This window comes from Phacochoerus africanus, chromosome 5, assembly GCF_016906955.1.
Source record: "Phacochoerus africanus isolate WHEZ1 chromosome 5, ROS_Pafr_v1, whole genome shotgun sequence".
NCBI classification, from domain to species: Eukaryota; Metazoa; Chordata; class Mammalia; order Artiodactyla; family Suidae; genus Phacochoerus; species Phacochoerus africanus.
In genome coordinates this window covers 3,869,681-4,155,957 of record NC_062548.1, presented here as the reverse complement: position 1 = coordinate 4,155,957, position 286,277 = coordinate 3,869,681, and the positions used below count along the sequence as shown (strand labels likewise).

General features: G+C 50.8%; 1 protein-coding gene and 1 non-coding gene across 5 annotated transcripts; one reads left to right on the top strand and one right to left on the bottom strand.

Moving 5' to 3' along the window:
• Positions 1–162,858: 162,858 nt before the first annotated feature.
• Positions 162,859–285,937, top strand: CARD11 (caspase recruitment domain family member 11). 4 transcript variants are annotated; one of them, XM_047779446.1, is made up of 25 exons: positions 162,859–163,085; positions 242,602–242,731; positions 252,514–252,726; positions 254,258–254,395; positions 255,729–256,054; positions 259,024–259,203; positions 260,774–260,926; positions 261,297–261,422; positions 262,021–262,218; positions 263,972–264,148; positions 265,041–265,092; positions 266,705–266,787; positions 267,865–267,962; positions 268,941–268,993; positions 271,038–271,170; positions 271,474–271,675; positions 272,099–272,225; positions 274,413–274,653; positions 275,148–275,244; positions 275,614–275,709; positions 277,083–277,218; positions 278,080–278,259; positions 278,575–278,699; positions 280,147–280,262; positions 285,238–285,937. In XM_047779446.1, the coding sequence occupies exons 2-25, from the start codon at positions 242,725–242,727 to the stop codon at positions 285,440–285,442; spliced, it is 3,462 nt and encodes a 1,153-aa protein (XP_047635402.1). In that variant the 5' UTR covers positions 162,859–163,085; positions 242,602–242,724; the 3' UTR covers positions 285,443–285,937. The 4 variants fall into 4 exon arrangements, with proteins under 4 accessions (XP_047635402.1, XP_047635400.1, XP_047635404.1 ...); XM_047779444.1 differs by having other exon boundaries at positions 267,862–267,962; XM_047779448.1 differs by lacking the exon at positions 285,238–285,937 and adding an exon at positions 280,415–281,444 and having other exon boundaries at positions 267,862–267,962.
• On the bottom strand, positions 244,265–244,370 carry LOC125128523 (U6 spliceosomal RNA). The gene has a single exon (XR_007135233.1). It is a non-coding gene; the product is annotated as a U6 spliceosomal RNA (small nuclear RNA).
• Positions 285,938–286,277: the final 340 nt, after the last annotated feature.

Sequence of the window (286,277 nt, the reverse complement as noted above, 5' to 3'; positions counted from 1 at the left end):
ACTCGATGTCACCTGGCTGCAGGAAACCCTTCCAGAACCATCCGATCTGGCAAGGGGGAGGGCGCATGCGCAGAGCCGTCGGCTTCAGGGCCCCTCCCGGCCTCTCTGTGTAGCTGAGCACCGTTCACTTATCGGAACGGGATGGGCTATGAGGATGAGGACGAGTACATACATACCCTTTTTTTAGAAAACGCCAACTCTGTAGAATCTAACCATCTGGCCCTTCAAGGTCAGTTTACGACGGTGCTTTATGTACTTCTGGATATTCGCGCCTCCACCGGGATTTGCCAAGATCCTTCCTGGCTTTCAAAAGGCAGGTGATTCAAGAGCTCAGACTGATGGCAAACAGTCTGGGCTCGAGCCTTGGACCTGCCGCTTCCTGAGCTGTGTGATCTTGGGCAAATCACTCTACCTCTCTGGGCTGCGGCTTTAACGGTAAATAGAAACCAATACGCGTACCTACGGTTGAGGGCTGTTGTGAAGATGAAGGGAGGTGGTGCTCAGAGGCCCACAGGATAAACACGCACACATGCCTGTTGGTTGCCTAGGTGCTGTGTCCCCTGGGCCTTTTGTTCCCCCATTTCAGCCCTTCGATCTCATAAAGAGCCAACTCAAGGATCAGAGCCCTGGAATGAAACAGACCATGGGTTTCTGCTCTGTCCCTGAAAACGTCCACCTTGTCACCTCCTTCAGATCATGGAGCAAACGCTGCTATGAAACACGGTGTTATCACATGGCCCGTGTCCTGTGGATGCTGTGATGCAAATTTTGGAGCAGCTCTAGAGAGAGCGTTGGCCTTAAATGAAGAGGACATGGAGCAGGTCAAGGCCTTGGTTCAGTCCCCCTTCATGGAGAGCCTACTCTGTGCCAGGAAATTGGCTAGGTCTATCCTTCTCCTTTTTTTAAGTTTTACTGAAACATACTTGATATACAAGGATGCGATAATTTCTGCTGTACAACAAAGTGATTCAGTCATAAGATACACGTATCTATTCTCTTTCATATTCTTTCCCACTTAGATTAACACAGATTAGATTAACTCTGCTTACTGAGCAGAGGTCTCTGTGCTATACAGCAGGTTCCCCACTGGCCAATCATTCCATACACCACAGTGTGCATATGCCAGACTCAACCCCCAGTCCCTCCCTCCCACCACCCCCTGACCTGTTCTCTTAGGCAACCTAAGTTTTTCAAAGTCTGTCAGTCTATTTCTATTCTGCAAATAAGTTCATTTATATCTTTTTTTTTTCAGATTCCACATATAAGTGATGTCATATGATGTTTATCTTTCACTGTGTAACTCCACTTAGTATGACAGGTTCTAGGTCCATTCATGATGCTACAAATGGCATTATTCCACTCTTTCTTATGGCTGAGCAGTATTCCATTGTATATATGCACTCATCTTCTTTCTCCAGTTCTCTGTCTGTTCTTTTTTTTTTTTTTTTTGCTTTTTAGGGCCACACCCACAGCACACAAAAGTCCCCAGGGGTCAAATCAGAGCTGCAGAGCTGCAGCTGTGAGCCACAGCCACAGCCACGAGGAATCTGAGCCACTTCTGAGATCTACACCACAGCTCACGGCAACGCCAAATCCTTAACCCACTGAGCAGGACCAGGAATCGAACCCACAACCTCACAGTTACTAGTCGAGTTCATTCCCACTGAGCCACAATGGGAACTACCCCTCTGTCAGTGCTTCTGTGTAGTTTTATACAATACCCATAACAAAACTATGGCATGGGTATCAGTATGGTCTCCCTTTAATAGAAGAAATAACTGAGCTTTAGGGAGGCCCAGCAATTTGCCCAAGATCCCAAAGTCCCCTCTGCCACCTGGATAAAGTCCTAGACCCAAGAGGTTCTTCACGGCACGACCCCCATCTGTCCATCCACCTCATCTCCATCCACCACGCACCTCACTGCAAGCCAGCCAGCTCGCTCCTCTTTTTCCGGCCTTAAGGGAGACCAAGCTCCAAGAGCCCGCAGCACAACCAACAGAAAAGCCACCCCACAAAAGCACTGAACGCTAATGACCGCCGTTACCGGCGGTTTCTCACGGATGGCCCTCACACACGGAGGGGTGTCCTAAAAACCCACTTTCCATCCCTCTCTCCTGAAGCCCATCTCCTAGGGGAGCCGCTCATCTCCTGTCCTGTTCCCCCTCATTCATTCTCCACTGCCACTCCGGGGGGGCCCCCCTGCAGCGCCCCTTCCACCCTTCCTCCGGGGAAGAAGGTGGGGCGTCCCACCCCATCCTCCGGGTCCTTGCCAGGGCAGCTGGTGAGGCCCAGTGGGGAGGGCGGTCTGGAGATGGCAAATACGGGTGCTCACAGTTTTCTTCAGCTCAGGTGCACCGCGCTTCCCGCAAAGCTGAACCGGGGAGAACTTCCCACCCGGGCTCCGGGTCCTCTCCGCCCCGGCCCCTCACTTCTCCCGTGACTCAGGTCCGCAAGCTCCGCCGCCCACTCAGGCCCAGGAAGGAGGCCTTGCCTGCTCGGCCCACCCCTTCCCCAGGGGCCACGCATCCGAGTCCATAACTCAGGGATCCTGGTTACCGGGCGATACTGCGGTGCCAGCCCCCAACCCCCGCCCCACAATCAGACGTCCCGGTCAGTGGGCGATGTTGCAGTGCCAGCCGCGCCCCCCGCCCACACCATCTTGCTTTCACTTTCTTAGGCTTCTGCTACCTGTGGTCAATTCCGGTCCAAACATAGCAAATGGGAACTTTCAGAAAGAGACAATTTCATAAGTTTTCATTTGCGCGCTGACGAGATGAAACCTCTGTCCCCTCTCCGTCCGCCTGGGACAGGAATCGTCTCTGCGAGACGATTAGCCACTTAGTAGCCCTCTCGGTTTTCAGATCAACTGTCGAGGCATCACAGTGCTTTTGTCCCAGGAACTTTATTTTACTTTTCAATGGCCCCAAAGCCCAAGAGGAGTGAGGCTGCAATGTGGGTCATCTCTTACTGGGCCTCATTCATGCTTTCAACTTTATCACAGGAATGGACATGCAGGGACTAGTACCACGGAGTCTCAGGCATCACTGGGGGTCTGGGAAGGAATGCCCCTTAGATGGGGGGAGGGGGACCCCTGTGTTGGTTTTTCGATCAACCTCCCAGCATACTGTCACTTTCTTGAGGGCCCCACAGCAAGTTCTCTGCTTCCGTTAGTGTTTTTTAGAAAGGCTTAAATGAATAAGAATGGATTCTTCTCAACAAAAAGACAGAGGTGGGCCCTGGCAGCAGCCTGGGCACTGAGCAGGGCCAGCTCTCCTTCTCCTAGGGAACTCTCCCTCTCGCTGGAGGCCCCGCTCCTGCAAGAGAGGCCCTGCCACCCTGCACAGGGCGTCCGTGTTCACGGGAGGAAGAAGCAGGGGGCGGAGGTCAGGCCGGCTGTCTGAACGTCCGCTGAGGATGAGATGCCTTTCCTAGCACCCAGCTCGGCCTGGGAGCTGAACCAAGGTGTCTTACGGCCACTGCGGGGTTGCCAAGCATTTCCCCAGTTTGTTTAAGGAGTGTTATGATCTGACTTGTTCTGCTTTTTTAAGTGTGTGTGGGGGGAGGACTAAATTCACATAAAATAAGCATTTTAAAGGGAAAAATTCAAAGCCATTGAGTCTATTAGCAATGCGTCTAGTTCCAAAGCTTGTTCATCACCCCAGAAGGAAACCCCATGCCCAGCAAGCAGTTACTTCTCACTGCCCTCCGCCTCCCGCCCCTGTCCCCTTCCCCGGTAACACCAGTCTGCTCTCCATCAGCGGATTTCCCTGCTCTGCACATTTTGTATAAACAGAAACATACAACACATGACTTCTGGTGTCTGGCATCTCTCCCTTAGCATAAAGTTTCTGAGCTTCGTTCACACTGTAGAATACACCAGAACTTCATTCCTTTTTTCAGATGAGTAAGTTTCTATTATGTGGATGTGCCGCAGTTAGTCTGTCTGTTTGTCCATGGGTGGCACTGAGGCTGTTGCTCATGTGATGTGCGCCCAGGCATCCTGGCTCCAAGTCTCCACCGTGGACCCCTGGAGAATGCCAGAGCCCTGGCCCTAGGGGGTGATGTGCTTCAGGGGTGCCCTGGTTGCCTGGAGGGAGGGAGCTTGCTTCTGGGACGGGGAGGGGGCCGCTTGGGGGCCCGCTGGAAACCATCTTTGCCTACTTCCCAATCTTGCGTGACCCCGTGAGCCTCTGCCTCTGAGGAACCTCTGCCTTCTGCACCCACATAGAGCCGCCGCCGCCGCTGCCGCCGCCGCCGGGAAAAGCAGCAGCTGGCTTCACCTGGGGTCATCCAGCCCGGGACTGCGTTGGCTGGAGCCCAACCAAGAACATTCCTCAGCACTGGTGTCATTTTATAGAGTTCTTATTAGTAATCAGGTAGGATTCATAGCCAGTTGACTCTTTATTCTTGCCACAGGCTGATAAATCGGCCAGACGCGGGCATCACTCTTCAATAATTAAAAGCCTTTATGGCTTACAGAAAGTGAATTTGGGAGCGCCCACCGCGAAGCTGAGCAGCACTCCTCCCAGCGAAGACCACATCTTCTGTGCACTGGGACGGTTCACCTCTGACTTGGCCTCCAGGATCTGAGTCCAGCCATCCAGGGGCACCGCTCTCTGCAGAGTCAGGTGCGTTCGGGGGTTCCCTGGGGTCTGAGTGGGGCTGATCGGTCCACGGAAGCAAAAGCATGGCCCTGAATGGGCTCAGCATCCAGGAGGTTTGCGTGCAGGTGCCGTTTCGGCTCCTTTTAATTGCCTGCTCTGGAGACAGGAGTACGTGCAGAGCGAGAACAAACACCTGGCACACTGTTCTGAGCCCCACGGAAGGATGCTGTCTTCCCAGGCGAGGACCCAGGAGGGACTGCTCAGCCGCCGGCTCAGGGCACGTGAAGGAACGATTTTGTGATGACCCGCCAAGGCACCAAGTGCACACGCACCGTCCAGGCCAATTCACTTGCCTCAAAAGCAGCGACTTCGTTTCCGCATGAGCCTTTACAGCATCATGCTGAAGATCTCCGGCTTGTGTGAGTCAAAAAAGAGCTGGGGAGTTCCCGTCGTGGCGCAGTGGTTAACGAATCCGACTAGGAACCATGAGGTTGCGGGTTCGGTCCCTGCCCTTGCTCAGTGGGTTAACGATCCGGCGTTGCCGTGAGCTGTGGTGTAGGTTGAAGACGCGGCTCGGATCCAGCATTGCTGTGGCTCTGGCGTAGGCCGGTGGCTGCAGCTCCGATTCGACCCCTAGCCTGGGAACCTCCATATGCCGCGGGAGCGGCCCAAGAAATAGCAACAACAACAGCAATAACAAAAGACAAAAGACAAAAAAAAGACAAAAGACAAAAAAAAAAGAGCTGGGTGTGAACCCAGGCTCTGCCACTTACTAGCTGGGTGACCTTGGGTAAGTCACTAAACCTCTCTGAGCCTGTTTCCTCAACCAAATAATGAAAATAACGTCAGCTTCAGGAGAAGTAAGTAGCATAAGCCTGTGAAGAGAGTGTCTGGCACATAGTGAGAGCTCAGGAAGACGTGGCTGTTAGAAAATCATCTGTGACTCAATTCCCCACTGCATCTGCCCCCATTGATCCAGACAGAGCTGCCAGGACCACCTCATCTCCAACCCCCGCCCCCATCTCAGCCCTTCCAGTCCAAGGGTTTAGAGACTCAGATCTTGCCAGGGCGTTTTTCTGAGGGGGCCCTCTGTGCCCGGATGGATGGGCTGAGGATTATAAAGTGTGGCTAAGAGTTTCAAGGTCAAGCCTAGTACTTCCTATGAAGATAGAAAGAGAGCAGTACATTACGTTGTCAAGTTAATACATTGTGATGGAGCATCTCCAGACTGCACATCCTGGAAGACCGTAAAAGTCTAATAGATTTAGGGAAACTGTACCTCGGGGAGCGTATTAGACAGCGCTCGTCAATGGATCAAAACTGTCTCGGAGGCTCCCTTCCCAGGGAACAGCAGCACCCCTTAAATGACTGCCTCCCTACCCCACCCCCAACAACCTGGAGACAAATTGGACTTCATACATTAACTCTACACAAAGGGGGCACTTATTTTGAATGGAGAGTGCACCTTATGTTACTCCAAATGAAAAAGTATATCCTTTGAAAGCCAGATTCCACTTTCTTCTAAATTATTGTACAATGACACAGTGCTACCTTGATTTCCCTGGCTCTGTCTTTGATGATTTCGGATGTGGTCAGACACATTTCCATGCCTCTACTGAGGTGTCTTCAATTATTCCAAAGGATGTCTGGATGCATTTACGTTTTAATCGGATATAAAATTAGCAGAGTGTAAAGTCTGCACATATGTTCCTGGGAAGGAATCATTTCAACGAGCTTTTTATCCTGGGAAGAAATGCCTTTTGACAATGAAAATGTTAACGAAAGTGACATCAACTGAACTCTTCAGACTTTTTAAAGAGTTACCACATGAAATCAGCAACTTCTTTTCCTCTTTTTGTGCACTTTTAAAATTGCATTTGCTTTCACAGTCTGAACAGTCCCTTAAGTGGCCTCATTCCAATGAGCTGAGGTTTGATGAAGAACAGCGCTGTTGACAGATGCTTGCCCCTTGCTTCTCATGGATCTTTCTGTTGGTTAGGATTTAGCCTCTTCTGTGGGGAGGACTGTTCCATTTGAGTAATTTAAATATGCTCAGTGACTAGACAATGCATCATGGTACCCTCAGGGACCAGGCCGTCGGACGGAGCATCCATCACTGGAGCCTTGACTCCCCAGGTTCAGGGGCAGGATGCTGTGGGAGGAAGTGAGGCACATCACGTCTCCCGTAAGTTGTTTGTCAAAACAGTCATAGGCCAGCCCAGATCTCAGGGGAAGGGAAAGAGACCCCAGCTCTTGATGAAAAGACTGTCAAAGAATGTGCATCCACCCCGCCCCCCCACAGTCATCAAGAACACATGCGCGGTGGGGGTTGTTTTGAAGACTGAATGTTACTGTTTGAGGCACATTGTTACACTGGACTGTATAAAGCAGGTTAACAGGTGTGCGGGATCCACTAAACTAAGAGTAACTTACGGTAATTACTAGACTTCGTACAAAATATATTTGATTTGCCCTTGCTTCGCATTCTCCATTTCTAAGCAATTTCCAAGAATCAATAAATCTTGTCCATTTCCCTTCTAAATACTGTGCATATTTCCAGTTGTCTCCGTCTCCATCACAATGACTGTCACCACCACTGTCACCACCTCCACCATCACCATCATCACAACCTCTTCCACCAACACCACCTCCTCCGCCACCTCCACCATCACCTCCATCACCTCCATCACCACCATCACCTCCATCACCTCCACCATCACCTCCATCACCACCACCTCCACCATCACCTCCATCACCTCCATCACCACCATCACCTCCATCACCACCTCCACCATCACCTCCATCACCTCCATCACCTCCATCACCTCCATCACCACCTCCACCATCACCTCCATCACCTCCATCACCTCCATCACCTCCACCATCACCTCCATCACCACCACCTCCACCATCACCTCCATCACCTCCATCACCACCATCACCTCCATCACCTCCATCACCTCCATCACCAGCTCCACCATCACCTCCATCACCTCCATCACCTCCATCACCACCACCATCTCCAGCTCCACCATCATCACAACAGCCCCCATCATCACCACCACCACCACCATCACATTCGTGCCACCTATAACCATTTCACCCTCAGAAGCCTCTTGACCATTCTAGCGGCACCCACCTTGACGCCTTCCAGTCTAGCTCTTGGATGGCAGAAGGATCATTTCAACATCTGATCATGTTGCAGAGGCTGCCTGTAACATTCCAGTGGCTTCCCAAGTACCCTCCAGATGAAATCCAAATTATTTTCCACGGCACACAAGGCCCAGCCCACTGTCTAGCTTCATCTCACATCAGATTCTCCCATTGTTTCCTTCACTCCAATTCAATCCTTTCTGTTTTCTTGCCCTTGTAATATTTCCTTCACCCACCTGCTGGCCTCCTGTCAAAATGCCCTTTCCTCCTCTCTTTGAACGGATAAATCTTCTTGGTTCATGTCACTCCAGGTAAGCCAAACACTGCCCTGGTAGCCTCAGAGCAGCTCCTTAATTTTGTTTTGTCAGGCATGTGCTCTCACATTTGCTTGCGTGATTATTTGGTCAGAATACACCCCCCACCCTGAATGGTCCTAAGCTCCACGAGGCAGGGATGTCACCATCATTGGCCCCAGAGCCTGGAGAGTGGCATCCCAGAAGAGCTGCTCAAGAAACATTTCCTGAATGAAGAAGGGAATGAACCTTATGTTCACCTTGAATTCTCCCATTTACTTCTTTGAGGCTGTGAGATTGGCTCAAGGGTTTAAAATTGGAACAAAGTCATGGCTACTATACACTGCATTTGGGGCTCGAAAAGTCATAGACTTCTTTCAGTCTCTTAGCTTTATGAGTATCTCCCTTGAAAGACTTGTTTTATAAATACTTAACTAGTTTAAGCTTGTAACATTGTATTTAAAATCATGATGCACCTCTAAAAACAACTCTTGAAAAAAAGAATATTTTTATCAGCTAAATAGGAGAATCTGATTGACTGTTTTTATAATTCCTGTGTACATGGCTGACTACAGAGATTAAGGAGCATTCCATTCTTAGCTGATATTTTTAACCATTTTCTTCAAATTTTTAATAAAGACAGAGCATAGCAAGTGAAAATGCAGTTAGATTTACCTCCTGTACTGGTTGCATTATTTCCCTACGCTCTCCGGAGGCAGCCACCATGAGAAATTTGGTATAAAGACATTAAATTCTTGATTTTATATTTTTCTACATAGAAGTATGATTGTAAATGATGTATGGTATTGTTTTGTATATTTTGCAATTTTGTACAAAAGCCATATATTTTCACATTGTTCTGAAATATCTGTATTTAGCGATTTCTTCATTCTGATAAGCATGAATCTATTTTTATCCACTTACGAGATTACCTCACATGCATGTTCTAATGCGTCTCTCTTGTACGGATGGTCATTTAGGTTATTTCCAAATTTTCTTTAAGCAAACCCCGTTGGCGTTGACTTGGAATATCGGTACTAGAGTTTCTCTATATCCAGGTACAAATTGTACCCAGCAAGGATGTTCTAGTGACCAGAATCTGTCCAGACATGAGATGAGCCAACCACTTGATGGAGGACATCTTTCCTACGTGAAGCTGGCTAATTACGTTTCAGCGCTGTCTTAGAGACGATTTTAAACATTTATTTTATTGAAGTAGAGTTGATTTACAATGTTGTGTTAATTTCTGATGTGCAGCAAAGTGACTCAATTATATATGCATGTGTATTCTTTTTCACATTCCTTTCCATTATGATTTATGACAGGATAGTGACCACAATTCCCTGTGCTCTACAGTAGCACCTTGCTGTTTAGCTATTCTATATATAATAGTTTGCAACTTCTAACACCAAACTCCCAATTCTTTCCCGCCTCCACCTCCCGTGGCAACCACAAGTCTGTTCTCTACGTCTGTGAGTCTGTTTCTGTTTTGTAGATAGGTTCGTTTGTGCCATATTTTAGAGTCCACATATAAGTCATATCATATGGTATTTGTCTTTCTCTTTCTGAGTTACTTAGTATGAGAATCTCTAGTTGCATGGATGTTGCTGCAAAGGGCACTATTTCATTCTTTTAAATGGATGAGCCGTATTCCATTGTGTATATATGTACCACATCTTAATCCGTTCATCTGCTGACGAACAATTAGATTGTTTCCGTGTCTTGGCTGCTATGAATAATGCTAGGAACACAGAGGTGCATGTATCTTTTCAAATTACAGTTTGGTCTGGATATATGCCCAGGTGTGGGGATTGCTGGATCACATGGCAACCTAGAGACAATTTCTATAGGGAGATGACAGTTTGTCTGGGTCCTTCTGATTCTGATGCTGTGTGTTCTAAGTACTGGGCATGTGATCTTTTTGAATCAGGGGTTGGCAAACTATAACCAGAGGGCGAAATGCAGCCTGATACCTGTTTTTGTAAATAACGTTTCATTGGAACACAGCCAAGCTCATGCATTTATGTACTGTGTATGGTGGCTTTCACGCTGAAACAACTTGGTTGAGTAGTCACAAAATACACAACATTTTCTATCTTGGCCTTAAAAAAAAAGTTCTGGAAGATTTGGGCTTCACATCTCTCTCTCCCCTTTAAGTAAGTCGCCCAGCAGCTCTTTGCTTTGGCAGCACATTCTAGGTTCAGAACTCCATGCAATGCCTGGAACACAGCTGGTGCTCAATAAATACTTGAGTTAACAAGCCAGAGGGTGACTGAGTGACTGGCGAGGTAGCCGCTTAGAGCAAAAACACTGAAAAAATCTGTAGGCTCCATGACGGCAGAGACCTTCTCTGGGACATTCTGCCTGATACACCTCCCACCGCAAGGCAGACCCTCCCCAAGTGTTTGTTGGCTGGAAGTGAACAGGTCTGCATCCGTGGCATCTTGTTGATTGAATACTGGCCACCATTTCCTCGGGCTGCATCCCGTCAGCACACCAGCCGCCTGCGTTGGCTTGGAGAAGCTTGAGGAGAGAGGCAGTTCCTCTCTTGCCTTCAAACAGATGTCCCTGTTCTCAGTTTGTTCATCTGGCTGGTCCAACTTGGGAACAGTGACACTGCCAGAGGGCACGAGTTGGACTAACTGTTCCCTCAGCTGAGCCATCATCTCTTTGTCAGGAGTTGGCAATGCTGAGAGGGTTGGCATGTTATTTTAGCACACATTGCTGAGGGCTTACCAAACCCACAGTACTCAACTCCCAGCTAAGGGTGCCCCAGGGCTTCAAACTGTTTAAATTCACGGCCTTTGGTAGCTGGTAAACACACGGAGATCTAAATCAAGGTGTTCACCGGGATGAGGCACGATGGACCTGCTCCACCCGAGCCAAGACTGGCCAACTAGAGCCAGAAGGCAAAACTTCTGTTTCCGTGCCTCTTTTGCTTCCTCGGCCTTCGAGAAGCACATCCCGCGACACCCCCTCCAGGAAGCCTTCCCTGAACTCATCTGTGAAACTACCTACCTCTCGAATTCGTGATGGTCCCACAAAGGGCTTGCGAATAGCAGCCATGAAATTCTGAGCCACCCGCCATGCCTGACGGCAATCGAAGCCGCTGTCAGAGAATCAGGATGGAGAACCAGGGCTCTGCAAGATGAGAAGCGCTAATCTCACCCGGTTTACGAATCTAACACTCAGGGTCTTCCTCTGCGAAGGGCAAGAATTTCTCCCTCGCCTCAGGAAGGTGATTCAGAGTTGCTCACCCCGGACTGCCTTCCTCAGCAACTCCTGCATTCTGTCTTCTCAAACCCCCCACGTCTCTCATTAAAAGGCCCCGGCTGCCATGAACTGAAGGTCTATGTCACCCCCAAATGCACAGGCTGAAATCCCAACCCCCAAGGTGACCGTACACAGAGGCGGCGCTTTGGGGAGGTGATAGGCTCAGAGGGTGCAGCCCTCGTGGGTGGCATCAGTGCCCTCGTAGAAGACTCCCCGGCTCCCGCGCCCCCCCCCTCCACGCCGCGCGAGCACCTGTGAACCAGGAAGCGGATCCTCCCCCGACACCGAATCTGCCGGCGCCTTGACCCTGGACTTGCCGGCCTCCAGAACGGTGCGGAAGAAAGCTTTGTGGCTGAAGCCGCCCCGTCCGTGACACCTGCGCTGTGGCCGCCCGAGCGGCCGGAGACGCCACCCGCAACGCGGCGCGGAGACACGTTCCCCAACGGCAGCTCACGAAGCGCTGCAGGTATCGCGGATTGCTTGTCCCCGAGGCATGTCAAAGCTCCTCGATGGCAAACCCCGCCTCTTTTACGTCTCTTCAATAACCACGACTTCCGACAGTTTTCCCGTGGGGGGGGGGGGAGACAACGATTCCTACCTGGCGAGGCGGCGGTTACAGAGGTGCAAACAGGTGTAACGTTCACAGAGCCCCACGCTGAGCTCTGCCCCCTTTAATTGTCACACCACACCTCAGGGAAACAGAGGCCGGTGACCACGGATGACCACGGATTCAACGCTCACCACGCTCGGCACTGGGACAGGATCTCTTCACAGGCCTCCTTCTCATCCCCGCAACTGGGCGAGGTTGGGATCTTCCTCCCCGCGGAAGAGAGGAGCAAACCGAGGCTCGAGGGGATGAGGCCGTTGATCCAGGACCACAAACCTGCTCAGTTCCGGACTCAGGGGCCACCCTCGGGCAGGGTGCACTGTGAACCTTGAGCTTTTCACAGCGGGGGTCCCCAGGGCCTCGAGAGAAAAAGAAACGCGCACACCATGCACAGAAGCAGGCTCTTAACATGCACAGACACACAAGCACTTACACACACGCACACACAGACACTTATTCAAGAGGAGCTTTCAACAGCAATTCCAAAGTGTATCTTATAAAAGACGATAAACAAATGTATCTCTCCCAAGGAAACGCAAATCCAGGAGCACTCTGAAAGGACGGGCCAAGGATGCACCCACAATAGTGCCTCCCAAATCCCAAGGGACCGTGAACCACCTGGGCACCCTGTCAAATGCAGGTGCTGAGCCTGGACAACCGCTCAGGGGTGGAAGCGGTGGGATGGGGGGTAGGGGGAGTTTGCATTTCTCATGAGTTCCAAGTGATGCCCACACTGCGGTTCTGTGACCGCACTTTACACACTCAAATGTCAGAGCATATTCAAGGCACAAGACAGACTGAATCATTCGTAAAACACAAGAACTTGCTCAGAGAATTAGACAGTTGTTCCTGCAAAGGTAAAATATTGGCATTGTCCCCGGCCAGGGACACTTTTCACCCAAACTTAATTTGCTTCAAAGTGATGCGTGTGAAACCCCCTGCTGAGAGGTCTAACCTGAGGCCTCAGCTCTCAGAGCCCACCTGCTGCCCGGTGTCAGGTTGTGCCCTGGCCCAGCCCAGCCTGGCTCCCAGGGCCACCAGAGGCAGTCAGGCACCATCTCACTCTGCAGGATGGAGACCCCGGGCTCTGTTCCTACTTCCCCCTGCAGCTCCAGATGCGACATCGTCCTTATAAGCAAACCCTGCGAGTCTGCGGCTGGATGTGAACAGGACTTGAAGCTTCTTCCCTTCAGCCCAGATCTCGATGCGGCCAATTCACATGTGGGCTGCACACCAGCAAGGGTGCCAGAGCTGGCCGTGTGCAGAATCCCAGTGCTATGTTCAGACAGGATGTGGGATTCTGCCCTAGGGTTTCCTGCAGCGGTCGTCTCATTTACCACTGAGAGAGCGAAAGAGCTGTTGGCAGAGACACACCTAACCTCGCTTGATGTACCTGCAGGCCCTGACGAAGAGCTTCCCATTGAGCCAGCTCTTCCACCTGGATGGATAAACATGCTTCCTGAAATCACACAGTGGCTCTGCCCCCATCTACAGAGAGAAGCACCTCCAGGTGTCCTGCTTCCCGGCACAGGGGTCGCACGACCCCATTACCTGAAGCACAGCCCTGAGACCTCGTGGAGGATGTGATGCTTTGACTTCTGCTGCAGTTTGGCAAAAATACTGACACAGGAGCTTCTGTGTGTTTCTCTCCATAGGTGCAGGTGTAACCATCCCAGGCAGGCACATGAGGATGAGCGTGTGAGGGCGCCGTGCCCGTGAGGACTGTGGGAGAGGGACAGGGGCCGGGCCTGAGTTTTGAAATGCAGCCAGAGTCACCTGCCGCAAGCTGGCTTGGGAGCTGCCAGGAAGCGTTCGCCCCAATAGCTGCCTCTTTTGTGAGATGTGGATATGCAGCGTCTATACAGCACTGCCAGCGGCTTTGTGGACATCCCTGTTATGAGCCCTCCGCAAAGATCCAGTTATTGGGCTGTTGTTATGGGAACAGTACAATTACCGCCAAATTGGAGTGGCGACGGGGGACAGAAAAGAAAGCGGATTGGGGGTGGGCAAAATGGCTATTTCTGTTCAAACATGTCTTGGCAGATCACCTGGACTGCATGTGAACAGCGGTCGGGAGGACCAGGTAGCAGAAACCCTGCCTGGCTTCGGGGATTATGGGCCCGGGGAGGGGCTGTAAAAAGAAATTGTCTTTAAGAGAGAAACATCCCATCCTCTGACTTCCTTTGAATTGTACAAAAATACGATAATTGTGCACCAGAGCAGGAAGTTCAATGATGTTCAAAGAGTCTACGCGGCCTCTTTACTTTTGTTACCCAACTTAAAACACGCCTGAAATATATAATTTTGCAATTTAAGGGTTTTGATTGAAAAATCTCAAGTACCAGTCAATACTCTTTTAAAAGGATTGTTATCATTATCCAGACTTAACATCGTTATCAAGCAAATGCCTGACTACAAGCTAATTAAGACAGCAACTGCATCGCCAAGCAATCCATGCTCTGTGAAACCGAGCTTCTTTCTCAGAGCTGTAGGCGGGGAGAGGAGGTTCCTTCCCATAGAAATGGCAACATGAGTTCACGCAGCGTTTGGCCCTTCCATCTCTAAAATCATAGAGATAATGCATAAAGTATAAAAACACGTTTTAAGACTTAACTACCTTGGGCATTCCCGTTGTGGCTCAGCAGTTAGCGAACCCGACTAGCATTCATGAGGATGCGGGTGTGATCCCTGGCCTCGCTCAGTGGGTTGCCCTGAGCTGTGGTGTCGGTCAGAGACGCAGCTTGGACCCTGCACTGCTGTGGCTGTGGCTGTGGCTGGCAGCTACAGCACCAACTGGACCCCTAGCCTGGGAACCTCCATATGCTGTAGGTGTGGCCCTAAAAAGACAAAAAGACCAAAAAAAAAAAAAAAGACATAACTACCTTTGAAAAACACTTCGATTCTTGGGGAGCTGAATCATGCAAGGTAAAGAGAACAGAAAATGGTCTCCACGTACCCCAGAACGGGGTCCAGTCTGGGAAGGGTGTTTCAGCCACGAATGGAGGCCCAGGGTGACTGCCACAGGCAGCAGGAACAAGCAGAAGCACCTGCGGAACTGGGCTTATGTCACATCACACCTGGACAATGTCCCTGTGGGACAAGAACCCCAGGTCACCAATTTACATTCAGAAAGCCACGGGTTAGGTGAAGGCCACTGCAAAATGGCTGGTCACAGAGCAGTGATCCCAGAGCTGGGGAAACAGACAGGCAGGCCCTTAGAACTTGTATTCAGGATGCGCCCCCGAACCAAAATTCCAAGGCACGCCTTGTGGGAGATGGCCGACGGATTCCTTGGTCCCAAGGAAATGAAAAAACCAGGGTAATCTGAAATGGCCTTTAGATAAGTATAACTACATTCCTCAAAGATAAAGGCAGCCTTCGAATGACCCCCAGACAAGGACTAAAAATGAAGCAGATAAGAATGAACAAAAAAGCGAGGTTTTTAAAAAAATGAAACATCCTGGAAATAAGAAATTCCACCTACTGAAAGATGGAATTCACATACTTGCCCCTAAAAACCCCTGAACATTGTGTATAAAACAAACACGGGAAGCTGCTGAGAGGTGGAGAGAAGGCAGAGCTCCTAGGAGCAAAGAAAGGAGACAGCATTGAGCTCTTTCGTTTCCTCTGGACTCAACGTCCCACCAGAAAAGCGAGCAATGTGGAAACACCAAGAGGCACAGGCACAAAGGAAGCCAAGTCTCAGGGAAGCCTGCTTGCTCTAGCTAATAAACTAGCAGTGGGGCAGCCTCGAAAGACAGAGCGCGTTTAGACAATAACTGCTCCACCGTAAAGCAACACCACAGAAAATACTGCGACCCCCTCCTACAGCAGCAAGGCCAGTGAGAGCCAGAACGTCCATCCTCACTGAGTGGGTCTAAGCACCCCCCGCCCCCCCGCCCCGAGCAGTGTCAGTGGAGACCACATGGGGACCTGGCAGGATGCCGTCCTCATCCCCCTCCTGGCGGGAGGGGTGTCAGAAGAGCCACATGGAGAACTGGACCATTTGGCATGGTCAGCCGGTAACAAGGTTACCTTCACTTGGTGACAGTGGACACCACCTAGAACAGAGTAAGAAAGGACCTGTGTTGCCCACCAGCCAGGGTGATGTCAGCGGTGGCTGGTGGGGAGCCTGACGCCACCCCTCCACCCAGCACTAATACGTAGAAAAATTTTCCCTCTGATGGCAATGGGACCAACCCTGCCTCCCTCCCAACCCCAACCCTGGAAGGAACAAGGCAGGGGGGGCCTTCATCAGCTGAAAAAGTGTAGAAAAGGCCCGGCTACAACGGAAGACTGAATCTCCCAACACTACTCAGATTGTTGTTTCCATCAGCTATTACCCATCACATGAAGAACACAAAACTCAATTTGAGGCGTTCCCTTGGGATTCAGTTGGCTAAGGATCTGGTGTGGTCACTGCAGCAGCTCAGATCACTGCTGTGGAGTGGGTCTGATTCCTGGCCAGCATGTCTGCATGCTGCAGGTATGGATGGAAGGAAGGAAGGAAGGAAGGAAGGAAGGAAGGAAGGAAGGAAGGAAGGAAGGAAGAAAGAACGAAAGAAAGAAAGAAAGAAAGAAAAGAAAGAAGAAAGAAAGAAAGAAAGAAAGAAGAAGAAAAGAAAGAAAGAAAGAAAGAAAGAAAGAAAGAAAGAAAGAAAGAAAGAAAGAAAGAAAGAAAGAAAGGAAGGAAAAGAAAAGAAAAGAAAACTTGAGAAAGAAAACAGAAAAAGAAAAAAAGAACCCCTCAACTTGATGGAGGAAAGTGCCTCAACAGCTGCTGTGATGTGTTAAACAGCACCCCCTCAAAGTCCACACCCACCTGGAACCTCAGAATGTGACTGTGTCTGGAGAGAGGGTCTTTGCAGATGTCATGAGGTACGACCATCAGGATGAAACCACCACGGATGTGATTTCACCTTGACATTCCTCTCCTATTCTTGTAGGAGGAAGGACACAGAGACAGACAAAGAAGAAGCCACATAAAGACAGAGGCAGAGACTGCAGTGGTGCATTACAAGCCAAGGGATGCCAAGGGCTGCTGGCAGCCCCCCGGAGTCAGGAGAGGAGCAGGGTATGGGCTCTCCCTCAGCGCTTCCACAAGGAACCACTCCTGCTGACACCTTGATCTTAGACTCCTAGCTCCCAGAACTGGGAGAGAATAAATACTGCTGTTTTAAGTAACCCAGGTTAAGGTAATTTGTTATGGCAGCCTGAGCAAACTAAGACAGATGCCAACACAGAAGTGACACAGATGTTAGAATTAGCTGACAAAGATTGTAAAGCACTCATCATAAAATGCTTCAGTGCACACACTTGAAGCAAATGAAAATATAGAAACTCTCAGTACAGAAATAGAAAATATTTTTAAAAAATAAAATTTAAAATGTAAAACTGAAAAATACAACCACCAAAATAAAAATCTCAGTGGATGAGCATAATAGCAGAATGGAGAGGACAGAATTAGTGAGCATGAAGAAACAACAATTAAAAATGACCCAATCTAAAAATCAATATTGTAAAAATGGCCATACTACCCAAAGCAATCTACAGATTCAATGCAATCCCTATCAAATTACCCATGACATTTTTCACAGAACTAGAACAAACAATCCAAACATTTATATGGAACCACAAAAGACCCAGAATCGCCAAAGCAATCCTGAGAAACAAAAACCAAGCAGGAGGCATCACTCTCCCAGACTTCAAGAAATACTACAAAGCCACAGTCATCAAGACAACGTGGTACTGGTATCAAAACAGACAGACAGACCGATGGAACAGAATAGAGAATCCGGAAATAAACCCTGACACCTATGGTCAATTAATCTTTGACAAGGGAGGCAAGAACATAAAATGGGAAAAAGAAAGTCGATTCAGCAAGCATTGCTGGGAAACCCGGACAGCTGCATGCAAAGCAATGAAACGAGAACACACCCTCACACCATGCACAAAAATAAACTCCAAATGGCTGAAAGACTTAAACAGAAGACAGGACACCATCAAACTCCTAGAAGAAAACATAGGCAAAACACTCTCTGACATCAACATCATGAATATTTTCTCAGGTCAGTCTCCCAAAGCAATCGAAATTAGAGCAAAAATAAACCCATGGGACCTCATCAAACTGAAAAGCTTTTGCACAGCAAAGGAAACCCAAAAGAAAACAAAAAGACAACTTACAGAATGGGAGAAAACAGTTTCAAATGATGCAATCGACAAGGGCTTCATCTCTAGAATATATAAACAACTTCTACAACCCAACAGCAAAAAAGCCAATCAATCCATAGAAAAATGGGCAAAAGACCTGAATAGACATTTCTCCAAAGAAGATATACAGATGGCCAGCAAACACATGGAAAAATGCTCAACATCGCTGGTTATAAGAGAAAAGCAAATCAAAACTACCATGAGATACCACCTCACACCAGTCAGAATGGCCATCATTAATAAATCCACAAATAACAAGTGCTGGAGGGGCTGTGGAGAAAAGGGAACCCTCCTGCACTGTTGGTGGGAATGTAAACTGGGACAGCCACTACGGAGAACAGTTTGGACATACCTTAGAAATCTACGCATAGACCTTCCATATGACCCCGCAATCCCACTCTTGGGCATCTATCCGGACAAAACTCTACTTAAAAGAGACACGTGCACCCGCATGTTCATTGCAGCACTATTCACAAGAGCCAGGACATGGAAACAACCCAAGTGTCCATCGACAGAGGATTGGATTCGGAAGAGGTGGTATATATACACAATGGAATACTACTCAGCCATAAAAAAGAATGACATAATGCCATTTGCAGCAACATGGATGGAGCTAGAGAATCTCATACTGAGTGAGTGAAATGAGTCAGAAAGACAAAGACAAATACCATATGATATCACTTATAACTGGAATCGAATATCCAGCACAAATGAACATCTCCACAGAAAAGAAAATCATGGACTTGGAGAAGAGACTTGTGGCTGCCTGGTGGGAGGGGGAGGGAGTGGGAGGGATCGGGAGCTTGGGCTTATCAGACACAACTTAGAATAGATTTACAAGGAGATCCTGCTGAATAGCATTGAGAACTTTGTCTAGATACTCATGTTGCAACAGAAGAAAGGCTGGGGGAAAAGTGTAATTGTAATGTATACATGTAAGGATAACCTGACTCCCTTGCTATACAGTGGGAAAATAAAAAAAAAAAAATGACCCAATCTAAACAACAGAGACTATGCACACACACACACACACACACACACACACAGCCTCAGAAGTCTGTGGCAGTATAACAAAATACCTAATATTCATGTTATCTGAGTCCCAGAAGAAGAGGAAATGAGTGGGAATGAAAAAGTCTTCAAAGAAACATTGGCTAAAAATTTCCTAAATTTGGTAAAAGATACAAATTTACAGATTCGAGAAGCTGAGTAAACCCTCAACAGGATACACTGAAAGAAATCTGTATCATGATCAAATTTATGCAAACCAAAGAAAATAGAAAAAAAATTATTGAAAGCAATGAGAAAAAAATGAGACCTTATCTAAAGGGGAAAAGCAATTCATACAACAGTCAATATCCCATCAGAAACTATGGAGGCCAAAAGGAAGCGACACTACGTTTTCCAAGTGCCAACATCAAAGAACCGTCAACCCAGAACTTTATATCTAGCGAAAATTCCTTCAGGAGGGAGGAATCAAGGATGATTTCGAATGAATAGAAGCTAAGAGAAGTCATCACCAGCACAACTACGCTAAGAGAATAGCTAAAGGAAGTTTTATAAATAGAAAAGGAAATGATAAAAGAAGAAAGCTTGGAACAAAGGAAAGAAGAAAGATCACAAGAGACTTTTCTGCTTGAAATCTCTAAATTATGTTTGATGGTTAAAGCAAAAATTATAACACTGTCAGGAGTTCCCACCATGGTTCATCAGGTTAAGAATCCAACATATGAGGATGTGGGTTGGATCCTGGCCTCTCTCAGTGGGTTAAGATTCTAGCATTGCCACAAGTTGTGGCATAGGTCACAGACGTAGCTCAGATTCAGTGTTGCCTTGGCTGCAGCATAGGCAGGCAGCTGTAGCTCCAAATTGACCCTTAGTCTGGGAACTTACATATGCTGCAGGTGTGGCCCTAAAGAAGAAAACAAACACAAACAAACAAAAAAGACTGATGTGATCCTCCATGACAATTACATTGCCAATAGGGGAAGGTAAAAGGACATTAAAAAGAAATAAGGTTTTTTTCAATATGCTAACATATGGACACAAGTAGACTGTTAAATGTTTTGTATATATAGTGTTACAGCTAGAGTAAAGCCTCTCAAATCTATAAAAGACATACATTCATTCAAATACACTATACATGAATCAAAGTGGAGTTAGAAAATAATGGTGAAGTAACCCACAAGAAAGCAGGAAAAGGAAAACAGGAATTGAAAACAGGAAACTGATTTCCAACTTTTAGCTCTAACATGTAAAGAGCTTGGAAGTTTATCATTCCCAACCTTCAGAGAAGGAAAAAACCTAACAAACTGAAAATCAATAACTCTTCTTAGATCCATCATAGAACTGAATCATTGGGCAAATCACTGCATTGAAATTTGGAGAGATGGGTGGACATGGAGAATCATACCTTATGTGAACAGAAGCTTCTGGAGAATTTATAAACTCCTGGGAGCCCAGGAGACTCACTAGGTTCTCTCAGTGAAAAATGGAGAAAAATCCCCCCATGCTTCGGGCAGGAGGAAGCAAAAAGTTACCACTTTGAAATACACCCAGAAAATTCAGTACTCAGCAACAAAAGCCTCCTCTCATGAGAAATTTCCAGAACATTCTCTGATCCAGGGGAAGGGCAATTAGACAACTGGAGTCCCCCTGCCCTACCCAGCCTTCCAATCTCATGTAACTTGAGGGGGAAAGGCTGAGAAACTCTTCTGAAGGTCATAGCCCAGGGACCCAGATTCACTTTAAAAAAAAAAAAAAAAGCCATGAGATTCAATCATAAGATGACAGGATATCTCCCCTCACCAGTACCTCACCACCACATCAGTAGGGCTCCAGCACAGTCATGGTGAGTTACAACTGAGAAGTGTGTCTGCAAAACACAGACTCTATTTTAAAAAGAAGTTTCCAGAGAAACCCAAAGACAACAGGGAGGAAAAAACAAGGACACCAGAGGAAGCTGAAGCCTCTGACACTGAAGCTGCAGCAAACATTAACAAAGCCTAACCCCTACCAAGGAAACAGAAAACCTCACTCTGAAGTCCTGCTCACTTCTACTCCTGTTGCCTGATACACCATGTCTGACTTTTAACAAAAAATTACAGGCATGACTCAAGACAAGGAAAAAACACTGCCTGGAGAGTCAAAGCAAGCACCAGAATCAAACTCATAGATGACACAGATGTTGAAATTATCAGGCTGGGGATTTAAAATAACTGTGATTAATATGCTAAGGGATCCAATGGAAAAGGTGTAGAACATGTGATAAAAGATGGGTAATGTAAAAAGAGAGATGGAAATGCTAATAATCAAAAAGGAAATGATTAAAAAAATCTGTACATCTGTAACAGAAATGAAGGATTCTTTTGATGGGCGAATCAGTAGACGGAACATGGCCAAGGAAAGAAACACAGAGCTCGAAAAATGTCAATTCCCAAACTGAAATGCAAAAAGAAAGAAGAATGAGGGGAAACAAGGGGCAGAATACCCCCAAAGCTGTGGGACAATTACAAAACATGTAATGGGAGTAACAGAAAAAGAAACATAAAAATATTTAAAATAATAATGACTGAGAACGTCTCTAAATTAATAACACACCAAACTACAATTATAGGAAGCTTTGAGAACACCAAGGAAGATAAACACCTACGTATCTACACCTAAGCATATCATATTCAAGCTGCAGAAAATCAAAGACAAAGAGAAAAATCCTGAATGATGACTGAGGAAGAAAACACTACCTACAGAGGAGTAAGAATGAGAATTTACATCAGAGTTCTCTTAATAAACCATGGAAGCAAAAGGAGAGAGTGGAGTGGAACATTTAATGCGTCAAAAGGAAAAAAAAAAGGCTTCCAACCTAGAAATCTCTGTCCACCAAAGTCATCTTTCAACAAGAAGAAATACTTTCTTAGACAAACAAAAAGGAAAGAATTTGCTGCCAGTAGCTCTGCCTTCTAAAAAATGGTAAAAAAAAAAAAAAAAAAAGAAGTTCCGTGAGAAGGAAAATGATAAGGAGCAAAAACTCAGATCTGCATAAAGAAGGGAAAAGCAGCAGAGAAGGAATAAATGAAGATTACATTTTAAAAATACTTTATTTTTCTTATTCTTAATTGATCTGATATATAACTGTTCAAAAAATAATAGCAACAATGAACTGGGTCATTATAGCTAATAGATAAATGAAATGCATGACAGCAATGTTATAAAAGACACAGGAAATAGTCTGTTATAAGGAAGGGGTGCAGTGTTATTTGAAAGTGGAGTCTGACTAGCTGTAAACATATTTTGAAAACATAAAAAATTTCTCAAAAGAAATATAATTGACATTAACAGAGAAGAGTAAATGGAATCACATAAAATGCTTAATTCAAAACAGAGAAGTCAGAAAAAGAAACAAAGAGAAAGACAAATACCATATGATATGACTCATATCTGGTATCTAATACATAGCACAAATGAACCTTCCCACAAAAAAGAAACTCATGAACTTGGAGAATAGACTTGTGGTTGCCCGGGGGGGGGGGAGTGGATGGACTGGGAGCTTGGGGTTAATGGATGCAAACTATTGCTTTTAGAATGGATTAGCAATGAGATCCTGCTGTGTAGCACTGGCAACTATGTCTAGATACTTACTCCACTGAGCATGACAATGGGAGAAAGAAGTATGTATACATGTATGTGTAACTGGTCCCCATGCTGTACAGTGGGGAAAAAATTGTGTTGGGGAAATAGAAAGAAAGAAAGAAAGAAAGAGAGAGAGAGAGAGAGAGAGAGAGAGAGAGAGAGAGAGAAAGAAAGGAAGGAAGGAAGGAAGGAAGGAAGGAAGGAAGGAAGGAAGGAAGGAAGGAAGGAAGGAAGAAAAGAAAGAAAGAAAGAAAGAAAGAAAGAAAGAAAGAAAGAAAGAAAGAAAGAAAGAAAGAAAGAAAGAAAGAAAGAAAGAAAGAAAGAGAGAAAGAAAGACCAAGTAAAGGAAGGATTGTGAACAGAAAGTTAGAAATACGGTAGCTATATAATCCAACTATAAAAAGTTATACTCAGAGAAGTCTAATTTCCTATCACTTCCACCCTAGTCCCCTAAACCTTGTAGGTAATTGCTTTCATTAATTTCTGATCTCTCCTATGTGTTTACAGAAGAAAAAAATCAAATAGATACATACATACAAAACTTAGTGTATTAACACTCTTTTGCACTTTGCTTTTTTTACATAGCAATAAATTCTGGGAAACATTCTATCAGTTCTTAAAGTTCCAGCCTCCTCGTTGTTTTTGTTTTTGTTTTTTTCAGATGTTCAGTAATCTAGTAGATGGAAGTATCCTAATTTATTCAGTCAGTCTCCTACTGATGGGTAGTCGGGTTGTTTCTGATATTTCGCTTGCAGAAACGAGGCTGCAGTAGCTGGCTTAAAGCATATGTCATTTTGTATTTGTGGAGGTGTGTCTTCAGGGTGAATTTCTAGAAGTAGGATTGGTGGGTCAAAGAGTAGATGCTTTGTCGTTGGCTGGATACTGCCCCATTCCTTTCTGGAAGGGTCAGCTGTTTTGCAACCCCCTGCATCATCGCCTAGACTGCTGTCCAGGTCTTGAATGTTTGCCACAATGAAAGGGGAGAAATGGTACCTAAGAGTAGTTGTAATTTCTATTTCTCTTATTAAGAGTGAAGTTTAATACTTTTTCAGGGGGTCTAAAAGGGTGATTTGTGTATTGATGTTTATGAACCATGTGGTTGTGCCTTTTGCTCCTGTTTCAATCAAGTTTGTGGTCTTTCACTCTTCCTGTATATGTTAGGGATATTAGCCCTTTATCTACGATAGAGGTTATAGTCCTCTTCCTGGATTTCTCATTTGTTGTTTGTTTTTCACTTGGCTTCCATTGATTCTTTTTTTTTTTTTCCTTTTTAGGGCCACATCTGCAGCATATGAAAGTTCCTGGGCTAGGGGTCAAATCAGAGCTGCAGCTGCAGGCCTACACCACAGCTAGATCCAAGCCGCATCTGCAATCTACACTGCAACTTGCGGCAATGCTGGATCTTCAACCCACTGAGTGAGGCAAGGGATCGAATCTGCATCCTCATAGACACTATGTCTTAACCTGCTGAGCCACAATGGAAACTCCTACATTGATTTTTTTTTAATCACAAAAGGTATATTTTTCATGAAATTAAATGTGAAAGTCTTTTTATTTACATAGATTTTTAAATAATAGTTAGAAAGGGTTTTTCCATTCCAAGGTTGTAAAGGAATTTATCCATTATTTAAAAAAACATTTTCTGGTTTCATTATTTACTTATTATTTATTTTTATTTATTTATTTATTTATTTTTGCTTTTTTGGGATGCACTCTTGGCATATGGAGCTTCCCAGGCTAGGAGTCGAATCAGAGCTACAGCTGCCAGCCTACACCACAGCCACAGAAACACCAAATCCTTAACCCTCTGAGTGAGGCCAGGGATTGAACCTGCAACTTCATGGTTCTTGTTGGATTAGTTTCTGCTGCACCACGACAGGAACTCCTCATTATTTACTTTAGATTTCTAATCCATTTTGAATTACTCTAGTTCATGGTCTGAAGAATGGATTAAATTTTGATTCTATGTTGAAATACCTATCACAAAGCCATTTATTTAAAAGTCCATCTTAGAAAGACAAATACTGTGTGACTTCACGTCTATGTAGAATCTAAAAAAATACAACAAACTAGTGAATATAAGAAAAAAGAAGCAGACTCACAGATGTAGGAGACAAACCAGTGGTTACCAGTGGGGAGATGAAAGAGAGAGGGAAAATATACATATAGGGGACTAAGAGGTCCAAACTATTAGGCATAAAGTGAGCTACAAGGACATACTGTTGTATTTTTTTTTTTTTTGCCTTTTCTAGGGCCACACCCATGGCATATGGAGGTTCCCAGGCTAGGGGTCTAATCAGAGCTGTAGCCACCAGCCTACACCACAGCCACAGCAATGCCAGATCCGAGCCTCATCTGCCACCTACACCACAGCTCATGGCAACACTGGATCCTTAACCCACTGAGCAAGGCCAGGGATCGAACCTACAACCTCATGGTTCCAAGTCAGATTCGTTAACCACTGAGCCACGATGGGAACTCCGAGGATATACTTTGTACAACCCAGGGAATATAGCTATCATTTTATAATAACTATAAATGGAGTATAACCTTTAAAAATTGTGAATTACTATATCATATACCTGTAACTTACATAATATCATACAACTATACTTCAATTTTAAAAAAGTCTGTTTATCCCCAGTGATTTGAGATGTTCCATTTACTCCATAATAAATGTCTGTATGTCTTTGAGCATATTTCCAGATTTCCTATTGCTCTTTCTGCCTGTTTATATGCATCAGCACCATACTCTTCGCTATAGAGGCTGTAGAATATATTTGAATCTCTGGGGGAGTAGTTAGACTTTATTACCCTTTTTATGGTTTTCCTATTCTTGCACGTTTTTCTTTCTATTTGAACAGTCAAATCAACTTGTCCAGCTGCAGGAAAAAAAAAAAAAACTTGGCATTTTTATGAAGAATTGACATCTTCATGTTACCGAGCCATCCTGTACAAAAAAAAAAAAAAGTGATGTCTTTCCACTTGCTCAAGTTTATTTTTGCAGAGGGATATTGGATCCTTAATTAGAAATTTTGCCACTGTGCTGAGTAGGATAAATACCAGCAAATGCACAAGACAATTTTAGTGAAACTGCCAAGTATTAAAGATAAACAAACAGATTCGCCCGGAAGAAGTTATCGATCACTCACAAAGCAAAGACAATTAGGAAGACATCTCATCAGCAACATTCGATGCCAAGAACCATAAACCTACCGAGGGAAAAAAAAGAAAGTCAATCTAGAATAGTATACCCAGATAAGCTATCATTCAAGGGTGAGGACAAAATAAAGATGTTTTCACACATGAAAAGATTAACAGAGTTTATTTCCACAGATGGTCCCCCCCCACCCATAAGAAGGCTACTCAAGGACGTACTTCAGCAGAAAGAAAAGTACATCCTGGTGAAGGATGGGGACAGAGGAAGCCAGAGTAAACAGGCACATCATCACAGGATTCGATAAGGCTTGTCTGTACAAAAAGCTATTTGTGTGTTGACCAAAAGATAGATGTGACCTTCTACAGAGCAGTATCATGGAAAATGGGGGGGAAGGGGTTGAGTTTGCTAAGGCCCTTTTCTTGCCTGAGGGAAGAACAGAAACACTGTGTAACTTGAGGCTTTTGAGAAAAATATAAAGTACCTCCGTTAAATATTTTTGCGGATAACAAAGGAAGAATAGAAACCTAAGCCATCATTTCTGTCACCGTGAAAGGAACAAAAGAAAAGAAAGGAACAAAATCGATCCATGGAAGAAAAGAAAAGAAGGGGCAGAAACATGGCAAAGAGAAAAAATACAACATGAGATGACAGAATTAAATCCTGATATACCTGGAATCACAATAAATGTGACTGGGTTAAACTCATATCAAGTATCAAACTGGATTTAAAACAGTTATATGCTATTTATTAAAAAAAAAAAAAGGCACACAAAACCAAATGACTCATCAAGGTTAATATCGCAAGGTGGCTGTTAAGTTCATTCTTTGTATCCCAAAGTTGCTTTTATCTCTTGGGCCCAGCACAGACTGTTTATTTTGGAAACAGCAGCTGGTTCAATAGGCCTGTCATTTCAGTCTTTTGGGGGCTGGTTGGTCTGATTCTGCTCTGCTTCATGACCTGTCCCCCCTGTGATCAGCCTTGAATAGTTTCAGGAAAAAAGCCAAGAAAAGAGCCCTAAGGCACTCCACTCGAGACACCAACGCCCCAGGTGAGCTCATCTGGACACTCATTCTGTAAGTTGCAAAGTCCACCGGCCACCTTGTCATTCATCCTGTTATTTTTCCAGCTTATCCAGATATCTTAATATGCCAGGACTCTGACGATGCCAAGACACAGAGAGAACTTGTGCTAAGAACAGCCTTAACCACCTCACAGGTTGTTTTGCTGTAAAACCACAAACAAACCCCCTTTGTAGGCTGGAGAAGGAGAACATCAGCTGACAGAAAACACTGCATTCCTGCTCCTTAATTAGCACATCCTGTGCTTCAAAAATGCCTCTGATGTCAGTTCTTTTGTTTTCCATTTGCAGTAATTGAGAAATGAAGGTTCCGAGTCAAGAAACAGTATCAGAACAAAAGCCAGAGCTGCGTACCAGGCATTTGGCGTGTTTTAAGTGTAGATTTCTTACAGAGTTCATTGAGGAGTCCGGGCAAAGCACGCCCACGGTGCACCTGTCTCTTTTAGCTGATATAGGAATAATTAATTACATGAAAATGACTTCCATTGGAGGTTAATTTATCTTGGCCGACAGTCACATACACACGCAGATATGTCTTACGCTGCAGTGGAGCGCAGCTTTATTTAGAACATTTTATTTATATCTTGGCTGATTTCATTCCTAAGAAATTGAGGGAGAGACAGAGGAGACGGTGCAGGAATGCAGGAAGGGAAGATTTCTCACCGTGTTTTTTAAACAAAAGGGAAGAGAGGCCAATGTCACAACTGAGGGCTTGGCTTTCTCCCCAGGAGGGAGGAGAACTCAGACACTGAAGAGAGGGGGTCGAAGGTGTGCTGGGGGCGGGCGGGGAGCGGAGGGCAAGGCCAGGGGCATGGAACTGGCTGGCCTTCTGTGGGACCTGCCCAATCTTCATTTGTTTACCTCCTTCCGAGAGGTCAGGAGTGAGGCCAAAGTTGCCATCACGCTGTGCTCGAAGATAAGACAGCACATGAACGCAGTGCCACAGAACCATCACGACCCCCACGTGTGACCCCGGCCTCCCTGGGAGCCAAGAGGGACCCATCCTGCCAAATTATGTCTAAACTGCATCGTGGGCTTGGCCGCGTGCAGGGCACTCGACAAGCATTATCTCGTTCCATCTTCACCCTGCCTCTGAGGGGTGGGTACTGTTATTGTCCCCATTTATAGACGGGGAGACTGAGGCTCAGAGAGGTTGGGGAACTTGTTTAAAGTGGCACAGCTAGCAAATGTGTGCTTGGAGGGGTGGGTGAGATGCGGATGGGATTTTGTCATAATAACAGAAAAGACACGTGTATATAAAACGACCAAGCCAGTGACGGATCTGGGTTCTGAACCCAGCACTGGGGCTGACGCTCTCAGTCTGTGCTTGCAACCAGTGCGCACACCTGCCTCTCTGTTACCATCATCCAGACAGGCCGTCCCGCAACAGCTCTGAAAGAGCTCGTGTGCTCCTGACGGGGTTCCCTGAGTACCGGTGCTGGGTCTGCAAATGTCAGACAGGATGGCATCGCCACCTGAGGGGTCAGGTGAGCTTCAGCCTACCCTCTGCTGCACCTGCACGTAAAGAGAACAAAGCGAGGCGTGGAGGAAGTTGTTTTGAAGAGTCCTCTCACGAGCCCCGTCCTCATCGGCACTGGCCTCCCTCTCCCAGAGTCCCCACAGGACGGAAGTCACAGTAGGGGGTCGGCTCAGGTTCCTGGGACCCCCCCCCAAGCCACGGGCTTGTAATAACAATAACGACAACAATAATAATAAATAATACAATGAATATTCCCTCCCACTTGTTGGTTTTTTTTTTCTTTTTCCTTTTTTGTCTTTTTAGGGCCGCCCTTGCAGCCTATGGAGGTTCCCAGGTGAGGGGTCCAGTCAGAGCTGCAGCTGCCGGCCTACAGTACAGCTGACGGCAATGCCAGATCTTTAACCCACCAAGCGAGCCAAGGGATTGAACCTGCGTCCTCATGGATGCTAGTTGGGTTAACCACTGAGCCACGACGGGAACTCAACTTCCCAGGTGTTCATTGCTTTCTACAGCTGGCCTCTGGATCCAGATCTGCCAGCTTCATCTCTCCCCCTTACCGGCTTTGCGACCTGGGGACAGGTCATTTCTCTTCGAACTTCAGCCTCCTCCTGCATACAGTGGGGACGGCCAGGCTCACTTAAAGACAAACACGTCTTTATGTAATCCTGACTGTCTATGCAAGACTAATGTGTATGCATGATTTGATTAATTCTCACAATCACAAGAGCTCCCACCGGCAGGTACTATCCGGATGGCCATCTTATTAGAGGCGGACACTGAAATGCACAGAGGCGACTGCAACCCACCAAAGGCTCAGCCAGTGGCCGATCGGAGATTTAAATTCATTTCGGGGCGACTCCAAGGCCCAAGCTTTTACTCATAACACACCTCCAGGGTTACTGAAATAAGTAGGGACGAAGAATGTTAAGGGCTTAACCCAAGCGCCCCGCACACAGTAGGACCCAATCATCCACAGGGAGACGCCGCTGTTGGGTGACTGTCCTCTCGCTGGCCCCACTCAGCTCCAGGGCAAACCGCAAACCACGGGCACTGCAGGCAGCAGCCACTGTCCCCGCCCCTCCCAGCCAGGTTGAGGAGCGAGGTGAGTCACCTGCGGAAAGAGGATTGCCAAACTGATACCAATCTCAGTGGAAAAGAGGTACTGCTTTTAAAACAAAACAAGAAAGACAAAACCTGTACAGCCAGACTGCCCGGCTTCCTTCCTTGGCAGCTATCTTAATGGAATCTCAAGTTCATCGAACTCTCTCTGAGAACCTCTTGAAGGGAACAGCACCCAGGTTCCCGGCTCCGGTCTAGAAACAATGCGTTGGGTAACCAGACACTTGTGTCAACAGCCAGCTTTAGGGAACAGACCCGCCCCCTTGCCTGGGCAGCAAAAACCGGTCTTACCTTCAGAGCAGGTGTCTTTCCACTCCAGCTGCCAGGAGCGGAACAGACTATTTCACGGGAATAAGGCCGTGCTGCCTTGGGGCCCTGAGTGTAGCGGGTGGTGGTGATAAAAGGCCACCTGTGAGGTCAGGATGCCTGGGCTGAAACCCCAGCTCAGTAACAACCTCTCGGAGCCTGAGTTTCCTCCCCTGTAAGATGGGAAGAATAAGACTACCCACTTCTGCAGGGCTGTTGCTTGGATCTGACGAATCCATTCACACGTGCGCCATGCTTGCAGCAGTGCCCGGCACGCAGTCACGGCCATGGCACTTTCAGTAGTTATAATATTCATCATAGTGATGATAACAATGAGTATTAGCTTTACTGTCATGTGCAAATAGCTTTGAACTCTCCCCATCCATGGCGACACAGCTCATGGCAATACTGTCACAGGCAGATATGCACAATCACAAAATTTTCAGGCTTGGCGACAGAACCTGGTAGGCAGGGTCGGAGTCTGCTGTTGGGAAAAGAGCTGGCTGGGGATGAGGGTGAAAGAGGTGGGGGGAGAGGCCAAGGGTTGGGGTATCACAGGCACCCCCCCTAACAACAGGGCCTGGAGGGGGTCAGGATGGACAGACCTCAGCAGAGGCCTCCCCCAAACTCAGGGGAGGCTGAGGCCAACCTCTCTGCTCAGCCTTTGCTTCCAACTCCCCCCCCCCCCAGAATCAGAGGGACCAGCCGGTTTGGGGGCACATGGTAGAAAGGAAGGTTCCAGAAGGCGTAGGCCCAGAGGGTCACGACACAGCACTAGGCGAAGGGGACAGTATTCCTAAATATCCGTAAGCCAGGAAGTATTTTAGGTGACCCCCGGGGGTGGAAATGCGGGATTTCACCCGAGCCCTGCACTCCACTGGGGAAAACACCCTGGTTAAGACACCCCCCACCCTCTCGTGCTCCAGAAACAGCACAAGGAAAGAAACACCCTCCCCCAACATGCTCTCCTAAGACCAAAGCGTGCTGCTGCCTTCTCTGCCTCTGACAAGGTCAGGCTCAGGATCACCCACCCACCCCCAACCCCCGACAAACACCCGTCTTTGCTTCATAAATGAGTCACTGGATTGCTTGTCCCACTGGTCACCCAAACCCCTGTTAACCCAACTTGGGTTCAATTTCCTCCTTCCTGCAGGTCACTCTCAGGTGAGCTGGCAGACACCCCCGCCCACCTCGCCCACCCTGGAGAACAGGCTGGCCTCAGGGCCAGCCGGGTCGCCCACCTGCTGGCCACTCCTCTCTGTCCCGCTCCCCTTCAGACGACCTCCCCACCCCCACTCTTTCTAGCCTTGCTTTTCCATTAAAAGAAAAACCTCCCCCCAACCCTGCGATGCTCACACACTACTGTCAGGGTGTCCCCCGCACCCCCTCTTTCCTGCTCGGAGAAATCCCTCCGAACAAAGTCCCGCCTTCCTAAATCTGGACTTGGGTTTTTCGCTGGACAGAGGGAAAGCCCTTGCGTGGGAGGCCCCGAGCGCTGTGGTTTTCGGGAAGGCTGGGGTCTTTCTGGCTCGGCGGCTTCCCCCCATCACGAGGAAGCACGGGCCCCGCCTGCGCCCCCGTTTCCACGGAGGAGCCGGCTTTGCACGGAGCCTCTTCTTCCGCATCCCCGCCTTCCCCGCAGGTCCTCCATCCTCTCCCTCCACCTCACCCCGACTCTGCCTCTTCCTGCCCCAGCTGGTCCAGGACGTCGGCCGGCATGTGGCAGCCAGGCCGCCGCACTCCCCACGTGGGCAGCGCCAGGCCCACATCGGCCCCCAGCTGCCTTCTGCATCTCTGTGACAGGGACAACGACGGGGCCTCTCCTCGACTTCCGTGACCCAGGAGGGGGCTGGCCCCCCTCCGGATTGGCTGCCCACGGTCAGGCCCTCACCTCTGGTCCCACCTGCTGCCGGGTGAGGTCACGTGATGAGAAACACAGCTGCTCGGACAGCAGAGCAGCAGGAGGTGGTTCTGTTCAAAGGTGGAGCCAGCATCAATGGGTATTGCCACTCAAGCGGGCTTCAAGACAGCCGGCAAGTCTCTTTATGAACCCTAAGAACCACTCTTTGGAGGCCCGTTGGGAATGCAATCCCGGCTGCTTGATTTGTTCATGTCTCACTCTCCCAGGATATCACCTGTTTTATCCTTTTCTCTTTTACATGCTGCATGGAGAACAACTGCAAGGGACTTCACCCCGTATGGTCCCCCTAGAGAGTTCCGTGACGAGCCCAAATAAGGGAAAATCTGTCCACTGCGTTGCTTGGTCTGGAATAATCCTTCTGCGTTTAAATAAAAAAAAATCTGTTTTTGTCTTTTGTTTTTGTTTTTTCTGGGGCTGCAGCAAACAGAACCCCCCTTTTTTCTTTTCTCAATTTCAGCAGGTCAGGATGCCACGCAGTGCGCCGAGTCAGAGGAGGCTGCGCTCCCTCTGATGGGGTTGGTGGCGTGTTCAATCATATGAAGGCACCAGGCACAGTGAAATAATGAGGATGAGCCGTGCAGACGAGTGGCCCCAGAGGGACCAAATCCGAGGTTCCCAATCAGGGGCCCACAAACAAGGCGAGACGCCGCATTCAGGACTGACCCCTGAAAGGCATGTTGCGGATGATGAAAATGTCAGGGCTCCCTGGCTCCCCGGGATTTATAATTGGCCTGCGAGGTAGCACTTGTCTGCTGGTCAGTTCCTGCTGATAAGAGGTTCTGCTTGACAGTTACTGAGGTCTTTGATAAATAAAATATAGGAAAACAGATGAATTATTACTTAATAAATGCAGTGGTGTTTGGGGGTTTTTTATAGAGTGCAGGGGTTGAAAACTGGCAGCGTATGGGGCTTCTTCTCCGTGGTCTGCTCTGGGTTTGGGATTTGGTTTTACTTGTTGAAGCCAGCATTAAAGACTGTAGATCCCCCCGCCCCCACGCACACACAGACACACCCCTCAAAGACAGAACTACGCCTTCTCTTAAAAACTGGTCACACTAGCCACACGTCTGGGTTGGGGGTGGAAGGTCGGCAAGGGGCTGTAGCGAGTACCAGCTGCTGCTCGTGGATGGGGCAGGTGGGCGCCAGCCCCTCCCAACTTTGCAGTGGCCACTCGGTGATGGTGGCCATGCAGCAGGCACCTGCGCTGTGTCCTCTCACCTCCCTTTGAACTGGGAAGACGAGAAGCAAGAACCACGGGGCATCCTGAGTGGGCTTGTGTGTGTGTGTCTTTTGCTTTTGCTTCCGGCACGTCTTACTCACGGACTTTATCTACTGGCTTCTCTAGGGAGGGGTCAGCACGCTGTGCCCATGGGCCCAGTCTGGCCCAACACCTGTGTTCCTAAATAAAGTTTTATTAGGACATCCTGAGGCTCGGTTGTGTGCAGACTGTCCATGGTTTCGTTCACATTTCAGCGGCAGAGACGAGCAGCTGCACGGAGCCTGGCGGCGCTGCCAAGCCTAAAATATCTATAATCTGGCCCTGAACCAACAGTTCGCTGCCTCTGCTCTAGGCACTTGAGCTCCTGGCCCTGGGGGAGAGGGACTCACCCGACTGGCTTTTTAACCATTAATTTAATGACTTAAATTCTCTGAGCTTCAAGTGTCCCGTCTCTAAAACGGGGCAGAATGAGATTCTGTTTCCATGGGCTTGTTGGGGGGACTCAGTGAGATGAAACATGAGCCTGGTGTGCAATGGAGGTAGAGTGTTCAACATGCGGTATCTACTGATATTAGTCACAACACTGCTTCTAAAAAAGACAAAAATAACAAAAATCACTCCAAGTGTTGTTTTAATGTTAAGAGTAGTCACATGGGCAAATGCCTGGTTAAGAAGATGTGGTTTATAGACACAAGGGAATACTACTCAGCCATAAAAAGGAACGAAATCATGCCATTTGCAGCAACATGGACGGAACTAGAGACTCTCATACTAAGTAAGTCAGAAAGAGAAAGACAAAGACATATGATATCACTTGTATCTGGAATCTAATACACAGCACAGATGAATCTTTCCACAGAAAAGAAAATCATAGACTTGGAGAACAGACTTGTGGCTGCCAAAGGGGAAGGAAAGGGTTGAGATGGATGGGGAATTTGGGGTTAATAGATGCAAACTACAGCCTTTAAAATGGATAAGCAACTCCTGCTGTATAGCACAGGGAACTATATCTAGTCACTTATGATGGAGCATGATCATGTGAGAAAAAAGAATGTATATATGTATGTGTGACTGGGTCACCTCACTGTACAGTGGAGAATTGACAGAACACGGTAAACCAGCTCTAATGGAAAAAATAAAAATCATTATTAAAAAAAAAAAAGGAGTTGTCACATGGGAATGTCAGGACATTCCGGAGACTTCATATTCCTCCCTAAACCAAAGGGCCCCCCGGCATCTCCTGGCTGAGGTGGCGGTGGAGGGCAACACCGCCCAGGCTGCAATTTAGCTCCAGAGAAAGAACGTGATAAGGACACATGCTGGGGGCACCAGGCTGGCCAGCTCGGGCCTCTGGGTCTCCACCTCTATAGTTCCATATCCCATGTTTGTGCAAAACTCCAGAGAGACTGATGAGAAAGCTGGCACCCGGACAGCCTTTACTCAGAGCTTCAGGTGGGTCCTTTCTACTTTCATCCACGTGCACCCGGGAAGCCTGGCCCAGGGAAGAAGCAAATGGGGACAAGGGTTGGGGGCGGGGCTTGTATTCTTGATAGTGGGTCATGAGTGTGGAGGAACCGATGACTGAATAGAGGGTCTCCTGCCTATTTATCTTTATTTTTTTTTCCTGCTGTACAGCAAGGGGATCAAGTTACTCTTACATGTATACATTTTTTTCCCCACCCTTTGCTCTGTTCCAACATGAGTATCTAGACATAGTTCTCAATGCTACTCAGCAGGATCTCCTTGTAAATCTATTCCAAGTTGTATCTGATAACCCCAAGCTCCCGATCCCTCCCACTCCCTCCCTCTCCCGTCGGGCAGCCACAAGTCTCTTCTCCAAGTCCATGATTTTGTAAGAAAAGTATTTACTTACATAGAGTCGAGGTATAAATCCCCCATCTCATCATCACCTCCTTCCCCAGCATCGCTTCCAGCACCCCGACTCCTATCACCCTTAATATCTGTAACAGCACCCCTATCGTCCAACAAACATTTATTGAGCACCGACTGTTAGAGTCAGCAGAGGGGACAGGAGAGCTCCTGGAGCTTACCTTGCAGTGAGGGGAGCCAACAACCAAAACAGAGAGAACAGGAGCTAATGCTGTGCAGGGAAGCGAGGTGGGGTGCTGTCGGGGAGTAATCAGGGAAGCACTTTCTTTTCCAGGGGAACCACTTGAGCAGCGACCTGAAAGATGCGTGGAAGCATCTGTGAGGATCAGAGGGACCAGCGCTGAAGGTAAGGAAGGGGGCAAGTTTAAAGGTCACATGGCAGTCCTGACCCTGGCATGTTAGAAGGAGGTCACTGTGGCTACAGCCTTGTGGTCCTGGACCAGCATCCAGGTCACCCGGGGGCTTGTCAGAAATGCAGAGCTTGGTCCCCGCCAAGAGCCCGTTGGGTCAGAACCAGCACGTTCACAAGACCCGCAGGTGATCTGTGCGCACATTCCAGCTGGAGAAACCCCGGGACGAGCACAGCCGGACAGGGGGCAAAGGGGCCGCAGAACAAGGATGGGGAGGGAGACGGGACCCAAAACACACAGGGCCACCCCTGCCAAGGCAAAACGGGTGAGAGGCCACCCTCTGTCCTTTGTGGCTTGTGTTCTATGATTCCAATCACCCGAAAAGTACTGACTTGAGTGTGCCCTTTCCGTGAGGTACTACCCTAGACATGGGGCAGGGGTGTGCTGGTTAGTGTTTAACAACTGGCTCTAAGGGAGGAATTCCATCATGAGTGGCGGCCAGGACTTCCATCTGTGTTAAGACAGAAGGAGAACAGCAAAGGCACACACTGGAACTTCACCTCTTCCTCCGTGACCGAGAGCCACCGCTTGGCTGGGTCTGATAACAGCTACCAAATACTGGACGACTATTTCTTTAACTCTCTGTGCTATTGTCAATTTAACACAACACACGTTTAAGTTTAATCTACCCTATCAACCTTTTGGGCTTAAATCTGGATAATCGACCAAACAATACACCAAGCTCTGCACCATTGACCCTCAATGCTCTGTAGTGTGTGCTGATTCCTGTGGTGTAAATACTCCCACCACAGGCAGCGTCAAGCTGCCAACACGACGTCACACAGCACCGTGCTACACAGGGTGTCCACCCTCCGGATAAAGAGATAAGAGTACAATCACTAGGAAGTGATGAGTTTTGAGTATTCATTATCTTTGTCTGAAGTATAACTTAAAGTTTTTGCAATTTAATTTTTAATAATGTCTATATTTAGCCACCAGCTTACAATATTTCTTCAAATGTAACAGTTGGCTCTCCCAAGCTGGAGGAGGAGCTGGCTCCAAGTGTGGTCCATGACCAACACCTGTGTCACCTGGGGGCTTGTCAGAAAGGCAGAGCACGGTCTCCTCCATGGGCCCATTAGGTCAGTGCTGGGTGGGGATTTTAATCATGCATGGGGCAGAGAGAGCCCATCTTTTGACCTTACAGCTTCATGAGGGATCTCGTGCTTTATTAAACCCAGCATCCACTTGTCAAAAGGCAGAAGGTGGGAGACGAAATGGTCCCACAGGTTGTTCCAGCCTCCAGTCTGGTCCAGGAATGCCTCTTCTTCAGGGTCCTCCCCAAGAACCCAGGCTCCAGAGCTCCTGTGATGCCCACCTCTCTCCACACAGTGAGTCCAGTGGATACCCACCAGGACAGGAGAGGAAGAGGAACCAGGAGACTGGAATGAAGAGTATTTTGCAGAGAGAACCCTCGGGAATAATCACCTTGACGGACCCTTCCCAGATCGCTGGGCCACCACATGCAGGAGACAATGGCAGGGCATGTAAGGTCTTGAAGAAGGGCTTCTAACAGCTGGAGCCCAGCCTAGACTGAGGTCAAAACTCTTAGGCCTGGAGCCAGGAAGGGAACTACCTTAGACATCGATTACCTACCATGGGCAGGTTGAATGGTTCATGATGCACCACTGACCCTCAAACAACCTGGTGGGGCTGGCATCTTTGCCAGTGTCAACTGATGGAGAAACGGAGGCTCAGAGGGATTGAGGAGCTTACCCAAGATCACACAGACACAAGACGGCAGGGCTGAGACTCAAACACAGGACGTGCACAGCCCTTTGCCTGTCTGGAAAAGGCGCCAAGGACACAGGAGACCCAGGTCTCCTGATTGATGACACTGGGGCCACGCCAATAGGCAGTCCTGTCCCAGGCCCCTAAGTGAGGCAGGGCCATTCCTGGTTATCTGGAATGGCTCTCTCTACCCACTCCGGGTCCCCTTTATGGCTCGTTCCTTCCCTCCCAGGTTCAGCGTTATTTCCCTTTTGTGATTGTTTTCCTGGAAATGCTGCTGCAGACACCACCCTTGTCCCAGCCACCATCCTTGTGACATTCAATTATCCTGGTTTATTAGGCTCTTTAAAGCTACTTTACTGCTCTCTCCTTGCCATGACCCCAATCTTCATTTACCTCTGGCTTTCTCCGGGGTTATTGATCATCAAGAGAACGGTTGCCATAGACGTAAAAGAAACAGGGACACAGGCACAAGAAGGCTGCCTTCTTTCTGGCTGTCAAGTTTGCTTCTACCAACAGCACATTGATAGATGGGGGTGGAGGGGTCTCAGCCTGTATCCTGTCTCTTTTCAAGCTCCTACCTACGAGAGCCTCGATTCAGAAATAACAACCATGTAATAAAATTCTCTACTAGTTTAAGATTTCCCAGTGCCCTTTCACATGCGTAAACATCTTAGTTAATTCTCAAAACAGTTCTGAAGTGCAGGTGTGTCATTATGCCCATTTACAAGTGAAGAAATGGAGAGAACAGAAAGGGTATGCCTGAACTTCCCGCCCTGGACAAGAGAGTGAATCCTCATTCCTCCCGGGTCCTCCTTCTTACAACTGAAAGTCCCTGGATGTTACAGAGCAAAGAAGCATAACAAGAGTTCCCCTCTCCCAGTGGGTGTCAGCAGGGCTTCTACTCCCTACCTGCAACAACAAAGCAGAGGGAGCCAGCTCTTCGCTCTTTTCCCATCCCTGTGCCAAGGAAGCCAAGCACAGGGCTCAGAGCTGATAAGGTGGTGTGAGCTGGTTCTCCACTCTCACTGGAAAGCTGTCAGCAGAGCCCAGGGGGAAGCTTACGGCCATCTACCCAGCTGCAGTGAGGCAGTGAGAGTGAGCATTCACCACTGCCCGGATGGTGTCAGGGGGTTCAGTGGGAAGCTGATCATACAACCCATCCAGCCTTCATACTATACCTCAACGGGAGCTGCCTGCTCAAAAAGAAAAACGGAACAGGAGCAAGGGTCTCGTAAGATAATACTCCACATGTCCAGGATAGAATGGAAAAATCACCCCCTGGATCAAGAACCAGGAAAATCACAACTTGGATTAACAAAGACACTCAACAGGGATCAATACAGAAATGAATCAGAGGTTGGGATGATCAAGAATGCAAAGGCAGCTGTCATAAAAATGCCTCGGCAAGCCCTTATGAATTCTTTTGAAACAAACAAAAATAGAAACTCTCAGTGAAGAAACAGAAGTTATAAAAAGAAGACCCAAACAACAAGGTCCTACTGTAGGGCACAGGAAACTATATTTAATATCCCGTGACAAACCGTAAGGGAAAAGAACACGAAAAAGAATATATACGTGTAGCTGCATCACTTTGCTGTACAGCAGAAGTGAGCACACTGCAAATCAACTACAATACTTTTTTAAAAAATAACACATCAAAGTCATGTGAAAATAAACACAGCCATAAAAATAGATGCAAATTAAAAAAAGAAAAAAAAAAAGGAACACCACATGGAAATTTAAAAGCTGAAAAACACAATCACCAGGAGGGAAAAAAACCCAAAAACCTCACAGGTTGGGCTCAACAGACGAGGGGAGATGACAAAGGAAAGACTCAGCAAACTTGGGGACAGAGTAATAGAATTTCCCAGTGTCAACAACAGACAGAAAATAAGCTGAAAAAAAGACAAAAGATCCTCTGGGTCCTTGAGACAGTAAGAAAAGAATTAACATTCCTATCTCTGAGTTTGAAAAAGAAGAAAGAGTGGGAATGAAAAAGTATTCAAAGAAATCATGGCTGAGAACTTTCCCGGGTGGAGGAAGACATAAACTACAGGTTCAAAGCCCTGACTCGATTTCAAACTGGATAAATGTAAAGACGCTCACATAAAAACTACATTTCTGCAAATTAAGACAAAGAAAAACTATTGAGAGCACTAAGAAACAATACATAACTTACCAGGAAACATCCACTTGAATGATGGCAGATTTCTCATCTGAAACTATGGAGGCCAGAAAGAAGTGGTTTGACATTTTTCAAGTGCTATAAAAAGAACTATGAACTGCAAAATCGGCTTGGCAAAAATATCCTTCGGAAATGAAGGGAAAAAGAGACACTCTCAGATGAAGGCAAACCAAGAGCATTTATTGTCAGCAAACATACTCTTAAAGACTGGGTAAAAGACGTGGTCTAAACAGAAGCTTTGTAAAATATAACATCTGGTTTTTTACCGAGAATTTCTATTTTTTCATTTGTTTCAAGAAAGCTTAGAACTTCAGAAAGGAAAAAAAAAAAAAAGAACTTTGGGATGTGCAGAAATAAGGATACATATAATAGATTATAACTCTCATGATGAGTATCCTAAATTGTATTTGATAATTGAAGCAAAAATTATAACATCTGATGTGATATCCATGTATGTAGAGAATATTCTTAAGACAATTATATATATAACCATATAAGTATATACACATATATACGTGTGTGTGTGTATATATATACATATTTTTTAATGAGAAGGTTAAAGGGAACTGAGTGGAAGTAACATTCTTACATCTTACTCAAGTGGTAAAGCATTAATTATAATAGACTACAAAAATTGTGTGTGTGTGCGTGTGTGTGTATATATACATATATATATATGAATCCCCACAGCAATCAATAATTTTATACAATCTCGTCCAGAAAACAGAAGAGAAAGTAACACTTATGGCTCATTTTATAAGGCTAATATTACCCTGACACCAAACCCAGATAAAGATAGTTAAAAAAAAAAAAAGAAAAATCCAAGCCACTATCTCTCATGAATTTAAATGCAAAGCTCTTAAACAAAAATTTTAGCAAATTGACTTTCTCTTTCTGACTTCATTTACTATGAGAATCTCTAGTTGCATCCATGGTGCTGAAAATGGCCTTACTTTGCTGTACAGCAGAAATTGAAGGAACACTGCAAATCAGCTACACTTTAATAAAAAAAATTTTTTAACCTTAGCAAAGTGAATTCAGTTAATTATAAAAAATAATCATATACCATAAATAAATGGGATTTTATTCCCGGGACGCAAGGCTGGTTCAATATTAAAAAAGAAAAAAAATCAATGTAATTTACCATCTTGATAGGCTAAGGAAGAAAAAAATCCTATGACCAGATCAACCTACGCAGGAAAAAAACCCAAGTCTGGCAAAACCCAACATGCATGCGTTATAAAAGCTCTCAGGAAACTAGGATTAGAGGGAACGTCCTCAACTTGATAAAGAACATGCGCCAAGAGCTTCAGTTAACACCACTTAATGGCGAAATACTAAATGAGAAGTTTGGAAACAAAAGAAGGATAGCTTTGCTCACCACCTTATCTGCCTCAGTACTGGAGGTTCTAGCCAACACAATAAAGCAAGAAAAGGAAATAAAAGATATATAGCTTGGAAGAGAAGAAACAAAACTGTCACTGTTTACAAATGACACATGACTGCCTATGGAGAAAATCTAAGAAGTCTACCAAAAAGCTCATAGAACTAATAGGTGAGTTCAGCAACATCCCACAATGAAAGAGCAACCAACAGATTCTGATCCCATTTCAGTGTCCTAACAGTGAACGTGTGATAAATGAAACTACAAGCATTTACCGTGGTTGTAAAGAAAATGAAATCGGTATAAATCTAATAAAACGTGTACCTGATCTGTATTCTGAATGTTACAAAATACTAATAAAGTAAATAGAAAAAAGCCTAAATAAATGGAGACATATACTACGTTCACAGCTTGGAAGATTCAACAGAGTAAAAGATACCAAATCTTCCCAAATTGATCTATGGTTTTCATGCAAGTACTGTCACAATCCCAGAAAGATTTTTTACAGCTAAGAAGATTCTAAAGTTTTTATGGAAAATCACAGGACCCTGAAGTCTTTTTTTTTTTTTTTTCCAGCCACACCCTTGGCATATGGAAGTTCCCAGGCCAGGGATTGACTCTGAGCCACAATAGCAATGTATGCCACAGCTATGGCAACTCCAGATCCTTAACCCTCTGTGCCACAGTGGGAACTCCTGAAAGTATTCTTGAAAAAGACTTAATTGGGAGAAATTTCTCTAATAATGAGGCTTGCTTTATAAGGTAGTTACAGTAATCAAAACTGTAGTTTTGGCAGAGGGATTTGGTACACAGATCAGTGGAACAGAATAGAGAGCCCAGAAATAAATTCACACAAATGCCCAACTGATTTTTTGGAAAAGGGAGAAGAGCAATTCAAGGGAAGAAGGAGAGTCCACTCAACAAACAGTGCTGGAATAACTGGACGCCCAAAAATAAAAACAAAAGGGACCTCTATCCAAGCCTCACGCTTTGCGCAAAAATTTACTCAAAATGGGTCGTGGACTTAAATGTTTTTTACAATTACAGCTGACCCTTGAACAATGTTGGGAGTTAGAGATGCCAGCCCTCCAGCCAGTCGAAAATCTGTGTAGAGCAAATCCATTTATAGACAGCCCTTTGTACAGGAGTCTCCTCTGTATTTGGTCCTCTGACAACTCACCCAACTGAGGATTGTGTGGTATTAGAGTCTTTATTTTATTATTCTATTTTATTTTTTGTCTTTTCTAGGGCCTCACCCATGGCATATGGAGGTTCCCAGGCTAGGGGTCCAATGGGAGCTGCAGCTGCCACCCTACACCACAGCAATGTGGGATCTGAGCCGCATCTGCGACCTACACCACAGCTCACGGCAACGCTGGATCCTTAACCCGCTGAGCGAGGCCAGGGATGAACCCACAACCTCATGGTTCCCAGTCGGGTTCGTGAACCACTGAGCCACGACGGGAACTCCAGGTACTGTAGCCTTTATGATTGAAAGAAAAATCTGCTTGTAAGAAGACCCTCGAAGTTCAAACCTGTGTTATCCAGGGCCAACTGTGTACAATCCTTAGAAAAAAAAAATAGGAGAAAATCTTTGCAATATGGGGGCAGCCAAAGAGTTTATTGAGGGAATTCCCTGGTGGTGCAATGGGTTAAGGATCCAGTGTTGTCCCTGCTACGGCTCAGGTCCCCTGCTGTGGCGTGGGTTCGATCCCTGGCCCAGGAACTTCCATATGCCACAGATGCAGGCAAAAATAAAGTTTACTGAAAGCACATTTAATAGAAGAAAAAATTGGTCCACCGCAATTCATCATAATTTAAAACTTTGCTGTGTTGAAAGACCCTCTTTAAAGGATGAAAAGACAAGCAGTGGACGGAAGGGAAATATTTGCAAACTACATGTCTGACAAAGCACTCATAGCTAGAATATAAAAAAAAAATCTCTCAAAATTCACAGTAAATACACAATCCAATTAGAAAACTGGCAAAGGGCAGGAAGCCACATCTCACCAACGAGGATAAAGAGAAGGCAACAAGAACAGGAAAAGATATCTACCCCACGAGTCAGCAGGGAAACGCAACCCAAGCCACAAGGACCGACACTCCCTGCCTATCAGAAGGCGCGAATAAGAAGCAGTGCTAAGATCAGGCGAGGAAGGATGCGGAGAGAGAATCACTCCTACAAAGCCGATGGGAACACAGCACCACAGAACAGGCCCTCTGGGGAAGAGTGTGGCGCTTCCTTATAAAACGAAACACGTGCTTCTCACTCAACCCAGCTACTGCCCTCCCGGGCATTTATCCCAGAGAAATTAAAACTTATGTTCACACTAAAATCTATACAGGAATGGTCACAGCAGCTTCTTCTTAATAGCCCCAAACTGGAAACAACCCAAATGTCCTTCAAAGGGTGGGTGATTCAGCAAATGGCAATGCGTCTGTACCACAGAACCCGCTCCAGAAATAAAAGGAAAAAACGAGCGATACATTCGCGAACTTGGACGGATCTCAAGAGCATTGTGTTGAGTGATAAATCCAAAACTTGAGAGATGACGTAGCTCATGATTCCATTTTTATAAGCCTCTTGAAATGATAAAATTAGAGGTGGAGATTAGCGCTTGCCAGGGCCTTCCAGGGAGAGGGGGAAGGAGAGGTGGTTCTGGCTTTAAAAAGGCAGCACCAGGGATCTTTTCCACGGAATTGTGTCGACTGTGGTTGGCAGTGGTCACACATCCCACACGTTATGAAACCACATGGAACTGAAAACACACATACGCACATGCAAATGAATGCTTGTAAAACGGGAAGAGCTGAGTAACATTGGTGGGTCAGAGCCACGGCCCCTTCCTGCTGGGATTTTGTTTTCTTTGCTTTTTATGGTTGCACCTGCAGCCTAGGGAGGTTCCTGGGCTAGGGGTCGAATCAGAGCTGCAGCTGCTGGCCTACGCCACAGCCACAGCAATGCCAGATCCGAGCTTCATCTGCAACGTACACCGCAGCTTGAGGCAATGCAGATCCTTAACCCACTGAGCCACAGCGGGAACTCCCTCGCTGGGATACTGTAATAAGTCATGCAAGTCGGTATCACCGAGGCAAAGGAGGTGAAAGGTACCCAGGATCCTTCTGCTTGTTTCTTACAACCACCTGCCTCTTCACTGCAGTCTAAAGGTTTTTCTAGAAGGTCACACCTGTGTGATACGGAGCAGGGACTCAAAGTTACATCGCTCCTGATGCTCCTGCTCAATGGAAGATGTGCTTCTCGGTGAGTCAGAGGACACAGCGTTGGAAACGCCCAGAACTTGCACGCTCGTGTCTTTCTCCGGGAAGGAGATGCGGGGTTGGTTGGTAGGGAAGGTCTCACAGGGAACGGGGGTGGGGGTGGGGGCAGGCCATGCCAAACACACCGGCAGAGGTTCCTGGGGCAAGTGAGAAGTGCCACGTGGTGGCAGAGACAACCAAACGCAAGGGAGTCAGACACGGGGAAGACCCCAAGCCAGGAGGGTCTCAGGAAGCTTCGTGGAAGAGGCCGTTCTCAACAAGCTTGGGGTGGGCTTGACCCACCCGCCCACTTCTAGTGAACAGATGACAGCGAAACTGGCGGATGTCTTTCTGAGATGAGCTTACAAAAGTCTGATGGCCAGCTTGATAGCTCCCCTCCCCCTCCCTGCCCTCTCTCCTCCTGACAAGGCAGCTCCCCCCCTATGAACGGTCCTATGGCAAAGTTATGTGGCAAGAGCCTGGGGACTGGCTCTAGCCAACAGCCTCAGAGGAGCAGAATTCTCCCAGGAACTGTTCATCAAGCCTGGCAGCAGATTCCATCCCAGGTAAACTTTGCTCTGACGCTGCCCACCCCCACTGCAAGATTCCAAGCCAGAGGACCCAGCTAAGCCACGCCTTGATTCCCAACCCATGGAAACGGTGAGAAAATAAAAGCATGTTGTTTTAGGCTGCTTAGTTGGGGAGTGATTTGCTGTGCAGCAAGCAGTAACTAATATAGGAGATGATGTTTCTCATTATCCAGCAGGTTAGCCCTGGCTGGTTCCCATGGTGGCTGCAGAGTCCCAAAAGGGAGAGCAGAAGCATGCAGCCTCATGGGGTTTAGAATCGGCACGTGTCACCTCCACCCAACTCTATTGGCCAAGGCAAGTCTCAGAGGATTCAGCAGGTGGGGAAATGGATGCCACCTGTGGATGGCAAACACCTGGTGGTCATGGTGCAACGACGCCTGGATACAGCTCTGCAAACAGTCAAAAGCCCGCAGTGGTCAGAAGGCGGATTTCGGAGCGGCTGTGAGACACACAGGGTGACACCAGGCTCAGAGGCAAAGTCCAGTGGGTGGGGTGAGTGGGACCTGGCTCCAGTCCCCCCCCCCAGACCACTGCAAACCCTCCTCCTTCCCTCTAATCCCTTCCTTACATTATAGACTGAAAGGAGCTTGCCAGCAGGCCACCTTCGAACCCCCCACAGCTCCTCAGGCAGACAGGACAAAGCCCTGCAAAGCAACACCACAGTTTGGCCCTGGCCAGCCTCTTCTGCCCCCTGCCAAAATCTCCCCACCCTCGACCCCCAACTGTCCCGGATGCCTTGCAATGCTTTGGGGCAGCTCTCTGTGACCTCCTGCAGCCCCTGGACCTGCTGCGTCTGTGCCACGCTGAGTAGTCTGATCTCCAAAGACCAGAACCTCATCGCTGACAAGAGTTGCTGGAAAGTGGCAGTGAATTCCCAGAGCCACCTGGGAACCAACATCCCCCCAGAGGCAGCCTTTTCCGCCGCAGCCCCTCACTCCGTGGCGGGACCCTCTGAGGCAGGTGATCTGCACCACTTCCCAGATCTCCCTGTGGGGTTCAGTGCCCCCGACCCCTATCCCAGCTGCCCACGCGGTGGTGGCCAGCTTAGCCACAGCCGCCTGCTGGGCTGCCTTCCATGCCTGTGTCACTTCCCGCCCTCACCTCACATCCCAATGACTCGTCCCCCGGACGACCCCGTGTCGCCCTCTTACCTTGGGGCCGTGACACGACTCGTGCTGTCCCCTTCCGGTTTGTCCTCCAAACTCAACTGGGAGGTGTCCTCTAGGAGCCCTTCCCAGTCACCCTGCAGCCCCTGACCATGACCCGTCTGAACCAGGCAGGTGCGAGGGTGGGGGCGGGGGAGGAGGGCAGGAGGAGGTCCCGCTGTCCCCACCTCCGGGGGCTCTGTCTCCTTGCCATAACACTGTCAGTGGCTCAGGGGACCGAACCGCCCCACGAGCAGGTTCCCCGTCCGCGTTTTGAGCATGAGGAGCGGGCCCCGAGCCAAGGCTGCTGGTGCACTCTCAGCACAAAGGCTGGAAACATTCAGCGACTCCCGACCCGAGAGGCACCGACAGCGTCCAGGACGCTGAAGATTCCTGGGCTGCTTCTCTGCCCTCGCCCCATCGTCTGGAAGCGCCGCCACCCGGCTCGTCGAATCTTCTGGGCTGGGTCAGTGCACACATCCGGGGCCTCCGACCTGACCTCGCAGGCGGGGCCAAAGCGTGAGCAGGGGTCACGCACGCTGCTGCCTGAGCCTCTGAAAAAAATCCCCCCACGAGGGTTTGCGCCAGGGACGGGGTGGGGGCTGCTTCTGAAATTCTGCAGTTTTAACGGTGCAAAACTCAGCTCTGCAAATGCTGGCCCGGGAGGACAGGGCCCTGGGGGCGGGGGTGGGCGGTAAGAGGCCCCCGCCGTCCACGCTCAGCATCCCCAGTCTGTGGGCCTCGCTCTGTGATGAAGGCACTCTTGCAAGCCTGGCTTTCCTCTCCAGACCCCCGCACACATCCCCTCCCTGACTCTCCCCCGCAGCTTCGCTTTCCCCCTCTGCCCCCAAGAAACTGACCTTTCTCCCTTCTCTCCTCACACTCATTCCCCGGCTGGTCCCCGCCCCTGAGGGCTCCCCCACCGCTGCCAGGACCCCGATGTCCGTTCTCACAGGCTCTCCAAGTAGGTCCCACGAGTCAAGTTAAAAGTTAACACAGCTCAGGACGGCACCGTCGGGGCATGGCCCCTCCCCCCAGCGCCCCTCCCACCTGCCCTTCCAGGTGCCCTCTGGCCTTGCCTGTGCCGCCACCTGCGCCCAGCCACACTGCCCCCACCCCTGCTGGCTGGGCAGGAGGATGGGGAGCCTCCTGGTTCCTCCACCTGGGCCACAAACAGTCTCAGTCCTGCGCAGGCGCTGATTGCGAGCGTCCTCTGGGGCCGGGTCACAGGATGCTGAGCAGTGAAAATGACCCGGGTACAAGTGTGTGAATCCCTGAGGGACCAAGGAGCGACGTGATGCATGTGGCTTTTGTAAAACACCATCTCACAGTCCGGGCTGCCATACGCTTGCTCCTGGACAATCATTGCATTTCAGCACTGTGTGGGGGTGAATTTCGTTTCCACTCGGCTTCCCTGAGGGCTGTAGACAAAATTGCAATTTAGATTCGATCAATAACCGTCTATTGAGAGTCTATTCTTTGCCTGCAGATCGTGGGCATTGTGGGGACACAAAGGGAGACGACGTGGGAGGAGCTTACCATGGAAACGTCTCAGTTCCTGCTCCGGGGTATTTACCTTGGCCGGGAAAACAAACAACAGGAACAATGGAGGGAGGAAAGTGAGAAAACAAAAAGAATGTCCTGGGTTTGCAGAGAGGACAAAGTTCTGTGTGGGCAGGTCTGATTTAGGGGGTTCTGTCTCTGCTCTTCCCCCAGCTTCTGCGGACTAAAATTCCACCATTAGAGATCTATTCCTCTGATTAAACTTTGCCCTCCCTCTGCCAGTTCTTCTTCTTTTAAAAAAAAAATAAAAATAATTCTAGAAAGCGAACGCTATGCCCTTGCTCTCTTAAAACAGAAATGACACATGCACGTGTGCATTTGACATGCATGCCAGCTTGGACCCCAGGGCAGTAGTTGCCTGAAGCATTGTGCTGAGAAACCTCAGGGGCTCTATCCGGCCTGTAATGCAGTGGATCTCAGGTTGATTAGCTATGTCTGCCGTGGGTGCAAGAAGGGAAGAGAGGATTTACCTCACACCCCCCAGCACACACACACTGCCCCAGGCAGTGGCAGGAGTGGCTGGAGGAACACTAAAAATCTGATAGCCCGGCCACCCAAGGAGGGACTTAAGAAGAAAGCCTCCTTAGTGCTCCTCGCATCAGGTCACCCTCTGGTCTGTCCAGGCTCTGAGAAGCCTGCAGCAGGAAGCCCTGGGCCCTGTCCTGCTCTCAGAGCTGTCCCAGATGTCAACCCACCTGGCCTTCCAGCCACATACTTTCTGTTCCAGCCTCACTGAACTGTTCCCCCCAGCTTTTGAAGGCACAATCACACACACACAGGGTTGTATATATTGAGGTTGCCCGATGTGGTTTTCAAAAGCTACACAGGCAGTGGTTTACTGTGTGTTTACGATGTGGCGTGAGCGCCACAATCAAGTTAATACATCCATCGCCTCATGTAGTTACCTTTTTGTGTGCAGTGTGGTGGAAACCCTTAAACCCTCAGCCACTGCCCAGTATAGCTATGGTGCCGTTCACCGCCTCACCATGCTGCACATTCGCGCCCAGAGTTATTCTTTTAACTGGAAGCTTCTCCCGTTTCCCGTGGTAACCACTGTTCCACCCTTTGGTTCGATGAGTTTGACTTTTTCAGATTCTACATGTGAGACTCCGCAGTATTTTTCTTTCTGTTTCTGGCTTATTCCACTCAGCATGGTGTTCACAGCTTCATCCAGGTTGCCTCAAATGGCAGGATTCCCTTCTTTTTAAAAAAAAAAAAATATTTTTTTTAAGGGCCGCATGTGGAGGTCCCTGGGCTAGGGGTCCAAGCAGAGCTGCAGCTGCCGGCCTATACCACAGCCACAGCAACATCAGATCCGAGCCGCGTCTGCGACCTACACCACCGCTCACGGCAATGCTGGATCCTCAACCCACGGAGCGAGGCCAGGGATCGAACTCACAACCTCATGGTTCCTAGCCAGATTTGTTTCTGCTGTGCCACGACGGGAACTCCAGGATTCCCTTCTTTTTAAAGGCTAAAGTCCACACTTTATCCTTTTCCGCGTCAGTGGATGCTTAGGTTATTCAAGAGTCTCATTTCCTTTCCTTTCTGTGTGCAGAGCCAGAAGTGGGACTGCTGGACCACGTGGTCTTTCTGGTTTGGAATTTTTGAGGATGCTCCATACTGTTTTCCATCATGACTGCACCAGTTTACCTTCTTATCAACAGAATACACGGGCTCCCTTCTCTCCACAGCCTTGCCAACACCTGCTATTTCTTGTCTTTTTGAGAATAGTCGTCCTGACAGGTGTGAAGGGATAGCTCGCTGTGGCTTTGATTTGCATTTCCCTGAGGATGAGTGATGCTGAGCATCTTTTCACACACTTCTTGGCCATTTGTAGGTCTTCTTTGGAGAAATATCTCTTCAGGTCTTGGCTCATCTTTAAAGCGCTTTTGTTTGTTTTGTTTTGTTTTTTGGCCCTGCTGAACTCCTCAAAGAGCCTGGCTCTGCCTTTATCTCTGCTTTTCCTAGGCTGCCTAGGACATCTGTGCCCCTTGTCTCTGCAGGGGAACTCATACTACGTAACTCCATCAGGACCTGTCGCAAACATCACCTCCTCTAAGAAGCCCTCCCTGATTCCTCCACCAGAGCCATCAGTCCCCGCTCTTCGTGGCTGTCCTCACCCTTTATTTCCCTCTCCTTCGATGTGTCTCCCTCTCTCAGGAGACTGAGAGTTTCACTAAGAGCAGGGCCAGTGTTTGACCTCTGTGAATCCAGACCCAGACCTGGGCCTGACACACAGCTGGTGGGCAAAGCCCACTGGTTGAATATATGAACAAATGAGTGGGTGAACGAACAGACTTCACAGATGGCAGCCTGGTGCTGGGACTCGGCATCGAAACCGTGTTCCCAGGCTTCTCCTTGTGTTCGCACAGTAGTGCACTGACCTAGTAAATAGATTCCAGATCTCCAGGGCCAGACACAATGCAGGCTAATTCCCTCCTGCAAATCCAGTGTGAGTTGTCTTCCTATTAACCGCATCCTTTATTTTCTGTTCGGATGCCCTGTTGATGCTGCAGGGACGGCCCCTCCCAGGATTAGGTAATTCCTAGAAACAGCGAACAACTCACCTGCGGGCACACCTTTCTTATGCAGACCAGCCAGCCCAGAGCCCACCCCACCCCACCCCTCCTCCGTGGAGCTCCCACCCCCTGGGCCACCATCCCCTACCCTCATCACCCAGGGCAGGTAGCAGCAGACAAGCAGGGACAGCCCTGTGCCCTGGCGCCCACGAGAATTATTCAAACCAGCCAGAACTCAGCCTGCTCCCCCTGCCTTGTCCTTTCCTTCTGCAGAAACCGCAGGGAGGGCTCTTGTCCACAGAGCCCCCTCCTCTGCCTCCAGACGGACCCTGGGGCTTCACCACGTGGCCCTGCCTGGCCTCCGTGCCCCCTGCTCCTGGGAACCGTGAGTACCAAGCCATCTCTCCAATGGCAGTTGTATCCTGATCGGATGACCTTATTGGACTCACTGCACTGCATTTTAGAGCAGTCCTCTGTTCGGTGACTCAGCCCTCCAGGATTCTTCCCATAGAGCCCCCCCTTCACCCCATGCCCCCCCACCCCCGCCAAGTTCTGTAGCAAGTTAAAGAGGGTGGGACCATCTCCCACCAGCTGTTAACTGCTCCTGCCCTGAAGCGGTGGGTGCCCCCTCTGCTCACCACCCAAAGGCCAGAGCCAGTCACACGGTGCCACTTAGGCAGAGGGGGCAGGGCCGAGAAATCCGGGGGTGGGGGTGGGGTCTCGATCATCCCAGCCAAATTAAGAATGAATCACCCATCTGAGGTCAGTATTATTTAGTTGAATAACGATGACATGCTGTGACTGTGGAGTACCCTTTGCTGCGGACATGACCTAGTTGGTCACCAGAAAATACGGAAGCTGCATGTTAAAAAAGCAGAGACTCTGAAGAGATGAGGTGCAAGGACTGATTGGGCCATAAATGTGCTGTGGCGTTAGCGCCAGGAGTGAGATTAATGGGCCAAGGCCCAGGAGCTCACCCCCTCTCACCTCTGTGGGCCAGAAGCAGATGGGGGCCATGTGGGGACAGCTGGCTTAGGCTGCGACGTGGCCAAAGAGGAAATGCGTGTCTGGTCCCGCCTCTCTTGTGGTGCCTCTGGGGCCTGAGTGTCCCCAGATGTTGGCTGTGAGAGGTGGCGTTAAGCAACTTAACCCTCATCGAGTTCTGGAATCTTCCTGACCAGGGCGGGGTCTGCAGAGGAGAGAAGCTGCAGGAATATTCGAAAGCACAGCTTCTTTCTCCCCCAGATATTAACTGCAGCTACTTAAAAGTTGTCAAACTTTGAAGCTTTTGCCCCTTGCTTCCCCCACCCTGGGTGACACGCGGCGACGCACCAGGTGCAAGCGGAGCGAGAAGAGAGCCGTTCCCAGAGGCGGGAGAGGAACCCGACTGTGGATGAGACCCAGGCCAGGGCTCTAGGCGCAGCATCGTATGGACGCCTCACACCCATCCTGGAAAGAGGTTCTCCTTTTTACAGATGAGGATGCAGGGTTCAGACGGGGTAGGAAGCCAGCCTGGAATCTCCCTGGGTTTCAGTGGGCGATTTTGACCCAGGGCCCCCCTCCTGCTGCCGCAGTCCTACTCAGGCCAGCCTGCAGCTCCGGGATCTGGAGATTAAGGCATCTCACTCCCAATCCATTGCCCGTTTTAGCGCTGGCCGTTACCAGAGAACAATGGCTTTAACCGTGTGGAGGAGGCATTCCGGAGGCCCCCCCTGAAAGCTGCAGAAAAAAAATGCACAGACCCGCCTGCAGGCACGTGCACAGTTTCAGGGTGTTTGTGGGTGTCCCGGATGGAAGCAGAGCTGGCCGGGTGCAAGCGCCTTGTGTGTTGCAAACACCCTGTGGTTAGAGAGTTGCTAGGGCAGTGTGAGGACATCATGCAGCCCAAGGACGGGCCCCTCCCCGCCCCCCGGACAAAGACTCAGAGGGTCATGTGTTTGTTCAGTGTGCCTGCCCGTCACCCCCACGTAGAACCCGGCCTTCCCTTTGCGCCCCGAGCTGCTGGTGGGGGAGACTCCTGCCTCCTGCGTGTCACCCTGGAGCCCAGGAGTGGACCTTTCCTCCTTGGTGTCACACGGCCTTTCCCTCCTCCTTCCCCAGAGCCCCTTGTGACCTTCCGTTCTGTGACGGGGTCGTCCAGGTCCTGGCGAGGAAGGCAAGCCACCAGTCACACAGGGACCAGGATGCGGGTTTCGGCAAAGAGACTAAGGCCTCGTGACTAGGAGGGAAGATCCGGGGCATTGCTCATGGTTATTTGGCCTCCCCCAGGCCTCAGTCTCCCCATCCATGAAATGGGGCAAAGGTAGTTCTAACCTCACAGGGTCATTATGCCAGCGAAGCACCGAGAACAGCACCAGGAGCACCAGGATCCCAGCACATGGGGGAGCTGCGTTCGCTCCACCCCATGTCCCCGAATGTGCCAGGGAATCCCTGTTAAGTGATACCCCCTTGTCCCCCTGGCCCTAAACAAGGTAAGTGAGGCCACTGAGAGCCAAGCTGCCCCTTCATTCTCTGCGCAGCTTCAAGTCCGCCCCTCCACTGCCCAGGGGCTGCGGACCAGGAGACGGGCACCGTCCCAGGCTGTCCTCCCAGCCACGTCAGGCACTGCTCTCCCTACAAAGGCATCTTCAGTGCCATCGTGCCAGCCCAGGCCTGCATGGCTCCTGGTGGCACCTGGGGTCTCAGATCTGTCTGCCTGCTTGTGATCACCCCTGCCCACCAGTCGGCTTTGCCCCCTAGGGCGCCCATCAGGTGAATCTTCCATGTAGGTCCCCTAGAGAAACACAACCTCAGCTGCACCTGTTTTTTTGTTTTTTTCCAGTTAAAATTCTTTAATGGTCTCCATTCAATTAGCTTGTTTGTGGTTAACCCACTGGCAACACAATGAGGGCCAAGGATCTGCTCCCGGCCAGGTCCTGTGTGTGGGCTCGGGCAGAGGCAGGGCACAGCCGCCTTTGTCCCAAGGGCACAGCCCCACTTCTGAGAGAGCCCCTGGGATGAACACAGTGGCCCACAGGGCAGCTTCTTCCCCTTCTGTGGCCGCAGTAGCTCCATCCCATCCCTGCCCTCCTGTGTCCGTAGGTGACAGGAGTGCCAGCCTACCTCTGGTCCCCAAATCACTCAGCTCCTCAGCTGCCTCGAGCTGGATACTTCAAAAGCCTGAAGCCCAAGAATGATGACCTCAGTGGTCTCAGCTACCTCCAGTTCTTCCACTGAGCAAGAGAAAAGCCGCTGTATTATTAATGAAGTCAAGATGTGGGGAGAGAAAGCAGACTTCTAGCTGAGCCTCAGCCTGACATCAGTACAGTAACCAGGAAAATATCATTAACACTTGTCACAGAAAAAGGATTGCTTTGGATAATATGTAAAGAGCTCCCACATATCAAAACCAAAAAGACCTGGAGGTCTCCCTGTGGCTCAGCAGGGTAAGAACCTGACACAGTGTCCGTGAGGATGCGGGTTCGATCCCTGGCCTCGCCCAGTGGCTTAAGGATCTGGCACTGCATGAGCTGGGGTGTAGGTCACAGACACGGCTCAGATCTGTTGTTGCCATGGCTGGGGTGTAGGCCGGCAGCTACAGCTCCGATTCAACCCCTAGTCTGGGAACTTCCACATGCTGCAGGTGTAACTGTAAAGAGAAAGAACAACAACAAACTCAAAAGACAAATGGCCCAGTAAAAAAACGGACAATGAACAGTGTCACCAGCAGTGTTGGTTACCTCTGTGTCAGCCACCTCTGCGTCCCTGTCCCAAGGCCCCATTTCTGCTCAGGTCGCCACCCCCACGTGGGCAGGTGCTTGGGGCAGGGCCGGGTCCCAGGGCCCTGGAATCCAGGCTCGTCGTGGCCACTTGCAGGGGGACATTCTCCCTGCCTGGGGCCCATAGACAGTCATGTTCCGTATCCCATCTGCTGGCTGCAGGGGGGGGGGGGAAGGGGGCTTTCAGGAAAAGCCTTCCTTATTCTTAAAAAGAAACCCGGAAAAGCCCCCCTTTCCTGCGTCCAGTCATGGGGGGGTGGATGTGGTGTGGAGGCCTGAAGTGGATGCAGGCATCTTGGACCAGGAATGGATCTGGCTAAAGATGAGGGTGTCTTCTCGGACGGTGGAGCAGAATCCTGGAAGGAGCCAGGGCCTCTGGGCATCACTGGGCTGCTGAGCTCCTGCCTGGTCTACTTTTAGCCTGCATTTTTTTTTTTTTTACTTAAATTTTTACTTAAAAATTGCTTTACTGGGGTTTCCATTGTGGTGCCATGGAAACGAATCCAATTAGTAACCATGAGGTTGTGAGTTTGATCCCTGGCCTTGCTCAGTGGGTTAAGGATGCGGCGTTGCCGTGAGCTGTGGTGTGGGTCACAGACGCAGCTCGGATCCCACGTTGCTGTGGCTCTGGCGTAGGCCGGTGGCTGCAGCTCCGATTGGACCCCTAGCCTGGGAACCTCCATATGCCATGAGTGTGGCCCTAAAAAGCAAAAAAAAAAAAAAAATCGCTTTACTTAAAAAATAGTTTTTAATTATGGTAAAATACATGTAACATAAAGTAGTCATTTCGAGACAGCCGGTTCAGGGCCATTACGCACATTCATATTGTTGTGCAGCCATCGCCGTTGTCATCTCAAAACCTTGTTCACCTTCCCAGACTGAGACTCTGTCCCCAGGAAACACTCCCTCCCCAGCCCCTCCCCCCACGCCGACAGACAGCCCACTTCCGCTTTCTCTCTCTGAGAACTTGACTCCTTTAGGGAGCTCACGTTCAGGTGTGTGTCCCTTCATAACTGGCTTATTTCACTCGACGTGGTGTTTTCTAGGTCCATCCGTGTGGCGTCACGGGCCAGAACTTCCTTCCTCTCTAAGGTTGGAGAACATCGCACGGTAAGGTTGGCCGACACTGTGTGTACCCATTCACCCTGCAGTGCACAAGTGGGTTGCTTCTGGCTTTTGGCTGCTGGGAACGTGGGCGAACAAAGATCTCTTTAAACCCTTGCTTCAGGTCCTCTGGGTATAAGCCCAGAGATGGAATTGCTGCATCATGGAGGGATTCTATGTGGGGTGTTTTTGTTTGTTCGTTTTGTTTTTTGAGGAACAGACATACTGTTTTCCAAAGCAGCTGTAGCATTTTGCATTCCTTCGTCTCCAGTTCTTTTCCTATGAGACATCCCTTTATTGTCAAAGCCAGTTGAGTCGTGGTTTTCTGTTCCTTGCTCCCGAAAGCACCCTCCTTACTACAGATAGGAATAGGCACTTTTCTAGATGAGACGTGATGGGCCAATAAACATATGGAAATATGCTCAGCAGCAGTGTTGAACTGGGAAATGCAAATGACGAAGTCATTGGTGCCCGTTAGGTGGGGAAAGAGTAAAAAGATTAATAATTGGTGAGGCTGCCACGGCTGGGGGGCCGGGGGGGTTGAGCTCTTGCGCACAAGGGGAGGAAGTCGTCTCTAGAACAGCATCTGGGGAGGGCACTTCAGCATCCCCCCAACCTTAAATGCACCTCACCTTGGAAGACGGCACCTCAACCTGTTTAATAGGAATTCTTGCACAAAAGCACAAAGGAGTCAAGTGGACAGAATTCAATGGTTTGGAGCAATGGTAACAGCCAAACATGGAAAACAGTTCAGATGGCTTCCCAGAAGGACTTGATTAAATAAATCATGGCACGGTTGTCCAGTGGAAAACTATGCAGCTGTGAAAAGAATCCGTGAATTGTGCAAAGAAGAAATAACTTTCAAGATAATCAATTTGAAAAGTCCAGTACTTGGAGGATGGACTTGTGGCTGCCAAGGGAGAGCGGGAGTGGGATGGATGGGAAATTTGGGGTTAACATATGCAAACGATTGCCTTTGGGATGGAAAAGCAATGAGATCCTGCTGTATAGCACTGGGAATTATATCTGGTCACTTAGGATGGAGCATGATAAGGTGAGAAAAAAGAATATATACATGTATGTGTGAATGGGTCACCTTGCTGTACAGTGGCGAACTGACAGAACCCAGTAAACCAGCTATAATGGAAAAAAATGAAAATCATTAAAATTAAAAAAAAAAAAAAGAGACGTTCCCGCTGTGACTCAGTGGTTAACGAATCCGACTAGGAACCATAAGGTTGTGGGTTCAATCCCTGGCCTCGCTCCATGGGTTAAGGATCCGGCGTTGCCTTGAGCTGTGGTGTAGGTCACAGACGTGGCTTGGATCCCGTGTTGCTGTGGCTGTGATGTAGGCCTTCGGCTGTAGCTCCGATTAGACCCCTACCCTGGGAACCTCCATATGCCACAGGTGCGGCTCTAGAAAAGACAAGACAAAAAAAAAAAAAGCAAACAAACAAACAAAAACTTATTACAAAGCACCATCACAGTAGTCTTAAAAAAAGAAAAAAAAAAAGAAAAAAGAAAAGTCCGGTGAAAATCGAGAATAATCCAAATAGTATAACTGTACTTAACGTCAAACTTTGTGTCTGAGCCTATCTACGCACATGTGTGTATGTGTGCAAATTCCTAGAGAAAACACCACAAAGGAACAGACCGAAGTGTTAACAATGGTTCCTTTATAGAGAGAAAGTGGAGAGATGGGTAAAAGAGGAAACTTTAATTTCTTATCCTATGTTCTGTTTGAAAACCATGTTTTTACAGTGTATTGTTGCACTGTATGATGTCTTTAAAATGCAAGCCACTCGTGATGTTCAAAATCAATATATAAAAGGGCTGTGTTATGGAAAGAAAGGGTTTCATTGTATGAGGGGTGGTTCTGCCCGCCCTCTGCTCCACCAACGCCTGACCCCACTTCACAGATGCATGCGTTTCCTGGTCAGCGGTCAGCGAGGAACCTGCAGCAGCTCTGAGGCCGCCAAAGCAAGGCCAGTGCCTCCAGCTTCTCAGCCTGGCCCCAGAGGAGGCTGCAAAACAGAACTGCTTTCTTCCGCTCCCTGCTCTGCCCCTGAGCAAGCATCAGTCACATCCCCTGGCCGTTTCTTCCTGCCTGGTGCCTCCCTGGCAGCTCTGGAAGGAAGGCTTCTTGCCTTGTGCGAAAGGTGCCTCGTGGGAAGGGTGCTGTGGGCTTCTTTCTCCTCTGTCCGGGTCCTTAACCAAGAGCTCCACAGGCACCGTGAGAGGGTCCAAGAACCTGGTACCGGGTCATCGCATGGATTTTATTTTGTGCATTTGCAGTTTTCACAGTCCCTCCAACTAAGAGACCTGGCCCTGCCATTTAGCAGCTGCAGACAGGGACAATGTCCCCTAACCTCCCAAGCTTCAGCTCCATCATCGGTGTGTAAAAAGGGGCCAGTGATGGAGTTCCCATTGTGGCGCAGTGGTTAACGAATCCGACTAGGACCCATGAGGTTGCGGGTTCAATCCCTGGCCTGGCTCAGTGGGTTAAGGATCTGGCATTGCCGTGAGCTGTGGTGTAGGTCACAGATGCAGCTCGGATCCCGCGTTGCTGTGGCTGTGGCATAGGCCAGTGGCTACAGCTCTGATTAGACCCCTAGCCTGGGAACCTCCATATGCCATGGGCGCAGCCCTAGAAAAGACAAAAAGTAAATAAAATAAAATAAAATAAAATGGGGCCAGTGAGACCCCAGAGTTGGCATGAGGGTTAATCCACAATATGAGGCCATGATCAAAGAGCTTGGGGCAAGGCGGGGGGCAGGAGGGGGCAGTGCACAGAAGAAGGATGACTTGATCCAGCCTAGGCATCCTGGAGGACTTCTTGAAGGAGGAAGCAGAGAGCTGAGTTTTGAAGGCCATCCTAGTAATTACAGCTCTGCAATAATAACAATAAAAACACCCCAACCTAGTGGCAGAAAAGAATCATTTCGTTATGTTCACAGATCCACGGACCAGGAATTTGGACAAAGCACAACAAGACTGGCTTCTCTCTGCTCCACAGTGTCTGGGGTCCCAGCTGGGGAGACCTGAAGGCCACGCACAGCTGGAGGGCTGGGAATCGAAACATCTGGATGCTTCTTAATTTGCATGTCTGGCAGTGGGTGCTGGCTGTCGGCCGGGACCTCATCTGTCCTGGCAGCTGGAACATGAACCCAGGACCTCTCTCTGTGCTCTCTGCATGGGCTAGTTGGGCTTCCTCATAGCATGGCAGCTGGGTCTCAAGGGTGAGCGTCCCAAGAGAACCACCTTTTTAAACCTTGGGAGTCGTACAGCATCACCTCTGCCAAGTCACACCCTCTCCAGATTCAAGGGGCAAGAATGTAGACTCCACATCTAGATGAAAGAAGTCTCATTGTAAGATCATATGAAATGGACAGTATCACTGCTGCCAGTTTTTAGAGGATAGACTCTGTCACAAAGGCCAGAGCAAACAGAAAGTGTCTATTCTAGACTAAGAGAAAGGGAAATATTTCCTGGGCCGCCTGGGACTGTTGTGCAGGTTGTGCACTGCACAAAAGCATCCAGCTGAGCAGGCAAGTAGGATCTGAAATCCATCCACTCCACTCATCGAGCTTTGTGTTCATGCACGAACCTGCATCTGCTCAGAGAGGGCAGACTTCTCCTTTGCAAAGGGCATTGTCTACATGCTAAGGTGACAACCTTACCCTACCGAGTTGTGTGCACCCAGAGGGCTACACTTTCCTAATACCCATAAAGGAGCCACATGGACTGCTGTGGTCCTGGGGAAGATGAGCAGGAGAACTAGAGGGTGAGGAGAGGGGAAGAGAGGCTGAAGACCCAGGCTGAGACTAGGGGGGCCCACTCCTCTGTTATCCCCCCCCCCCAGACACACACACCCAGAAAGTCATCTTCCATCTCATTTTGCCATCCTCCGGGCGGGATTCTAGTTTGTTCTCCTCCCAAATCCGGTGCACCTCAAGTTCATAGAGGAGGTCCCGATGTCACCAATGGCTCTACATAAACATGGAGCCAACCTTCTACTCAGAAGAGACACAGGAGGCAGGACTTGGGCCAGACCCCAGGTTTCAGTGGGGATGCAGCCTCTGTTGGAGAAGAGACGTAAAGAACAGGACAAGAGGTCCCTCCCTGGAAGGTTGGAGCACCCTTCTGCACCGAGGAGCTGGAGCAGGAGGAGAGGACTCCGCGTTAGAGACAGCACAGGTCCCTTTGCCTAGTGCTTCATCGTTTCTTCCCAGTCCCCCTTCATGGAGATGGGGCTATTTTCGAGAATGCTCATCGCTGTAAAAAGAAAGCCAGAATCGCATATCTGGGCTTCCGGAGAGCCCGCGATAGGAAATGGGGAAGGCAAAGCTATTTATGCAGTGAGGGAACGCTTCGGCCAGAAACTTACAACCGGCGTTTAGAATTAATTTAGCGCCTTGTCTGCTCCAAGGACATATGCTCTGTGTCTAGAATTATGACACCTCCAGCACCATATGCGTCTGTTTGATGTGGCCGGGAAGGATGGCGGAGCCTCCTGGCGCACAGACACAGGCGCACTCCGTGTGCTGGCGATGGTTTCGGCTCCCCAGGTGTCGAACGGCACCCGGGCCTCCTAGAATCCTAGCATCTTTAGAAATAAGTGGGCATATGGCGTGTGTCTCAGGTTTTGGCACCAGACACAGAAAATAAACGGCGCCTGCCGTCCAGAGTCAGGCACGGGGTGACCCGTGCTGTCTCTGCTGTCTCGACGTCACACGATGTGGCGGGTTCCCAGCTTGGGGGCCTTGGGGAGGGTGGTGGCAGGTTGGAGCCCGCAGGGCTTCCTCTGAACGCACTGGACCTGAGGTGGGGCCGTTGGAGTCAGCAGAACGGGTACCCACCTGCTCCATAACTGGCAGCTCTTGACAGGTCTCACCTTCGAGATGCTAAAAAGGTCACCAGTACATCTGGTGACCCTGAGCTGGCAAATCTGGATTAGCCAGCGACTCCGCAACTTCCCAAGGGTTGAGGCGGGGAGGCAGATCCATGACCACAGATTTGGTCTGGCTTGTGAGCAGCCCCTGAACACTGTTCAAGAGGGAATTAGGAAAAGAGGGATGGGCACCACGGCTGCCGGGTGGAGAATATTCTGTATCAGGGGAAAGGTTAAAGCAACGCTGAAAAAAATTTTTTTCTTTTTACAGCCCCACCTGTGGCATATGGGAGTTCCCAGGATAGGGGTCAAACCAGAGCAAAAGCTTCTGGCCTACAACACAGCCACAGCCACACGGGATCCAAGCCGCATCTGTGGCCTACCCTGTAGCTTGCAGCAACGCCAGATCCTTAACCCACTGATCAAGGCCAGGGATCGAACCCGAATCCTCCCGGACACTACGTTAGGTTCTTAACCTGCTAAGCCGCAATGGGAATGCTTTTTAAAAAATGTTTGAACTCAGTGAGGTTTTGCTGGGAAATCGGTTTCTGATTCTCCGATCCCATTTTGGACCCAGGAGAGAGAGCACAAAGTCATTGTCAGGACACCCGAGCTGAAGCTCCCACTCTGAGATCACGGCCTGGCCCCTCGAGGCCCTGCCCCAGTTTCCCCATCTGTCAAATGGGGACAGTGTGGCAGCCCTCCCCACGTTACTGCATGAGATGCAGTTACAGGAGTTCAGAAATGCCTGGCTTCGAAAATACAGGTGCTCTTCCACCCCGTGGTCGGTGGGGAGGGTGTGGCAGGAGTGAAACCTTCTTGCCTGGTGTCTCCGTGTTCGAGCCAGGCAGGGGTGTGGTGTCACAGCCTCTGAAGCAACCCCACACAAGGTCATGTGTGGAATACGAGTTGAGCTGCAAGGGGAGATGAGTGAAACGGTAGGACTCACACACAGGATGACTTGCGTGGCTCATACCAGGGGCTGCCCCCCCACTCCCCCCAACTCCCCCCACCCCGATCACCAAATTCATCTTCAGATTGTGAACACGGAACATCAGCTCATGAACCCAAAGTAATAGTCCTGATAGACAGTGCAAGAACTTCGGTTTAGAAAAACGAGTACATACTCCTTGCTGAAGGGAGCCATTTCATCAGTACAAAGGGGGATGCGGGGGTGGGGGGTCCGTCATCACCCTGTCCTGACACCCGTTCCTCCTTCCCGGGAGCAGAGACAGTCATCCGTGCTCGTGCGTCCTTCCCGAAGAGACAAGAGTGCCTGCAACTGCCTTCAAATACTTCGTACACGCACACGCATATATGCCACTCCTTTAACTCCAAGACAGAGAGTGACTCATACTTCCTTTGGCACCGGGTTTCTTTTCACTTAACCATATGACTTGGGTACTGTTCCGTGTTGGCACAGAAGAACTTCCTCATTCTTTTTCGTTTGTTTTTGCACGTTCTTTTTCGTGGGAGGAAAGCACCGTAATTTAGTCAAGCAGATGCCTGTTGACTTGGGTTGTTTTCCATTTGGGGGCTAATTTCTTTCTTTTTTTTTTTTTTTGTCTTTTTGCTATTTCTTGGGCCGCTCCCACGGCATATGGAGGTTCCCAGGCTAGGGGTCGAATCGGAGCTGTGGCCGCCAGCCTACGCCAGAGCCACAGCAACGCAGGATCCGAGCTGCATCTGCAACCTACACCACAGCTCACGGCAACGCCGGATCGTCAACCCACTGAGCAAGGGCAGGGACCGAACCTGCAACCTCATGGTTCCTAGTCGGATTCGTTAACCACTGCGCCACGATGGGAACTCCTGGGGGCTAATTTCTATCATGTTGGAAAGAATACGCTGAAGAAATGCTTCTGGGTACCTGCGTGAATCCATCTTGTGGGAGAAACATCTTGTGAATACAAACTTGTAGGAGAGGAAAAGCTGGGCCAGGAGGTAAGGGCTGCTGGCCTTCGCAGCAGTCTCGCCAAATTGCCTTCCCGAGAGCTGGTGTCTATGCCACACCCCCAACATCTGACAGTCAGCGTCCTGGGGCTGCTGTTAAAAAAAAAACACGGCCATAAGCTGTGGCTGAAAACAACAGAAAGACAGCCTCTTGCGTTCTGGAGGCCAGAAGTCCAGGTTCGAGGTGTCCGCAGGGCTGGTTCCTTCTGGAGGCTTAGGGACAATCTATGCCTGGAAGCTGCTGGCGTTCCTAGCATTCCACGGCTTGTAGGTGTATCACCCCAACTCGGCCTCGGTCTTCACAGGACCTCTCTCTCCTACGGGTCGTGTGCCCAGGTTTTCCTTGTCTTCTGCCAACCTGGGCCAATGGAGGAGGGCCCAGTCCAATCTAGTACGACCTCATCCCAAGCTGATTACATCGACAAAGGCCCCATTTCCAACTAAGGTCACGTTCACAGGTGCCAGGGGTGAAGCCTTCAACCTACCTGTTGCAGCAGAGGTATGATCCACTGTGTTCATCGCTCTGAGGGCCCCCAGGGGCTCTGCATGGTGGGGTCAGGGTCAAGTTAGGGGTGGAAATCCCCATGAGTCAGCAGCTCCCACCCCCCTCACGGCTGCCTCATCAGCCACTGCTGACACCCAGGGTCCTCTGTCCACTTACCAGAGGCTTCTGGAAACTCGCTCCTGGGTGGGGTGGGGGATGAGGGAGGTGGCAGGAGTGAGGGGGTGGGGAGCGGGGCCCTGAGATGTTCCCACACTCCCCAAACGTGGTACCTACCACGTGGGGAACCGGGTCCAGGGGAGTCACGTTTAACTGGAGCTTTCATTCTACAGTTCTGCCAAGAAAAAACCACACAGAGGCAGAGCTATGCTTGGAAAGGCCCTTCAGACGTTGCTCTTTGGTTTGTCTTGGCCTGTTGGCCACAGTGTCCACAGAGGCCAGGGTCTTGCTCGGGCTCCCTCCCGTGCTGCCCCCACGAGCGTGACGGGGCGAGGGGATGCTTTTCTCTGTGCTCAGGGAAGGATGCTCCTGACCAGGCAAAGCCGTGAACTCAGCCTCCCTCTGCCCTTCAGCCGAGCCTTTGCAGTGAACAAATCTGAAACTGTTTCGTGCCCAGGCACCGGCTCGGCAGGGAGGGAACCCCACCTGTGGTCTGTCAGCAAGACGAATGATCTGGACGTGACCCCCAGGGACACAGAGGACGCCTCCCACCCTCTCTGCAGCCCTTTCCATTTTCTGTCTAGGGGACGGCGTTTCTCTGGGGCCAGTGCCTTGGTGATGAGGCTGTGTCTCCCACTTCCAGGGAGCCTGAGGGCCGGGGGGTTGGGGGGGGGGACCCTCCCCTGTCCCACCCTGCTTGCCAACCCAGGATGACAATGGCTGTGACTTGGGGAGAATAAAAGCAGGAAAAATGAACGCCTCCTCGGGGCTCTGACAGAGATGTAGAGACCCCAGGTCCGATCGATGAGATATGTAATGAACTGAGGAGGTTTGCTTTGGGAGATTCCCCGTCTGCTCCATCCAATTATCCCGTCTGCTGATGAGGCTCCTAAGTGTTTTGCCCCCTTTAAGTGATATTTAAAGACCCACCTTTGCGATGGGGGGAGAGGGGCTCACGTCCGCTCGCTGGAGCAAGTGGAACTGTTATGCGCAGCTCTTGATTTATTGACTTCTTCCGATTAATTTCCCACTTGGACTGGCATGGGGCTGGAAGCCACGTGAAAATCTTCCAAATGCTGCTCAGAAAACAGAGGGCCACCCCCGAATACACTGCCTGCTCCCCGAGATGGCCAGAGAAAAGTCCCCGGGCCGAATGTATCGCTGGGGCTCCAAGGTTACCCCCAAACACCAAGTATAACTGAGGCGCACGATCAGCGCCTGATGAATGCACAGGGTGAAGAATTTGATTTGCCAGAGTTTCCCATTGGGAAAGTTGTTTATTGATTTTTTTTAAGTTTTTTTTTTTTTTAAAGAGAAGGCTGTTACTGCTTACAAATCTATTTCCTTTAATGTTTTATGAGAAAACTGATCCAATATTGGAATTACTTTAATTAGTGTTATTTGAATGGCTTGCTTCTGCCAACGTGACCCTATACTGAACAGACCCCTGTTGGGGCACAGTGGGGGGGTACTTGAGCTGCGTTTTGGGGGACACTTCAGGATTCCAGTACAAATGCATTGGGTACACCATGGTCCTGGGCAGAGACAGTGTTTCAGCCCCTGGCTCCTGGACCGGTGAGGGCTCGGACTCCATCTGGTTCCAGCCATTCTGGTTCTTGGGCTGTAACTGCGAAGCCGAGAGATGATCCAGACAGAACACCAAGAAAGAAACTTTGCTTTCTGGGAAAACATGCACTGGGGGCAAGGTATTTTAGGTGGAGAGTCTCAGCGTTCTATGTGAGTTTGCTAAACAGAGGGAGCTTGAAAAAAACTCTTCTGAGAGTTCCTGTTGAGGCTCAGCAGAAGCGAATCAGACTAGTATCCCTGAGGATGTGGGTTCGATCCCTGGCCTCGCTCAGTGGGTTATGGATCCAGCGTTGTCATGAGCTGTGGTGTAGGTCACAGACGTGGCTCAGGTCCAGCGTTGCTGTGGCTGTGGTACAGGCTGGCAGCTACAGTTCCGATTGGACCCCTAGCCTGGGAACCTCCATATGCCAAGGGTGCGGCCCTAAAAAGACAAAAGACCAAAAAAAAAAAGGAAAAATAAAAGAAATCGGAGTCCATTTCAGACATTGAGGAAAATTCACCAATTCACCATCCAATTAGTTCGAAATCGCTGTATGGATTTTAAAGTCATTTCAGATTGTCTAGCAGTCATCTCTTCCTTGGACCAGGTACACATGTACAGAGTTCTACATAACTGAATAAAGGAATGAGGAAGTGTCCTCTCATCCCACGGGACCCTCGCTGGAAAGTCCGCCGTAAACATCTACACACCACCCGACCCGCTGGCCAGTGGTGGTGGCGCTCGAGGACAGAAGATCCGCCAGACGGCAGAAGTCACTAAGTCCTGCTCTCAGAGGGTGTCCAGCCCAGTGGCTGGAAAAGAAAGAGAGGGAGGAAAGCAGGAGCAGACAGATCCAGGCTCCCATGGGAAACCCCCAATTCCGGTCTCACCCCCCCACCCCCCTGCATTCACCCACTATGGGCCCCTCCCCATACCCCCTCACTGCAGGACTCTGAAGTTCCTCCCACCGAAGGGGTGAAAACTACTTCCCCACCCCCTGCCTGCGGGGTCCCCCGTGGGCCCTGTTTGCTCAAGCACATCAGGAGGGCCTGAGCATTCTCAGCTGGCTCCGGGTCTGGGCCTCAAGTGTCTGCACCTTTGCATTTGTCCTTTCATGCTTCTGCCAGCATCAGGAGCATGACGGGCCTGGCTAGCCTGCTGTCTCTGGAGAAAAAAAACAGCTTCTGTGGCCAAGTCCAGACCAGGCCATCAGCTGACCTTTAGGCCCCTGAGCCTGGGGCTATTTTGTTACGCAGCAGTTTCGTGCTAACTGATACACACCCTTCCTGTGAACTGCTCGGTCCTCCCCATTCCACACGTTAGCTCATCAGCACCTTCAGCAGATGAAGCTCACGTTAGCTCAGCTGCTTCTCCGCACATCCTACAAAAATATTGATTGCTTAAGACCCTTCAGCACCGCCATTGATTTTTCAGTCCACCTGTTTCCCATGTATTGACATTTCTACTTCCTTTGAACCTCTCAGTCCACAGCACACAGGGCTGGCTGGTCCTGCCCTGGTCTCTGCCCCTACCCTGACCTTGGCTTTCACTCCTGCCCTTCCCCCTCACAACCTTGTGGCCTTGGGCAGGCGCTTACCTTCCCCCTAGACTCTCTGATTCCCCTCTTTGCAGGAAGGAGTTGAGAAACGCTCTGTCAAGGCATTATTCATACATGAGACATCATCACTGTTGATGGCGTAGGTAGGCCCCACAGCGGGCTTGGTGACCTCCGGTGCCAAGAGCTCCTGGCAGAGGGAGCTGGGCTTTTGTGGAACAGACACAACCTTGTCTGGCAGCAGGCAGTCTCTGCCAACAGCAAATTCCGTCAGCTGCAACTGTTATTTGACAGCATTTGTTAACATACTAATGACAGGAAAAGGCTTTTGGCAGAACTATCTCCTTCCTGGGTTCTCCTCTCTGGAAGAAAGTGGCGGGGCTGTGTGGGGACGTGAAGCAGACACAACAGAACCCGTGCCCCCTGAAAAGACCCCTGCGTCCACCAGCGTTGTTTTAGAGTGTGGGGGTCTCAGACAGACACTCCTCTGTCTGTTGACTCCCAAACTCACACAATGTGGTGGCAAGCACGAGGGGTTCACATGGACGAACTCAAAGAAAAGGGATGTCTCTATCAGGACCCTCGCTGCAAAGACCCTCCCTCCAATTAAGATGCTTCCAGAAGGGCTTAAGATAGACTCTTCACAAAGGGATGGAAGTCTTCTGGGAAACCACAAGGGAAACCAGGGAGTCCAGGGCTAGTGCTCCCACGTACAGACCCAAAGGGCCAGGGAGGAGCCGATGACAAGAACTAAGGAGGAGAGAGTCACATACAGAGGGCCACCTTGAGGTGACTTATAACTTCAGCTGAGGGAGCAGCTGGCCCAAGACAATCACCCGGGAGGGAAGCAGAGAAATCAACTCACCAGCCTGCAACCTTCTGTCCCTCTGAATCCCCTTGAGGGCTCCCCATCCATTGACCCCAACGGGAAGCCACAGACAGGCTAGTCCATTGGGATCAGCCTCCTGGGCTGAGGGTGGAAGAAGAGAATAGAGAGCAGATGTGGATATTTGTAGCTCTTAGGAAAACCCCAAGACAGCTCTTCAGGGCTGGGCTCCACATAGTCCAATGCTACAAAGGATTCAAAGGTACTTGAGATTAGTTTTAACCAGGTAGGGTAAGATGACACGCAGTCATGCACATGACAGTCATGAAGGGAGAAGTTTTAGTCCTCGTGTGTCCCCAGAATCAGGAGGCCTATGCTCGGCAGGGCCACACAGAGAAGCACCAGGGTTCGTCAGGGGCAGAGCAGGGCATGCTGTGGACAAGAGCCCTCAATGTGGCTTCTGCAGAAGGAGAGGACAAGGCAGGGGGGAGCAGGCTGAGGACTGGCTGGTTTGGGTCATTCCCACAAGCTCTGGAGCACAGGGCTGTCCCTGGTTGTCTGGCACCTGTCCTGGGTGACGACAGCAAAGGATGGTGGCCCAGAGAGCAGGTGGGAGCCCCGTGGAGGAGGGGTGGGGTTTTGCATTGGAAAGGTGTGCTCATAGGTGAGTTCTTTGTTATCTGTAGAATCTGGCTGCCCTGGGAGGTACAGTCCCTCGAGTCAGCAAGGACCCCAGGTGTCAAAGCATCAGAACACAGAAAATAAACAATTAACACAAATGACGAGGCCAGAGAAGAGAGGTTCAAAAGGGGAAGATGAACTGAGAGAGACTGTTACACACGCATTCAAATTTTTAGTAGAACTTCCTGTGTACAAAGACCTGTGCCCAGAGCAGGAGAAATCCAGGAAGTGCTGGTTCCCTGCTGGCATCAGAGGTGGACACAGAGTGGCAGCTTAGGGCAGGTGGAACAGGAGCCCCCATGCACGCAGGCATCGTCCACTCCCCAGAGGATGGGGCGCTCTTGTCCTCTACCTAGTCAGTGCCGGGAGTGGGCACTGGGGGTCCCCTCCCAGAGCCAGCTCTCAATGCAGCTGAGAGCACAGGGCTGTTCCCCCTGCCAGAGCCGGCCAGGGAGACGTCGCCCGCTGGCTTTTCAGGATGCCTTGTTTTCGGCTGAATGAGCAGTACAAGGCCTTTTCGGGGAAACGGTGGGGTCTGTTGGGGAAAACTGTGGGGTCTGCACGGGGGGTGGGAACGCCACATAGAGGCAGCCCTGGGGGATGTGGGGGTGAGCAGGGGAGGGTACCACCTCCCAGAGAAATATCCCTCTACGGGGGGGTGGTGTGGGTTCTTTGCTTCTTTGCATTAAAAAAAAAAGAATATATATATATGTATGTTCCACTATGAAAGATGGGAACGTCCAAGGTGGAAACATCAAAAATCTTCAACTAGGGCAATTAATTTTCCCATTCCAACCCCACCTCCAACACGAGAAGTTTCTTTTAGCAAAATCGGAACATTAATGCGGCTGCTTGCAAGTCAATCAGTCACCACGTTGAAAATCAGAGAGCTGGACAGCCAAAGGGAGATGGAAAAAAGTCAGGAGGGCATGAGAAAATGGACCAGTCTCCAGAGTGCCTCTTGGCAAATAGCATCAGGGGCTTCCACTGGTTTCCAAACTAAAGGGCCCACGAGACTGCTTCTCTTCCTCCTTTCCAGCACCCCTGTGGGTGGCCCCTCTGCCCCCGAGGAGATCAGCCCTGCTCCCGACACCGTCCTCTGGGGGAAGGGTGGTGTGTCTGGGTGGGGCAGGGTGGCCGAGAACCACCCAGGTCCCAGCCTCGCAAAAGCAGCATCACAAGAAGTGCTCAAACCCAGGACAGTGGCAAACACCTTTCTTCATCATGCTTTTTTTTTTTTCCCTTGAGCTTGCTAATTAAATCATTAAAATTTTATCCTCACTTAACTATGGATAAGAACTATTTGAAATATTTCATTAGTATGCGGCGAAAGGTACCCCGGAGTCAGGGATCTCTGCGGGTCAAGGTGGATGGGGTGGGGGGAGGGGAGCGACCCAGGGAAAGAGTGGGAGCTTCATTTACAAAGGGGTCTGCGTCCCCTCCTGCCTTGAGGAGAGCTAGGAAGGGGGTGTGTGTGTGCAAGCGTGCACGTGTGCACGCGTGAGGCAGAGTCACAGAGAGGGAGAGAAACGGTGAGAACCAGCTGGACCGGCCCAGGGCTCTTGGCTCAGCTGTCTAAATGGCATTTCAAGTTTCACATACATTTCCAGGCAGGGTCTCGGAGTTCCCTGCCCTTCTCCCCCTCCCGGCCGGCAAAATCAAATATCATGAAATAAAATTGAAGTCGTGCGCCTTCAAGGTCAAGCTCATATTCGGCAGGTTGGGAAAAGGCCCCGGGATCCCTGGGGACGAGAAGCTGCCAGTTCCGAGCCCTCCCCGCTGCCCAGCAGCTTGCCAAGCGTTTCTAGGACCCGACACAGCCCCCAGCGGGTACTGTCACCCGCTGCTCCGCAAGGATCTGGTCCTCCGGCTGCCGTAACCAATACTGCAACGTCGGCAGCTCAGAAGGTTTTTGGCCTCACTGTTCTGGAGACCAGAAGGGCTGGTGTCTGCAGTGCCATGCTCAGCCCAGCACCTGCAGGGGACCCCTCCCTGGCCTCTTCTGGTCTCAGGCAGCCCCAGACGTTCTTTGGTCTGGGGTGGCCTCGCTCTAGTTTTCCCACGGCGCCCCCTCAACTTCACATCCTCTTCCCTCTACTTGTGTCTCTGAGTCCAAGTTTCCTCTCTTCCATAAGGACCCCAGTCCTACTGGATTCGGGCTCATCTTAACCCGAGTCCCCTGCAAAGCCCTCTTCGCCAAGTAAGTAAGGCCACGTTCACGGGGACGGGGCTTAGGCCTGCAACGCAGCCTGTTGGAGACAGACATGAATCCATCGCCAGGCCTGGGAGAGAGTCTGATGCTGGTCAGCGTGTGGCAGACCTGACCTCAGTGCCGGGCTGCCTGCTGCTGTGCTATTTGGGGAGCATTCCAGGCCTTACGTGCAGTGCCCCCCCCTCCGCCATGCCCAGGTGTCCCAGTCCTGCAACCGGCCAGGGCAGGGCAGGTGGTCCTAAGCCTCGCAGGCCAAGCGTGGGGAGAGCCTGGAGCAGGCCTTAGCCCCCCATCTCGGATGCTCCTGGGGTGTCAGTTTTGTGGGGTGTCAGGGCTCATTGCGTGTGTGAAGAAACCTCTAGGAGCACAGTTTTGGGGGATTCCAGCAGATCCCCCAGCTGCCTTGCCCATCCCTGGCCCCACAGCCAGCAGAACAAAGCATGGGGACAAAGTGACACTCCCCCAACTTGACACTCTCCCAACTGTGGCCTGAGAACGTTGGGATCAGAGGAATCCCTCAGACCCTCCCGTGCCCTGAGCCTGGACCCCCAGCCCAGGTGCCCTTGCATCAGAAGGGAGGGGCCTGATGCGCCTTCTCGGGGGCCCCCACGGTCAGTCCCTACCCCCACTCGCCCTGGCTTTCTCTGTCACCCCCACCCCCATCTGCTCAGGGCAGAGCTCCAGATGCCAACCAGAGGAGGCTGGAGAGGGCAGAGGGAGGGGGTCTCTGAGAGCCGGCACCCACCCACGTATCCTGCTGGCTCCAGCCAAGCTCCGGCCAAGCGGACACCCTCTTCGGTGGCTCCACGCTCCTTCCCGTCGTAGGTAGTGAGTGAAGGGGCTGCTTTGCCCAGACGCAGCAACCCCCTGGCAGGCTGGCAAACCCGCCAAGTTTTCTGCAGGAGGGGATTAATAGAGAGAAAAGACTTCCCATTAAACACAGTCATCATTAAAATCCTTTGAGGCAGCACGCAGGAGAGAGTATGCAAAACATTTAAGGAAACTTCTGGTACTGACCTGCTATTATACTGTCGAGTTACAGATCCGGGGAGGAAAAGCCAGCCTTCGGGAAACACCAGGATACAGGACTGCACATAAGCGGCGGTGACAGCCGTGACTCCGGTAGGAGCTAGTGGGGGTGGGCAGTGCTTCGATTTTGCTCATTAGCCGGGGAGCTTAAACTTCCTCCCAGGCTGGAGTGGGATATCTGCTCGCACTGTGGCCGCTTTTCAGCGAGCTCCCTGGCGTCTTAGGGAAGCGGGATTTCTGCTCTGGGCAGAAAGCCGGTGACCAGACTCAGGTCTCAGCCAAGAGCCCGGGAGAGTGTGTGCTGAGAAGATGCATGGAAACAAACCCTCCACGGGCCTGACCACCTGCACAGTAAATCCAGCATCTCATCCTGGCCTCCCCCTCCCCCCAGCAAATGGGAGCTCGCCCTTCTCCCCTGGGAGCGTGTGTCTAGAAGCTCTGGTTAGATTCTCAGGCTGAGCAGACAGACCAAGCAGGATATTATTTCTTCCTTGTTAGGAGGGAATATTCCATAGAAGGAAATGCAGAAGGGTCTTTGCAAAGTGCATCTGGAACTTTCTATTGCCCCGGGCACTCCCAGGGGCTTTATGGATGCCCCAGGCGACTAAGTTGAGTGGGATCTGAGGCAGGCTCCTAATTGCTCCTGAACTCCAACCTCCCTGGTTACTGGCTCCACTCTCTGCAATAAAACCAGCCATGGAGCTCCGACGGCCAGTGACCAGTAGCTGTGGCAAGACTGGAAATACACCCCACCAGCCGTGTGGCCATCGTCTGGGGAGAGAGCCTGCTTTTGTCTTTCTCTGCCACACCACACAGCATTCTGAGTCTTGGATTTGCTCCTTGGGGGCTGTTCCGGGCACCAGCAGAAACCCACAGCCCCTGACTGAGTCATCTTATGTGGACCTTCCCGTCATCCGTGGGCACATCACAGCTGGAGAAGCACTTCGCTGAGGTGCAGGACAAACAGCGGGAGGGGAGAAAGCTCCAGGCCTACGCGGATCTGAAGGCACGGTCCTGAAAGCGAAGACCCAGTCAGCTTCTGTGATGGATCCAATGTCTGTATCCCCCCACAGTTCACGCTGCGGTCCTCATCCTGCTGCGATGATGTCAGGGCGCCTTGGGGAGATGATGCGGTCATGAGGTTGCAGCCCCATCATGGGATCAGGGTCCTTATTGAAGGGACCCCCCCAGGGCTCCACTGCCCCTTCCGCCACACCAGGAAACAGGCAGAAGATGCTGTGGGTGAACAGGGAACAGGACTCTCTCCCAGACACTGAATCTGCTGGCACCTTGATCTCGGACTTCCCGGGCTCCGGAACCCGAGAAGTAAGCGCCCGTGGTTTACATGCCTCCGGGTTTGCGGGCGTTTTATTACAGCACCTTGACCGAAAGGAGACAGCCCCCCTTGCACGTGGGAGAGAAAGCGCTGCTTTGGGGGCTAGCCTTCTTACAGGGGAAAGGGAAGGGTGTACCCCAGCGCTCTGGCAGGAGGTAGCGACCCCGGCCAGAGAAACCAAGAGCGTTGAGAACACAGGACAAAACGCTGGATCACGTACCACTCCCTTCCCCCAACCTGCGACGAGCTTGAGCCACCGCCCTCTGCTGGGCTCGCTGAGAACTGCAGCCGGGGGCGGGCTGGGAGGCGTCAGACCCAGCCGTGAGTTCGGTAAGGAACAGCCAACCTTGACGGCGGGCCGCTCTGGTCTTTATATATTAACCCATTTAATTCTCACAGCCCCCCGGGAGACTTTCATTATGATATCGTAAAGGTTGCCACACATGCATTTGTGCTTCACGGCGCCCATTTCCTTGCAGTAAAACATTACGCGTGGCATAGACGTCAACATTTTAGCCATTTTTTGAATGTGCAGTTCCATGGAATCAATCCACACAGTTGTGCAGCCATCACCGTTGTCATCACCTTCGGATCTTTGCCTCTTGCAAAGAGCCGATTTAAGCGAAACTAAAATCCTCTAGCGTTTTACTTTAAGGAAACAGACGTGGTGAAGCACAAATGCAGGTTGTTGCCGTGGCTAATAGTCATTAAAAAAACGTTGTGAAATGAGAAATGGGGCCCACAAATAATCTTATTTTTCCGGAAATGGCCCTCAAACAAAAAAGGGGGGGAGGGGGAGCAGCAAGAACAGCAGCCCAGGAAAGCTGCCTCAGTAAAATTCTAGCAAGTGGGCAGTGCGGCTATGCCCTCTGCCACCTGACCCGAAGCCCCGTGTCCACCCACTGCCTCTCCAGGTGGCAGGCAGCCTGCTCATGGGGTGTTTCTAAGCCGAACTGCTCTTCCGTCTCAACTGTTGTCACAGCCCGCTGGCCAAAGTCTGCCAGCCAAAGGTGACGGGTTTGGCCTCTGAGGCAGGAAGCCAGGGTGCCGGCAGTGGCAGCGGAGATGTGCCCAGTTTCATGGATGCCCACCCGTGCCCTCTGGCCTGGCAGCTCCTAGGAGGGCAGTCAGAGCTGGACCTGTCCCCTGAGTGATCCCGGCTTCCCGTTGGCAAGGGAAGGAAAAGTCCAGAAAGACCCTTGCCCAGAGCCCATGCCCTTGGAGAAGGCTCCCCCAACCCTCAATGTCATTTCCAAGCTCTCTCCCTGCAGGGGGGCTGGCAGAATTCCTTTGCCCCCGGGATGAGTTTGATCCCCTCTTGTTAATCAAACCATCTCTAGACCTGAATTAGGTTCTCAGGTTACAGCCAGACCTCTCCAGGCCAAGATGTGCAACCATGTCTCTCATTCAGCATCCTTAAGACTTCAATTCTTTCTCCCTTGACGTCATGGGGCAGTGCGGCGGTGAGAGGCAGAGCTTCCTTCCTTTAAAACAAACAATGACAGATTTCCAGCCCAGAACTTGACTGGGAATAAATGGCCCGGGTTGGTCCCCTTGGGGTTACCCCTTCCATGTAACACGTCCCCTCCCAGAACCATCCTCATCTCGGAAGAGGAATCGCAGTTTGCTTCTTAAGAGCGTCCTCAGGCCTGACCCTGCACTGGACGGGGTCACCCGGAGGGGCTTGCTGAGGTTTCACTGTCCTGTGTAGAGTAGGATATTTGCTTTTCTGCTCACCGCTTCGTCTCCTTCTCCCTCTGACTTTCTTCTTTCCAAAGGGAACAGATTCAGGACAGGAGCAAGGCTTTCCTGCTTTGCCCCTCCCACCCCTGCTCCCTTCTCCAGGCAAAGGGTCTTGCTTCCCTTCGCTGATTTTAAGAGTAAGACTCTCATGACAGCGGCCTCAGCTGCATCATGGGGAATCACGGGGGATCACGGGGGTACAGTGGGGGTCTGAGTGGAGTGGGGTGGGGGGAGCAGCAGCATCCACAGAGCTGAAGTGGGGGAGGGCTTGGAGGGCAGGGGGTGGGTGGCAGGGCCCAGATGGTTCCCAGGCAGGTTCCTGAGAGGCTGGCTTTGATGCCATCCCAGAATTTGGTTCAGCGTCAAAGCAAAGGAATGAATTTGTCAGCTGGAACACAGCCCTGAATTCTCCCCAGGAAATTCTCTGAAAAAGAGATTCAATCTGGGGGGTGGGGGGTTCAATGCAGCGGAGAATCACTCAGCCCCTCTCCAGCCTCTTGTAGCCAACGCTTCACTTTCCTACCTCGGGTGAGATAAATGAATGCAAAACACCCTTGGATTCCTGGGCGCTTTGAAGTCTGCAAAGGGCTTTTACTTAATCTTGTTTCCTGATCTTCGGGCGACCCCAGCGGGGAGTAGGCAAGGCCAAGTGATGGGAGCTTGGGGTGAAGGTCCTGTTGTACCAATAGAGAGATACGACACAGAAACGGTCCCCCACTCTCCCCAAGTCCCACAGCCTGGGAAGTGTGGTTAGGACTGAAATCTGGGTCTCTGTCTCCAGGGAGTGGCTACCACACTGGACAGCAGGGAAAGAACGCTTCCTGGTCACAGAGAGCCCTGCAGGACAGCGACAGGACAGACGGCAGGACTGGTCAACCCACTGTCCTCGGGTGCCCTCCCTGGAACCCGGCCACACCCATTCCTTTATTCCTGGCCTAGGGCTGCTTTCATGCTCTGAGCCTAGAGCTGAGCAGTTGCCCCGCTCGCAAAGCCCTAAGTATTTGCCATCCGGTCCTTTACCAGTAAAGTTTGCCCTTCCCTGGTCTGGAAGACCCTGCATCTCTAGTCCCACTCAGGACCCCTCAGTACCATGCAGAGGCCCCGAATGATCTCAAACTGCAGAAAACTCTTTCTCTGCCTCTTCTTATTGGGATCAATTGAACACATAGCGGGTGTGTGTGTGTGTTTCCAGAAAGGCAACGTAGTTCTTTCATTCATGGGCTGATTTTTTTCTCCTTCTGCTCCATCCTAGCAGCTTTCTTCCTGCTGTCTCCCCACCCCTGCCCCCCTTGCCTGTTCTGGCTGCTGAAAGAGGTCTCATCTGCTCTAATGGATCAGTTTCACAGGGCTCTTTAGCGTGAAATAATCCAGGCATCATAGAGCAATCTTTTATTGAGCCTTGCACCAAGCTCCAGACTGACAAAATCTAGTGGAATCTTCTCAACACTCACACAGGACAGGGGCTGTTACCAACCCATTTTTTGGATGGGTACACTTCAGTCTTCCTGAAGCCAAAACCCACCCTTCTACCACTGTACATTACTGCCCCCTGGGGGAGTCCTGCGTCATGGCAATGACTTCCTTCCAAAGAGTCATATATTTTTTATTTTATTTTATTTTATTTTGCTTTTTAAGGCCGCATCTGCAGCATATGGAAGTTGCCAGGCTAGGGGACTCAGAGCCACAGCTGCCAGCCTACGCCACAGCCACAGCAACATGGGATCCGAGCCGCATCTGTGACCTACGCCTCAGTTCAAGGGAACACCGGCTCCCCAACCCAATGAGCGAGACCAGGGATGGAACCCGAATCCTCATGGACACTGCTCGGGTCTGAACCCACTGGGCCACAATGGGAACTCCCACCAAAGAGACCGACTTTTCATTATGGAAAATTTGAAACTGAATCAGGAATTTGTCTATTCCATGTGCAGTCACATGTAGAACAAAAATAATAATGAGCCACTTTTAGAGCTTTATAATTTACAAAATGATCGTGTGACTCTTCCCCCAAGTCCCATCAAGAATATGCAGTGCTGAGCTCATTTTCCAATGAAGAAACTGAAATTCAGAGAAGCGAAGTAATTGTGCAAAGGCTACACAATGGAAACATGTCATAAACCGTTAATTAAAAAACAAAAGCATTTATCAGTAACATATTCCAGGGCTAGGACTAAGGATTTTTAGATCAGCGATTAGAAAGACGTTTCTGTAAATACTCCAAAGAGCATATAAACTCACTTGTGCCTGAAAAAAAGGTAGAAAGAACACACCCTGAACCCCCACAGCCCCTCCCCCAGCCTTGACAATTTCCAGCTCACGGCTGATCCTGTGCTACCCAAATCCTCATCCCTTTCCCAGGGGGCTCTGGGTTTTTTCGAGCCAAATCCCAGGCATTCTGTCATTTAATCTGTAGAGATTAACTCCTTAGCATCCTCAAATATACAGCCAATAATCCAAGTCCTCTATAGTTTTTCTTTTGTTGTTTTCAATTGTGCATTCGCATCTAAATAAGGCCCATTTGGGGGGATTGGTTGATCTTTCTCCTAAGTCTCCTGTAACCCCGCGCACTTACTTACTTAAAGGGTTATTTCATTTAGTTATCTGAGAAAGAACGGAGTTACCTGCTTTACAGAGTTGGCCACGGTCTGAATTTGGATGATTGCATCTCCATGGTGTCATTGAAGGAGTGCCTCTGTCCTCCGTTGTTTCTGCATATTGGGCGTTGGGTCCAGAGGATTTGCTGAGATTTGGGTGCTGGTTTGGGGCAAGAATGCTTTCTTAGGTAGTGCTGTGTCCTTCTGGTGGAGCACAGAATCCTTGGTTTCCTTCCTTTTTTGGGGGCGGGGAGGTCATGGATGTTCACGGTCATTGCTTAGACACATTCATTTATTCGAGGCTGCCAAACGGCCCTATTAGAAATCTACCTTTTTCTTCATTAATTAGCTCTAATACTTCTGTAGTGAGGGCCCTCACCTCATTCACCACTTGGTCAGCTGGCCTTGGGGACAGTTGCTAGGGGAAAAGGCAGAATAAATGCTGGAGTTTTTCATTTATTGATCAATTTAGTTTTATTACTCAGTGAATTTTATTACATTTAGAGTTGTACAACCATCGTCACAACCACATTTTAGAGCATTTCCATCCCAGACCCTCAGTGCATCCCCCACCCCCCACCTGTCTCCTTTGGACACCGTAAGTTATTCAAAGTCTGTGAGTTGGTATCTGTTCTACAAAGAAGTTCATTGCGTCCTTTTTTTTTTTTTCTTTTTTTGCCATTTCTTGGGCCACTCCCTCGGCATATGGAGGTTCCCAGGCTAGGGGTCGAATCAGAGCCGCAGCTGCCAGCCTATGCCAGAGCCGCAGCAACACGGGATCCGAGCCGCGTCTGCAACCTACACCACAGCTCAAGGCAACACCGGATCCTTAACCCACTGAGCAAGGGCAGGGAGCGAACCCGCAACCTCGTGGTTCCTGGTTGGATTTGTTAACCACTGCGCCACGACGGGAACTCCCATTGTGTACTTTTTTGTCTTTTCTCTCTTTTTTTTTTTTTGTTGTTGTTGTTGCTATTTCTTGGGCCGCTCCCGAGGCATATGGGGGTTCCCAGGCTAGGGGTTGAATCGGAGCTGTAGCCACCGGCCTACGCCAGAGCCGCAGCAACGCGGGATCCAAGCCGCGTCTGCAACCTACACCACAGCTCACAGCAACGCTGGATTGTTAACCCACTGAGCAAGGGCAGGGACCGAACCCGCAACCTCATGGTTCCTAGTCGGATTCGTTAACCACTGCACCACGACGGGAACTCCCCCATTGTGTCCTTTTTTAAGATTCCACATGTAAGTGAGAGCATTTGAAGTTGGTGTCTCACTGTCTGACTAACTTCACTTAGCATGATCGTTTCTAAGTCCATCCATGTGGCTAAAAATGCCATTATTTCTTTCCTTTTAATGGCTGAGTAATATTCCATTGTGTCTATGTACCACATCTTCTTGATCCACTCCTCTGCCGATGGACATTGAGGTGGTTTCCATGTCTTGCTATTGCAGATGGTGCTGCAATGAACATCGGAGTACATGTGTCTTTGCGAGTCATGCATTTCTCTGGATAGATGCCCAGGAGTGGGGTTGCTGGATCAAATGGTAATTCTACTTTTAGTTTTCTGAGGAATCTGCATACTGTTGTCCACAGTGGTTGCACCAATTTACATTCCCACCAACAGTGTGGGAGGGTTCCCCCTTCTCCACACCCTCTCTAGCATTTACTGTTTGTAGCCTTTTGATGATGGCCGTTCTGGCCGGTGTAAGAAGGTACCTCATGGTGGTTTTAATTTGCATTTCTCTAATAATTAGTGATTTGAACATCTTTTCATGTATTTTTTTTGGCCATGTTTATGTCTTCTGAACAGAATTGTCTGTTTAGATCTTCTGCCCATTTTTTGATGGGATTGTTTGTTTGCTTGTTTAGTGTTGAGCTGCAGGAGGTGCTTATAAATTTTGGATATTGATCAATTTTTAAAAGAATAAGCTGGTACCCTAGCATCCTCCAAAGGTAGTCAGTGAGGCTTTTCTTTTTTTCTAAGTACCATGGATTCATACGTTTAAACATATTTGATGTGTTTCCCTCTATTTCACTAGTTACCCTTAAGGCTGCTGAATTGTTGAAAGGAATCTGTGGGACCAACTCCCCCTACATGTTTGGCAGCTTCCAGCACAGGAGCCACCAGGGCTGGCAGGGTTGGGGAAAGGCAGTGTCCCCTCATCTTGCCACAGGCTGCAGCATCTCACCTGGTCCATCCAAGATCTGCCCATATGCAGACACATGGTTCCCAGATAGAGCAGCCATCAGCAGAGAACTGTTCTAGAACCCAGGCTTGTTGTAGGAAGGGCCAGGCATCCTTCATGGTCAAGAGTGAGAAACCTGAACCCAATTATCCGTGGGGGGGGGGTGTGCCTTGTTGGGTTATGTTTGCTGCAGACACTGATTCTAAGCTTCAAAATACATTTTCTCACACCTGCCCATAGACATGTATACACATCACGCTAACAAATCTCACAGCAATGGTTCACGAGAAACGTACTTTCCAGGCTCCCTTTCCACCTGCTGAAAGCACAGATGCTCTCGTAGCTCAGAGCTGGCCAACGCCCTTGGTTTGATAGAGGAGTGGATTCTGCCTTTTAAGGCACTTCTATGTCTATGGAAGTTTCTTTTTCTTCTCCTCTCATCTCAGAACTTGGGCTGCGCCGAGCAGAGACCTTCTGGACTAGCCAGTGAACATCTAGTCCAAGTGGGATTTCTCACGCCGTTTCCAAAGTCTGAGATATCTACTGGCATCCTATTTATTTTATTTGCTCCGTCCCTGCTCAGGACAGGATATTGGACGTGAATTATTTATACCCCCAAGAAACCCAAAGAAAGAGAGAGGCAAAAGAGAAAGAGCAAGGAAACAGTCATTTCTGTCTTGCAGGTGTCTGCCTTGCTCACTAAAAAATATTTCATTCTCCCTTCATTTTTGAAAATTTCATTTGGGCACTGCCACTGGAGGCCCATGTTATTGATTTATTTAAAATATTTATACTGAATTACAATATCAGATAGACACATGCGTTTGGAGGAGCCGTTCAGAACAATATGCCCACAAAGTTTATTTTTGAACAGAAAGTTGAGAGGGCTGTGTCTACAAACATCAGATGACGCGCGCTTTGCTAATTACTGACACCTGCAGCAGAATCGCTCTCTACTAAAACTCAGCATTTTGGCTAATTTCTGCTCCAATTAGTGTGGTAACAAATGCAGCGCCCGCTTGATATAGAAATGCAGAAGCTGCACAACGACTTCAGGAGCTTTTGATTTCCTTCCTAAAATTCTAGCAAAGAAATCCGCTGGAAAAGGCATCCATGTGGATGTTAGGACCAGACCCAGGCGGTCAGGGGTCCCTCACTTATGGCCAGGCTTGCTTGGGAACTGGTCAGTTCAATCTCTCAAACTGGCACAGCGGAGAGTTTGGGGGTTGGGGTCAGACCATCTTGGGTTCACGCTGATGCCCTGCTGCGGTTCACGTGCTGTGTGACCTTGGGCAAATCACTTAGCGTCTCTGAGTCTCGGAATGAGGATGACTAATGGGCCCCACCTCCCTGGGATGCTGTGGAGGCAAAGCTCTCAGACTGTGGTGGGGACTCTACGCACACGACCCCCCAGGCTGCTGCTCAGCATCAGCTGAATTTTTCTGGAGCCCGAATTCCCCCTTCTCTCCTCCAGTCTGTGATCCTGTTCAGGTCCCACGACTGCAGGCTCCTGCCTTCCACAGTCTGAGATGCGGTCATGCTCTCAGCCTAGCCTGGCCCGTCCCACTGGTGACGAAAACACCCATCCGGGGCTTTCTCTATTGCGAGGTGCCCTCCAAGGTCCTCCTGTGCGTAAATTTTCAGGGCTCCCGAGAGATAGGTCCTATCGCTCCCCCACTTGGTGGAGGCGGAAACCAAGACTTCCGAGAAAAGTAGTTTGAAAAAGTAGAAACAGACAATTCCCAGAGGAGGACGTCAAAATCACATAGCTGGGAGTTCCCGTCGTGGCGCAGTGGTGAACGAATCCGACTAGGAACTATGAGGTTGCGGGTTCGATCCCTGGCCTTGCTCCGTGGGTCAAGCATCCGGCGTTGCCGTGATCTGTGGTGTGGGTCGCAGACACGGCTCAGATCCTGCATTGCTGTGGCTGTGCTGTAGGCCAGTGGCTACAGCTCCGATTCGACCCCTAGCCTGGGGCACCTCCATATGCCATGGGAGCGGTCCTAGAAAACGCAAAAAAAGACCAAAAAAAAAAATCGCACAGCAAGCCGAGGAAAAGTTGCTCGGACCCACAAGCCGCCCAGGACAGGCAGATGAAATTGATCATGCGCTGCCATTCTTCATCAATTAGATTAACAATTGATTAAAAAGGCAGTAACTTCCACTGCTGGCAAGAAGGTGGGTCACGAGGTGCTCACCCACTTTGTGAAACAGTGTGAATGGCTGCAAGCTTTACGGGAACTAAATGTACAATACCTATGAAAAAGCAAAACGCAAGTCCTTTGAGCAAGCAACCCAGTTCTACACGAGTCAGATCAACAGTGCATGAAAGATGTGTTTGGGGATATTTGTGGCAGCTTGGCTCGAGGTAGGGAAAATGAAGGATTCCTATGACATCATAGGGGAGGAAAACTGGAAACAATTCAAGGGTGTAAAGGATTGTTTTTAATGGGAGGAAATGGATTGAGGGCCATTTCCAGGAAAAGAAAGCTGACTGGGTTTTATAAGGCATGTTAGGGAACATCATGCAACAGTTTAAAAGAACAAATTACACCTCTTCATGCTGGATGGCTGAGTGAAAACCCAAGCTAGGCTGCTCCTTCAGATGGGTCACAGAGTCACATTTCCGTGAATAGGAAACTAGATTCCTTTATTTTAAGTGTCTTAATATCATAATGCTTTACCAACGTGTTGGAAAACCCCAATCAAGATCCCAGATTAGGAGTTCCCGTCATGGAACAGTGGTCAACGAATCCGACTAGGAACCATGAGGTTGCAAGTTCGATCCCTGGCCTTGCTCAGTGGGTTAAGGATCCAGCGTTGCCGTGAGCTGTGGTGTAGGTTGCAGACGAGGCTTGGATCCAGCATTGCTGTGGCTCTGGCGTAGGCCGGTGGCTACAGCTCTGATTTGACCCCTAGCCTGGGAATCTCCACATGTCGTGGGAGCGGCCCTAGAAAAGGCAAAAAGACAAAAAAAAAGAAAAAAAGGTCCCCAAATTACTAAGCCTCTCCAAGAATCACCCCCAAATCTATCAAGTATTTATAATATCAAGCCTTTAAAACATCAATAACTGGGAGCGCCCTGGTGGTCTAGCGGTTAGGATTCAGCACTTTTACTGCTGCGGCCCACGTTCACTCTCTGGTCTGCGAACTGAGATCCCACACCAAGCCGCTGCACGCGGTGGGGGGAAAAACAAAAATAAAAACCACCAGGTCAATAACCTAATTATGTAACACTTCATGCCCTCACTCGAGGAGGCACGTGTATACCCTCCAGGGCAATGTCCCTCCATTGCAATGAACATAGCCTGTGAGGTCAGCGAATGCAAAGTAATATGTTAAAGATACACAGTGAATGCAAATAAGATTTAGCAAAATAAAGGGAGCAGGGGATGCTTTAATAATGGTGGCTTACTGCCTAGTATCCATGAGGATGTGGGTTCAGTCCCTGGCCGCACTCCCTGGGTGAAGGATCCCGAGTTGTTGGGACTGTGGCATAGGCCGGCAGCTGCGCCTCTGATTCCACCACTGGGGGCTTCCATGTGCCGTTGGTGCGGCCTTAAAAAGAAAAGAAATAAAATAATGGAGGTTTACCGATTGAAGACTCCTCTGAGTGAGGAGGGGGGAATAGGACTGTAAGTGGTGCCTGTGCCACCCAGATGCCCCACCTGGGAGGGACATGTCTGTCCAGCCACTGGCAGTGTTGTGGGCTCACAGCTGAAGGCTGTGTCGGGAGCTGTATCCCTTCCTGGAACAGCTGGTCCGTGTGCGTCACTGGCTTCCTGGTCTAATGGGCACAGTCAGACATCTGCTCACCCCTCAAGGATGTGCAGGGCAGGCAGGCTTAGCATCTGTTGGTCCTTCCAGCGGACTCTGGGGCACAGGGCTGTCCCTGGTTGTCCGGTCCCTGGCCCCTGGGGTGATGAGAGCAGGGGATGGTGACCCAGAGTGTGGGAGCCCGGTGGGTGAGCAGTGGCACGGGCTCTGGGGTGGCTGGTTTGCCCCGGAAAGCTGTGCTCACGGGTGAATTCTTTACTGTCTCTAGGAACTGGCTGCCCTTGGAGCGGTGGTCCAAGCAAGGGCGCAGGTCAGCAAGGGCTCAGCCGTGAAAACATCAGAATGCAGAAAATACAATACACCTGTAAGGTGAAGGAGCGGGGGGAGAATGGAGAATCCTGCTGGCCGGCACTGGTTAATTGCAGGAAGGCAGGTGCATCTTCTAATTTCCATCGGAGCCATTGGCGGCTCCGCCTACAGCCTCCTGGAGTGGTTCACGGGCCCCTAGGCCACCCCCTAGGCGGGGGTGCATACAGCGGACTCTGCAGCACTGGTGCCTCGTGTTGTCTGGGCTATAGGCCTGCTTACTAGTTCACCTGCTGCCCCTCTCCCATCACCCAACTGTACCTGCGACCTCAGCGTCTGGCCAGGTAGGGTTCCCTGAGACAGACCCAGCTGTAGAAGGGGGCTCGCCCCTGAGGGCAGAGGGAGATGCTGGGAAGCAGCCTCCACCACGCCTACCAGCCCTTTGGGGAACTCTGGGGTCAAACGACCCCTCTGCAGGGCCCAGGGTTGCTGGGGCCAGCTGGCCTTTGCCCTGGGAGCCCGCAGGAGGCATGGTGGCGAGTCAGAGGGCGGTGAGGGCCCTTCGGGTAGGGATGACGAGAGGACGGGGTTGGGGGGGGGGTGCAGCACACGCGAGGGAAGAGCATGGCTCGGAGGGAGGCTCGGAGGCTGGGGGTCGGCGTGTGCGGGGTCTGGGGAGCCAGGAGGGCCGAGGCCGTGAGGATGGGCAGGGCCTTGGTTGTGGGGACGCTCTAGGGACATGCCAGGCGGTTTGAACGGTGCCTGCAGGCAGAGAGCGGCTGAGGAGTGTTAAGCAGGGCTGGGGCGGGTTTCGGTGAATCCGCCCTGCTGTGCAGGGCGGAGGCGGGAGTCCACTCGGTGTTGGGTTTATGTCGACTGACTCCATGGGTCACCGTGCGGTTTGGGGCCGATGCCCTGGGGGGGAGGTGCATGGGGCTGGGTCTGCGGTATCTGGGACACGGCCGTGGACCAGCATCTGATGGAAGCGCCTGCGCCTTGGGCAGAAAGAGGGGGGCCTGCAGGAAGCACTCTGGTTTAACTTGGGTTGGGTGTGTGGGTGTCCGGTGTTCAACTGGAGTAGAACTCAAGGTCAGCATTGATCTGGGGAGCAATTACCTTCACTTAATAAAACGGCATCCTGAACAGAGGGGAGTGGACGTTCGTTTCCAAGTGCTGCACTGTAATTTTATTTTTTCGAGCTATCTTTGTCTGGTTTTGGCATCAGGGTGATGGTGGCGCCAGCGAGTGAGTTTGGAAGTGTTCCCCCCCTCCCCTGCAACTTTTGGGAAAGGTTTCAGAAGGATGGGTGTTAAGTCTTCGCTAAATGTTTGATAGAATTCACCTGCGGAGCCCTTTGCTCCTGGGCTTGTGTTTGTTGGGAGTTACAGGCCAATATCCCTGATGAACACAGAGCAAAACTCCTCAGCAGGAAAAAATCCTCAGCAAACCGAATCCGACCCCACATCAAAAGGCTCATACACTGCCATGAGGTGGGATTTATTCCAGGGATGCAAGGATTTTTCACTATCTGCAAATCAATCAGTGTGATACACCGTGTTAACTCACAGAAGAATAAAACCCAGCAGCAAAGCTTTTGGTAAAATTCAACATCCGTTTATGATAAAACTTGCTGGAAAGCAGGCAGAGGGGGAACCTGCCTCAACAGGATAAAGGCCACAGGTGACAAGCCCACAGCTAGCATCCTGCTCAGTGGCGAGAAGCTGAAAGCTTTTCCTCAAAGTGCTCCAGTGATGCAGGCCAGCCTCCCTTCCTTCTTCTCTGCCTCCCTCCCTTCCTCCCTAAAGGACATTTTAAGCATCAGCCTACTGGGCAGCCTACACGTGGCATTAAGGAAAACCTGGCAATAATTCTATGTGACATAAAATTCATTAGTGATACCTAGTTTTGCCTTATCTATCAAAGCTGTTTCCACGTATTCCAAAACTAGGGGGAGACGGTGGGAGAGGGTCTGTAGAGGTTCCCCAGTAGGCACAGCCTCGAGAAGGGAGTTTATCCTCCCCAAGTCTGTTTCCTGAGCTCTAAAATTCGGCAGAAGCTCCCCCACAGGAGGCCGTGAGGACCCCGTAATCATTTTTGTGGCAGCTCTTTCTCTCCCCTTTTAATGCCATGCCTGCAGCATGTGGAAGTTCCATGTGTGCCATGGGCCACAGTGGGACCTCCCTGGAAGCAGCTCTTAGTTTTGGCCTTGGAGGTATGAGATATTCAGCCCTCACCAGAGCAGGGCACCTCCTTGTCCCCTCTCTCCTCCTTGTCCCCTGATTTTCTGTCCACAGTAGACGTGGCCTGGGGCTACCGTTCTGGAACCAGAACACAGGCGCCCAAGCACGTTCTGGCCTCATGCTGCTTTCCACGGCCGAAATCCTTCCTCCCCAGTTTGCAACGACTTAGCAAATGATTAGGAACTGGGACGTGGTCCCTTCTAAGCATGCGAGCACTCAGAATAAATGGTAGCAGCATTTTTCCTTCTCGTTTTTGTCTCTCCAGGGCACGATGTGGGCTCCATCATTTTAAGGTCTTTGTTTGACAGTTAAGTGCATTTACACAGACGAATGTGACATTTCCTCCCTATTAGAGTTATTGTTCCCTCTTTCAATTTCTGAATTTGTGATGGCTTCAAATGCTGTGGTCCCAGCCCTGGATCGTAAGGATTTCCGTTGCACCCCAATAGCTGTGCTGCAGGAGGAAAAAAGGACAGTGGTAAAACCGCACAGACTTACATAAACATCTTATAGGAATAGGAGTTCCCTTTGCGGCTCAGTGGTAACGAACCTGACTAGCATCCATGAGGACATGGGTTTTAGCCCTGGTCTCGCTCAGTGGGTTAAGGATCGGGCATTGCTGTGAGCGTCAGGGTCGTTCATAGAACTGGCTTGGATCCTGTGTTGCTGTGGCCGTGACAAAGGCTGGTAGCTATAGCTCCGATTCGACCCATAGCCTGGGAACATCCATGTGCCACAGGTGTGACCCTAAAGGACAAACAGACCTTTTAGGAATAAAGCAACAGCACCTGACTGCCTAAGCATGATGGGCATTGCCCTGGAAAAAGATACCAACCTCTTCATTTAGCACATAGTTCCACCAAGGTTTGGGCAGCCCACATCACCTCTAATCATAAGAGGATTCTTTACCGTGGTACCCTTATTCTCACGTCCAAGATGCTTGCTTATCGCAAGGTCTGAAGGGGCACCAAAGAATCCTCCCAGCATGCACTTTCCTCCGCATCACTGATGCCATTCCACAGCCCCCACAGGCAGAGGGCATCAGAAGGCATAACAATCAAATGCTGGACCTCTCTGTGCCCAAGCCTCGTTTACTCCACCATGTGCCATCAATGTGTACTTGGCTCCCAGGACATAAGGTGGTGTCAGTGACCCGTCAGCCTTAGAGAGGTGAACCAGGGAGCCAGGGAGTCGGTCATTCATGGGGCAGAGACAGGGGGCAGAAACTCGGGCCACTCAAAGTGTGGTCCCAAGACCACGAGCCAGGCCCTCCCCAGGAGCTTGTTAGAAACGCACCTCACCTGCGGCATCCAAGACCACACCTGTGGCGATTTACCGAGGCTCACGACTGACCCAAGGGAACGCTGAGGCTTGAGATGCACTGACTTAGGAAGGAGCTTCTCAGATGGAAAAGCCAGAGGGATGTGGGAGCTTTTGTGCCAAAGGAGCCCCCGAGACACAAGGATGTGGCCAGTTTTCAGAGCATCGAGGCGAGGCTCCCCCTAAACATTTGGGAACATTTCAATGAAGCACACAGGCACACCCCATTTCCTGCATTTGGCAGGCCTTGCATTTTCCCCAGATTCAAGGTTCGAGGCAACCCTGCGTCCAGCAAATCTTCAGCGCCATTTTTCCGGTAGCATTTGCTCACCTGTGTGTCTGTGCCGCGTTCTAATAATTCTCACAGTATTTCAGACTTCGTCATCATTGCTGTATTTGTGATGGTGATCTGTGCTCAGAGACGTTTGAGTTATTGTCGCGACGTGCTGAAGGCTCAGATGATGGTTAGCATTTTTTAGTAAGAAAGGTTTTTTTTTTTTTTTGTCTTTTTTTAGCGCTGCACCCACAGCATATGGAGGTTCCCAGGCTAGGGGATGAATCAGAGTGTAGCTGCTGGTCTATACCACAGCCACAGTAACACCAGATCTGAGCCAAGTCTACGACCTACACCACAGCTCATGGGAACGCTGGATCCTTAACTCACAGAGCAAGACCAGGGATTGAACCTGTGTCCTCGTGGATACTAATCAGATTCGTTTCTGCTGAGCCATGACAGGAACTCCAAGAAAGTATTTTTTAATTAAGGTATATACATGGTTTTTTAAGCCATAATTAGTTTGCACACTCCATACCCCACCCTAAGGTAAGCATAACTTTTCTATTCACTGGGAAGCCAAAAATTTCATGTGACTCTCACTTTATTTCGAGAGTTGCTTTACTGTGGTATTCTGGAACCGAACTCGCTCTGTATCTCTGATGTCTGCCTGTAATTGTGTCGCTCTGTGATTTTTGAATCGGTGGGATTCCAGCAATATTTTCAGAGGGTGCACGTGAACTTGAGAGAGGTGCTCTGATGGCTTTCTCCAGGTCACATCCATCCAGCTGAGAGTCCTAAATCACATTAACTCCTCCGCACACAGTATGGGGTTCTGATATAGTGAGAGGACGTGGAGGAGAAGAAAAAGAGGAAAGGAAGGAAAGAAGGCAGAAGGGAAAAAAAATTAAAGTAAAAATGTTTTTATTTGGGGGGAAGCATTCCAACCCCAGTCCCTGGTGGAAAAAAAATCATCTGTTTACAAGGATTCGTTTTTTGTTTGTTTGTTTTTCTGCCATTTAGAGCAGTACCCGAGGCACGTGGAGTTTCCCAGGCTAGGCATCTAATTGGAGCTGCAGCTGCCGGCCTACACCACAGCCACAGCAGATCCGAGCCTCGTCTGTGACCTGTACCACAGCCACAGCCACGCCAGACCCTTAACCCACGGAGCGAGGCCAGGGAGTGAACCTGCAACCTCATGGTTCCTAGTCAGATTCATTTCTGCTGCGCCACAACGGGAACTCCCGGATTCATATTTTTTTAAAAATAGTGATTGGCGCCAGGCAGCCCCAAGTGTTGGATTTCATAAATAGGCTTTTTGGACCGGGAAAAAGGTTGTTGACTTGTTCCCCATGGCTACTCGTGACCTGTGCCAATGCTGGATGCCAAGGTCAGTGGCACCTAGGAACCACAGGTGCTCATGAAAGGGGGCAGATCCCAGGGTGTGTTAGTGCTCTGTGGCTGCCGTAACAGAAGACCGCACGTCAACAGAAATCCAGTCTCTCACAGTTCTGGGGGCTGGGAGCCTGACCCCAAGGGGTCAGTGGGGCCACGCTCCCTCTGAAGGTTCGGGGAGCGGGGGTAGGGAGTGGGGAGAGGATTCTTCCTGCCTCCGTGTTCCCTGGCCATCCAATCTCCAGCTCCGTCTTCACATGGCCTTCTGTCTTTGTTCATGGGGCTTTCCTATAGGGGCACCTGCTTTTAGCTGTAGGGTCCACCCTAGTCCAGCGTGACCCCATCTCAACTTCAGTGGTTACATCTGCAAAGACCTTATTTCCAAGGAAGGCTGCCTTCTGAGGTCCTGGGTGGACATGAACTTCGAGGAGGACACAATTCGACCCCGACAGAAAGGAAGGCAGCTGACAGTGCGGCAAGAACCCCCACCGGGCTTCAGGGAGCTCTGGCTGGGCACCCTCCATGGGCCTCAGTTTCCACGTCTATAAAAAAAGGTGCCATCAAGGCCTTGATTTATGTTTTTCCTCTAGTTCTAAGGTGGCAGGGAGCCCTCTGAGCATAGATACAAGGGGGCCAATGAGGCGAGGGAGCTGAAATTGCTCTCAAATTTGGGGCAAAGTCCCTGAGGACCCCGGGGGTAGGTCCCTTGCCTCGCTGTGTCCACCTCCTTGCTTTGAAAACCGAGCTAATATCTCAGAACTCCCGCACAGGAACATTGCAAAGAGCTGGTATTTAAAGGAAATGACGCCCAAGCATATTGCAAATAGGAGGTGCTGCAGGAATGCTAACTAGGAGGTGACCTATCAAGGTTTCTCAGATTCTAAATCGGGCAAGAGAGAGAGAGGTGGTGGTTGGGGAAATGGGGGGTGGGGGGGGAGAACAAGTTATTTTTAATTCTTGGCCAAGAGATGATTTTTTAAAAAACCACGCTAATATTATGAGCTCAGCCTGTTCGAACAATGAATTCTGTTTCTGTAATTATCTGTCCGCAGTCATGCTCGTAGAGCAAGAATCGTGGTGATTTCTCATCTAAAGCCGCCTGTGTTTCCAGGTGGTGGAGTGGGGGTGGGGACACTGTGGGATACCCCCCCTCCCGCAGCCCCAAGAGCCCTGAGGGTGGGGGAGGGTGACCCCTCCTGGGGCCAAGGCATATGACTAATAATTAATATTTAACACTGCTTTTAAGAATCAGTGACCAGGCCCTCTATCAGCACGTGTGATCTAAGGTCTAGAACAGAAGAAATGCATTTTGTCTATTGATTTACTTTGTACCCTCTCCTCGCCATCTGTGTCTCCGGGTATCTGTGAATCAATACTGCCTACGACGTCCAGATTTTTCTTTAAAAGGTCTCCGGGATGCAACTGTAAAGATAGCCAGCTCCCTTCCTGCTGCCGCAGAGGGCATGTCTGCAAGGAATCCTCTGCTTTTAGGAGCATATTCCATCTCCTTCTGCCACCGACTCTGCTGCAGAACAACTCACCAGGCGTGGAAGCAGAGGGTCAGAAAAATGGGGCGCGTAGTTTCGAATCGGCCTTTATTTTTACGAGATGTTTAAACCACCGAAAAATGCAGCGATGATAGAACAAATGCCCAAGTGCCCGTCACCCACCGGGAACAAATGTCTTCTGCCTTCTGGGTGTTTTTGAAATAAAAAATGGGGAGTTTCCATTGTGGCTCAGTAGGTGAGGGACCTGACGTCATCCCTGTGAGGATGTGGGTTCGATGCCTGGCCTCGCCTGGTTAAGGATCCAGCGTGGCTCTAAGTGCGGCGTAGGCCTCAGCTGTAGCTCCAATTTAACCCCTAGCCTGGGAACGTCCATGTGCCACAGGTGTGGCCATAAAAATTACAAAAAGAAAAAGAGCCAAGCATTGCAGCTCAAGCTCCATCCGTTTCAACCCCACTTGGGTCAGGGGGGCTCCCCTCTTGCCTCTCAACTGGGGTGTACATATTCGGGCCATTGTGAATGCTTCACCCCTGCCCCCGCCCCACTGCAAAGGTCTCCACAAGCAATCTGTGCTCGTATTGTTTGGGCTGCTTTCGGGTTCCTAGAACGTACTGTCACTCAACATTTCGTTTTTCTTGTTGGAGTTACCCGAGGTGACCTCTCTCCATCTTGTTCGTTGATACGCTTGCCTGTGGAAGTCCACTGCATGCACACACCCTGGCTTCCTCGTCGTCTCCCTGCCGATGGGCATTTCGGCTGTTCTCTCCTGCAGCGTCTCTCTCCAGGCGTGTGCCCTTCCTTGCTCCTGACCACGGTGCGTCTTCGGCTTTCCTGGGTGCTTCCCAGTGGCTCTCCAGAAAAAGGCTGTTAGCGATTTGCACCCAATCCGCAGGGCGTGAGAGTGGCTCTTCCCACACATTCTCCCCGACATTTAACAGGGTCCAACTTTCCTTTGTTCTTTGCAACGATCTGATAGCTGGGCGAGGGGAGCGGGCCCTCCAAATTGTTTCCGTGGGATCATTCTTTGGCTCTCTCGGGTGAAGGCAGGAACACGCAGCCGAGGGAACACACACCACAGCAGGACTCCGATTTAAGAGACCTGAAACTGGTTCCAGCTCTCCAGAGACCTCATGGCCAGGTCTACAGCCCCATCATCCCATCTGCCATTTCAATAAAGCCGAGCAACCCGATAAGGTAAATTTCGAGCACGCGCGATGGCCTTTGCAAGATCTGGGTCCACGTGTTGGCGCTGAGACGTCCTTTCGACAGCTGACTTCCCTCTCTGGACCTCAGCTTCCTCAACGCTCCAAAGCAGACTGTGATTCTTGTTCTGCAGGTTCTGCAGAGACAAAGGAGACAGTATGTGCGAAGGGCTCAGCACATCACCTGGGCTCGAGCGTTCAGAAAAGGCTCGCTGTGAGCGTCAGTCATCACCCGTGCACCGAGAGGGTTGTGTCTGGATCCTGGAGGCGCAGATCTGGATGTCTCTTCTGGCTTGGCGGCTTGCTTGCTGTGTGCCTTGCTTGTCCTCACCCGTCAAAGAGGTTCCACCAATTGCAAAGATCAGAGAGCGTTCGTGCGCGGCACAGAGTAGGTGCTCAAGAAGTCCTATTCCTCACGGAGAAAATTATCAGAAGCAGAACGGCCCTGTGGTTTCCGCAGAATCTGCTCAGAAACCTTGGCCTGGAAGTTCGCCAAACTATGATGTTTTCAGTGCCACGCTGCTCATTCAAAGTTTTCTAGGAGTTCCCTGGTGGCCTAGCTGTTAAGGACCTGGCGTTGTCATTGCTGCAGCTAGTTCTGCTGCGGTGGCGCAGGTTGGGTCCCTGGCCCGGGAACTTTGGCATGCCCTGACTGTGGCCAAAAAAACCAGTCTTCTAAGCTCTGGAGGCTCATTTTCCTTCCCTCGACTCTGGCAACTGGATGAGGGCCGCTGTGTCGAGCACAGAGCCCCCCAGGACCCAGGGGTCCTTCCACCCCCTGCCTGGCTCTGTGGCACAGTGACAGGCCTGGCCCCCAAAGATGTGGGCAGGTTTGGGGCGGAGGGAAGAGAGGGGGTCTGAGACAACAGAGGGGGGCCCCTCGTGGGAAAGCCGCCTCACGCGAGGACCCAGAAGGAAGGCGCCTCCGACCGGCCGGGTAGCAGAAGCACCGGCAGGAAGCACGATCCTGTCTTTCCTCTCTTCTGAGATGTCCCTGCCAGCCCTCAGAACGATAATAAATCACTCACTTCCAACATGCTTTATTTTTCAAGGCATTTTTATAAGAAGCATCCAGCCGTCACATTTCAAACATAATTTAAATGCTGGGGAAAAAACCCTGCAATGTTTATTATTAATTAAACAGGATCACAAAACCAACTTGGTAAAAATGGGCACAGGGAAGCAGGCAGTGTCCCCAATATCTTACACCCAGACCCCAGAACCTCCCAGGAGGGGCTTCCCGACGAGATTCCTTTTGTCATAAATCCGAATATCTGTTCACGCCTATCTGCATTTGGATGCTGGGATTAGGCGCTGCGTGTGTGTGGATGTTGGAATATTTATTGATAGTTAAAATTTCATGTTCCCTGGATTGATGTTTGTGCTTAAGGACAAATGACTGGTGTCTTGCAGGTAGTTTGAACAGGTGCAGAGTAAAGATTATTTAACACCGACTTCTGCTTTCTGTCTCTGGATTTCTCCACGAAACGTGAAATCAAATCTCCAGGGACCATCCAGGTGGGAAGTGGAAATAAATGATAAACATATAAATAAGTCAGTTCTATCTCCTATTGGTCAGGAAGAGCCTTTTTCTTTTATTATCTTGTTACTGTTCCAAATTTATGAATTCTAAAAAATTCAGAGGTGATTTGAAATATTTAAATGCATTTTAAAGACTCTGCTTGGTAAATGGAACCATAAGCTGACAACATCTAGAGTGTCTTTTGCAAGCCCGTGCTGGCTCTGGGAGGGGCTTGGTGGATGGCGCCGGAGCCCCATCCGTGAGATGCAGGAGCTGTTTGAGAAGCTGCCGCTGAAGCCCCGGATGAACCACCAGCCATGACTGGGCTGTCACCGGGCATCCAGAGCTATCAGAGGTCCCACCACCGGGACCCCTGCCCTTGCAGCGTGAACAGCAAAGATCTTCAAAGAGTGAGCCTGCAAAAATGCCTAAAAATCATTAGGTGGCGGACGCCACCTATGCTCATTCAAAAAAAAGTCGACCCACATGACTGGGTGATCCTTTCCTGGTCCTCCCAGGTGTGGTGGTCTATCAAGGGGGGAGCCTATCAAGGTGGGGCCCCGATAAGGGAAGCGTCCTCGGTAGAGCATTGAAAAACAATAAAACGACCAACGCAACATCGATTTGTTTTTTATTATCCCCAGACCCTGGCCAGTGAGAAAGTACGCTTCCTCCCCGCAGTCGTCTCTTGGGTTTGAGTCCTACCCAGTGACCCCTGGGTTTCTATGGCACAGCTTCAGATCGGCACATGGTCTGTCTCATCCTCTGATAAACACTCTATGCGACGTGGAAAGTTGTACCCTTTGCCCCCAACACTCAGGAACTCAGCTGCCTGTGTCTGTTTGAAGAGAAAGTTCACCAGGGTTTGGAATCATTGAGGCTCACCTGGGGCCCAGTTCAGGCCCATGTCCCCCTCCCCCCGGGCACTGTGTAGTCTGTGTTTAGACAGTGGATTCAGAATCAACACTAGCTTGGTTGCGGTGAAGACAGAATTTGAGTTACTTGCGTTCTGGCCATTCACAATGATCACTTGGAGTTTGTATTTTTCGTCAAGATTGAAAACCGAGAGAGGAGATCTGAGAGCCATCGTATTTTTGCTTGGCAGGTGCAGATCTTAGCGTGGACTGGTGATCTGTCATTGAATTCAAGTCGTGTCTTTAAAAGTTTAATTTTTGTTATTGTTCGTTTTAAAACGAAAGGAGGATTCAAGAAAACAATTACTGTTCCATGATTATTACAGAAGATCATTTTGTCTTATAAAGGAGGAAGATACTGAAAATGGTGGGCGTCAGGTGTGGGTTTGCTTGGATATACTTGTCCCCCAGTACGTTAGAACCAGCACGGGTTGGGTGTGCTGTGAGGTTCGGTCCTGTAGGTAGGTATGCAGGTCAGGCCGCCCTGAGGCTGTGGCAGAGACCGTGATAGACATTTCTCCTCCGTGAATTCCATACTTAATCATTTAAGTATCAACGTCGTAAGTGCTGTGAAAGAGGATAACGTTGGCATCGATCATATCAGGTCTCTATGGCCCAGTAAGGGATTACCCCAAAACTCTGTGCCTCAAAATAATAGCCATGTATTGCCTCCATTTCTGGGGCTCGGCTGGGTGGGTCCAGCGGGGCCTCTCAGGAGGTTGCAGACCGGATGTTGGTGGGGCCGCATCATCTGAAGGCTCAACTGGGGCATCTGAATCCACCTCCATACTCACTCGCTGGCCATTGAGCCCATAGACCTGGGCAGAGGGCCGCTTGAGTGTCCTCAGGGGGCAGCTGGCAACTCTCAGAGCAGACGCCCAAGAGATGAAAGGAAGAGGAAACCTCAGTGCCTTTCGGGACCTGGTCTCTGCAGTGACCCATCTCCACGTCTGCCGTATTCTGTTCATCAGAAGTGAGTTGTGGGAGTTCCCGTCGTGGCGCAGTGGTTAACGAATCTGACTAGGAACCATAAGGTTGCGGGTTCGGTCCCTGCCCTTGCTCATTGGGTTAATGATCCGGCGTTGCCGTGAGCTGTGGTGTAGGTTGCAGACGCGGCTCGGATCCCACGTTGCTGTGGCTCTGGTGTAGGCCGGTGGCTACAGCTCCGATTGGACCCCTAGCCTGGGAACCTCCATGTGCCTCGGGAGTGGCCCAAGAAATAGCAAAAAGACAAAAAAAAAAAAAAAAAGAAGTGAGTTGTGAAGCCCGGCCCACTGTCAAAGGGAGGAGGTTAGGCTCCGTTTTGGAGGGAGGAACATCAGGGGATTTGCAGACTTGTTCTAAAAGCCACACCCTCACTCTGAGCGTGGATGAGATCTATGCAGGTACAGGGAGAGGGCAGGACATTCTGGGCAGAGGCAACGAGGTGTGCAAAGGCCCTGCGGCGGGAGGTGCACCGTGGCTGGTGAGCAAAGAGGAAAGGAAGAGAGCCAGGCGGTGCGGGGGCGGGGACGTGACCTGAGGACTGGGGCTTTTATCCTAATAATAAGGGAAGAGTCTGCATTTTTAAGGGTCTCTATGGCGGCCAAGTGGAGAATAAGTCCGAGGGAGGCAGGAATGATGAGTGATGGATCCATCAAAGATAACTGCCATAACGCACACTGGGGGGACACTGGCTTGGCTAGGAGTTAGCTAGCGGGGACAGGAGGAAGAAAAAGGTGACTGGGCTGGGAAGGTATTTACTGATTGACTCTGAGGGGACAAGACAGGGCCATGGCAAATACGATGCTGAGGAGTCTGGCTGGTGCTGCTGAATGAGGGGCGATGGGTGGGACCACCTACTCTGCCTCCACATAGGGAAACACTGGGCAAGGAGCAAGTTCCAGGAGCGAGAGCAGAATTTTAACCTGCTTAGCTTGAGAGCCCTGCCAGATATTCAATTGGTGACACCCAGCTGAGGGCTGGGCATCGGAAGCAGGAGTTCCAGTCTGGGGACATCCAGCTCCAGGTGGCCATGGGTTTAGCCTGATATGGAAAGCAATTCCTTTGGAGGAAAGAGAGACTAAGATGGAAGGTGGCACTTGAATCCCTGTTTTTCCAGCTAAATTCTTTTTTTTTTTTTTTTGCCATTTCTTGGGCTGCTCCCACGGCATGTGGATATTCCCAGGCTAGGGGTCTAATTGGAGCTGTAGCTGTCGGCCTATGCCAGAGCCACAGCAACGCGGGATCCGAGCCGCGTCTGCAACCTACACCACAGCTCACAGCAATGCTGGATCATTAACCCACTGAGCAAGGGCAGGGACCGAACCCTCAACCTCATGGTTCCTAGTCGGATTCGTTAACCACTGCGCCACGACGGGAACTCCTCCAGCTAAATTCTTACCTGCTTTTATGGTTTGATTAAACAAAGTCACCTGTTTGGCTTAAGCTACTTAAGGTTGGGTTGGGTTTCAGTGACTTGCATTCAAAACGTCCTGACAAGACTCCTTGAGAAGAGCTTCCTGCTTCTTAGAGCAATAAACCAATTTTTCCTCCCACTTGAAAAAAAAAAAAAAAGATGAGAAAGAACTTAATTTGTATGCAAATGGAGACCTCTTGGCTCATCTGCACAGCAACTTGTCCTCTTTCCGGAAAACAGAAACTGAACTTTCCACTTTATACGAATGGTTCATTGCAGGGTGGCAGCTGGAGGCAAATGTTTCGTCCTTCTTCTTCCTCTTTTTTTTTTTTAATTTTTTGGTTGCTGATTATTAAGCAAGATGTCGCTTGTTGTATAAATGCTTCTATAACCTTTGACACAACCATTTCAGATCTTTCCTCCTGGGTGAAACTTGCCACAGAAGTGCCTGGGCAGAGAAGTCTAATTTGAAAGCAGATGAGCCTCCCACAGGTGATCAAGATTCAGAGTGTGCGGGTCGCTCCGGGCAGCTGATTCCAGAGAGAGCAACTGATGGAAGCCAGATGGGGGCAGGCTCCTGTGTCAACATCCCGTACCTGGTCAGCAGGTCAGTCCTGAGAGGTCACGACCCTGGGTTCCTTTCTCAGAGGAACACAAATTACCAAAGACCTGACATGTTGGAACGGGAAGAAGGGTGCTGAGGAAGGTGGCATTGAGTGTAACTCGAGATCCCACGGTGGCACTTCTAGGAATAATCTACCAGGTATTTGTCACCTGCGAAATGTTTTCACAGAGATCGCTCAGCACACCTCCTCCTTAGAGCACTTCCCAGTTCTGACGGGACCTAGCGTCCAAACAAGCCCCTGGGGGCCCGAAACCCTTGTTCCTTCAGACCCACCTTTTCATCATTTTTCAAGGTGAACACATCTTGAGGAGAAGTGGCAATGTCTCTTGCATTTTCACTTGCTGCCCAGCAAATCACCCCAACGCATCAAGGCTAAAAACAACACTCATTTGTTATCTTGCCGTTTGGGGGTGTCAGGAATTGGGGAGCGGCTTAGCTGGATGACTTGGGCTCAGGGTGTCTCATGAAGTTGCCGTCAGACCTTGGCTCTCCTCCCCACATGGCTCACGCAGGTGGCCCACTCTGAAGGGCTGCTTGAGTGGCCTCACAGCATGGCGGCTGGCTTCCTGTGAGTAAGCGGTCCAAGAGCAAGAGCTGGGCAGAAGTCGGGGTGCCTCTTCTGACCTAGTCCGAGAAACCACACACCACCGTTCCTGCCACATTCCGTTCATCAAAAGTGAGTCGCTAAGTTGAGTCCACATGCAAATGAGGCTTCATCTTTGGAAGGAGGCGTGTCCCCTAATCTTTCCATAGATATTAAAACCAAATCTCTTTATGTCAAAAGGCTGGGAGAGGAGGCACCCAATCGGTTTAACGATTCATTATGTGAAGACTAGGGAATCCAACTCCATCATACACATTGCATTTTGCGGTGAGTGTTTTTCATCAGTCAGGGTCCTAACAGAAAGCAGATGGCACAGTCGTATGGTGAGTCATCTCAAAGACGCCGAAAAAGTAACTGACACATACGACAGCCATTCACAAAAAAATCATCCGCACACTAGGACTGTGAGAGAGTTTTCTCAACCTGACGCGCTGTACCAACAAAGTCCACCTTGAACGTTGCACTTAATGGTGAAGACCGAACACCTTCCCCAAAGGTGGGAAAGGAGGCAGAGACAGCCGTTCTCCCCACTTCTCTTCAGCATTGTGCCCAAGACCCTCGCCCGTGAAATAAAGCCAAACAAACCAAAGGCAGATTGGAACAAAAGGAGGAAAACTTTTTCACCACAGATGGCATCACCCTGTGTGTAGAAAATCCTAATGAATACACACACGCAGTCCTCCTAGAACGAGTAAATTAAGCAAGTTTTCAGGATAAAAGATCAATGCTCAAAAATAAACTGTATTTTTCTATTATCTGTAATAGACATAAAACTTCTTGAAAATTCATTTGCAGTAACATCAACAAGAATAAAACACTGCAATGAACACATGTGTAAGATCGGCACACTGAAAACTCTCAAACATTCCTGAGAAAAATTAAAGATGTAAATAAATGGAAGCCTAGTTCATGTTCAGGGACTGGCAGATTTAATACTTCTAAGATGTTAATCTCCTCAAATTGATCTCTAGATTCACTGCAATACCATGTCAGAGTCCAGCAGGATTTTTTTTGAAGAAACTGACACACTGGTCCTAAAATGTATGTGGAAATGCAAACCACCTAAAATTGGTAACACAGTTTTGGAAAGGAAAAACAAAGTTGGAATATTTATACTATCCAATTTCAAAACTTACTTTAAATTTACAGTAACCAGGGCTACACATGATCTTGGAATAAGAATCAGAACACTGACCGAAAGAACAGACGTGAGGCTTCAGAAATAAAGCTTTGCATTCATGGTTGAGTTTTGACAAAGATGCTAAGACAATTCAATAGGGGGAAAAGATAATCTTTGCAAAACTGGTGTTGTAACAATTGGTTAGTCATATATTAAAAATTAGTTTAGGCTCTTCATACCTTATATAAAAATGAACTCAAAGCGGATTATAGACCTAACTGTAAGAACAAGTGTGAAACTTTCAGAGGAAAACCACGGGAGAAAATTTTCCAGATTTTGGGTGAGGCTGCAGATTTCTTGGACATGACACCAAAAGCATGAGTCAATGGATAAACTGGACATCATTAAAATTAAAAAATTTGCACTTTAAAAGACACCATTAAGACAAGCCACAGTCTGGAAAAAAGTATTTGCCAATCACATCTCTGATGAAGACCTTGAATCCAGAGTATACAAAAAGCTTTTGCAACTCAGTAATGAGGCAATTTAACCAAACTTAGAATGAGCGAAAGATTTGATGGCCATTTCTCTAAAGATGACATTGCAAATGACTAATAAGCACATGACTCAACATTGTTGTGGGAAGTGCAAATTAAAACCAGAAGATACAACCCAATGAATGCCTATAATTTTAAAAAATCAGACTATACCAAGTATAGGTCAGGACGTGCAGAAATTGGAACTCTCATTTATTGCTGGTGAAAATGTAAGATGATACAGTAGCTTTGGAAAATAGCTTGACAGTTTCCTTAAAAGTTAACATAATGATTTTTATTTTTATTTTTTTCATGGTAGCTGATTTACAGTGTTCTGTCAGTTTTCTGCTGCACAGCAAGGTGACCCAGTCACACATACATGTACACATTCTTTTTTCTCACATTATCATGCGCCATCACCAGTAACCAGATATAGTTCCCATTGCTACACAGCAGGATCCCACTGCTTATCCATTCCAAAGGCTATAGTTTGTGTCTATTAATCCCAAATTCCTAGTCCCTCCTACTCCCTCCCCCTCCCTCTTGGCAACCACAAGTCTGTTCTCCAAGTCCATGACTTTCTTTTCTGTGGAAAGGTTCATTCGTGCCCTATATTAGAGTCCAGATATAAGGGAAATCATATGGTATTTGTCTTTCTCTGTCTGACTTACTTCACTTAGTATGAGAGTCTCTCGTTCCATCCATGTTGCTGCAAATGGCGCTATGTTGTTCTTGTTTATGGCTGAGTAGTAGTCCATTGGCTATAATGGAAAAAATAAAAATCATTACAATAAATAGATAAATAACTATGTTTACGATAAAAAAACATTAAACATTAAACATAATCTATGCCACGCAACTGGGCATAGTTCCCTCTTTGCTTATCCGTTCTAAACTTAATAGTTGGCATCTACCAATCCCAAACTCCCCGTCTATCCCACTCCTCACCTCTCCCCGTTGGTATCCATAAGTCTGTTCGCTATGTCTGTGAGTCTGTTTCTTTTTTGTAGATAGGTTCATTTGTGCTATATTTAAGATATTATGAGAAAAATAATGTGTGTGTGTGTGTTATGTGTGTGTATGATGACTGGGTCACTATGCTGTACAGTAGAAATTGATACAACACTGTAAGTCAACTGTAATAAATTTTTTTTAAAGTTAAACTTACCGTATGAACCAGCAATTCCACTCCTCAGCATCGACCCAGGAGAACTGAAAGCCCACATCCCCGCAAAGACTTGCACGTCAATGTTCACAACAGCTTTATTAATAATAGTCCAAACCTGCAAAGAACACAAATGTCCATCACGTGGTGAAAAGATAAACCACACATGGTGTTTCTGTACCACGGAATACTCTGCAGAATAAAGAGGAACAAAATACGGACGAAGGCTACAGCACAGATGAACCTCAAAAATTTATGCCGAATGAAAGAAGCCAGACATCAAAGACTGTATATGGTATGATCCCATTTAGATGAAATGTCCAGAAAAGGAAAATTCTCAATATTGCCTGCTACTGTGAGCAAGCTGGAGTGAATTATGGAAATGTTCGGAAATAGGATTGTGGTGATAAAATGACCAAGAATCACTGAATTGTACACTTATAATGAATTGTATGGCATGCAGATCATACCTTAATAAAGCTTATTTAAAATAGAGAAAAGCCCGAGAAGGAACGCCTGATGATGGAGTCAGTAGAAATCAGTCTGGGGCAGAAAGGAGGGGGAGGGGCGGAGTGCAGCGCTGGAGGGTCAAACACAGAACGGCCACCCCCCAACGGCTCCTGTGTGCCTTGCGTCTTTCCCCCCATGCTTGTGACAGCACTGCAGTTGTCCTTGGGAGGACTGCCCCTCCAGCTCCATCGGGCACGTGATTGCTCCCTCTCGCCACGGGCAGAAGCCGATGACCGGGGCCTGGCCAGCCAAAGTCAGTCCTGAGGGTTTGAGCCGAGTTACTGAGACGTTATTGCTGCAGGTTTTGCCACGCAGCTAAGACAGAGGATGGCCACTGCTGGAGGACCCTGCCCGCCTCCCACGGAAGAGGTCAGCACGGAGGACGGCAGAGCTGAGCGATGGAGGAAAAGACAGGCAGACACTAGGAGACAGCCGCTCCTCGGTGTTTCAGCTGAGGCATCAAGTTCCTCTTTGCGATTCTCTCAGCGTGTCTAAGGCTTCTGTCACTTGTCACAGTCCTGACACCCGCACTTGACATCTCTGGGCTGCCTGCCCTGCATCTCCGTCTTCCTGCTTCATCATCTTCTCCTTCCCCTCCCTTCTTCCCTCTCACCTCCCACCATCAGGCTTCCAAGTACATTGGGGTGGATGGCAACCAGCCACGTACCACCACTGCCTACCAGCTGCACGAACTTGCTGGACAAGTGACTGTTTTCTCTGAGCCCCCGTTACCCCGTCTCTTCATCGGGGCAGCAACACTGACTTACATGGTTGCCAGAAGGATTAAATGAGGCACGGGGGGCCAAGTGCCTGTCATATAGTAGGCTTTTAATCAATATAACTGTTATTACTGATCATTATTAGCTTTGTAGTAGTAGCTGAAGAGGCGGCATTTGGTCCTAGAATGGTTGCATAGCTCTGTGTACAGCCAACCCTCTCTGTCATGTCCTGGTGAGACGTCAGAGTTGACTCTAAGGTCTCCCTGAGTGGCCAGTGTCCCTGGTCCATGTCTCTCTAAAGGTGGGAGAACCTGGGGTGGTCAGCATCCCTGGTCCATGTCTCTCTAAAGGTGGGAGAACCTGGGGTGGTCAGCATCCCTGGTCTGCATCTCTCTAAAGGTGGGAGAGGTTGGAGAGCCGTTGGCTCTAGGGGCGGGCAATGAGGCTTGGAACTGTCAACAATAATCAAGACTCCTCCCAGTGGCGATCTTGTCAAATGCTTCCCGAAAGGTGATACGCACAGGATCTCCTGAGAATCTTGTGTAGGTGCTGGCTCGGGCAGTCCTGGAGATCCAGGAGGACTGGCATGGGGGCTGAAGCTGTGTTTGTAGCCGGCTCCCAGGTGATGCTCATGCTACTGGTCCATGCACCACACACTGAGTGGCAAGGATTCCAGAGCTCTGGGTTTCATATTTGGCTGCATGTTGGGGTCCACTGGGGAACTTAAAAAGTTGTGGATGCCTTGGAGTTCCCGTCGTGCTCAGTGGTTAACGAATCCGACTAGGAACCATGAGGTTGCGGGTTTGATCCCTGGCCTTGCTCAGTGGGTTAAGTATCTGGCATTGCCATGAGCTGTGGTGCAGGTCACAGACATGGCTTGGATCCCGCATTGCTGTGGCTGTGGCGTAGGCTGGCGGCTGCATCTCTGATTAGACCCCTAGCCTGGGAACCTCCATATGCTGCAGGTGCGGCCCTAGAAAAGACAGAAAAAAAAAATTTACTGATGCCTAGTTCCCGAGAGGGTCTCTAGTTGGTCTGGGCTGTAGCTGGTACACCTGCGTCAGTCAAGGTCCTCAAGGGTAGCAGGGCTGAGATCCACTGTCCTACATGAACCCTGGTCTCTTCCCCTCCAAGTCCTCCTGCAAGAGAGATTTGCTTTAAACAGCAGAGGGTGAAATTGACTTTTTTTAAAGCCCTTCTGGATGTACCCCTCCAGGAAGGAAACAAGTGATTCACAGCTTGAACCCTCGCACACAGAAATATCAACAGAGATGACGAATGCGAGTCAAGAAGGAAAGCTGTGTAAACCCTTTAACCTAATTACGATGCCTCAGTGGTCCAGGGGCTGTGAGCTCCGGTCAGGAAGCACAGCAGTGACATTTCACTTAGGGAAAGGGAGAGCACCTCCCCAAATCAGGACCTTGGTGGCACTCTGAGTCTTTTCAGGGAGCCTTGAATGTTAATGTATGCAGGCTGGAAATGTCTTGTTCCTGGAGAAATGTTATCCCTGGCCCTCTTGGTCTGGAGTTGCCACTTGTCTCCACTTCTGAGGTTCCAGCTTTGGCCCTGTTACTCCCCCTCCCCAGACACTAGAAATTCAGCTTCTGTCTTGAGAGCTGTGAGCAGAAGGCCAAGCCTGTCGGTCGTCCTTGCCACAGGCAGAATGGTGCCAGCCCCAAGGGCAGAAGCCACTTCAAGTACACTCAGCCATCACCCCAGAGGTTGACCAGAACTGGGAGCAACTAGGGGAGGGACAAGGAGGGAAACGGGAGGCAGGAACCCCTTCAACAAGCAGCACAAATTGCTCTTAGCTTTGGGAGGCAGATATGAGAGGGAGGATTTTTTTTAAAATTGTTTCTGTTGTTCATTTTTGGTTTTTTAGTTAAATTTTCCCACATGGCATTTTTCTTTCTACTGTGGTAAAAGACACGGCGTAAACTTTACCATTTTAGCCATTTCTAAGTGTCCAGCTTGGTGGCATTAAGTACATTCATATTATTGTACAGCCACCACCTCCATCCATCTCCAGAAGGTTCTCATCTTCTCAAACTGAGGCTCTGTCCTCTTTAAACACTGCCCTCCCCGCCAGCGCCACCTCCCCCTTCTGTCTCTCTGAGCACGACTCCTGCAGGGACCTCAGGGAAGTGCGGTCACTTGGTGTTTGGCCTTTGGCATCTGGCTCCCCTCACGGAGCACCATGTATTCAAAGTTCATCCATAACGTTGCCGTGTTAGAAGCTCCTTCCTTTCTAAAAACTATGCTTTGGAGCATCTTTGATCCCAGACTTGAGATAAATGCTTCCCCCTCTCTACGCCTGTTGTTTTCATCCCTAAAGCCTGTCCTGATGTGGGGCAAGAGCCGGTGAGAAGCCCCACGCCTGCAGCTGCAGCAAGGAGGGTGCCTGTCTCTCCTTCTCAACTAGTAACGAAATATGGGCAGGAGGCCGCCTTGTTCCACGACGTCCTCGACATCCTAAACTTCCCTTTGCGCCATCGTTCTTGGTGCATGATTTTCCTCTTTGTCACCGCGCGAGAGTCCCTGTTACACAGCCTCCCATCCATGTCATGGGCAGGAAGAAGTGGGGAGGGGGGAGCAACATGCAGGAAGGAGTGGTACCTGCATCAAGAGGGCAAAGGTTTCCCGGAGTCTCGGGCAGACTTCCTCTCACATCTTATGGGCCAGATGTGTCACGTGACCACGCCTGGCCGCAGAGGAGACTGGGGAGGCCACGGGTGTTGGCGCTTCCATTGTTTGTCTCTCTCGTCTCACAAGACGTGTTCTTTTTGCAACTGTGTCTCTATTTTAGATGATCCCATCTCAGAGGAAAAGTGGATGTTGTTTGTTTTTATTAGATCAGGTTTTAAAAATTGAGTAGCTTGCCATGCTCAAGACAACTGGGGTCCTGTGTAGTAAGGAAGGGGGGGGGAGAGCGCGTTTGGCGTCGGTGACGAGTGTGCACCAGTTCGCAAGTTGCTCTGGGGAGTACCTAGAGGTCTGTGAAGCACCTGAGATAGTGCTGGCACCCAGGAGGCCCTCAGCCAGTGTTGGCGTCAGTGATGGTGGTGGTGGTGTGATGTGGTGGTGGTGGTGGTGAGGGTGAAGGATATGAGCAGAAACACTTTCAATAGATCATTTTTTTCATAAGACTGCTGGTTACATAAATTTCACAGGGAAAACCGTAGCAGCCAACAAATAGTTAACATGTATTGAGTGGCCACTGTGTACCTGGCACTTGGCAGGTGCTATCTTCCTAAATCCGTGGGACGACGCTCCCACGAGTACCTTGATCTTCACTCAGGGTTGTTGTCTGGGGACAACTTCTGCTCTAGAGAAGGGGTAGGTATCTGGGGACTGATATGACCCATTATAATCGCCTGCCCCGGGCCCTGAAGGTTCAGGTGAGGGTGCACCGTCTACATCCGTGCGCGAAGCTGGGCGGGGGGGGGGGGGGTCTCAGTGGAGGCTCCATGAGGATGTTTTCTTTCTCTCTCTTCTGCGACTCCCCCCCACCCGGGCATGCTTCCACTCTCCCCCCTCCCCAGGCATGCTTCCACTCCCCCCCCTCCCCGGGCATGCTTCCAGCTCCAGGACTGGGTGGCCGTCTTAATTATGTTATGATGACACGGACAATGACCAGAAATGGAAAGAGACAAGGTACCATCTCAGCTGGAGTTGACGTTTGCCTTCTCTCCGTCCACAGGCAGCTGAAATGCTGCACGTTTTTACCCTTATCAGCCCCTTTTTACGAAGGGGAAAATGGAGGCTCAGCGACGTCTGACCCAAGGTCAGCGCCCTGCCAGCATCCACACAGGCAGAAGGAGAGCCTTCATCTTGTTTCTCTATTTTCCAAAGGCTCATTGGAAAGACCCAGACATTTATAGAACATGACAGAATTCAGGCAAATTAAAATACAGAGCGTCTTTGCCTTCCACAAGGGAAACTCTGCTTAGCTCAGAACTGGCACAATATTGCCTCTTGTTTGACTATTCATGACAATTTTAAAACAGATTTTTTTTTTTGCCTTTTCAAGGGCCACACCCACGGCATATGGAGGTTCCCAGGCTAGGGGTCTAATCGGAGCTGCAGCCACCAGCCTACGCCACAGCCACAGCAACGTGGGATCTGAGCCCTGTCTGCAGCCTACACCACAGCTCACGGCAGTGTAGGATCCTCAACCCACGGAGCGTGGCCAGGGATCGAACCTGCAACCTCATGGTTCCTAGTCGGATTCCTTAACTACTGAGCCACAACGAGAACTCCAATTGGATTCATTAGTAATCAGTGCAACTTAGTCAACAAAACCTTTCGAAGTACAAGCTGTACAAGGATCACAACTGGGGGGCTGTTGTCTCCCTGTTCCTCAGTGTGGACCTCATCATCCCCAGAGTCCCTCAGTCCTCAGCACCAGGCTTCTGTGCCTATCGAGCAAGATCTGGAAACTTCTCTCGATGCCAGGTGACCCCAGATGCAGAGCTAAGTGAAAAGTATCTCCTGTTCTGTACGAGAAAAGCATCCGTGGGCCTTTTCCCCAAAGATGAAGAGCAAGAAGTTAATAAGTGATGAACCCATTTCCAAATCTTGTTTAAATGTTGCTTGCTTAAAAAATGTTCGGCGGGAAGTGATGCCAGCCGCTTCTAGAGCAGATCTTTTGCAGGGTTTCTGTCTGAGGCTGCGAAAGTTGCCGGTGAGGCCCCTGTTGCTAGGGAGACGGTGAGGAGGTTCATTACATGTAAATTCCAGGCAAATAGGAGATGGGGAGAGTGCGTTCTCTCAAAAAGGAAAATTTCGGGAAAGAGAGGAAAGCAAATTGGCAGAGAAACTTGGATTGGAGAAAGTCAGCCCCAACGGGGCTTTGCGCCCAGGCGAGAGCCGCCTAAGGAAGCAATCCCCTCTCTCTCTCCATCCAAGGAGGTAGTAAATGCTCATCTAAGCTTTTCTTGGAAACCAAGAATCCAGGCAAGGTTGCTAGATAAGGCAAATAAAAATGTTTAGACTAAAAAGGAATTCGTTTGTCTGAAATCCAAATTTAATCTGGCAACCTCAGTCCAGGGGACCAGAGCCTGCCCCCCTCTTTTTCACGACAGCGCCGACCCCCCGCCTCAAGTTCCAGTGCGCTCAGATTTCTGTGGGGTTAACTGTGTGTGTGGGCGCGTGTGTTCGTGCACGCGTACGTGTATGTGCGTGCATGCACTCAGAACATGATGGAATGTGAAACTGAACCGTGTGTGAAATCAGCCTTGTAAATTCTAAGCACAGCATGATTCTATTTATTCTGTGCCTCAGTATAAATCACATGTTAAAAATCTAGATAGGCACTAAAGGATGGAGATAAGCCTGAGACACCATCACCTAAAGAAATTGACCACTGGTAGAGCACGCTGCAGTGAGGAGACTCCCACCCCTCCCGCCCTCTGTCACCCCGGCCGGCACACATAGGCTTTTTCCACGTTGATTCCCCCCAGCTTGAAGCAGCAGCCCTTCCTCCGTGATGCCTGTCACTCCCCAGATTTCCACTGGCCACCCCAGCCCCTGAGTCCATCCGCCCAGCGCTGTGCTCCCACAACGACGTCAGATACTCTTCCCAGCAGGATAGAGATGGTCCCCAGCCTTGCAAGCCAGTGTCCTGGCCGAGGCTGCAGGGCACCGTGGGACTGGGGTCACACAGCAGATGCGTCTTCACCCCACCTGTTTGACTCAGCATCATTTCCTCCAGTCACAGAACAGGCTCTGCACACTCAGTTGTTTAAGAGGACGGGGGCGTATCTTTACCCATCCCCTGTGGTCGAGCCCTTCAATGACTTGCGATTTTATTAGGGCTGTGATCTTAAAGTCTTAAAGGGAAAGAGGAGTGGAATCATCATAGCTAAGGATCGATGAGCTCTGGGCCTGTGTTTTACATGCTATCCTGACTTGGTGTGTTTGGTAACGAGCTGTATAGTTTATATCAGACAATACCCTTTAATACACTCTTAACGGAACATCCATAGTTCTAACCTAGAACCTAGAAAAAATGTGGAGGCAGGACAGATCCCATCTGAATGGGAACTGTTGCCAAAACACAACGGGGCATGTGGGAGAAAACTGGATTCCTAAATGCTGCATTTGCAGACGTGAAATTATCAAGGGGTAACAGTAGAGAGAGAACGTCCCAGGACCAGAGCTGCCTCCTGGGCCGAAGGGGCCGTAATGTACTCGGACTCCCCCCGGGGTTTCTGTGTCTAAGTCCCCCTTAGGGTGGATGGGAAGGCAAGAGACTCGTACCTGAGAGGACAGGAGGCACTGAAGAGAGAAGGATGCTGTAGCTCCCAGGAGGGGCTGGATCTGAGGCAATCAGCTCAAGGCAAAAAAAAAAACGGAGGGTCATCAAATCACCAAGTCCAAAGGGCAAGGTGAGGCTCGGAACAGGAAACCCATCCATGGAGGATCAGTGAGCTCTGATGCTGGGGGCACTCAAAGCACGATGGTGAGCAGGATGCAGAGCTGGTTCAGAACGAGTGGTCCATGAACACAGGAGAAATGCGGAGTTCCTTTTAAATGGAGGAGGTGTTGGCCAGGATGCCAGGGTGGGAGTGCCGGCTAATAGCAATCTTCCTGGCTGGCCACCTGTCACCCTGCACTTACACCCTGGACGTTCCCTCCATCAATCTCCTTTCTTTGTCTGTTCCCAGTTTCCTACCACACTCGGGGTCTCAAGCAGCTGTCAGCCCCCGCCCTGCCCACACTCCTACCACCACCACCTCTAGCCTCGCTCCACTCTGAGAACCAGAGAATTCTCTCCTTGCATTTAGAAAGGATAGCCTCTGGTGAAAAGGGTCCCTCCTCTCCACCTGCGCCCATTCTGAATAATCCATCTACAAGACAAAAATTAAAGCCATCAAAATAAAGTCACGTGCTGACAAGCTATGACATGGGAAACTAAATGTTTATGGATAAAAGGGCACAGGGGACATCCATTTGGGGAAATTATTTCTAAAGTGTGCTGTCTGCTTATGCCCTTAAAGTTTTTATTTTCTCAAGTTACAGGAAAAGATCCATCGTGGGGAGATACAAATTTCATTCGGAAAAGCCGTGAAAAATGTCTTGGCTCTGACACGAAGCGCCAGTGTTTGGGTCTAATTTTCCTGGTGGGCATGGGGAAAGATAAAGAGTGCTGGCACGGGTGGTTTATGTGGCTGACACCCAGCCCTGAAAGGTGATAATCAGCTCGCCTAGGAGAGCTCGAGGCAAGAAGGCTGGGAGAGGGCAGAATGAACACACATGATCTATAAATAGGACCCAGGCTGGAAACGCAGCTCTCCCATCTGCAGACAGGCTCACCTCTGTCATCTCATTGATTCCGCCTCCCCCCCAATGCTGTGGCTGGAGCTTTACCAATAATCTAATGGCTCTGCTTTGGAATAATAATGCGTCTCTCTTGCCCGTCTCTCCCATTTGACAGACAGCTTAGATCCACCTGAGAAAGGGCCCCAGCGCTGCACCTGTCATTATCAAATAGAAATCAATAGCAAGCATTCTGTGGAGGAAGCCGCCAGGCTGAGATAAGCGGTGACCTCTCAACTCCTAGGTCCAGCCCGGTTTCCCAGGGCCAGGGTTCTGCAAGGCTGTGCTGATACTCTGGGCCTGGGAAACATCTCCATAGGCTTCAGAAGTTAGCGCTGCTCTGAGGCCAGGCAGGGCAGGGTGCCACCTTACTGGCCCCCGGAGCTGAGCAAAGGCAGCCCTGGTTCTGGGGGGAGAGGTCGGCGTGAACCCACACCTCCATGCTGTCAAGCAATGCCTGTCGCACCGTCCTGCACACCCTATCTGAACCAGTGGGCCGGGAGCCAAGGTGTGGACCAAAAAGTGCGAGAAAAAGAAGGTGCTCTGGCACATCTGAAGGTCAAAGGGCAGGGGGCTTCCGGAGCAGGCTCCCGAGGTACCTGGCATGGTACGCAGTAGCTACACCAGCTGGGCAGCCCCCCAGAGAGGTGGGGGAGGGGTCTTTCCGTGGAGCTGACGCACCGGAGACCCTCCAAGCTGCATCTTGTCCCTGTGCCTCAGCAAGCGCCCCCGGCCCTGGACGCAGGTGTCCCCAGCTCTGCTCCAAGCTGTGAGCTTGGAGGTGGCACACATGCCTCGTGCTGGCTCACCCTCCCTATTCATGGTGGTAGTAATAATACCCAATAATAGCCAGCACCCTGCGCTCTGACCATGGGCTAATAGCCAGTCCGCAAGCACTCACTGAATGTGCACGGCAGCCCTATGAACGAGCACCTGGTTCGGACCCATTTTACAGATGTGGCTGTGGAGACTCAGGCACCAAAAGGCCTGGATCCCAATCCAGCCCTTCCTGAAGCCACAGCCATGGTCTTAACCATCATGCTTTGTGCCACCTCCCCGCAGGTGAGTGACCTCTGCATCCTAACCACGGACCCTCTCGCCATGCCCCCCTGCCCCCTGCCACAGCTGCCCCGGTGGCGGCAGAAAGAACTTGCTGGGGCTCCACGACGCTTCCTCTGACCCAACTGTGCCCTGGATCCCGGGAGCCGTCCCTGGGGCTCTGTGGGGGGCTGCCTTCCGGCTGCTGGAGCCCAGCTGCCTTTCTGCACAGGGAGGTCCTGCCCTCCAGCCCCAGTGTCTCCGAACCAAGGATGGATGGGTTTGGAGGCGTACCTTCTCTAGCCCCCACTGGCTGGGACACTGTGAGGCGTGGCCTGCCCTGTCTCCAGAGACCCCGGTGCGACTGAGTCAAATGACTTTTTCATTTCTCTATTGCAGTATAAACAGATGAACCTCAAACACTTGCAGCTGAAATAATAACACACATCTAGGATGACTCCCTCTTTAGTGAGTGAGGAATTTGGGTGTGGGTAGCTGGGTGCCCCGGGCTCCGGGACCTTTATGCGGTTGCAGTAAAGACGACAGCAAGGACCACCCTGTCTGAAGGCTGGACCAGGGCAGGGGGGCTCTGCGGCCCCTCACAGGCTGGCAAGTTGGGGTGGCTGGCAGCATCCTCAGAGACCGCTCGAGTGTCCCCACACGGTGGCCGGCCGTCCCCAGTGCCGGTGATCCAAGAAAGCAAGGGGGTAGCTGCAATGTCGCTAATGACCCAACCTCAGGAACCACAGTGGGTCTTTTCCACCCTACCCTGTCGTTAAACAGGTCCACCCTGTTCAAAGTGAGAGGGGGCCACCCCGGGGCCTAAATATGGGGGTGGGGGGCATCCTTGGGCGCCATCTGGGCCACCACAGTGCCCCTCATACTCTGTGTGCGTCTTCAAACCCTCGCTTGGTCTCGTCCCTTCCCGGCCCCATCTTCCCTCCTTTCCCATCCATTTTTTCCTGGGGATACTTCCTATCAGAGGGTTTTCGCTTCCCCATGAATCCTCCCTAAGGATCGGCTTTTGGAGAGCCCCGTCAAAGACATGCACCAGCGGTGGCCAACTCTGCCCACGTTATGACTCGCCCTTGGCTCTCGGCTGGCATCGAAGCCCTTCTGGGAGCTCCGCTCTCCTGGGCTGTGGCCTTAACCAGCCTTTAGGAGGCTTCATTCTCTCCTTTGTCTTGTATCTGGTTCCTGGCGTCCTGCTAATGGACCCCCCCCCACATTGAACCCTCCATGCTTTAACCAACCATGAGGATTAGAGTTACCCATTTCCCTTAACTCCTAAACAACCCCACAAGCAGCTATTATTACCTCCCTTTCCAGGAGAGGAAAAGAGATTGAGAGAAATCCAGGCACTCGGGCATGTTTGCACTACCAGCGCCCCAGCCAGCTCTCGACCCACGTCCGCCTCCATCGTGGTGGTGGTGGAGGCTCTCCCGTTGTTCTCTCCACCTGTAGCCACGTAGTGTCTGCAGGTCTGGCCCTCCCAAAGACGGAGATGGAGCTGAGGTTGGCCATGTCACCTGGTGCTGCTGGCCATCCCCTCGTGTAGTCTGGGTGCATCCCTGCCACCCGCCTCCCCGCTGGCCCAGGGTGGATGTGCCATCTTCCACACTCCCACAGGGAAGCCCTGCATGTGTCTGGTCTTTGTGCATGAACCAGCCCAGAGTTGTGGTCACTCTGACCAGAACACGTGGATCCGAATGAATAACACCTACCCTCTCCACCGCAGCCGCCCCAGCTTGGGTCACACGGCGTGTCCCTCGCTTCACCGGGCACCAGGTTTGGCTGCAGCAGACAGAATGGCCTCTTCTTGGTCAGGACATTTTGCTTCCCCTGAAAACTGTGCTTAAGCCTCAGCACATTGGTACTGGCGGGGGACGGGGGTCGCATTTCTTCGAAGACAAGGACTCACAGGAGACTGGGCTCAGGGCAGCGCAGTGGCTGCATTCAGAGGAAGCGGGCTGAGGGAGTCGGGGTGGTGGCGGCGGGGGGGGGGCATGATCTTGACTCTTCCCTGTAGGGCAAGTCCTCCCCACCCTCCCATCCCCCCCCCCAGAGCGAGATCAAGAGTTAGGGAGACAAGTCCTGGGCTGGGCACCCTTCTTGCTTGAAAAGCACAAAGGCTCCCAAGACAGTGCCTAACTCATGAGCCAGTTGTTCTGCAGAACTCCACCTTTTCAATTCAAAAGATCAAACCACTTGGACATACCAGAAAGCAAAGCTCACGTTTAAAGAAAGACTCATGGAATGTATCAAGTTTTTTTTTCAACTTTGTAGTAAAGGAAGATACACATGTATATGATCTATATATTAAAAATATATATATTTTGTAGATCTTATTAAAGATTTATATATGACGGTATGTATCTCTATGGATATATACACATCATTTATATATATGTCATTACAGCATGTATGGGAATACATCTTCACTATATTGTTGACCTTCCATCACGAAGTTCTGTGCATTTTCACCAAGGGAACTCACGTGGATTGTCAGCATCCTCACCAAGAAAAGAACATTCCAGCTCCTCAGACGTCTCCTCACTTTCTTCCAAGTCACTGGCTCTCCCCTCACCCGGTTTCTAATACATTAGCCAAGAAGGGGTCATAGGAGTGTCGCTTTTTCAACTGGACTATAATTAACACACCGTAAAATGCACAGACCTCAGGCATTTGGCTCGATGGGTTTTGACAGTTACGAACGCTCAGGCACCACCACCACCCAGGACAAGAAATGGCCCGGCTCTGTCCAGCAGCAATACAGTGAGAGACGCACACGCCGTTTTCAATTGTCCAGTGACCACATTGGGAAAAGTAAACAGAAGCAGGTGACATTCGAACCATGTCCTTAGCCCAGTGCATTTAAGACATTATCAGTTCAGCACATCCTGAAGATTACGATTATAATAAGAAATTTTACTTTTCTGGGTAACAAATCTTTGTAACTGTGTATATTTTATACTCAGATCCCGTCTCGATTCGGGTGGTTTTTGTTTTTCAACCATTAATGTGAAATGACATCCTTCCAACGATAGAGTTAGAATATTTTGTACTGCTTCCGTTTTCATTTCTCCATTAAAATTTAAAATCCGATTCCTCAGTGGTACCAGCCACAGCTCAGGGCCACCGCCCTGGAGAGTGACACTCAGCATGTTTCCACCACCCCGGAAAGTCCTCTCTGGCCCCGTCTCAGTGTCCTTCCTCCACACCCAGGCAGACGCCTTTTGCTTTCTGGCATCATCAAGGATTTCCCTTGTTCTTGGGTTTTGCATAGATGGGATTATGCAATCTGTACTCTTTCGTGTCCTGCTTATCTTGCTCGGTATAATTGTTTTTAGGAATCAGTGAGATACCACCTACACACGTAAGAGAAGGGCCCAAACCCAGAACCCTGACAACCTCAAAGGCTGTCAGACGGCAGAGCCACAGAAACCCTCATCCGTTCCTGGTCCGAGGGGCAAAATGCTGCCGCCGCTTTGGAAGACCGTGGGGTCGTTTCTTACGAAAGCAAACCCCACTCTTACCCAAGGACCCAGGCATCCCACCCCTTGATAGTTTCCCCAAAGGGCTGAGACCTCGTGTCCTCAAGAAGACCTGCACACACATGCTTAGGGCTGCTTTATTTATTATTGCCCCAACTTAGAAGCAACCAAGATATCCTACAGCAGGTGAAAGAATAAACGGTGATGCCTTCAGACGATGGAGTATAATTCCACAATAAAAAGAAATGGGCTCTTAAGTCGTGGCAAGACAGGGAGAAAACTTAATGCCTGTTAGTAAGCGAAAGAAGCCAATACGAGAGGGCTATATACTCTATGAGGCCAACCGTAGGATGCTGCGGAAAAGGCACAGCTATGGAGAAGTGGGTGCCTGGGGTTGGCAGGAGGGGAGAAGCCAGAGATTAACAGGCAGAGCACAGAATGTTCCTAGGGTAGAAGATATTTTGTATGACATTATGACGGATGCTGGTCACTATACATACGTCCAAACCCACTGAATCTGTCCCACCAAGAATGCCCCCTGATGTACGGATTCGAGTGACTTTGATGGAAGTTTATTCTTGGTAAAAAACAAAGGTACAATTCTGGTGAGTGACATTGATAACAGGGGAAGTTATGCATCTATAGGCATAGCAGGGGTGTAGGACATCTGTAACCTCCCTCTTATTTTTATTGTAAACCTAAAATGGCTCTAAAAAATCATTTAAAACTTAATCTCGTGTTTTGCATGTGTCAGTACAGGCATATCCTAAAGATACCATGCGTTTGGTTCCCGCCCACTGTGATAAAACTGATGTTACAATAAAGTGAGTCACACGGGAGTTCCCTTCGTGGCGCAGTGGTTAACGAATCTGACTAGGAACCATGAGGTTGCAGGTTCGATCCCTGGCCTCGCTCAGTGGGTTAAAGGATCCGGCGTTGCCCTGAGCTGTGGTGTAGGCTGCAGACATGGCTCGGATCCTACGTTGCTGTGGCTCTGGCGTAGGCTGGTGGCTACAGCTCCGACTCGACCTCTAGCCTGGGAACCTCCACATGCCGAGGGAGCGGCCCAAAGAAATAGCAAAAACAAAACAAAACAAAACAAAACAAAAGTGAGTCACACGAATGTTACGTTTCCCAGTCCATATAAAAGTTATATGCTCACCATACGACAGTCGTTTAAGTGTGCGGTAGGCTTATGCCTAAAAAACAAAGTACATACCTTAATTTAAAAAGACTTTCTTACTAAGAAATGCTAACCGTCATCTGAGCCTTCAAGGAGTCATAATCTTTTGGCAGTTGCGACATCAAAGATCACAGATCATTATACCAAAGGTAATAAGAGCGGAAAAGTTTGAACTTTTTGAACCACCAACCGGCGACACAGAGACGTGAATGGAGCAAATGCAGTTGGAAACAGGGCACCCGCACCCTCGCTCAATGCTGCCTTGCCACAAACCTCCCATCTATAAAAAAGGCAGTATCTGTGATTTACAAGGGTGGGAAGAGCGACAGAATGAGGTCTGCCTGCAGTGTGCTCTTTTTTATGGCTGAGTAATATTCCACTGCCTCCACAGCCCACTATTTCTTCTCCCTCATTTGTACATTTGGGCTCTTTTCAGTTCCAGACAGTTCCGATAAGGCAGCTAGACATAGTCCCACACAGGTCAGCATGTGACTATGTGTTTTTGTTTCTCTTGGATAAACACCAAAGAGGAATGGCTGGGCCAAATGGTAGGTACATGTTGAACCGAATAATAAAGTTTTCCAAAGGGATTGTGCCGATTCACATTTCCGTCAGTAACATGGATGAATGGATGAGAGTTCCACCTTCTCATTTTTGCCAACACTTGCTGCTGCTCATCTTTATTGTATCTCCTGTGGTTATAATTTGCATTTCTTTGGTGACTAAGATGTTGGGAACCTTTGATATACGCATTGCCCATTCTTAGATCTTTTGTAAGGGGTCTGATCAAGGCTTTGGTTAAGTTTTACAGCTGAGCTGTTGTCCCTTTATTGTAATGTGTAGGTGTCCTGTCCATGTTCTGGATACAAATTCTTTGTCGGATGTGCGTGCTGCCAATATTTTATTCAGCCTGTGCATATCTTAGCGGTATCTTTTGATGAGCCTTTCCTTAACACTGTCTTGTGATGAGCAGAAACATTTTATCTTGATGATATCCGGTTGATTCAATTTTCTTATTTTGGGGTTAGTGCTTTTTGAGTCCTGACAAGAGAGTCTTTGTCAAGGTCATAAGATGTTCTCCTGTGCTTCCTGTTAGAATAGGGCCTGGTAAATGATAGTTCTCAGCCCAGATCCTATGCTTGTCTGGCTTATAAATGAAGGATGATTTTACATTTTTAATTTTTATTCACTCTTTGTCTTTTTAGGGCTGCACCTGCAGCATACGGAGGTTCCCAGGCTAGGAGTCGAATGGGAGCTGCAGCTGCCGGCCTACAGCACAACCACAGCCACACCAGATCCAAGCCGCGTCTGCAACCTACAGCACAGTTGACGGCAACACTTGATCCTTAACCCATGGAGCAAGGCCGGGGATCGAACCTGCATCCTCATGGATATGAGTCAGATGTGTTTCCGCTGAGCCATGATGGGAACTCTGATTTTACATTTTTCAAATCACTGAGAAAAAAAATCAAAGGCAGAATAACATCTTGTTACATGCCAAAATGTCTATATGGGATTGAATTTTCAATGTGCGTAAAGTCTGATTAGAACACAGCCTCGTCCATTTTCACATGGCATCTGTGGCTGCTTCTTTTACATCATGGAGGCAGCGTCGCTTCAGAGACTAGATGGTCCTCAGAACTGGCTCTTGAGGGAAAAAGTTGCCCACCCCAGCTCTAGAAGCTCCCACGGTTCTGGGTTTTGTGTTTGGGTCTGTGATTCACCTTGAATGAAGTTTTCTGTTTGGAGCAAGGGCGAGCTCAAGTTTCCTCCAACAAATTTCTCTCAGTGATTGAATCGTGGGGCCGAGTGGGAGACTCAAGGATGCAGCGCGAGTTCCTGGGTGCAGCAAAAAACATCTCCATTTGCCCCTCTGGAAAGAGGCCGTGTGTACCCCCTTGCACCCTGCTCCCCAGGGCCTGGAGTCTGGGCTGAGAACTGGAGGAGGATGTCTCTCTTGCCTCGTTCTCTCCGGGGGCCAAAGAAGCTGACGTGCTGGTGTGGTTTTCAACTCTTATGGGTTTCCCAGATTATACAAACCACTTCGAGTTTGGGGGTTTTTAATAATACAGTTGCCATCCTTTGTGTGTTCCTGGGGCCGGCTTCTCCTCTCCAGATGGGTATCACGGCCTGACAACGGCTCTCCCATCAGAGACAGGAGGCTCCACGGCAGCTCAGGTCCTGTGCCTTCAGCCAGCGGCTCCCACTCTTACAGCCCTTTATCAGGCGGTGCCATCTCCTGCCACCTATCCCCACAGGCAGGCGTGGTGGCTGCCTTGCAAAAGCAAATCATTAGCTCCCATCCGTTTGCAGCCCATCCAAGCTGCTGGCTCAAAGAACGGCGGTCAGAAAGTCACCCCTCCTAACAGCCAAACAGAAATATTTGCCTGTCGCTTAAAAGTTCTGCAGCTCTCAGGGGCCGCCTTACCTGAAAGTGCTTGTTATGCAAAGCATCCAGAGATGAAATTTAACTTCGGCATTTGGGGAAGGGCTTTGGCTGGATTTATCAACCTACGTTATTTGCATTGCCTCTCTTGCATTCCGACCTCTATCTTGTTATTTTTCATTCGATGCCAGGACTGGTGGTTATTTTGCCTTTGTGAAGCCTGTTTTCAATAGAAACCGCATGTGCATGCGCGCGCACACACACACACACACACTCCTTAGGTGTGAATCTATGCAGCAGGCGCCCTGCTGTCTCCCTACGCCATAGAAATTGCAATCTTGCAATTACAGCAACTCTCTCTATCCACGTTACTTGCAAAGGGTTTTTCACAAGCGCCTCTCTCACCTCCTTCCCAGGGGAGAAGCAGAGGCCCTGGGACACTTGTGACGTTGCATGTCACCGACTGTCTCCTGCCCCGCAGGGCTCACTCCAAACCTGTCCCTCGGCTCGGAGGGATGATGACGCTACCCACCACTAACTGTCTTCACATAGCACGTCAGGCTCCACTCTCAGCACGTTTCACGTCCCAGCAAAAATTAATCTATGCTGTGGTCTACGAGGCTGGGTTTCCAGGGGAAGAAGGAGGCCCTGGAAAGACTCAGAAAATTCCCCTGGGATCAGAAAGCTACTGAGAGGAAGAGCCAGAATCCACCCAGGCAGGGGAGCCCCAAAGACCTCGCTGGGGTCTGTCCCCACCTCACACGATCAATGATGGCGCCAGGGAGTGACACCGGTGACACAGCTGTGGACCAGCATTAGCCCCCAGGGCTGGGGGGAGCCTTAGGCAAGGGATTCCTGGGTCCTCTAGGACTCAAAGGAAACGGGAAAAAGCAGATTTTTACCGGATGTTTTGAAATCCAAACGACGCTAAAGGGCATTAGCCTAAATGCCAGTGTGCGGCTGTTTCTGCCCAAAGAGCATCAGAAAGACACGCAGTGGGACGAGAGAGCTGTAACCACTGGCAGCACGTCCAGTCCACATGGAAACAACAGCATGTTTCACATGCACGACCTAAATCTGTATGCAAAGCAGAAGAAACCCCACGGTGGAAATTTTTACCTGGACTCGCCCCTGCCTTGGAGCGTCTCCCCCAAGGATTGCTCTGTAAGGACAAGTGCAATTACCAGGTTATTCGTTTTCAGTGAGGTCACAAAATTAGAGTAGTGTAAAGGGCACTCGAAAGGCCAATGATCATTGCGGCAAATTAGCATTTTGGAACATCGGAGGAGCGAAACCTGCAGAGGAAGCTCCCAGCACAGGCTGCATGTACGACGATGGCCGTGTCCCCATCTCACCCCGCCCCGACCCCAAAGAGAAGTCAGGCGTCTCATGACCTTGGGAACGGGAGGGGCTGGAATGAGAGTCTGAGACCCTGCCCCCGCCTTACATGAAATTGTCAGGTCAGAAATGCCTGCTTCTAACCCATTGAAAATTCATTAATGCCTTTCCCTTACTCGGCATCATTTACCGAATATCTGAGCGCCTCCAACATGCCAGATGTGGCAATGCGGTGATGAAAGAGGATGACGGGGTCCCTGCCCTCATGGAGATAAACTCTAAGGGTAGAAGCGACGTAACACAGATGGGGAGCAGGGGACCAGTCAGGAATGCATCCACTGCAAAGAGAAAAATCCTAGCTGGAGAGGCTCAAACCGTATGACAAGAAGATCGAGGTGACAAGAAGATCCAGGTAGGTGGTTGCAGGTGTTGGTTCAGCCACTCAGTTATGTCAGAATCCACATCTCGGCAAGTCGCTTGGCCTTTTCCTCGGGATCACAAGGTGATTGCTGCAGCTCCAGCCATCATGTTTTCATTTTAGAAAAGGGAGGGAATGAGAGTGTAAGTGCCCTTATTCCCACTTAACAGGGAAGCACATCTTCTCAGGACCCTCAGCTGTATTACCTGGTCACCTCAGCTGCAAGGGAGGCTGGAAGAGCCAGTATTTAGCTAGGCACATAGCCAGTCCAAACAAAACCAGAATTCTTTTACCAAAGGAGAGGGAATGGGCAATAAGCTTTGCTTGCCAATTGTTCTAGTTGTCTATTGTTGTGGGAAAACCACGCCGAAACATAAGCATCTTTTCTGACAACAATTAAACAAGAAATCAATTACAAGAAGAAAATTGGAAAATTCACCAATATGTGTAGATTAAACATGCTCCTGAGTAACCAATGGCTCAAAGAAGAAATCAAAAGAGAAATCAAAACGTATCTTGAGACAAGTGAAAAATGGAAACACAATTTACCAAAACATATGGGATACAGCAAAAGCAGTTCTAAGAGGGAATGCATATAAACATCCACATTCAGAAAAAAAGTTGAGGAGTTCCTGCTGTGGCATGGCGGGTTAAGGACCCAGCTGTAGTAGTTCCGGTTGTGGCACAGTGTAAACGAATCCGTCTAGGAACCATGGGGTTGTGGGTTTGATCCCTGGCCTCGCCCAGTGGGTTGGAGATCTGGTGTTGCCATGAGCCGTGGTGTAGGTCACAGTTGTGGCTTAGATCCTGCGTGGCTATGGCTGTGGTGTAGGCCAGCAGCTGTAGCTCTAATTCAACCCCTAGCCTGGGAATCTCCATATGTCCCAGGTGAGGCCCTAAGAAGCAAAAAAAAAAAAAAAAAAAATTCCAGCTGCAGCTGCTCAGGTCACTGTGAAGGCACAGGTTTGATACCCTGCCCAGCACAGTGGGTTAAAAGATCCAGTGTTGCTGCAGCTGTGGCATATGTCGTAGCTGTGGCTTGGATTCAGTCCCTAGCCTGGGAATTTCCATATGCCCCGGGTGTGGGAAGGAAGGAGGGGAGGAAGGGAAAAGAAAAAAGAAAAAAGACAAGCAATGAGGAATTCCCTGCTAGCTTAGCAGGTTAAGGATCCGGATCTGGTGTTTTCACTAGTGTGGCTTGGATGGCTGCTGTGGCGCGGGTTCAACCCCTGGCCCCCGGAATGTCCACAAACTGCAGGTGTGGCTCCCAAAAAGGCACGGGGCGGGGGGGGCGGATTTGAATGGGGGATTAGCCACCCTGCCTGTGTTGTTGTTATACACCCCGATATGCTTACAGCAGCTGGGGTGACAACTTCATGTTTCTGGCAACCAACCACTAACCCTACCACGGACACCAGTGATTCCTAAATGCAGCGGGTAAGCAAACCCCGGCCCAGCCACCCCAGCACCACCCCTGGATGCAACTCAGTGCCAGGTGCTAGGGACTTACTAGACATTCAATAAGCACTGCTTTTGAAAGTTCCCTTTTGTTGCGAGGGCAGGTGAAAATCTGAGCGGCCAGGTAGTGAGCTCGGGGTGGGAGGTGAGCCTTCATGTAATGCGTTTTCCTATAAGGCTGGTAATGCAGGTCCCTCTCATTAAAGACGGTTTGTTCCTAACAGTGCACCATTCAAGCTGCGTTAAATTTTAAGACCTAGTTAAACTTGTATTTCTTCAGGCTAAGTGGAAACTCGGTAGATTATTTTTTCCCAATTAAAATAATAATAAAACTGATTTGGAAGAAGATAAAATTAAACAAGCTTGAAGAGGCCTAAACATATCTGTTTGTCAGTTTTACCATTGCAAATAGAATTAGTGCAAACATTTAAGTGGCTTCCACGAGCCTATCTCCTATGGGTTCCCTCTGTGTATATTCTGCGTGCAGAATGTTATTAGGTATAATTTATCCTCCTCTAATTTATTAGATTATGTCTATACACTGCTGTACTTATTTTAACAAAGAGGTTTTTAAACAAATAGAAGTAAATGTAGATTTAATTTATTTCACCAGGCAAGGAATTCTCAAGAAAATCAATTTTCATTTGCACAGGTATTCTGGTAGCTTCCTCCCCCCCCCCCCCATTATTACACCCCTGTTCCTTCCACGCTGGCATTATATGACAGATAGCTTCATTTCTCTGTCTTGATTCTATTACTTACAGGAAAATATGTTTAAGGAGTATTAAAGGTCTAACTTAAACCGACAAAAGTCACCAAAGCTTGTGTTGAGGCTTTAAGTGACTCAGGCGAAGGGGAAATGCAGGTTGCTTGGGATGATGGGGTGTGTCCCTTTTTATTTGTGGCCCCTTGGCCCCTTGTGTTTTGTCAGTTTATGAAAGATGTTTAAGGCTATTTAAATGGAGGCGGGGGGGGGGGGTGTCCCGGCTCAGCAGTTGTGCTTCTCAGAACAGGATGCTGGCCAGGGATACCCGCTGCCAAGCTGCTCAAGGGAGGAGATCTTGGGTCTCACTTCTAAATGCTAAATGTCATCCCGTTTTCTCCCTCGCCTCACGCCTTGTGGACAGACCGAAATTAAATCATCTTCTCTGCCCTCTGCCTAAATCCCTTCTATTGGTTTTCTTTTCGGAACCCCTCCCCGCGCCTCCTTACTATGTTCCGGCGCCCCAGAGCCACCCTGGCGTCCCTTCCGGTTCTGCGCTCAGGGTTCCCCTTCGTGGACCACATCGGCCGGGATGCGAGTGTCTGCATCCTGGAAGTGGGCAGACACTACCAACCAGGGCTTTCGGTGATTTTTGGTTTTGGGGGAGGTTTGGGGGAGGCGTGGGTTTTTATTTTAAGAGCCAGCTGAAAATATTTGCGGTCCCCCACTCCCTTCCCTGCGCCGGCTCACTCGCTGCGCCCCCACAGTGTCCCCGTCGCTCTAACCTTCCAGAACACCTCCAGCTCATCAGAGCGGTTGCATCTTCCTTAACCCACTGAGCAAGGCCAGGGATCGAACCCACATCCTCATGGATCACAGTCGGTTTCATTAACCACGGCACCACGAAGGGAACTCCTTGTTAGGAAGATATTCTGCCTAGTCCCTAATACTGCCCCACACTCCTAGTGGCTGCTGACTTTATATTCATCAATCAAATCAACTGTGGATTTTCCAGTCCTCTTTTGTTTTGTTTAACCTATTGAAATATAAATGACCTACCACGTGGTATTCGTTGCAGGTGTACAACACGTGAATGAGTCATACATCTAAATATACCCATTTTTCTTTTTTCCTGGGTAGGTTATTATACACTCTTGAGTAGACTTTCCTGTGCTCTACTGCAGGGTCTTGTTAATGGTCTGTGTTATACAGTGGTGTGTATGTGTCATTCCCACCCTCCCCCAACCCAGATGCTCAACAAAGATGAGCAGGAGTTGGTGGGTCGGCAGCCCCACCCCCAGGCCCTCTGAGTTGGAGAAGTCCACACGCAACCTTTATTGGCTGCCTCTGTGCCCTGTCTCTCCTCCCCAGCCCTCTCGGGTCCTTCCCCGGACAGATCACCTCCACAAGCAAACTTCTACCTGAATCTCTGCCTTGGGGCTGCTTCTCGGGGAATCCTGAGTTCCCCTGACTGTCCCCTTTCTGGCTGCTTCCTCCTGCTCTGGTGTCACAGCAGCGGTCTCCTCCAGGAAGCCTCCCAGGAAAACCATCCCATCCGAGGGACCCCACCCCAACCCCGGCCCCTAAAAAAGGCCAGAGCTCCTTTTGAATGCAGCTCTCTGGGACTCTCAGCCCAGGAGCTCCTGCAGCGCCCTCTCCAGGGCAGTGATAGGAAGCGCAGGTTCTGATCCTATAGCTCTCCAGCAAGGCCCGGGAATCTAGAACCCATATTTTATTTTGAACACATTCCTCCAATGATGTTTATTCAAATTAAATCGTCCCAGGAGAGAACTCTCAGAGGCGGCCTCATGGTGAAATGCCATGTCTTCGTAAAACTACTTTACCATTTAATTTACTCCATATTCACCCACTCAACAAGCACTGGTTGGACCGAGGGTACGAGACAGGGGTGGGTCTCTCCTTCTATGGAACCTCCTGGTCCACTTGTTACTTTTGTGATTGGAAAAGGAATCGAGTCTGTTTAAAAAGAAATAGAAACATGTGCTGATTGAGTGACGGAATGCTGGGTCTCCTGGCCTCCCCACAGGGGCTCCCTGGTCTGGTCCCCTCCAGTCCCTTGTCTGAAGGGGCTCCCTGGTCTGGTCCCCTCCAGTCCCTTGTCTGAAGGGGCTCCCTGCTCTGGCCCCCCATAGCCCCCTACCCTCAGGGGCTCCCTGGTCTGGTCCCCTCCAGCCCTTTCTCCACAGGGTCTCCCTGGTTTGGTCCCTCCCCCTAGCCTCCTGCCCATGAGGTTTCCCTGATCTGGTCCCCTCAGCCCCCTGCCCTCTCTGGCCCCGACTCAGCCATCACTGGGAGTAAGTGATCACTTGGGCAGCTTTCTCCAGGCGGCTCCTTTATGTCCCACACCTCAGAATCGAGTTGTCATTGATTACAATCCGCTGCCTAGTACATCATGCACCCCCTAGAATGCTGGTCCCTCAGGATGCTAACAAGCATCACACTAGGGGGACACATGGGGGGAGGGGGGACACTGTATATTGAAAGCACAGCCCAGTGTAGCCCCACCTTGGAGATTTCACAAAGCACCCCAGCCTATTAAAGGTTCTGAGAAGTCCTGCAGTGAAAATCACAAAAAGTCAAAAAACTGTGTCTCAGCCAGACCTGCTTTGTGAATCTCAAAAAGGAAAGCTCATTAGCTGGCCCCAAACGGACCTCCAGCTTTCCCTCCATAGACGTTGATTGTATGCCTACTTCCTGCCCGGCCCCACAATGGAAACTGGGGCCATGGTGATGAAATGGACGGGGCCTCGCCCTCGGGGATCTTGCCTTTGTCAGGGGAGGTAACCTATGTATTCAATTAGAGCTGTGATCCCAGCCGTTGGTGGAAAATCCAGGGTCGCGGGCGTGGCTACCCAGAATTAACCTGCCAGCTGTAAGCTTCTCCAGGGACACGGGCTCAGACACGGCACTTGCTCTGGGAAACAGTGGCCCCGGGCAGTGGTCCCCAAACTCCTTTAAGGGACCGATGTGTTGTCCAAGGACCCGACAGAGCACTTAACTTCATTTTCCGCCATGTCCGTGTTCTCCTGGAAGAGTGTTTTGGTTGTCATGGCACGCAGAAGCAGCGTTCAGCTGGCTAGTCACAGGCAAATCATTTCACATCAGAAACAAATAAAGCATTTGCACATGACCAATGTCCCAACGCCTGCTGGACGGGGTTTACGGATGACGGGGTCTGGAGGTCCTTTTGGGTGGAATTCGGCCCTGAGCACCCTGGGTTTAAACCACCCACTCCTGGTTTAAACCAGCCATGAGCTTTCTAACTTTCCTCATGTGTCCCACGGCCAAATGGAATTAATGGTCCCCCCCCCCACATCCTTCTTCCTCACTGGGGTCTTTTGAGATGAAGGAAGGACATGGATGTTCTCAGCAGCCAAGACCCCCTAGGTAACCAGCCACTCTTTGGGGATCTTGGGTGGTCTTCCAGCTTGAGACCACCTTGGACTCAGGAAAGCAGAGACCAATCTTGCAGGATTCAGAGGTGCCCCTGGTCCGGGGTGGGAAGCCCGTCCACGGGCAGAGAAGAATTCACTTTTCTCTTCTGTGCCACTTTGTCACCTTGCTAGACAGGCAGTGTGTTCATTTTTCAACACACACTGGAAGACCACTTTCCAGGCAGTGTGTCTGTGGTGGGGAATGGGGAGGGCAGATCTTTTAAAGATCAGCCTTTTGGGAATTCCCATTGTGGTGCAGTGGAAATGAATCTGACTAGTGTCCATGAGGATATGGGTTCAATCCCTGGCCTCGTTCAGTGGGTTAAGGACCCGGCATTGCCGTGAGCTGTGGTGTAGATCTCAGACGAAGCTCAGATCCTGTGTTGCTGTGGCTGTAGCATAGGCCAGTAGCTACAGCTCTGATTAGACCCCTAGACTGGGAACTTCCATAGGCTAAGAACGTGGCCCTAAAAAAAGTGCAAAAAAAATAAAATAAAAGCATCAGCCTTTGTGCTGCCCAGGGGTCATCCTCTGACAAGGTGGTCTGCCTACTCAACCAGGCCTTTCACAGGGACACCCACGTTTTAGACTTTATTTTGTGATCTGCCCCCAAGGTGAGGTGATCACCTATTTAGACCAGGTTATTTCATTGCAGCAAGACCCCCCCAAGAGAGGGAAAGTGGTGAAAATCTCTTTCTGGGCATTTTTGATCCCATCGGAATGTAGTGTGGCTGTGCCCAGTGTCCACCTGCCCCCTGATTGGAGGTAGGGTGGAGAGCCTCCCATGTTCAAGGGTCCCAGGCCCTGGTCTAGGGTCACGACGCTGCACCTATGGTCCATCCCCTGTGGGGACCTTGCAAGCCTTTCTGATCCGTGACCACCATTTGCAAGTCTAGTGGGCAGAAGTGCCACCTCCCCAGGGAGGGTCCTCAGAGCCATTCTGGGTGCGATCTCATTGACGCTGCTGGGCAGAGCTCTTTGGCCAGGTGGCCATGAGAGACCTCAACACAAGTCCTCCAAACTTGCTAGATCAAGGTTGGGTGGGGGGGAATCCAGGTCGGCTACTATACAAAGTTCTGGGTTCTGCCAACTTTGCAAACTTTACAGAAGAGAATGAGGTGACCTCTGGGCCCACCTTCCTTGGGAACGTATCACACATGTATAAATATCTTTCTTCCCAAAGGGCAAAGGGACTATTACATGGCACACTGTGGGGTTCAGGTGAGAGTTTCAACCTTGAGACATTAGGGTGGGGGGAGGGGGTGTGTGTGCAGACCCAAAGGGCAGGAAGCCAGGGCATCCAGGCACAAAAGGCCCAAGAGGTCCTGGATCTTGATCTGGAGAGGCAGCCCCATACTGGAGGAGCATTCCGCACCTGGATTTATTATTACTGTCATTTTTATCAGTGAGGTGAAAATCTCATCATGGACAATTCCCCATTTTAAGGTGTACAATTTGCTGATGTTTAAGCACAATCACGATACTCTGAATCGCCATCTCTCTCTACGTCTGTAGTTTCAAAACTCTTTGCTCATCCCAGAAGCACCTCTGCACCTTGGGTTCTAAAGCAGCATGTGTTGAGCTCACTGGATGGCTCATTTCATCCCCTCACCATCCCTACAGGATGTGTAGTTAAAACAAACAAACAAACAAACAAACCCACTTTACAGCTGGAGAATCTGAGACACAGTCGCCTAAGAGGCAGACTCTCACCCAGGTGGTGGAGACTGGCCCAGCCCACCCTCCCAAACCCCTTCTGCTAAGCCTAAGACAAACAAGATGCTTTTTAAAATGCAGATTCCTGGGTCCAGCCCCAAAGACTCTGCTTTCCTGGGCTTGGGATGGGACTCTAAACAATCCAAATTCTTAAACTTGTCCCAAATTGCTCTGACAGCACAGGGGCTGGGTGGCTCTCACCTGTGCACATTTTATCCTTTCTCTGGGAAATGGTCCTTTCTCTTTGAAATGGTCCTTTCTCTTTGAGGAGGGGTCTTCCCACATCCTGGGGGCCTGGAGGGCCCTGTGCTGCACCCCAGCCTGCACGGTGACCCAGTCTGCCTTGTTTGCGGGTATCTGCTTCAGGATCCCCTGCTCCGCCTCCACTCGCTCCCGCATCCTGATCCTCACCTGGAAGGGGGGGATTCAGGTGCCTTTGCCTGCTCTCCTGGAGCCAGTTCTAGGTCAGGCCTGACACCACATCTTTGATTCCCAGCTGTAGCCTTACTGGGGGACTCAGTCTCCTCACCGTGCCTGGGTAAAACTCTGGCTCTCCATCCCTTTCTCTGAGCCTCTATCTCTGTCCTGGCAACCTCCTGGGAGGTTACCTCTGCACCCTCAGGATGTCCTTCCTGATAAGACATCTGTTGACCTGTGGGCTTTAGGCCACACCAGGTGGACTAATCATGTGACTTATGCTGGGGGCTCTGGATCAGCAGATATCAACTCAACCCTGTGAGGGCTGGAGCCTGAGGTCACCCACATGGGGAGACAACTGTGACTACACGATGGAGGCCCAGTGGGGACTGGTCATCCAGGCTCTGGGACTTTCTGGGGACAATGCTCCATGTGTCTTTTCACACATCACTGCTGGGAGCATCTGGCACTGTCCACACCTCCGTTGGGTTGTGGGACAATGGGCGCTCATGTGGGACCCCTCCTGGGCTCTGTGCCCTGCCCCTCAGTCCTTGGCTGGTTTTACTCTGTACTCTTCTCTGTAATAAACCATAACCATGAGTATGACATCTCTCGGTGAGTTCTGTGGCTAATCATCAAAACTGAGAGTGGTCCTGGTGTCCGAAGTGAGGGCAGTCTTATGGACTGCCCCCTAACTTCAAAGACCCCCAAGTTTACAGGGTTAGGACCCTCATCCCTTCCCAGACCTTGGCATGCTGGCTGGGACACTGCCCCCTCCTGTTAGATGGTGTGTCCTGTGCTGATGGGCTGGGCATCCTGGCCTCTTTCCTGCCCCTTTTCCCCTGTGTCAGTCTCCCCAGTCCATCCTGTCCTTGTGCTGCCACCTTCTGGAACCTGGGTTCTGTCTCCCCAGCACCTGCTCCTGCCACTGTGTTTCTCCCCCTACCCATGCATCCCTTTGGGACCTGGCCTTGCCCGTATCTCACCCCCTTTCCTTCAACCTATAGGACAACTAAGCATACCTCCCCTCCCCTCCAGGTAATGCCACCCTAGCTCCCATTGACCAGACCCCTGTCAACTTGGGAAATGCTCAACATCAGGTTTCTCTCTGGATTTTCTGGTTCTGTGGCCTGTTTTCACCCAGACATGTTTCTCTAGTCTGAGACTGAATCTTTCATTTCCCTTGTTCACAGAACAAGCCTGTCTGATGTTTTTAGCCTCTGTGGGCTCCAGGGATGAGGAGAAGCCCTTCATCTTGTAGTGACCGTGTTTCCCTGGTTGGGCATCAACTGAGACACTGATTTTTTCACAGCTTCCTTTTCTGAGGGTGCATGAAAGGGTCTGCAGCCACAGTCCTGGTACTTTTCAAATGAGCTTCAGCTTCCTCCTCGGCATCTTTCTCAGCTGTCTGCTGGGCAGCCCCTTAACTTCCTGACATTAAACAAAAACGAAACCGAGGTTTCCCTAATTGGGAACCATAATCAAGAATCTGTCACAGGGTCTCTTAGAGATTAATTCAACTTGATTGTTCCTTAGCCCTTCACTAAGGAGCTGGTGTGTCACTCTTGACACCAGCATGTCCCATTTTCATCCCGTGTCATCTCCCTAACAAGGTTGCACAATCGGCTCTCAGTTGGCAAATTAGAAGAGTGGGAGATGGTTCTGGCAACTCCATCCTGGCACTCCCTCACTGGTTGCTGTCATGGCCCCACTGCCAGGCTTCCAGATCCTTCTCTGTGAGCTGAAGTTGGTTCCAAATGTAATTTCATGTTGGATATCCCCTACCTGCCCCCACCTCCATCGGCACTCTCACGATGCTCCATCTCTAAAAAGAACTTCATCCTGCTACCCATTTCGTGGGAACTGGAACAGAGTGTTGACTTCTTGTACAGTGAATGAAGCTTCCGACACACTGACCCTGGTCCCTCCATCTAAACACAACGGTGGTCACTGACATTTTGCTTCTAATTCCCTTTGGTTGGGATTTGTGACTTTTCATTGAGGAGGCATCCCTGGGATCAAGGCTGGTGGTGTGAGGGAACCCACCAGGGGACACCCTGAAATTTCTAGTTTTAGTCCGAGGTAGTAAGAGGTCTTGGTCCTCCTGGAGCCGGGCCAAGGAGCTAAGAGGACCTGGGTTTCCAACTCAAGCCACTCACGTCCTAGTGACACGCCCAGATGAGAATTATGGACCCTAGGGCCTCAGGCCACGTGTCTCTGAAGGGCACGATGTCAGTCAAGTCACCGTTATCATTAAACACACCCACCTTGCAGCTCAGCTGTGGGCAATCACAGAGCATCGTTGGAGAAATAATTGTGTTGTCAGAATCCCGTGCTCCAGATGGCCCGATCCCAGACGGTAGTTGTTGAAATAAGATACATGCGCAGAGACTGTAATTCGTAAATCGTCAGCAAAAGCCAGAGAGAGAAGTAAAAAAGTGGATGAGCACTAAATGAATTGATTTTCATAAAATTAGCATCGTACTGTATAATAACATTTCCCAATGTAAAGACGTTTTCATATTAATATTTATAACCCTGTACAAATTAAATCATACCTTTGTGATTATTTTAATTTTTTTAACTTTATTCTATTCCAAAGATGAGAGTTGGATGTGGATTGGGTTTTTTTTGGGTTTTTTTTTTGGTTTTTTTTTGAGTTGTTGTTTTGCTTTGTTTTTCTTCGCCTTTATCTTCAGAAAGTTCTGGTGGCATCCTGAATTCCTTGAACAGGGAGATCTTGTACCTTTAATAATGGTTCCATACAACACACACAAGACTCTGCCATGGAGTTGGTGAGACTGAAAAATCTGCTTCAACACCCAGCGTGAAAAACTTCTCTTTTTTCATGTTTCGTTTGCAGTCATCTCCGGCCTTTGCACAAGGGTGCTAGGGTGGGCCTTGGGGTGAGAGGAACCCCAGGGTCCGGCAGCCCCCTCCACCCTGATTCTGGGCTTTTGCCTCCTGGATGTGGGTCTAAGGCAGAGTCGGGGAGCTGATGGGAGCCCGGAAGGGCTGGCACTGCTGCAGCTCCTGCTCCCCGCCTGGCCTCCTGCCACAAGCGGACTCCTGAGCTGTGTACACGGAAACCACGCACAAAACCCACAGGCAGTGCAGGAAACGGGGCTGCAGACGCCTCCTTCAGCCTGGGGGAGGGGAGACCTACCCTTCTTCCTTTATAGCAACAGATTTTTAAAATTTTATTATTATTATTATTATTATTTTGTCTTTTCATCTTTTTAGGGCCGCACCTGCGGCATTTGGAAGTTCCCAGGCTAGGGGTTGAATTGGAGCTACAGCTGCCAGCCTACGCCACAGCCACAGCAACAGATTGTTTTTAAAGCGTCACTTTTTTTTTTTTTTTCACACTTGCCAGTATTTAAAGTTTGGGCTTCTCTGCAGACGTGTGAGTTCATCATTTGAGCTGAGTAATGATGAGAGGTACCCACTTCACCCCATCTTTCGCCCACTAACTCCAGTTTGCCGGATGTGCTGTGATTGGACACCATGGGCTAGGTGGTTCCAACAACAGACATTGGTTGTCCCCCGGTCCTGGAGGCCAGGAGTCCGAGACCAAGGTGTGGGCAGGGTGGGGTCCTCTTGGGGCTGTGGGGGGGGGGGGATCTTCCCAGGCCCCTCCCCAAGCCCCGAGGTCTGCTGGCCATCTTTGCTTTGCACCTGCATCACCCCACCCCTGTCTTCATCTCCGCTTGCTGTTCTGTGTGTGAGTCTTGGAGCTCAGGTCTCCCCTTTGGGTAAGGACCCTGGCCACACTAGAGGAGGGCCCACCCTAGTGAGCTCATCTTAACTCGATGGTCTGCACAGACCCTATTTCTAAGAAAGGGCACATTCACAGCTGCGTGGGGTCAGGACATCAACATCCATTCAGCCCGTCCCCAGTCCCCTCAGCCCTCCCCGACCATGCGTGCCAACCCCCATGCCAGGGAAGTCCCCCTGCCCAACCTAGGGAGGTCATCTCCTCCCAGGTCCCCCTCCTCCACCTGCACCCCCCTGATTCCTTCTCCTACTATAGGGCTCAGATTGGGTGTCCCAGGAAGCAGACTCCTGAGGTGAGCATGCAGGGGCTTATGGGGGAAGCTCCCTGGAGCAAGGGGAGATGGTGCAGGCGTGGGCAGGGGGAGTTCCTAGCTTTGGTCCAGCGCCAAGGTTGGCCTCAGACAGCCCCACTGGGAATTCTGGAGGTGGGATGAACTGTCACACTGTCTTGCGTTGATCGGTGGGGGTTACTGGCTCTCCTGGGCAGGGGGGTGATGGGGGCCAGCACCCGTTCCAGCAGCCAAAGGGGTTGGAGGCTGAGGGCTTTCTGCTTGAAGATAGGGACCTTTTACTTTTTCCACCATTGTTTTCCCAGAACCCAGCCCAAGCCTGGCATATAGGAGGTGCTCAATAAAATAGTCACTGAACGAGCAAAGTGATCCTCTAATAATACATTTTATTAATATAGAATAACATTGTAACATTTCGTGACTGGGTCAATGACAATCTATGTCTGCTCATCAATTACTGAGTCCTGACAACAGAGGATGTCACAGGACACGTGTGGGGCGCTCGTGCTCACTGTCAAAAAGCAAAAACAGAAACAAAAGCAAGAAGTGGCCGTGTTTGGGTCCCTGAAAGACGGACTCGCCCATGGGTTAATAAACAGCAGCAGGCCCTGGAAGACACAAGGGAGCCATTTCTCCAAGTGTAGACACAATTCACCAGTTGAGGGGATTTCCTGAGTGGTCCCCCCAGTGGACTTGAAAAGGATTTGCCTTCCCCAGTTGGGCCTGACCCCCCACCCCCCGGTGGGTCCCGGGATGGAAGCGGGGGGATGAGCATGGCCCTCTGCCTGCGCCCCAGAATTCCTTCCAACAGGATACATTCCCAGCCGTGGATGTCCCGGGCTAATACAGCAAGAGCCAGAAGGAGAGAGGACAGGAACTAGGGGTGGCCCACCAGCCTTAGGACATTTGCACGGCTAATGACCCATGCGGGGAGTTCCATTTCGTGTATAGCAATTGGACTTGCACGTGACCCTGTCAAGTGGCAGAGAAGTTGCCCTCTGGTTCGGCCCCCTTTCATCAGCATCCTTCCCCTTCTGTCAAATCCCATCCTTCCTGCTTCCTGGGTCCTCACATGTCCCTCTAACACCAGCAGCTCCAGCCAGTGACTCAGTGCACCGACACTGAGCCCCAACGCGTTGTCTTGTTTCAAGGCTGGCCGCGACCCGGCGAGGTTCCCTTTGCACAGATGGGGAAGCTGAGGCTGAGCGATCTGATTGAACTTGAGTTCTCCCCCAGCTGGCAGTCTTCTCCCAAGTCCACAATGGGAAGTGCCAAGTGCAGGGGGCTGGTGGGAGCCAGAGGGTCCCAGGAGGGGGTCTAAGAACAGCAGAGACAGGTGGGTCATCTGACGTGAACATCTGCCCTTGGCACCCACCCTGCTCCCCCAGGCCTCCCGCTGGGGCGAGGGTCGCTTGTGTTTCCACAGAGCCCAGAGGATGGAAGGTCTAAGACAGAGAAGCTGAGTCCTTGCAACCACCTCCACCAGGAACCTCTGGCAGTTCAGTTACACCCACAGCACTCCCCAATCTCCTGTTTTCATTCTTCCTTGTGGCCGCACCAAGATAAAACTCCATCAGCCCTGGGATTTGCTGGTGGCGCAGTGGGTAAAGGATCGGCATTGTCCCTGCTGTGGTGCAGGTTCAATCCCTGGCCCCGGAATTTCCACATGCCATGGGTATGGCCAAAAAAAAAAAAAAAAAAAAGAGAGCAAAAAACCCACCAGCCCTTTGAAGGAAGTAGGTCCCACTCCAAGCTCTAGGAAACTGTGAAGCCAACCTCAGATGGACCGCCTCACTGCTGTGCCTGGCCCCACATAGCTGCCGACATGGAGACGTGTTTCCGGACCCCCGAGTGTTTCCCTGCCATCTAGTCCCTAAATGGCAGGTCGGACCAGGGACCCCCTGACAAGGAGGAGAAACGCCCTTTACCGTCCCGTGGCCTTCTGTTCCCAGGCCTGCACTGGAGAGTAAATGTTAGGCAGTACATTCTTTCCTACCACATCAGTGGTGCATGACCTGAGCATCTCCCGCCAGCCGATAGGCTCATCCATCAATGCCAGCAAGTGGGATGCAGGTGTCTGAGTTGCTCAGAGGACCTATGGCTCAAAGCACAGTCTGCTTCGGGGTGGTTCTGCCAGGGCTGTGGGATGACAGCATCTGGGTGGGATGGGGATGGGGGGTTAGATTCCACGCAGGAGAGGTGTGTGTCTGAGCTGCTCCCCGCCCCCGGTGAAAAAAGGGGTCTTTGTCACCCTCCGGGGGTGGGGGGTCACCTGGGGTAATAAGAGCTGGACGTGGCTCCTGATTCTGTGGGGGCTTCGAAGACCTTAAAGCCATCTCACTAGGGCTAAGGTCAAAGTGTTTCCAGATCAGGAGTCTGCTTGGCTCCCTGCGGAGAACCTCATCTCCGGCGGCCCCGCCAGGTGTCACCCCAAGAGTGCTGCCTCCAGGGTTTGCAAAGCAGGTCTTCTCCCTGAAATCCAAGACGCCTCATCTTTTCTCAGGAAAAGTGGCAGCCACGGCTAAGTGGAAAAAGAGAGCACTAAAGAGTGTCTCAAACAGCAAATGAAAAATGACACTCTTCAGCTCAGCAAAATATAAAAGAAAGACCGTTCCCAAATTTCTCTGAAGGCTTTGCTTTGTAGCCTACGGGCAAAGCTGTCATTTCGGACTAAATTCAGCCAAAGAGGAACGGATGCTGATGGCTCCTCGTTAGCACCCAGATCTCCTGGCTTTTTTTTTTTTTTTGCCTTGTTAACACATCCCAAGTAATTCTCCCCACCCCAGTTAAGGATGCCACGTGTCCTGCCTGGGCATTTTGCAGGCATGACATCAAGTTCCTTGTGAGACGTTTCCACTATCCCCGATAAATAAATAAATAAGAGGACGCCGTCCACCTTTCCTGGCCTGACACCCCATCTCAAAATACTAAGTCCCTGCTTCTCAAATATACGGCCGGCATCTCTGTCTGCATTTTGTAAGGACAAAATTGTAAATATCACCTCTCTTCCCTGGCCATCAGCTGAGGACACGCTGAAAGAGCATCGTAATTCTTCTCCTCCTGAAGGTGAGAAGCGTGACGTCAAGGACAATATCCAAGTCTGACCTGAAGTCCCGGGGGTGGGGGGCCCGGCCAGCCTTCCAGCCGCAGCGAAGCAGAGGGGCCGGTCCGTTCACGCTGCCCCTCGGCTTGCGTCTGAGGTCTCGCCTCTTCGGATTTTCTAAAATGAAAACAGGCTAAACTTACAGTGGTGGGAACTATGGGGGCCTGATGACAGAATCTAAAAACACCTAACACCAGGGAGTTCCTGTGGTGGCGCAGCAGAAACAAATCTGACTAGTATCCATGAGGTTGAGGGTTTGATCCCTGGCCTCGCTCCGTGGGTTAAGGATCCGGCATTGCCATGAGCTGTGGTGTGGGTCGCAGACGTGGCTCGGATCTGGTGTTGCTGTGGCTGTGGTGTAGGCAGGCAGCTGCATCTCTGATTTGACCCCTAGCCTGGGAACCTCCATATGCCGCAGAACCAACCAACCAACAGACAAAAAACCATAACGCCAAAATAGAAGGTGCAAAAAAAATTTTGAAAATCAGTCGTTTCACTGGGCTTCTGTTTCGGTGTGTTCTCTTTCTTTCCTTTGTGAGAAACGATTAATCTAGGAGTTCCTGTTTTGGCTCAGTGGGTTAAGAACCCAACACCGTGTCCATGAAGATATGGGTTTGATCCCCGGCCTCACGCAATGACTTAAGGATTCACCGTTGCCTTGAGCTGTGGTGTAGGTCACAGATGCGGCTTGTATGTGGTGTGGCTGTGGCTGTGGCGTAGGCCTCACCTGCAGCTGGGACTCAATCCCTAGCCTGGGAACCTCCATATGCAGCCGTACCTGCAGCCGTAACAAAGAAAAAAAAAATGTTTGCTCTGTAAGAGGCTGAGGACTGATTTGCTCAATATCCTCTGTTCTTTAAAGAATAACACACTGGGTTTTCTTTTTTTTTTCTTTTTTCTTTATTTTTTTCTTTTTAGGCGTCACCTGAGGCACATGGAAGTGCCCAGGTTAGGGGCCATTTAGGGGGTTAAGAGTTAGGGTTTAAGCTTACACTGGAAGTTTTCCTCTTGGGAACCTGGATTTGGAATCAGAAATCTGGATTCCTAAGGCGGCTTTGTAATTATCTCTCCAACAAGTCCCCCCCCCCCATGCTGAGCCCCAATCTGTCTGTCTCCCGGGGCCCCAAAGTCCTTCCTGAACAGTGAAGCTCCATTTGCTGTTTGCCTGGCACTTGGTGACTTCAGGGTCCAACCAATGTCACCCCTTCAAATTTTGTCACCTAAAGCTCTCCCACCCCAGCCTTCGTCTTTTTCCGACCTCCGGAATACGAAGAGTGGGTCCAGGTGGGACTTTCTTGCTCCCCACCAAGCTGGGTCCCTGAAATGTCTCCGCTGCTGGTCCCCCACGGCAGGACCCTCCCACCTCTCCATCTTCGGCGGGGCACATGGACGTTCCATCAGCGGTCACCACAAACCTTTACGGCTTCTCGTCCACATCAGAATTTCAGTCGGAGCATCACCCCTGCTCCCTGAGATGCCCCTGTGTCCCGCCAGCCCCACCCAGGATGGGCCTTTCCTCCTGTCTCCTGATCAGTCCCCGCTATCATTAGAGGACTGGTTCCTGGTCCCCCACCCGCAAGCCCTGACCCAGGGCATCTTGGCTGTCTGAGCTCATCCTCCCAGTAACACCAAGACCCCTCTGGCCCCGACATCACCCCCCCCCCAAGTGGCCTTTCAGCTCTGAGTTAATGGCGCCATCCATGCTCTCCTTGGCTCGGCCCCCACGCCTGTGACTGTCCTGCAATGTTTTCCGATTCCATCCGTTTGATGAATTGTGCCCTTCGAACTTAGCCTGTTATTTGCATAGAAAGTCAGTAATTAGCAGTGGAACGTTTTGTTAAGCTTCCGTGTGAAAGATGCTCGTGAGAAATAAATGGCATCATATTGTGTCTCACTCCAGAGCTAGCCCCGAGCTCCCTGCACCAGCCCGTTTCTGCCGCATCGCCTCCTGCTTGTGCGTTGCTATCCCCATCTTGATTGCTGGGTCTTTCCAGAGTCAGAATTAGTTTCCAGGGTATGGAGCAGTTTCCACCAACTCCATCCTTTTTCAGAAGGGTCTTATTTACCAACGTTAATTTTGCTCATATGGCAGCATGCTTGAAAATAAGTATGAATCTTGTTTATTTTCATTTGCACTGTTCCACCAGCAAGTGGCAATTGCAACTAAATTACACGTGTTCAAGGAATGGGCTCACATATTTCTGAGCTGTTGAGAAACATCTTGCTGGACAAAGCCGGGTTCAAACTGAGCCATAAACCAAAGCATTGTTAGCTTTAGGATGCCCCAGAGAGCGGGGCCGATGGTGCCACGACAGGCCTGGTGGGGGTGCCGTTTGTTTTCGTTGCAAAGGCTGGTCACAGTTTTACCATCTGTCTCGCTCACATCCCTGGCAGGCAGGCTGGGGATGGCATCAACTTAATGGTTCTTAGCCCATTAGAAATGCAAACCTTTTTATTTCCTTGTAAATAAATCTCTGCTTATTTCCAGGGCTGCCTGAAAGGAATGGGGCTGCTAAGGAAGGACTTTGCACTTTCTCAACAAAGAGGTTTTTCTGTTTCTTCCCAGAAAGCAGCAGAGCCTTGCACCCTGGGAGGGGGGGGGCGGTGGGGAGGGTTGGGACTCAACCAGCACATCTCTTTGGTGGGCTTGGCACCCGCTTTGAAAGCAAGCCAGGAGGCAAGGGCCCTGTCCCCACGGGGTCTGCCGTCGAGCAAACCAGGAAGCTCACAGGACCCGCAACCACCCACGCGTCAAGGGCTATGGGGAAAGCTGGGACTCTGGGAAACCAGAGCAGGACGACCCCTTCAGGCTGGGGACATGGACACGCGCCATCCAAGGAAGTGACGTTTCATCAGGGGCCAAAAATCCTGACTCTAGCAGCCAGGATCAGGGGTTTTCCTGTTGGACTCAAACCAGGGATTCCCAGCAGCTTTATCCCTTAGTATGTGTAGATTTCCTGGCATCGAACAGAAACTTTGGAAACCGTGTCCCTAGAAATTCTGTGGATTGATTCTGATTATTCCATTTGACTTCATGTCAGGGAACCTCAGCCTCACCTCTGATTGACATGCTGCTTGGCAGGGACCCGTAATTCTTTATTTCGAAGTGTTTCTGTCCCCCTTAACCATCCCCAAATGACTCAGACTTTAAGTTCTGGTTTTTATATTCAAGAAGAATATTTAGTAATGCTCTAGGTTGACTGTTAAAGTGACCCCCTTTCTCCACTCCTCCCAAAGCCCACCTCCTGGGCCTCTCAAGGTCTGTTGCCCACCCCTTGAAGCAGGGCTGATTTTCCTTGGCCAATGGGATGTGGCAGAAATGATGGAGGGCTAGGCTGGAGCCCAGGCCTCGAGAGACGTGTGCACTGGTCCCCTTTCTCCCTCTCTCCCCCAACCCTGCGGTCACCATGACGACAAGCCTGGGCTCCCTGCTGGAGCATCAGAGACCACAGTGCAGCACGGCCACAGGGCTCCTCTCCCAGCCGAGGCCACTGAGGACCCACTGCCTGCCAACCCCCCAGCACAGGTAAGCTCAGCTGCGATCAGCAGAACCACCAGGTCCACCTGCAATCACAAATGGTCAGACGAGGCGGCTTAGACAACAGAAACTTATCTTCTCTCAATTCCAGGGCCTGAGAACCCAAGACCAAGGTGTTGGCAGAGTTGGTTTCTTCTGAGGCTTCCTCCTTGGACTGTGGGTAGCCCGTGTCCTCACGTGGCCTTTCCCGTGTGTGCCTCGTGTCCTAATCTCTCTCTCTCTCTTTTTTTTTTTTTTTTTTTGCTTTTTAGGGCTGGACTTGTGGCATATGTAGGTTCCCAGGCTCAGGGTTCAATCAGAGCTACAGCTGTTGGCCTACACTACAGCCACGCCAGATCCAAGGCATGTCTGCGACCTACACCATAGCTCACAGAAACACCAGATCCTTAACCCACTGATTGAGGCCAAGGATCAAACCTGCAACCTCGTGGTTCCTAGTCGGATTTGTTTCCACTGCCACAGCGGGAACTCCTAATCTTCTCCTAATCAGGGTCCCCCACGTGACCTCACTTTACCTTAATCACCTCTTTTTTATTTTTTTTTATTACTCAAATGAATTTATCACATCTGTAGTTATATAATGATCATAACAATCCAGTTTCACAGGATTTCCATCCCATGACCCAAGCACATCCCCCCACCCCCCAAACGGTCTCCTCTGGAGACCATAAGTTTTTCAGTGTCTGTGAGTTAGCATCTGTTCTGTGAAGAAGTTCCGTCTGTCCTTTTTTCAGATTCCCCATGTCAGGGAAAGCATTTGATGTTGGTGTCTCATTGTATGGCTGACTTCACTTAGCAGGATAATTTCTAGGTCCACCCATGTTGCTAAAAATGCTGGTATTTCGTCCATTTTAATGGCTGAGTAATATTCCATTGTGTATATGTACTAAATATTCTTGATCCACTCCTCTGTTGATGGACATTGAGGTTGTTTCCATGTCTTGGCTATTGCAAATAGTGCTGCAATGAACATCGGAGTACATGTGTCTTTGCGAGTCACGGTTTTCTCTGGAGAGATGCCCAGGAGTGGGGTTGCTGGATCAAATGGTAGTTCTATGTTTAGTTTTCTGAGGCGTCTCCATTCTGCTTTCCACAGTGGTTGCACCAATTTACAGTCCCACCCACAGTGTCCTAGGGTTCCTTTTTCTCCACACCCTCTCCAGCACTTCTTGTTTGTAGCCTTTTGGATGATGGCCATTCCGGCTGGTTTAAGGTGGTGCCTCGTCGTGGTTTTGATTTCATCTCTCTAATGATGAGTGGTGTTGAGCATCCTTTCATGTGTTTCTGGCCATTCGTGTGTCTTCTTTGGAGAACTGTCTGTTTAGGTCTTCTGCCCATTTTTTGATGGGGTTGTTTGTTTTTTTAGTATGGAGCTGCAGAAGGTGTTTATAAATTTTGGAGATGAATCCCTTGTCAGTTGATTCACTTGCAAAGATTTTCCTCCCATTCTGTGGGTTGTCTTTTCGTTCTGTTTAGGGTTTCCTTTGCTGTGCAGAAACTTTTAAGTTTGATTAGGTCCCATTTGTTTATTTTTGGTTTTATTGTCAATACTCTAAGAGGTGGATCTGAAAAGATGTTGCTGTCATTTATGTCAGAGAGTGTTTGGCCTATGTTTTCCTCTAAGAGTTTGATAGTGTCTGGTCTTATATTAGGTCTTTAATCCATCTGGAGTTTATTTTTGTGTATGGTGTTAGGGAGTGTTCTAATTTCATTCTTTTCCATGTGGCTGTCCAGTTTTCCCAGCAGCACTTACTGAACAAGCTGTCCTTTCTTCATTGTATATTCTTGCCTCCTTTGTCATAGATGAGTTGGCTGTAGGTGCATGGGTTGAATTCTGGGCTTTCTATCCTGTTCCACTGATCTCTATTTCCGCCTTTGTGCCAGTACCATACGGTTTTAATCATTGTTGCTTTGTAGTATAGTCTGAAGTCAAGGAGCCTGATTCCTCCAAATCCATTTTTCTTTTTCAGGATGTCTTTGGCTATTCTGGGTATTTAAAGACCTTCATCTCCTGATACATTCTGAGGTCCTGGGTATTAGGACTCCAAGGTGCATTCGGCAGGGGGGGGGGTGATTCAGCCCTTAACAGGATGTGTTGTTTCATGGCGTATCATGGCCATTATTAACAGATGCCTTCAGCAAGGGCCAGCACTGTGTCTGCACTGGGGTTATTCGCAGGCACAAGCCGGGATTCCTGCCCTGCCCTGCAGCTCTCGGTCTGTGGGTTCTCTCTTTCTGTATTCGGTACCCAGGCCAGCCACAGACACATCCATACACACATCCCAGCCCTGGCTGGCCGGCTCCTGCTCTGTTTTTGCCAGACTCCAAGAAACGCAGGGGGAGAGAGAGAAAAGATTATACTCCCCTTGTATCTTAACATTCAGTCACATAACAAGCAGTTACATTTTGCTGCTCCAGGCAACAGCTTGTTCTGTTTTAATTAACTTGCCTTTTATTGAATTTCCATATCTGTCACAAAACACCAACGCCCCCTCACACACATCTGTAAAGGCGGCGATCACAGCGCAGGGGGCTCTGGGACGCGTGGACCACTGGTGGTGGGGAAGAATGGTCTGGCTCGCGTTGGGGGGTGTATTTGCAGTTTGAGGGGCACAACTGGGGCAGGAGCCACAGGAAGAAGGTGTGATGAAGAGAGGAGAACTGTGGGAAAGTGGGGGGGGGCAGCTGAGATTGGGGCCCTGTGCATTGGGTGTGGGGAGCCCGGCCTCTGGGGCTTGGTTATGCTACGTAAAGGATGAGACCCGCCTCACACTGGCAGATGCATGTAACGTGCGCTTGATTTCTGCTCATAAGAGCAGGAAACCAGAGGCAATGGGGAGCTACACTGAGCACAAATCAAACTGAAACCCAGTGTCGCCTTCTCCTGCCTCTCGTGGGATGAGGCCAGACTGACAGTAACAAAGCAGGGAGCAGCGCCATCAGAACAGACGCATAAATTCCACCTCTAGCTGGAAAAACCTCCTAGTCAGCCACATGGAAGGATGTTAGCTTCACAAGCAGAGGGGCTCTGCCTGTTTCCTTCCCTGCTTGGACCCGGCAGGTGCTTGGGGGAGGCACGTGATACACCATGTCTTGCTCCCCGCTTCACACGGGAGTCTGTCTTAGGTTGGGTTCCCCTAAAGCAGACCCTCAGAGGAGGGTTTGAGTACTCGCAGGAGAAACTGGCGTGGGGGTGAGTGGGGAGCAGACAGGGAGAAAGCAAAGGAACCTAGCATGGCTGGGGTGTCAGGGGAAGCACAGGGGAGGAACACGGGTGGGGAGAAATCAGGCTTCCAAGGTGTATCAGCCCGAGGGGACAGCCTGGGCTTCCTGCCCCTCGTGGGATGAGGCCAGACTGACAGTAACAAAGCAGGGAGCAGGATCACCCTTGGCAGGAGATACCCCTAGGCTCCAGCCCTCTGTGCCTCACACAGGGTGGCTCCAAGGGTGGCCTCTGCAGAAGAGGTGAGGCTCGGGGGTGGCCACAGCACCTGGACCTGGGGAAAGAGAAAGGGGCTCCAAGGGGGTCTGGGTGGGGTATGGACAGAAGCGTAATCTGGGAGACTGCAAAGGGTGGCGGTCACTTCACGCCCCTGTGACCTTTATGTGTCAACTTGGTGGGCCATGTTACCCAGGTGTGTGCTCAGACGCCAGTCCAGATGTTGACAGAGAAGGTATTTTTTACATGTGATTAATATTTAAATCAGCAGCCTTTAAATGAAACAGATTATCTTCCATATTGGGGGTGAGCCTCGTCCAATCAGGTGAAGGCTATCAGAAAAAAGACTGACCTCCCAGGAGTTCCCGTCCTGGCTCAGTGGTTAATGAATCTGACTAGGAACCATGAGGCTGTGGGTTCTATCCCTGGCCTCACTCAGTGGGTTAAGGATCCAGCATTGCCATGAGCTGTAGTGTAGGTTGCAGATGTGGCTCAGATCCAGCATTTCTGTGGCTGTGGTATTGGACGGCAGCTACAGCCCTGATTTGACCCTTGGCCTGGGACCCTCCATATGCCTCAGGTGCAGCCCTAAAAGGACAAAAAGACCAAAAAAAAAAAAAAAAGACTGACCTCCCAAAAGGAAGAAGTCCTGCCGCCACTTGTCTGCCTTAGGCCTTGAGCACAACATCAGCTCTTCCCTGGGAGTCAAACCTGACAGCCTGTCCTGTACATTTTGAACTTGTCATTCCCCATAATTGTGTCAGCCAATTATGAATAGATAGATAGATAGATGTATATGATTGTATCTATATGTAACTATATCTAGATTGATACAGATTCAGATACATATGTATATGTATCTGAGATACATATGTATATAAGCAATGTATGGACAGCTGTAGCTACAGCAACATGGCAGAAAACCTCCACGTGAGGTTAGCTAGGCTGTGTCCCCTGAAGCCTTGATTGGGCTGGAATGTCAAGATCGTTCACTAACATGGCTGGTGGTGGGTGCTGACGGCTGCCTGGGGCTCCTGTGTGTGTTTCCTTGTGCAGCCTGGGCTTCCTCACAGCAGGGTGTCACGTTCCGAGAGGGAGAATTCCACAGGTGGAAACTGCAGGTGTCTCAGGGTCCAGCCTTGGACATTACATGATGTCACTTCTGCTGGTCAGTGCCAATCACAGGGTCAGCCCAGTTTCTGTGTGAGAAGGGCTACACAGGACATGAAGGCCAGGAGACGTGGCACATTGCAGCGGGGAGAGAGGCTCATCTTTGACCACCAAAGAAAATTCAGATTGAGAATTTGGGGAACTGCTGTTGAGGCCCTATTAAGTATTAGCTGGCCAAATGTGGTCTAGAACCTGAAAGTTTGAAATCTGTTTCTGGTCCAACATCTGATTTTTCCAGACAAATGCTCTAAGACCTGGTGGGCTTAAGGATGGAAGGAAATTTTTAAAAGTGTAGTGAAATTCTCATAATCACTTTAAAGTGGATGATTCATTGGCGTTTAACACATTCACAGTGTCATGCAACCATCACCACACTACCTAGTTCCAAAATATTTCCATCACCTGGAAAGAAAACCAATACCCAATAAGCTGTCATTCCTCCTTCCTTTCTCTCCCCAGCCCTTGGCACCCACCAATCCGTTTTCTGTCTCTGGATTTACCTACCCTGGGCATTTCATATGAAAGGAATCATAAAATATGTGATAATTTAGATCTGGCTTCTCTTACTTAGCATCATTCTTTCAATACTACCTGCCTTTTTATGGCCAAGTATTATTCCGTTGTATGGACATACCACAATTTGCTTATCCACTCGTCCACTGATGGACATTTGGGTTGTTCCCCTCTCTTGTCTCTTGTGAACATTCACAAGTGTGTAAGTACAGAAGTTTTTTGGGTTTTGTTTTTTTTTAGACCATGCAGGTGGTTAGAAGCAGATCTTAAACAAAAAATATAGGTTCGCTGGCTCCCAACCCAATGTACATTCTTGGACTGTGTTAGGAGGAGATGCAGCCAAGAGATGCAAGGATGGAGGTGGGCAGTCAGCCAGGTCCTGGCTATTTCTGAGGGGACTTTAGCAATGAATCAGAACCAGAAAATTGCTGCCGCGTCAGATCCTTCCCAGATGTTCAGACAAGGCTAATATCATACAAATAAAGCCACCTGGCAAAGCAGATTCAAAGAACCAGAGAGCATTTGATCTTAGTCTTTCCTTTAAAAGATGAGCACACCCGTGCGTGTGTGTACACACACACACACACACACACCACATCCTACCATAAGCTGAGCCCTTGAAACAGCACCAAACATTTTAAACACTTGGAATTAACTCTCAAAAGATTCCTCCCAACAAAACCCATTCAGGATATGCTCCTTGGGGTCCGGGGATGTCTTTCATCTTCCTGAGCCCAGGAGAGATCTCGTGTAAATGACAGCTACGGAGAAAAGATGAGCATGGCCACCAGGACAGAAAGAACCACGACATTTCCAGCTTTCAAACCTCGGCATTTCCCTGGTCCCCAGAACCATCTCTGAGGCAGTATTTTGAAAGAAACATTATCACCCCCAGGGGCCCCGGCAGGTTGCAGGCTTTGAGTTACGGCTTTGGCTCTTGCTATATGTTGGTTGTTATGCAAAATTAATTATCTTGGTCATTTGAATGTTTTCCCCCAAACATAATATAATCTCATTACAGACTACTCCCTACCAGGGTGAATCTCGAGCCAAATTCCATTTAGGAAATTGAAGGTAATTTAGAGTTATGTGATTTGCAAAAAAAAAAAAAAGAAGAAGAAGAAGAAGAAGAAGACGAAGTCCCTTTTTCTGCTAAATGCTAATTTGGTCTGTCTCTATAATGGAAAAGTGACATTCATTTGTTGGGGAATTGCTATAAGTGTGTGGGGGCCTTGGGGCAATGGAAAGGGCAGCCCAGAATTTTGGGGGGAGGTATCTGGAACTAGACTGTGCAAAGAATTCTGGAAGGCTAGAAGTCCAAGATCAAGTTGTCGGCAGGGTCGCTTCCTCCTGAAGCATCCTCCCTTGGCTTACAGATGGCCGTCTTCTCCCAGTGTCACTTGCTCGGTCTGTGTCCTAGTCGCCTCTTCCTACAAGGACACAGTCAGGTTAGATCAGCATCCACACTTGCAACCTCATTTTACCTTAATTACCTCTTCAGAAACCCCATTCTCTAAATACAGTCATCTTCTGAGTTCCTGGGGTTAGGCCTTCACACATGAATTTGCAGGGGACCCAGTTCAGACCATAAAGACACATAAAGCCAAGGGACCCTCCATCCAGCCAGATGTCCACAAAGCTGAACCTAGCCCCCCCTGCTCCCACTGTCCCCTTTTCTTGGTGCTTTCTGCACACATAGCCAGAGTGAGTGATGCTCTTAAGATACCTCTCAGGTCATGACCTTCCCCCCGGCCTTTGGTGGCTTTCTGTTGTGTTTTGAATAAACACAGATTTTCCAGCAGAGTAGCAGAGGGGGCCCCTGCCTCATTGTCCAGCTCTGATCTCCAGCCACTGTGCTCAGGACACTTGCATCCTGTCTCCGCTGAGCTCTTGGGCCTTTTTTTTTTTTTTTTTTGGTCTTGTTGTCTTTTTAGGGCCGCACTCATGGCATATGGAGGTTCCCAGGCTAGGGGTCCAATCAGAGCTGTAGCTGCTGGCCACAGCCACAGCAATGCCAGATCCAAGCTGCGTCTATGACCTACACCAGATCTTTAACCCACTGGGCGAGGCCAGGGATCAAACCCGCAACCCCATGGTTCCTAGTCTGCTTCATTTCCACTGTGCCATGACGGGAACTCCTCCTGGGACTTTTCTTCTCTGCTGCAGGGCTTGGCATGCACTGGTCCTTCTGCCAAGAGACACTTGACTCTGCTCATCATCTAACTGGCTCACTCCTACTTCTCCTTGGTGTCTCCATTTAAAACGTCACTTTGGCAGGAAAGCCCTCCAAACCTCCTTCCTCTTGATGGAAAGAAGCCCTTCCACCACCTGGCACAGGACAAGCACTCAACAGAGATTTGCTCAACAGAAGAGAAAATGAATAACTACTGTATGGCCCAGCAATTCCACTCATGGGTATATATCTGAAAAAAACAAGAGCACTAATTCAAAAAGATACCTGCCTCCCAATGTTCATAGCAGCACTATTTACAATAGCCAAGATACAGAAGCAGCTTAAGCCTCCATCAGTGGGTGAGTGGATAAAGACGATGTGGTGTATAGATACACAAGAGAATATTACTCAGCTTTTAAAGAGAATGAAATTTTGCCATTTGTGGCAACATGGACGGACCTGGAGGGCATGATGCTAAGTGAAATAAGCCAGACAGAAAGACAAATCGTGTATGATATCACGTATATGTGGAATCTAAAAAATACGACAAACTGGTGAATAATAAAAAAAGAATCCGATTCACAGATACAGAGAAATGAGTGGTTACCCGTGGGGAGAGGGGAGGGGAAGGGGCTGGAGAGGGGGAGGGGGATAAAACAGATTATTACAGGATTATATGAAATCATGTACGAAACTTCTGACAATTGTAAATCATTATAGAATTTAAAGAATCTTCCGTTCACTTTTTTAAAAGAATGAATGAGTGAGCAATTAAGTGACCAGGCAAGTATCTCCAAACACAGTTCAGTCATTTCCAGCCCCTCCGAAGAAAGTCAACAGCACCGACCGTGGGGTCATGATCGCAGCCTTGGTGCAGGGAAGCAGGGGTGTTCTCACCCCTGCCAACCCAAAGGGGCCTGCCAGGAAGAGCTCACCCCCTCACTTCTCCCCCGCCTCCCCAACTCACTGCAAGTGCAAATACACAGCTTTGAGAGTTTGGCTCTCTCTGGCCTGTGGCTCTCCCCCCCCAAATGTCTCTCCCACTGGATATATCAAATTATAAACCACAGAGAGTGCAGCTGAGAAATGCTTCATAGGAGTTCCCACTGTAGCTCAGTGGGGTAAAAACCCGACGTTGTCTCTGTGAGGATGCAGGTTTGATCCCTGGCCTGGGTCAGAGGGTTAAGAATCCAGCATTGCCACAAGGGGCAGCATAGGTCACAGATGTGGCTCGGATCTGATGTTGCCATGACTGTGGTGTAGGCCAGCAGCTGCGGTTCCAATTCAGCCCCTAGCACTTCCACATGCTTTTTAGGTGTGGCCCTAAATAGAAAAAAAAAAAGAAAAAGAAAGAAAGAAATGTTTCAAGCGGCAGGGCGAGTCCCCTTTAGACATCTCCTGCCTCCTTGTTCTTGGATAATTATTATCTAAAAACCTATTCAAGCCAATCACTCCTCCCTCCTGGAAGTGACGGTTGTGAGTTAATAAACAACCTCTCAAGAATGGAGTCACCTCATTCAGATTCACATACGTGGAACTGTTACTGAAATGTGAGGACATTAGTCAGGGATCCCCTGAAAGAAGGAATCTCATTCCCTGTTAACTGACACCGTCAGAAGTGAGGTCCTCGCCCTGAGCCGAGGAGGCAAGTGTGACTCGTTCAATGGGGAGTTGATTCCAGGAAGTGCTGAGGAAGGGATATGCAGCGGGCTGAATAATGCCATGCCCCTGACAAGGCGTCCAAGCCCTGGTCCCTGGGACTGTGACCTACAGCACAAAGGGACTTTGCAGACGTGGTTAATTTAGGGGTCTTGAGACAAGGAGATCGTCCTGGCTTATGCGGGTGGCTGGACCCTTAAGAGCATTGCATGTGTCCTTACAGGAGGGAGGCAGAGAGGCACCTGACCGTGGAAGAGAAGGCTTGATGGAAACAGGCAGGGACTGGAACAAGGTGGCCATAAGCCAAGGAATGTCAAGCATTGCTGCCACCAGAAACGGAAGAGACAAGGAAAGGATTGTCCCCTAGAGCCTCTGGAGGGGACAAATGAAATCATTGGAGGGATTAAAAGTTACACTACTACGTTTGAAGGTTATTTGTTTGTTCACTTAATTGCTCATTCATTCTTTTTTCTTTTTTTAATCCTTGGTTTCAACCCAAAGATACTGCGTTCAGTCATCTGGCCTCCAGAACTGTGAGAGAACAGTGTCTGTTATTTTAAGTCATCAAGTCTGTGGTCGTTTGTTATGGAAACCACAGGAAACCAATATAGGAAGAAAACCAATATGGTGCATGTCACCTAGCAGCTTACTGCTGTGGGCAACCGGGGCTCTGTCCTGCAGAAAGTGTGTGGCGCTGTGTGGATCCCATGTCACAGCCACCCCGGTGGGGTTGTGTGTGTGCGAGGAACCGGGTAACTGATTCATGGTCTCAGCCGACATTGATTGAAGGGTCTTCCTGCGAGGCTCCTTCCCACGTGCACACCAAGCAGGTGCTGGCAGCCAGGGAGAGCCCTCAGAAAGAGCTGTAACTGCTGCAGTTATAAGTGGTGAGTCAGTGTGTGTGGAAATGAGGACCGCCAAGGGCAGGTGGGCAGGGCACTGACAATGTCTACTACACATTCAAAAATAACCAAACAACTCCAAAGTGAAGACCTAAACTAGGGCCACCATGGAACCTGCACAAAGACATTGTTCAGTGAGTAAATTAGGAAGCAGGTACATGAAGCCAACACATAGCTCCAAATTTACCCAGTAAAACAGCCTAGAGTGGCAAGAAGAACTAGCATCAGCTGGCTCTTGGTATTGATCAAACACATACATCCATCTTTCTATTTACTCTGCCATTAGTCTGCTCAGGGTACTCGATCAGTTTCCTAGGGCTGCTGGAGCACATGACCACCACAACAGGAGTGCCCTGTCTCAGTTCTGGAGACCAGAAGTCCAAGATCAAGGGGCCGGCAAGGTTGATGGCTTCTGAACCTGAGGGAGAATCTGTTCCATGCCTCTGCCCCCAGCTCCTGGTGCTCGTTGGCAACCCTTGGTGTTCCTGAGCCTGTAGACACATCACCCCACTCTCTGCTTCCATCTTCCCTGGCCTCCCCAGGGTGTGTCTTTCTGTATCCCCTCCTCTCGTTATAAAGGTGCCCATCACAGGATTTAAGGGACACCCTAAACCCAGGACGATCTCATCTCAAGACCCCTAACTAATTACATCTACAAAGCCCCGATTTCCAAATAAGGCCACAGTCTGAGGTTCCAGTGGACATAAATTTGGGGGCACACCATTTACCCCATTACAGGTAGTTACTACCGTCGGCATTTTTATGAATGAGGAAACTGAGGTTGCCCAAGATCACAGTTAGTAAGTGGAACACGGGTGTGATTTCAGCCCAGGATTTTAGGATGTCCAGGTGCTTGAGCTCTCACTGCACTTTCCATATGGAAGCCGGGGAGCTCTTGGAAGCTCAGAGAGGAGGCTCCAGGCAAAACCGGCTCAAGGTGGGCCAGGCACAATGCAGGCTTCATCAGTGTATGTCACAAAACGGAAATGAGTATTCCAGAAAGACTTCAAATTCCAGGCTCTAAACGCAAATAGTGCATTTCTCTTTCCTGTCTACCTGATGGGGACTTCTGTCCTGGAAAACTGGAGAGGGAGAGTGGCGGGGGGGAGCCATGATCTGGTCAAGATCAATGGTCCCCCGTCTGTGCTTGTCTACAGCTGTTGCCCTTGGCATTGGGAAAAACCCTTAGCCACAATCAATTTTCTACTTTACTGCCTTTTTACCTGGTTCTCAAACAGTTTCAAGTACACTGGAGCATCTTTTCTCCTTAATGATCTGTCCTCCCGAAATTTATTTTGGGAAACAAATGAGTAAACAAAAGAATCCAAGCCCAGCTTGATCCCAAATAACTCCGAACCAAACAAATTGGGTCTTCTCCGTTTCTTTGCTGCTTACAAGGCTTTAAAGGGTCCCATGAGCCATGAATTTGTCGGCTCTTGTGGAAGTATTTATGCAGAGCCATCAAGCAGCACAGACTGCGGAGGGAGCTTGGGATTCTTCATGAGCGTGGCCTCTGACCCTGACTGCCCATCTCCCCCTAAGAGGGAAACGCAGACACAGGACCTTCCGCTCTGGGGCTGCCCGTTCCTCGTGGCCTGGTTTTCCAACCCCAGACACTAATTTCCCACCCTGATTCTCATTTTCAATCAAAAACAGAAAACAAAACAGAAGGGAAAAATCTGGGTCCCCGAGTAAGGCATTAGTCACACTCTCAAAAGTGATTTCTTTACCCAGAAATGGCCAGTTCTCATCTAAATTGTATCCTCTTGGCCACAGCATAAGGCGGAAACACGTTACAATGTGCTTCTGACAACGAGTACCACAATCTCACAGGTTGAGACTGTCCTTACTTCAGGCACCGAGAGCTCACAAGTTCCTTAGGGCACCTGCACTTCTGACCATCGGGCTCCACATTCAGGGCCCCCACTGTCCCCTCGGGTTTGACGATTAACTAGAATGACTCTGAGAACTCAGGAAAGTGCGGTACCACCGATTACTGTTGTTGTTGTTTTTTTAAATAAAGGACACAGGGAGTTCCCGTCGTGGCTCAGTGGTTAACAAATCCGACTAGGAATCATGAGGTGGTGGGTACGATCCCTGGCCTTGCTCGGTGGGTTAAGGATCTGGCGTTGCCATGAGCTGTGGTCTAGGCTGTGAGCTGTGGTGTAGGTCACAGACGCGGCTTGGATCCTGCATTGCTGTGGCTGTGGTGTAGGCTGGTGGCTACAGCTCTGATTCGACCCCTAGCCTGGGAACCTCCATAGGCCGCGGGAGCAGCCCTAGAAAAGGCAAAAAGACATTAAAAAAAAAGATAAAATAAATGACACAAATTAGGACCAGCCAAAAGAAGAGACCCATAGGGTAATGACTGGGGCAGCCCCAAAGGCAAGTCTCCACTTCCTCAACCCTCTACAACCCCTGAATGTAGATTCCCATTCCCAACCAACAGAGCAGTGAGCGTCAGTGTCCAGAGTTTTTATTGGAGTTGCACCGCCTAGGCATTATTGTTTGAATCACTGGCTCCCTGATTTAACTCAGTCTCCAGCCCCTGACCCCCCCCAGAGGTCAGGCTGACGTCACCTGCCTCGGAGCCCCATGCCTCCCATCACGCGGTTGGTGTGCTGGTGAGTCCCCATCCTGTGTCACCTTGCTAGCAGAAACAGCTGTGGTCTGACGGGCCCACGATGAACAGCAGATGCTCCCGTCCCCTGGGAAATCCCAAGGGTTTAGAAGCCCCCTCCCAGGAACCAGAGACAACAGTCAACCCGACTTGTCCTTACACAACACAAAACCCTCGATGGGGCCCATATTAAGAACGTGTTGTCTCTGCTCTTGAACAGACAGAAACCTGCTGTCACTGGGTCAGTTTTCCAGCTCCGAGAGAGAAGGAATTCTTGTTTGTAGGAATCTGGTCTAAGGATGAACTGGGAAAGGTGTCGGAAAGGAACCTGAGAGCCGGGGCTTGAGAAAGGGGTGTAGGGGGGAGGGTGAGTGGATGGTGGGGCCTTGGGAGCATCTGGGGACTGGGGCGAGGGGGTGGGGCTTAAGGAGGGCTCATGTGGGGTTTAGATTGGACCCCCTGTAATGTGCTTGGAGAAACATGACTTGGGAATGAAATGCACTTGGATTTTTTTTGATTGCGGACCTGTGTTTTTAAAAGTCTCCTCCCTGCAAAGATTGAGCTGTGAGACGCACGTCCCCCTGGGGTGTATCATGATTTTATCTGTGTATAGGTTTTCTTCTTCTGATGGTGAATTTTCACTGCCATCCTCAGATTACAAATAGGAGCTAGTTCAAATTCAGCCTGGGTTTGACCTTCAGCTACAGGCATGAAAGGCATGAGCTCTGCCCAGTTGGCGTCCCGAGATGAAAAGACAAGGCCCTGGGCCAGGGGCTGGCAGTTTGGTCATGGGTGTTATTCATGCTTTTTTTTATATAACTTGGTTCCTCCTGGTGCTGGGCGTGGGGCACGGAGCAGGAGGGAGAGACAGCATCAATACGACATTGTAAATCTCCAGTTCCACTACGCGTCAGTGGCCATGGGCTAATGACTGAGCTTCTTTCCATCAGCATTACTTTCCTGGAGGTCCCGTCGTGGCGCAGCGAAAATGAATCCGACTAGGAACCATGAGGTTGTGGGTTCGATCCCTGGTCTCGCTCAGTGGGTTAAGGATCTGGCGTTGCCGTGAGCTGCGGGGTAGGTTGCAGACTCAGCTGGGATCTGATGTTGCTGTGGCCGTGGCGTAGGTGGGCAGCTGTAGCTCCGATTGGACCCCCAGTCTGGGAACCTCCATATGCCGTGGGTGCAGCCCTAAACAAACAAAAAAGGCATTGCTTTCCTGATCTGCAAAAGGGGGCCTGACGCACCCTGAGACTGGGGCTGAAACAGCCAACATCCTCCGCCGAGACCTGACGCTTCTAGAGAGCAACCAGGGCTCCCTTTAGCTAGACCTGCCTTTCTGTGCCTAGGGGACATTGTCCAGACATCAAAGAGCTGTCACAGAAAGAGCGTCCCCGGGTGAGATCATCCAGATGCTACTGTACGGCTGCCTTCCTAGGGTCAAGGTCCTCTTGCTCCCAGTGGCGACCTGCTCATCAAATAGCCTGCGTTCGCTGCCCTCCCTTCCTGCCTTCATTTCCTCTCAGCCCCACCCGTGCTTCCTGGGATTGCGTCCCAAAGAAACCACTTACACAAAAATCCACTTCTCAGCGTCCGCTTCCGGGAAGCCAAGTTACTATGAGGATTCGTGGAAAGTCTATATAAAGGGTCTGACACAGAGGAAGGTACATTAACTCTCAGGCGCAGGCGTAAGCTTTGAGTGGGTGGGACTTGGAGGGGAGATGGGCCCTGGAGAGGCTGGGAGTGGTCCAGGTGGGAGAGCCAGGTGCCAAGGCAGGGGGAGAGAGCGCCACCTAGGGGTGGGGGAGAGAGAAGCCGGAAGAGTGGCAGAGCTGGGCAATGTCCCCGCCGCCGCACTTTTTCTTTCTCTCTCTCTTTCTTTCTCTTTCTCTTTCTTTCTTTCTTTTTTATTGTTATTACTGTTATTTACGTCACGTTGGGGCTAAAGCTTAATCGTCATCAGAGCAGCACTTTATAAACTGCCTTTCATCTGATGCTTGTCTGACACTCACCAAAGGGTCTGGAAACTTGAAAGAAGCCACACACAGCTCGGCTGGACTCCACCCTCCTGTCAAAGGCGCGCTTTGGGGCGGGAAGGAAACGGGTCCCAGGCTTACTCACCATCCCCACTGACGCCTCACAGCAAACCTCTGTGGTAGGAATTATTACTCCCGTTTCCCAGATACAGGAAAGAGCTTCCCAAGCAAAGGGACTGGCTGCTCGATGCAAGGTCCCGTGACCCAGAGCACACCTTCCCAAGGGCCTCCCACACGGATGTGTGAAACCTTCTTTCATCTGCAAAGCGACCCACACCACCATCCGGTGTAACGAATAGACGCCTTTTTAAAATAAATCCCCTTAGGAGTCCCTGCTGAGGCCCAACGAGATTGGCAGCATCTCTGGCGCTCTGGGACAAAGGTTCGATCCCCAGCCCGGGGGAGCCAGTTAAGGATCCGGTGTTGCTGCAGCGGAGGCTTAGGTCCCAGGGGTGGCTCGGATCTGATCCCTGGCCCGGGAACTCCATATGCCAGGGGGCAGCCAAAGGAAAAAATATCCCTCATCAGCTTGGGAGAAGCACAATTAAAGTCCCTATCACAGGAGAAAAAAAGTTTGTAATTATGTGAGGTGACGGATGTCAGCTGGACTTGTGAATACACATTCATAGTCTGCAATATATTCAAATTCTTACGCTGTACCCCTGACACGAATGCAGCGTTACCTGTCAGTTGTCTCTCAGTAAAACTGCGGAGAAAAGCACTTAGGCGCGTTTCTCTAAACGTCAACACCCTCCTCTCACGGGATCATCACAACGCAAGCAAAGCCAATCCTTAGCGCACGGACTTTAGAGAAACAGGCTCCAGGGTGGGTTTGGCCCGTGGGCTGGCATTTGCTGCCCTCCTATTCCTGCAATTCTCTTTCTTATCCCTAGGACTAGCGACTCTCGGCTGGTCGGCTCCTGGAGGGAAACCATACCCTCTCCCTATCCCCCTCATCTCCGGAAAAAAAAAAAAAGTGAACCCCCCTTTAAAGTGTCTTTTGACAACTCGAGGCTGTGAGCCCCTGAGGCAGCTGGTTTCTCCCCCTTTTTATTCATAAGATCTTGCTCCTTGGAAAGGCTCGGTAACCAGCCACATGGACCAACTTTCCACTCTGAGGCGGGCAGCGAAAGGGGGAGGGGGCAGGGGGGCGGGGGGGGGGACGGTCCAGATGGCACCTTATCCCCACTTCGCAGAAGAGAAACCAAAAGAGCTACAGCTGGGGCACTAGGGTCACACGATGAGTAACAGCAGAACTGAGTCATTCTCATCTGCCCTTGCATCCACCCAAGGGTGCGAGGACCCAACACCGTAGCCCCTGCGGCGCTGGCGTCCTGTACACTCTGACCACAGGCTCCCACGAGCAGTGTTGAGACAGAACAGAGTCTGCCATTCAGCGGGTTCCCCAGATCATCTCAGCCCATTCAGCAAGCTTAGAAGAAAACACAGGAGTAAATACTTGAGACCTTGGGTGAGTCAATGATTTCTTAGATACTTTCCCAAAAGCGCAAGCAGCAACAGAAAAAAAAAATAATTTGGGCTAGTGTCAAAATGAAAAGTTTTGAACTGCAAACAATACCATCAGGAAAGTGAAAAGGCAACCCATGGAACAGAAGAAAATATTTACAAATCACAAACCTGGCAAAGGACTTGTATCCAGACAGAATATATAAAGAACGCTTACAACGTAGGGATGAAAAGACAACCCCATTTTTAAAAAATGGGTGGAGGCTTTGAATAGACATTTCTCTAAAGAGGAAGATGCTCCCCATCATTGTTCATGAAGGAAATGCCAAACAAAACCATAGGGAGATGCGGCATCACACCCTTAGAATGGCTGCAGTGAAAAAGACAGACAATAACAAGTGTTGGCAAAGAAATGGAGAAATGTCTTTGAAAGAAATGGAAGCTTCACACACGGCTGGTGGGAATGTGAGATGGTACTGCTGCTTTGGAAAAGCATTTGGTGGGTCTTCAAAATGGTAAACGCGGAACCGCCATATAACCCAGCAATCCCACTCTCAGGCATCTTCCCAAGAGAGGGGAAAACATGTCAACACAAAGACTTGTACCTAAATATTCGCAGCATTTTTCGTAATAGCCCCAAAGTGGAAACAACCCAAATGTCCATCAACTGATAAACAGATGAGCAAAATGTGGTGTATTTACAGAAAGGAAAAATATTTGGGAGTAAAAAGAATGAAATACTGACACACACCATGACATGGTGGATCTTGAAAACAAGTTGCTGAGTGAAAGAAGCCGGATACAGAAACCCACGTGAGCACAAACTGTAACTTTTTTTTTTTTTTGCTAAGTACAAATCCGGGTTCATATGTGAAATGTTTTCCTGAATTTGAATACTATCTTTAAAATTGAGATTCATTCTTTTTATAAAAGATAATTGTCTGAAGACCACAAACCAGGGAGGTCCTGTTGTGGCCCAGTGGCTAATGAACCCAACGAGTATCCATGAGGATGCCGGTTCGATCCCTGGCCTCGCTCAGTGGGTTGAGGATCTGGCGTTGCCATGACCTGTGGTGTAGGTCACAGATGTGGCTCGGATCCCACGTTGCTGTGGCTGTGGTGTAGGCCAGCAGCTGCAGCTCCGATTTGATCCCTAGTCTGGGAACTTCCATATGTCCTGGGCGCGGCCCTAAAAAAGACAAAAAAGAAAAATAAAGATTACGACTGATTCTGGTATAATTATTGCTGAACATCATTCTGGACTAGAGGGGATTTTGCTATGAATCTGTCCCAGGTGCCAGGTGCGCTGGTGCCCCTGGGGCTGGACCTGTCATTAATGGTTGGAAGGGCACACTTGAAAGAAACTAGCTGAACCCAGAGTAATAGAGGCAGGTGCAGTGGGTATTAATGGTTATGAATAAGATATTGATGTATTTCACGTATGTAGTCAAGTACTTTAAATTGTATGGACCATTTCCAGATCATAATTTAATCACAGCCTCACCATGTCCAAAAGCCAGCAGTTAAAAAAAAAAAAAAAAGAAAAAAGAAAAAGGTGTCTATATGGCATACAAAACTGGCACGCGTTTGTGTGCGAGGCTGTTTGGTTCGGTTTTGAAGTTGCTCCCAGAGTTTGCCACTGTCACTCTCAGGCTGGCTGCCTCCGACCGCATATGCCAGGTGAAGCCCTGCCCCCGCCACAGCGATCCACGTATTTCTTTGTATTTCTTCCATGTGCTTATCTCGTGGCCTCGGTCCTTTGGGCTGAACCGTTGTGAGCCTTACCGGCTCTCCCCAACATTTGATCACCCCTCAAGGGGTTCCTGCTGGCTCTCTTTTCCAATCTTTCTTTCCTTTCGTCAAAGAAAGAAAATTTCTTTCTTGCTCCTTGTACGGTTTCCTTCGCGACTAATTTTCTGTCAGCGGAGGTACAGTTTCACCGTGTTCTTATACGAGGAACTCATCCGTTTCAGTGGGAACATTTCCAAGGGGCACGATGCTTTGATTAAGAAAATCAAAGGTCAGAAAAACAAATCTTCCCAAGTCTGTCGGTGTGGTTAAGTTCCAAGCAAGATAACAATGCAGTGAATTTTCTAGAATGTAAACACTTCAAAGGCTTCAGCTAAAAGGAGTGCAGAAGTCCACGCTCAGAAATGCATATAATTCTTCTAAATAGTCCTAACATGACTGTCACATCGGCGCCAACAGGGACACAGGGACAGGTGCTTCTCACATCCGTCGTGGCGGGCTGCCTGCCTCCTCATTGGCTGGAGGAATCTGGTGGATGCCATGCCCAGCTAGACCTTGGGGAAATAATCTGAAGTGGAATGTGCACAGGGATACAGAGAGATGCCTCATAAACACCCTGACTACTATAAGACCGTTTGAGAACCACTGGTGTGTAGACAACTGTGTTTAAAGTGGCCAATTCTATAAGCGACAACATTCGTATTTTTAATGAGCCCTGACTTTCCTGCTCAAACACTGTGTACTAAAAACAGACATAACGCAGAGCCATTTGTAATGCTGGGGTGTTTCTAGTTGCTTTCTCTAAAAGCAAGGGGAGCGGGGGCAGGGGGAGCAATTGGCAGGCATGGTGATGGATGAGCCGGGCTAAATATCTTCCATTTTCGAACAAGGGGACCTAAAGCAAATATTGGGCCATGCGTAAGTTCTGGAACAGAGTCCAGGTTGATGAAGCACATTTCAGGCCTCAGGTAACCCAGAGTGTTTTAGAGCCTAATCAGTTACGTGCTGGTAGCACAGTCCCTGAAGACAAACAAAGCATCCATTACGTGTTCGTTGCAAGCGCTCCCCCGCATTTCTGGTCATTACAGAGGTTGCTCATTATTGATAGAGAGCCGCCAGCGCACATGCCACGCTGTAGAACGGATGTAAGGTGTCAGTTACCCTAATGCTGATGAACTGAGGTGGGAAACGGTGGCCCAGAGACTGCCCTCCAACCCCTTGGAGAGGAAGAATGAACAGGACAAAGCATGTGCAGAGACCGGGGGGATTCTACGTTTACCCCACCTCTGCCTGCTTGGTGCCTAAGACGGCGCCTTCATGGCCTCATGAAGCTGCCCTCCGGGGCTCAGACCAAGAAGCCCCCAGCTCCCGGCAGCGAGGGTACGATGGGGGGCCCACCACCGTTTTGCACATTTCTTGCAGACACGTCTCCCCTCCCGCACTGTTTTCAGAGCGAAATTCAAGGAATCGTTTCCCCCAGGAGATACATAGGTGGCTTTCATCATATTTCATAACTCAAGCAATTGAAAGCTATCAAAGCACATTACCAGCCTACAGATGGGGACATTTTTTTCCTCCTGGACAGAAGCCATGCTTTCTGCAAGAATTAAAAAAAAAAAAAAAAAAAAGTCAAGGGTCATTTAAGGTGCTCCGCACACAAGAAAGTAAATGGCTCTTTCACTGGGGTGTGTTTTATTTGTGTGGGATTGTAATGCAGACACTGATGCCTTTCTGGAGTCATCTCTGCATAGGCAGACAACGTAAAAAACAACATGAAATGAAGAGGAAGGAGCTTGAAGGGGCGGCAAGAACAATAATAGCGTAAAAGCAGAAAGCAGGTAAAATGTAATTAAAGGCCTGGTGGGCTCTGTTTGGCTCGCCACACTAGTTTGGAGGGTATGAAAATATATCGTGCCGGTGAGGGGTGGCATCTGGGAAAAAAAGCAATATATTAATTCTCCGATCAACAGTTTGTGAAATACCTTCTTGCTGTCCCACGCGTGTGACTCTTTCCCTGATAAGGACTGATTTCCTGGCAGGTGAAGGCAGGCTTCACAGGAGGAGAGAGCTCTCGGGGGGCGGGGAGGGGGGCAGCACTGGCAAAGGAGGGGTCATTTGAGAGACGGAACCTCGGAACTCCCTGGTTGCCGCCCTCATTGCATTTTGCTCTCAGTGCAACATGGAAACCTCTCCAAACACGACACGGTGATAGCCAAGATGTGGTTTCAGATCAAACCAGGCTCGCCGTTTCCAGCTGCTCTTAAGCGGCTGAGCGCCGCTGACATTGTTCGGGGAGGGAATCGAAGGTCAGGGACATACTGAGACCTACTGGGGAGCAAGAATGAGAAGGATGCACAGCAAACGGAGCTGGCAGTTCTGGGCGTGGAGCTAGTTCAGGGCACTGCCTCCGAGTGTGCAGCTGTGACATGAATCGCTGCTGTTAGTAACCCTTCTGTGTCCAGGAGGCTGGTTCAGGGTGACCCCCTCTGGAGAGAAGCCCAGAGCTCCTGCTGCTGCAAATCTCCTCTCCAGAGCTCCCTCCTGACCGCCTTCCCGGCCAGCTCCCTCACGTTCGGGAAGGTGGGGGCTCCTGGAACTCTCCCAGTAGTTGCACAAAGGGGTCAGAAAGAGGGGTACTGGGGACAGAAACGGGTCTGAGGCTGCCCTCGAGAAACCTGATGGCACAGCTTTTCCTGCAGAGACAGGCCTGGGCTTTTCCGAGCTCCTCCCAAGCCTGCCAGTGACAGGTGACACAGACAGCACGTGCCTGCTGTGGCGCCAAAGGTGGTCCCCTGCTGCAGGTGGCCTTCCAGGCTGGGTGAGGCCATGGCAGATACTGACCCAAGCCAAGAGGGACTTGGGTCTGGAGTCCTCCGGGCGCTGGTGGGAGCTCTGAGTCCCAGCGGGGTGAGGGGCTGGGACCCAAGGAGCCCCACGTCTTCCTTGTGGTCCTCAGGTCCCCAAGCCCCTCTCCTCCCCCACACTTGGGCACCATCTTGGGGTGACACCGAGGGAGGGGCAGCCATGGGAGAGGCCAAACTGTTTTATTCCAGAATACCCCAAAGAGCTACGTCCCTGGATCAGGCTACATCTCAAGGAGAGAGGGCATCTGGCGCTCACCTCCCCTCAACGAGAACACCCAGACCACAGCTCACTGCTGAACAAACAGCCATCCGCAAAACAGGCTGGAAGCTACCAGAAAAGATCTCCTGCACCCAAAGACAAAGCAGCAGCCACATCGAGGCGGCAAGAGGGGCGCTTTGGGGAGGGCCCAGAAGGAAGACGAGGTCACGGCCAGGTACAGCGGACTTTTTCTCTGACCTCACATTGGTGGCATGAGTGACCCCGAGACCCCAGCCCGAGCTCAGACCCTGACGGGAGCGGGGCGGACCCGGAACTAAGTTCCTCCGTGGGGTTTACGGTTCAGGCTCCCCCCCACCCCACTTCTTGCAGAAAGGGTCTATTTTATGCTAAAGGAATTACGTGACATGAAATGCGGCTCCCAGGATGGAAGGGCATCCAGTGGAGACCATTTGGCCCCTCCTCACTCCTTCTGAATTCAGCCCCTTAGAAATGCCTATCTTTGCCCAAATAAGCCTCTCGGATCCATCTGACGTAACACGGAGTCCAGTCCCGTAACTTCATGGTGCTTGCCGGGTCCTTGGGTGGTGAGGATCGGACTGAAACTCAGATACATCCTGACTTATTGCTTTTTTTAAATTGATGTACAGCTGATTCCTGATGCCGTGTTAGTCTCGGCAACGTGATTCTGTTATACTTATATTCTCTCTCCTCCCCTTTCCATGGCGTCGAGGGCCGTTCCCTGTCCAATAGGATGGTGTGGTTTATCCATCCTATGGATAAGCGTTTGCCTGTCTTGTTTTTTTTCGGGTCTCCCGCATAGTTTCTGTTCCTTTGTGTGGTTCTCAGGAATTTATTTCCCTCTTTCTTAGGTCCCATGTCTTCCTCCTTCTAAGATCCCTTTTCCATTTCACTCAAGTAATTGCTTTTCCGGAGAAGGGCTGGAGGGGCGCATTTGCAAGGCTCCCACGTGTCCACGGAAGGACGTGTGTATTTGGCTATTACACGTGATCGATACTTTGGCCAAACGCAGACGTCCGTGTTTAGCCGACGTTTCCCTGCGAACGTCGAGCCATCACTTCATTATCGCCTCCCTGGAAGATCATACCGCGTTACTGATGACAGCCCAGAGTCCCATTCAATCCTCAGCATCAGCGTGCTTGCTTTCTGCCTCTGAAAGGTTGCAGAATGTACGTGTCATCCATCTCTTTCTTTTCTTTCCTGAAATTTCATGAGGATGTGTCTAGAGGCAGATCCTTTTTTTTTTTTTTTTTTTTTTTTTCATCACCTGGGTTCTCCCTGGTCCCTCGCACAATGTAGAAGAACCATGTCACTCTCACTCTTCAGCTCTGGCAAATATTACGATCATTTTGTGATCAACTCCCCTTCTAGTTTCTCTTTTCCTGCTTTTTGGGGGCGGAGGTCTTTTTTTTTTTTTTTTTTCCCAGGGCCCAGGCTAGGGGTCGAATCGGAGCTGTCGTCATCAGCCTACACCACAGCCACAGCCACAGCCACAGCCACGCCAGATCCTTAACCCCCTGAGCGAGGGCAGGGGTCGGACCTGCGTCCTCATGGATGCCAGTCAGATTCGTTTCCGCTGAGCCACGATGGGAGCTCCTCCTTTCCTGCTTTCTACATGGACAGAGGTCTTCTCGAGGTGATCATTCACATCTGAACTTTCCACGTCTCGGGGGGGTTTCATTTGTTCAGACTGTCCAGCCTCGGAGACCCCTGGACACACATCTTCTTCCAGCCCTGCTGTTAAATGTTATTCATTTGTCCTCGTGTTGTGGCAGACGTGTTTTTAATTTGTGTGGACCCTCCTTTCTGCAGGCAGCCCCGTTCTTATTTTATGGACGGGATTTCTGCTCTCAGCTCTCCGAGCACACGCACCAGAGCCTTTGGGGGGCTTATTATGCTCCGTTCCCTCCCCAGCGCTGTTCAGGCTCCCCTGCACCCTGGGGAGAGGCTTGTCCTGTTTGTTCCTCTAGATCCCTCACTTTCAAGCTGCTGATGTCTGCCCACGTCTTGCGACCTCCTCATCGAGAGGCTGCCTGGGCTCTAGGGGCAGATGAGACGCACCAGCGAGGTGCCTTTTCCCCAGGGCAGCGCCACGCGGAAACTAGCCCCTGACCTGTGTCCTCCTGCGCCCCAGTGCTCAACGAGCGAGACCAGAACAGAAATCAAGACTGAGCACAGAAAGCTTTACAGCATCGAGACGTGCCATAGCCACGTGTGGTCAGCGGGCCTGTATCTCCAATACCTTTTTTTTTTTTAATCCAGTTTTCTGAATTCTTTTAAATGCTGTTGGACAAAAGTATCAGTCTGTAACAGATCAGACATGTTTTTATAGCTGGGAAGACGGGGATGACTTTTGCCACAGAGGTCAGAGGGCCCTGCTTTAGGGGGCCCAGGCAGAGAAGGGTCTGGGCCGGCTGCCCCTAGGCTAAATGTCACAGGCAGAGGGGTCTCCTTGGGCCACTGCCCCTGTCCCAAGAGCCCCTGACCCTCAAAGCAAGTTTCTCAAGAAATGCTCCTCTGGCTTCACCTGGAGGAGAAGCTGGAGGCGCACAGTGGGAGGTCAGAGGCAGGGGCGGCGGGGGCGGGGGGGGTTCCTATGTTCAGCAATTCATCTGCCATTGCGTCGTGTCAGCCCCCCTTCTGCTGCCCTGCCTGCAAACCCGACAGCTCTGAGGCTGCGCGTGAGAGGACCGCGCCCCCTGGGCGCCGCTTCTCCCGCTCGCTCATCGGGGGCCTCAGGTTCCCCCCGCCTTGTGTTCACCTGTAGGCTCACCTCCTCACCTGGCATCTGTCAACCCTCACAGTCTGTTCTCTGCCAGCATCCCAGCCGGTCTCCGGAAGACGAGCTGAAGGCGCGCGTTTCGCTCCTTGTCTTGAAACGGAAGTCCTTCTTCCAGGACTTTTTTCAGTATTTCCTCTTTAAAAAAAAAATTCATATGGACGCATAGATGACGAAGTTGTGCTCGTTTCAGGTGTTAGGCCAAGTAAGCCAGTTATCCACACACAGGTATCTGGTCCTTTTCAGATTCTCTCCCCATAGAGGTCCTTACTTGGGACCGAGTAGATGCCCCTGTGCTGTACGTAGGTCCTTGTTGCTTCTGCATCTTGAATCACCCTGGGGTCACAGAGGGATCAAGTCTTCAAAGGGGCACACCTGGGCAGGAGGGAATTTTCGGGGGGATAGTAATATTCTGCCTTCTGTCTCCATGGCCCCATAAAAACAGAAGGTATAATTTAAATTGTTCTAGCAGCAACATCAAAAAAGAAATGAGATTCACTGTAACAATAGCTTTTATTAAACACGACACATCCAGAATACTATTATTTCAACATGCAAGCCATGTCGAAATTCCGAGGGAGGTGTTTTGCATTCTTTTTCACATACCATGGCTTCAAAACCTGGGGCATGAAAAAAAAAAAAAAAAAAAGAGGAGTTCCCGCCGTGTCTCAGCGGTTAATGAATCTGACTGGCATCCTTGAGGACGCAGGTTTGATCCCTGGCCTTGCTCAGTAGGTTAAGGATCTGGGGTTGCTGTGAGCTACGGTGTGGGTCGCAGATGTGGCTCGGATCCCGCGTTGCTGTGGCTGTGGTGTAGACAGGCAGCTATAGCTCCGATTCGACCCCTAGCCTGGGAACCTCCATGTGTTACAAGTGCGGCCCTTAAAAAAAAGAAAAAAAGAAAAAAAGCAGAGCACCTTTCATATGCATAGCACCCCAATTCAGATGTTAAATGTTCCTTGAAAATACTTCCCCAGTATTCAGCTTTTGTAAAATGTACAGTCGGAAAAGTAGATTAATATTCTTAAGCTGCTCCCAACGTACTTAAACATTTTCCCATCACAGAATCAAGTGTCAGCTTTTAGATTTCAATTAAAAGTAGGAGTTCCCACTGTGGCTCAGCAGGTTAAGAACCTGACATAGCATCCATGAGGATGTGGGTTTAATCCCTGGCTTCGTGCAGTGGGTTCAGGACCCGGCGTGGTCACAAGCTGCAGCATAGGCTGCAGACACAGCTTCGATCCCGAGTTTCTGTGTCTGTGGCCTAGGCTGGCTGTTGCAGCGCCAGTTCAATCCTAGGCCCTGGAACTTCCCTATCCTGCAGGTGCAGCCATAAAAAGGAAAAGAAAGGAAAAGAAAAGAAAGAAAATCAATTAAGATTAAATGGGACTTACAATTTGGTGCCTTATTCAAACCAGCCACATGTCCAGTGCTCAACAGCCAAGTGTGGCTGCTATTTTGGACCACACTGGTCTCTGTCTTCACAGGGGTTTGGGTCACATGGTGTATACATTTGTCAAAACTAGTTTCATGACCCAGAAAAAGCTGTATGTAAATGTGACCCCCGAAGACCTTCTAGTTAATGATACGTGTGATGACGTATTTCAGGGTGCAGTGTGTCGACGTCTCCGTTGGCTCTGAAGTGCATCAAAAGCCATCGAGAAGGACTGAGGTGGCTCGAGGGGAACCTGGGCGTGGGTGTAATAACGCACCATGAGTCCCCTATCGAGTTAGGAGGGGGCTATGTGGGGTCCACCATTCAGTCCTCCCAGGTCTTCCGAATGTGTAAACACCCTCATAAGATGTTGCAGGAAAAAAGAGAGGTCTTCAAGAAATGATACCAACATGCGGCCCCGTCGCTAAATCTGAAAAACATCCTGAGCCGAAAGAGCCAGACCCAGAAGAGAATCTGTGGACGGCTCCATTTATATAAAGGTTTTGAACTTCAGGGGCCAAAGATCCGGCAAAACGGACCTATGCGGTTGGAGGCCAGAATGTGGTTTATCCTTGGAGGGATGGGGCGGGGGGGGCATAAGGGGGAGTTCCAGGCCAAAGAGAAAGTTCTATGTTTTGATGACCTGGGTGTGTCCACTTGGTGACAATTTGTCAAGTGTTTTGAGGAATTTGTATCCTTTTGGGGGGTTGTTTGAAGGCCTGCCTGCCCTGCAGGAGGAGACGTGGCGTTCTTTAAAACCAGGCAGCATGTTTTAAAGAGAGAGAGTCAACCCTGGTCCCCGGTGAGCCACTGGGGACAGAGGACCTGGTTGTTGCGGGCCTTGGCATTTATTTTAGGAACCTTCTCTCTCTGCGGTTCTTGATTGTGTTTTGAACACGCTGTGCAGAAAGCAAACTCGTGTCTCCCTTAGCGCCTGGCCCGCGTGCATCAGTCAACCACACTCCTTAAAAGTGCCGAGATTTCCCCTTCTGCTCTGCTTGGACCATTATTTATTTATCTCCCTGCTTAGTCGCTTAATTTATCGAGTGCCTTTCCCTCCAGGAGCTCAAGGAACTTTACTCAGAGGACGTCAAACACGGAACAAGAGGGCGTGTTCTCCGGCTGTGATGGGAGAATGGGGGGGACCAGGGAAGCGAGGCAGAGGAGGAGCGGTGGGGGACGGGGGGAACAGGTAAACAGGCAGTCGGTGGATGAGATACCAAAGTTCTCTGTGTGTACCTGGTTTGCCCCCAAATTTTTTAGGGCCACACCCACGGCATATGGAAGTTCCCAGGTTAGGCGTCAAATCAGAGGGACAGCTGCTGGCCTGCCCCACAGCCACAGCAACGCTGGATCCTTTAACCCACTGAGCGAGGCCAGGGATTGAACCCACATCCTCATGGATACCAGTCGGTTCAGAACCCGCTGAGCCACGATGGGAACTCCTGTCCAGATGTTTAAGTTCCCGATTCAGAAAACCTTTGAGGCCTTCCCACCTGCACAGCCCCGTGTAAGTGCAACATACCCAGGGCCCCGTGCCATAGCTTTGGGGGTAGAGGCTGGAACACCCGCCTCCAGAAGTCGGTTTCCGTCACAGGTGTCTGAGAGCACCTGCAGGGGTGGGTCAGATAGAGTCTGTCACCAAGTGTCCAGGAGGGCTGTGTGAGGCCTTTAAAGTGTGCTGACTGCCAGGCAAGCCCCAGGAAGCTTCCAGAACAGAGGCTGAGGCAGAAAGCAGCCTGGGAGTGCCCAGGGCTGCAGGATTCCTTGCCTCCCACTCTGCTGTGGGAAAAGCCTAACCCCACATCCCACTGAGGCCTCTGGGGGAATCTTCAAAGTGGGGGGCAGAGCCTGCAGAGCCTAGAAGGGGGCGACCCTCCCCAAGGCTGCTCCTGGGCTCTGGCAGGTCCCTGAACCCGAGTGGGTGGCTCTGGGGTCAGAGCAGGTGGGGGCTGAAGCCCCAGGCAGGGGCCCAGCCTCATCCCAGCTGGGGCAGGGCCTCCCGGAGGCCGCCTGGGGGTCTCCGGCCCCAAGCCCACCCCGCCCACGGCCCCGCAGCCTCTCACCCCGGAGCCACTCCCCATCCCCACCTCATCGCCTCCCTCCTCCAGGGTTGGGACCCAGGCTCCACCCCTCCCCCTCTTCCTTATCTCATTTTCTAACCTTTTGCATTTTTTTTTAAGTCTCATTTCCTGTCGGGTTTTGCATTTCCCTCCCCCTTCCAGCCTATGACACACTTTCTCTCCTTTTTTCTCTCTTTTGCCTCCTCTGGTCTCCTGAGTCCTGCCTGGGCGTCGCGCAGCCCCCTCCCGGCCCTGCAGCCCCTGGGCGGGCTGCGCCCCTCGGACGGTCCGGGCGGCCCGGACCGAGACCCAGAGCGCTGGGAGGAAGCCGGCGGCCTGCGCGGAGGAGGCGCCGTGGCTGGCGGAGCATGAGCGGCCCAGGTAGGCGCCGCGGACGCGGGGGTGGAGACGGGGGGGACCGCGGGGGCCACATTGGGGCGGCGCCGTCGTGGTGGGGGACGCGGCTGCGAGAGAAGAGATGCGGGAGGGGGGGCAGAGGCCCGCACCGGGGGGCACAGAGTCCGGGCGGTGCGCGGGGGTCTGCAGGGACTGGACCCCCATCCCTCTCGCCGTCTTTCCTCCTTTTCCTTCTTTCTCCATCTCCCTCTCTCCTCCCCCCCCAAAACCTTTTCCTTTCTTCCACTTTCCATCTCTCCGTGTCTCGCCTCCGGGTTTCTCTGGGGCCACCTGTCCCTGAGTGGCTCCGCCTGGCAAAGTCCCCACGCCCCTCAGAGAAGAAAAGGATGAAAGGGGCACCGGGCCAGCGGCCCAGCAGGGTGGCCCTTGGTGCACACCTGCCCCAGAGGAAGGAAGAAAACCTTTTCTAAGACCTGAAAGGGCAGGAAGTTTCCAGACCACAGCCAGGCCTGACTCGGAGGCTCCCGAGAAGGTGGGGCCCCTGCGAGGGGAGGGGAGAGACGACAGCCCCTCCCACGGGGAGAGTGTGGAGCCAGGAGGGGCCCAGGCTCCCAAAATGCCAGGATGAGCTCCTAGTGGCCTCTGGCCGGAGGTCCCTTCCTTTGGGATTTGACCTTCCCCAAGACACTGCTGGGGCTGGAAGGGCTTCCCCCTAGGGTCTCCCCAGCTCTTGGCCCAGGACGGGGGAGGGGTTCTTTTCAGAGCTCAGAGCACAGTTGGAGGGTCCCAGGGAGCCAGTTGTGGTGCAGGCAGCAGGGCCTCTTGGACCTGGATGTGTCTGAGCTTCCTGACAGCTGCTCTGGGTGGAGTCGGCAGAGGGCCGTCCATCCACCCAAACCTGGTCTTGGACCAAACTCACCTCGCCCAGCCTGCCCCTGTAACATCAGAAGAGGTCTCCCGACATTGACAGCCCCTCCCGGAAAGTGCGGGGCTACCAGCCTCCCAGGAAGGAAAGGATGTTGGGCCGGGAGTGGACAGCTATTGAGAACTTGCTCTGTGGCTAATGTGCATTGGAAAACCCAAGCGCCGTGAGTTAATGCGAGAATGGGAATTCAGCTAAATTCTCCACTTCTGCCCTCGCCCTTGTCTCTGCTTCGCTCCAGCCCCAAGGCCGCTGTAAAGAGGTGGTGGTCCTGCCGTGGACCGGAGCCAAGGGACCCGGGTCTCAGCTTTGTCACATCCCAGCAAAGTGGTTTGGATGGACGTGGATTTTATGAGCTCCCACATCAGAAAGGAAGGCTCATAGCCCCACCAGCCTCTGCAATCTTGAGTCTGCGCGAATGGTCCTTTGCATGATGTTTTTTAGTTGTGGTGAAATGCAGCTAATGTAAAATTTACCGTCTTAACTGCTTCGAAGTGTACGGTTCAGGGGTATTAATGCATTGACATTGTTGTGCAGCCATCACCCACCATCCGTCTCCAGAACGTTCCATCTTCCCCAAAGGAAGCTCTGTCTCCATTAAACAGCAACCCCACTTTTTCCCTGTCCTCCAGCCCCTGGTAACTGCTTTTCTACTTTCCATCTCTATGAATGTGGCTCCTTTAGGGACCCTGTGGAGGTGGAATCCTCCAGTACTTGTGTCTGGCTTGGCATCACGTTCTCAGACTTCACCCCTGTTGCAGCAGGTGTCAGAATTGCCTTCTTTTTAAAGGCTGAATAATATTCCACTTTACGGACGGGCCACATTCTGTTTATCTGTTCATCCTTTATGCGATCTTACAAAATGACGCATAAACCTAACTCTTCTTCTGACAGTGATGGTCCTTGTTAGAATCGCTCAGTGGGCACTGTCTGGGGGACACCGTGCCGGGCACCGTGGGGGACACGCAGAAGGAACGTGACACCCAAATGTCTCCCCTTAAGTGGTTCAGGCTGTACGGTCTGTGTCGCTGTGACGAAGGATTGAGGGAAGGGAGGATGCTGGGAGGCGGGCGGGGGAGGTGGTGGGACTCAAGGGCCCAGGGGTTACGAGAAGATTCTGGGCTGAGGAAGTGCTGACTTCCTCTCCACTGTCCTGCGTGGTGTTTCTGCACCTTCCCACAGAGGCTTTGCTTCCCCAGGCTGCCAGGACTGGCTTGGCGTGTCTAGCACTTCATGCGTGAAAGGCCGGATCGAGTCCCTCTGTTCAGATGATTGCGATGAGATGGAGGCCCAGATGCTGATAATTGGAGCACCTCCTATCAGCTTAAAGCTGCCTTCTGTGCTCTCTTGCCTTGCCCTTGGCCTTGCAGACAGCGCCTTCTGGCAGTCCGCACGACGGTCAAGCCCATGGCCAGAATTCCCAGATGACCAGCTGGACACAGAGTGTGACCAGATCTGGAAAGCGTGTGTTAAAGTCAGATGAAGGAACGAAGGGAGTGGAGGCCCAGGTCCCACCTTCGGGATCCCAGGCTTGGAGGGGGAGGGGGCGGAAGGAGCTTCAGGCCATGTCATTTCTCCACAGCCAAAGCAGGCCAGTTGGTCCAGAAAAATTTGGATTGATTGAAATATGCAGACCGAAATGAAAGGCTGACCGCCAAGGAAGCCCCTTAAAATCACTTTTCTGCAAAAGAAAAATTAAGTTGGCAAATGCCCAGATGCCAGCCTCCTCACCTGCGGTCCAGCCCACAGGAAGGACGTGGCTGGTGACGTGACACGTGCAGAACACGCCCCGTGCACCATCCCCCACCCAAGTCTCTTTGGGCACCTGCCACTTGCGGGTCAGTCGTTTTCGTGGGGTGACTTTTTTCAGGAGGGTTGCCTTCTTGTCCGTGGTTTATTCAGGGCTGTGAGATTAGAATGGTCGCTGTCAAATTTGTGTCATGGGCCAGCGCTGAGAGGTGATGAAGCCGCCTGGTCCAGCCCCACAGGCAAGGTGGTGAGCCTGAGGTGGGGGGCTCCCCATTCCCACGCGCCCCTGAGTGGCTTCTGAGTTGAGGGTGTGGCCTTCTTTCCCACCCCCACTGCAGCTCAGGAATGTGAGTCACCACACTCAGGTGTGGCCGTGACCAGGCAGGGCCCCAGGCTGTCCCCCATACCTCCCCGAGGCTGCGTCAGCATCGCCAAGACCTCTGCTTTGCACAACCAGCCTCCTCCCCAGGTGCTGGCCCTGTCCGTGGAGAGTCCGGGTCCTCCAGGGGACAGATCCAGGGACTTGGAGCCTGGCTTTAGAAAGGGCGTCCACCCTGGCTTTGCCACGTACTGGCGGTGTGACCTTGAAAGTCACCAATGGCTCTGAGCCTCCGTTGCCACGTGGGTAAAATGGGTTTGAAGCCCCGCCTCTTAAGTTAATATAGACGCAAGTCTTTCCAATCAGAGCGCGAGCTCTGCCTGTGAAGGTGCCCTTCTGACTTGGTTATTTGTGACAGAATTGGGGGTGGGAGATAGAAAGCAAAACCGGGTTCACGTGACAAGCTAGTTCCTTAATTTACAGAGCGCTCTCAGAAGAAATCCCTGAGATGCGGGCATCGGCAGACTTTTTCTGAAAAGGTCCAGACAGTAGTTCTTTTAGGCACTGTGGAGGCAGCTCAGCCCTGTCGTCGTAGCGGGACTGGATCTGGCCCCTGGTGCAGGCTGGACAGCGCAGGAGAGGCCCTCCAACCGTCGCTGGCCAACTCCAGAATTGGGGCACCCAACCCAGGAGAAAAATGCTTAAAGGATGTGAAAAAGCAGAACTCAAATAGACTGAGCCCCAGCCGTCATGTATGATGAATAGATGTAAAGAAATACAACAGGGATGTGCCATCTTTATCACTGTCAGAGTGGCGAGGGTCAAAACGTTTGATAAAATCTAGTATTGGCAAAAGAGAGGGAAACCCGTGATCTAATGGGCTGTGGCTTTAACCGTATTTGCCAAGATGATAAGTGAGTAAACCAGGAATTCCGCCTCTAAGAAATTCTCTTGCGGAGAGACTTGTCCGTCTTTTTTTTTTTTTTTTTTGCCTGTCAGGGTTCCTTGTAGCATTGTTTTTATGGGGGAAAGCTCAAAACCACACAAATGCTCCAAAAAGCAAGGTTTATCCAGACAGTGGAATTTCGGGAGGCTGTTAATGAGACAGGGACATAGAGGGACTTTCTGGAAGAAGCCACTGGCATGAATAAGAAACTGCTCTAGGAGTTCCCGTCGTGGCTCAGTGGTAACAAACCCGACTAGTATCCATGAGGCCTCAGGTTTGATTCCTGACCCTGCTCAGTGGGTTAAGGATCTGGTGTTGCCGTGAGCTGTGGTGTAGGTCGCAGATGCGGCCTGGATCTGACGTTGCTGTGGCTGTGGTGCAGGCCGGCAGCTACAGCTCTGATTCGACCCCTAGCCTGGGAACCTCCATATGCCGAGGCTGCAGCCCTAAAGACCAAAAAAAAAAAAAAAAAAAAAAAAAAAAAGAAAAGAAAAGAAAAGAAAGAAAAAGAAAAGAAAAGAAAGAAACTCCTCTAGTAGGATGTCTGGGGAATGGGGGTTCAGGGACCAAGGGGAAAAAATTCTAGTATTTATTTTGTGTCCTTTCCTTTTTTTTTCATTTATAATGATTTTTATTTTTTCCATTATAGCTGGTTCACAGTGTTCTATAACTTTTCTACTCTACAGCAAGGTCACCCAGTTACACGTACATGTATACATTCTTTTTCTCACATTATCCTCTATCATGCTCCATCGTAAGTGACTAGACAGTTCTCAGTGCTACAGGGCCACACAGCAGGATCTCATTGCTTATCCATTCCAAAGGCAATAGTCTGCATCTATTAACCCCAAGTTCCCTGTCCATCCCACTCCCTCCCCCTTGGCAACCACAAGTCTGTTCTCCCAGTCCATGAGTTTCTTTTCTGTGGAAAGATTCGTTTGTGCTGTATATTAGATTCCAGATAAAAGTGATATCATAAGATATTTGTCTTTCTCTGACTTCACTTAGTATGAGAGTCTCTAGTTCCATCCATGTTGCTGCAAATGGCATGATTTTGTTCTTTTTCATGGCTGAGTAATATTCCATTGTGTGTGTATGTGTGTGACATCTTCCTAATCCAATCATCTGTCAATGGACGTTTAGGTTGTTTCCATGTCTTCGCTGTTGTGAATAGTGCTGCAGTGAACATGGGGGCACATGTGTCTTTTTCAAGGGAACTTCTATCTGGGTATATGCCCAGGAGTGGGTTGCTGGGTCATGTGGCGGTTCTATGTATAGTTTTCTAAGGTGCCTCCATACTGTTTCCATAGTGGTTGTGCCAATTTACATTCCCACCAGCAGTGGTTTTTTTTTTTTTACCCTCAGCAGCTATTATCATCCTGATTAAGAAAATGAGAAAGAAAAACCAAGTTCAGAAGAGAATAGCGAGGGCAATGGTCCCATCTGCTGCTGCCTGGCCTAATCCTAGCTGCCCTGGTTCCCCACCTGCTGGTTTGCAGGAAGTGAGTCTCTCTGGCAGTGACTTCTGATTTCAGCCGTGTCCCAGTAAGAGAAATCACTTGCCCTCCTGTTGAAAGGCACACCGATTGCTTAAACAAACAACAAAGGATTTGTTTGAAACGAAGTTGGGGCACACAGAACACTGTCCCCCAGCTGAAGCAGCCTGATGGTGCCATCTTCACACCCACCCAGGTAACCAGTCACCCAGCTCCAGACACAGCTCCTTTCCAGGCCTGCAGGGGCGGGGAGGGTGGTGCAGAGGGTGTCTCATGTCCCTTCCCAGTTGCGAAGCCCCCACCCCCTTAGCCTGAACTTGAACTCACATCCGTGGCGTGGCGCACACTGTTTTGTCTCTCCGTTTTCGGACTCATCCTGCGGGCAGCACTCACGGGGCTTTTTCGTTGCTGCATCACAGTGCATCGTGAGCGGTGGCCACAATTTGTCCATTCTCCCGTGGCTAAACGGGAACGTTGTGTGCAGTTTGGGGTGCTTATGAGAGAGCTGCTGCGAACATTCTTCTAGAAGTCTTGGCGATGATGACCCCCCCCTTTTTTTTTCCCCATCGGAGGGCAAACCGGAACCCTGTGCCAGCATTACTGGAGGCTTAGCCGATGGTCATTTCAGTGGCCAGATGTTGATAGGAAGTAAAACTGCCTTGTGCTGACGTTGCAGCTTGGTTCCCTGCCTCTGAGCAAGGAGTCGGTGTCTCCCTGAAGTTTTCTAAGAAGACGTGGCCTTTTGAAAAAGGGATTCGAGGGTCAGATGGTTATTCGGTTGAATAATAACGCTCCCTTGCGCTTCTCTCCAAGGCAGCTGTCTTCAGTTCTCAGATGCTTTTCAAAACCAATTTGTGAACCCCTGTGGTGCCTGGGGAGCCGAGGTCCACAGCCATCCCTGTTTGAGGGTGGGCTGCTGAGACACAGGGAGGGTCCCCGTTCCTTGTGGGACTTTTCCATCTTCAACAGCCGTGTCTTCTGTGCTCTGAGAACAGGCTCTTTCATGCGGCTCCAGAGACACATGGGTCTCAGTTTCGGGAGGTGTTAGGTCATCAAGGCAAGTGGCCAAGGAAGAAAAGGATAGTTTTCTGTAACTGCTCCAAGCCCGGGACCACCTGACTCTAGCAGGTGTCAGTCTGTTTCCCAATATATTTTTTTTTCCTTTTTTTTTTTCAGGGCTGCACCTGTGGCATATGGAGGTTCCCAGGCTCAGGGGCCAATCAGAGCTACAGCTGCCAGCCTCCACTACAGCCACAGCTATGCCAGATCCAACCCACATCTGCCCGCTACACCACAGCTCATGGCAACACCGGATCCTTAACCCACAGAGCGAGGCCAGGGATCCAACCCGCCACCTCATGGTTCCCAGTCGGATTCGTTTCTGCTGCATCACAGCAGGAACTCCATCCCCTCAACTTTGTATCTTTTAAAATTGCACTTAATTTTAAAATGCACATGTGAGGGGTTCCCTGGTGGCCCAGCGGGTTAAGGATCCAGTGTGGTCCCTGCCGTGGTGCGGGTTCCATCGCTGGCTGGGAAACTTTGCATGCTGTGGGCATGGCCAAAAAATAAATTAACTAATGAAATAAAATAAAATACACCTTGAAAACTAAATCGCTCACACCAGACTACCCGGGCCCGAGAGGCCCCCCTGCCCTAGGTCATGACCATCCTGCATCCTGCATCCTGCATCCAGCCCAGCCTCCCTGGGCCCTCAGCCTTCACTCGCCCAGACCTGCCTCTGCACTCAGACCCCAGAGCCCACCTTGTCCATCTGAGGATGCATCTTTTCTCTCCCGCATCATCTTTTTCCCTTCCCTACAAAGATCGTTCCCGTCAGGGTGCAAATACGCTGCAGTTCCATCCACCTTTAAAGAAAAAAACCAAACCTGCGTGGATTTTACATTCCCTCGCAGCTGTCACTGCCTCGCTCTGTACCCTTTCCGTGCGCATCTGCTGGGCCTGCTGCAGCCAAGGACCGCAGACCCAGGGGCTGACACAATCAAAGTTTCCTCTCTCACTGTTCTGGAGGCTGGAAGTCTGCGAGGAAGGTGTGGGCAGGTGAGCATCTCCACAGGCCTCTCTCCTTGCTTGTAGGTGACCACCTTCTCACGTGGCCGGCCCTCTGTGTGCGAACACCTCTGGCGTCTCTCTGTCCTATCTCCTCTTACAAGGGCACCAGCCCCAGTGGATTAGGGCCGCATTTTAACTCCATCACTCTTGAAAGGCTTTGTTTCCAACTACAGGTAGTGGGCTTAGGGCTTCAGCATCCAAATTTGGACACACACATCAGTGCATCACACCTTGACAGGTGAGCTCTCAGAACGTGTTGTCCACGGTCAGTCGCCATTCCCGCCCCTCCCCTCTGTCTTGCACCTGCTCCAGTCAGGCTTTTGCCCCAGCGCTGACTTTAAGTAGCTCTCATCAGGGTCATCAGCAGCCTCCAAGCCGCCAAGCCCAGTGGTCCACTCTTGGTCCCTGGCGGGGCAGGGACCTCTCCGAGGCATTTGACATGGTGGCTCCGTCTCTCTTCTTGAACTGTGAGTTGGTACCCTCTCCTGGTTTCCTCCTGCCTTACTGCCCTCTCCTCATAGTCTCTCTCTTCTGATTCCTCTGTGTCCCCTGACACTCTAAGGTCAGAGTCCCCTCGGGGCGCCTTCCTGGGGGGTCCCACCCAGTCTCACGGCTTCCAAGTTGCCATCTCCTCCCTGGCCTCCGCACTTGGATGCTGGACTTAAGTAGCCAACTGTCTGGACGTGTTCCCCTGGACGTGGAGTGGGTCCAGACTCCAACATCTGCTCTTCCATCCTGCCAAATGCTCAGGCTTCAAAACCTTGGCTGGTCCTTGATTCCTCCCTTAGGAATAGAAATGTGTCTACACACAGCACAGAAACCCCCTTTGCTCTGGCTTGGCCACCAAGAGTGTCCTTCCCGGGCCTGGTGGATGCATCTTCCAGAGGGACCTTGTTCCCTGGCCGATGGGGCTTAGCATGATGGACCAGAGAGACTCAGGGGCTCCGAAGGTGGGCCCGGGGTTCTGGGCCAATCATCCTTAGGCCATCTTGGCCCCGGCCTGCCTCTGCTCTGGGCTCAGTTTCCTCATTGATGGCAAATGGGTTTCACCTTGAGGTCCAGCTCCTGGCAGCTAGTCATGGCTTGTTGGAGAAGCCCGCCCCCCTCCCCAGCTCTGTGATCGATTGCCCATGTCTGCTGTGGGTGTGAAACTGACAAGTGCAGCCCCAGGTGCCCCCACCAGGCATCCCTGCCCTGGCTCCTCCCCCCTGAGAACTCTCCCTGCCTTAAAAATCTGTGCTGGCGCCCGTGACCTTGAGCAGATCACTTGGCTATCCCCAGATTTTGTTTCTTCTTGGACAAGATGGAGATGAATAATCCCTGCCTTCCTACCGTACAAAATTGCTTGGAGAAGCATGTGAGATAGTGGGTGAAAAATTGCTTTGAAAATAACAGAGCGTTATAGAAAGGCAAGGCTTCGTGGTTATTAATTGACCTCCCTAGTCATGGCTTTGTGTTAGTCACGCTTTCCTCTAAACCGTCTTCTTAGGCTGGGCAAAAGCCTTTGCCTTCATTGTTGCCCCCCGCCCCGGGGGGGGCGGGGCAAGGCAGTGCCATTCGAATTTCCCTGGTGATGAGGAGAATGGGGTGTGGGGTGTGATCTGTCTGAGCTTGGAAGGTCTCAGCATCTTTCTCAGCCCCTGGGGCAGGTGCAAGCCAGGAAGCCTCTTCCAGGGCCTTTCAGCTACTGGGCGCCGCCACCCCCGCCCCCCGCCCCCGGTCACCCCATCACTTCGAGGTGCTTCTGTACCACGGGAGGAGAAACATCTTCCTTAAATAAATTTTTGTCTCCCTCAAGGGCTCCTCCTTATTATCCAAATCCCTGGAGTTAAATTAATTCCCCAGCCAGGCCACTGGGAGCCGTGGGTCTCCCCAGAGCGATGCTGGGCGCAGCTTTGGTTAATTTCGGGCGCGGGCCTATGCCCTGCAGCCTGTGGGAATCCTGGGGAGATATCCAGATATATCAGTTTTTGTTACCTGATGAAAAAAAGCATCCTTTCCCTAAATCTACAAGTCTCCCTTCTTTCACCTTGAATGTTGTTAATGCCTTGTGTTTTCTGCCAAAATCCCAAACAGCGTCTCTGTTTGCAGCTTCCTGTATGCATTAACTTTTCCCGGAGACCCAGGGGAGCCATCTGTTCTTACATTATTTGGTTTAAGCAAAGCTTTGGGGCATTTCTTCTTGCCAGTAGTATATTCTGAGTCGGATTCATTGCTCAGGCTCTTATTTATTGGTGAGTGTGTTTTATTGGAATGCATTTCATTTTCCTCTTTTACTTTGGGCTTCCTCTGTCTGCAGCCTTTGTCGTGAACGATGTTTGGTGCGGTGTGAAATGAGAAGCATTCAAACCTCTTCTAAGATAGAAAGGTTTGATTTTTTCTTTTTCTTTTTTTTAAGTGGCAGAAAAATAAAGAGCTTGAGTTTCCTGTAAGGACTGGAAACAGTGAATCAGATTTTTGTTTTGCTTCAAACCTGAAAATCTCAGGCAGGAGTTGAGAGTCCCTGGACAGAGCTGAATGCTGTGTCTGGCGGCTTGAGGGGGGGAACGTCCCTTCCCCACGGGCCATTCCACGAGAGGGGGTGGCCACCCACAGAGACTGATTTGAGAGGGACCAGAAAGGCTGCCTGAGTCACAGAGCTGCCAGAGGCAGAGTGGCCACCGACGCCTTCTCCCTTGTCTGTTTTGCTCCGTGGGGGCATTTTCGTGATTCAGCGCCTGGTGTGTTTCACAGAATAACAAGGGCACTGCGTGTGGGCTCTGCCCCTCCCAGCAGGTGACCTTGGACAAGTCACTGAAAGCATCAGTGAGACAAACAGGTGTAGAAACAGCATCCCTCCTCCCGACCAAGGAAGATGGCTGGGATGCCCTGTGCAGGGCCTTCAGGAAGGCACGGTGGGGGGAACAGGTGTGCACTCCTGGGACAGGTGTGCCGCTCAGGTAGCAAGTTCTGAAGGCCTTTGACCAGACCTAAGATCTAGCACGATCCGTTTGCAAAACATTTGTTTACATTCCTCGCCCGAGCCCCTCCATTCACATTCGTTACCCCCGTTACCCACTTCTTCAGCCCTTAGCAAGTACCCGGCACCTGCTAGTCACGGGCACTCCACTAGGTGCCAGGAATAAAAGATATAAGGGCCGCCCCCCCCCCCCGCCTCCGCCCATCAAGCCTGTAGTCCAGGGAGGAGATAGCCAGTTACAAGCTGAAGACGCACAGAGAAGGTGGAGTGAGGGCTATGGGTGCCCAGATCTGCCCCAGGGTGACGGAGAGACCTCCAGGGCCGATGGGAAGCTGAAATGAGACAGGGAAAATAATGAGGCTTTTGCCAGGCAGCGAAGCGGGGAGGGCCCCCAGAGAAGCAGCACGTGGCAAAAGCCATGGAGGTGTGATGAGCATTGGCGTTGGCCAAAAGATGTGGAGAGGTGGGGACGGGGGAGGAGGGTCCCTGAGAGCCCCCAGATGCTGCGCCAAGGAGGCAGATGCCGTCCTGTGGGCGAGGGCGCCGGAGCCGTGGCCGGGAGCCAGGCTGGATGTGCAGGTTCAAAAGATCACAAGCAGCGGTGTGGGAAACAGATGGGAGACTCAGGGCAAGAGGCAGGGAGGGCCCTCCTGATGGGACGAGGGCCAGGATTAGCTGTGTCGTTATTTCCAATTAACTTTGTATTGAAGCTTAGCATTTGTCCGGCAAATTGCCCACATTCTCAGTGTGTGCACAGCCAATTTTCACAAAGTGCCCCCCGCACCCAGACGGGACACAGAACGAGACCAGCTGAAAAATAATATTGTAATTAAAAATAGTAATGAGTTTTCATAGAATGATCATTTTTAGGATGCCTATGTCCCCAAATTCTGCACGGGACATTCACGTTCTTAAAAAAAAAAAAAAAGATTCATTGTTTATTCAAGATACAGATCTACCTGGGGGCCCTGTAGTTTATCCGACAGCCCTGACTTCATCTATCCTGCTGGAAGGAGCAGTATTGCTTTCCTATTTTTACTGCCTGTGAGAGTCTGTTTTCTAAATATTCCGCTTTTTTGGCCACGCCCACAGTATGGGGATGTTCCCAGGCCTGGGATCAAACCCCCGTCACAGCCGAAACCAGAGCCACAGCAGTGACAGTGCCAGATCCTTAACCCACTGAGCCGCCAGGGAACTCCTGGATATTCCACGTTTTATCTGGACCACTATTGATGGATAATTGCGTTATTTCCAATTTGAGACCATTATGAATCAGGCTGCTTTGAGCATTCTTTTTTTTAATTTTTTTATTTTCCCACTGTACAGCAAGGGGGTCAGGTTATCCTTACATGTATACATTACAATTACATTTTTTCCCCCCAGCCTTTCTTCTGTTGCAACATGAGTATCTAGACATAGTTCTCAATGCTACTCAGCAGGATCTCCTTGTAAATCTATCCTAAGTTGTGTCTGATAAGCCCAAGCTCCCCATCCCTCCCACTCCCTCCCCTCCCATCAGGCAGCCACAAGTCTCTTCTCCAAGTCCATGATTTTCCTTTCTGTGGAGATGTTCATTTGTGCTGGATATTAGATTCCAGTTATAAGTGAGATCACATGGTATTTGTCTTTGTCTTTCTGGCTCATTTCCCTCAGTATGAGATTCTCTAGCTCCATCCATGTTGCTGCAAATGGCATTATGTCATTCTTTTTGATGGCTGAGTAGTATTCCATTGTGTATATATGCCACCTCTTCCGAATCCAATCCTCTGTCGATGGACATTTGGGTTGTTTCCATGTCCTGGCTCTTGTGAATAGTGCTGCAATGAACATGCGGGTGCACGTGTCTCTTTTAAGTAGAGTTTTGTCCGGATAGATGCCCAAGAGTGGGATTGCGGGGTCATATGGAAGTTCTATGTATAGATTTCTAAGGTATGTCCAAACTGTTCTCCATAGTGGCTGTCCCAGTTGACATTCCCACCAACAGTGCAGGAGGGTTCCCTTTTCTGCTTTGAGCATTCTTATACTTGCATTCTGGAGACACGGGTTTGTATTTCCACCCAGCGGTGGCTTTGCTGGATCTTAGGGTATCTTTATATCCAGTTCTAATCAATACAGCCAAGTAGTTCTCTGAGGATTTTGGTGCAAACCACACCCCCGTCCGTCATGGATGAGCCTTCCGGTTGCTCCACACTTTCCTCGCATGCAGCCTTGTTGGTCTCTTCATTTGAGCTGTTCCAAGGCTGTGCAGTCAAAACAAATCCTTTTGTGGTTTCACTTTACCTGTGACTGGTGACTAAGTCCAGTGCCTCTCCATGTGTCTCTCAGCCGTGTCGCCCGTCCTCCTCTGTGAAGTGTCTCTTCAAGGGTTCTGCCTGTGTTGTTTGGTTGGTTTGTCTTTTTCTTATTGAGTTGGAGTCGTTCTTTACATATGACAGGTAGGAGTCATTGGTCAGGTGCAGAGATTGCAGACACCTTCCTTCAGCTTATCGTTTGCCTTTTGACTCCGTTATGAGCTTATCGTTGGCCTTATAACTCTGTTAAAACTCAGAAGGTTTTAAGTTCATGGAATCCAATTCATGTGGTTTTTTTCTTCATGGCTCACCTTTTTTTTTTGAGTCCTGCTTAAGAAAGATATGCTGGCTCCAAGGTGTGTGTTTCCTCCTAAAAGCTTGATTGGTTCATCTTCCACATTTATATCTATAATCCATTTAAAATGGATTTTCCCTTGAAAGTCATCTTGCATAAAGGATAATTTATGTACAATAAAATGCACCCATTTTAACTATACCGTCCAGGGAATTTGGATAAAGTTTATACCTTTGTAATCGCTGCCACAATCAAGATATAAAAGGCTTCCAGAGTTCCTGTCGTGGCGCAGTGGGTAACAAATCCGACTAGGAACCATGAGGTTACGGGTTCAGTCCCTGGCCTTGCTCAGTGGGTTAAGGATCCGGCGTTGCTATGAGCTGTGGTGTAGACTGGCGGCTACAGCTCTGATTAGACCCCTAGCCTGGGAACCTCCATTTGCTGCAGGAAGCGGCCCTATAAAAGGCAAAAAGACAAAAAAAAAAAAAGATATAAAAGGTTTCCACCACCCCATCAACTTGCCTCGTGCTTCTCTGAGCGTGGTAGATGGAGAGGCACCACGGCCTCACTTGAAAGCTGGTTAGAAATGCAGACCTTCAGGCCCTACCCTACCCAAGACTGACTAAATTAGAATCTGCATTTTAACAAAATTCACAAGTACTCTGTATGCACAGGAAAGCTTTAGACACCATCTGAGTTGCCTTGGAGAAAGGCGACAGGCAAAAAAAATGCTGTTTCTATTGTTATTAATGGCATAGCCTGAAGCGAGGCAAAGTACATGATAGATTATCGAGTTTGGGGGAAAAATGAAAGGGAAGAGAGAGCCTAAGTTGGGAAGAAATTTTGAAGTTGTTACAGGAGCACCCTCTATTCCCCGGACCCCACTTTGCTGGACCTCGGGCCCCACTGATGCCCTGCAAAGCTGCGGGCTCCAGGTGCAGCTGCTTCCTAATCTATGCCCTGGACCAGCACAGAGAAACCATCCGAATGACCAAACCCAGTGGAGACCTTAATTTGGGGGTGTTTTGGGGGGTTTGGTTTTTTTTTTTTTACTTTTTTAAGTTTAATTTTTATCTTTAAGCAATGTAGGTATTGCTTGAAAAGGTCAGATTCTTCCTCAAGGCTTAAAATTAGAAAGAGCCATCCTCCAGCCCACCCCTCCCACTGCCCTGACATTTGTGTCACCTCCTTCTGGAGGGCCCCTCATCCCACACGCCTAAAGTCCAGTCTTCTCCCTAAGTAAGCCGCGCTTCTCCTGCCAGGCCTGGGGCGAGAATCTGGGGGTTAACTGCTCCTTTGGGGTATCTTCAGCTGACCTTCCTTGTATATATATATATTTTTTATCTTTTTTTGCCTTTTCTAGGGCCTCTCCTGCAGCACATGGAGGTTCCCAGGCTAGGGGTCTCATCGGAGCTGTAGCCGCCAGCCTACGCCAGAGCCACAGCAACGCAGGATCCGAGCCGCGTCTGCCGCCTGCACCACAGCTCACGGCAACGCCGGATCCTTAACCCACGGAGCAAGGCCAGGGATCGAACCCGCAACCTCCTGGTTCCTCGTCGGATTCGTTAACCACTGCACCACGACAGGAAGGCCGGATCTTCCTTGTATCAGTCCCACCCTGCACCCCCCCTCGTGTGGTCCATGGTGCCTCTGTTTTCTGGGATTCTGCCAAAGCACATTGGCTTTTTTTTCTTTCCAGCTCTTCCACCGTTCACTTAGCTTTCATCCTTCTCTCCTCTCATTCATTAGACATTTTAAAAGGATAAATTGGTTTAAAAAAATCAAACCAAAGGCGTTCCTTCACAGTCAGAGGGTGAGGGATCCGGCATTGTCACTGCCCTGGTTACAGCTGTGGCGCTGGTTCGATCCCTGGCCTGGAACCTTCCACATGCCATAGGCTCGCCCTGCACCCCACCCCCCCAAATCCAACAAAAGAATAAATATATATGTTATGAAGGATACTAACAAAAAGGGTTCCTATTCCCGTCTATGCAATTTATTTTTGTGAATGGTTTGAAACCCAAGGACATGTGCTAAATTAATTTCCAAGGGGCTCGCTCAGCCCATCCCTTCCCCCCTGACCTGCAGTGCTGAGTTTCTGGTCCCCGCGCTGCGTCTGAGCTCGCTGATCTGTTCCTTAGGTCGGCTTGGCCTTTGCCCCACGTACCAGGCTCTCTTTCCCCCGCTTTGGTTTCCACCTTCTCAGGGTTTAATCGGTCATTTTATGATCCCATTTTAACTCCTCTCTCCGTGTGTCAGTTTTCCTTCTTTTTACGTTGTTTTCAGCGGTTGCCCCATAGAGTAGAAAATCCATGTTTAGGCCGGGTCCCCCTTGAAAGGACCCTCTTCCCATGTGAGCCCCAGTTCCCTCTCCCAAGCCTGGAGATAGCTGTTCATCTCATGCAGCCACACGCTGTCATCACCAGATGTGTTGATACTATGATTGCTGTAAAAACAGTTACTGGGAGTTCCCGTCGAGGCTCAGCGGACACGAATCTGACTAGGATCCATGAGGATGCAAATTCGATCCCTGGCTTCGCTCCGTGGGTGAAGGATCCAGCGTTGCCCTGAGCTGTGGTGTAGGCCACAGATGCAGCTTGGATCCTGCGTTGCTGTGGCTGTGGCGCAGGCCAGCCGCTACAGCCCCGATTCGACCCCTAGCCTGGGAACCTCCATATGCCGTGGGTGCGGCCCTAAAAAGACAAAAAAATAAAATAAATAAAAGCAGTTATCATGTAGATCAATTAAGAACAAGGAAAACAAAAGGTCACATTTTACTCTTATTTATTCCTTCTTCAGCGTTCTTCCTTTCTCGATATTTTCTTCTGCCTGAAGCTCCTCTTTTAAGACGTCTTGCAGGGCAAACCTGCGGGCCGTCAATTCCCTCCGTCCTGGTTTATCTGAGAAGGGTTTTATTTCTCCTTTGCCCTTAAGGACAGTTTGGCTGGACTTAGGTTTCTGAGTCTTTTCTCCCTTCGTCCTTGCAGTGTTTCGCTCTGGTCCCTTCTTGCTTGTGTGGGTTCTTGATACGGAGTCCCTGTCATCATTAATTCTTCACAGGGGAGGTGTTTTTCCCCGTCTCCGGCGTCTTCTGGGATTTTCTGTTTGTCTTGGCATGTCTGCATCTTGGACCTAACGTGCCGAGCTATGTTTTTCTTGTTATTTGCCCTGCTTGGTGTTCTCTGAACTTCCTGGATCTGTGTGTTTTGCGGTCCTTCGCTGGGAAAGTTCTTGGCTATTATGCATTCAGCTATTTTTTTTGCTTTCTTCTCTTTTTCTTCTCTCTCTGCTCATCCTGTTGTGCATATATACCCCCTTTTTTTTGAGTGTGTGCCTCCCCAAAGCACACGACGTTCTCAGGCCAGGGATCAGATCGAAGCCACCGTTGCAACCTACGCCACGGCTGCAGCCACAGAGGATTCTTAACCCACTGTGCCGGGCCCGGATTGAACCTGCGTTCTGGCGCTGCAGAGATGCTACCCAACCCGTTGTGCTGCAGCGGGAACTCCTGTACATACCACACTTTTGATATCGTCCAGTAACCCTTGCTTATTGCATTCTGTTTTCCGGTCCATTCTTCTCTCTCTTTCCTTTTCAGCTTGGAAGTTATGCTGACCTATATACCAAACTCACTGATTTTTTCCATGACCAGAGCTCTTCGATGGGTTCGCTTGTCCAAGGCACTGTGTTTCTGATACCGTGTGTCTGAAGTCCATGTAGAGCTTCATTCTCTGTTTCCGTTACCATAGGCAGGGTGTCCAATTTGTCCATGAGACCCCTCTGCATATGAACCATAGCCATCTCTTTCTTTTAATTTTTTACTGTTATTTCCCCACGACAGTTTTTTTTTCTGCTGGGCAGCAGGGTGGCCCAGTCACACATACACGTATACAGTCATTTTTCTCACATTCTCAGTGAGTGAGTGGACAGCATTCCCAGTGCTACACAGCAGGACCTCATTGCGAATCCTTTCCAAAGGCAGTAGTCTGCATCTATGAACCCCATCGGTAAATCCACAAAGAGCAAATGCTGGAGGGGGTGTGGAGAAACAGGAGCCCTCCTGCACTGTTGCTGGGAATGTCAGCTGGTGCAGCCACTGTGGAGAACAGTATGGAGGCGCCTTAGAAATCTATACCTAGACCTACCATGTGACCCAGCAACCCCACTCTGGGGCATCTACCCGGACAGAACTTCCCTTGAAAAAAAACCATAGCTATCTTACTCTACAAACAGTTCTGCATTTTCCAGGCGGGGAGGAGCCAATAGGGAGGAAGAAGAGGGCGGAAGCCAGGTGTTTCTGGGTCATTTTTCTAAATGACGCCTTTATGAAAGGTCTGTGCAAACAAACAAACAAACAAACAAAGGAACGTTATAGGTGGTTATAGGTGGGAGTGTACGGTCTGTCCTGTCTTCAGATTGGATTCTGTCGTTTCGTAAGATGCCTTTAAGGTTCTTCCGTATCTTTTCCGGTCGTGATAGCTCGTTTATTTTTAGCACTGAATCATGCCCTGTTGTCGAGATGGATCGCAGATTATTTAGCCATTTACCTACGGAAGGCCATATTGGTTGCCTCCAAGTTTTGGCAATTATGAATAAAGCTACTCTAAACATCAGGAAAAAAAAAAAAAAAAACATAGCTTTTAAAAATCCCCTGTCTGGTCATTCCAGCGTCTGTGTCATTTTGGAGTCCGGTTCTGATCATGGCTTTGTCACTTCAAAATGTATGTTTTCTTGCCTTTTGGCGTAGCTGTGCTTTCCTTTGGAGAGGCGGCGCGCTGTGTCAGGCAGGAGGAACGGAGGTGGAGACGGCTTTCCGTGCGAGGACAGATGTTAATGTGGCCAGGCTTTGCCTGTTGTAGTAGCAGGTGCTAGAAGCTTCATCTTCTCCACTTCCCCTGTGTGTGTCTTCCTTCTTGATGCTGGGCTTCCTTCTGTCCTCCTCCTTAGAGAGGCTGGTGTTTAGAACTCCCTTTCTTTCTCTTTCTTTCTTTCTCTTTCTTTTTCTTTCTTTTCTTTCTTTCGCTTTCTTTTTCTTTCTTTCCTTCCTTCCTTCCTTTTCTTCTTTCTTTCTTTCCCTTCCTTCCTTTCCTTTCTTTTCTTTCTTTCTTTCTTTCTTTCTTTCTTTCTTTCTTTCTTTCTTTCTTTCTTTCTTTTCCTTCCTTCCTTCCTTCCTTTCTCTTTCTTTCTTTCTTTCTTTCTTTCTTTCTTTCTTTCTTTCTTTCTTTCTTTCTTTCTTTCTTTCTTTCTTTCTTTCTTTCTTTTTCTCTTTGTCTCTTAGGGCCACACCCGCGGCATATGGAGGTTCCCAGGCTAGGGGTCCAATCACAGCTGCAGCTGCTGGCCTACACCACAGCCACAGCAACGCGGGATCCGAGCCACCTCTGTGACTTACACCACAGCTCACGGCAACGCCGGATCCTTAACCTGCGGAGCGAGGCCAGGGATCGAACCTGCATCCTCATGGATACCAGTCGGTTTTGTTAAGCACTGAGCCACAACAGGAACACAGGAACGTCCTGAGCTCTTTCAGCTGTAACACACAACATCGCTGAAGCCTTGTGGCTCTTGGTGGGGAAGGGGAATGGTGTATAGACTATGATGAAATGTTAGTGTTTTAATGGGCTGCGTTTGGGGGCTGAGGCTTTCGCAAGGGATTCTCGGGTGCTGTAGTTTCCCCCCTGCCCCCTGCCCCCTCCCCAGCTGCAGCATCCCCAGGCTATCTCCTTGATGTCTGATCCTGGTGACTGGGCTCTCCCCTCCCCATTTGGTGAGACAGGAGGGCAGGAGCGGGGGCGGGGGGGGGGGAGCAAAGAAGGCAGGAACTTCTTACCCTGGAGGTGGGGGGTAAGGTTTCTGAATAGCATCTGGCCATGTCCTCTCCCCTGGAGAAGAGGACTTTGTTAGGATGAAGGCTCTGGGACTGCCTCCCAGTGGTCCCTTGTCCCATCCTCTGCCAGAACCACCAGGGAGGGGGTCTTTGTGGGATCCTCACCCTGAGAACTTTGAAAAGCCCCCAAAGCGTGGTGGCCCCTAAGCTGTGGCCGCCACCCTCCCTGCTTTTCCCTCTCCCATGAGTCCTCAGCCTCCAGTCGCTCATCAAAAAATCACTATTCTTTTTTAAAATTTACTGTATCGAAGGATAGTCGATTTACAATGTTGTGTTAATTTCTGCTCTGGAGCATATTTGTACACACACACACACACACTCACACTCACACACACACACACCCCATATTCTTTGCCATATGGTGTATCACAACTGAATATCCCTGTGCCCTATGGTAGACTCTTACCGTTTATCCATCCTGTATATAATAGCTGGCCTCTGCGAATCCCAAATTCCCAGTCCTTTCCTTTCCCAGCCTCCCTCCCCCTCAGCAACCACACGTCCGTTCTCTCTGTCTGAGTCTGTGGCTGTTTCATAGATGGGTTCCTTCGTGTCATATTCCAGATTCCACGGATAAGTGATACCGTGTTGTATTTGTCTGACTTTGTCTGGCGGACCTTATCCTGGATGATAATCTCCGGGTCCCTCCATGTTGCTGGAAATGGCCCTGTTTCATTCTTTCAAAATCACCCTTTAAGTCTCCCCCCCCCCCCCAGTGCACGGCTCCCGGGGCCTCTTCTCCCTATGAGCGGATCTCAGCTGCTGTAACCCTCTAGACATCCCCGTCTCTTGGGCTTTCAGGGTGGTCATTTGTCCTATGACCTTGGTTCTCTGATGGATCCAAGGACGTTGTTGGTTTTTCAGTTTGTCCAGCTTTTTCTTGTAAGGAGGGAAGTGGTAACTTCCAAGCCCTTGACATGTTGCAGCTGAAACCGTGGGTCAAGATACCAAGCGTTGCTGTAAGAGATTAGTTAGTTACATTGTGTAATAAATAGCCCCCCCCCCAAATATCGAGGTCTTAAAGAGCAGAGGTACAACTCAGGGTGGGGGGGTCAGCAGGACAGCCCTCCTCCAGCCGTCGTTCGGGGAGCCAGGCTCTGTCCAGCGCGTGCCCCACCACGCCTGGTCTGCCGTGTCGTTGGCATCCGGGCAGCAGAATGGTAAGGGCAGAAAGGTGCACCCATGGCAGGTTTATTATGGACCCAGCCCAGAAGCAACACCGTGCCTTTGCTCACGGTGCATCGAGAGCTCAGACTTTGCACCCAAAGGAACAGAAAATGGATCTTCGGGCCAAGAGCTACCATCCTCACCACTTCTGCTTCCTAGGAGATCTTCGTGTCTGATGGCACCTTCTCCTTTATCCAGCGTGGCTCTGTCTTTGGGGTCCTTTGCTTCTCCTGATACTTCAGATCCAGCTTCTCGTGTTCTGTGAAACACTGGTGGGAATTCAGCTGTATTGACTCTACAGATCAGTTTTGGGGGAACTGGCATCTTGATGACAGTAAGTTTTTTCATCTATGAACTTGGCTTATCTGCCCATTTGTAAAGGTATTCTATAATGTCTTTCAATAAAGTTTGAAAAGCATCTCTGTAAAAGGCTTCCTTAGTTTTGGTTCAACTTATTCCTAATATCTTTCGTTTTTTACTGCTATTATAAAGAATATCTTTTAAAACTTCGCATTTATGTTTGTTCCTAGTGTGGAGAAACACAGTCGATCTTTTTTATATTTAATCTTGAATTCATAACTATACTAAACTCTTTTTAAAATTCTGATAATTAGTCTCTAGATTCTTTTTGCTTTTTCTAGGTAGATAATATCACTTGTGAGTTAGAACAGTTGTTTATTTTCTTCTTTTCCATTCTTCGATCTTCGATGTCTTTTTCTTTTCTTCATTTATTTATTTTTTTACTGTTCTGGCTAGCATCTCCAATAAAGCATTGAATTACAGCAATAATAGTGAGCATCGATGTTTTGGGCTCTCTCTTGAAAGAAAAGCTTTCAAAGCTCCACCCTTAACGGTTGCGTTCGTGAAAGGATTTTTGTGGATACGTTTAATTAGGTCGAGAACTTTTATTTCCGTTCCATTCACAGTTTGCCCATATATTTTATCAGGAACACATGTCAAATTTTATCAGGGGCTTTTTCTGCAGTTCCTGAAGTGACTGTACATACGCACCTTGGAGATAGTGCAGTTTTTGCCTCCAGACCATCCCAGGAAAGGTAGTCATACAAATTTTGGGGTGCATATAAAAGGTATGTTTACACTATGCTGTGGCCGATTAAGTATGCAGCAGCATTATGTCTTAAAAAAAAGTACATACCTTACTTTAACTTTTCTTGCTTGCTAAAAAATGCTAACCGTCATCTGAGCCTACAGCAAATAAAGGCATCGCAGTCACATCAAAGATCACTGATCACAGCGCAAACATGAGGTCTGTGGTTTCCAGCGCAAACGCAATAATGGGGACGAAGTTTGAAATATTACAAGAATTACCAAAATGTGATACAGAGACATGCAGTGAGCAAAGCTGTTGGAAAAATGGCACCAATAGATTTGCTTGACACACAGTTGCCACAAACCTTCAATTTGTAAAAAAAAAAAACCAAAAAACCACAGGATCTGTGAAACGCAGTAAAACAAGGTCTGTCTGAATAGAGCCCTTTGCCTTCACTCTGTTAGGGTATAGAATTATGTCATATTTTCTAAAATTCAACCAACCTTGTATTTCTGGGACAAACCCAACTTGGTCATGATTTCATTTATTGTGGCTGTATTTTTTTTGCCAGTCGGACAGTCTTTTTGTTTTAACTCATTTTATGCTTCCTCTGTTCCCCACTTTAGAGTATTTTTTTCCTAGTTCTTCAGAATCGATTGGGATTTCTGTTTTGTTTCTCTCCTGATTTTATCCTCCTACCCACCCACTAGCTTCTGGTCCGAAAGTTACACAGTCTGTTTTTTTACTCACCTCCTGGATACTCTAGACATTTTAACATTCATATTTAATAGCATTAATATCTTTGCCCTTCTCCCCCGAAACACAAGGACTTTAATATTAATTTCTTTTCTTCTTCTTCTTCTTTTTTTTTTTTTTTTTTTTGCTTTTTAGGGCTGCACCCGAGGCATATAGAGGTTCCCAGGCTAGCAGTCCAATCCGAGCTACAGCTGCCAGCCTACACCACAGCCACAACAATGCGGGACCCAAGCTGTGCCTGCGACCTACACCTCCGCTCACGGCAACACCGGATCCTTAACCAACTGAGCGAGGACAGGGATCGAACCCACAACCTTGTGGTTCCTCGTCGGATTCCTTTCCGCTGCGCCATGACGGGAACTCCACTTTAGTATGAATTTCTAAATGTTGAGCATGCCAGTTTAGGCACTGTTGTCCAATACTTGAGTTCTGTTATTCTTAAGCCCCCCAGAGTAGACATTAGTGCTTTTGTCAATCGAGTGTTTGTCTAGACGTATCTACATCCTTACCATTTTCTTTGGCCACTGTTTCTTCTCACCTCTAGACTTTCCACCCGAGAATATTTTTCTTCCTTCCAGAATTATATCCATGAGACATTCCTTTCATGAGGGTCCACTGGAGATAAATTCTGTATTTTTGTTTGTCTGCAGATGCCTTGATTTCGCTGTTGTTCACAGAGAGTGCTAGGTTCACTGATAGGGTCTTTGAGCTCTGTCATCGAATACGTCCGTCGCCTGCCCGAGGTTTCCACCCAGGCTGACGTTTTTGTCCTCTCTTGAGTTTATTTTTTTTAATGGTTTTAATTTTGTCCATTACAGTTGGTTTACAGTGGTGTCAGTTTCCACTGTACAGCAGCAGAGTGACCCAGGCACACATATATATATATACACTTTTTTTCATCTCTGAGTTTAATTGTTGTTCCTTTGAGGCTAGTCCTTTCCTCCTGCTGATTCTTTTTTTTTAATTGGCGTATAGTTGATATACAATATTTATGTTATAGTATGAACTATAGTGATCACAATTTTGAAGATTCTATTCCATTTATAGTTAGTGTAAAATATTTGCCGTAGTCCCCATATTGCGCAGTAAATCCTTGTACACTATTTTACACCTAATGGTTTGTACCTCTCTCCGGTGGCTTCTTTTATAAATGCTTTCTGTTTGAGGGTGTTTGTTCTGCAGTTCTGCCACAGAATATGTGGGTCTGGATTGACATTTTATTTCTCCATTTCGGGATTCATGGTGCATCCTGAATGGGAAAATTCACATTTTCGTCAGTTCTGCAAAATTCTCAACTCCCTTCCCTCTGCGTGTTGTCTCTCTCCTGAGATATCTCTTGACACGTGTGCTGTCGTTTTGCCTGTTTCTCCATATGCCTCCGCCTCCCCGATGTTTTCCATCTTTTGGCCTTGCTGTACCGTCTTCTTGGTCTTTCGTATCTTAGTAATGGCCCACATCTATTTTTTATAGAAGCATATAGTTGATCTGCAGTATTGTCTTCGTTTCAGGCATACACCATAATGATGCACGGTTTTTTTCTGATGACGTTCCATTATATGTTATCATAAGATATTGAATATAACTCCCTGTGCTGCACAGCACATGCGTGTTTCTCATCTATTTTATGTATAGTTTGTCTGTTGATCCCATGCTCCTAATGTATCCCTATCCCCCGCTTTGGTAACCATAAGTTTGTTTTCTATGTCTGTGAATGTATTGCTCTTTTGTATATAAATTCATTTGTATTATTTTTTTTTGGATCCCGCACGTAAGTGGTATGATGCGATATTTGTCTTTCTCGAAGTGTAATATTCTCTAGGTCCATCCACGTTGTTGCACATGGCAAAATAGTTCATTCTTTTTTTATGGCTAGGTAATATTTCCATATTTAGGTTTTGGTTGACCCATTCTCACCTCAGGCGTAGCTATGCTAACCCATTCTTTGAGGGCTATAAAAACCATATTATTAAGGATATTTTTCAAACCTACAAAAATGGAGAGATTCAAATAATGAACCCTCTCCCTTTTCCCACTGTCCAAATTCAGTAATTGTCTATACTTACATTCTTCCTGTGTATCTTTATGCCCCACAGCTGCCCTCATGGGATTGTTTAAAGCAAATCCCAAATTCCCTAGCATCTCATCTCTAACCGTTTTAACTCCATAAATTCTTAATTTCAATCATTATAGTTTTTCACTACTTTCTCTATTTGGTCCTTTTAGAAGTCTGCCTCAATTTTTATTTTGAGGAGTTATGTACTTTTTGTATTTGTGTTCTCTTTTTTATTTATTTAAACATACAAAATATAATAATGCTGGATTCAGATTCAACTTGCATCTGAATTCCTTGTGGAGCTAATGCTGCCTTTGCTGTTCTGCTAACTAGTGGTTATGGGGCTTTGTTTCCTTTTATGATTTTTTTTAAATTCATGAGCTCGTGTTCTTTGAAACGTTTTAACCTCTGATTGGGGGTTTGCTCCCCCAAAGATGATGCGGTTTTGCTTCTGCCAATGATCATTTGTTTAATATAAATGTTTTATTGACGTGTGACAGACATCCAAAAAAAAAAAAATCCACAGATGATTCACGCGTAGCTTTTGCGACCAGGAAGCCGGTCATGGTCAGAACGAGAGAATTTTCTCCTGCTCTGCATAATCCCTTCCTCCCCTAAGGTCACCACCGTCCTGCACGTGGAGTAGTTTGGCCCGTTTGCATGTAAATGGCATCATCCAGGCTGTGCTCTTTTTCCACACCTGGCCTCTTTCCCTCGGCCTATGCCTATGCCCACAAGTGTCATCCAGGTGGATGCTGAGGCTGCAGGTTCATGGGCAAGTTCACGGGCATCACTGTGGAGCATTCCGTTCTGTTCAGCTCTGCTATGGCTGGTGAGCACCTGCGTGCATCCCATCTGGGGGGTGACGAACGTGCCTCTTTGAACTTCCTGTGCACGTCTTGTGTGCGCATGTGCTGCTTTCCTCTCAAGTCTCACCCCAGGAATGGAACTGTGGGCAGAGGGCATCCACAGGATATTGCGTTTCTGCTTTCAAACTGACAGGTTTCCAGAATGGTTGTACTACCTTGTATTTCCCCAGCAGTACGAGAGCAAACCAAATCCTCAGCCTGGTGCTTTTTGGGTCCACGAAGTCCAGTGAATTGAGAAGGTCCCCAAGTCACAGGAAACTGGTGCCTGCAAATTCGGAGCGAGGGCTTGGTCCTCCGCACAGCCAGAGAGAAGACGGGTGGGTTTCCTCGCTGTCTCCCTCTGTGGGTTGTGTGATTCACCACTCTCTGGGAACGCAGCCCTTGGGGGGTCCCGTGTTTCAGGAGACGGCATCTGGCCTGACTCCCCATCGCCATCTGGCCCTGGCTCGTTCACCTGGGCTTGCGAGGGACCTTCGGGGTAGCCCCAGAGCCTCTTTGCTCTCTGACTTTCCCAGACTCCTGTTGCCCCCAAGGACTTCCCTTAGTGTCTTGCCAGGTCACTCATGTTCTTTAGTAAATATTTTAAAGTATTTTATGTGGCATTTTGGATGCATGAGGGGGAAGGGTTTTTAGACCACATAGTTTCCCAGAAAAAGTGGTCTCTTTCTGCTTTCCGGCTTCCAAAATTTTGTTGACATTTCTCACCTGCTGTGGTCTTCTTCATTCTCTGCATCCATGTGAACGCACGCATGCACGCACACCCATACACATGCGTGCAAAGAGTGTGTGTGTGTGTGTGTGTGTGTGCACCATCCTTGTACAGCTGAATTAGTGCAGTTTCAGGAGGGAGCAGAGCGAAATGTGTACGGGTTTAACTGGAAATTCAGCTAGAAGCACTTTAAGTAACGTTTTTCTCTGTATTTACTGGTGACTTCTGGTACTCCTTTCTCTTGCTTCTCAAAGTGTGGTCCTCGGGCCCACAGTACAGATGACTCTTTTGGGTTCTTGTTGGAAATTCAGGCCCCTAGACCCCATCCCAGACTTTCTGCGTGTTTCAAGAGCCCCAGGTATACCTGGGGCTCTTGAAACACCTTTGAGAAGCGTGGTCCTTACCTAGGGTTCCACCTGGGCCCCTCCCCATTGCCTGCCTCTCCTCTCACCCTGACTCCCTGTCCTGCTCCACCTGTGTCCCTGATAAAGCTGGGAACTCAAGAGCAGAGGTTTTGAGCTTGGAAGTTAGAAGCCTGGTCCACACCCCAGCCAATCACATCCTTATTTGGAGCAGGGCTCTGAGCGTGGTGCTGTAAGATCTTCACAGACGGTAGATACCCAGGATATGCAGAGATGGTAAAAAACAGCCCATGGCCTTGAGAAGTTCTCAACCTGGATCTGGGAGAACATTCTGGAGAATTAGAAACAGCCCTAGAGGGGCAACGAGTAGATTCCTGCGCGTTTAATATGAAGGACATGTTGTTACACCAGCACAGTGTTGTTTTGGAGTCAGACACCTGCTTGTCGAAGTCCCAGCACTTTGTTCTCCTGGGATCTTGGATCCATCTGAAGCCCTCAGCGGTGTTTTGTTTTTTGTTTTTGCTTTTTTGTTTTTAAGGGCTGCCTGTGCAGCATACAAAAGTTCCCAGGTTAGGGTTCGAATCGGAGCTGTAGCTGCCGGCCTACATCACAGCCACAAAAATGCCAAACCGCGCTGCGTTTGTGACCTGCACCACAGCTCATGGTCAGATCCTTCACTCACCGGGTGAGGCCCGAGATCGAACCCGCATCCTCCTGGGTACTAGTCAGTTTCATTACTGCTGAGCCACGACGGGAACTCCTGAAGCTCTCAGTGTTTGGCTGCCAAGGTCAGGCTTCGGGTGACAGTGTCATCTCACTGGACTCCATCACTGGGTCCGGGAACCGCAGTGGGACCCAGGACTGATGGGAAGAAGCAGGAGGCACAGGTGCCACCGAGCCCCACCCCCATCCTTCTCACGCACACGCGTGACTGGCGCTCTGGTGCCCTGCGTGGTCTCAGAGGTGGAGGGCCAGCCCTCCCTCTCAGGGGAAGTCAGTCAGGTGGCCCTGGCCCCTCTGGCTGCCTCTCCCTCTGCACCCCTGTTTTCCCTTTTTCTCCGAACCAGGCCTGCATGTGTCCCAGATTCCTAAGTGAATGGCGGGCACTCAGAGTTCTGTTCCCCGAGAGCAATGCTTCCTCATCTGCCAGGTGGATGAGGCACCCAGAGGCCCCGGAGATGCTGTGAGTCTTAATTAATGGCACCGTGAGGGTGGTTTGAGATTCCTGGATGCTGCTTGGGGTGAGTCAGTGCCTGCTGCTGCTATTTTAAGTAACAGAGCCCCAGCACAGTTAGTTCCTTCCCTGGGTGGGTTCTGCAATCAGTCCGGAAGGGCTGCCCAGCCAGAGGGGCTTGACGCAGCCCGGTGAGGCGGGGGGGGGGGGGGGCTGCCCTGGGAGCGACTCAGCAGCAGGGCCCCAAGGGTTGGGGGAGCCGGCTGAATTGTGCTCCCGCTCCGTGAAGACACGGGTTCTAATGTGAGCATCTCAGAATGTGGTTGTGTGTGGAGGTGGGGTCTCTGCAGAGGCGATTAAGGTGAAATGAGGTCACGCGGGTGGGCCCTCATCCAAGGGGACGGCTGTCCTTGTACGAGGAGGAGGCTGGGCCGCAGACACAAATGAGGGCGCACGTAGAAGACGGCCATCCGTGAGCCAAGGACAGGTCTCCGAGGGACCCAACCTCTGCCACCTCGATCTTGGACTTCCAGCCTCCAGGACTGGGAGCCACTAAATGTCTCTTGCGGAACTGCCATCTGCGATGCTTCCTTATGTCAGCCCCAGCAAACAGGTGCAGGAGCCCTGCTGCTGACCTTTCTCTGCTGTGGCTCCCTGCCCCCACCTCTGTGCCAACCCAAGGGCAAGAACCGCATGCTCCCCGTGGGTACCAGAAATCGTGGTGCAGCATTAAGTATTGCAGCTGGCTGCAGTGCAGTCTCCTGAGCTCAGTGCAGCTCATTCTAACAGAGGTACAGCCCTAGGTCCCCAGAGCAGAGCGGAGGGCTCTGCTGCCTGAGAGGCGGTTACACTTCGCGCCCATCCCCCATGGCCATTCCCCACTGTTACGAAGCACCTCCCCTGGGCATGGGGCTGAGGTCACTTTAAAAAAAAATGTTTTTTTAATTTTTTACAGTCAAAAAATATGGGGGAAGGGGGCTGCACATGCAGCCCACAGATGTTCCCAGGCCAGGGATCAAACCTGCGCCACAGCAGTGATAAGGCTAGATCCTTCATCTGCTGAGCCACCAGGGAACTCCTAGTTTTTTAAAAATTGGCTCGCCTGACGCACTGTGGGAGCTTCCAGGAGTTCATTTTAAAGTCAGAGAGAGAAACGGGAGCTGGCTCATTCCTTTATTCAGCTGCAGGCGAAATCCAGCTTGGTATCTGCCCTGCTTGGCACATCTCTTTTATGACAGTTGGGAACAGACGGATGACAGCTCTGGGTGCCCCGCCTCTGCACTTGAGAGCTCAGGACAAAAGAATGACCTTCCTGCGAGCTCCCCTACCCTCCCTGTGGCCCGCCTGCCTCTTACTGTACATTTCCCATTATCCACTCAGAGGCCAAGGGGCACCAGTGCCCGCCTGCCCCAGGCCAGCGGGCCCTTGAGTCACCAATCAAGGAAACGTCCTAGACTCAGTGGATACACTCAGGCCAGAGGCCCACCAGCTCCCCCAGCGGCCCCTGCCCTCCCCCTCCCATCCATCAGCTGTGTGCAGCCCTCTCATCCTGCCTCTCCCTCAAGCCCCATGAAAGCTTCTACTGCCTACCTTCTCTGAATTTCTATTGCACTTTGTGATTTAAAAGGACCTCCTGGCGTTTCCATGGTGGCACAGCAGAAACGAATCTGACTAGGCTCCGTGAGGATGTGGGTTCGATCCCTGGCCTCACTCAGGGGGTTAAGGATCCGGCGTTGCCTTGAGCTGTGGTGTAGGTCACAGACGAGGCTTGGATCCCGTGTTTCTGTGGCTGTGGTGTAGGCTGGCAGCTGTAGCTCTGATTCAACCCCTGGCTTGGGAGCTTCCATATGCTGCAGGTGTGGCTTTAAAAAGAAAAGGGAAAAAAAGGCCGTCATGGTGGGAATGTAAAAAGGTGCAGATGCTGTGGAAGACAATCTGGCAGTCCCTCAAAAGGTTAAACATAGAGTTGCCATGTGACCCAGGAATTCCCACCCCATCCCAGGTCTGTGCCCTAACAAACTGAAACCTGGTGTTCAAACACATCCTGCACATGCAGGTTCGCAGCAATGCTGTTCACAGCAGCCCAAAGGTGGGAATAACCCAAATACATTCATTTAGCAGATGAATGGATAAAGTGTGCTAAATTCATACACTCTGTATGTCTTCTCATTCTTTCCATAGTGTCTTTTGCAGAGCAAAGGTTTTAATTTCGGGAGGTCCAGCTTGTCAATTTTTCCTTCCATGTGCTGTGCTTTTGTTATCTTGTCCTAAGAACTCCATGTCTAACCCATTGCCACAAATATTTTTTGTTTTCTTCTAAAATGTTTAGAGTTATGTGTTTTCTATTTACATAGGTAATCAATTTTGAGCTAATTTTTGTACAAGGCATAAGGTATACATTGCAGGTCCACTTTTTGCATAGGGATGTCATTTTATTCCTTTACCATGTGTCGAAGAGCCTTGCATCTATCAAGTAGCTTATGAACTTTGGTCCAAAATCACTTGGCCATATTTCTTCCTATGGGTTTATTTCTGAACTCTATTCTGGTCCTTGATCTGTGTGTCTGTCCCTTCAGCAATACCACACTCTCTTGATGAATGTGGCATTATAGCAGTTTCAAATACAGGTTTTCAAAATTGTTTTGATTATTCTAGTTTCTCTGCCTTTCCATTCAAATTTTAGAATCAGCCTGTCTGCATTCTGCAGGAACTCCTGCTGTGATTTTTATTGACATTGGATTAAATTTGTAGGTGAGTTTGGCAAGCATTCACATCTTGGTCATGTCCAGTTATTTAATCGATGAAAATGGTATGTTTCCTCCTCTCTTTGGGTCTTCTTGGATTTCTTTCATCAGTGTCTGTTCAGTTATAGAGCTTGTACCTGTTTTGGCTGTTTTGAGTTTTGGTTGTTTTTTGTTTTGAGTTTTGGTGGTTTCTTGTTGTTGTTGTTTGCGGGGGGGGGTGGTATTGGAACTCCTTTAAATCAAACCAGGAAATTTCTAAGAGTAAGAAGGAGCACCATTAATAATTACATCAGGGAAATAGCCATAAACCAGTGTTAGTCAAAATGGCCACCATTCATAAGTCCACACATAACAAGTGCTGGAGGGGCTGTGGAGAAAAGGGAACCCTCCTGCACTGTTGGTGGGAATGTCAAACTGGTACAGCCACTATGGAGAACAGTTTGGACATACCTTAGAAATCTACGCATAGAACTTCCATATGACCCCGCAATCCCACTCTTGGGCATCTATCCGGACAAAACTCTACTTCAAAGAGACACGTGCACCTGCATGTTCATTGCAGCACTATTCACAAGAGCCAGGACATGGAAACAACCCAAATGTCCATCGACAGAGGATTGGATTCGGAAGAGGTGGTATATATACACAATGGAATACTACTCAGCCATCAAAAAGAATGACATAATGCCATTTGCAGCAACATGGATGGAGCTAGAGAATCTCATACTGAGGAGTGAAATGAGTCAGAAAGACAAAGACAAATACCATATGATATCACTTATAACTAGAATCTAATATCCAGCACAAATGAACATCTCCTCAGAAAGGAAAATCATGGACTTGGAGAAGAGACTTGTGGCTGCCTGATGGGAGGGGGAGGGAGTGGGAGGGATCAGGGAGCTTGGGCTTATCAGACACAACTTAGAATAGATTTACAAGGAGATCCTGCTGAGTAGCATTGAGAACTTATGTCTAGATACTCATGTTGCAACAGAACAAAGGGTGGGAAAAAATATATATATATGTACATGTAAGGATAACTCGATCCCCTTGCTGTACAGTGGGAAAATAAAAAAAATAAAGTAGAAAAAAAAAGAAAAAAGAATTCATATGTTTTCCATTAATTCCTTAAAAACTTGTAAAACCTTAGTTAAATTTTAAATAAAATATCTAACTTCTTTATTACTAAAAAATTTAAAAAAATAAACCAGTGTTGGCCCAGACAAACTGGGATGTATCCTAATAAGGCACAGTGCTTCAGCTGGACACAGAACTCCAGATGTTGTCTGACCCTCCAACATGCAATGGGGCTGTTCCACCTTTGGACCTGGACACTCTATTCCCACGATTATGAAGTAGCCATGATTGCATTGGTGTTATAGGCTTTGTTTTATATTTTACTTATTTTTATTTCTAAAAGTTCATACATGCAACTATTCTTTTAAGTTTTTCAAGTCACGTAGCCAAGGCTCTTAAGTTTTTCTTTCCAAGCGTATCATCCGTGCCGATATACCCCCCCAGAGGAACATTGTCGTTTGGGGTATCATCTTCCAGACCTCTCTCCAGGCATATGGATGTAGCTACAGAAATACAGGTTTTATTTGGGGAGTGGTTGTTTTCCTAAGGAGCATCCGTACAGTGGTCACTGGTCTGCAACTTGCTTTCTTCACTTTAAAAATTATGTCCTAGAGATCTTTCCATGCTAGTAGTATAAGAGCCACCTCATTCTTATCCACACCTGCAAAGTCTCCCATGATATAAAAGCACCATGTTTAGCGAGTACCCATTGTGGCTCAGCAGTAACGAACCCGACTAGTAACCATGAGGATGCAGGTTCGATCCCTGGCCTCTCTCAGTGGGTCAAACCTCCAGCGTTGCCGTGAGCTGTAGTGGAGGTCAAGGACCCCGCATTGCTGTGGCTGTGGTGGAGGCTGGAAGCTGCAGTTCTGATTCGACCCCTGGCCTGGGGACATCCATATGCCACACGTGAGGCCCTAAAAAAGCAAAAAAAAAAAAAAAAAAAAAAAAGAGAAAGAAAAGCACCGTGTTTCATGTAATCTGTCCTCTGCTGAAGGGCACTGCCCTTCCTCGTCTGCACATGCCTCCTGTGCAGAGAGGTGCGTGTTCATCCAGGTTGGGTGCCAACAAGGAATTGCCAGGTATGGGGTACGTGCATTATATGTGTTAATGGATACTGCCAAATTGCCCAAAGATATTGCAATGAATATTTCTATTCACTGAGACCAATTTATAGTCTCACCAAGACACCGTGGGCGTGTTTGTTTGTTTTTTTACCTACACCATTGCCAAAACTTTGTATTACCAGGATCGAAAAGCTTTGCCACTCGGCTTGCAGCAGTGTGCTAAAGATATAATGATAGCCAATGCTTATAGATTGCTGAGCATGTACCGGCCACTGCCCCAATGCCTTTGTTGTTGTATATTGACTCATTTCATCCCACGACAATCCCGAGAGGTGGGGTCCTCTGTGGCTCCTGTTTTATAGCTGAGGAAACTCAGGTGTGGAAGGGCATCTTATTGTTTCAACATTTTTCTTGATTATTACTGCGCCAAAGTATTGCTTCATGTTTATTGATCACATGAAAAGTCTCTGACTGGCTGGTTCGTTTTCCTAATTGACTTTTCTACCTTGTTCCTTGTCTTTTTCGTGTCGTCGTTCTGCACATTAATCTTTATTTCATGTATTACAGCTGTTTTCCTAGAATATAGCTTACACTTGAACGTGGTTGCACTTTTTTCCATCACGCAGAAGTTTTAAATTATGATGTACTGAAATTCATCAATCTTTTCCCAAATGACATTAGCGTATTATGCCCGGTTGAGGCAGGCCTTTCTTATCCCAAGGTTATTAGCATATTTTCAACTTTGCTTCTTCTAAAACTTTCAGGAATTCATTATTTAATTTTTAAGTCATGAATAGGTGCAAATTATTTCTGCAGAGCGGCAAGGTGGGAAAATAGTTTTCTCCAAATTATTAGCAAATTACCCCAACAGTTATGGAATACTGTTGATTTGAAATGTCACCATATTCACCCACTAAATGTCTACACGTGAGTGAGCTGTTTATCAGGCTTTTATTCCTCAATCTGATTTTCTGTTTCTGCACTGCTACGGCCTATTGTTCCTGCGTATGCTTTAATATCTGGAGAGACATAAGTGGATCTTGTATTTAGCCAACCTACTGAACTCTTATTAGTTCTAGCCATTTATTGCTATTCCTTTACAAATAACTTGTAATTTATAGATGCATATAAATCAACTTTTAATGTATGTATTTGTATATTTAAATAATATGTTTATATATGTTATATTTTTAAATATCAATATCAATATATTAATATTTGATATATTTAAACAATAGGTTTATATTGAAATACTGTATATTTAAATATTACTATACTGATATTAATATATTGATATATTTTTTAATTTCTTTGATGTCTAGGTTGGAGATGGTTATTCCTTTGCAGTTTTTTATTTGTCGTTATTTCATTAGCAAATATGCCATACGTTCTTTCTGCTGTTCATTATGTGACATTTCCTTTGTGGCTAATCCATGGTTAACTCGTAAAATTTCCATGCGCGTTTGAGAAGAATTTGCTTTCCCCGTTTGTTGGGTGCAGGGTTCTCGTCCATCCACTAGCGCAAACATGTTAATTCCTTTTAATCTTCTGTAACCATACTTGTCCGTCCCTTCTTAGGGGCTTTGCGAACTCTGGCTCTGCCAGCGTCTCTGCCAGTTCCTTCTTGCACTTCTCCAGGGTCTGCTTTATGGGCATCAAAGCCGCGTTGTGGGGCACGTGACCATAGTAGGTACTGGTCGGTATTTCCTCATAACATAAAGTCTCCTTCGTCCCTTTGAATGTTTTCCCTCTGATTCTAGTTTCGTCTTAACCCTTAAATGTCGTGTAGTTAACGATACATTGAGCCTATTCGTAATATCTCACCGTGTGTTTTTTAACCTTTTTTAAAACTTCTCGTCTTTTGCAGAATTTATCACGTTTTCTTTGTTCTATTTTTTCCTGTGATGGTTTGCCCATCCTTGTTTCGTATGGATCGTTTCTCTCGTTTTTCTGTTCATTATTGAAAGTGGGTTTTGAAGTCTCCCACTGTTACTGGAGAGCTCATGTTTTCCCCTTGTTTTGTCAACTTTTGCGTCATAGATTTTGCAGGCTCTGTTGTTAGGCACATATACATTTAAAACTGTTGCATTGAATCAGTTGATGGACCCTTTTGTCAATGTATGACATCCTTCTTTGTCTCCTGGAAACATTTTTAACTTAGAACCTGTGTCGTCTTATTGGGACCCTCGTCGTAATGGCCTAATTTAACTTAATCACATCTTTAAACATCTTATGTTCAAATGCACTTTCATTCTGAGGTACAGGGGGTTAGGCTGTTAACATATAAGTTTGGGAGACATAATTCAGATCATAACAGGCAAGTACCATTATTTTTTATATCCTGTTTTTCCCCTCGGCATTTCTTTCCTCCTGACTGATATGCATCACTTGGTGATTTTTTTTTTGTTTGTCTTTTTGCCTTTTCTTGAGCCGCTCCCACAGCATATGGAGGTTCCCAGGCTAAGGGTCAAATCGGAGCTATAGCCACCGGCCTACACCACAGCCACAGCAACGCGGGATCCTGAGCCTCGTCTGCGACCCACACCATAGCTCATGGCAACGCCGGATCCTTAACCCACAGAGCAAGGCCAGGGATCGAACCCACATCCTTATTGTTCTTAGTCGGATTCATTAACCACTGAGCCATGACGGGAACTCCCACTTGGTGATTTTTGATTGAAGGTCTGTGGATAGTAAACATTTTGGTCCTTGTGTGTGTGAAAATACATTTTTCCACATGTTACACCCGAGTCATTGTTTAGCTGAATATGGAATTCTAGTTTAAAAATCATTTTTCCTTTGAGACTTTAAAGATAATGCCCCCCTTATCTTCTTGCATTGGGTATTGCCAATTGGTCGATCCGATTCTGTTTCTTTGGAGGTAATGTATCTCTTCCAGCTTTGAGGATTTTTTTCTTGTGAGCTCTGGGGTCACTACAATGTAAATAGATGCTGTCTTGTCTCTTGCATCTTCCTGGCACTCCGTGTGTCCTCTTGAGCTGAGGACTCGTGTCTTTTCTCATGTCTGAAAATGTATTTCTTAGAATGCCTTTGGGTTTGTCTTTCTCTCCATTTTTTTTTTTTTTCATTTTTCCCCTTCTGGACCATCTATAAGAGAAATGTTGGAACGTCTGAATGTAGCTTCCATTCTCTTGACTTTTCTTTCATTCTGCCCAGCCTTTTCTTTTTTTCTTTCTTTTTTTTTTTTTTTCTTTTCTTTTCTGGATCCTGGGAGAATTCCTTGATTCAGTCTTCCAGCTCAGTAGTAATTCAGTCATGGGCTGTGTCTGAACTCTGCAAATTCAGTCTGCCTGCTGATTCTTGCGTCAGCCCTTTTAAATCTCCATTGGCTGAGCCCATATCACGGGCACCTTTCAGGGGGTGTTAAGTGTGTGTGGTCCAGTGATTTGTTCTGCTGGCTCTGTAAACAGCTTCCCGGGTGCAGGTTCTGTTTGTTGCACGTGGTTGCACATGGTTTTGACTTTGCTCAAACATCTAGTGTTTCCTGGGTGAGGGGACTGAATTTACATTGGAGTTTGCTTCTCCATAACCCATCTTCCACTGCTGCATCCGTTCACTCGCAGCCAGTTTTGTGAGCGAGATGATCCCAGGTGGGTTGTGGGCAAAAGATATTTCTGTTCCTGGTGGGTCTCGCCTGCACACCCCATCTCTTACCCTAGGCACCGCCCTGCCTCCCTCAGCACCAAGCTCCCCGTCACAGCTCCCACCTGCGGGAAGATCTCCCCAGGGTTTGCGCTCTGGCTGTGGGAGGTGGAGGGGTTTGCTGTGGGGCAGCCGGCTTGGCTGCTTTGTCCTGAGCTGGGCTCTGGCTCATCACCCCAGGGCCACTCCTGTGTCTGGCACTTTCAAGCTTGGACGTGGCCTTTTCTGCTGCCAGTTGGACTTTGGTTTTTCTCTTTCAGTCTCCTCGTTATCACAAATTATGAAGAAAGACTCTTCATAATTTCTCTTCCCCTGAGTTAGGGGTGGAAGGAAGGGGAGAAATTGCATCACATGCGGAATTCCTTCTTTATACACTCTTACATTATTTTTAAGTACATTCAGTAATTTTTTTTTCAATGCAAGCATTTAATGTCTTCTTTTTTTTTTTTATTTTCCCACTGTACAGCAAGGGGGTCAGGTTATCCTTACATGTATACATTACAATTACATTTTTCCCCCAGCCTTTCTTCTGTTGCGACATGAGTATCCAGACAAAGTTCTCAATGCTATTCAGCAGGATCTCCTTGTAAATCTATTCACATTCAGTAATTTTTATCATTTTTCCATTACTGTCACTTTGAACATGAAGTTGATCAAAAAAGCCCACCCTGGTTTTTTTTTCTTTTTTTTTCACATTTTATTATTTTTTATTATAATGATTTTTATTATTTCCATTACAGCTGGTGTACAGTGCTCTGACCATTTTCTAGGGTACAGCACATGGAGAACAGACGTGTGGCTTCTTTTTTCTTTTCTTTTTCCTCCCCACAAGCCTCTGCCTTGCCAGTCCTCCCTATCCGATCCTTATACACTTTTTTTTATAATTTTTTTTATTTTCCCACTGTACAGCAAGAGGGTCAGGTTATCCTTACATGTATACATTACAATTACATTTTTTCCCCCAGCCTTTCTTCTGTTGCAACATGAGTATCTAGACAAAGTTCTCAATGCTACTCAGCAGGATCTCCTTGTAAATCTATTCTAAGTTGTGTCTGATAAGCCCAAGCTCCCGATCCCTCCCACTCCCTCCCCCTCCCATCAGGCAGCCACAAGTCTCTTCTCCAAGTCCATGATTTTCTTTTCTGTGGAGATGTTCATTTGTGCTGGATATTAGATTCCAGTTATAAGTGATATCACATGGTATTTGTCTTTGTCTTTCTGACTCATTTCACTCACTCAGTATGAGATTCTCTAGCTCCATCCATGTTGCTGCAAATGGCATGATGTCATTCTTTTTTATGGCTGAGTAGTATTCCATTGTGTGTATATACCACATCTTCCGAATCCAATCCTCTGTCGATGGACATTTGGGTTGTTTCCATGTCTTGGCTCTTGTGAATAGTGCTGCAATGAACATGCGGGTGCACGTGTCTCTTTGAAGTAGAGTTTTGTCCGGATAGATGCCCAAGAGTGGGATTGCGGGGTCATATGGAAGTTCTATGTATAGATTTCTAAGGTATGTCCAAACTGTTCTCCATGGTGGCTGTCCCAGTTTACATTCCCACCAACAGTGCAGGAGGGTTCCCTTTTCTCCACAGCCCCGCCAGCACTTGTTATTTGTGGATTTATGAGTGATGGCCATTCTGACTGGTGTGAGGTGGTATCTCATGGTAGTTTTGATCGATCCTTGCACACTTTTTAAAGGCAGGCTCCAGTACTGTATATCCATTTCTGTTGGATTCCACTGTGTGGTTTGGGTCTTATAGTTGTGTCTGTCGAGTCTCTTTGAAGGGCGATGAGCGCATTTATCATATTAGCGCTCCTCCAACTCCGTGTGACCTGCAAGTCTGACAAGACCCCTTTGCATCTTCACTGCCATCATTGCCCAAAATGTCGAACCCAGCGGGACCCAGAAATGAGCGCTTTGGGTTCCCCACTCGAGACCCTGCCCGAGCTTTGTTTATTTCTTCAGCAAACGTTTATGAAGATAGAGCTGTGGTCAGGACCCTTTGGGTAACGCTGCTCCACAACTTGCCAGCTCACCTCTCAGGAAAAACAGTCCTTCCAAATGCTATTATCTTACCCTCAAGGTTATCATAAGAAATTAGCCAGCCGCTGCCATCAGGATGTACTGATTGTTAATCCCTCGCAGATTGGCATGTCATCCACCTGCCGTGCCCTGCTTGCTCTGGCGTACTGGTTTGCCTCTTGTCATTTCCAGGGGTGGGGGGTGCAGGTACGCGCACACACCCATTCGGACGTGGAAGCCATCGCAGTCAATGCTTTGTAAATACGCGTCCATCATGCCCAAGTGGAGGCGATGTTATGATTTTAACTTTATAGATGGGGGAGTACCTTGCGTAAGTTAGCCGGCTGGTTCTGGTGGCGTCTGTCCGTCTCACGGTGTGGAAACAGGTTCAGAAAACGCCATCCTGACATTCCACCGGACAAGAGTTGGGGTGAAATAAATGAGGGTCATCTGTGCGGGCTGACCCGAGCTGGCTTGCTGGAGTGGTGGGCTCCTTGCCCCACCTCATCCACAGACACCAGAGCCAACTGTAAGCAGAGCCAGGATGATGCCAGTCCCTGAGCATGTACTGTTGTGCCTGTGGCGCCATGGCAAGAACCCGGTGTTCTTATCTAATAGGAAGGATTTCGCCACATGCCTTTTACCTGAGCTGCCCTGAGAAGACTGTGGCCTGAGGGTACTGGCAAACGCAGTTCCTGTTTCTCAGCAGACGCAACAAGTCCTGGAGGGGACACGCGCTCATCAGGCTTCTCCAGGTTGAGGGGCACACGTGCCGAGATGGGGTTTCTCAAAGTGTGTGCCGCAGAACACCAGCCCTGTGAGCTATTTGATGAAACAAAGAGTCCGCAGTCAGACAGAGTGGGAAAGGCTGAAGGCTGCAGCTCAAGGAGGCTCATGCCTAGAGGCTCTGAGAAGTCCTGCAGTAGCCCAGGTTTCCAGTTAATGTGACCATGTCATATGCTGGACTCGTCACTTATTTTGGGGGGAGAGGGGCCAGGACTAAACCCTCTGAGGGGTGTCCTGACCCTAGAAACCTTCCATTCTGTCCTCTGCCAATGGGCAGGTACCCACTCCTTCACCCTCTCGGGCCTGACACTCAGTCCCCTTCCTTCCAGTCTTTTCACCGTTTCTTAACATGGGTTTACGGGTACGCTTGTTTATTTCATGCTCACGCTCCCCTTCTCCCCCCACCCCCAAGCTGGACTGTGAGCTCCACGAAGGCAGGGTCATTCCTATTTTATCCCACTAGAAACTTAGTGCCCACAAAGTGCTGGCACTCAGTAGGCACTGGGAAGTACAAGCTAAGAGGACCCGTGGGTCATTGAGTTTCCACGTGGCTCGCCCTGTGATCAGCTCTCCCACACGTGACTTCTTTACTCCATACGGCCACCCTATGAAGCTTAATTTAATATTAAATCAAAGCTTGGGAGTGCCCGTCACTGGGAACAGCGGAAACGCATCCGACTAGGAACCGCGAGGTTGCAGGTCGATCCCTGGCCTCACTCAGTAGCTTAAGGATCCAGCGTTGCCCTGAGCTGTGGTGTAGGCCAGCAGCTATAGCTCTGATTGGACTCCTAGCCCGGGAACCTCCATATGCTGTGGGTGGGCCCCTAAAAAGACAAAAAAAAAATTAAAGCTTGTACAGCTGAGCCCCCATCCCAAGTGGGGGGTCACCCCATGAAAGCATCACCAGCTTCCTGGTCTCTTTCTGGAGGCTTCACCTGTCTCTCTGGGGTCAAACTCTCCTGCCCAAAGAGACCTGGCAGGGTGCCGTTTGTGTTCAGGCGTCCTTAGACAGCTGCTCAAGCAACCCTGGAGATGAGCTGGCTGAGTCCTTACCTGGGAAGGCACGTGAGGCTGTGGTGGCAGACTGAGAGCTTTGGGGGAGTTGCTGGCCTCTCTCCTAGCCCATAGTTGCACTGGACAGTCAGGGTCTGATTTCTTTAGCCCTCTGGCGTGTGGCCATCTGTTATCCTCAAAATGCCCCGGGATGCTACCCTCGGCTCCGCGCCCCCCAGCAGGTGACCTCAGCTGCCTCTCTTTTGGGCTCTCTTGCCATTTCTTTCCCAGCCTGTTTGGGGCTTTGGAATCCTCACTCTGGCCAGTCCTGGTTCTCCCAAGACACTCATTCACCTGGGAACTCTGCGGATCTCCTGTCCCCATGGGGACCCGACATCTCATCTCCATAGTGACCTCCATCACAAGAGCCTGGGACCTACACCTGGATGGGGCCCCTCCCCTCAGGGATCCCAGGGGAAGAAGTGATGGGGGGTGTGGGGAAGAGGAGGCCCGGCGCCTTCTGGGGGGTGGATTGCAGATGGTGGCGTCTCTTCCTTTGGGTTCTTACCAAAAGTGCATCATTGAGCTGATGTGACAGTGGATTAAGGAGAGTGAGAGGCCTTCAGGCAAAGATTCATTATTCATAGGCCAGGCTGTGATGATTCCTTAGGCAGGGGAGCAGTAGACCACACAGGAAGCCAGTGCATGTGCTTCAGCCTGCACGGCCTCCAAGCAACTGGGGCTCAGAACCAGGCAGGACGCCACCCTCGTCTCTGCAGCAGCACGAGGGGCGGGGGTGAAACAGACATGGTCCCCGGGACCAAGAAACCTTCAGGCTGGCAGCAGCAGTAATGTCTTCATGCCCTCACCATCTGCTACTTTAATACTGTCCTTTGACTCCATGGAAACGGTCAGCCCTTCCACGTCCACCGTCAGCATCCAGCATCCAAAGGTCACCGTCATCCTGGCCTCCCAGCTTCTTCCCCCGCCTCCACCCTTGTCTCCGCAGGGTCTGTTCCCAATCCGAGCCTCCTCAGTCTGTTTCACATGCAGACCACATCATGTCCCTGTCCGACCTGAAACCCCCCAACAGCTTCTCCGGCGTCCTTCCCAGGACCCTTAGGGCCCCGCATGATCTGGCCCCGCTCGCCCTGTGGTCCCAACCCTCCGGCCCCCCTCAGCTCACCCTCTGACACGTCCTCCCTCTGTGAGGTCCAGCATGGGGGCCATGCCCCAGCGAGGCTCTCCAGCCCTCGAAGATGCTCTGTCCAAACCAAGATGCGCTGTGTGTGTAAATACACGCCAGGCTCAGTCTTATGGTGGAAGATAGAGGGAGGCTGGAGATTCTGCCAGCGTGCTCCATGCTGATCACAGGTGCACACAATCATGTTGTAGCTATATTAGGTGAAATACGGTACGTGATTCCAATTAATTTTCCCTGTTTCTTTTGCCCTGCTTTAACATGGCCCATAGAACATTTATTTTTGTTTCATTTTATTTTTTTATTTTATGGTCACATTTGTGGCATATGGAAGGTCCCAGGACAGGAATTGAATCTGAGCTGCAGCTGCAACCTACACCACAGCTGCAGCAATGCTGGATCCTTGAACCCACTGTGCCGGGCCAGGGGTTGAACCTGCACCTCTGCAGCTACCTGAGCCACTACACTCAGATTCTTTTTTTTTTTTTTTTTCTCTTTTAGGGCGGTACCTGCAGCATATGGAAGTTCCCAGGCTAGGGGTCAAATCAGAGTTACAGCTGCCTGCCTACACCACAGCCACAGCCTCGCGGGATCCGAGCCACCTCTGTGACCTCCACCACAGCTCACGGCAACACTGGATCCTTAACCCATGGAGCGAGCCCAGGGATCGACCCCGCATCTTCATGGATACTAGTCGTTTCTGCCGGCCTTTTTATTCCATATCTTTGTGCCAGGGGCCCTGGGCCTCCAATGCTTCGTTAGATTGGTTCCCCCTCCTCATTTGGGTCTTAAACGAACACTGACTGAGGCCTTGCTGACCGCCTTGTCTAAGTTCCTGGGGCCTCTCAACAACTCCCCTCGTCCCTTTCAGCACCTGTTCGTTTTTCAGCCTGAATGGTTGTGTAACTGTTGCAATGTATTGTATTTATTCCCCAACCAGGCTGTGTGCCAAGCACTGTTCTAAAGCTTTCCGGCCTATTCACTTTCTCAGGCCCCGACACCACCCTGGGAGAAGGATGTCTCCCCCACATTAGAGATGGGGGAACCAAGGGATCACACCCAGGGATCTGACCTCGGAGGCTGCTGTTCTGACCCGCTGAGGGCACGCACCCTCCCTGCCTTGAGTTCCCGTTTGGCGCATTTTGGTGCTAAATCAGTATTTGTTGACGGTCTGCATGTCCATTAACAGATGAGTGGAGGAGCCAGATGTGGTCCGTTCTTGGAATTCTCTTGTAGCTCAGTGGGTTCAGGATCCAGCATTGTCCCTGCAGCAGCTTGAGTCACTGCCATGCCACAGGTTCGATCCCGGGCCTGGGAACTTTCATATGCCATGGGTGCAGCCAAAACAAATAAACCCCCCCCCCAAAAAAAAGTGGTCCATTCACACAGTGGAATACTCTTCAGCCGTACCAAGAAATGCAGTGCTGATGCTACAGCATGGATGGACCTTGAAACCATAACACTGAATAAACCAGACCGTATGGTGTAGCATCGCACTGCTAAGAAATGTCCAGAGAGGGCCTCCATAGACAGAGAGCAGATTAGTAGTTGCCAGGGGCTGGGGCAGAGAAGGGGCGGGGAGTGATGGCTAATAGGGTTTCCTTCAGGGGTGATGGACCTGTGCTGGAATCAGAGGGTCGTGATGGCTGCACAGCCTTCTGAGTATACTAAAACACACTGACGTGTACACTTGAAATGCTGAATTTTACGATATGTGAATTAGAGCGCAGTTAAAATCAACAAATGTATAGTGTACTGATTGAGTGAATCCCCACAGAGGCAAATGGGAAAACCCAGGACTCCCTGCCTTTCTCAAGGAGCCCCCCAGAACTGCTGTGCACAGATGCAAAGCAAAGTTGCACGCGAGTCATTTTGTATCCACTATTTCTCATGCATCTGCAGATATGCCAGGCGCTTTGCCAGGCATCATGTTGCCGCTGGGAACAAGACAGACGGGGCTCCTGACCCTGGGGCCCTGCAGGGAAGACAGGTGGTTCTGCAGGTGTTGGCAAGGAAACGGCAGGAAGAAGACCCCAGGAGCAGGGTCTCTCACCCTGGAGCCCAGAGCTCCGCCTCCGTCAGGGATCCGTGGATAGAATTCAGAAGGTCCCTGAACTTGGATGGAAGAAATTATATCTTTATTTCCACTCACTCTAATGCAGCGTCACCATGTGTTTCCATTGGGAAATCAGGTGACAAGACAGTCATATCAGCGACACTTTGAACTTTGTCGCCCGCAGAAATCACAAATGTTTTCGTATCCCATTACGATTTTGGCAGATAACTCAGAATATCGTCTGCCTCCCCCGCTTTCAAAATCCAGGTAGCTTTGAGTCCCCAGTGCTAGATTTCACGTGGACTTCATTGGTAGGCAGACACACATATTAGAACACCACAATTTTTCAAAAATTTGATAACTGTTTCAATATAATTTGTCATCTTCTGTATGCTATTTCGTGTGTTGAAAATCATTTTTTTCTGAGAGCCGTTCCAGATACCAAATGGATTTCGGAGAGTTCAGAGGTGCTGCCCCTCGGGGAAAGGTCCCTTGTTCTGGAAACGTGCCACCCTGCGGTTCCTACATGAAGGGAGGAGGCTGGCCTGGGTAGGCAGCGGACTGTCCAGTGAGGGCCCAGCCCGACCCCGACCCCCACCCGCGGCAGGGACCGTAGCAGTGAGGCTGGCATTCTGTGGCCACAGGGCAGAATGGGGCTGGACGCGTCTGATCCTCAGTGGACCCTAAAGAATAGGAGCTGCCCTGTGTTGGATGGAGGACAAGATGGCCAGAGGCTTCTGGAGGGTTAGGACAAAGGAAGGACTGCTTCTTCCAAAAAACATGGTCCTTCTTCCCAGCCTTGGCTTGGAGGGCTTGGCCTTTGTTGCTTGAAAAACACGTTGAGGACGTGAAAGAGGCAGAAAGCTCCCAGGAACTTGCTGAAATACACGGCCAGGGTTGGCGAGCCATGGTCCACTCCTTCCAGGGAAAGAGGGGAGCCCCCACGTCCGGACGGAGAGGAGACGGACCCCGGTCTCTGTTGCAGGAGCAGGCAAAAGTAGGCATGTGACAGATGGCGCATCAGCTGTAATGTGACGCTTCTTGGCTTTATTGGTCAGTGTCATAACCTTACCGTGACTCCAGTGGCGTTTGGTGGCATTTCTTATTAAGGTTCCCCCCCCCCGGCCCTGATGCTAAATATTTTGTGTCTCGGCTCCCCACTCTTCCTTGTCACCCATTCATTATCCATTACTGTCACTGCCCTGCCAGGATGTCCTTGGAGGGGACTCTTAATGGAGCTGTCCTGGTTAAAGAAATTCAATGTGATTGAGCTACGGCGAAGAATCAAAATCCAGATATCCAGAAGGGATGAATAATAACTAGGTATTAAAGCATATTGGTTATTTATTACTGGCAGAAGGCAGGCAAACATTAGCATGTAAAAAGCTATAAATTAATCACGGCTGGGGATAGTGAACCTGAAAAAGTCACCTCTATCTTTGGTAACTCTGTTTTGTTATTCTCGATGTGTTCCCACGTCCCCACTTCTGTCCTTACGTGATAGATTTTCATCCCAGCTGGCTAGCTGCAGGCACCAGGCAGGGGGTGGGGGGAGATTAACCTCCCCCCCCCCAAAATGGTTCATCTCATGTCACCTGGTGTTTACAAGACGGCAGCCCGGAAATGTGTGTCTGCGAGCTGACCTGGACTCAGACCCTGGCCACACCATGCACTAACTGCAACCTCTGGCCAGTCACCTGACCTCTCCAGACTTCCGGTCTTCAGCCTGTCAAGTGCAAATGATTCCAAAACCTTGCTCAGAGTGCTGTCACAGGGATCAAACGAGAGACTGTCTTTCCATATTTAGTCCCGTGGCTAGTGGCTGCTGGTGGTGACAAGGGGACAAAGGCCCTGCCACTCAAAATGCTACCGGTGGGCTAGCATTGCATTAAAATGCAGGTTCTGGAGTTCCCACTGTGGCTCAACTCTAATGAACCCAGCTAGTATCCATGAGGACGCAGGTTCGATCCCTGGCCATTCTCAGTGGGTTAAAGGTCCAGCATTGCCGTGAGCTGTGGTGTGGGTCACAGACACAGCTCAGATCCCATGTGGCTGTGGCTGTGACCTAGGCCAGTAGCTGTAGCTCTAATCCGACCCTTAGCCTGGGAACTTCTGTACGCCGCAGGTGCGGCCCTAAAAATGCAGGTTCCCAGGCCCTGTCTCTGGCCTCCTGCATAAAGAGTCTGCACCCAACTAGATCCCCCAGGGAGACAATTGCACATCAGTGTTTAAGAAGCACTTGACACCGTGTTCTTGAACATATAAGGCATTTTTAAATTTTTTTTAGTCTTTTGTCTTTTTAGAGCCACACACGTGGCCTATGGAGGTCCCCAGGCTAGGAGTCTAATTGGAGCTGTAGCCACCACACCACACCACAGCAACGCCAGATCTGAGCTGCGTTTGCCACCTACACCACAGCTCACGGCCACACCGGGTCCTTAACCCATGGAGCAAGGCCAGGGATCGAACCCACAACCTCATGGTTCCTAGTTGGATTCGTTAACCACTGAGCCATGACGGGAGCTCCATATAAGGCATTTTTTAGAGAACTAGAGAAAAGGTATTATTTTATGAGAAAACCAGGGAAAAAGATTATTCCCACTAAAAGAATGCGCTGAGTATTTGAGCTGAAAGTTCTGCTGGAAGGCTTTGAACAGTACTCTCTTTACCGTGGGGGACACTGAGGGCTGGAAAGGTGAGGCGTCTGCCCGAGGCTGCAGAGCGGGTGTTCTCATTAAATGCTGTGACATAGAAACGACTCCAGGACCTAATGCCTTTACACAACACCGATCATTTATTGAGCTCGCAAATCTGCCATTTGGGCTGAGCTTGGCTGCAAAAGCGTGTCTGTCCCACGCACACCAGGTGGGGTGCAGGCCCCTCCTCCGAGCTGGCTGGCTCACAGGGCCAAGGGCTGGGAGCTGGTCTGAAGGCCGGGAACCTTCCTCCCTCTGCACGCCAGGGTCTCCCAGCTGCTTCCACTCCCTCCCTGCACGGTGGCTGGGCCTTGAGGGACTGTCGCAGAGAGTCAGGCTTGGAAGCTCCCAGTTCCCCTAACGCCTGGGTCCAGGCTCCACTCTGCCCCCCTCCTCTTTGCTGTGTGCTCAGCAAGTCAGTTGCAGGGCCCAGATCCAAGGAGGGAGGCGTAGGTGAGGACCCATCCATGGGAGGGGTGGCAGAGAATCGGGGGTCATTGTTGAAAACGGCCACAGGAGGCCTTTATGAGAACTGGCATCCAGCACAGAGCTCTTTCTAGGTCTAGATCTTTCCTTGGGTAAAATTAGACCCCGTCAGCTTGAGTCTGCAGAGAAATGAAAATAACGCCATCTTTTCCCTTTATGGCCTGAGCTGAGAGCCCAGGGCCCAGACCACCATCCTGTTCCCAAAGAGGACCCCCCAGGAGCTGCGTGCAGGCCGGCTCAGCTCTGGGGAGCTTGCCTTTCAGGCCCGAGGCGTGGCAGCAGCTGCCTTTTCCGCTCTGGGCCTGCTGGTCCCAGGACTGTCTCCACGTCACACACCGCCACAGTATCGCAGGGTACCAAACTCCGGCAGTTCTGCCCACCTGCACCAGCCCACGCGGGCCGGACTGCGGGAGGCTTCTGGGCTGCCTGGCATCCTTCTCCCTGAGAAATGGTGCGTGTCCATCTGCCTGAGGTGCTGGTTTAAGACTTCAGGGTGTGAATTCGGAGCCCCCAGGAGCCTTGGTCGGAGCTGGGGTTTGACGTCAGCCTCGCCTGCCCAGAGCTGTCTCCCGTCCAGACCGTGGCTAATCGGGGCTCCCCCAAAGCCGTCTGTGAGACAAGGATTTGAACCAGGGTCACAGGGCAGAGCAGAGGGACAGGGGAGGGACGGTGGCCCATTGATGAGGCCTTGGTTGCATTGGCGCAAAGGAGGGTCTCCTGCCTCGAGGGCAAATCCTGGATGGGACAAGGCACACGGGCAAAGCACGAACCTTTGCAGCAAGCGCTGCCCTGCAAGTCAGGGTTTGGAGATACCTGGGGGCATGGGGACCCCCTGCTGCGGGGGTCATCCAGGGGTGGCCCTGGGCCCTGGTGGGCAGGGAGGGGTCTGCCAAGCACACATGCCCAGGACAGGCGTTCCAGTCCAGGGAGCAGCACAGGCTGTGGCAGAGGTGAGGCTGCCGCTGGGCTGTCCCCGTTTTCCGGGGCTGATGTCACACGCACAGCTGTTTTTCAAGCTTTGGGACCATTGCCTATAAACCCACGGAGTGCATTTCAGATGAACTGAGCAATCGCAGTGTTGTTGGAAGGGCCATCTTAAAGGGCTGGTCACTTGAGTGTCTGTCATCCGTGATGCCTTCTTTGTTTCAAAAAGTCTGTTTTGGTTCCTGAACCCTGTCATGTTGGGGGGAGAGGTGGGTACTCTGTGACTGTTAGGGAGTGAATCGTGCCCCTCCCTAAATTCATGTCTTCATGCCCAAAGCCCCAAGGTGACCCTGTCTAGAGACGGGGCCCTTTAAGGAGGCAGGTAGGGTTACCCTAGGTCATAAGGGCAGGACTTTCATCCAGTAGAGCTGGCATCTTGGGGGAAGAGGAAGAGATAAGGGGGTGAATGCACCCAGAGGAAAGGGCACATGAGGACACAGTGGGAATGGAGTTTCCTGCAAGCTAGCAGAGGCGTCACCAGAAAACAGCCCTGCCATCACCTTGACCGTGGACTTCCAGCCTCCAGAACTGTAAGAAAGTCAGTGTTTGTTGTCTAAGCTGCCTGGTACCCAGTCACCTGGCCCATACATCACAACAGAGAACCCAGTGTGTTTAAGGGGTGTCTTTAAATATTCCTGGGGGTTTCTGAGCCTCTGTCTGGCATTCACAGGCAGAAACCATTCCGGCTCAACCCTTTAAATGCATCTTTTCTCGTGCGTAAAGAGTGGTATGTTTCTGAAGCCCCCTTTTTGGGAAAAATTCTCTCCTCTGCCACCGACACACACCCTCAGATCACTGGTATATGAAAATCCTCTGCCAGGGGGAGTGAATTCCAACTGTTTTGAAACAGGTGTTCGTAGAGAGGTGACACGTGAAACAGGGCCAACTGCTGAAACCGTGGCCCCGAGCCAGACATGCCTGAGCGGGGCTGGGGCCTGGCAGGGAATTTGTGCCCCGAGGAGCAGAGGATTATGTGCCACCCTGGGGGTCATGAGCACGCTCCCCCTGGAGAAGGTGGCTGTGGCTCTGCTTTTTCCTCCCTCCATGCTTTTCCGGGCAAGGAGCTTGAGGGACAAGATTAAAGAGACACAAGGACTCTGAGTTCTTGGTGGGTGGAACCAGCCCCCCCACCTGGAGGAAGAGCAGGGGTCAGGGGTCAGGGTGTGTTGGGACGGGTTTACTGACTGCCAGCTCTGCCACCGAACACGCAGGAGGTTCCCCAGCTGAGAAGCAGTCACTCATCCTGCTCAAGCTTAATTCCTCTGGAGGAGACAAATGGCCTTGAGAGCAACGCAGAGGCCACTCTGGCCAGAACGGAAGGGCGGGCCTTTGGCTCTCTCTCTGTGGTCGTTGAGCTCGGCCCTGGCACAGCCCCCTCCTCTCACCTGTAGGGCTAACAGGTGTCAGAGGTGTGTCCCCAGAACCTGCAGATTTCAGCGTTGCCTCTGGCTGGACCAGAGACGGACCCAGGATGGCCACTGGAAATGCCCCTTTCTTCCCAGGAGCCTCGGCAGGTGCCTCCCACAGCCCTGCATCTGATGGAATGGTGGCCTGACTGTGTACGGATCTTGCTCTTTTGAATGCTAATGCTGAAAAATATGCATTTGCTGCTTCTCCATTGCCCAGGCCTGCACATCCCAAACCCAAACAGGGGCTGTTGATGCTCGGTGCTCATCCCCCGCGGGGGGGTCTTCCTATTTCACCTCTTCTGGACGTTGCCTGACCTGTGCTTCTCTCCAGGGTCCAGGCTCCCTGAGCCTTCCTAGGCAAATGACGCCGTTCTAATGTGACCCACCTGGAAGAGGGTTGCCCCCTGCAGCCTTTCTTCCCAGGAACGTGTGAGTGTCACAGGGGCCTTCTGGGGACAGCTGAAGGCTTTGGGGAATGCCAGAATGGGGAGGGGCACGCGCTTTGCACGTCGGGTGGGTGTGAACTGGGGGGATTATGGGCAGACACTCGTGGATGGATGGTGTCGTCCAGCATTCACGCCCACCTGGAACCGCAGAAGGTGAGCAGACTTAGAAATAGGGTCTTTGTAGATCTCTCCTCAGTTGAGATGAGCTCCGCATGATTAAGGGCAGACCCTCAATGCCTTGGCTGGTGTCCTTATGAAAAGCAAAGAGGACATACAGAGACTCAGAGACGAGGGCCAGAGGCGTTCCCTGGTGGCTCAGCAGGTTCATGATCCAGCATGGTCTCTACTGCGCCATGGGTGCGGTCCATGGCCAGGCAACGTCCACGGGTCATGGGTGTGGTCAAAAAAAAAAAAAAAAGGGCCAGGTGACAGTGGAGGCAAAAGTAGAGAGACGTTGCATCTACTAGAAATGCCAGGGGTTGCCAGAAACCCCTAGAAGTTCGTAGGCCTGGAACAGACTGTCCCTGAGAGCCTCTGGGAGGAACCAGTCCGGCTGAGGTCTTAAATGTCCTGATGGAAGCCAGACTGAATTTCTTCTCTTTCAAGCCCCCCTGTCTCTGGTGATTTGTTGCTGCCGCCCTGGGAAGCGGACTCAGGTGTTGTCGCATGTAGCTGTGTTCGAACTCTTTCTGTCTGCACACCTTTGGACGTGGGGTTCCCATGTGTGAACAGCGCCGAGCTGCTGATGGCTTGAGTCCATCCCCAGGGTGTTTGCTGAAATTCCACCTAACCGCGCCACCACCTGCTGAGATGTCTCGGATTTCAAGTGAGTGAAAGGAGTATCCATAGGAAAAATAAAAAATAAAATAAAACTGATAAATAAAACTAATAAAAATTTAAAAATGAAAATAAGTCGAGATATAACTTGTACACTGTGAAAGGCACAGATCCCAAGTGCCAAGTATCCCGTTTTAATCCTTAATGACAAAGGTAACCCAAACCCCCTTACGATACAGACCATTTCCAACACCCCCAGAAAGTTCCCTTCTGCCCCTCCGGTCAGTTCGGATCCCCCCAGAAAAGCCACTGATCTGATTTCTTTCATGTGGGACAGCTGAGCTGTTGAGAACTTCACTGAACCAACATGGCGCAAAATGTAGCTTTTTGTGTCTGGTTTCTTTGGCTCAGCACATTTTGGGGATTCATCCTTGTTGTGTGTGTCAGTAGTTGGTTCCTTTTTATTCCCTTTTATGACTGTGGTGTGTTTGATCCACTTTCCTTGGACAGACGTTTGGGTTGTTTGCAGTTTGGGGCTGTCACGAATAAAGCTGTGCAAACATTCATGGGCAAATCTTTGTGCAAACATGCAATCATTGTTCTCGAGTGAGTGACAGGGGTCCTGGGTCACAGGCTCCTAGGTCTTCGCTGGGCCCGAGGTCAGTGTAGGGTTGACGCGATGTGAAATGAGAGATTGCATCCTACAGTGGCCGTGCTGTTTGGCAACCCCATCAGCTGTGTTTGAGAGTTCCAGTTGCTCCCTGTCCTCGCTGCACTGGGTGTCGTGAGCTGTTAAATGTTAGCCGTTCTACCGGATGTGTGTGGGTATCTCGTTCTTGGTCCAGCTTGCCTTCTCTTGCTGGCTAATGACCTTGAGCCCTTCTTCAAGTGCTTATTGGCTGTTTGTAGTTCCTCCCTTTTGAAATGCTTGTTCAAGCCTTTGGTCCTCTTTTTCTTGACTTGTTACTTTCAGTTTTTGAGAAGTTCTTTATATGTTCTGGGCACGTGTCCTTTATCAAATACATATGTTACGACTATTTCTTCTCTCTGACCTGTTCATTTTCTTCCTGGTGTTCTTGATGAGCAGTTTTTCATTTTTTAGGTTTTTTGTTTTGATGAAGTCCAATTGATTTTTTTTTTTTTTTACAGTTTTATATTTAGGACTTTCTGGATCTTGCCTGGGAAATCTTTGCCTCCCTCAAAGGTCATAAAGATATTGTGTTGAGACTGTAAAGACATGAGTCAACCCCACTTGGTCATGATGTGTAATCCTTAATATTTCGGATATTTTGTGCGGAAATTCTGTTGAGGTTTGCGGTACCTATATTCATAAGGGGTACTCGTTCATACTTTTCTTTTCCTGTAATGCCTTTGTTTGGTTTTAGAATCAGCATAATGTTGGCCACATACAATGAAACAGTTCACATAAAACTGGTGTTGTGTCTTCCTTATGTTTGACAGAACTCACCCGTGAAGCCATATGAGTCTAGAGCTTTCTTTGTGGAAGGGTTTCTGATCATGACTTCCAATTCCTTAATGGAAAAGTTGTGTCTTTTGAGAACTTTTTGTGCCTATCATCAATGTCATAGAATTTGCAGGCCCAAAATTTTTCATGATATCCCCGTAACATCCTCTCCCTTCCTGGTGGATCTGTAGTCATAGCTCACCTCTCCTTCCTGGGATTGGTGATTTTGTTTCTCTCTTTTATCGTGTAATCAGTCTCACAGGAGAGTTGCCAGTTTTGCTGATCCTTCCAAAGCTTTTGACTTAATGGATTTGCTCCTTATTGCACCTGCACTTTCTTTTTTCCTGGTTTCCACGTATCTTTATCATCTCTTTACTTTGGCTCCTCTGGCCTCTCAGGGTAGAAACGCCCATGATTCATGTGAAGTCACTCTTTTCGGATATAATCATTCAAAAGTATACATTTCCCCCTAAGCATTGCGTTAGCTGCATCCTACACATTTTGATATTTCGGTCTGATTTCTATTCAGTTCAAAATAGTTTCCGATTTCCCCTTTGGTTTCTTTTTTGATCCATGGGTTATTTAGGCCTGTGTCATTTAATTCCCAAATATCCAGGGATTTACTGGGTGCCATTTAATTATCCATTTCCCATTTAATTCCCTTTTGTCAGAGAACATATAATTTTAATGCTTCTTAAAGTTGCTGAAACCTGTTTTCTGTCCAACGTAAGGTCCTGGGAGATATTCCACATTTACTTGAAAAGCAGACGCGTGGTGCGGGCCTTGCGCCGCTCTTAAGAGGCGCCTTTTGTGAATGCCGTTTCCGGTCTTAATTTTTTATCTAATTGTCCACACAGGTACCAAGTGAGGACTGCTGAAATCTATAACTGTGATCTTGGATTTATCAGATTCTCTCAGTTTTACCCTTTTTTTTTTTTTTTTTTTTTGGCCATATGTGTTTTGAAGCTCTATAATTAGGTGATACACAGGTCGTATTGTTACATGTTCTTAACAAATTCACTCTTTTTTTTTTTTTTTTTTTTTTTTTTAGGGCTGCACCGGCAGCATATGGAGGTTCCTGGGCTGGGGGTTGAATTGGAGCTGCAGCTGCCGGCCGACACCACAGCCCTAGCAACGCGGGATCTGAGCCACGTCTGCGACCTACACCACAGCTCATGGCAATGCCAGAGCCTTAACCCAAGGATCGAGGCCAGAGATGGAACCCGCAACCTCCTGGTTCCTAGTCGGATTCGTTTCCTCTGCACCACGGAGGAAACTCCTATTTTCATTAAAAAAAAACCCTCTTTATCTCTATGAATCCTCTTTTTCCTGAAGTCGACTTTCCTGTTATCAATGTAGCCGTTCCAATTGCTATGAATCCTGTTTCCATATTTTTACTTTTATGCGTGTCTTTATATTCAAAGTGTCTCTTAGAAACAGCGTGTCGTCGAATCATGCTCTGACCCACGGATAAGCGCTGCCGTTCGACTGAAGTGTTTAATCCATTTACATTTCCCCTCTAAGTGTTTTCTTTTTGAGGGATCCATTATTTGCTGTTTTTTCTTCCTTTTCTGCTTTCCTTTGAATGAATCAAGGTCTTTTTTGGTACTTCATATTATCTCTTCTGTTGACTTGTTAGCCCACTTCCTTGCCTTATTTGTGCATGTGTGCAGTCGCGTATGGTTTAGAAAATGCACCTTTACCTGATCACAGCCCACGTGTTAATATTGTATCACTTCACACAGTGTGAAGACGGAGAGCAGTGTATTTCCACTTCTCATCCCTTCTTTGGTTACTGATTATCATGTATTTCTACCCACATCTGTTACAAATGACTCAATAGATTGTTGTTGATCTTGCTTGAAGCCACTAATTATTTTTTAAGGAAGTTGCAAACGAAAGGCATTTATCTTTACTCACACAGTTGCCATTTGGGACACTCTTCAATCCTCCGCACAGATCCAAGTTTCCGTCTGGCATCGTATTTCTTCTCAGTCTGAAGAATATCACTTAACATTTCTGGTACCACAGGTGTGCTGATGATGGATATTTTTCCATCTTGATTTATCAAAGAATGAGTCTTTGTGCCATCTTATTTTTGAAAGGTCTTTTTCACCGGATAAAGAATTCCAAGTGGACCTTTTGTTTCAGCACTCTAAAGATGGAGCTCCAGGGAGTTCCCTGGTGGCCTAATGGTTAGGATTTGGTGCTTTCAACACTGCAGCCTGAGTTCAGTCCCTGGTCTGGGAGCTGAGATCCCACATCAAGCAGCTACATACCAGTGCCCCACCTCCCCCCCAAAAAAGATGTAGTTCCATTGTCTTCTTTCTTGCTTTGTTTCTTATGAGGAATAATCTATATTTGTGTTGTATCACTATTTCACTGTATGTATCTTTTCTCTGCCTTTTTCTTTCTTTTTTTTTTTTTTTTTTGCTTTCTGGGTCTCACCAGAGGGACATGGAAGGTCCCAGGCTAGGGATTGAATTGGAGCTACAGCTGCTGGCCACAGCCACAGCCACAGCCACAGCCACTCGGAATCCAAACCTTGTTTGGGACCTACACCACAGCTCATAGCAACACCAGATCCTAAACCCACTGAGCGAGGCCAGGGATCAAACCCGCATCCTCATGGATCCTACTCGGATTTGTTTCCACTGAGCCATAACGGGAACTCCTTTTCTCTGCTTTTAAGATATTCTTTTTATATTTTATTTTCACCAATTTAAGATATGCTTATGTATGGTTTCATGTTTGTTTTGCTTAGAGTTCATCGAATTTCTTGGATTTATGGGTTGATATTTTTCATTAAATTTGGAAAAAAATTAAAGCAATTTTTTTTCTTCCACAATTTCTCCTTCTCCTCTCCTTCTGGGACTCTCATTCCATGGATGTTAGACCACTTGATATTATTTCACAATTCACTGATTCTCTGTTCAGCCTTTTCAGCCTTTCTCCCCTCTATGCCTTAGGTGTATAGTTCCTGTTGCTCTGTTTTCAAGTTCACTGATTTTATTCCTCTGCAATCTCCAGTGATTGCTAAGCTCATCTATTGAATTTGTAATCCATAAATTCTAAATGGTAAGTCTAAAACTTCCATTTGGTTACTTCTTTTTCTTTCTTTCTTTCTTTCTTTCTTTCTTTCTTTCTTTCTTTCTTTCTTTCTTTCTTTCTTTCTTCTTTCTCTCTTTATTTCTTTCTTTCTTTCTCTCTTTATGCTTTTTTAGGACTGCACTTGCAGCATATGGCAATTCCCAGGGCTAGTGGTAGAATTGGAGCTACAGCTGCCAGTCTACACCACAGCCACAGCAGCACAGGATCTGAGCTGAGTCTGTGACCTATACCACAGCTCGTGACAATGCCAGATCCTTAACCCACTGCGGGAGGCCAGAGATCAAACCCACATCCTCATGGGTACTAGTCAGGTTTGTTACCACTGAGCCATGATGGGAACTCCTGGTTATTTCTTGTCTCATATCTTTTTCCTTATTCTCTTCATATTTTTCTTTAAATCTTTGGCCTACTTATAATTAACTGTTTTAAAGGGTTTGTATGCAAATTCCAACACTGCTGTAATTTCTAGGTCTGTTTCTATTGGCTGGTTTTTCTCTTTATGAGTCAAATTTGTTGGCTTATGCACATGTCCAGTAAAAACTTTTTATTGAATTCTAGTCATTGTGGATGCCCAGTGTCTGGATTTTGTTGTCTGTAAGATGGGGTAAGTTTTGATCTGGCAAATAGTTAATTTACATATGAATAGGCTTGATTCTTTCTAAACTTGTTTTTAAACTTTGTTACATCTAGAGTGGTCCATATTCTGGAGCACAAGTAGCCCTGCTCTTCAACTGTGGAATTTCTAGGTCTCTGAATTCACAGGGAACAGTGTGATCTTCCCAGTCTGGCTAGTTGGAGCTCCAGCATTTGTCTGTCCTGCATATCATCTGAAATCTCTCCATTCCCAACCCCACGGTACTTGTTCTCTGCTCAGCTCGTGGAATCCTACTTGTGCACGTATAGTTTGCCATTTAGCCAAACTCTCTCTCTCTCTCTCTCTTTCTGCATTTGCCTCCTCGTGGTACCCCCACTTCCCCAAGTGCAGACCTCAGCAGCCCTGTATTTGGTCTGTCACCTCAGGTCAGCAGGACTGCTGGGATCAGTTTGAGTTCCATCCCACCGCTCTGCCCCCTGAGATATAAAGTATCTCCAGGCAAAAAAAGCAGTGATCCTAAGGCTAACCTCATAGATTTACCTTCCTCCAGGGTCATCCCTAGCCACCTGCTGGTCCGTGTTTACCAACAGTTGTTTCCGATATCTGATTCCATTTTATCATTGTTCAGCATTGTCACTGTTGTTCAGAACGTACTACTTTCCACAAACCTCACAAGTGATCTGAATTTACCAGGGCAGATAAGAGGGCATCATAAAAGATTAGCAGTGAAGTAGGACTTGGTAGGTAGGGTTCATTGAGCACCTTGTCCCCAGATAAGATTTTAAGTACACCCCAACGTCTTGGTGTGTGAAATATTAGATTTTCATAGGAAATAATTGTGGGTCTTAATTCTTACTTTGCAGAAACCTTCACTTAACAAAAGGGCTAGCCACGGGCGAACAGAGTTCTTCCTTGACCCTTTTAGGAGGTTGAATGGTGATTTTTGAGCAGAGCTAGGCAACAGGCAGCACAGCCCCACAGCCTCAAGTCCTGGACGTTGCATTCAGGTGTTGTCAGTCAGGAGTGAAGTTAATGTACCACTGAAATGTCAACGTGTCTGGGTATCTAGGGCCTACCAGCAAGGCCCAAAGAAAGCGAAGGCTGCTGCAGAATGAAGTGTGAAGATCTGGTCCAACTTGGGGCTCAGTTACCCCAAAGATTCTTGAGTGTGTAGAGCCAAAAATGGGAAGCCAGCAACACCATCAAAGACAAGGCAGGGCATGGGCCAGGAGAGACTAGCATGGGTCTAGAAGGTTCTAGGAGACTCAGAAGGGGGTGAGCAGGGTGGTCAGCCCACCCTAGGACTTGAGTGGGTGAGAACGCCCACTCTGTCTGAGCCGGTCCGAGGTGAATCCTGAAGTGCTGCAGGTCCACCGAGCTCCGGGTGGTGCTGATGCTGGAGGCCCACGGACAACACCCTGGCTGGTGGGGACTTTGAACCTGTGAGCCAGAGCTCACACGGGGCAGCTCCTTCCTAGGGACTCTGCTGGTGCTTGGACCCCAGGAGAGACCACGGTGCTAAACCTGTAAATGGAGAGAGGAGGGTTTGATTTACACATTTAGTTAAGCTGAAACATTTCATTCTTGAAGCTGCCTGCACCTGCAGGGCTGACAGTTCTACCCGCCTGAGGGACATCAGGGCCTAGCATCCCAGGAATCTCAGCCACGACCCTCAAAGAATTCCCTGTAGGCATCAAAACATGGGCTGTCCCTACTTCCAGAACCCACGTGCCAGAAAATGGAAGTAATCCTCAATTTAAAAAAAAAAAAAATGGAGTTCTCATCATGGCGCAGTGGAAACAAATCCTACCAGTGTCCATGAGATGCAGGCTTGATCCCCGGCCTCGTTCAGTGGGTCAGGGATCTGGCATTGCCATGAGCTGTGGTGTAGGTCGCAGACGTGGCTCGGAGCCTACATTGCTGTGCTTGGCACCTGCAGCTCTGATTCGAGCCCTAGCCTGGAACTTTCACATGCCACAGATGCAGCCCTAAAAAGCAAAAAACAAAAAAGGAGTTCCCGTCATGGTGCAGTGGTTAACGAATCCGACTGGGAACCATGAGGTTGTGGGTTCAATCCCTGGCCTTGCTCAGTGGGTTAAGGATCCTGCATTGCCGTGAGCTGTGGTGTAGGTCGCAGATGCGGCTCGGATCCCGCGTTGCTGTGGCTCTGGCGTAGGCCAGCAGCTACAGCTCCTATTAGACCCTAGCCTGGGAACTCCATATGCCACGGGAAGCGGCCCTAGAAAAGGCAAAAAGACAAACAAACAAACAAAAATGCTGTTACTTTCTGTCAGAAACCTTTTTCTAGAATATCGTCTCCTGTTCCCTGAAGACACACGGTCCTAGTTTGATGCCTCAGACGCCATCGGGAGGGAGCATGGCCCTTATCACAGCTAGTAGGTGCTGGTGTTTGGAGAGTCCATGCACCTGCTCCCGTGTACACCGGTGTGCATGCCTGTGGCCTCTGCACGTGTAAAAGGCACACATCAGCCTTTCCATACATACTTGGGTTTTAGGCCCTGGAATGCAGAACCCCCTTGGGGGCGATGTTAGCCGTATTTCCCCACTCACCACGCGCAATGAGTTATTTCCCCGTCACGTGTAAGAAATTAACAAGCGTGTTTTAACCTCAGCGTCTTGGATGATGCTCAGAAGAGTCCGTTTCTTCCTCGTAGGACTTGAGATGTTCGTACGTTCTGGACTTCGGGTTTCGCCAAAGACCTCGTGCAAAAGGGTGATCATGATGAAAGCGCCCGTGTATTGAGCACCTACTGTATTTCGGGCCGGTGCTTTCGAAATGTGTCTCATCATCACTAAAGTTCTGCCAGCCGTGGGCATTCCCATTCCCATGTTATAGATAAACCGCCCCTAGATTATTTATGGCTTCCTATTTATAGAGGAACTGAGGGCATGGATAGCACAGGAACAGGGTGGGTGTTGGGTCTGGTGTTGGGTGAAGTGTGGCTCTCACGGGGTCATTCACCCTCAGATGCCCAGCGTCCAAGAGAGCAACTGGGCTCTTTCTAAGCTCTAGTGGGTTTTCCTTAAGCTTCTTGCCAGAGACTCCGTTTTCTTCCCGGCCCCTTCCTTCTGCTGTAGAGACACAGCTGGGCCTCTCACGAGGCCGACGTGCCTGGCAACGTCCCAGCAACCCAAGGAGGGACGCGTGCGCCAGAGCCACACCTGATTCCCTGCCTGCACGGGCCCTTGTCCTTGTCACCTCTGCTCTGCAGGCCTTGCCGGGGGCAAGGGGCCGAGGGGGAGGCGGGCGTTAACACGCGGCGGGTTGTTTTACCCGGGATGTTCTCGTCCCCTGTCTGCTTTCTCGGCGACTTCATTAGCAGCAAGCTGCTAATTAAATTTCATATTTATGATCAGAAAATAAAATCATTGGACCTTTTTGAAATAGGATTTTATGAGTTTGGGCTCTGGCGGCTGAGTCAGCAGCGGGGGACCTGCTCCATTTAGAACCTCGGTTGCAAGGCAGAGATGAATAAAGCAAGCATCACTGGGGGGGGAGCTAACTGGTCCTCGGCGGGACAGACGCAGGACAGGGTCGGGGCTCTGGGACAGGGTCCATGTCCACTGGGTTTCGTCCCCTGAGCTCCTGTCGGGCTGTGTTGTTGTTTTTTTTTTTTTTTTGCAGAGACAGCTGGTTTTGTTCTTTCTCCTTCTTGCCGTGCCAGAAAAGTCATGTTCGCCGCCACGCTCAGGCGCAAAGCTCCCCGGGGGGTGTGCAGGACGCTCTCGGGTGTCACTTCCTTCCACGTGTCCCTTAGTCACTGCTGCTTCTCCGAGGGTTCCCGGGCCGCCTTCCACTGTGGTCTCGAGTAACCTCTCTTCTGGGTGGCTGGCCGGGAGCTCGGCTCCCTGGGCCCCTGGGTGTCAGCTCCATCCCTTGTGCAGGGCCCTTGGCCAGGCCAGTGGGAATCTCCTCACCCCCGTCATGGAAAAACCCTGCCATCTGGGTTGGTCTCTTCGTCAGGGCATGTGTCAGAATCCCTGAGTTGGAGGGGATTTCGAGGGCGTCTGGCCCCACCTGCGCGTGGTTGGACCTCCGTGCCCTGAAACGTCCCCCAAGCCTGGGCAGCGTCCCTCTGCTTGCTTTGGGCACTGTCATCATTGCTGTCTGTCCTGCCTGAGCCTGGAAGGTCCAGCGTCCCCCGAGGGAAGAAGAATTAGGTGGCGGTGATGGCGGGGAAAGACCAGAGTTGGTCCCCGTCCCCCCACTCCCCCGGGGGTCCCCGAGGAGGTCCTGCACCTCCACCTCCAGACCCTCCTCTGCAGCACGGAGGCCAGAGGGCCGTGTTCCTCACGTGAACGCAGGCGGTTCGTGGATGGTTGTAATTCAGCACGTCTGTCTCCCTCCCTGGGCTGTGACCCGAGACCCCCACCGGCCCTGAAACGCCACTCCCCGCGCCCTGACCGCGTCGGGCTGAACCTTCGCATCGTGCCTCCCTCCCGCCGATTGGCCCAGTGCATTGTCACTCATTGACAACGTGATGCTCCCAGCATAGCAGGTGGCAATGGGGCTCTGACCCTGTGGGGGACACAGCGAGAGCCCCTCTCTGCCACGTGGAGCCAAACCGTCAGCATTTCTCCCGTGTGGTGGGCTGAACACTGGGTCCCAGGATCCATGTGTTGAAGCCCAGACCCACAGCAGGGTGGTACTTGGAGAAGGGGCCTTTGGGGGGGATAGGGGTTAATGAGGTCTTGGTGGGGGGTGGGGGTCCCCCGTGATGGGATGGGTTATCCTAGAAGCAGAGACGGTGGAGCTTACACCAGGGAAATGCCACGTGAGGACTGTCAGCAGGCGCTGTCTATGAACCAGGAACCTCTCTCACCAGATGCCCACTTGCCCATGCCTTGATCCCAGACATCCAGCCTCCAGCACACCCGCTGGCTAAGCCACCTGGGCACCCCGAATATCACATGACCTCAGGCAAGCCCTGCACCTCCTCTGAGCCTCAGTTTCCTGGAAGAGTGGCAGCTGCCACGTGGGTTGCGGCCTGGAGAATTAAACACATGTGGTGGGGCAGGGCTTCCCCCAGGGCATTCCTGTAGGGGTGGCTGTGGCAGAAGCTGGGAACAAGGAGGAAGCAGGTTCTAGCATCTCTAAGAGGCCCTCTGAAAGCCAGTCCCCTGCCCAGAGACGGGCAGGCTTACTTCTCTCCCCCCCACCCCACCCCACTCCCTTCCAGTTCAAAGCAGCAGTTACGCTGGGAGCACCCAGCACATGGAAGAATGAGCAGGAGATGCGTAAAACTGCCCAGGAAGGCGGCTGGCGCTGAGCAGAGCCTAGCGGGGCGTCCCTGACAGAGAACACGGCTCCCAGGCCCCAGCACCCACCACGTGCAGGCAGCCTCTCTTCTTCCAGGCATCATCTCTTTGTCCTCACGCTCCCCTGCCAGACTGGCACTGTGCCCACGTAACAGAGGAGACAGCCAGGACCTGAGAGATGTGCTGGCAGGTCTCCGTCCGCCCTGCGGACCCGCCCCCCTGCTGTGTCCCGGGACTGACCTGAACAAGCCCACCCATGGCTTCTTGACCTTGGCTTCTGCTTGGGTTTGGCCTGTGGGAGAGCACAGGGGGTGGAGGTCAGGCATTTAGTCCTCGAAGGGCAGCTCTGGGGTCCAAGTGCCCACACCCCCTCCCTCTGGCCCTTCAGTCCAGCGGGACTCCAGGGATCGCAGGCCTGGTGCACTCCGTCCCTGTCACCTCCCTGCCACACCTTTGCAGGTGGCCCTTCATCCCTCCCTCCCCAGACCCAGCTCTGTGACATGTGTGTCCTAGCAGCCCCTGGCTTGCCCAGGGTCACCCACCTGGTCAGTGGTGCTCAGAGCATCTTGCCTGGAGCCACTGTGGGTCCTCTCTAGAGGCCGCTGGTGGGCAGGAGATGCATGAGATGAGGGCAGTCAGGGAGAGCTTCATGGAGGAGGAGGCGCTGGTGAGGGAGGGTCTTGAGGCTGGATAGGAGGTTGACTGGGGGGCACGGATAGAGATGTTTCTGAGTGTGTGCACGTTTCTGGAAGCTGCTGTAACACATGCCCATTGACTGGATGGCTAAAAACCCAAGAAGCATGTTCTAGCGCAGTCTTAGAGGCCAGAGGTCTGAAACCAAGGCAGGCCTGTGCCCGGGACAAAGGCTCTAGGGGCGAGCCTTCCCTGCCTCTTCCTGTTCCTGGTGGCTCCATGTGCTTGGCGTGTGGGCTCATCACTCTGTCTCTGCTTCCGTCCTCACACGGCCACCTTGCCTCTGTGCCCTGTGCGTGTCACTGGATTTAGGGCCCACCCTAATCCAGGAAGCCCTCCTCTTGACTCAGGCACATCGGCAAAGACCCTGATTCCAGGCAAAGGTCACGTTCTGAACTTCCAGGCGGACAGGGGTCTAAGGGGACGCTCTTCAGCCTTGTACTCGGGGCGCGGCAGGGAGGGGCGGATGTAACAGGAGGAGTGGTCCCGGTGGGCGGGGGGAGGGCAAGAAGGGACATGAGGCGAGAAGCGTGGGGTGTGCAGAGAGAAGGAACAGCATGGCGAGCCCCAGATGGGAGAACCTGACGGCCAAGTGCTGACCAGGGCGCGGAGCCACTGGAACGCTGGCCCCCTGCTGGCGAGAACGCAGAATGACAGGGCTGGGCCTCTTGCAGCGTTAAATGCGCACGGACCGTGTGACCCAGCATGTGGGGTCCTTTATGCAACAGACCGGACAACACGTGAAGATTCGTACGGGGAGGTCCCAGGAGGGGAGCTGGGACTGTACCCCGAACGTCCATCAGCAGGCGAGTGGACACACAAGGACGGGTCGCTGCGGATGCCCTCAACGTGCTGAGCGGCACAAGCCACATCCTAGAGAGAGCCTGCCATGCTGACGCATTTCCCCGAGGTCCAGCAAAAGGCAAAACTGAGAAAGCTCAGTCGAAGTTGCCTCTGGGGTGGGGGTGGGGAAGAGGAGGCGGTGGCATGCCCTGTTTCTCCACTGGGGTCTTGGTGACAGCAGTGTTCTCTTCAGAACTCGTTAAACTGAGTGTTTAAGATGCGTGCAGCTTACTGATCACACCGTGGTTTTTTTAGAAAAGGAAAGGGGGCTGGAAAGGCTCCAGGCTGAGAATAGAGGAACCAGGCTGAATGGGTAGCTCCGGGCTCTGTCGTGTGTGGGGCCACAGAGCAGAAGGTGAGAAACGTGGGTCTGGCTGCGTGGGAACAGGGAAGCATCGCAGGCCTCGGGGAAAGGGGACGGGGCCAAGCACCAGGGATCACCCAGGCGTGCAGGACCCTCGGACAGGCGACTGTCACGCATCACCGCCATCCCCCACCAACAGCTCGCTCTCTGCCTGAGAATTCTGCTAGCCCATCCATCCCCAGGCGTCTGTGCCCAGGATTCACCCCCCCCCCGGGGGGGGGGCGGTGGTCCCCGCCCTGTGGCAGCCTGCAGGGTGAGATCCAGACAGCAGGGGAAGGGAAGGCACCGTTGCCGGGGGAGCCGGGTCAGTGGGAGAGCAAGATGTCCAGAGGAGGAAGACGCAATGGCGCATCTGCTCTGGGCAGCCCCAGCGACGCCCACGGAAGCATCTTCCCTGGGATGTTCTGGGCCCCGCACTTCCCATCAGCTGGCCTTCCTCCTCTGGGCAGTTCAAACTCAGGACCGAGGTTTGAGGTCTGGCCCAGGGGCAGGGACAGCAGGAAGGGTGGGGCTGGGGTGACCCTGAGCTCCTGGCCCCTCTTCCCTCTCCTTCTTCCCCCCCATCCTCGCTGCCCCCCCCCCATGGCAGACATGCCCCCCCTGTTCTCTGCAGCGCCCCGCCTGCCAGAGAGAGCACAGCCCCTCCTCCCAGCCTCCCCCTCCGCGGAAAGTCACCCACAGCCTCTGCTCAGAACAAAAATAAAAAGGGAAGTGTGGCAGCCCACCCCAGCCCCCACCTCTGCCCCTGCTAAAAATAGAGGCAGCCTCTGAGCAGGGTGTTGTGCGGGCTTCCGGGGAGGCCACCCGTCCCTGCAGCATCAGCGTTTTCTGGGGCCTGGCAGCCACCGCGCTGGAGGAGAGGGAGTTTGCGAGACCCTGGAGAGACCCCTGGCCAGACCTGGGGCAGAGCTAGTTTGCAAACACGTGAGTATGTTTTCCAACCGGCTGGTGCTCTTACTCGGACCCGTGCGCCAAGCTATGCGTCCACGTCCTCGGTCAGCGAGGTGACCTCTGCGACAGGTCAGGGGACTGCCGTGCTGTTTCCCAAGCCGCTCGCCTGCTGGTCCTGCCCTCGTCCCGGCCATGTGCTCTCTCAGGCTCATGCGTGTTCTTTTTCCGTCTTAATTTCCTAAACAACACAGCCGACTCTCAACGGCAGGTGGCGGGGCAGCTATTTTCTGCTGTAGCTTTGATTGCAGAGCGTGGACTGGAGCCCAGAGAAGCCTTCCAATAAATGCCTGATGATTGATTTGGACCAGAATGCCCTCATCTTTACGTCCTGGGGTTTTTAACGTTCTTCCGAGGGAGGCCGGTGCAAGGGGCCGAGGAATGGGGGTGGGCATCCGCCATGGGTTCCTGTGGAAGGAGTGAGGTGCCCCCAGCCCCAGTTGGGTGGAGAGGAAGTGTGTGAGCGTCTGTTCCCAGAAGCAGGGGGCCCTTCCCTTGATCTGAAGCTCACAGCCCCACAGGCTTGCCCTCCCCGGGCAGCACCTGTCCATCAGCCCCTCCCAGGTGTTTTAAGATGCCAACGCCATCCTGTTGCTAAACATTGTCCAACAGCTAAGCCCAGTCCCTGCCCACAAGTGAAATGGAATGAGAGAGAGAGAAAGAGATGGCAGAGCTGAGCCTAGCGGGAGACCTTTGATCCAGAATCCCGGGAGGACCGGCCCAGTTGGAGGGGGGCAAAGGGCTTACCAGGGAGGCAGGAGGCCCAGGCCCCCAGGGAGGTCTCCCCTCCCGTTCCCCACCCGGGAGGCATCTGAGAAGGTCCCTCGTTTCCTAATGAAATGCTTCAGGAATCCATTGAGTCCTGGGGGGTTGAAAAACCTTTTGTGCCCGCCCCCCGGCCCCGGCCCCGCCGCTCCAGGGACTTTTGTTTATTAAAGACTAGAGCCTACTTTGAGGAGGTCAGCGGACCACACTGGTTTGAAGCCAGCTGGGTCTCAGAGGCATCCTTTAAAATGAGAAACAGGGATAAACTCATGGCATCGCAGTCACGCAACAGAGAACACCCCTTGATGCAGAAATGTCACCTCCTGCCAGATGAAGCCCCAGCCGGCCTGCACGTCTGGCCTTTGTGTATGGACCACAGAAGCACCAGGCTCCCCGACTCCCTGACGGCTTCAACTCTGTATCTGTCTACAGTGTCTGGGGGCAGCGTGGAGGGGTGCCTTACTTCATTATTGGTGATGGTGTCATTTGGCACATGCAAAAAAAAGAAAAAAAAGGTCTTTCCGGTTTGCATCTGATTTAAAAGCTTTCGCTTACACAGCGAGAAGCTCGAGGTGATCTCTGAGCACAAAGATTCCCAAATTCCCGTCACTGGTACTTTCAGAGACGTGGTGGAGTTATTTCCGTCACAACTGTGTAGGAAGCGTGAAGCATCAGAAAAACATGGGCTCCTGTCCGCCGGTTCCTGGTGGCAGAGAAAGTGAAAAAGAAACGCCCACCGGCCCCCAACCCTGACAAATCCAATCAAAGGCACTTTGGCACAGCAGCCCAAGCGAAGGGAGGCGTCGCAGCACAGCGCGCCTCAGAAGGAAAGTCCGCGTGTTTGGAGATGTCTTGTGACGCCGTCTTTCTGACGCCCCTGATCTTGCAAAGATACGTGGAAAATGTGAGTCTCAGTATTTGTGTTTTGAGCTCACTGGCGTCTTTTAAAACAGGTGAGCCAGACTGAAGGCTGTTGCTCAAGTTCATGTGCAAGGGTCGCAGGAGCTGGCAGGGGAGGGATGCGACTGACGGGGATGCTGAGAGGGGAGCAGCCCCTCCTCGGTCCGACCCTGCTTTCCCTCCCCCGGCCCCCCGCCGTGCTCCCCGCCACCGGCTCGCCTCCCCTTACGGGCATCTTGCTTCATTTCTCTGTCCTTTTCTCGGCCCCGCACCTGTGAGTACTAAATAAAACTCTGAGTTCCTGTTCCGTTTTCTCTGGCCCCATCCCCTCTTCAAACCCTCACCCCAACCCCCTTTGCTGCCTCTGCTCCTCTCGCAGCATCCCACGGAAGTTGAGCTCCCAATTCCCACGTCTTCCAGCACCTGAGCTGTGAAAAACTAGCGGGGGAAGAACACAGCAGAGCACAGGACTCCCTGACTCCCCTCCCCGCACAACCCCCCCCGCCAGCCCCCGGCCTCAATTTCCTTATTTCCTCATCAGAATGAACCAGGCCTTCCAGATGCCTTCCGGCAGGGCTCTCAAAGGGTTGGGGTTAGTCTTGGTTCACAACCTGATGCCTCGCATGTGCTCAAGGAATTGTAGCTGCGATCTGATTTGATAGGAGGCAAGATTTGCATGTCAACCTTCCCTGTTTCAAAGTGAACGATTCCATGGCATTTAGCCCATCCACGATGCGGTGCAACTGCCACCTCTCTCTGGTTCCAGAACATTCTCATTACCCCCAGATATATCCCGTTCCCATCAGCACCACCCCCAACCCAGCCCCCCAGCCAGTGCCGGTCTTCTTTCTGACTGTGTGGGTTTCCCCTGATGCACTTGTCACGTCGAGGGACTCACACAGTCTGTGCCCTTTGGTGTCCGGCTTCTTGGACTCAGTATAACACTTTTGAGATTTCCCTCCGTGTTGTAGCGTGAATCGGTACTTGCTTCCTTTTCATGGCCAAGTAATATTCCATTGTATGTGCAAGATGTCTTCGTTTTATTTTTTTTATTTATTTGGCTTTTTTTTTCAAGGCCACACCGTGGCATATGGATGGTCCCAGGCTAGAGGTCCAATTGGAGCTTCAGCTGCCGGCCTACACCACAGCTCACGGCAGTGCCGGATCCTTAACCCATGGAGCGAGGCCAGGGATGGAATCCACAACCTCACGGTTCCTAGTCGGATTAGTTTCTGCTGTACCATGATGGGAACTCCAGACGTCTTCTTCTTCTTCTTCTTCTTTTTTTTTTTTTTTTTGATGATTGGCATTTTTTTATTTTATATATATTTTTTCCCACCATACAGCATGGGGATCAAGTTACTCTTACATGTATACATTTTTCCCCCACCCTTTGTTCTGTTGCAACATGAGTATCTAGACATAGTTCTCAATGCTATTCAGCAGGATCTCCTTGTAAATCTATTCTAAGTTGTGTCTGATAAGCCCAAGCTCCCGATCCCTCCCACTCCCTCCCCCTCCCATCAGGCAGCCACAAGTCTCTTCTCCAAGTCCATGATTTTCCTTTCTGAGGAGATGTTCATTTGTGCTGGATATTAGATTCCAGTTATAAGTGATATCATATGGTATTTGTCTTTGTCTTTCTGACTCATTTCCCTCAGTATGAGATTCTCTAGCTCCATCCATGTTGCTGCAAATGGCATTATGTCATTCTTTTTTATGGCTGAGTAGTATTCTATTGTGTATATATACCACCTCTTCCGAATCCAGTCATCTGTTGATGACATTTGGGTTGTTTCCATGTCCTGGCTCTTGTGAATAGCGCTGCAATGAACATGCGGGTGCACGTGTCTCTTTGAAGTAGAGTTTTGTCCGGATAGATGCCCAAGAGTGGGATTGCGGGGTCACATGGAAGTTCTATGTATAGATTTCTAAGGTATGTCCAAACTGTTCTCCATAGTGGCTGTACCAGTTTACATTCCCACCAACAGTGCAGGAGGGTTCCCTTTTCTCCACAGCCCCTTCAGCACTTGTTATTTGTGGATTTATTAATGATGGCCATTCTGACTGGTGTGAGGTGGTATCTCATGGTAGTTTTGATTTGCATTTCTCTTATAATCAGCGATGTTGAGCATTTTTTCATGTGTTTGCTGGCCATCTGTATACAGATGTCTTCACTTTAAAGGTCACTGGCCCTGAGGGTTCACGGCTGCCAGGTCTGGGCAGGGAAGCTGGGCAGAGGGAGGTGGGAGAAGCGGGAAGTCGGCCCATGGCCACCGCCCACCCCAGGGTGGCTCTGTTTTGTGGTGGCCCCTTTGACGGGGGAGAAGCCTACAGCCACAGCCAGCCTCGCCGAGCTGCCGTTTGGGTCTGCTCCTGAGTACATGATAACAGGTAACTACAGCCAGCCCTTGACGTGCCCAAGTAAAGGGAACCAGAAGAGCCCAGGGCTGATTGAAGGGTGGGGCTGCAGGGGTGGGAGGAGGGGCGGGGGCCCCTTCCTTGAGAGAGCTGTTGATTTCGGAGTGAATTCTGAGTTGAGAGACCCTTCCTGAGCCTCCTCCTCTCTCTCCCTCTCTGAAGCCTGACGCTTAATTGAACACACACGCCTTTTTCTTTCCCAGCGCAGTGGATGCTCGATTAATGCATTTAAACTAACTTACTCCCTCGCGGTCTCTTTGGCAGAGCATCTCAGGAGAGAAAATCTGGTTTGAATTTCACTTCTGTCGCATGGAAACACTCATTGTTATAATAACAGTGGCCGTAAGTGCGCCGGCTGTAGGCATCGCGCTGTATTCTTCCAAAAATGTCTCCGGTAAATGGTGATGTTGCCACAAGACACACAGAAAAAGGGGAAATGGCACAGATCAGGCATCTGGAACTTCCTCAGGCTGCCGTCCATCCCAGAAGGATTGGGAAAGGGCTGTTGTCACCGTTCCCGCCCGAGTCCTTTCCTGAGTGAGCAGATGTGCTGGGGAGGGAGGCGCCCGTCTTGTCTTCCTGCCCCGCTAAAAACTAAAAAATCGCTGCTGCGTCCTGCAGTTTTCCATCGCCCACCATCTGGATTGCTGCTTTCCTGCTGGGAAGCAGGGCCGAGGTCTGGCCAGTCCCACACATGGAACTTGCAGGGGGCAGGTTAGCCAGCTCTTTGCCTTATAGCATCTCTTCTTAGACCAGCCTGCCCCTACCCCTGGGGCTTGTATCTGAGTCATCCTGTCCCTACCTCTGACCTAGAACGAGTGCCCCCAGATGTCAGAAGGTGAGGAGGTTTCTGTAAACGTCCTGTGACCTCTTACAGTGAGGGAGGGACATTACTTGGGCCGACTCCCCCAAATGCTGGCTGATATTGGGTTCTCCGTTTTCAAAGAGTTAGGATTCCACACATGGAACTCCAGCACACCAGTGGCCGGAATGGGCTCTCCTTGAACGTGCAGCAGGGAGTTCCCTCGTGGCTCAGCACACTGAGGATCCAGCGTTGTCACTGGGTGGTTCTGGTTATAGCTGGGGCGCCAGTTCGATCCCTGGCTGGGAACTTCCGCATGCTGAGGGCATGGCCAAAAAAGTAAATAAATAAAAGAAAGGAAAGAAGGAACATGCAGCAGGTCCTTCAGACTCCTGAGGTGGCCCTGGGAAGGAGCACCTTGCAGAAACCCGTTGTTGCCATCCCCCGGACCTGAGGTTTGGCCGTTCCAGCCAGTGCAGGGTGGGAGGGCCCACTGGCTTTCCTGCATTTCTCCGTAGAGATGGCTTGTGATGAGATGGCTCTGTCGCAGCAGATCAGAAGCTGGAGGGGTGGGTCTTCTGGGCCTCCCGTCCATGACTGATGGAGGCGACAAGCTAGATTGGCACTTAGATCTGAATTGCAGTCTCAGCAAAACAAGTCAGATGCGGACGAAGGGCGTGCGATCCCATCAGCCGGCTGTCTGGGAAAGCCGCCCTGCACACGCCGAGATGGAAGTCTGGCCCACTGAAGAGAGGGAGCTCAAATGGGAGAGGAGCGCCAACACTTATCCAGTGGAAATTGATCACCTTATAAATACGAAACGCCTCCTGGTGCAGGATGCTCGCTAGGCCACAGGGGGACAGGGACATTGGAGGCGGTCCTCCCTGGAGGATCGTAGGCAACACAGGAGACAGATGCTGACAACCCCGGAGGGCAGAGTTGCAAATCAGAAGCCCAGGCAAAAGGACTGAGGATTCTAAGATCCGTTTGATCTGGAGGTAATTATACGGGACGCCGAAGCAGAGGCTCCTGAAGGGGAGAACTGAGTGATATTGATTAAGTGCCTTGTGTGCATGGCAGCAACCCTAAGATGTAGGTGCTGCGTGTCCAATTTTGCAGAACAATAAATGGGGGCTCAGAGGGGTTAAGCTGTGTGCCCGAGGCCACACAGCTGAAAACGGCAGAACCCAGGACTCTCTCATTTCAGGGCCGGATCCCTTCCTCTAGAGCACAGGGAAGCAACAGGAGCTGGCTTTCTCTCTGGATGCAAAGATTTGGGGGTTTGACTCTCTTTTTGCTTGATGAGCGTAGAATTCCTGCAGTCCTTCTCCCCCACAGCCCCTGCCTTTTTGGGGGGGATGACGTCACTTCACACCAGCAAGTGCTCCATCGTCATTGTGTTGGGGGGGAGGGCACCCGCTTGTGGAACCTGTCGCCTCCCCCAGCCCAGCTCTCTAAGTCAATAGCTGAAGGAGAAACTCCCATCTTCACAGAGTCACCCCCCGCCGCCACCAGCCCTCAAACCGTCCCCCTGCTTTCCCTTCCTCTTCGCAGGGGCCGAGGTCTGAGGAAGCACAGTTCTGACCTTGAGCCCTGAGCGCCTCGGAGTGTCGGCAGAAGTCTGAGGTCTGCACAAAAGCCTGGTCTGCTGCTTCCTGCATCAGCCTTTCCACCAGCCCCGAAGGCCTCTCAAGAAAAGAGGCCCTGGGAGCCCTTGGCAGCTGGGAAAGTCAGAGCTTCGCGCCTCTGGCTTCCCCGCTGCTGCCAAGGAAGCAGGCCTGATGCACCTGCCGGCATTCTCCCTGGATGATGGAGGGTTACAAAGCTGGAGGCAGAGGCACCCAACCCCCGCCGCCACCACGCTGCACCCATATAAGAAAACCCAAAATGTGCCTCTTTCTAGATACAAACCTTCTAGTTGATTGAACTCTCTGGTGGAGTTATTTTCAAACACATGAAAATGGGTTTTTCAGAGTGTTCCTGCGTCTCCCTGTCCCCAAGGCATTTCATAAAGTAGGCGGTCCCACCGCTCAAAATGCATTTGAAATTGATGACCGCATTGAACCTAAGTAGATTTTCAGTGTGTCTTATAAATGCAGAAGAGAGAGACCCGAGCGTGTTCTGTGTGCAGCTGGCTCCAGGCCTCAAAGGACACCAGCCCTGGGCACAGGAGATAACTCCGTCCTAGCTGCAGGGGGTACCCGAGTGACTGCCCTCCCAGCCCTGGTGGCGGGCTGGGCCGGGCCTCAGCTTTGCATCTCAGAGGAGAGGGCACTTGCCTTCAAACAAGGGCCAGGCCAGGCCGGGGTCCTCTGCCTCTGTCCCTCCTCCCCAGCCACCGCTCCCAGCTCTCTCCCGCCTCCTCTTCTTACTTCCAGTGAATCTGCGAGGCTTTCTCACCTCTGTCCCTTTGGGTTTCTCTTTCCCTGCCTCCTTTGCTCCGCTCCGAGTGTCCCTACACGTGTCCCTTGTATCTTAGCCTCACTTGTTCTTGTCTTTTTTTTCTCTTGAACCTTCTCTAGTCTGTTCCTCTTTCTTAGTCTTCTGTCGTCTGCAGCTAGTAATGGTCATTGAATCCAGTGAATGAATGAGTGAGTGAGTAAATGAGTGAGTGAATGAATGAGGGAGTGAGGCTCTCCCTCGCCTGCTTCAAGACGCCTCCGAAGTACCCTCTTAGCAAACTCTGCATTCGGCCCCCGTGGACGTCCAGAGGCCCCGGGCCAGCCCGTCTCCTAACCTTGTCTCATGCTCCTGTGGGATGCGGTGCAGCCAAGCGAGACAAGAAGATAAAAAGGGAAGATTTAAGTCTGCCTGTGGCTCCCACAGAAGCTTCCAGGTCTCATTCTTGGCTGCCCTCCAGGAGGGCTTGTATTTGATGATGCTGGCGACCTTTCCTACCAAACGCAAGGACCCAGGCTTCTCACTGAGAAGATTCTCGGGGCCGCCGGGCTCACTCCACACTCACACGCCAGCTTCAGAGGCACTGGGGCAGGACTCTGCCCGTGAGTGCTCACGGCTAGGGCTGCCTGGGTCCGGGTTTGTCCCTTCCATGCTGCCAGCCCCCTGTAGACCCCAACCTGGAAAGGAGCTCATGGTCTCCGCCCACCCTTCCTGTGCTAGAATTCACCTTCTCTGCAGTTTCTGCACCAAAATACCTGCTGCGTGTCCCACTTCAGGGTTGCTTCTGAGTAGTGGAAACCAAGTCTCTCCCCAAGGTGGATTCTGGAAGGAGACTTTGACCCCAACCTGCAGTTGGGCGGCGGCTGGAGACACACGGAGCATGACAAGTTTGCAGCAGATGTGGAAATAAGGGCCAAACCGGCTGGAAAGCACAGCGTGGACGGGGCGGTGGGCGCGCCCGTGCCCTTGGAGTCCCCAGAACCACCAGCCTGGGCAGATCATGCCACTGGCACTCGCTCAGTTCTCGGTTGAGTGAATACAGTTCTGCAGCCACGGAATGTGCTCGTCCCCAAACCCCAGGTCATGAGAACATCCAGTTCAACAAATGTTTATGGAAAACCCACTCCGCGTCAGCGTGGCTGAGCGCCAGGCCGTGAGGCGGACGTGAAGAATTCACAGACGCGCCGTGGACTCTCCGAGCTTCCAACCCAGATCATCCAATGGTGGCCAAGACAGCAAAGAGTATGGCAACGATGGGGAATTTTCTCAGGTGGGTCGATGAAGCCAAGGATCTCTCTTTGAAAGCACAGAGCCCTCTGGGATTGGAACCAGCAGGCGGTCTGGGTGAGCTGAGGGCCCCGTGGGCAAGGCGGGCTTGCCGATCGGGCCTGGAAGACAGCCACAGAGAGCAGTTTCATCTCCATTGGGCCCAGCTTGGAGCAAGGCTATACTTCCCAGGAGCCAGGGAGGGTGAGCCCACACCCTGGGACGGGTGTTTGGAAAGGGGTGTCCAGGCACGGCTCACGGAGACCATCGGAGCTGTCAGCTTGTCATGTGCGCGGGCCTGGAAACCAGACAGAGCAAACACTTCTAAAGAACCAGTGCGAAGAGTTCACGTCATGGCGCAGTGGTTAACGAATCCGACTAGGAACCATGAGGTTGCAGGTTGGGTCCCTGGCCTCGCTCAGTGGGTTAAGGATCTGGCGTTGCCATGACCTGTGGTGTAGGTTGCAGACTCAGCTTGGATCCCGGGTTGATATGGCTCCGGAGTAAGCAGGTGGCTACAGCTCTGATTAGACCCCTAGCCTGGGAACCTCCATATGCTGCAGGAGCGGCCGGAGAAAAGGCAAAAAGACAAAAAAAAAAAAAAACCAATGCGATACATTGATACACATTTCAGGACAATTTAAATCTGTCCTTCCTAATTGTGCTTTTCACAACAGCTCCTCTGCAGGTGCTGGCAAAGTGAGAGCCAGAGGGGGAGAAGAAGCCTCTCCTTTGGTACTGGCAGTGTGAACGCCCCTCTAAAATTCCCTGCCTGGGAGCTCCCGTCATCGTGGCTCAGTGGTAACGAACCCCACTAGTATCCACAAGGACGTGGGTTCCATCCCTGCCCTCGCTCTGCGGGTCCAGCATCTGGCGTAGCCGTGAGCTGTGGTGTAGGTCGCAGACACAGCTCAGACTCGCATTGCTGTGGCTGTGGTGTAAGCCGGCAGCTGTGGCTCCGATTCGACCCCTAGCCTGGAAACGTCCATATGCCTCGGGTGCAGCCCTGAAAAGACAAATAGCAAAGTAAATAAAATAAAATGCCCTGCCTCCTGGGTGAAAGTCGGAAGCCACTACCACAGACGTCTGGCGTGTGGCAGGGCCCGCGGAGGGGGAGGGGGCGGTGTTTGCCACGTCTTGGTTCCTGAGCTCAGTAAGTGTGCCCCCACCACCTGCAAACCCTAACAGCCCACCGATATGTCTTCCTTTCCTAAAAGCTATTGAGTTGAGGCATATTTAGTCCACGGAGGCTATTGGCCCTTCACCCAGGTTACCTGAAAGCAGGTGGATGGACGAAGCACCTTGTGAGTGTCAGGTAGAAATATTATAGGCGGCCTGGTGCCCAAGGAGATGCTCAGGGGTGGTGGGCAGTGCCCTGGGCTGACGGCCAGGATATGCCTGTGGTGGTGGCCGAGAGGTCTCGCTGTAACTTGAGATTGGGGGGGGGGTGCACGTGGAATAATGAGAGCTGGAGAGAAGAGATGAGTTCACTGGGTGTGATAGAAGCGGGAACCGTGATTAGAGATTGGCTGAAACGTGAGGGCACAGCGGGGATCTGAGGCGGAACCTAGCGGGCAGGATAGATGGTCCTGCCTCTGCACTGGCAGCTGGGAATGGCTAAGCAGGTGGACGGTGGTGTAGTGTTCGTTACCCTTTCCTGGGCTCGGCCCTCGGAGTTGTGCCATTTCTGTCACTGCAAGACTTTATTCACAGGCAGTGGTCAGTCCATATTGATTGCTTGCTTACTCTGATTTTGTATCTAGAAAAAAAGAAGTAGGAAGAAATAGATAAGGAAGCTGCCCAGATTGTAGTCTTGAAAGTCTATGGCTGGGACCTATGGGATTTTCTCAAAAGGCTTAGATCTTCTTTGCCATGTGTATCTGCTAGAATGGCTCGGGGCTGCAAGGCATAGAAACAAAATAAGAGTTTTATACATACAAGGTGAGGGATTTTATTCTTCTCCTGAAGCAAGAACTCAAATGTTGGCTTGGACCCAAAGTCCTTGTAGCATTCAGTGCAGCCATACTTGAGTGTGGCCTTTGTCTTCATGCTCACAAGATAGCTGCTCTGCCTCCAGGCATTGCATCCACATTCCAGGTAGGAAGACAGAGACAAACAAAAGGTGCTTCTCCCCTGATTCTGCCCCCCTGACATCTCATTGGCCAGAATTGTGTCACACCCACAAGTCTGGCTGCAAGGGAGCCTGGAAATAAGGTTTTTCGAGATGAGCCCAGTCATGTTCCAAACAAAATCAAGGCTCTGTTAATAAGTAAGAGAGAGGATGGATGCTGGGTCGGCAGCTGGCAGTGTCTGCCACTCCACGGTGAATGTCAAATGATAATTGCTACTTTCAAAATATGTATCAGTGACGCTCTGCTGATTGCCGTACACATGTTAATTCATGGGAAATATTATCATCTCAATATTTCAGTTCAGTGAGCTGAGAGAGAGGTTAAAAAGTTAACTGGAAGGCCAGAGAAGAACTTTGCAGGGGGAGTTTTCTAGCTGCTTCTCCAGGTGCCCCTTGGTATGGATGGGGCGGGGGGACTGCAGGGAGCAGGCACGCAGGAGAGGCAGGTTCTGTTCTTTTCCATAAGGCTTTCATTTCTGGGCGGTAAACACCAGAGACCGGAGTGCTGGCGCGTACCCATGACTCCTGCGCTTTCTCACAGGCACTAGACCATCCTTTTCAATAATCTTTTTCCTTTTTCCTTTTTTTTTTTTTTTTTTTGCCAGAAGTCCTTTCAATTAAGTGGAGGTTTCATTGGAATAATTAAACCCTTCATCTCAAGCCTCTCACTCCAATCATCCAGGCAAATCAATTAATCAGAGACGAATTCATCTAATGGACGGTTGACCCCCTCCTCATTCCCGAGGTTTTGCACTGGGGCGGATCTCGGAGAAGTCTGTCCCCCAGAGACAGCACATTTCCAAAGGGCTTGGCACTGGATTTGAAGTGATAGCAGCCTCAGTGTTCATTTTATGCAGGACCGGATTTTTATTTATTCGCCCAACAAATGCATACTGAACACCACCTTCTAAGAGGAAGGCGTCGTGCTGAGCTCTGCTGCGGAGATGGGGGGAAGGGAGGATGCAGAATGTGGCAGACGTGTAGCAGGCAGCCGACCCTCTCTAACCTGCTCCCTCTTCTATCCCCTGGGGAGAGCGGCAGTATCCAGCCTGCAGGGTTGTTGCATTAAAGGAGTTAATCCACATGGAGCATTTAGCACAGCGTCTGCTGCTAGCAGCTCCCATGTGCCTTTTCTTAAGCAGCTCTGAGAGGATATGCTCCAGCAAAATGAAGGAATAAAGCAAAGCAGAGGATGCTATGGAGCCTAGGAAGCGAGGAGTCTGATTGGTTAGATTAGATGCTAAGGTTCCTAAGTGTTAGCTGTGATGGTGGCTAGTTTAATAAGGTCAGGTGATGCTGAGTCAGCAAAGGTTGAGTTGGAAGCTCTGGTCTCTGGCTGTACCGCCCTGAACGCCCCGATCTCATCTGGTCTCTGAAGCTAAGCAGGATCAGGTCGCCGCTTTTTAGCCCTTGGATGGGAGTTGGAATCTCTGCTCTGCCACTTAGTGGCTGTGGCCTCTCGCCTCATTGTTTAGCTGTCTGATCCTACCTCCTCATCATGAAACGGGAATGATAAAACCAAGCGTATCCGGCTCCTGTGAAGGTTAAGGGGGGTGGCATCTAGCATTTCTGATCTGTGAGGGGGTGAGCTGTTTGACAGGTGTTACAAAAGGTGGAATAAGGTAAGTGTGTAGAGAATGGAGGTAACCGATTTTATTTTAATATTTTTTCACCGAAGTATAGTTGACGTATACTGTTTTAATTTCTGCTGCACAGCAAAGTGATTCAGTTATACACACATACACATTCTCTTTTGAATATTCTTTTCTACTATGGTTCCCTATGCTGTACAGTAGGTCCTTTGTTGTTTATTCGATATACAGTAGCTTAATATCCGCTACCGCCAGCCTCTCATTCTCTTAGACTTTGTACTCAAGTGCATGGTCCAAATTTCTAACCACCAACCTGTAATTTTTCATGATTTTTCTTTCCCATGACAATACATAGGTCATGCAGTGTTACCAAGGAAGGTAGGCATGTAATGAAAAACATCCATTCCTGGAGTTCCCTGACCACTCATTGGGTTAAGGACCTGGTGTTATCACCATTCTGGCTTGGGTCACGGCTGTGGTGCAGGTTCGATCCCTGGCCCTGAAATCTCTGCATGCGGTGGGCACAGCCAAAAATAAACCAGAAACAACAACAACAACAACCAAAGAAACACCCATTCTCAACCTGGCTCTCCTCATCCCCAGTCCTGTCCCCTGAGGCAGGCAGGTCTAACTCTGCTGCATGTTGTTTCCTTCTGTTATTTACCTCCTTGTTCCTAAATAGTATGCTCACGTTGCTACGTACTGATGTGTCGGTTTTAAGACATTATTTATTGACGCACCATTAGGTAAACGATAACTTAGCTCCCTTTTCCTAGTTCCCAGCTCCATGCACTTTCCCTCCCGACATGTAGATCAGTTGTGTGTGTTACTTTGTGACCAGGTCAGCATTGTTTGTGTCCAGGCAGGGTGTATGCTGTGACTATGTCTCCTTTCTTATCTTTTTGTATCTTTCAAAATTAATAGTGCCTCTCTCTCTGTCTTCTTTTTTTTATTATTATTTGCCGAGTTCTTTTTTTTTTGTAATGTACCTATGATCAGTTTTTTTCTGACTCTCAGACCTATTTGCCTAATAATAGTTTTTCCTGAATTATCAAATATACTAGATAATGTTTCTTTGTTCTCCCCCTGGCAATCTCCCTCTGGTGGTTCCTCCCTGATCTTGCCAGAATCTAGGCCAGTTGTTTTTGGCCACGTCCCTCTCGTCCTGGAACTTTCCTTGCTGCCCTGCTTCCTGCCCGTCCTGCCTCCCTCTTCATTGCTTTATTCCCTCCTTGTCCTGGAGCATAGCCTGCAGTAGCTTCCGAAGAACAGGTACCTAGGCCCTTCTGAAAATATCATGATCCTGTCTTCGCACAGGATATTTTGGGTAGGACTAGAACCCTAGGCTTGGAAATCTTTTCCATCAGAAACGCCAAGGCAAAGGCAATCCTCTCATCCTCTCCCGCGTCCAGTGTTACTGCTGGAAGATTTGATGTGATCTTACGTCTAGTCCTTTGCACGTGACCTCCTGTGTTCTGCCCGGAAGCTTTTAGGATCCTCTCTTAGTCCTTGCTGCCCTGAAATTTCAGAATGATATTCTGAGCAGGTTCTTTTTCCACTGATTGTACTGATAATTTCATCCTGTAATTGATCATATCCCCAAAAGACATACAAGAAAAGAAGCCTGACTTCTGTAGTCTTTCTAAGATTTCTATTTATTGGATATTAAACCCCCTCAATTGACTTCATCCTCCCCCCTTTCTTTTCTTCCTTCTCTTAAATTCCTTATTAACTTTTGGGAGATTTTCTCCATTTTATCTTCCAAACTTTCTGCGGATTATAAACTTCCCCTATGTGATTTTAATTGCTAGAACTCTCTCTTGCTCTTTGATTGTTCTCTCATCAAAGCACCCTACTATTGCTTTATGGCTGTGATAGCTAATCTCTTAATGGATTTTAATTATTGGATTGTGGTTTTTTTCTGTTTTCCCTTATTCTGTGCCTTGTCTGCTTCCTCCAGGTTCCATGTATCAACTCGTCTCTTTGATCCCTTCTTTCATCTGGAGGCTCTCCTTGAACAGCACGTGATCCTTGGTCCTCTGTTTATTCTTATGTGCGAGGCAACAAAATTGTGTGTTTAAGTTCTGTTTGTGGACTAATGGGCTTCCCCGGAGGCAGAATACTCACTGACTGTGCTTGAATAACACCAAAGACGGGGAGCTCATAACTCACTAAAAAGCCCTCGATTCCTCTTCCGAGAAGCAAAAGTTATTCCTTTGAATCCTGAGCCAACATCTGCCCTCTGAGAGCTTGGTTTTAGTTCTGTCTTAAGCTGTGTGTTAAAAGTGATGTTTCAGGGAGCTTTGGTACATACGCTTTCTTTCTTTCTTTTTTTTTTCACTTTTGTGTGAGAGTCATTTAAAAGGAAAAAATTTTTGGAGTTCCCGTTGTGGCGCAGTGGTTAACGAATCCGACTAGGAACCACGAGGTTGCAGGTTCGATCCCTGGCCTTGCTCAGTGGGTTAACGATCCGGCGTTGCTGTGAGTTGTGGTGTAGGTTGCAGACGCGCCTCGGATCCTGCGTTGCTGTGGCTCTGGCGTAGGCCAGTGGCTACAGCTCCAATTCGACCCCTAGCCTGGGAACCTCCATATGCCACGGGAGCAGCCAAGAAATGGCAGAAAGACAAAAAATAAAAATAAAAAAAATAAAAGGTAAAATTTTTTTTAAAAATGGTCAATTCTAGGAGCTATATGATAGTGATTAAAAGGATTAAGAGGAAATCTAAATCCTGCCTTTCATGCTAATTATATGACTCTTTGAACTCTCACAGGCTTTATTTTCGTTCCTCTTTTTTTTTTGTCCTTTTTTTTTAGGGCCATACTCGTGGCATATGAAAGTTCCCAGGCTAGGGGTCGAATCGGAACTGTGGCCACCTACACCACAGCCACAGCAACATCGTGGGACCTGAGCCGCATCTAGACCTACACCACAGGTCAGAGCAACACCAGATCCTTAACCCACTGAGCAAAGCCAGGGATCGAACCTGCATCCTCTTGGATACTAGTCGGGTTTGGTACCACTGTGCCACCATGGGAACTCCCCAAGTTTTATATTCTTGGCTATACTGAGGTGATGGTGGTGGGAGCGGGGGTGATACCCCCCTGTGCCCCCCCCTTCTCAAAGGCTCCTTGAGCAGTTGGGCTTGGCACAGCGCCTGGCACAGAAAATAGTCCATAAGCCCAGGGATGATGTTTGTACCAGTTGCATGTTTTACCAATGAGTCCGTCTCCCAGGAGACACATCGTCTCCACTCTCCCCGACTTAGGACCACGTTCTCAAGGGCGTACTCAGAACTCCAAGGGCAGAGACGTAGGAAGTTCAGCCTCATTACTGAGTGTCTTGTGCCTCCGTTTTCCGAACCTACGTTGACATGTCGGGTAGTAGAGACCTGCTTTTCCTTTCCTGCAATTAGAACCTCTCTGAAATTAATTTTCTTCAAGGCTTTTCTTCTGATTATAAAAGAAGGGACATGCAAATGCATTCTTCTGTTCTAATGCAAGTGTCCTTTCCCCGTGCCTTTGTCCTTTGGGCTGAGCACACCCCTGCTGCTCGAGGCTGGGACGCCAGCTGGCCCCTCCCCTGCTCCCCAACCCCGGCCAGTGGCTGTGAGGACACCAAGGAGATGGTGTCCTCGAGAGAGACACGTGGCCGCCGCCTCCCGGGGATGGGGTCTGTGACAGCTCACCCCGATCCAAGCTGACACCCGACGAGAGGCGCTTCTGTCAGCCCTGGGAGCTCTGGTGTCACTTGTGATTAATCCTCGAAGCCAAAACCGAGCACGTTCCCGATTAAATGATGGTGTCCCAGGGTCCCCATCACCCCCGAGTGGAGCCATGGGTTTGGAGCAATTGCTGGGGGCTCTGGGCAGCAGGTCCCCAGGCAGCTGGCAGGACAGGTGTCAGCCCCTCCTCCCCTTCTCAGGGTCTGTGCCTCACCTCCACCCCCGCCCCCGCCCCCCTTTCTCCAGAAGGAGAACCAGCCCTTTCCCCAAGCCCCCAGCCCCTGCCAGCCTCCTGGAGAGGCTGCCTGGCACTCCGCCTTGTCAGCCACCATCAGGAACGCCAACCGGGGAAATAAATGACAGCGTGTTCCTGCCCAGCCCTGCAGCCAGCAGGGGTAATTCACAGCGGAGGAAGCTCTGCTGTTCTCGGGAGATGGTTTGCTGCTTTCACCTGCTGAATTAGTGAGCTGATGCCTGAAGACCATCCACCCAGCCCCGAGCAGCCCTATAGTTAGCATCTGGCTTCCCTCCACTGCCAGACTCTCAGGGCCCAGGGCCCATGGATTTCCGGGCTGCCCATGGGTGGGGACAGAAGGCCCCGTCCCCCATGTCACCATCACCTGGCGAGATGCGGGCCCCAGGATTGTGTGGCCTTTTCTTCCAAAGCAGGGCGCCCCTCGGTACCTGAATGGTTCTCTCCCCCTCCCGCCTCTGCCTCTGGGCCAAGTTACATCATCTTTCCTCCTGCAGGTTCGGCCCGACACGACTCCATGTCCAGGAGACTGGCTCAGGGAGGGACCCGCCGCAGCCAGCAGGAGTGAAACCGGGCCTCAGGAACAGGAGGGCACCTCCCGTCCATTGAGCGCCGACTGCATGCCAGGTACTTCCCTCCCTTTATCAAATAAATATAAAGTGAGACTGGCCAGGGGAGAGCTCCAGGCAAGCGGGAGTCTGTGGAGAAGCAGAGGGATCGCAGACATGAGGCCGTGGGGGCCGGCGGGAGGCTCACCACCACACCTCAGAGGTCGGGGTGCAGATGCTGAGCTGGGTCGCAGCAGCAGTAGGGGCCCCACAATCGACGTTTGCAGTGAATGCGGGAGCAAAGCAAGACCAACAGCTGCCACAGAGCCTGTCCAGGGCAGGGGGGCTCCTTGACCGAAAAAGGTGAGCAGAGTAGCCTTTCCTGCCTCTTCCTGCCGGGAGACTGCAACGTGCCTTTCCGCTGTTTGAAGAAAGACAGCTGTTGTCTAGGGTTTAACTCAAGAGCAAGCCGGAGCCTGCTGAGGGCTGGGTCAGAGTTGCATCTCGCACCAGCTCTGGCTGCAACGAGGGGGCAGGAGGGATCCAGCCTGCCAGGCTGCTGAAGGTCAGGGCCTCCGCGTCTGAGAGTGTGTCTCAGAGGAGGTTGTTGCATCCCGGTTTATCCAGCCGGCGGGGCTGAGTCAGGCTGAGTTACAGGGAAGGGTTCAGGAAGAGAAATACACTTGAAATCGTGTGTAAGATAGTTTTTTCTGTTGCCGCTTGCTACCCTCGCCACAGTTTTTGCCTATGAAATATCACATACCTTGTAACACACACGTATAAAAATATATGTGTCTACCAATGAAGCACAGAACCGTAAAATGGACACATCTGATATTTATCAGACCTCTGCTCCTCAGTGCAGTGGGAGCTTTTGGGTTTTGTTTTTATATTTGTATTGAAATAGAGTTGCTTTACAATGATATGCTGGTTGCAAGCATACAGCCAAGTGATTCCGTTATATGTATGTATAAATATATATATTCCTATATACGTATATATAAATATGTATATTCCTTTTTTTTTTCCAGTCTCTTCCATTAAAGATTACTACAGGATGTAGGGTGGAGTTTCCTGTGCTATACAGGAGGTCCTTGTGGATTATCTGTTTTACAAATAGTAATGTGTACATGTTAATCCCAAACGCCTAATCCATCCCCTCCCGCCATTCCCCTTTGGTACAGGTTCGCTCTATAGCCTCAACCGTGTAGCATACACCTGTATGTTTTAGAAATGTCACAGCCTCATATTGTATGTTGATGCACCCGAATGAGCTGGGTTTCTTTCCCTCGGCACAGTTGTAGAGTCCATCATTGTTTGTTTTTTTTTAAATTAAAGTATAGTTGATTTACAATGTCGTGCCAATTTCCACTGCACGGCAAAGTGACCCAGACACACACACACACATACATTCCCTTTCTCATACGATCTTCCGTCATGTTTTATTCCAAGAGACCAGACGTAGTGCCCTGAGCTATGCAGCAGGACCTCCTTGCTTATCCATCTAAATGTCATAGTCTGCATCTACTAACCCCAAACCCCCATCCATCCCACCCCTTCCCCCTCCCCCTTGGCAACCACAAGCCTGTTCTCCATGTCTGTGAGTCTGTTGAAAAATGTGGAACGCTCACAAATTTGTGCATCCTGCTTGCACAGGGGCCATGCTGAGCTTCTCTGTATTATTCCGGTTTTCGTCTATGCGCTGCCAAAGCGAGCACAGAGCGTGCCGTTCTTGAATCCACGCGTTCCTTGTCCTCTCTACTGTGTCCAGAGCTCTGTGTGGTGTCCAGGCGTTTGGGGCGCGTGACGCCACTGCGTGATGCACACACGAGTCTCCTGGTGTACAGGGCAGTTTCTGTGGGCGTGATGCCGATGCGGGAAGGCTGGGGTGTGTGGCATGCACGTCCAGCCCTACTGGGTCAAGTCGACCTGTCGTCCCATCCTAGTTTCTTTTACCCACTAACAGATGCTGGTGGATCACCGACCACCGTAGTCTTTTATCCTTGAGGAGGAACAGGCGGGCCTGGGTCATGGCTCCTCTCAAGCTCGGGATCTGTGCAGGGTGAACTCTCATGTTCACTCGGCGGCACTAATTTACCTCCCCGCCCCCAGGGAACTCCCCTTAAAATACCACCTGCTATCCGAGGAGAAGGACCTCAGAGGGGTCCAGGGAGGTCCGGGCGAGAAGCCCACCTTGTACTTGCCGTGTGACCTTGAGCACGTTCTTTGGCTGCTCTCTTGTCTGCATCAGCCCTGGCCACCAAAACCAGACACCACCAACCGGGAGGCTCAAACAGCAGACATTGATGTCATGTGGTTTGGGGGCTGGAAATCCAAGATCAGAGTGGTGGCACCCGCCTGCTCACAGCGCCCTCACCTGGTGGATGGGAGCGAGCTCCGGTGTCACTTCTTAGGAGGGCACCAATCCCGTCGTGGGGTCCCATCCCCGTGACCTCATCTAGTCTAATGCATCCCAAAGGGCCCCACAGAGAGGGTTAGGGCTTGAACCTAGGACTTTGGGGCACACGGTTCCGTCCACAGGGAACTAGAGGGGGAGATAATGGGTATGAAGGAGGTGATTGATACTGTGGTGGCAGGCTGACCTGGAGGGCATCTCCCATTCCACTGGCAGGGGCCACGGCAGCCTCTTCTTCGGGCCTCATCATGACCTGATGCAGGTGCGGTGCAGGACCCCACTCTTAGCACAAACTCAGCACCTCCCGAGAGCAGAGACTGTGGAGAAAGTTTGCATGCCCTGTTCTTCGCACAGCGCTCAGGCCGTGTTACTGAGGCATTTGCCCTTAAGCAGTCACAAGTCAGGAGGTCTGTGCTACCAGCCCTCACTAGCAGCTGAGGTGCACAGGCAGTATTGATGGATTTAAGCTAGAATGAGTCACATGATTTCCTTGCATATAAGGTAGGAGGGTCCCTTTCACATCTGTTTTACCCTGGTCATTCCCTGCTTTGTTTTTTCCGTCTTCTTCCCAGTGGAGGTCACCGACAGGCCTGCTCTGTGGCTCTCTTGCCAGCCTGGTCCCTGGAGGAAGCCTCATTGCATTGAGCATGCTCGTAGCTGGGATTCCTCACATGCCTGGCACAATCTCCTTCATGGGTGAAGGCAGTAACAAAAGCTTCTCTGGGCCATCCAAGCCTGCTTGTCTTCCTACCTTGAGCAACCATTTCACTAATTTCTAAGCACAGGGTTCTGACCCCACCCCCACCCCCCAAAAGCATAAGCATGTTAACACCTGACCCTCAGTTCTCTTGTGCACTCATTGTGCTTAGCAAGTCTTTGTACTAGGAAGCTGCATCTCCTAGTCAGGAGGCTTTGCTCTGCGAATAAGGATAGACTCAGCTTTAAATAGCTTCGAGCAGAAGGCATCTATTGTCTTATATACAAAGGACTCCAGTGGTGGGAGGGGTCCATTGTTGGTTAATTCAGTGCCCAGCAGGTGACACCATCAAAGACCAAGGTTCTTTCCATCTCTCTGCTCTGACATCTTAGGGATGTTAGCTTTTGTCCTCGGGTAAGTCCTCAGGTCACAGGATGGCTGCAGAAACCCCCAACATCACACACTTCTTCACATGCTAATGTCCCAAAGTTCCGTGACCAAATCCCTTCCTTGTGTTCCTGTCAAAGATCAAGGAAAAGCATCAGCACCGCCCCCAGCAGACTTCCTGGTGGGTTCTCCAGGCTATAAAGCACTCCACATAGTTATTCTTACGCCAGTAGTAGAGACCAGATAATATCCACTCTTCGCAGGTCGGAAGTTGCCCAGCCTCCCTAAAGCACAAGGCTGCATGGTTCCGACTAGGAACCATGAGGTTGCGGGTTCGATCCCTGGCCTCGCTCCGTGGGTTAAGGATCTGGCGCTGCAATGAGGGGTGGTGTAGGTCACAGATGCAGCTCGGATCCTGCGTTGCTGTGGCTGTGGTGTAGGCCAGTGGCTACAGTTCCGATTGGACCCCTAGCCTGGGAACCTCCATATGCCCTGGGTGCAGCCCTAGAAAAGGCAAAAAGACAAAAAGAAGAAGAAGAAGAAGAAGAAGAAGAAAGACCAGTGTAGGTGACAGCCAAGTCCTCCTGACCACTGACCTCAGAATTCATTCCTCTCCCTCCGTGGTATCAGTGGAATCACGTTGCCCCACCCCTCCCCATTCCTCTCTCCCTTTCACACACATGTGCACGGGTGCACACATGCACGCACGCATGCGCACACACACACACCTATCTCATTATCAGTGTTGGATTACATGAATGATTTTATACCGTATTGTGTTATTTTTCTGACATCAAATGAACAGCATTTTCCTGACACCAGACGCGTGTCATTTTTTTCACACATCAGCCAATTCTCTGACACCCGACTGGAGGTCCAGAATCAGCATGGATGCCCAGGTGCGGGTTCCACCCCACCAGCCTAGCCCGCCTCAGATGCCAGCTCCAGGCCCACCTGAGCGCTCACTGGGAGGCGGGGTGTCCCGCTGCCTCCTCCCCAGGTTCACTAATCGGCTGGACTGACTGACAGGACTGAGGAAAGCACGACACTTATTGTAACGGTTGCAGATGGGGACGTGTCTGAGGAGGCCTGGAAGGGCCCCGAGCACAGGAACCTCTGTCCCCACCCTCCCAGCCTGTGCTTGAATTCAGACACTCAGAGGCTCTTTGCACCCCGCTGTTGAGGGGTTTTTAATCAAGGTTTCATTACCTTATAGTGATGGACTAAGCCACCCCCTGTGGATGACTGATTCCGTCTCTAGGCTGCCCCCCACCCCAGAGGGGGAGTGTGGGACTGAAAGTTACAGCCCCCTCATCACTTGCTTTGTCTCTCTGGCAGCCAGTCTCTATCCAGGAGCTGCCAGGGCCCCTCACCCAAGCGTCACCTCCATTCCACACAAAAAACCCACTGTGACCACTCTGGAGATTCCAGGAGTTTTAGGAGTTGTGCCAGGAACCGGAGGCCAAGACCAAACATATTTGTTATTATACCACACGTGTGTATTCTGAACTTTACCTTTAAAAAAAGAAAAGAAAAAGAAAAGTGGAGTTCCCGTCATGACCCAGTGGAAACAAATCTGACTGGGAACCATGAGGTTTCAGGTTCGATCCCTGCCCTTGCTCAGTGGGTTAACGATCCGGCGTTGCCGTGAGCTGTGGAGTAGGTCGAAGATGTGGCTCAGATCTGGCGTTGCTGTGGCTGTGGCATAGGCCAGCAGCAACAGCTCCAATTAGACCCCTAGCCTGGGAATCTCCATATGCCACAGGCATGGCCCTAAAAAGACAAAAAAAAAAAAAAAAAAAAAAAGAAGAAGAAGAAGAAACCAGGAGTTCCCATCTTGACTAACTAGTTTCCATGAGGATGCGGGTTCAACTCACTTTGCTCAGTTGGTTAAGGAGCCAGCATTGTCGCAAGCTGCCATGCAGTTTGCAGATGCAGCTCATATCTGGCATTGCTGTGGCTGTGGCATCAGTTGGCAGCTGGGAACTTCCATATGCTGCAGGTGCGGCCCTAAAAATAAAAAAATAAAATTAATAAACTGATAGAAATTAAGGGATTATCATATTAGATTTAAATAAGATCCACCTGTATTCTATCCACAGGAGAAAAATCTTACATCCAAAGGGACAAAGAGGTTGAAAGTAAAACAATGTAAGGATATACTATACTAACAAGAGTCATCAAAGAGCTAGAGTGGATAACATCAGACAAAACAGACTTTAAAGCAAAAGTGCTACTGGAAGTTAAGAGAGACATTTCATAATGACAATGTGTCAATCCACCAGGAAGTTATAACAATTACAAGCATAACCCTAACCCAAACAACAGAGCCCCAAAATACATGCAACAAAAACGGACAGAACTGAAGGGAGAAATACAAAATTCAACAATAATAGATGGATATTTTAACACTCTACTTTCAGTAATGGATAGAACGATAGACAGAAGATTGACATGGAAATAGAAGATGTGAACACTACAAAGAAACAGTCTGACAGATGCCTGTATCCACAGCACAAACAGTCTGACAGATGCCTGTATCCACAGCACAGTCTGATAGACGCCTGTATCCACAGCACAGCCACCTGCTAGCAGCAGAATCCACGCTCTTGTCCATGCCTCCTGGAAGGTTCTCCATAGGCTGCTCCCCAAAACAAGCTTCAGTGCATTTAAAAGTGATACAAAGTATGTTTTCCAACCACAGGTGTAATCCAATGAAAAATCTGTAACAGAAAGTAACTTGGGAAATTCACAAATATGGAAAAATTAACCATCACACTTCTAAACAACCAATGAGTCAAAGAAATCACAAAAGAAAGCAGAAAATTTACTTTGAGATGAGCGGAAATGAAAGTGCAACGTGCCAAAATTTAAGTGGTGCCGCTAAAGCAGGACCCAGAGGGAAACTTATAGCTATAAATGTTAATATTCTAAAAAGATCTCAAGTCAGTATCCTCACCTTCCACCTTATGAGACTAGAAAAAGAAGAGCAAAGCCAACCTGAAGCAAGCAAAAGGGAGGAAATAATACATGTTAATACAAAAATAAACGAATTAGAGAAGAGCAAAGCAATAGAGAAAAGCAATGAAACCAAAAGCTGGTTCCTTGAAATATCAACAAAATTGATAAAACCTTAGCCAGTCTGACCAGGAGTAAAAGAAGGCTCAAATTACTAGAATCAGAACTAAAAGAAGGGACATTACTACCAACTTTACAGAAATAAAAGGTAAAATAAAAACAAAGGAATATGGTGAACAATTGTTTCCAATAAAGTAGGTAACTTACATGAAATTTACAAATTCCTAGAAAGACACAAATGCCTGAAACTGACTCGAGAAAAACAGGAAATATGAGCAAACCTATAATGAGTAAAGAATTAGTAATCAAAAACCTACCCAGGAAGAAAAGCCTGGGTCCAGATGTTTTTCCCTGGTGAGCTCCACCAAAGAAAAAGTATGCCAGTTCTTCATACACTCTCCCCAAAAGTAGAAGAAGAAACACTTCCCAGCTTATTCTGAGGCAAAAGTTACCCTGATAACAAGACCCGTCAGACATCACAAGGAAGGAAAACCGCTGACTAATATCTCTCACGAAATGAAGGCAAAATGCTCAAAAGTGTGCTAGGAAACCAAGTCCATAACTAACTGGGATTTATGTCAGAATGCAAGGCTTGTTTAATACCTGAAAATCAACTACTGTAATATTCCATATTAATAGGATCAAAACTAAAAACTATATGATATTCTCAGTGGCTGTAGCAAAAGCATTTGACAAAATCAAACATGCTTTCATGACAAAAATACTCAGGGAATTTCCACAATCTGATAAAGGACATCTGAAACACACACACACTTAATCAAGTAACATTATACTCAGTGGTGATAGATCTGATACTTTTCTCCCATGATCAAGAACAAGACAAGGATGTCCACTCTTGCCAATTTTATGTAACATTGTGCTAGAAGTTCTAGCCCAGGAAATTACAGGGGAAACAAAAAGTCATCCAGATTGAAAAAAAAACAGAAGTAAAATGATCTCTAAATGCATAAAACATTGTCTTATATATAAGAAAATCATATAGAAAAATCTTATCATAAGTAATCTACTAACAAACCATTAGAACTAATAAGTGATTTCAGTAAGTTGCATAACGGAAAATCAATTGCATATTGATATGTTAGTGGTGAACATTCAACAAATGAAATTAAGAATACAGTTCACATTTACAATGCCATCAAAAGAGAATACTTGGAAATAAATTTAGCAAAAGAAGTGTACACTGAAAACTACAATGCATTGTTGCAAGAAATTAAAAAGGATTTAAATTAATAGAAACACAACCCATAATCATGGAACATAACACTTAATTGTTAGAAAGTAATACTTTCCAAATTGAGCTACATGTTCAATGGATTCACTATTGAAATCCTAGCTACTTTTTTCCCCCAGGTATTGATAAGCTGATTCCTAAAATTCACATGGAATTGCAGGAAGCCCTGAATAACCAAGACAGTGTGCGAAGGGGAGAACATGGTTGCAAGACTCTTAACTCCCAATCTCCAAACCTACTACACATGTACAGCAATGAAGATCGTGTGGTACTGGCATAGGTTCGCCATCTAGATCAATGGAATAGGATTGAGAGTCCAGAAATTGATCAGTTGATTTGACAGAGGTGCCAAAGACCATTCAATGGGGGAAGAATAATCTTTCAACAAAACTGTGCTGGGACAACTGAATGTCCTCCTGCAAAAGACAGAGTTGGACCCCTACCTCACACCACACACAGAAATTAATTCAAAATGCATCGGCAGCCTAAATGTGAGCATTTAAAGTATAACACTCTTAGAAAAAATAAACAGAAGTATATTTCTATAACCTCGAATTAAGCAATGGTTTCTTACACCAAAAGCACAAGTGAAAAAAGAATTTGGGCCACATCAAAATTTAAAACGTTCATGCTACCAGTAATATCTTTAAGAAAGTGAAAAGAAAATCAACAGGAGAAAGAATCTGCAAACCATATCTGTGACTTGGCTCCAAAACACATTAAAAATTCCATGAGAAGGACCATCCAATGTAAAACTGGGCCAAGGATTTGACTGGACAGTTCTCTATGCACAAATGGCCAACATGCACGTGGAAAGATGCTCACATCCTTAGTCATTAGGGAAATAGAGACAAAAACCACAATGAGGTGCCACTGCCCACTCATTCAGGTGCCTATAATAGAAAAAGACAGTAACAAGCATTGATAAGACTGTGGGTAAATTAGAACCTCATATCTTGCTAGCAGGGGTGTCAAATGGTGCAGCCACTTGGGGAAACAGTTTAGCAGTTCCTCAAAATATTAAACATAGCATTACCATATGGCTCATCCATTCCACTTCTGCATATCTGACCAATGGAAAGAAAAACATGGGTCTACAGAAAAACCGTGTACGTGAATCTTCATTGTAGCAAAATTCATAATAGGCAGACAACCCAAGGGCTCATCGGTGGATGGAGAAATCCGATGTGATATATCTGTACAGTGGAAAGGTATTCACCAATAAGAAGAATGCCACGTGGCTTGAAAATGATATCAGTCACGGGGGAAAGAGCCAGTCACAGTAGTCCACAAGTCGTGTAACCCCATTTATGTGACATGTCCAGAAGAGGCAGGTCTGCAGAGACAGAAGGTGGAATAGTGGTTGCCTCGTGCTGGAGGGGCAGGTATTGAAGGGAAAAGAGGGAAAGACTGCTAAAGGAAGGAAGTTTCTCGTGGGGGGGATGAAAGTGTTCTGCAACTAATTGTGCTGATGGTTGCACAACTCTGAATATACCAAAAGCCACTGACTTGCACGCTTTTAAAATGGGATTGTATGATTCATGCTACATCTCAGCAAACCTGGCTTTAAAAAAATGAATGAATGATGTGTACATGTACCAACCTCGGAAAATCTCAATAAACGCAGAGAGAAAAAAGCGAGTTGAAAGGGGAAACAGGAAAGCATAGAGTCTGACACCGTTTATGGGGAACTGTAAAACAAAAATAGCATGTACTGTTTTTGGAGAGAGAAAGTCTTAGGAAGATAGAAGAACTTGGATGGAAAGGATATACTCCAATTGCACAATCTTCCCTCTCTCCCTATCATTTTTTAAAATTGTATGGCTTATTCATCCATTGTGGATGTTTAGTACGTTAAGAAATATATGCCTGTATTCATATCCCATCCTTTCTTAAATAAAAAGTAAAACACTCTATGCATGCTTTGCTTTACTTTATTTAACTTCCTAGGTACTGACGGTCTCGCTGAAGTTGATAGAACTATTCCAGTGAGGCTCTTTTACTCACCTTGTCGGGGTTTGTGTCTAAAAGGAGGAGCGCCCGAGATGGATGACTACATGGAGACGCTGAAGGATGAGGAGGAGGCCTTGTGGGAGAACGTGGAGTGCAACCGGCATATGCTGAGTCGCTACATCAACCCAGCCAAGCTCACCCCCTACCTGCGCCAGTGCAAGGTCATCGATGAGCAAGATGAAGACGAAGTGCTTAACGCTCCCATGCTGCCATCCAAGATCAACAGGGCAGGTAACCTCAGGAGCCACAGTTAGCTGTAGCAACACGGTTTCTCTCAGTCAGGAACTGCTTTGACTAGAATCCATAGACCTCTGCCCTCCCCCGGTCCCCCACCAAGCTGTCCAGGGGTAGCGAGGATCCATGAACTTCGACAGGGCGCAGGAGGTGAGGAGATGGCATCTTGATTTCACCAGCCTACCTACATTGAGACTTTGCATCCCCTCCGATTATGAATGCAGGCAGGTGGCAGACCACAGAGATGAGCAATACCTCAACAGGAAACAGTACAGATAGCTTCCTATCACAATACAGCTATCACAGATCTTCCAAAATATCTCTCCCTCAAAATTACAATAGTTATTAGGCCTGCCAAGAGATTGGATTATTAATGCATTAATAAAGAAGCACACTTATTAGAGTCGCAAATTTAATATTTGATAACAGGACTTCATGATAATTGATTCCCTTTGTGTTCCAGTGCAGTCTATCTGTTTAAAGCATTATTCTGATAAAGGACACCTATAGGCTTTTCTAGACTGCCTAGGGCTCCACCACACTTTATCACATTCATTAAGGGGAATAAGGTGGTTTGTGAGCCTTGTTTTGGTTTTATATACATGTGTGTGTGTGTATACACACACACATGTATGTGTATTTGTCTCGGTGTAAGCTTGAGGTCACAGTGTAAAATACATTTTTTCCTGTGGCTCCCCGTGGAATAAGAGGTGGGAAGTCACTTGCCCGCAGTGTGACTGGTGAGAAGCAGCTCATAGGCTGTGACTCTCTTTTGCATACCTGACAGACATCACTAATCACAGCATGCTCTCCCACCGAGCGTGCTTGTAACTTCAGAATTCTCTTCAACACAGTGCTCCCGGCAGCTTTGACAAACAGTCAGTTGACACCAGAGGAAATTTATTTATTATGTCTCTCCTAGAGGAAAGGTAGAGTTTTAGGACCCAAAGGGAATAAGTAGCTGAAAGTTAGATGCTTAAGGAAGGGGCAGAAATGTAAACAATCAGTGGAACCAGTAGGATAAAAATCGAAGGCTGCCAAGCAGATTACATTTAGAGTAAAGATGTTTCCAGACTCTGCGAAAATCCCATAGAACATGGAGCTATCCCTGCGTCCTATGACTTTTCCTAGCTCCCTAAGCAAATATATGTCTTCCTGGTCTGAATCCCAGAGAACCATATATGACTCTGTAATTGCTGTTGTACCTCCATCCGTCACAGACGAGCTGATGCCTATGTGGTTAATTGAAGCCCTGCTCAGTTGGGAAGCTCTTTAAAACTGTTGGTTTCCTGTGGCTGCAATTCCATTTATTCTGGTTCTACCAGTTTCTTGGAGAAAGGAAACGAACCCTCACTGGATCTCTGCTGAGAGCTTGGCACTTTGGTATAACTCAGGAGCCACGGGACGGGGTGAGACCGTCTTCTCAGGAGTGTCCAGAGGGACCTGAGCCAGGATAAGACTCCACTCAGAGACGTGCGTCCAGTCAGACATGACCTCTCCTCACTCAGGGATCTGTCCTGTCCTCTAGGCCGACTGTTGGACATTCTGCATACCAAGGGGCAAAGGGGCTATGTGGTCTTCTTGGAGAGCCTGGAATTTTACTACCCAGAACTGTACAAACTGGTGACTGGAAAGGAACCCACCCGGAGATTCTCCACCATTGTGGGTAAGTGGCTTTGCCGTCAGGAGCATCCGGACTGTGGTGGGAGGTGTGTATGCGTGTGTGTGTGTTTAGCGGTGGGACAGTTTTCAGGCTATGGCTCTGTGACATCGGGGCCGTGCCCCTGTGGCACTTGGGAGCTATCAACCCCTTATTTCTGCCTGATGCTGAAAGGTAGGTGACGGAGGAGCACACGGAGGCAGAGCCAAAAGGAGTTCACGGAACACGTAGAAATTCATACCACCTGGATCTTGTCCTTGTCTTGACGATTCTCTCATCGGTGTCCCATGAACCAGCGCCCATGGCCCTCTTGCTGCCTTAGTTTTCCTTCCTAAATACTCTGGAAGCAGGCTTCTCTCCATCTATACCCCTCCCATAGCCAAGACCCCTGCAACGCCCAACTCTCTGTACCCACTCCTGCACTGCCCCCATCGTTTCTCTCCTCCTCCTGTTACCCTCCCCCACTTAAAGCCCCCATTCAGTGGCTTTCCATTGTTTCCATCTAAAGACCCAGGTGCAGCCCACAAGGACCTACGTGGTCCAGCCCCTGAGACACTCTTCTCTCCCTCCCCCTTCCTCCCTCACTAGGCTCCAGCCAGCTGGGGCTTCCTTCACTTTTGGAAATGTGCCAAGTTCCTCCCCCTAAGACCTCAGCAATGTTGTTCCATCTTCCTAGACCGTGTTTCACTCCTCACCTCTCCAGCTCACCCTCAGAAGCCTTCTCTGCTGCCTCTGTCCCCTGGGCTGGATCTGGTCCCCCTGTTACACATGCTCAGACCCCCATACCTTTACGTTGTGAAACCCTATCTGTAGTTAGATCTGTGTGTGATCATTTGCTTTTTTTTTTTTTTTGTCTTTTGTTGTTGTTGCTATTTCTTGTTTCTTGGGCCGCTCCCCGCGGCATATGGGGGTTCCCAGGCTAGGGGTCAAATTGGAGCTGCAGCCACCAGCCTACGCCAGAGCCACAGCAACGCGGGATCCGAGCCGCGTCTGCAACCTACACTACAGCTCACGGCAACGCCGGATCGTTAACCCACTGAGCAAGGGCAGGGACCGAACCCGCAACCTCATGGTTCCTAGTTGGATTCGTTAACCACTGCGCCACGATGGGAACTCCGATCATTTGCTTTTTTAATGTCTGTCTCCCTTACCAGCCTGTAAGCTCTACCCGGATCAAGGCTGTCTTGCTCACCCTGAACCCCCAGAGCCTAATGGGTAGTGAGAGCTCAGTAAAATGTTGGTGAGTGAATGAGTGAACGAATGATTCCTGCCCCGCGTCTAGAAGCCCCTTCTCCCCCTCTCCAGTCCCCGGGCCTGACTGGGTGCCCCCTCTCCACAGTGGAGGAGGGCCACGAGGGCCTCACGCACTTCCTGATGAACGAGGTCATCAAGCTGCAGCAGCAGATGAAGGCTAAGGACCTGCAGCGCTGCGAGCTGCTGGCCAAGTCCCGACAGCTGGAGGACGAGAAGAAGCAGCTGACGCTGATACGCGTGGAGCTGCTGACCTTCCAGGAGCGGTACTACAAGATGAAGGAGGAGCGGGACAGCTACAACGACGAGCTGGTCAAGGTGAAGGACGACAACTACAACTTGGCCATGCGCTACGCCCAGCTCAGCGAAGAGAAAAACATGGCCGTCATGCGGAGCCGAGACCTCCAGCTCGAGGTGAGGGGCCCGGGGCAGGGCCTGCGGGCCAGAGTGAAGACCACCAGGCAGGCAGGTGCCGGATTTCACACCTGGCCAGGTGGGGGAGCAAGGAGGGCTTGGATCCACAGTGCGCATGCGTGCGCCCACCCAGGGAGGCCTAGCGCGACCGCTTAGCCCCGGGATCCACCATGCACGTGTCTGCACATGCGCACACAGACCCTCTGAGCTTGACGTCCTGCTCAGGAGCCCGAGAATCGACCAGGCGCCTGTGCAGACCAGCGCCTCTGTGTGCAGACAAGTGCCTGTGCAGACCAGCGCCGCCAGGCAGGTAGGGCTTCCGTCTTGTTCCAGAGCCCAGATCCACCAGCCGGAGGTACCAGACATGCGCACACAGGGCCTGCCCTACGACCCGTGAGAGGGGAGGTGGAGGACCCAGGAACCCACCCAGACCGCAGCCCTCCGGGAAGATCAGTGAGGAAATGAGCACAGCACCTGTCCTGCGGGTCATGAGGTCTTTGAGGCCAGGACTCTGCCCTTCATAGCTGTACCCACAAAGCTCTGCGTGGCACAGTGGCATGGTCAATACACTTACAGTGAATAATCCAGTAGCCAAATGATGGACGTCGTTAATGAGTTTACCTCCAAAAGGGACACAGAGAAGGGAATTGGCTTCATTCATTCACTCCTTTTATTTATTGTGTGCCACCGTGCACCAGGCTCTTTTCCAGGGACACATAACTCAAGATTAAACCCTGCTGTCGCGGAGCTCACATTCTAATCAGAAAACAAACATGTCAATACCTGGTAGTAATACGTGCTATTAAGAAGAGGGAAAAAATAGTACAGGGAGAGTGTGTGAGGGATGCTGTTTTAAGGAGGATGCTCAGGAAAGGTTCCCCAGAGAGGACACAGTGTCGCAGCCGGGGTCAGAGGAAAGGGGAGGAGCCAGCCCTGTACCACGTCTCAGCGGAAGAGGAAAGGGAGCATGCCAAGGCCCCAGGTAGGGGGCACGCTTGGTGTTTTTGAGAAACAGCCAGAGAGCCAGTGGGGCTGGAGCCAAATGAGAAAGCAGCCCTGAGAGATGGCTGGGCATGGGGGCTTGGTAAGAACTTTGGAATTTATTCCAGTTGTGATAGAAGTCTCCGAAAGATTGAGAGCTGGGAGTGACAGCTGATTTATATCTGGAAGGATCACTCCGGCTGCGGAGTGGAAAATAGACTCTGGGAATATTTATTAAACACCCGCCCCGTGTAAGGCACGGTGCTAAGCACTGTGGGGGACAGAGGGATAAATAGCCTGACTTCTGCTCGGGTCACTGACAGTTTAGTTGAAGCAGACAGGTCAGTAAACCATCCCTTGGAGTTTGGGTGAATTGCGTCAGCGGCCTTGCAGGCAAAGACCACGAGTTTTACAGCCTTTGGGCCTGCGTTCCAATCTGGCTTTTGGCGTCTCACTTTACCTTTTAGTTGGCCTCAGTTTCCTCATTTGTAAGTGACATTTAGAATAATACCTGTGCCCTAGGATGGCTGAAATACTGACAAGTAATTCTTGGCAAAAAGGCTGACGCAGTCAATGCCCACTTCATGTCTGCTTGGATAGGGCTGGGGCTCTGGACCCATAACAGGGCACTTGGGTTCATCCTCCAAGATGCTGCGGAGGGCCTTTTTTTTTTTTTTTTTTTTTTTTTCCCATGACCTGGAGAAAAGGTCTCTGTGCTGTTATCAAGGCTTAGGGGAGGTTAACCTGTGACAGAGACTTGGAACTTTCTTTCTGACAAATATCTTCTGTTTCATGTTTTCTGGACATGTATTAATAGTGAGCAAGCACTCCTAGGACTTGAAAGAACCCTGGGCAGCTGAGTCTTAGGTCATTTCTCAGCCCGGGCTGCCTCCCTCTATCGTCTTTCCCTCGGACTACCGGCGTGCAGCCGCAGTCCCCTCCTTGCTGAGGCCACGGCCCTCCCCCTGCCAGGTTGCTTGAAGTGAAGCCCAGAATTGAAAAAGGACACTCACCCCCTTTGGGGCTTCCCTTCCTTGCAGCCCTAGAAAACGGTCCTGTTTGGGGTGTTTTGCCAAGGCTGCTCAGTCGGGGCAGCCGACACGTGTAGTCCCAGCGGTTTAAGACGCCTCGTCCTGGTCCCAGGTCCTGACACTTACCTCTTGAGGGTGATGCTGAGCACACCTCCAAGTGTCCCATTTCCAGGAATAGACACTGCCACCTCCGGGAAGCCACTCTGTCTTGCACTAAGTCTGGGCAGGTCCTTCAGGCCAGAGAGCCTGTCAACCTGTAGCCCAGTGGATCTCAAGCGGTTCTACTAGCAGCACTGCCATTTGTTCAAATAAAATCTTGCATGAGGAGTTCCCTGGTGGCTCGGAAGGTTAAGGGCCTAGCGTCATCATTGCTGTGGCTCAGGTCGCTACTGTGGCGCAGGTTCGATCCCTACCCTGTGAGCGTCCACGTGCTGTGGGCATGGCTGAAAAAAAAATCTTGGGTGCAACCAAGAGCCCAAAACATGCAGGCAGAGCTGCTCTGGGGTGTAAATGCAACAGGGGGCCTCACCCGCCCTCCTCGTCCCTTTGCTGGCTTCAGTCACACGGGTGTTCTTCGGGGAATCTTGGCTCTAACGATCAGAGTTTGAAACCCCTCAAAAAAGAACTTTCAAATGGGTAGCCCACCTCAGGGAAACACCCGCTTGGGTGTCTTCTATTCTCGTCTGTAACCTGTCCCCCCAACACACACACAAAACTTGCCCAAGAGAGTGTCCTGAGTAAATCCACAAATCGGGGGCCCCTTCCTCAGGAAGGAGGTGGTGGTTTGTTTGACTGGAAAAGGTTTCTCTGAGCCCTCCTCTGTCAGCAGCCAGAGGAAGGAAAGGAGGGAGCCTAATGCAGGTCCTGCTGGAAGCTCCAGAGGCTGCGGGAGGCGCTGCCTTTTCTGGCTGTTCCCCGCCAACCGCCTTCTCCCCTCTGCCCCCTGGGGTGTCTCAGATCGATCAGCTGAAGCACCGGCTGAATAAGATGGAGGAGGAGTGCAAGCTGGAGCGGAATCAGTCACTGAAGCTCAAGAACGACATCGAGAATCGGCCCAAGAAGGAGCAGGTTCTGGAGCTGGAGCGGGAGAATGAGATGCTGAAGACCAAGATCCAGGAGCTGCAGTCCATCATCCAGGCGAGCGCCGGGGACCCCCTCCCCCCAAGCTGCAATCCATCACCCAGGCGAGCGCCGGGGACCCCCCCCCCGCCAAGCTGCAGTCCATTACCCAGGCGAGCGCCAGGGACCCCCCCCCTCCCCCGAGCTGCAGTCCATCACCCAGGCGAGCGCCGGGGACCCCCCCCCCCCACCGCCCCGCCGGCTGAGCCCAGGACCGCACAGACCTCATGTCACCCTTGGGCCCCTCCCTTTCCCCCGCCTGTCAGGTGCGGAGTGCCCATCCCACCCGCTTCTCGTTGCCCCAACCTTATGTGCGTCGGCCTGGTGCCACTGTTCCCTTGGTGGCAGCACCTCGTGAAATTCACACGACATCGGTGCACGAGGGCTGTAAGGAAAAGACATCCAGGAAACCGCCTTGCCCTTAAAGATTCCACGAGACGCAGGAGGTCCCTTCGTGGCTCAGTGGTTAATGAATCCACGAGGTCGTGGGTTCGATCCCTGGCCTTGCTCAGTGGGTTGAGGATCCGGCATTGCCGTGAGCTGTGGTGTGGGTTGCAGATGCGGCTTGGATCCCGCATTGCTGTGGCTGTGGCGTAGCTATCTGATTGGACCCCTAACCTGGGAACCTCCGTGTGCCACGGGATCGGCCCTAGAAAAGGCAAAAAGACCAAAAAAAAAAAAAAAAAAAAAGATTCCATGAAAACGCAGCTCTCAGCTCAGCAGGATGGGTTAAAACTTAGAGCAGCTCCTCCCCTGTGTCATCAGGGAGTCATCTGTGGGTGTGGAGAAATGACATCCCGACCTACGTCTGCGGGGAAATGACATCCCAACATACGCCCCTTCCCCCAGCATCTGCCCCCCGCCCCAGGACTGGCTGCCCGGCGTGTAAGGCTCCTATTCAGAGCAGAGGAGGAGTCCCAGTTTAATAGGAGCAGATTAACTGATATTTCAGGGGAAGCCTCTGGAAGGCAGATCAGCCCTCTCTTTGTTGTCACCCGTGAAGTGTCTGGAGGAGCAGCAGTCGCTGCTCTTGGCTCTGATAAGAGCTGGGGCAGAACAATAGGCGTCAGGATGTTTCTGAGCAGAGGTGGGATTTATGCGTCTTTGCAGATGATAAAACTCATAAATAATAAGCTGCTTAAGGACCCAAGAGACAGTGATTCCTGCCTCTGCTTCCCTGGCACAAAACCTTCTGCTCACTCAGAGTCAGTCTCTGGGGCCTCTTTTTTTTTTTTTTTTTTGTCTTGCAGGGCCATGCTGGCAGCATATGGAGGTTCCCAGGCTAAGGGCTGCATCAGAGCAGCAACCGCCGGCCTACACCACAGCCACAGCAACGTGGGCTCTGAACCTCATCTGCGACCTACACCACAGCAATGCCAGATCCTTAACCCACTGAGCAAGGCCAGGGATCGAACCCACATCCTCATGGATGCTAGTTGGGTTCGTTAGCTCCGGAGCCACGATGGGAACTCCCTCTGGCCCTTTTGTCTGCCGCCTTCTACCTTCTGGGGCGCCTTGATCCCTGTCCCCGCCCCCCCCATACACACACCTTTAAAGGTTCCCTCCCTACCCGTCCCCACCCGTCCAGGCCGGGAAGCGCAGCCTGCCGGACTCGGACAAGGCCATCCTGGACATCCTGGAGCATGACCGCAAGGAGGCCCTGGAGGACCGACAGGAGCTAGTCAACAAGATCTACAACCTGCAGGAGGAGGTCCGCCAGGCGGAGGAGCTGCGAGACAAGGTGGGAGCCCAAGGGCGGTCAGGGCAGCGTCCAGGCCCTTCCCTCCTCCAGGGACTGGGTCTGACGCCTGTATAAACACCCTGAGCAGCAGCACCTGGCAGGTACTTGGACCCTGCCTCCCCTCCCCCACTACCGGCCCCAGGAGGACACCCGCGGTGTCCGCCCTGTCCCCCACCGCGTTCCCCGACCCAGTCCAGTGGGTGGACTGGCCTCCCGCCGTGGTCCCTTCTAGTCGCCTAGCTGATGCTCAGCAGGTCAGGCGCTGTCGGTAGGGGCAGGCCCGCTCAGGCCAGCCAGCAGGGCGGCCCAGCTCGAAAACACCGGCAGCCCTGCCTTGCGGGTCGTGTTGATTTCTTGCTGCTGCTTCCAGTACCTGGAGGAGAAGGAGGACCTGGAGCTGAAGTGCTCGACGCTGGGGAAGGACTGCGAAATGTACAAGCACCGCATGAACACGGTCATGCTGCAGCTGGAGGAGGTGGAGCGGGAGCGGGACCAGGTACGGGGCCACCTGGCGGCTGCACGGTGGAACTGCAGGCACCAAGTCCCGGGGGCCAGCAGGAGGGGGTGTCTGGTGTCGTGTCCTTAAGCATGCAGGAACCGCTCACGAATCTGTCTTCCTTGTCTCCCTTCCAAAGATGAATTCTATCCCCAAAGGCTTTCAGAAGGCACAGGCACTTGCAGAGCACGGGGGCCTGAGCTGGACTCCAGGGCCCTGATCTTGGGAGCAAGGTGACCAAGTCCAGGCCCTGTCACTCATCAGGCGTGTGCCTACAGACAAGCTGCCACTCCCTGGAAGCCTCAGTCCCCTCATCAGTGAAATGGGAGTGATAAGAAGAGCACCTCTTGATAGGGCAGAGGGTGGGCTCGGAGAGGTGCTGCATCAGCACCCAGCGCCCAATGCCCAGCCAGGGCTGGACAGGCAAACAGGCCTGGGGCACTTGTTGTTAAAGGAGCCACTGAAACACCTAAGTGTCAGGGTCAAGAAAAGGTCCAGGGACGGCGTGGTTGCCACGTGGGCTGGGGAGGGGGCGCCCTGGATCTGCTGTGTGTGTGTCAGAGCGAAGGACCCATTGGCCTTGTCCTCCTCCCTGCAGGCCTTCCATTCCCGGGACGAAGCGCAGACGCAGTACTCACAGTGCTTGATCGAGAAGGACAAGTACCGGAAGCAGATCCGCGAGCTGGAGGAGAAGAACGACGAGATGCGGATCGAGATGGTCCGGCGGGAGGCCTGCATCGTGAACCTGGAGAGCAAGCTCCGGCGCCTCTCCAAGGACAGCAGCAGCCTGGACCAGGTGGGCTGGCCGGGCGTGCGCCCGCCCTGCAGACGTGTGCCCTTCCCTACCGGGGCCCGGAACCGTCCTGCGTCTGGGTAGCGATGAGCAGAAGCCGCTCGTTCTGTAGCTGGAAGATGCAGCAAAACCCTGGCCTGGCCACCCCTGGCCGGGTGGGCTCAGGCAAGCCACGTCCACGTTAGGACTGCAGCTCGTGCTTGGCTGCCCTCTGTCAGCCCTCAGCCTTGCCCCTGGGTTTCCTTAAACCCATCGGGACGGTTGCTGGGTTTAAGATGCCCTGCTCCCATTAAAGTCACCAGGGCCCGTAAGGAAACTGTCGTTTACGGGTGATAGAAAGTTCAGGGCACGTGTCACAGCAGGGCCCCAGGCACCCAGACGTGAATGTTCCTGCCATCAGAACAGATGTTGCTACTCCTGCAGCTGTGGGTTTGGGCGCCGTCTCGTGCAGGTGCTGTGCCAGGGCCTCGTTTAGCCCACGGAACTGACCTGCCGGGATGGTGAGATCACGGTCTTCCGTGGCCAAGGGTGGAATTGGAACACAAATAGCTAAGCCACCTGCCTGAGGGCATCACGAGACCGTGGCCTAGAGGAGCTGGGACAACACCCCCCCGCCCCCGCCCCCCGCCGAGGACTCAGATCCAGCGCTGGAGGCAGATTGGCACGGCATCCAACCCAGATTGTGAACTATGAGTGCAGGGGGGCTGTGGGAGCCCCCCCCATTCTCTCAGGGTTCCAGGAGAGCCTCCCTGCAGGAGAGGCCAGCCTCAAGATCCCCACTTGGAAAGCTGCCCCTCTGACTTCTCCCGGGCATGGCTGAAGTGTCACTTCCTCCGCAAGGCTTTCCCCGACCCCCACAATGGAAACCAGGAGCCTCTGTGTTAGGCTGTCCCTGTGGGCATGTCCCACAGTGTGTGATGATGCAGAAGCTCCCTGTAGGCGCCTCTGTTTGTCCAGCACGTGGCGCGGGGCCAGGCACGGGGTGGACTCTCAGGGCACGTCTGCCGCATCCGTGAACCAAAGCCCCCGCTAGGTCAGGAGGATGGGGCCGGTGTTCCAGGCCACAGGGATAGCACAAGCAGAGGGCCGGGGGGTGTGACACACAGGGCATGCCGTGGACGGGCCGCCCCTGGCGGTTCTGCCATCTGTAGAGCGGGTGGCGGGGACAGGCGGGAGGTGTGGCTGGAGGGCGGAGCAGAAGGGAGCACAGCGGCCTATCAGCCGAGGACCTTGGTCTGAGTTATTCTTGGACTGTGATGATTTGGACTGTACTTCTTGCACGGCCCAAAGCTGTGGGTTTGGAGGCAACTTAGCAGAAGGGTGTCGTGCAGCTTTGAGAGGGTCCCTGCGCCTCGGCCTCAGATTGTGATATGAGTCCCTTAGGGCGGTGCCTGGCACTGTTGTTACACAGCAGCAATTTTTATACTCTCAGCTTCAGGGCAGGGCTAGAAATTAGGGATCCAATGGTGGCATATCAGAGGAAGGGCCGCAACCAGCAAGGAGGCAGTCCCTTTGCTCTTGCAAAAAGCACTAGGGCTGCTCCAGCCCCTGGCAGGAGGGAGGGGACCAGGGCTTATGGGGAGGAGAGCAGAGCTAGAATGATAGGTCCTGGCATCGGGCTGGGCGCAGGGGTTGGGAAAGGGGAGTTCCAGGCTTGGGTGCCTGAGGGAATGATGGCACATTGGCAGAGCCGTTCCCCTGGCTGGCATCCGCTCCTCCGGCTCCATCACTGACCCGGCTCCCTCCTTGCCTCCAGAGTCTGCCCAGAAACCTGCCCGTGACCATCATCTCTCAGAACTTCGGGGACAGCAGCCCCAGGACCAACGGGCAGGAGGCTGACGATTCTTCAACCTCAGAGGAGTCCCCGGAAGACAGCCGATACTTCCTGCCCTACCACCCGCCCAAGCGGAGGATGAACCTCAAGGGCATCCAGGTGCTTGCGGGGGGAGGAGGGCAGGCGGCGGTGGCAGGACCGTCGCAGGTGGGGCCGGTGAGATGGGGGTGGGTGGGCGAGGATGCAGCGGGGGGGGGCCCCCCACGTGGTTCCATGGTGGGTCTCGGAGCCCAGATGCCTCTCCACCTGTTTTCGTGCTGTGAACGGAACTTGTGCCCCCTTGTGCTTTTTTCTTTGCTGTTTTTATCCATGCCCTCATCTCTCGTGCATGCAGTAGAAGGGAAAAAAGGAGAGCGAGAGGGAGAGAGAATGAGGCATTATCTCCGAATTCATTCGTTTATCGAACAAATAGGTATTGAGTACCTGTCACGCGTTTATGGTTGTTAATGGCTTGTGACGGGCGCTGGACTCACAGCAGCGAACCCGTCCGCTGTGCCCAGTATCTGCGCCATCCCTGGGCCGAGGGATGAACACGTGTGCGTGAGCGAGTGGACGAGTGAGCAAAGGAATGACGGGAATGGTCTCCCACGAGGGGGCCGGGCAGCGCCTCTGCTCCCCCGCCCTCGCACACGTGGTGCAACAAAGCCTGCCCGGACGCCACCTCCTTTCCTGCCATCCTCCTGTGTCCTATACCCAGCTCTGCCCAGCTTCACCCTCCGTCCCCCCCTGCCGCTCCATGTACCACCCAGGCCACATGGCACAGCCTCCCTCAGGGTGGGGTGGGGGGGCTGTTTATTCCAGCAGCTGCCCGCGTGGGGCCGGGGAGCCGCGTGGAGACAGGCATCCTGTGCCTTCTGTGATTCCGGCAGCCACGTGGCAAGGGCCGGCGTGGGCTCGACTCAGTTTCTTTCTTCCCCGAGCTCCGATGACACGCGTCTCGGGCCTTGTCTGATCTTGTCCTCTGTCTCTTCCTTCTGCTCCCCACTTCCAGCTGCAGAGAGCCAAGTCCCCCATCAGCCTGAAGCGCGCCTCAGATTTTCCAGGTTAGTGAGACATCTGGATCCGCCCCAGGCTGTCACTCTGACTCTGGGTCCCTCTGTCTCTGCCATTGTGGGCACCAATCCCGTGAGGTTAACTCGGGATGGGTCTTGAGGGCACTGGGGTCCCAGGGTGGCTGGCGGGGTGTCCAGATGGACATGGCATCAGAGAGGGCAGGAGTCTGCCTGCACAAATGTCATATCTGAGGTTTCCCTTCCGCACCCCCCACCCCCCCGGCACTGGGGGTCCATCCAGGGCCCCCGAGCCCTCAGCTGAGCTTTGCATGTCTGCTCCTGGCCTGTCGGCCGGAGGGCAGCTTGACCTCGCAGACTGCTGGCCAGGCGGCCCCCAGCCTGCAAGCTACCCCTGGTTCCCAAGACACGCTGTCCTCAGAATTCCCCTCACTCATCCCCGGCACAGCTCTGGAGTGACAGCTGGCTAGCGAGGGTTTGCCCAGGTGCAGGGAGCCCCTGTGGTGTGCCAGGTGCTGGCAGGTCCACGTAGACACTTCCACGGCCCAGGTGCTCAGGCGGAGCCGTCGGCAAGGAGGAGGAAATGGCTCAGACTCCCAGAGAGTGGCTGGAGGAGTGCCGGAGAAGGAGCTGTCCTGAAAGGGACGTGTAGACTGGGCCTGGAAGAGGGGGCACTTAGGCCACGGGGCAGGGCCTCTGGAGGGGCGCCCAGGATGGAGCAGGAAGCAGAGACAAGATGTGGAGCCTGGAAACGGTGTGACACGGAAGGCTGCACCGCCTTCCAGGGCTGGAGCGGGCAGCGCTTGGGACAGGCCTGGGAACGAGGCTGCAGACGTGGATGGCCAGGCCCGGGTCCGTGGGCTTCATCCTTCCCAGGGGCTGTGAGGACAGCAGGGGACCCAGAGGTCCAGATCCCGCCTGGGCCTGGTGGGAGCACTGGGGGAAGGAGAGCCCTGAGCTGGGGGCCCGGCTACCTCCCTAGGGGCCAGACCACGTGTTTCCAGGACCTCGTATGGAAGGGAGGTGTAAAGGGCCTGGGGCCTACGGGAAGTAGAGAGCGTTTGTGCCAAGAAGAGGGAAGGACTCCAGCAGGGACGGAGCCTTGCTGACTGCCCGGCCTGGGGTGCTGGGCCAGGAAGGGAACTTTGGTCATGCCCGCAGGAGCCAGAGTCTGGGCTACTGTGCACGCACATACATGCACACACAGGCCTGGGGCCGTGGATGGGCTGACTCCCCATCTGCAGCAACGAAAGTGGGCAGAAGCCCCCAGGCAGCCGCAGAGGAGCATGGGGCGCTGGGGGCTCTGCTGGAGGCAACACCTCCTGTCCCCATGGGCCCCGGTCCCCAGACGGCCTGTGAAGTGGGGACAGTGGGGTCCCTTCTGATGTTGGCGTGGCTGTGCAGTAATCTTCCTGCCCCGCAAGAGGCACGTCCTCTGCTTCCCGCTCTTCCACACAGAGAGCCAGGCAGGACGTGCTGGTGAAAAGACCAGGCTGTGCCTCCACGCGCCTCCCACCCCCCAGGAAGGGTGTGCCCCCACTGCCCCCAGGGGCGCAGTGCCCAGGGGCTCCCAGGGACCTTCCTCAATGACCTTTCTCCCCCTTCTCTTTCCTCCGTCTGCACCCCTGTGTGTCCCTGAGGACAGGGAGGGGACATGAAGAAGATGGCATGGACGTCAGCCCGGGCTCCTCCAGGTCCCTGCCTGTCACCAGCTCCTTCTCCAAGATGGTGAGCGGGGTCCCCACTGCCCCCCCCCCGCCCCACTTCCAGCTCAGAGCTTGGCCCAGGCCCGCCAGCCCAGGCTGCATCTGCCCTGACAGGCCCGGCGCCCCTGGCCTTCCCCTCCCGGGGCCGCGGCCCAGGCCCCCCTTAGGTTTATTTAAAGATATGTCCCTGTCTCACCATGTGTTTACACCTTTTGCCACCGCCTTTCCCAATTTAACACTTGGCGGGAGGAAAAGAAGGGCCTCAGCGGGGCCGCAGCGCACGGCACAGGCGCTGAAAGTCCTGCCGCAGCTCCTCAGCCCCTGGCAGTTCTGCTGGTGGTGGGGGCAGGCAGGGCTGGAGCAGCCGAGGCCGCCCAAGGCAGAGCAGGGCCTGCCCCATGCCCCACGCCGCCCTCCAGCTCACCCAGGCAGGCCAGGCACCATACCACCGGCCTGGTGCTACTCCCCCCAGCTGGCAGCCGAAGGCCTGGGATTAGAAATTCCAACCCCCAGGGGACGCACTGGGAAGCTCATCAGCTCTGCTTCCAAAATCAGACCCTGGGGGTGAGGGAGAGGTGACCATGAATGACCCCTGTCTGAGCGTGGCTCTCGGAGGTGAAATCCCAGGCTCTTATTTAAGGCAGCCCTTCCCCCAGCCCGCAAGCCTCGCTCCAAAGAGTCACCCTCCTCCAACAGCCGAGCTGTCCGCGTCGCCGTGTGTTGCTCCCACCACCACCAGGCCCAGAGGTCCTCTCCTCCGGAGCAGGAGCCCAAGCCCGGACTGCCCTGGGGACAGAGAGTTCAGTCTGTGCAGGGCACAAGCCAGGCACTGCCTGGCAGATCTCAGCACCCCCCAGCCCCACCTCGCTCCCCAGGCCAGCAGATGTGCAAGCAGATGGGCGCCCAGCTCAGGGGCTCTGACCACCCCAGCCTTCTTTGGCCAAGGTCACTGCTGAGAACCAGCTTGTGGGCCCACACTGCCTGTGTAGGAGGCAGGACCCATCTGAGTTAAATTAAGTCCCTGTGTGCCCATGGAGGCGCAGCGTAGACATACCCAGCTCCCTGTAACACGTGTGTGTGTGTGTGCGTGTTGAAGCAGCCGCATCGGAGCCGTTCCAGCATCATGTCAATCACTGCCGAGCCCCCAGGAAACGACTCCATCGTCAGGCGCTATAAGGAAGACGCGCCTCATCGGAGGTGAGTGACAGGGCGACGGAGGAGGTAGGGCAGCTGCCCGAGGCCTGCTGTGCCACTCAACACCCACTAGCTTGGCCGTCCTTAAAGTAGGCTTAAGACACAAGCAGGACGGTGCCCACTTCAGAGATGAAGAGACTGAGGCTCCAGGAAGGGACATGGCTTTCCCAGGGTCGCCGCTAGCTAGCAAGCGACGAAACTTGTGTCACTTTGCCCCGTGCTACCCCGACATCGGGTTTCTCCACCCCATGGCTCCACGGCTTGGCTCTTTCTGCCAACGGTGAGAGGCCCTTTGAGCGGCCCCTCACTCCTGCCCCCCGGGGCCCTTTCCTCACCTGTTGGAAGCCATCTGTGTCCCCAATGAGACATGCCCTAGGGCACCCACATGTTCCCGATACACATCAGCTGATGGTTGACCTGTCACAGTGAGAGTTAGAGCTTGGCAGGGGGTTCCTGGAAAGGCCAGAGCAGCGGGTGGCTGGCGGGGCTGGCTTTGTGTCTCCGGTCCTGCCAACGGCTCCATCGCAAGAACCACCCAGCAACAACGCAGAATTCTTGGAGCACCTGCCTCCCTCCCACCCAGTCCTGCCTGGAGGCTCAGCTCTTTTGGGTTCATGGCACAGTGCAGCTCATCCGATATCTGAGAAATATTAAGTCGTCTGCATCCGAGAAGAGGAGTGAGTGGGAAACCACAGACAAAGCTGTCCGGGAATCGGCTCATCGGCACTTTGTGCCCGTCCTCAGGCACCGTGGCCTCTGCGGGCTGCTGGGGCCATCCTGCCCTCCCAGCAGAGCGTCCAGCCTGCACCACCTCCCCTTGGCCCATGGCCTTCCACCCACCTGCTGACCTGCCTCTCCCGCCCATCCTGCCCTCTCAGAACCAAAGCCTCTTGGATAGCCAGAACATTCCAGAAGCTTCCTCCCTTGACCACCTGCACACACAGCCAGGAGAGCTCCCTGTTCCTCCCTTATGTCTTGCAGCACAGTCGAAGAAGACAACGACAGCGGTGGATTCGACGGCTTAGACCTTGACGGTGGGTACCCGGCCCATCCGAGAGGCATTACAGGTGTGGCAGCCACGCCGGCCATGCCCTGACCCTCCACCAGGGCCCGCCACGGCGAAGCCTTGCACACGGCAGGTCTTTAGGAAGAGAGCTGTCTATGCCGTCGGAAGCAGCCTGAGCCAGGAAGCACCCGAGGAGTCCGTCTTTTGTTTTACAGGTGGTGGGAGCCACCCCGGGGCTGAGCGTGGACTCAGAGCCAGGTGTGGGTTTCTAAGACAGAACGGTGCTCGTGGCTGCAGCCACGCAATGTGGACGTGCGTGCTGTGTGAACCGACTCCAGTAACGCTCAGCACCCGTTTGCAGCAATGCTATTGTCCTCATTTTGCAGCTGAAGAAACAGAGTCTTGGGGAGACCGAGGAGCAGTGTGGTGGAGGGTGGCCTGGAAGCAGGGGACCCTCTGAGAGTCCGCACATTAATTAAGCTGTTAGTGAGTCTCACCGAGACAAGTGGCAGGAATGGGGTGGGGTCCTGGGCTGGAGATACAGTGCCTGTTAAGGTTGGTTTTCTTCATTCCCTGAAATTGGACGTGTGGGACAGGCAAGCACTGGGGACATGACGGGGAGGTGGCAGCCCTAAAACAGCCCACAGGCAGAGTGGGGAGGGAGGGGATATTCACTTGGCCCAGGGCTCCGTTTCCAGGGAGTACGCATGGGTGCAGCTCCAGCGACCACCCCTTACAGCCAGGGGCCCAGGTCAGCCCAGCACACCACGCCTCACCAGGCTCTGTGACAGGTGCATGGGACTCAGAGACTCGTGGTGGCTTCATTCTGGGCCAGTGGGGAGGATTTTACAAACCTGAGCTTCTGGCTGGCCCAACAGGAGAGAGGGGGGAGCAGGGAGGGTTCCAGCCTCTGGGGAATTGGCTCGGTGCCTTGTGGTGGTGGCAGCATTCCCCAGGCCCCTGCAGAGCTGACAGCGTGGAGACTGGCTCAGAATTCTGCGGGTGTGGCCTGCCAGGCCCCCCCACCCCCACCCCCGCTCCTGTGCTCCCCCAGCCTGCCTCCACCCCGCACCGGCTCAGGCTGCCAGCAGATGCAATGAAAGATTAGTGGCTCTCCTTAATTGGGGACCATCAGAAGCTATCAAGTGTTAAAGGGAGGTCAGCACCTAATAGCGGCTGGGTAATGGCAAGAACTAAAGGAGTTTGGGCAGGGGAGAGCTGCGAAGAGAATTCTGGGCAGCGGTCCAACGTGGGGTTTTTTTTCCTTGCAGCATCGGGACAGATTCTCTTTGCAGAGGAGCCGTTGTTGGCAGCCCAGAGCAGGGCTGGCATATTTCCCACCCCCACCCCAGCTAAGCAGGGTGGGCGTCTTTCCCCTGGGGCCTCGGGGTCCTGCTGAATTGGGAGGAGAGGGGCTTCTGTACTCCAGACGCTGCTCTTCCAGCCCCATGGAGGCCAGTGCCTGTTGGTGACACCTGAGGTCCCCAGTGGAAAATACGGACCCGATTCCAAGGCAGAACAAGCGCCTGCTGATGGAAACCCTTTTTCTAGATACCAAAAAAAAAAAAAAAAAAAAGTTTTAGCGTTCCCATTGAGCCTAAGTGGTAACGAACCTGACTCACATCCATGAGGATACAGGTTCGGTCCCTGGCCTCGCTCAGTGGGTTAAGGATCCCGTGTTGCTGTGGCTGTGGTGTAGGCTTCAGATGCACCTCTGATTCAACCCCAAACCTGTGAACTCCCATATGGTGCAGGTGCAGCCCTAGAAAGCAAAACAAACAAACAAACAAGAAAGTCTTAAAAAAAAAAACTGGTGAGGCATCCTACTAAGAAGGGACTCCTGGGGGCAGGGGAGTGGTGGTGTAGGAGAGGTTGCCAGCGCTGGACCCTCTGCCCCCCTGGGCCTTGGGGGCTGGCTGACTGAGGCTGCCCCCCCCCCACCTCATTCATCCGGAGGAGAATGTCCCAGGAGGCAGGCAGGCAGGGAGGGGCAGGGGCTGGAGCAAGTCCAGGAGCCCCTCCCTGCTCCGCTGGCCAGTTGGGGTCCTGACGCGTCCGTCCCTCCTTTGCAGATGACAGTCACGAGCGGTACTCCTTCGGCCCCCCCTCCATCCACTCCTCCTCCTCCTCCCACCAGTCTGAGGGCCTGGACGCCTATGACCTGGAGCAGGTCAACCTCATGTTCAGAAAGTTCTCGCTGGAAAGGTACCAAGGTCGTGGGCAGGGGACAGCTGGGGTGGGGGCAGGGAGGAGGTAAAGGCTCTTCACCCCTCGATCCTCTGCAAAGGGGAGTGTCCGTGTCACCCTCGTTCTGGAGTCAGAGCCTCCCAAAGTCAGAAATCGCCTCCCCTGACCCCCAGTCAGGCCCAGGGAGGGAGGGGTCTGCCCAGGGCCACACAGCCTGATGGAGACAGGGAACAGGACCAGCCCCGGGCCCCGCCCTCTGGCATGCCCTGGCAGGGGGCCCGCCCTGCAGCTGCCTAACCCCCGCGTTATCTCCTGACCCAGACCCTTCCGGCCATCGGTCACGTCCGTGGGGCACGTGCGGGGTCCCGGGCCCGCGGTGCAGCACACCACGCTGAACGGGGACAGCCTCATCTCCCAGCTGACCCTGCTCGGGGGCAACGCGAGCGGGAGCTTCATCCACTCGGTCAAGCCAGGCTCCCTGGCTGAGAAGGCCGGCCTCCACGAGGGCCACCAGTTGCTGCTGGTGAGGGGCTGGGCGCCGGAGTGCCCACGGCTTTCCCTCTGCTTCCTCTGCACATCTGCCGCTGACAGCGCATGGACCACCGCCCGCCCCCATCCCCGGCCAAGGCTTTGTGCTATGCTGGGGAGGGAGGCAGAGGGGAGCAGGCCTTCCTCGCCAGAAGCCCTTCTCCAGGCCCTTCTCTCTGCCACTCCTTGCTCGTGTTTCTAGAGCCTGTGCACACGCACAGGGCACACCGCAGCATGCGCGTGCCCCGGGCCACGGCCAGGAGGTGCGGGAACCGCATTTCCGCCGGACGCTTTCTTCCCGCGGCAGCGCTGGGCCCATCTCTGTCGGGAGAGGTGCTTCTCCTCCCCGAGGGGCAGCCTCGCCCCCGCAGCTCTGCTCCCCGTGGCGCCAGCGGAACAGCGTGTCTTTGATCTCTAGCTCGAGGGCTGTATCAAAGGCGAGAGGCAGAGCGTCCCCTTGGACACGTGCACCAAAGAGGAGGCGCACTGGACCATCCAGAGGTGCAGCGGCCCCGTCACTCTGCACTACAAGGCCAACCAGGAAGGTGAGTCCACCAGCCGGCGTGGGACCTGGTGTCGGCGCCCTCTGTGAGCAAAGACGCAGGCCTGCTGCCATCGGAGGAGACTGTGGGGCAGCAGGCAGGGGAGGGTAGATGGTGTGACCCACACCTGCCCTGGTGTGCCTCAGGCCACCCGCCCTGCTCATGGTGCAGGTGGCACGTCCAGCCCCAAGCAGCCTGCTGGGCGATGGCCGCATCCCTGCTGGCCGGCCCGCCCCTCTCCCTGCCAGGCTGGGGTTTGCTTCCTCTCTCCGGCTTCCCAGCCTAACATAGGCAGAGACTCTGGGGTGGCGGGTCCAGCGGGCTGTTGCTCTGTGGCCCGGCTCCAGGACAGCCAGGCCTCACCCCTCTTCTCGTCTGGCCCCCAGCAGCTTTTTCCTCTTTCTCGGCCAAGCCCCCCGGGCAGGGGGCACCAGGCTTTGTCTTCCACCTCTCAAAGTGAGTTCTTGTTCTCACCTCTGGGTTTTTTGCCTGCATGATTATCTCTGCAGCTGGATCTTATTTTTACCCATCAGGGCTCATGAATGTTTCAACAGAGCATAAATAGCCACTCTCCACACGGCGGCCTGCTTGCCCGCTCCTTCCCGGCAGCGCCCGGTCGGTGCGGCAGATAATAATGAGCCTCTGTCCCCAAATAGCGCGCCCAGCCTGCCAACCCGCGGGCTGGCTCCTCCCCTCTGCCAGGCCTGGCTTTCCAGCCCGGCAGTGAGTCTCTGGGCGCTGCCCTGCCCACCGGCCCCAGTGCCCTAGGACGCAGCGTGAGAAGTGGCCCGTGGACCCATCAGCTGCGGAGCCCTGCCTCTGGACGTTAGGGAAAGAAGAGCTCCCTCTAGCAAGGTCTTACAGGGCCTCGCCTCCGGGGCGGGGGAGGGGCGCTCAGACAGCGATGCGTGTTAACTCCAACCAAGTGAGTGGGAAGGGCGCCACGAATCCCCGTCTCCATCAAAGGTGGAGGCCAGCCTAGTGCCTCAAGTCTCCGGGGCATGGGCGGTGTGGGCCTTTGTTTCTAGGCCTGGCTACCGGGACTGCTTTAGCTTCCTCCGTGTTAAGTAGCGCTCTGCGTGTGGGGCCGATTTCAGGACTTATATTTGGGATTTATGGCCTGGACGTTAGCTGACAGCTCCCCGCCTTTACCGTATGTACAGCTTTATGCCATACTTCCTTCCAAAAGGATTGATGAAAATTTACACGAACGGGCAACAGTGTTAACTAACGTTCAAACACGTGCCGTGGTCCCACCACGTTAGAAAGCCGGTCTGGCCGCGTCTACTAAATCTAAACCTAGAGACAGTCAGTGACCTAGTCCTGCCACTCCTGTGAGGACGCCTAAGAAAAAGCATACATAGCTCTACAAAGGTATAAGAATGTTTCTAGCCATAATAGCCAAAACGGGCAACGGCACAGATGTGCACCGAAACACAGGTCGGTCAGCATGAGGCGGGAGGGTGGGGGGTGGGGGGGGGAATACTCTACAGCAAAGAAAAAGAATGCCCGCAGCTGCAGCACAGCATCGCGGATGAATCTCACAGGCGTGGCGCTGTGGTGTGGTGGCTGCGGAAGAGCACAGAATGCCTGCTCGTGTTGGGGGGGGAGGCTATCGATTCAAGAACAGCATGATAATACACCAGCTCTGTGACCATGGGTTGTGGGGGGGGGGGGGACTTGGAGATCGTAGCAGAGGTCCCAGTGTGAGTGACTGGTCCTACTCCGCCACGGGTCGGCCTTGCAGTGGGCCTGCCCCCAAGCAAGGACTGTTAGGGAGTGACCAGAGGCCCCTTCTGTTCCCTTCCTCTGGGTAAAAGGAGCCTGAATTCGGGCTGAGAGAAGATGGGGGTTTTTTTTTTTGAGACACGAGTCTGCCATCTTCTGGGCCTGCTGGCTTTCTGATTAAAAATTGGGATTCCTCGTTCCTGCCCCAACAATGTATTGGCCTGTCCTGCAGCGAGCAGAGCGAACTTGGGTTCAGGATCACTGGATCTGTTGTACGGTGGCACAGAGGTGTGCTCCGAGCTTCCTGGCAGCCAAGAGAAAGAGGGAACCCAGTCAGCGACCCAGCTGCTCCCTCGGCAGGGAGGACGGGTCCCCGGCCTCGGACTCAAAGGGGCCATCCCGGGGGCTGCACGGGGGTGGCCCACAGCCGGCCAGCGCTGCTTCCACGCCTCGGTCCCGCAGGGTACCGGAAGCTGCTGAAGGACATAGACGAGGGGCTTATCACGTCCGGCGACTCCTTCTACATCCGGCTGAACCTCAACATCTCCAGCCAGCTGGACGCCTGCTCCATGTCCCTGAAGTGCGACGACGTCGTGCACGTCCTGGACACCATGTACCAGGACAGGCACGAGTGGCTGTGTGCGCGGGTCGACCCCTTCACGGACCACGACCTGGACATGGGCACCATCCCCAGCTACAGCCGGTGAGGCCAGAACCGGCAGGGCGGACGGGTCCAGGGGGATGGCGCAGCTCGGCAGAGGGGAGCCTTTGCCTGCTGAAGAGTGAGCCCCGCCAGTCCCTCCTCCTCCTCGAAACCCTCCCCGCCTACCCGGGGATGTGGCCTCTTACCTCCCCAGCCTTGTTCGTTGTTCGGTGATGACACAGGGGCTGAGCCAGCATCCCCTGGCCAGACGCCCAGACATCCATAAAGCATCCTGAGCCCCTGACACTGCTGCCCAGGCCAGCCCTGAGAGGGCAGCATCAGTAGACCCGATTTCTAGATGAGGAAACCGAGTCTCGGGAAGGTTAAGGGAATTCACCCCAGCACCATGAGGAGTCGGCTCCAGAGGGAGGGTTCAAGGCCAGATGTCCGGGGCTCAGGCCTCCCTGGGGTAGGCCTGGGGCTCAGAGCACACACCCTGCCCAGGGCCCCCTGCCCGGGCCAGGCCCCTGAGGCTCCGCCCCCTCCCTCCCCAGCGCCCAGCAACTGCTCCTGGTCAAGCTGCAACGTCTGATGCACAGGGGCAGCCGGGAGGAGGCGGACACGGCACACCACACCCTGAGGGCCCTCCGGGTAGGTCGCCCTGCGCCCCGCCAGCTAATCACCACCTCCTGGGGCCCTTTGAGGGGTGACCCCAAGGGGGAGCCATCAGTCTCGTGGGATGACTGTAGGGGACTAGGTTCCTTAGGAGCCGGCCACCCCCTCCAGAAGGAGCCCCTCTCCGAGCTGGGATGCAATATTCCCCCCCCCCCAATGCCCTGCTGCTCTCTGGTCGCTGTTGGAACAGGTCTGGAGTCCCCTCTTAGCCCTGAGCCTGCTCCCCATCTGAAATGCTTCCATCAGTGCAGAGCGGGCGGGGGCAGGGGGTGGGGGGCTTGGGAGCTCCTGTTCTCAGTGGCACTACTGTGTTAGGGGTCTCACTGCTTGATAAACTGATTGCAGAACACCCTGCAGCCCGAAGAACCCCTTCCCACCACGGACCCCCGGGTCAGCCCCCGCCTCTCCCGAGCAAGCTTCCTCTTCGGCCAGCTCCTCCAGGTAAAGCGCGCGGAGCACCTGCTGACTTTACAGGCCCACCTTGCTGCTGCCCTGCCCTTTCCGCACCAGCAAAAGGAGGCTGGATCTCAACAACTGTGCTGTGTTTGTCCTTTCACGGCACCTCCCCTCTCTCATCCCGTTTTATCCTCACAGGGACAAGTCGACAGATATAGCCTCTGTCCCTGTTGGAAGCAAACCTCACTTCTGTGAAAGATTCGGGGCAACTTAGAGCCAAAAGAAATGGAAACACCTTAGCTGTCGAAATATTAATAGAAAGATCAGGGGAGGGAAACAAACATTCCAGCTCACGAGGCCTGTTTCGTCCCTCAGACTCAGCACTGTTATCTCTGAGCCTCCCAGCAGTCAAGGGAAAAAGGGAAACCCAGCAGAGACTTTAAACCGTGGCTGATGCAGAAACGTTTTAGCTCTTGGGACCAGAAAGGATTTTTCCTTGTACTAGATTCTAAAAGGGGTGGGTTTTTTTGGCATGGATCATTACACGAGGAACAGCTTAGTGGGTGAGGCATTCAGAAGTGACCTCACATAAATGCAGGAGCAGTGTGTGCCGGCTTTTTCCCTGTCACCGGCTGACAAAAGCTGAGAGTAGTATTAACACGTAGCCTCACAAGGAGGTTCCTGGGTTGGCGCTGTGCTCATTAGGCTCCAGTGGGACTAATGCATTTGTTCCACTGCTCTGTCCTCATGTTGGAACATAGGAAACCCAGAGAAATGGTGGGTGACCTGACCCTAAAACCAGGTAGAGGTGAACAGGCAGCAGAAGGACACTTAGGGAGGTGGAGGGGCACCGTGGTGAAGTCTGACGCAGGACCACGTGAGACCACACGTTTCTGTGCCCACGTGGCTCGAGGGAGGCCGAAACCCTGAGCTTCCGGGTGACTCGCCCAAAGGCCGGTTAATGACAGAGAGGGGCCGACGTCCCCGCTCCCTGGACGTTCCTGCCTGCAAAGGGACATGGAGGAGAGACGCAGAGTCACCCAGGGGATAGGCCCCCACCCCGGGCAAAACTTTCCGCCCTCCAGGGCTCAGCTCTGAATCATAGGAGGGTGAGGCACCCCCAGAAGACTCAGAGTCCTGCCTCTGAAGGCTCCCAGCCAGGGGTCTTCGCCTCTGGGGAAGTGGGTGAGACTGCAGGGGGCTCCACTGGGAGCCTGCTCGGGAACAGCCCCCGGCAGGTCCTGCCCATCTGGGGAGGAGAGAGGAGGCGTTTGTTTCCTTACCTGCCGACTCCCAGCTCCCAAACGGCAGGAGAACCTGCCAGGTGGCCCCTGTCCTTGGGGGGAGTGACTGACCCAGGCCCCGGGGGCAGAGCTGGGATCTGGGTTAGGAGCCATCCTCGCCCCCACTGTCCCCAGTTCGTCAGCAGGTCTGAGAACAAGTACAAGCGGATGAACAGCCACGAGCGAGTCCGAATCGTCTCCGGGAGCCCGCGGGGGAGCCTGGGCCGGGCCTCGCTGGACGCCACAAAGCTCCTGACCGAGAAGCAGGAAGGTAGGGTGCTGACTGCCGGCCCCTGCCCACCTCCCGCATGCCCGCAGCCTCAGGGTCCCCGAGAGCCAGCCTGTCTGCTCCTTTGAAGTGGGGAGGGGGTGCCGCCTGGGGAGGAGCTGTGGGGTCCTGCTGGGAGGACCAGCAGCCTGCTGGCCGCGTCCCGCCGAGCTCACCCCAGCTGACGCTTGCTGTAGTTGGTTTGAGCCCAGATGCCGTGTTAATTGGAGCTGTTTGCCGTGAAGCATTTATTTATTGATTTCTCTCCTCACTGAGTGCCTCTTGCCACTTATCATAAAGCCAGCGAGGGGCCACAGTCCCCTATGGAAGGCACTGCTGGTGGCGAGCCAGCCCTCCTGGCCTGCCTCCCAGGGCCTGCTGGCCTCTCACTGATGGCCGGGGGGCCTGGGGCTCCTCTCCAGGCTGGCCAGGCCAGGGGACGAAGGACGGGGACCCCTTGCCCCCAGCTCTCCTTGCTCCTGCTCCCCTCACCCGGGCTCCTCCTGGTCGGGCCTCAGGCCACGCTCCTCCATAGGGAGCTCAGCGTCATCTGCCCATGTCACCCACTTCTTGTCCACCTCCTGCCACCTCCATCCCTCCTGCCTCTGAGCAGGGCCTGACTCAGCGCTGTCGACCCAGCTCCCAGAACAGGGCCCGCCCGCAGGTCATTTCATACACTTCCTGGGTGGCCCAAGGGCGTCCTGGGCTGCAGGCTTGCATCATTCTGTATAGTGGTTTAGGAGAACCAGCCCCCAGGGTCCCATCTACCCTTCCAGAATGGCTTCCAAAGCTCCCTGGGGCCTAGAGGACAACCAGGGGTGCCCCCTACCCAGCCACAGGCAGCCTTTCGCTGTCCCTTCCCAGAGCTGGACCCTGAGAGTGAGCTCGGCAAGAACCTCAGCCTGATCCCCTACAGCCCGGTGCACGCCTTCTACTGCGAGCGCCGTCGGCCCGTCCTCTTCACGCCCACCATGCTGGCCAAGGCGCTGGTCCAGAAGCTGCTCAACTCGGGGGGCGCCATGGAGTTCACCATATGCAAGCCAGGTGCGTGCCCCGCAGGCCGCCTCTTCCCTCCCCTCCTCTCCTTCCTCTTCCTCTTCCTCTTCCATCAAGGGCCCTGGAGCTAATGAAAGGGTGTGGACAGCGGGCTGCGGTGGGGAGTGTAAAGTGTGACCCTGACCTTGCCCTCGGCCAAGAACCTCAGGATCTAGTGGGGGAGATGAGATTCATCTAAACGTGGCCAGAAGGGGGTCAGCCGTGCAGCTCTGTCGAGCCCAGGAAGCAGGGCAGCGCCTGGATGGGATGGTCACATCCCAAGACCGCCTGTGCTGCCCTCAGGACTGGTCCCTCTCTCCGCAGATGTTGTCACGAGAGAAGAGTTCCTCCGAAAGCAGAAGTCAGAGACTATCATCTACTCCAGAGAGAAGAACCCCAACACCTTTGAATGTGTCGTACCTGCCAACATCGAGGCAGTGGCAGCCAAGGTGAGGCGGGCTGGAGGCTGGCGGGGCTGACACTGCCTGATCGTCTTGTGAGCCACCCGGGCCACAGACGAGAGCCGAACTTGCTCTCACCTCCCTGCGTGTGAACCTTCTCCTCCTCTGCCTCTGCCACGTGCTAATTTCTCCAAGTCCTGTTCGCCGGCTCCAATGTCCATTTATGGGTCAGAACCCCCTTGTGTTTCTGGTAGTTCCCTGGTGCTGGTGCTCTGGTCCACATTGTTCAGGGATGTGTTGAGCCTGGCTGTGATAGCAGGGGCCAGAAATGGCGAGCGAGCAGGTGATGGGGACTGTGTTCTCCAAAAGGGGGAAATGGAGCATCGGAAGGGTTCTTGGCAATAATGCAGAAAAGGCACCTGCACTTGGTTTAGAGTCTTCTGGAGCCAGGCTTCGTGATCCTGGGCAGCCCGGAGCATGGAGTTGTTCCTTGCTCCAGGTCTGGATGAAGGTGAGATTCTCAGTCCACAGTGGATGAGTGCTGCCCCAGAGTTGGGGGTTTGGCTCCCTGGTGGGCAGTGACCTGGGGGGTGGCAGGAGCAAGTGTCCAGCCAGGAATTCCAGATTTGCTGTCCAGCCAACAGTCACTCAAGCACCTGCCCCCATTGTCACACGGATCAAAGCACAGCCAGGCTATTAGCCAGCCTTGAAGAGTTTATTGGGTATTAAAGTTCTCGAAGCCAGCATGGATGGAAAATGAGTGGGCAGAGTTGGAGCCACGAAGGTTTTAGGCGCAAAGGTGATACTGTCCAAGAATCTTTGCTGTTAGAATTCCGGTAGTGGCTACACTGGTGAGACAGGGAAGCAGTGACCCGGAGGACCAGGGCCACCTCTGCCTCTGGAGCTGGGTGCTCGTCCCACCAGCACATTCAGTTTGTGAAAAGTCTTCTGAGCTACAAGCTTAGGAGCATGTGTACGTTTCGGTATTCTTGTTCTGTTTCAGTGCAAAGGTGTTTTTGTTTTTGTGGGGTTTTTTTTTTTTTTTTTGAAGTGGCACCTGCAGCAAAACAGGGATCATTGTTCAGAAATGATGAGCTCATGGGCACCAGGGAGTCATGCTTGAGAACCCTTACATCCCCCCGGGGCCATCCAGCCCACCTCACCTCCCAAGCATTTTCCACCCCATCTAGTACCAAGAGCGCATCTGTAGGCAGAACAGAGTAGCAGGTGTTCTCTCGCTGTCTTTGCTTTTTATTAAGACTCGTTCATGCCGGCTGATTCACCCCAGGCTGGGGACTAGGGCTCTGGCAGTGCCCGTCCCTGCGCGTGGCAGAGGGAGCGAGGGGTCTAAATGAGCAGGGCCATGTGTCTCAGAGGTTGGGGTCCAGCTGGGGCACTCGGGGCTCTCGCATCCTGCACCGCGGGCCCCGCCCCAGGCACCCAGCCTGGCGGAGGTGGCATGGGCCCTGCTGACCTCTGTCCCCTGGGCTTGCAGAACAAGCACTGTCTGCTGGAGGCTGGGATCAGCTGCACCCGAGACCTGATCAAGTCCCGAATCTACCCCATCGTGCTCTTCATCCGCGTGTCAGAGAAGAACATTAAGAAGTTCAGGTAGGTCTCCAGGACCCCCCAGGGCCTTAAAGTACCACCTCCACCCCCACCCCACCAAGCCTCTGGGGTCCCACCAAGAACAGCTGGCTGCTTGGGTTCCCCCCAGCCCCGCTCACCTCTTTAGTGAATCCTTATCAAGTGTCTGTCCCCAGTCCAGGGACATGGCGCTGACCTCCAGCAGCAGAGACAGTAACATACACGTAGGTGGAAGGTTTCCAGGAGGATGCGTGCCAGGAGGGCCAGGTGGGCGCCGCAGGACCCAGGTGGTCCAGGAAGCTGATGTTGGTGCAGACCCACTACAGTGAGGCCAGGTCGGGCGGGTGCAGAGGGCACAGCTGGCGCCCAGACCCAGAGGTGGGAGGAGGCCAGTGTGGGCAGAGCCGTGAGAAGGGACTTTGTAGCCAAGTGGGGTCCAGCCACGCCAGCCCATGTCGGCCATAGGACAGTGTGACATCTCCTGAGTGAGACAGAGCTACTGGTGGTTTTGAGGAATGACATAATCTAACATGGGATGGCAAGGCCCACTGGCTGCTGTGCCAAGACGGGCATCGCGACAACCTGGACAAAGGACCATGATGCGGGATGGGTCCCGTCTGGTGAGCAATGAGGAAAGTCCGATCCTGGATCCACCAAGGTCAAGCCCGTGCAATTGGGGGAGGGGTCAGCTGTGGGATTTAATAGAAGGAGGAAATCAGGATGATGCCGAGGTGGGGGGCCTGCCTGTCACATGGTGGGGGGCCTGCCTGTCACGTGGTGGCGTCTCTGGTCCCCACCTCTCCTCACACCAGCTGCAGCTGAGACTGAGGGTGGCCAGGCCACTCCATTCTTCCCCCAGGGTTTCCCATTAGGTGCCAGGCTTAGGGAACCATAAGTCAATGAGACCAGAGTCCCTACCTCATCGCCTCACATGCATCAGAAGAGCTGCTGCACAAACACCAGAAACTGACACAGGTGGGCCCAGACGGGGAGAAGTTGGAGCCCTTGCACACTGCAGGGGGGTGGGAGATACAAAAGGGTGCAGCTGTATGGAGAACAGCATGGAGGCTCCTCAAAAATTAAACATAGAGGAGCTCCCGTTGTGGCTCAGCAGGTTAAGAACCTGACTGGTCTCCCAGAAAGTGTGGGCTCAGTTCCTGGCCTCCCTCAGTGGGTTAAGGATATCCAGCATTGCTGTGAGCTATGGTGTAGGTCGCGGATGTGGCTCGGATCTGGTATTGCTGTGGCTGTGGTGCAGGCCAGCAGCTGTAGCTCCAATTCAACCCCTAGCCTGGGAACCTCCATATGCTGTGCATGTGGCCCTTAAAAAAAGAGAGAGAGAGAGAGATTTAAGAAAATCAAATTAAAAAGACATTTTTAGGAGTTCGCTGGTGGCACAGCAGGTTAAGGATCTGGTGTTCTCATTGCTGTGGCTTGGGTTTGATTCCTGGCCTGGGAACATCCTATGGCATGGGTGTGGCCAAAAAACAGGGCCGGGGGGCGGGGACATGTCTCAATTTTTTTTTGGCGGGGGGGAGGAAAGTAATATTTGGTTTTGATTTGTGGTTGGCCTGTTTTTCAAGTATGTTAACCCCTTTCTATATCTGCTTTTTAGCCTGATAGTCCTATATGGGCTCAAACACATTATTAAAAAAGAGTCTATGGAGTTCCCATTGTGGCTCAACAGAAACAAATCTGACTAGCATCCATGAGGAGGCAGGTTTGATCCCTGGCCTCGTTCTGTGGGTTAAGGATCTCGCATTGCCATGAGCTGGGGTGTAGGTCGCAGACTCAGCTCAGATCCCACGTGGCTGTGGCTGTGGTGTAGGCCTTGTGGCTGCAACTCTGATTCGACCCCTAGCCTGGGAACCTCCATATGCCACAGGTGCACCCTTAAAAAAAAGTCTAGATTTCCTTACTTCCCTTCCCCACATTCGGGGATGTTGAAGTCCTTTTTAAACATCCTCCCTTTTGTCCTTTTGCTGTTCCTTATGTTTATTGTCACTTTTACAGTAGGGTTTTTTTTGTTTTGTTTTTCCTTTTAGGTCTGTATACTGGCTCATATAAGGGATTCCTTCCCAACAGTGATTTCCTCCATCCTGTTTCTTGTTACTTCTTTTTTATTTAGAGAAGCCCTTTCAGTATTTCTTTTAGAATGGGTTTAGTATTGCTATATTCTTTTAGCTTTTGTTTGTTGGAGAAATTCTTTATTTCTCCTTCTATTTTCAATGATATTCTTGCTGGATAGAGTATTCTAGGCTGCAGGTTTTTCCCTTTCAGAACGTTGAATATATCTTGCCACTCTCTTCTGGCCTGTAGTGTTTCTGTAGAGAAATCAGCTGACAGCCTTGTGGGGGGGGGGGGTTCCCTTACAATTAACACTTTGTTTTTCTCTTGCTGCCTTTAGAATCAATCCTCTCTTTAACTTTTGTCACTTTTATTATAATATGTCTTGGTGTGGGCCTTTTTGCGTTCAACTTGTTTGGGGCCCTCTGTGCTTCCCGTATCTTGATATCTGTTTCTTTTAGATTTGGAAAGTTTTCAGCCATAATTTCTTCAAATATATTTTCAATCCCTTTTCTTTTTCTTCTCCTCCTGGAATCCCTATTATGCCTAGATTGGCTTGCTTTGTATTATCCCATAGATCTCTTATATTGCTTTCATGTTTTTCCATTTGGTTTTCTGTCTCCTGTCCTGATTGGTTGATTTCTATTATGCTATCTTCCAAGTCACCAATTCGTTCCTCTGCATTATTCATTCTGCCCTTTAGTGCCTTTAGCTTGGTTTTCATCTCTGCAAATGAATTTTCTAATTTTTCTTGGTCCCTCCTTGTATTTTCTAGCTCCTTTCTAAAGTAATTTGCTTTACTGTTTATATCTGCTCTTAATTCCTTCATACTCACCCTTAATTCCTTCAGTATTTCCACTATCTCCCTTTTGAACTCAGTGCCTATTAGACTGCAGAGGTCTCTTTCATTGTCTGCTGCTTCAGGTAAATTCTCCTGTTCTTTTAACTGGGAATGGTTCCCAAGCTTCTTCGTTTTGCTTATATTTTTCTTTTCCTGTGAGTTTAGGGAAACGAACTACTGTAGTCTTGAAGGTCTTTCTATGTAAGAGCACCCCTTTGTATTTTGTGGGGGGTTACTATTTATTTTTGGCATGGGGGTTTGGATATTTGCTGTCTCTTTCTTCAGTGTGAGCAGGCTGTTATTCCCTTGATAGGGTGCTGAATGTGTTGCCAGGGAGAAGAAGGCAGTGGGTAAGGCTAGTGGTCAGTGCCTGGTTTCTGCACTCTTGCCAGTAGCAAGGATCTGCCAGAAGGTGGCACAGCCGACTCCCAGTTGCAAGGCTCTGGGAAGTGGTAATGAGCCTCAGGCAGATTTAGGTGGTGCCCAGAGCACTTGGCAGTGGCAGTGACAGAGTATGTGAGTTCCCAGGGGAGTGAGAGCAACAATAGGTGGTGTTCAGTTGCAATGCCCCCCTCTGAAGTGATTGTGTCTGTGAGAGGTTCTTGTTCACGGACCCTTAATGGTGGCAAGCCATGCCCACCTCTGAGTCAGAGATGACTGTAGACCATGCAAGAAGCACCCCATCCTGTTTAGCCCATGCAGGAAGTGCTGCACAAGCTGCTCCTGGTTGCAGGATACTGGGAAGTGACAGTAATCAAGCATGCGTGGGTGCTACCCAGAGCATTTGGCATTGGCAGCAGCAGGGAGGGTGTGTTCCCAGGGGAATGAGAACATCAATGGTGCTTGGTTGCAGTGCCCTCTTTTTTGCCAACCTCTGAGGTGACTGGGGCCGCAGGTGGAGCCTGTCCATAGACCCCTAGTGGTGGCAGGCCATGCCCCCCTCTGGTTTCTGAGATGACTGCTGTGGTTTGTTCCCACTGCCTGTAGATCATGCAAGAAGCGCTGTCTCATGCTAGTCCCCCTGCTGCCTTTAGCCTACACAAGAGGTGCCCGGCCACCCATAGCCTGCACAAGAGGCACCCAGTCTCCTGTAGCCCAAGCAAGTGGCCTCTTGCCACCCATAGCCTGTGCCAGAGGTGCCCCGCCCTCTGGGAGCCCACACGTGCTCAGGGAAAGAGATTCCTATGGCAGTCCGCCCTCCTCCTCTCGCCCTCCCCGACAACGGCGCCTTGCTTCTCCTGCAGGCCCAGCTCCCACGTTCCCTCTGCTGTGGTGCTCTGCTCCCCAGCCAGTAGCACACCACTCCCTAGCCTGTGGTGCACCACTCCCTAGCCCCTCAGGCTGTCTCCACACAGCCAGCCCTTGTCCTTTCCCCAGAACTGACCTCCGGAGCCTGAGTCTCAGCGCCCAGCACCCACCCAAGCATCTCAGGCTGTGCCAGCTGGGGCTGTGGTGCCGATGGTCTGTGTGGCTCTTCCGCTGCTTGGCCCTCCTCAGTCCAGCTGTGGTGCTTTTCTCAGTGATTTTGAGGTCCCTCCGTCTCGGCTGATCTCCCCCTCGGTTAGGTGGCCTCCCGGGGTGTGGGTTCCTTTCCTCTTTCACAGCTCCCTCTCAGGAGTGCTAGTCGCATCCTGATTCTTTTTCTCACTCTCTCTTTTTTTCCCTTTGTTCCACCCGTTAGGTGGAAGGTTTCTTGCCCTTTTTGGAGGTTGAAGTCCTTCTACCAGCGTTCAGTAGACATTCTGTGCGAGTCATTCCACACGTAGATGTGTTTTTTTGATGTGTTTGTGGGAAAAGGGGGAGCAGCACATCTTACTCCTCTGCCATCTTGATCTCCCGTCAAGGGCATTTTTCTAAAATGGGCATCTCTTGGGATTCCACGAAGAACAGAATAAAAGAGTCCAGGACATAGGAAGCTCAGGGGTAGATGTCTGGAGAAACAAAGCCGGGAAGGGAGGTCCGTGGGTGGGCAGGGAGGGCCCGAGTGGTCGGTGGGTGGGCGCCAGCAAGGGTGGCCGGGGCACTCCCAGGGTGGGCAGACAGTGGCGCCACGGCCCCCGTGTGTCTCCCTCGCCCTGCCCCCGCCCGCAGGAAGATGCTGCTGCGGCCCGAGACGGAGGAGGAGTTCCTGCGCCTGTGCCGGCTGAAGGAGAAGGAGCTGGAGGCCCTGCCCTGCCTGTACGCCACGGTGGAGGCTGACATGTGGGGCAGCGTGGAGGAGCTGATCCGCGTCCTCAAGGACAAGATCTGCGAGGAGCAGCGCAAGACCGTCTGGGTAGACGAGGACCAGCTGTGAGGCGGGGGCGCCGCTGAGTCTCAGCAGGACTCGGGACGGGCGTCCGGACTCCGCCGGGCAGCGCCGTGGAGCCAGGCGGCACCCCACTGCCTAGACGGCCTAGGGGTTCCGTCCTCAGTCGGGGAGCCCCTCCAGGCAGCCCCGGGGGCGGCTGCGGCTGGGGGGGACAGTCACACGCGGGTCGGGGCAGCGAGTCGTCTCCTCTGCCCAGGGCTGCCCTCCCGAGTCCGTGGCCAGCCCTGCGGGCACGAGCAGGGAGGTGGGACCCCCCACGAAGGACGCAGAGCCAGGTCGGAAGTCAGGGGCCCCCGGAAGCCAGAGTGGCAGTTGAATGTAATGCATGGGACAGGTGTGCTGCCTGTAGGGTGGGGACCCTGAAAGCCAGGCACCCGCCGGCCCTGGGGACACACGATCCGCACAGTCCCAGGCAGGAGGGGACATGCACCGTGGTATTATTTTTGTTGCATTAAAATCTTTCTATTTCCTTGTTTTCAACCTTTTTTTTTTTTTAAATGTAGTAGTTTGCAGAGGTTTTCAGCTCTTGCCACCTTGCTAACGTGCAGACCACCCCCTTCGAGCTCAGTTTGTTGTAGGATTCTCAGCCAGGGAGACAGGCCACCAAGACCGTTTTGCTAGGAAGCAGCATTTATTCGTGCCGGCCCTGGCTCAGCGGATTCATATCCAAAGGCTGAGCCCCAAACACAGCGGGACGTCGCCTTATATACCCCATTAGTTTTCCCGCTACATCTAAATTCCTTTGTCCCCCTTACAAGGTGTTCCATAAATTTTGAGCAGACAGTTATACATACGCATGCGCTCATGGATACAGGTTATG

What these genes read in the sequence shown, in the direction of transcription:
- CARD11 (XM_047779444.1), top strand. An exon ending in AGAAAGTTCTCGCTGGAAAG is followed by an intron (nt 271,171 to 271,473) that starts GTACCAAGGTCG and finishes CTCCTGACCCAG; the next exon opens with ACCCTTCCGGCCATCGGTCA. An exon ending in AGGGCCACCAGTTGCTGCTG is followed by an intron (nt 271,676 to 272,098) that starts GTGAGGGGCTGG and finishes TTTGATCTCTAG; the next exon opens with CTCGAGGGCTGTATCAAAGG.